The sequence below is a fragment of the Mercenaria mercenaria genome, chromosome 16, assembly GCF_021730395.1.
Source record: "Mercenaria mercenaria strain notata chromosome 16, MADL_Memer_1, whole genome shotgun sequence".
Classification (NCBI taxonomy): Eukaryota; Metazoa; Mollusca; class Bivalvia; order Venerida; family Veneridae; genus Mercenaria; species Mercenaria mercenaria.
This window is the reverse complement of record NC_069376.1, coordinates 33,339,377-33,580,916: the sequence shown is the minus strand read 5'-3', so window position 1 is coordinate 33,580,916 and position 241,540 is coordinate 33,339,377. Positions and strand designations below refer to the sequence as shown.

At 34.5% G+C, this 241,540-nt stretch overlaps 4 protein-coding genes across 5 annotated transcripts; 2 read left to right on the top strand and 2 right to left on the bottom strand.

The window, feature by feature from the left end:
• Nucleotides 1-3,887: 3,887 nt before the first annotated feature.
• On the bottom strand, nucleotides 3,888-6,123 carry LOC128549292 (uncharacterized). Its single transcript, XM_053525859.1, has 3 exons — nucleotides 5,702-6,123; nucleotides 4,832-4,963; nucleotides 3,888-3,905 (listed from the first exon to the last, which is right to left on the bottom strand). Exons 1-3 carry the CDS (start codon nucleotides 5,873-5,875, stop codon nucleotides 3,888-3,890), a joined length of 324 nt encoding a protein of 107 aa, XP_053381834.1. The 5' UTR covers nucleotides 5,876-6,123.
• A 1,931-nt stretch (nucleotides 6,124-8,054) lies between these two features.
• LOC128549603 (androgen-induced gene 1 protein-like) lies at nucleotides 8,055-25,756 on the top strand. 2 transcript variants are annotated; one of them, XM_053526651.1, is made up of 6 exons: nucleotides 8,055-8,223; nucleotides 10,227-10,373; nucleotides 11,492-11,593; nucleotides 12,525-12,640; nucleotides 16,487-16,638; nucleotides 23,310-25,756. In XM_053526651.1, exons 1-6 carry the CDS (start codon nucleotides 8,089-8,091, stop codon nucleotides 23,360-23,362), a joined length of 705 nt encoding a protein of 234 aa, XP_053382626.1. In that variant the 5' UTR covers nucleotides 8,055-8,088; the 3' UTR covers nucleotides 23,363-25,756. The 2 variants fall into 2 exon arrangements, with proteins under 2 accessions (XP_053382626.1, XP_053382625.1); XM_053526650.1 differs by lacking the exon at nucleotides 8,055-8,223 and adding an exon at nucleotides 8,440-8,628.
• Nucleotides 25,757-31,314: 5,558 nt separating this feature from the next.
• On the bottom strand, nucleotides 31,315-63,330 carry LOC128549602 (uncharacterized). The gene is made up of 15 exons (XM_053526649.1): nucleotides 62,924-63,330; nucleotides 60,617-60,670; nucleotides 59,689-59,787; nucleotides 58,316-58,464; nucleotides 57,923-58,069; nucleotides 56,465-56,548; nucleotides 49,111-54,686; nucleotides 48,320-48,425; nucleotides 47,005-47,156; nucleotides 44,391-44,431; nucleotides 43,343-43,482; nucleotides 39,746-41,087; nucleotides 37,791-37,966; nucleotides 35,021-35,128; nucleotides 31,315-34,689 (listed from the first exon to the last, which is right to left on the bottom strand). Exons 1-15 carry the CDS (start codon nucleotides 62,961-62,963, stop codon nucleotides 33,364-33,366), a joined length of 9,540 nt encoding a protein of 3,179 aa, XP_053382624.1. The 5' UTR covers nucleotides 62,964-63,330; the 3' UTR covers nucleotides 31,315-33,363.
• Nucleotides 63,331-65,524: 2,194 nt separating this feature from the next.
• On the top strand, nucleotides 65,525-154,231 carry LOC128549600 (uncharacterized). The gene is made up of 4 exons (XM_053526648.1): nucleotides 65,525-66,327; nucleotides 83,199-83,310; nucleotides 133,989-134,139; nucleotides 140,721-154,231. The coding sequence occupies exons 1-4, from the start codon at nucleotides 66,222-66,224 to the stop codon at nucleotides 140,856-140,858; spliced, it is 507 nt and encodes a 168-aa protein (XP_053382623.1). The 5' UTR covers nucleotides 65,525-66,221; the 3' UTR covers nucleotides 140,859-154,231.
• Nucleotides 154,232-241,540: the final 87,309 nt, after the last annotated feature.

Below are 241,540 nucleotides of genomic sequence, written 5' to 3'. Positions count from 1 at the left end.
CTGAACTTTAACTCTTTTCATACATACTGTCCAGCTCTTGCAGACGAGCGATGGCACCCATTGGCGGGGCTCTTGTTACCGCCTGGAATTAGCATAAAGTAGATACCGAGATCATTTGTTCGAACCCTTCCCAGTGTCAATTGATGTACCATGTATGGGGATATTTATCACATTCAGTGATCGCTGTAGATCCTGACTATTATCTTGCAGAATGTTGAACCTTTTAAATCATGGTTATGTACATTAGCACTACACAATAACATCTTATTTCGAAAAAAAAATAAATGAATAAACTGTATAAGAAGCCATGTTTCTCTCTGCAAGGGTAACACGGTTAGGGATATCACTTTGCCAAATCGTGGGTAATAAGTTATTTATCGCAAATGACTGAGCGAAATGAGCTGATATACTTCAAGCCAGTGTCCGACATATGAGTGTAACGATATATCGAAAATCACTGTATCACGATACATTAGTCTAGCGATATGCGTATTGTGCCATTGACCTGTTTCACGATACAATGAAAAAGAAACATTGAATGAATGCTTACTTATGATACTAAATTTGTATCGTGATATGTATCGTATCGTTGCATCTGTAACCCGATATATATTGTATCGTGAGATTAGCATATCGTTACACCCCTAGTCCGACATCATATATATTTGGAGACTAGTCTCGAAGTGCAGTCTTGCCATTGGTCAGTTTGAGACTGGTTTCAAAACCTCTAAAACGAACAAAAAATAAACTTTAGTATAAATAATTTATTTAGAATAAATATAACTCAATTATCAACATATTTTATACACACCAATGTAACTCCTATCTAAATACAACTACTATGCATTTCTTGAATTAATGTTCTTCGTTCTTACTGATTCTTTAAGACGAGATTCTTTAATACGAAATACCACTAGACGAGACTGTAAACAATTCTACTTAATAATATGGGGATGTTACTCCTTGTTTTACAATATTTCCTTATGAATGAGTTAGCTGAACAGTCGTTATCAAAATATAACTTTCCTGGAATACAGCCCGAGATATTCAAGGAAAGTCTAGATGTAGGGATCATACTCGAGCGCTTATGGAGACGAATTAAGAAAAAACACGTGACAGTCGTTCTGAGTAGTCTACAAATGTATTAGGAAAAATTCAGTCCGTGTATTTCTCATAAAAAGCACAAAAAATTTAACCCGTATAGTTCTAGTGACTGTTATGCGAAAAGAGTTTGCCGAACAATAAAACCAGACATGACTATAATCACTCCATGATAACTTAACATGTTCACAGTTTAATTTTAATTGTCGTAAATCGGTTTCTTATGCACTGGACTGCACAACAGACCTTGGCAGTACAAGTTTCATACAAAGGTGCATTTAGATTAAGGAGGTAGGTTACCTTGTTACCAGGGTAAATTCAAATTAGTTGAACCGCAGTGATTTTTTGTATTTCGTGTAATTTAATGTTTTAACTGCTACAATCTCAGTTCCGTTTATCTCTGTCCCTTCAAGTACAATTTTTATCCAGGTTTGAAGTACATGACCCTCTTAAGGTATTTTATATAGAAAGAAGAAGGAAAATACGGATATTTAACACTTTTCAGTGTATTTTGGTTTCATTGTTATCCGTAGAAGTCTGCATAATTAATAGTTTTACTAGTATGCGCATTAGCTTTCTTATAAAAGCTTAAAATGTATATGTCGCGGGGCTCGTGTTTCCATGGTAACGCATTTTCTCTCATTTTTCAACAATTATGTATGAAAACGGGTTTTTCGACGGCTTCAGTGCCATTCTGTTATTGACCAACATGGAATATTTGGGTAATATGATAAGCAAAATACCAAGAACTTTACATAGTACTATGTTTTTCTTAAAGATTAGAGTAACCATGGCAACAGAGATGTTTAAAATAGCTTATATGTTGCTTTTTATCGTAATTTCTTATAAAAAAAATATTATATAAAATTATCTTTCTTCTTAATATAGCTTTAAAACATCTTATTTCTAACGTTAGTAATATTTTCGTATGAATTGCAGTTAATTTAACAAATTTCACAGCTTAAAATACTTACAGCAGTGCCCGTCGTCTGACATTTTTATTGAAAAACCGTTCTGCATGCTGCTATTATTCTCATGGATATTGTTGAAATGAAAATAAAAAGCCGGAGCTGTGTTCCTTAAATAGACCAGTGTCAACGCTTTTGAATTTTACAATTAGACATATAGGTCACGGGCTTCGTTTCCATGGTAACATCAATTTAATTCAAGACACCACAATTTTATACTGAAATTTGAACAATTTTAGAGCTTAGTTTTAGTATTTAAGTAACAAATTATCAACGGAAACTGGGAAATAGGTATAACAAATCAAACTGCCCAATTTTTATTTGTAAATGACCGTAATAAGATACCTTTCAGCCAACTATATTCCCAATCACATCAGTTACCATCATCCATTTTGTCACATTCCGCATAACATTTCAATATAATTACATAAAAGAAGCAAAATGATTGATCATTTTTCAGAGCAAAAGACTAATAAAAAGTATTTCAGCAAATAATGGCTGTTTAAAAATAGTTCAAATAAAGAAAAAGCACAGAATAACGTACTTTCAAAATAAAAGTTATTAATTTTGCGCGGTAACTGACACGTAACGTCATGTCGTCAATGACGTCATTTCAAGGCAACAATGTTTTGAAGCGTTTCTGCGGCAATTCATTCATTATTTCTGCATTATTGAACCATTAAACATAAGATCGGAGGCAGGTTCAAGTTTTATTTCCAGAAGAATGGATATACAAACACATTTAGTTTGTCGTAAACGTCGTCGTAAGTCGTCAAATTAGCTTCCGGTTGGACATGCGCACTTACAAATATCAAGGTAACCTACCTCCTTAATACCGGACGCCTAAAATTCATTGAAATTATTGTCGTCGGCGAATATTTCTAACGACCAAGTACATTCTTTAGTAAAAATCAGTAGCTGCTTATCTCCATTATTGTTTTTATTCAAGTTTTTCTTTTTCCTCTTCCTCTCTTCTTTGTCTTCTTTCTTCTATCTCTCTATACAACCTACGCTTCTCCGCAATTTTTCCCTTATAGTATCCTGACAGCAGGAATGTTAGTCCAAGAATAAAGAACGCGTATACGTGTAAATTGTGTATAAAATCCATATAGTGGTCAACCATATCCTTTTTCTTCAGCTGCACGAGTGTTGTTTCTATTTCTAATGTTGCGTCAGCTGAAATACAAAATGGCACACATGTACTTGTATGTATTTCAACTTCAAAATCTCGGTTCATATCACTTAATTAAGAAACTCTGCGTCAAAAATAAATCAAGAAAGTTCTGTGCTTACTTTTCGCTTACAGAACAGAACAGAACAGAATTCTTTATTACCTCTACAAGAAAGTGTACATATATATTATGTAATAATACTCATGTGGAATATAATTATAACGAGGAAAAATATTAAAAACGAGGAAAACGAGGGGTGAGAACTTACGTGGAATATTTTTCTTTTTATATCCCTTTGAGCCATACGCCAGCTGTGGTGGAATTGTTATCTTTCGTATTTCACTGAAACGAGAAACAATTTATTCATCGAAAATGTTAATTAAACCTCAGTATGTCATATATGACTTTTCAGACAATGTATCTGCAAACGAAGTCTGTATTCAAACCTTATGTTTTTGCAGGACAAGAAGTAACTTCTCAAGCTACTATTATTTCTATAAAATCATGCAAAAAAATATGCCTCTCCGTGGGGACCAAATCGCCAGTTTCCGTGCAATCACGTATCCTCCGTATCCTTCGGCCATTTTTCATACAACCGAAGAATGCCGAATCGCATACGAATCACGTAAACAAGAAATTCCGACTGTCAATTCGGGTCCATTACCTAAAGGATGTGAGTTTTTATTGCACTGTAGAAAACTTTTACTACCCTAACCGTCTGATATCCTATTCCAGCCTGATAACGTGACCGTGCGACTAAATATGCCGTGTTTAATGTCCCTCAAGATATCAGCTTTAAATATGTCTATAACTTTCATCTTCTTCAAGATATCAAAAAAAGCGGGAAATTTGAAAAGTAGTAAGGAATGGTCATAGTGGTAGCCGGTAAACTAAAGGCGTTTTTACACAGATGAACAGCTAATGATCTGTGAATGGATGCTTTTAAGTCACTGTTCTACGACGAGGCCCTAATACCATATCAGTTGTTCCAGTCGGATGTTTCCAATCTGTATTTCGAATTCAGACCCGGGACGAGAAGTTTGATCTGCTACATGTGATTCATTAGGTGAAGTTGTCAGTTACCTTGAGAACAGAAGTCGGACAATTAAGATACTCGTGGAAACTATAACTCCTAACTGGATCGGAAGGTCCTAATACCAGCCGGATAAACTTTTTGACAGGCAATCCAAGACGCTTACATAGTGAGTGGTCTGCACAGTCGCTAATTTCAAAATTCTAAACAACTAACAATTGCATGTTTGGTGTTGGGGAGGGGGCGGGAAGTAGTAGTGGGGTTACCGTGACCGCACATCTAAAATCATGGTCATTTGTGTTTTCCAGTTACAGCCTTGTGTGGATGAACCCAACTATTTCTCACGACGCACCTGAGAGAGCCATCGACGACTTTCCAGCCAGCTGAATTCCCACACATGGAAGATTAACCGTGCTCCACCGAAGATCTAAGCCCTTAGCTCGGCCCCAGTCGTGTAGGAAGTGATTTGAAGTCCGCGACCTTAAACACTTGGTCATGGATTTGGAGACCCTCTGTATAACGTGTACAAAAATGTAAATGTATATGTCATTACATACCTTGTAATGCAGTGTCACAGTATCACCCTCCTCAGCTTTTATCAAACGAAGTTTTTCCTTCGCTGCAGCAATTTCATCTCCCCTATCACCATAAAAATCCTCCTCATCAATGGTACATTCATCTGGAAGAAACTGAAATAAACAAACAAAAAGAAAACGTTATATATATCCTGCTAAAACACAAATGAGCCGCACGATGAGAAAACCAACATAGTGCATTTGCAACCAGCATGGATCCAGACCAGCCTGCGCATCCGTGCAGTCTGGTCAGGATCCATACTGTTCGCTTTAACTGTTTTTCTAATTGCAATAGGCTTTGAAAGCGAACAACATGGATCCTGACAAGACTACGCGGATGCGCAGGCTGGTCTGGATCCAGGCTGGTCACAAATGCACTATGTTGGTTTTCTCATGGTGCGGCTCAATTTATAAATTATGTTTGCCACGTTCATTTTATTACCCCTCATGAACACACACACAATCAAACCAAGTGTGCTTTTATTTTGCTTGGTTGCGTTCTATGCTTCCAAAAGTGCTCCTGCTAAATTTCATTGTTATTTTAACTTCCTAATATGGTTAACATATCGACTATTTTCCTCAAGACTCAAGAATATCTATAATTTATCCACATGCAAACGTTTCAGATCGACCTCCGCTGTCAAATTCCATTCTCGCTGACCAGAGGCTTACCGGGGTTCTCTGGTTGTTCGTGTCGTGATTTTGTCGAACCTCTGATGTATGAGAATGGAACATGTTTTTCAGATTTCAAATAATTAGAAGTCGAACTTTATCTGAAATAATTAGTGTATAATGCAAAAAAAAACAAAAAAAAAAACAACAACAACAACAAAAACTACGAGAATTACCCACCATATTTTCAACTTTAAGTTCCGAATCGATCAAGTTAGATTTGATCGTATTGGCGCCGCTCTTCATATGATCATAAATAGTCGGCTTTTTATCAAACATCTGGCACGACACAACAGCGAAAAGTCCAATGCCTAGGATCAGAAAAGACATGCATTTTCGATCAACGTCTCTCATGTTAAATATTCAATTCCAACGTCCGTCTTATGAAAGAAAATATTATGCAAAATATCCACTTTTTAAGATTTCCACGCACGTATTTTTTTTTAAGTTTAAAATAAATTTAATTCACATTATCTTATAATAATTTCATATTTTAAATGATACAACTCTAGAAAATTCAATTACTACGTGTGTGTACTAATTTTTAACTAACTATAATGACGTGTATGTAGGTAATTTGTTAAACACGGAAGTTTAGCCCCTAATTTAAGTCCCCGCGGCATTTTAATGACGTTAAATCATTGTACGCATGCTCATTGTCCAAAATTAAAATTTGTTTCTTGTCCCAGTAACAATGTCAATATTTGTCATCACAATGTTTTTTTTTCTTCCTTTTTTTCATTTTGAACTTGCTTTTTTACCTACAAATTACATATGAATAACGAAAAAAATCAAGTCTTTACGACGACCAGAATATTGAGCGTGCTTTATACTTACGCATATTTGACTTGCATCGGGTGCTGAATTGGTGCCCTCCTAAAATACATCACCCATAAAATCCGAGTATATTTTCGTGCACATTAGCCCCTTTGCAAATTTTTGCGCAATGTGCATTTTTTCATCATCATGATGAACCAGCAATAAAATACCCCTCCTTACAAATTTCACGATTGATTTATTTAACGCATTAAGTTTAAAAAAATATATTAAAATAAAAAAAGGAAGAGGGGAAATTGATTTATTTTATACAAACCATACATGCTTTTGTTTCCTTAATTAGAAATATGCTAACAATTTGGAAGTGTGACAGCATTGAAAATATTTATTCGATCCAGCTTATGCTGAACTATTTGCATCTTTTTCAGCATGTAAACCAAATCTAATGCTATATATATTACATATTATATTTTATAGGAACAGCTTAAGTTCCCGGGTAAGAAGTAAAAAGCACAGATGAATCATGGTGTGTGTTAGAACCATAAAAAACAGAGTCATAGTATAGCTCAGCCTGCATTAGCTTCCCAAGCCCCAAGCGGAATGTCGGGGGTTCCAACAAAACTGCAAAAAAACAAGGACAAAAGTCCAGCAGGAACAGCCGCATTCTAAGAGAACGCACTCCACGTGGAAATATGTTCATGTGCAACTGTATACACGCATACAGTAACTGAGTATATGCACACAGTAACACTTTAATAACAAAGAAGTAACAAACATACACAAAAACATACATTCAAACTATCAAAAGTGCTTGCCTGTCTATATAAAATACAGATGCGTGACTTATAATTGAGGAAGCTTGTAGTCCGTGTTACACCTGGCAGGCACGGACCTCCAGATCGTACGACATTTTTTTTTAGATAACTGGAAATTAATGCTATATTTCTTAGACGTATTAATCACTAGATCCTCCGTAGCGGTCGGAAAATCGGCGGTCCTGCATGGTTCGATTCCCGAAGTGGGCATCTTTTTTTCTTGATTTGGACTAGAAACGAAAACTCCATATTCTAATGTTCATATATAGTATGATAAAACTTCAGTTTTAATAAAAGATCATTTTTAGCCAAAATCTGGAGGTCAGTGCCTTTTAGAACCGAGGAAAATTGGAATTTGAGCAGCTTGCTCTAACAGCTAAGTAAATAGCAGCATTACTATATATCTGGAACAGTCGTCCATATCTATAGGCAACCGCTGGCAACAACGAGTCAACTTGGAAACAAACAACAAAAGGAAAAAAGAAAAACAACATCAACAACAAAACACAAAAACAACAAAAAAAAAAAACAACAGGGAATTTAGAAATATATCTTACACCGTCAAAACACCTGTTGTTCTTAATTTCAGTAACTGTTAGTTACCGATTTCTCGTATTAAAAGGCGTTCACGTCCCCTACATGTCCATAATTGCAATCAACGAACAGGGATGTGTATCTTATTCGTCAGTTTTTGGTGTCATTTGAACCGCAGTGGAATACAATCTGGGCACCACGGGCTTATCAAGCAACCCGCCACAAAGGAGAGCGCGAACTGCACGTGCAAGTGGACAAACTTTAAATCAGGACTGGATGTAGTATAACTGATAGCAAGGACGTAAACTGGTGTACATATATTAACGTTTTTTGGTATGAGTAAGTAAAATCATCGAATATCTAAATAATCTTTATCACGGTTGAGGAGTTTATGAAATTGTTCCAAAAGGGAGGCAATCGTTACATTACCGGAAGGAAAAAATGGATACTGTGTCGAAAGCACATTTAGCTATTTTTCTGTTTTATATTTGTTCCACGATTATTGATATTAGAACAGTAACTATAGGATGGACGTCATACGGAGGAAGATTCAAGTTTTTAACATTTATAAATCTGGTAAATATCTAATTGTTGAATTGTACGGTTATTCACTATTGTGCATTATAATACTGTAATATAAAGAATTCGATGCTTTCAGATGGCGAATTTATACCTATTTTATAACTAAGTTCCAGTCTCTTAAACGACAGTTAAAAGGTGTTTCCGAATAGAAAATCGATACCATAAGCCTACATGTATAATGTGTGCCATGTATATATAAATAGCTATTAATAGTGACAGTGACCCGGAAGTATGGCAGAATATACATGTCTGGTCGTTCATTCTGCGCTGTTCATTATACACGTATTTACTGTATGGTACAATATTCGTCATGTGGGAGACACTCTCCAACCATACTATGATTTATTTACCTATAAGGGTTTTGCTGGAAAGTTTAAGTACCTGACTTTCATCAGTTTTGTAAGTTAAATTATAATGTGTTATGGTTGTTTGTTCCTCGTGTAAATGATCCTACGTGTGTAAGAAGTGTCAGCTGAAACTGTTCTTTTAATAGTATCCCGGCACAACCAGTTTTCAACCGCTTAACAAGTTTTCTGTGCAGTTTTGTACAAATGCAAGTCCAAATCTTTGGTTTATTGTCTTAACACTTTCTATCAGCATAAGTGCTATAAAACATACCATTTAAGTTTCAAGTTTCTAACTGATCGAATCCCTGGCAGGATGATTTTGAGAGCCATCAGTAGGAAGTCATGCTGAAAATTTACAACCTAAATTCGACCACAGGTGGTATTTTCCTTCCAGCAAAATGAAACAGCACTAAACTTTTACTGTAGTTTCATTACAACATGGAAAACATAATACACCCAAAATTCAAGTCTTGCAACAAACACTAAAACCAACAAGGCAGATCAATATACTGTAGGTACACTTGCCTAAACTGGCACCTAAATTACAGGGGAGTAGGGTAAAGTAAATGGCAGCCAAAAGTTAGTGCATTATCTAAAGAACTATATCATGTGCTCAATTACTGAAGAGAACCAGGGTGTCACATCTGCTACATTGATAGCTGTCACATATGACAATGTACGGTATTATATAATCGCTAAGCTTTTGACACTCCAAATATTTCAGATTGCTTAGAAAATGAAAAAAATGTTGCAAGGACAGGCATCATGATTGCATTGTCAAAATAATTTAATAATAATATGCTTCACAATTCTGGCAGTAAGCATGTGTTAAGCAATAAACATTTAATGCAAAAGATATATAAATACTGATATTGGCTTAAGCAAGAATAGGTAGTAGACAAGGAAAGATGCAGGTTTTTTAGTAATAAGAAAAACCTCATGAAAACACAGTACTGCTACATAAACAGAATTTATATAATTTTCTAAGTACCAAAACTGAAGGCGAATAGGTTCCTAACATGTTCTGTCTCTGCTGTAAACAGTGAAACAATCACAACTGATAAATTTGGCTTGTAAAGATTTTTATCATACAAAGTCCTAGGCGGTTGAAAATAGGTTGTGTTTGAAAATAGGTTGTGTGGGGATAGTTGTTTATCAAGCTTGATTAAAGAATTTTGTATAAAGGGTAAAGCAATTCATTTTGGAATGAATACTGTATGGCCAAACTTTCCAGTACTATTCATATTTTGCAATTATATCATGATGAAAATGGTACCAAAATATGCCAACCTGTAATGAAATTCCAGCTAAAAAATGACATTTAATATAAGGGAAAATTCTATACAAAACGAAAAGAAACATGAGCACTTTTGGAATCTGCCTTTACGCAACTGGCATTTTTCTGAGCCGTTTCCCTTTTCCCCATGTTATACCAAAGACATGATGAAAAATGGTACTGGTAGCTCCCTTGCTTGGCACTCGGCATTTAAAGGGTTGGACCTGGAGGTAGAGTGAGCAAAGGTAAGTATCTGATATTGGATACTTAGTTTGTTGCACAAAAGCTTTGTAGTTTGTGTTGTATGTTGATTATGTGACTAAAAATAAAGCAAACTTTTACCATACCTTTTACATTTACATTTCTATTTTCAGTTAATTCAGACATTCTATTTTGGACTAGCGGTAGCAAATGACATCTGGGGGTCCAATGTCAGGCCTTCAGACAAGAAAGGCAAAAAGACAGGTCTACAAACATTCATGAACACATTCCTGGCATCCGTTGTTTACCCCGTAGGAACTGTGAGTATATCTAGTTTATCTCTAGTTAGTGACTATCTCAGTTAATATAAATTTATTCATAAACACAACAACAAAAGTTATAGAATATATTAATTATATTAATTTTCAGGGATCAAATTTAGTGGTCGTTAACTCGTGAAATTCGAGTAATGATAAAAAAATGCGAGTAGGAAATCATGGCACTTGAATATTTTCGCAATCGACGAAAAAGGCCCGCGTAGACCGAAAATGCTTGCGACACCACAGGCAGTGACCTGAAAGAACCTTTCCGAGTCCAGCCAAAAGTCCAAAGAATCATTGAATGCTTTAGTTCGTACTTCTGAAACCAGAAAGTACCGGCCTGTTCGAACCGTGAAAAAGTGGGAAATGAGGTGAACATTAAACTTTTATGAAACCAAACAACAACAAAACAACTTAATAAATTTATCACGTAAACAGTTTTTAAATAATTGCTAGTGGAACCCACCATTTTGCTTGTGGAAAAAAATGGTACTAGCAAAAAATTGCTAGTGGGGAAAAAAGTTAAATTCGATCGCTGATTATGTCACAGGATGAGAAAAAATGTGCAGTCATTCCGGGGTTTGAACCAGGGATCCCTCGTTTACAGGGTGAGTGCTCCAACCATCTGAGCTAACCGGCTGCCTGACACATATGCTACCTGTAAGTGACTAAGATCCTATTGTAACATACGCCCCTACTGTAATGAAACTCATTCTCGAATTTTTAATCGGACAGAGAAAAAAGTAAACACAATCTTGGAATACATTCAACACAGCCCCATTTTTGCCGCCAAAAGTCACAGGGTTAGACAAAGAAGTCGTTAGAGGGATCAAACCCAGGACCCTTCGCTTAAAAGGCAATGCTCTACTGCCTGAGTTTACCAGCTTTTTATTTACGAAGGGGAAGTTATTAACATTACTAGAGTATGGATCAAAGGGAGGTAATCAGCAATGTCAAACTTAAGAAAGGGAGATAACCAGATTGATACTAAGTGTGAAACTAATATCGTTCTTAAGCCTCATTTACTCATCTCATCTGTGAATCGTATATTTTAAACAAGGTCTTGTTAAATGTTTTTATGTATTATCATAAACTATTTGATTACATTTTTTTTGCAGTTTGTGGTGATGACATTTTGGGGAATCTATGCTGTGGACAGAGAGCTTGTATTCCCAAAGCATTTGGACAAAATTATTCCTGTTTGGCTAAATCACATAGAGGTAATGATTGATTCAGACTGCTTCGAAAAAAAAGTTTTAAAGGCACTGACCTCCAGATTTTGGCTATAAACAGTCTTTCTTTAAAATTGAAGTTTGGTCATATTATGAACATTAGAACACGAGTTTTTGTTTCTAACCTTTCTAAAAAAAATGCTAAATCAAGAAAAAAAATATGCCCAGGTTGGGTGTCGAACCTTTCCTGCAGTCTTAACTCTTAACCAGTACACCACGGAGGGATATGTCTGTAATGAATGTAACATATAAAGATTTATAACTAAGGCATTTTACCTCTGATACTCAGTTACAAATGCTTTTAAATATTGAATGGAAAAGTTAGTAAAAACAACTAATTCTCACAAATAATTTGTCAGTAACTAAGTTTCAAAACCTTCTAAAGAAATATAACAATAATTTACTGATATCCTAAAATTTTCTTTTCTTTTGTTGTAGTAGGTTCTGGAGGTCAGTGCCTTTAAAATTTGTGTAACATATTGCTACATTATGCTTTCTTACAGTATATAAATTGCCAGTCCATAGTTCATGTTATATGACCAGTCTTTTGCTGGGCTACAGAAGGAAAATCATTTATTTCTAACATCAGATGCCTAGAGAAAGGCTATTTGCATTATTGATAAGTGAGAGCATTTGAATATAAGTACACGATACAGCAATATATATCAGGCTATTGTAAATTCATTAAATTTGTTGGGCTTGAAATAACATGGTTTTGGCAAAACAACAGTTTTTTTGGAGGGCGGGGGGGGGGGGGGGGAAGTTAATTCAAATTTTTAAGGTAGAACTCATGGAAATTGTGCTTATTTGTCAGGGTTTAATTTTTTTTAAGGGTTGAAGAAGTCATGAACACTACAAAATTTCCTCTACCCCCACCCACCACAACTATGAATGATTTAACTTTATATTACAATTTCAGCATACAACTGTCCTTCCATTTCTGCTGCTAGAGAAGTGTCTAGTTTACCATGAATATCCAAGTAGAAAGAAAGGGATAGGAATTTTACTTGGATTTGCAAACAGTTACCTTATTTGGTAAGTTGTTAACTCTGATCTTTATACCTTATTTGGTAAGTTGTTAACTCTGATCTTTATACCTTGTTTGGTAAGTTGTTAACTCTGATCTTTATACTTTGTTTGGTAAGTTGTTAACTCTGATCTTTATACCTTATTTGGTAAGTTGTTAACTCTGATCTTTATACCTTATTTGGTAAGTTGTTAACTCTGATCTTTATACCTTGTTTGGTAAGTTGTTAACTCTGATCTTTATACCTTATTTGGTAAGTTGTTAACTCTGATCTTTATACCTTGTTTGGTAAGTTGTTAACTCTGATCTTTATACCTTATTTGGTAAGTTGTTAACTCTGATCTTTATACCTTATTTGGTAAGTTGTTAACTCTGATCTTTATACCTTGTTTGGTAAGTTGTTAACTCTGACTTTTATACCTTGTTTGGTAAGAGGTTAAGCCTGATCTTGTCATCTTGATACCTTTTTGTTTAGTGATCAGCTTTGACCTTGATAGCTTGTTTTGTTAGTGGTTACCTCTGACTTTGGTACCTGGTTTGGTAAATGGTTAACTCTAATTTTGTTACCTTGTTTGGTAAATTGTTAACTCTGACCTTGATACATTGGTAAATGGTTAACTCTTATTTTGTTACCTTGTTTTGTAAATTGTTAACTCTGACCTTTATACCTTGTTTGGTAAATGGTTAACTCTAATTTTGTTACCTTGTCTGTTAAATTGTTAACTCTGACCTTTATACCTTGTTTGGTAAATGGTTAACTCTAATTTTGTTACCTTGTCTGTTAAATTGTTAACTCTGACCTTTATACCTTGTTTGGTAAATGGTTAACTCTAATTTTGTTACCTTGTCTGTTAAATTGTTAACTCTGACCTTTATACCTTGTTTGGTAAATGGTTAACTCTAATTTTGTTACCTTGTCTGTTAAATTGTTAACTCTGACCTTTATACCTTGTTTGGTAAATGGTTAACTCTAATTTTGTTACCTTGTCTGTTAAATTGTTAACTCTGACCTTTATACCTTGTTTGGTAAATGGTTAACTCTAATTTTGTTACCTTGTCTGTTAAATTGTTAACTCTGACCTTTATACCTTGTTTGATAAATGCTTAACTCTGATCTTTGTACCATGTTCGGTGGATTGTTAACTCTGACCTTTATGCCTAGTTTGTTAAGTCGTTAACTCGAATTTTGAAACCTTATTTGGTAGGTGTTAAACTCTGATGTTTATCCTTGTTTGGTAAGTGTTTAACTCTGATATTTATATATTTATCCTTGTTTGGTAAGTGAGTATCTGTGATTTTGATACCTTTTCATACACCCATCTCAGAAATAGGGGGGCGTATTATGTAAACACCCATGGTGGCGGGCGGTCGGTGTCCAATGCATGTCCACTCTCTAAGTCGAACAGTTTTCATCCGATATTCACCAAACTTGCTGACAGTGTTTGTGGGCATAATATCTCGGCCAGGTTTGATAACCAGCCAAATCGCCCCAGGCACTCTTGGATTATGGCCCTTGAATTAATTGAAAAACTGTGAATTTAGCCTTGTCCATTCTCTAAGTCGAACAGTTTTCATCCGATCTTAACCAAACTTGCTGACATTGTTTGTGGGCATAATATCTCGGTCAAGTTTGATAACAAGCCAAATTGCCTCTTGGATTATGGCCCTTGAAATACTTGAAAAACTGCGAATTTAGCCTTGTCCGCCTTGTACAACTGTTTTCATCCAATCTTCACCAAACTTGCTGACAATGTTTGTAGGCATAATATCTTGGCCAAGTTCGATAACCAGCCAAATCGCCCCAGGCACTCTTGGATTATGGCCCATGAATTAGGCCAAGTTCGATGACGGGTGTATTTTGTGACAGTCTGGCACTCTTGTTTGGTAAATGGTTAACACTCTGACCTTGATACTTTATTTGATATTTGGTTAATGTAACCGTAATAATCTTTTTTCCTCAGTAAATAAATCTGATTTTGATACTTGTTTGGTAAGTTTTATACTTTTTTGGTAAGTGGTTAGCCAAGACCTTATTATCTTGTTTAGTAAATGGTAAATCTTGGCCATTTTTTTTTTTTTTTTTTTTTTTTGAAAGTAGTAGATCTTCAGTTAAAAAATTAATCTTTACATTCAAGCCCATGCACACTGAGACAGAAGCGGTCATTAATAGTTTAATTAAGTAGGATCTAGAGAAGTTTAAATTTTACAACAAACCTTTATTATACCCCCACCAAACATGTTTGAGGGGGGTATATAGGAGTCAGTTTTGTCGCGTCCCGTCCCGTCGCGTCCCGAAATCTATTATCTGTTATTACCAAATGGATTTGATTCAAACTTAAAATACATGTTCCACTTTATCACCCACATCATGTGACACAAGGTGCATAACTCTTGACACCAAGTTTTCATGAATTATGTCCCCTTTTACTTAGAATTTAAGGTTAATTTTGTTGTATTTTCACTATATCTCAGTTATTACGAAATGGATTTGATTCAAACTTAAAATAGATGTTCCACCTCATCACCCACATCATGTGACACAAGGTGCATAACTCTGTCACCAATTTTATATGAATTATGCCCCTTTTTACTTAGAATTTAAGGTTGATTTTGATGTATTTTCACTATATCTCAGTTACTACTGAATGGATTTGATTCAAACTTAAAATAGATGTTCCACCTCATCACCCACATCATGTGCCCACATCATGTGACACAAGGTGCATAACTCTGACACCAAGTTTTCATGAATTATGTCCCCTTTTACTTAGAATTTAAGGTTAATTTTGTTGTATTTTCACTATATCACAGTTATTACTAAATGGATTTGATTCAAACTTAAAATAGTTGTTCTGCCTCATCTCCCAGATCATGTGACATAAGGTGCTTAACTCTGACGTAATTTTTTTATGAATTATGTCCCCTTTTTCTTTAAATTTAAGGTTGATTTTGATGTATTTTCACTATATCTCAGTAACTACAAAATGGATTAGATTGAAACTTAAAATAGATGTTCCACCTCATCACCCACATCATGTGACACAAGGTGCATAACTCTGACACCAATTTTTCATGAATTATGCTCCTTTTTACTTACAATTTAAGGTTAATTTTGATGTATTTTCACTGTATCTCAGTTACTACTGAATGGATTTGATTCAGACTTAAAATAGATGTTCCACCTCAGCACCCACATCATGTGACACAAGGTGCATAACTCTGACAGTATTTTTTCTTGAATTGTGTCCCCTTTTACCTAGAATTTAAGGTTAATTTTGATGAATTTTCACAATATCTCATTCTGATTGGCTTAGAGCCAAAGGGAAGTAACCTTTTTTTTTAACTTTTGTACTGAGTTTCTTCCCCTTAAAGTCCAGGAATTAGTCTATTTTTAGAAATCCTATATTTAGATTTTCAGTATTTTAGGTATTTTTCTAACTTTTTTATTATAAGTCCTGTGTAAAAAGTAAATACATTTTTCTGTGGTAACATGGGTCGGTAAGACACTTTTTTGTATTCACTTTTAGTGTATCTCTAATATTGGAGATTTAATATATTTACTAGTATTACTATACTAGTATTATACTAGTATTACTTATATGTGGAAGCCCAGGATGAAGTACTCCAAAGACTAAGTATTTTTAAGATTTCTTATGGTTGCCATTCTTCTGTGACAAGACCATATGGTGGGGGTATGAGTCACTCCTGTGACAGCTCTAGTTATTCTTCTTCTTTTTAAAGACACCCAAACAGCCCAATGCATTGTTTTATACAGATGCAGTATAGACCAACAACAAAAATGTGAACCAAACTTTAGTTGAATGATGCTTTAATGAGTTACCTGTTACTTTCAGGATTCTGTGGATAGCATTCTATGCCGATATTTGGGTATATCCTGTACTTCAAGTCATGGAAGCTCACCAACGAGCAATATTTATATGCATTCTAATGGCATTCTTCATCAGTATATACATCTTAGGAGAAGCTATAAATAGATTTATATGGAGTAAGTATCCTTTATGAAGTAATTTTCCTAGGAGAAGCTATAAATAGATTTATATGGAGTAAGTATCATAGGAGAGGCTATAAATAGATTTATATCTAGTAAGTATCCTTTATGGAGTAAGTTTCCTAGGAGAAGCTATAAATGATTTATATGGAGTAAGTATCATAGGAAAGGCTATAAAAAGATTTATATGGAGTGTGTATCCGTTATGGATAAAGTTTCTGAGGAGAAGCTGTAGGTGGAGCAATAAATAGATTTATTTATGGAGGAGAAGCTTAACTTAGATTTATATGGAGTAAGTATACCACTGATATTGATTGGTCTACAAACCTGTCTTAAGCAGCCAGCCAATGGAGTGGGAAAAGGTGACTGCTTACAGCAGGTGGCTGCTTAATGCAGGTGATTTATAGAATGAATGACCATTTTGGGAAATGAGACACTGGCTGCTTAAGACAGGTTGGCTGCTTAATAGAGGTGATCACTAAACAGGTTTTACTGTATAATGGATAATTGGTAGATTGCTTCGGGTTGATATCTCTTTTCCCAGGTAATGTCAGTAAATCTTCATATTGACTGTTCAAAGCTAAAAGGCAACAGTTAACATTGACATATTCACATTAAATCTAACAAGTGATTTGTAAAAAAAGTTACCTAATCCAAACATTGGCAGAGGTTGGTGGGTTTATTGTTTTTGTTTGCTCCTCTTTTACAAGTGCAAAATGTTCTTTTGCCACCATTTTTAGCTCAACAGAGCACAAAGTGCCTCAGGTGCACTACTCACAGTCTGTCATTCATCCGTCATCCATCTTTCTTAAAACAACATCTCAGAAACTGTTTGGTGGAAGTAGATGATAAAATCTATAAAAAGATCCTTTGGAAGTATAGTATGCAACCAAGCAGACTTGACCTAGAAGTTTCTTTGATGGTCAAAATCAAATTCAAATGTTGCTGTTTGGTAAAAAATATGTGTATCTTTTATGTGTGACTATATGAAGTATATAGAGAGCTATCCTACTCGACACCCTCGTTGGCGTCCGTGTCGATGTCCATGTCAGCGTCCTTCCCTGTCCATACCTTGGTTAAAGTTTTGATGCACTTCCTCTTGATCGCTGTAATTACTTGATTGATTTACTTCAAACTGAAAATAGTTATTCCTCATCATCCCCCACATCATATGACATAAGGGCCATAACTCTTGCATCAGTATTTTATGAAGTATCACCCCTTTTTACTTGAAATTTAAGATTAAAGTGTTGATCCACTTTCACTCTATCTCTGTTACTGAATGGATTTGATTCAGAATTAAAATTATTGTTCCACATCATCACCAACATCATATTACACAAGGGCAATAACTCTTGCACCAGTATTTCATGAATTATGCCCTTATTACTTAGAATTTCTGTTTAATTTAATGCACTTTCACTGTTTTTTAGCTCACCTGTCACAAAGTGACAAGGTGAGCTTTTGTGATCGTGCGGTGTCCGTCGTCCGTCGTCCGTCCGTGCGTCCGTCCGTGCGTCCGTCCGTCCGTCCGTAAACTTTTGCTTGTGACCACTCTAGAGGTCACATTTTTCATGGGATCTTTATGAAAGTTGGTCAGAATGTTCATCTTGATGATATCTAGGTCAAGTTCGAAACTGGGTCACGTGCCATCAAAAACTAGGTCAGTAGGTCTAAAAATAGAAAATCCTTGTGACCTCTCTAGAGGCCATATATTTCACAAGATCTTCATGAAAATTGGTCAGAATGTTCACCTTGATGATATCTAGGTCAAGTTTGAAACTGGGTCACGTTCCATCAAAAACTAGGTCAGTAGGTCTAAAAATAGAAAAACCTTGTGACCTCTCTAGAGGCCATATATTTCACAAGATCTTCATGAAAATTGGTCAGAATGTTCACCTTGATGATATCTAGGTCAAGTTCGAAACTGGGTCATGTGCCTTCAAAAACTAGGTCAGTAGGTCAAATATTAGAAAAACCTTGTGACCTCTCTAAAGGCCATATTTTTCATTGGATCTGTATGAAAGTTGGTCTGAATGTTCATCTTGATGATATCTAGGTAAAGTTCGAAACTGGGTCACCTGCGGTCAAAAACTAGGTCAGTAGGGCTAAAAATAGAAAAACCTTGTGACCTCTCTAGAGGCCATATATTTCATGAGATCTTCATGAAAATTGGTCAGAATGTTCATCTTGATGATATCAAGGTCAAGTTTGAAAGTGGGTCACGTGCCGTCAAAAACTAGGTCAGTAGGTCAAATAATAGAAAAACCTTGTGACCTCTCTAGAGGCCATATATTTCACAAGATCTTCATGAAAATTGGTCAGAATGTTCATCTTGATGATATCTAGGTCAAGTTCGAAACTGGGTCACGTTCCTTCAAAAACTAGGTCAGTAGGTCTAAAAATAGAAAAACCTTGTGACCTCTCTAGAGGCCAAATATTTCACAAGATCTTCATGAAAATTAGTCAGAATGTTCACCTTGATGATATCTAGGTCAAGTTCGAAACTGGGTCACATGCCGTCAAAAACTAGGTCAGTAGGTCAAATAATAGAAAAACCTTGTGACCTCTCTAAAGGCCATATTTTTCATGGGATCTGTATGAAAGTTAGTCAGAATGTTCATCTTGATGATATCTAGGTCAAGAACGAAACTGGGTCACCTGCGGTCAAAAACTAGGTCAGTAGGGCTAAAAATAGAAAAACCTTGTGACCACTCTAGAGGCCATATATTTCATGAGATCTTCATGAAAATTGGTCAGAATGTTCAGCTTGATGATATCTAGGTCAAGTTCAAAACTGGGTCACGTACCATCAAAAACTAGGTCAGTAGCCTAGGTCAAATAATAGAAAAACCTTGTGACCTCTCTAGAGGCCATATTTTTCATGGGATCTGTATGAAAGTTGGTCAGAATGTTCACCTTGATGATATCTAGGTCAAGTTCGAAAGTGGGTCACGTGCCTTCAAAAACTAGGTCAGTAGGTCAAATAATAGAAAGACCTTATGACCTCTCTAAAGGCCATATTTTTCATGGGATCTGTATGAAAATTGGTCTGAATGTTCATCTTGATGATATCTAGGTCAAGTTTGAAACAGGGTCATGTGCGGTCAAAAACTAGGTCAGTAGGTCTAAAAATAGAAAAACCTTGTGACCTCTCTAGAGGCCATACTTGTGAATGGATCTCCCTAAAAATTGGTCAGAATGTTCATCTTGATGATATCTAGGTCAAGTTTGAAACTGGGTCATGTGCCTTAAAAAACTAGGTCAGTAGGTCAAATAATAGAAAAACCTTGTGACCTCTCTAGAGGCCATATTTTTCATGGGATCTGTATGAAAATTGGTCTGAATGTTCATCTTGATGATATCTAGGTCAAGTTCGAAACAGGGTCATGTGCGGTCAAAAACTAGGTCAGTAGGTCTAAAAATAGAAAAACCTTGTGACCTCTCTAGAGGCCATACTTGTGAATGGATCTCCCTAAAAATTGGTCAGAATGTTCATCTTGATGATATCTAGGTCAAGTTTGAAACTGGGTCATGTGCCTTAAAAAACTAGGTCAGTAGGTCAAATAATAGAAAAACCTTGTGACCTCTCTAGAGGCCATACTTTTCATGGGATCTGTATGAAAGTTGGTCTGAATGTTCATCTTTATGATATGTAGGTCAAATTTGAAACTGGGTCAACTGCTATCAAAAACTAGGTCAGTAGGTCTAAAATTATTAAAATATTTTGACCTCTCTAGAGGCCATATTTTTCAATGGATCTTCATGAAAATTGATCTGAATGTTCACCTTGATGATATCTAGGTCAGTTTCAAAACTGGGTCACGTGCGGTCAAAAACTAGGCCAGTAGGTATAAAAATAGAAAAACCTTGTGACCTCTCTAGAGGCCATATTTTTCATGAGATCTTCATGAAAATTAGTGAGAATGTTCACCTTGATGATATCTATATAATGTTCAAAACAGGGTCACGTACCTTCGAAAACTAGGTCAATAGGTCAAATAATAGAAAAACCTTGTGACCTCTCTAGAGACCATATTTTTCAATGGATCTTCATGAAAATTGGTCAGAATTTTTATCTTGATAATATCTAGGTCAAGTTCAAAACTGGGTCACATGAGCTCAAAAACTAGGTCACTATGTCAAATAATAGAAAAAAGGACGTCATACTCAAAACTTGGTCATGTGGGAAGAGGTGAGCGATTCAGGACCATCATGGTCCTCTTGTTTGTTATTATGTCTCCAACCACACAGTGGTGTGGGAGATGTATTGATTTACTCCTGTCTATGTCTGTGTGTGTCTGTCACAAATCTTGTCCGCACTCTAAGTGGAACATTTCTCATCCGATCTGCACCAAACTTGAACAAAATGTGTTTGACATAAGTCCTCGGCCAGGTTTGATAACTAGCAAAATTGGCCCAGGCACTTCAGAATTATGGCTCTTGAATTACTGAAAATCAGCCTTTTTAGTTCACCTGTCACAAAGTGACAAGGTGAGCTTTTGTGATCACGCAGCATCCGTCGTCCGTCGTCCGTGCGTGCGTCCGTCCGTGCGTGCGTGCGTAAACTTTTGCTTGTGACCACTCTAGAGGTCACGTTTTTCATGGGATCTTTATGAAAATTGGTCAGAATGTTCCCCTTGATGATATCTAGGTCAAGTTCGAAACTGGGTCACGTGCAGTCAAAAACTAGGTCATTAGGTCTAAAAATAGAAAAACCTTGTGACCTCTCTAGAGGCTATATATTTCACAAGATCTTCATGAAAATTGGTCAGAATGTTCACCTTGATGATATCTAGGTCAAGTTCGAAACTGGGTCACGTGGGGTCAAAAGCTAGGTCATTAGGTTTAAAAATAGAAAAACCTTGTGACCTCTCTAGAGGCCATATTTCTCAATGGATCTTCATGAAAATTGGTCAGAATGTTCACCTTGATGATATCTAGGTCAAGTTCGAAACTGGGTCACGTGGGGTTAAAAACTAGGTCAGTAGATCTAAAAATAGAAAAACCTGAAAATAGAAAAACCTTGTGACCTCTCTAGAGGCCATATTTCTCAATGGATCTTCATGAAAATTGGTCAGAATGTTCATCTTGATGATATCTAGGTCAGGTTCGAAACTGAGTCACATGCGGTCAAAAACTAGGTCAGTAGGTCTAAAAATAGAAAAACCTTGTGACCTCTCTAGAGGCCATATTTTTCAATGGATCTTCATGAAAATTGGTCAGAATGTTAACCTTGATGATATCTAGGTCATGTTCGAAACTGGGTCACGTGGGGTTAAAAACTAGGTCAGTAGATCTAAAAATGGAAAAACCTTTTGACCTCTCTAGAGGCCATATTTTACATGAGATCTTCATGAATATTGGTCAGAATGTTCACCTTGATGATATCTAGGTCAAGTTCGAAACTGGGTCACGTGGGGTCAAAAACTAGGTCAGTAGGTCTAAAAATAGAAAAACCTTGTGACCTCTCTAGAGGCCATATTTCTCAATGGATCTTCATGAAAATTGGTGAGAATGTTCAGTTTGATGATATCTAGATCAGGTTCGAAATTGGGTCATGTGCGGTCAAAAACTAGGTCAGTAGGTCAAAAAATAGAAAAACCTTGTGACCTCTCTAGAGGCCATATTTTTCACGGGATCTTCATGAAAATTGGTGAGAATGTTCACCATGATGATATCTAGGTCAAGTTTATAAGTGGGTCACGTGCCTTCAAAAACTAGGTCATTAGGTCAAATAATAGAAAAACCTTGTGACCTCTCTAGAGGCCATATTTTTCAATGAATCTTCATGAAAATTGGTCAGAATTTTTTATCTTGATGATATCTAGGTCAGGTGCTCAAAAACTAGGTCACTATGTCAAATAATAGAAATAACGACGTCATACTCAGTTCAACACTGGGTCATATGGGGATAGGTGAGCGATTCAGGACCATCATGGTCCTCTTGTTACTCTTGTCCGTGCTCCAAGTCGAACATTTCTCATCCAATCTTCACCAAATTTAAACAGAATGTGTTTGACCATAAGTCCTTGACCAAGTTCGATAACTAGCCAAATCAGCATAGGCAATTCGGAATTATGGCCCTTGAATTACCGAAAATCAGCCTTTTTACTCTTCAAAGGTATATTTGTAGTGAGTAAACAGTATATAAAGACTGACTTACTATTTTAGATGATTAGGCAGTTGTGGGAGACATGCGCTTTTCTCAAAAGCAGCTCTAGTTACTTTAATGAATTTATTCAAAGTTAAATTAGTTCTTTCTTATCATCAGCCCCCCCCCCCCCCCCCACCCACACCCATATGACATAAGGGTCATTTCTCTGGCACAAATATTTCATGAATAATGTCCTCTTTTACTTAGAATTTCAGTTTAACTATGATGCTTTTTTTCATCATACCTCTTTGTTACTAAATACATTTCAGGTTCAAGTTGTGATGCACAGTCTCAGGTATTACTGAATAGATTTGATTCAAACTTATTCCACATTATTAGCCACATACATGTAATACGACACACTGTGCATTACTCTTTATGAGATGCTCCATGAATTGTGTCCCTTTTATCTTGTGTGCGTCAAATTGCAATGTACTGTGACAGTGCATGCGGGGGGTACATTCATCACCTTTAGTGATAGCTCTAGTTATTAATTACTTTATAATTTCAGGAAAAGAAATAGCCTTGTCAGCTGCCAAACAGAAGCAGAAGAAAGTGACATGAATAAAAGGGCACAATTGTACATTCCAATCTGACAGCAACATATTCTAACAGTGACAGAATATAACGGCAGTAGATTCTAACAGCGTCAGATTCTTAGAGCTTATTTAATAAACTCCTGTGCTTTCATCTTTTATATGCATCTTTTACTTTGCGCTTGTACTTTTTTAGCCTTTTCTTTTAATCATGAGTATTCATGGGACATGCCCTAATTTCACCAGTTGCTGTTATTTATTAGAAATTGTAAATAATATGTAATTTTGTCGGGGTCTGATTAGCATGGTTTCTGTCAAAACAGCTATTTTTAGAAACATAATAATACAAAATAATAGTTTGAGGTTTTGAAATTGAGGATAATAAAGTTTTTTTCTGAATTTATGCAAACAGATTTCTAAAACACTTTAAAATACTACTTCTTGTAATTTGAGACTGTATGTATAGTATGTCACAACTAGATGATCTAATCTTTATGCCCCTGACGAAGGGTATATTAAAATCGCACTGTCCATCCGTCTGTATGTATGTGCGTCTGTGTAAATTCTTGTCCGGGCTGTAACTTTAACATTCATAGAGGGATTTGAAAATAATTTGACACAAATGTTGATGATATTGAGGTTTGTTGCTGTTATGACCCTGGTCTCTCAGGTCAAGGTCAAGGTCACAAACCCTAACCCTAAAACCCTAACACAAATGTTCATCTAGTCCCAAGAGTTGCTTCTGGGGCATTTGTCACTAATAGTGACAGCTTATGTTTTATAACAGACTTCACTCATTATATACATTGTATACTACTTTTAGAGATTTTTTATGCATAAATACTATATGTTGAAATTTCAATACAATCAAACTTTGTTCGCTTGAACTGGGGTAATTCATACAGCACCCTTCCCTCGAACTCATCTTCAGGTCCTGGCAAAATACCTATAATTTATTTTTCGATGGCTGGAACTATCGATAACTGGGAACAAATATTGCTCGTCCGATTGAGTTTGACTGTTTCTTAAAATCTTGTTTCAAAATAGGCAGTGGCTAGGCAATAGGTACAGGATCTGCAGACCACTGATACAAGTCATTTTGGACTACCCCTTCTCTTGAATGTTGCCCTATAGTCTCTATCGGTTTTCTAGCCACTGCCTTTGAAGTAAAAGTATTAATCAAAAAGTGTGGTCTACTCACTTCATTTTGTCTCAGTATTTTTGTTGTCTGTATGTTATTTTGTTATAAATGGTTTGAAACACAGTTGTTTACTCAGGACAACAACATAGGGCCAGCTTGACTGTCGCGTTTAGGTAGTATTAAATTTTCTTAAGAAAACATTTTAAAATTACTGGTATTGAAAAATCGATGTATTTGGATAAGAGTATTGCATCATCTAAATTCAGGTACCATCATAATAAACTGTGTGCTGTAAATCTCTAAATTTTGCTGCACACTTACTGGAAATTGACCCATTTGGTTCAAGCTCATCCTTTGTAAGTAAGGCATTGGAAAAACTTAACTCTTGCTTGAGCATATTTTGATGTAAATGAGATGTGAAACACCCCTTTTAACAGTTAATTGTACTGTCCAAATTGGAAGATGGACAAGTTCATTTTAGAAATTTAACATGGTAAGGGTAAACCATACAATAAGCGAACTAGTGTCATAAAACTAGACATATAACAGTTAAACATTATACAATTATTGACTCTTGAGCCGTTGGATATGATGTGATATTCACCGGAAGAAGGCAATATTGACAGAGGTGATAGCCGAGGTCAATATTGCCCTCTTCTGGTGAATATCACATCATATTCAATGACTCAAGAGTCAATAACTGTTTTATTATATGAACAAATATTTGTAGCAACATATTTAATGTTTGAAAGTAACAGTAACTATGTGTAACTTCAATTCTATTTTTAGAAAGTCATGTTTAATGGGAAAAACCCAAAAACCATTAAACATGAAATATATTATGAAAATGATGAGCGGTTTCGGCCAATGAAATTTAGGTTATTTTTAGAACATATGATAAAACTGTCTATAGGTAACGCTTTACAATCTGTAACTTTTATGGACATACCACTTATTCAAAAGCTGAAACGAGCAGGATAACTTTTTTACAATCTCATAAAGATAAAACTTTGTGAACATTCTCAGAACTTTAAATTTGCTAAATTTTGACCCAGTGAAAATATGTGCTTTTACAGTAATTATGTAGGAATCAAATTTATATGCATGTATGTACGTGTGTATGTGTATGTATGTATGAATAATCACCTGAAATAGGTCAACATTCAATGTTAGGCTTCAAACAAAAGTATTTTGATCTCATTACTGTAGAGTGATGTTGTAAATGTTTGCTATTTTATGCTTTCCATTGATACACTATTATAGGTTGGGTAATATTTGTAATTGTTTTAGTTTTGCTATATTTACATTCACTATACATATTGGCTATTATACCCGAGGGGAGTCCAGCCGTATACAAAGATAGGATGGGGGAAGAAACGTTTATTTTCATATCAACAACATTGATGTAGTAATATCAAGGATGACCCTTTCTGCGAGATTGTGTGCATAATCTGACATCATTCACAAAATAAACTTGAACAAAATAGCATCGTTTGAAAAATTATTTCAAAATTGGATGCCAAAATTTTAAACAATAAATTATAGCTTAAACTCATTTTTCTTACGATAAGAGCAAAAATAAATCAACACAACTGTACGATTTTTCACTGGATTTAACAGTATTTTGAATAAAAAGCAGGAACTTTATTTTATCAGAAGTGGAATTACAAATGAACATGGACAGCTCATTTTGGCTGTTCTACTTACAAGATCGATATCCTGATATTTATTTTGATTTCCTGATCCTCGTGAAATGCAAACCACTTATTTTTGTAGCAAGCTACCGTAAAAATGTAAATATAAGAATCGAGTGCAATTTTTGCATGCTTATACAGATACATTCACGAAAATAGCATTTAATTCATAAAAGATACCTCTTGTGAATTCAAAATATTTATGAATATTAATCAACATTATGTCCTAAAACACAAAAAAAAAATTCACAAAATACAGTCAAACCTCTCTATAAAGACCCCCCTTGGGAGAGCCAAAATGTGGTCTTTATTGGGAGGTGGTATTTATTCACAGGTTAAAATACACTGTAAATGTTAAAATGGGAAACAAAACATGTGATCTTTTGAGAAAGGTGGTCTCTGTTCAGAGGTGGTCTTTAACACAGGCTTGACTGTACTTAACCCTTACCATGCTGGACACGATTGATTCTGCCTTTGCGACCAGTGCAGACCAAGATCAGCCTGCACATCCATGCAGTCTGATCATGGTCTGCACTATTCGCTATTCAGTCAGTAATTTTCAGTAAACACCCCTTCAAATACTAAATGGTACTGTCCAAATTGAAAGATGGACAAGTTCATTATAGAAATTTAGCAGGGTAAGGGTTAACGCTGTGAATAAGACTTCTAACCTTGAAATTGCTAAATACATATAGCCAAAGCAAAAATTACCCTATCTACAATAGCTACTGTATGTGTCTTCATACTGTTCTTGTAATTGTCTTCTGTAGACCAGGTTACCTGGTTAGACTTTTACTGGTTTACTTTGAAATCATATTTTTTGCCTGACTAATTTTTGTAGATTTCATGATTGTATCTATTGTTCTACAGTTTTAAAATACAGTATGCAAGATTGGGCCTAAAAAAAAAATCTTTGTTTCCAATAACATGCTAAAAAAAATTAGGGTAGGTAGGTCGGATTTTTTTTTTTTTTTTTTGATTTTTTTTTATTAAGGGAGACCTGGAACAACTGATACGGGGACTGGAAACCGGCATTTATCTTATCTTATACTGTCGTCCAATCGAAGCGTATGCCGTAGGTTATTCTGCTATTACTCAAACACATACGCCTTACAGTTTAACTCGTCCTTTCAGTGAAAATCTGGGAAAGCATTTGTTGAATTTTTTGTTGAAAACAAAAGTTCTGCCATGAAATTATTGCCTGCATCTGTTTTTAAATGGAAAATATCTACATGAATGTTACTTTTCGCCCTGTGAAAATGGCTAAATCTAGACTTGTCTTACCCAGAGAGAAAGATGTCGTTTTTTACATATATTTGCCTGTGATTAGCATTTAGAACAAAACTTAGACTATTTAATGAAATAATCAGAACTGTAACTTTGCTAAATTTGTTGATATTGCTGTTCTCCATTAATGCTTAACCTAGATGATTTTCTGCAGTTTTATCTAAAAGTTCGAATACTAAATGTAACTTCGTTGTTGGCCTTTTTAAAAAAATATTGTTATTTTAATTTAAATACATTGTATTTTTCACACATCAGTTTTAAGATTAAATTTATTAAACTAATTTTTGGAGTTTAAACAACAATTTTGTTTGAAACATTCCGTACGTTCAAGAAGAATGTTTGTTTCTGTATGTAGAAATCTGACATTTTAAACAATAATTATAATTATGGCTCTACAAGATTAAGAAAAGTGTCAGCTTTCTGTTATTTTCCATTTTTAGCTCGACTATTCATAGAATAGTAGAGCTATTGGACTCGCCCATGCGTCGGCGTCCGCGTCGGCGTCCGCGTCCCATTTGGTTAAGTTTTGTATGTAAGCTGTATCTCAGCAACCACTTGTGGATGGAATGAAACTCACACACTTATTTACTGTGATAACTGACTTACATTGCACAGGTTCCATAACTCTGTTTTGCTTTTTTACAAATTATGCCCTTTTCGACTTAGATATTTTGGTTAAGTTTTGTATGTAAGCTGGTATCTCAGTAACCACTTGTGGGAATGGATTGAAACTCCACTTATTTACTGTGATAAACTGATTACATTGCACAGGGTCCATACTCTATTTTGCTTTTTACAAATTATGCCCCTTTTTCCACTTACAATTTTTTGGTTAAGGTTTGTATGTAGCTGTATTCATACTCACTAATGGGATGGATTGAAACTTCACACACTTGTTCACTGTCATGATCGACATGCACAAGCAGGTCCTGTAACTTTATTTTGCTTTTTTACAAAATTATGCCCCTTTTCAACATAGAATTTTGGTTAAGTTTTTGTATGTAAGCTGGTATCTCAGTATCCACTAATGGGAATGGATTGAAACTTAACACACTAGTTCACTGTCATGATTGACCTGCAGTGCAAGGGTCTAACTCAATTTGCATTTACAAAATATGCCCTTTTTCAACTTAGGATTTTTGGTTAAATTCTATATGTAATGGTATCTCAGTACCCCTAATGGAATGATGAAACTCATACCTGTTCCTATCATGAGTGTAAGCTATGCAGTTCCTACCCTATTTTATATTACAATAGCCTTTGATTATCATTCAACACAAGCTGTTGAATATCGAGCGTTGGTCTCCGACAGCTCTGTTTTCAATCCAACAAAATCGCCCTTAAAGGTTTAGTAGTGGAATTCTTCAGGGAATAGCTCAGTTAATCATAATTAGATTCACCAATGCATCGCATTGTTTCTCAATCCTTAATCAATCTGATTCTAATACGCCACTTAACATGTGACTGGTAAACCCTTTGAACAATAAGTGTTATAGCTCCATGATTAACATGAGGTAATATGCTAATTACACCCTAATTGATAGTGGCGAAAACAAAATATCGATCGCTAACGACTGGTTGATATTTACAGGTATGGACGACAGCATAATACAGATAAATGTATTGATTTATACGGAGTTTCTACTCCCCGTATTAGACCTTCCTGGGGAGACTTTTCGGAAATTATTATTGTGTCAAAAAATGAATACAAATAAGGGGGTTATGCCTTTAGAGCATCAGTAAGTTGATTTCTAACATCACTGACCATGTTTAGAGCATAAAAAGTGCAGTTTTGCAAGTTGAAAAAATTATTCTCCAAGGCCATAAAAACATTTAGGGTCGGGTCAAAAAATTTAGGGTAGGTCTGGATACTGGAAACAAACAATTTTTTTTATGCCTTAGCTGTAGGTACAGATGGGAGTATCAGATTTTCAGGGTAATTATTATTTTGGGCGGGACCTTGGCAGAGCCTCTTTACTGCCAGACAGCTAAGCTTGAACTATATTCCGAAACTCCCATCTGAATCTACAACCAGTGACAGATTATTATGTTCTTTTTTTTCAGCCTAGTCAAAAGCCAACAGTATTTTTTTTTATTTTATGGTGCATTTGTTGTAACTGGTTAACTGTTTTGTGCAAATGCAATTGAAATTAAAAAACTGTTCCATGCAATACTTTCTGATATGGAGTCATAACCCAATAACTATACAATGCAGTATTGTCTATTATTATATACTTTACTATAAAAAGAAACAAACTTTAGCAATTTGCACCCCAGTTTTTTTTTTCATACTTCACATTATGGAGATTATTGTTACATTGTTAATATATGATAAACAGAATGTCACATGCCTAAGTTTTGTTGTTATAAAGTTATCAGAGGTATAAAAGATAAACAGAATGTCACATGGCTGAATTTTGTCGTAATTAATTTATTAAAGATGTAAAAATAAACAGAATGTCACATGGCAAAATTTTGTTATTCATTTATTATAGGTGTAAAGATGAATAGAATGTCACTTGGCTGAAATTTGTTATCCCCTGTCAAAGATGGAGGGATTTAGTTTTTGGCCTTGCTCATTCCTCTGTCCATCTTTCTGTCTGGCCTTCTGTCTGTCCATCCACACTTTTCCAAGATTGTTCAAATTATTTGCATTCGTTGTAAAAAATGGCTCCCAAAGGGCATGATCACTTAATTGTATATAGTGGAAACTTTAAATATCTTCTTAGTGGCCGAGTGGTTAAAGTCGCTGACTTCAAATCACTTGCAGAACACCGATGTGGGTTCGAGCCTCACTCGGGACGTTTAATTCTTCATGTGAGGAAGCCATCCTGCTGCCTTACTGAAGGTCGGTGGTTCTACCCAGGTGCCCACCCATGATGAAATGATGGATGGAGGGGCACATGGGGCCTTCCTCCACCATCAAAGCTGGAAGTCGCCATACAATCTATAATTGTGTGGTGCGATGTTAAACCTAACAAAATTAAAATGAAAGGAAAATCTTCTTGTTTAATACTGCTGGCCCAATTTTAACATAATTTTACACAGATGGTCCTTGTGTGACTCTCTGGCAAGATTTGTCAAAAACTATAGTCACCAGGGGGTGTGGTTACTTTTACAATATGTACTCGTATATAATGGAAACTTTAAAAATCTTGTATGAAACCGATGGTCCGATTCTAATACAATTTCAATCAAATGGTCCTCGTGTGACACACTACCAGGATTGTTCAAAGTATTCCAATTTGTCGAAAAACATGGCCATCAGAGGTTTTTCTTGTATTAAACTGCTGGTCAGATTTTAAAATAATTTCTCATGTGACCCTCTACCAAGCTTGTTCAAATTATTTTGATTCTTCAAAAAACATTGCAGCCAGGGTGCATGGTCACTTTTTCCCTATTATGTATATATATATGGCAGCCAGGCGGCATGGTCACTTTTTCCCTATACATGTATGTATATATATGGCAGTCAGTTTTTCCCTATATGTATATATAGGAAACTTTAAAAATCTTGTCATTAATAGCAGGCCAAATTTTTAAACAATTTTACCTAAATGTTCCTTGGGTGTCCTTTTTACAGATTTTATTATTAACTATCACAACAGCAAATCTTTAAGCACCGTGTGGAGGCTGTAAAAAGTCTCTGTGTACTTGGATTTGGGGGCGTGAGAGGTGTTGCACTTTTCATTACCTCTCGTGAACAGACTCAATCAAACAGTGTGTGCTATTATTTTGCTTGGTTGCATTCATTGTTTCCAAAGGATCTTTTTACAGATTTTATTTAATCAAATTCTAGTTTGTAGAAAAAAATCCGAATGTGCAGAACTAACTTGAAAGCTTATCAAACAAAAAAGATCAGATTTTTATCATTTTATTCAAAGATTAAAACACAACAATATTAACAACTCTAACAGTTAGAATAATTATTTTCAACAGAATGAACATGATGTTTCTACATGTATTTTCAAAAGAAAAAATGGCAAGAGCTCTGTGCTAACACTTAGTGTGAAAACAATTTGTGTGTGAAACTTTGAAGCAGAACAGAATCTTGAAAGATTTACGTCAAAAACATTAAAATTTTGTCATATTTTAAGTTAACTACCTTTTTGACCTAATGATAATCTCAGATAAACCTAAAATATCTATAAAAGAATACTGTGAAATTGTTAACCTTTACCCTGCTAAATTTCTAAATTGGACTGGTCTATCATTCAGTTCGGGCAGTACCATTTATCATTACTAATTGAATAGCGAACAGTGCAGACACAGATGTTCAGGCTGATCTTCCTTTGTGTTGGTCGCAAAGGCAAAATCACTTGCCGCCAGCAGGCTAAAGGTTAAAACGCTGTTTTTGCTCAAACCATGAATTTGACACAAATTTACTTTACTGCCCTTTTTAGTGTAATAGCAGCGTCTGAAAATTTACTGATCCCTAATATTAAAGTAAATATCTCTACTTGTGTTCTATTAAAATACACTATTCTTTTTTTTAAAAAAAAGCATGTGTCCTAACTTCAAAGATCTATCCAGTTAATTTTCCAGTAAAAATTCAATATAACATCAGCTCTTACAAAAAAAAACCCCAACAATATGTAAAATTTGTCTGAAATATGGACATCGTATCTGTTTCTATTTGCATACCATATGGCACAAATATTGAGCACATAAAAGTTATTAAAACAGTATAAACAGATAAATTTGTAAGAAAACACTTAACAGAAGCAATTATTCTTGTCATAATTTTTTGCACCATCTTTTATAAAGTGTTGTCATGTGAAAAAGGACCAAATAGCAGAATCTTATTTTGGCGGTTTTAATTCACCAGCACAATTCACATCCAGGTCATATGATACTTTTCTACCTCTAATGAAGGAGAGCCACTACTAGGGCTTCTTCAGGTAATTTCAAGCATCTTGTGGCCCTTGAATAGAATGGTTCTGTATTCTGGTAATAAGATAATTTTTCTAGAGTGAGTGAGTTGGGTTTTACAGCGAATCGACACAAAATGGTAATATATCGCCGAGAATTTGCTAAAGAAGACCAATTTCAATTTACCAGGGTACCAGAACAGAATGTTTGGAAACCCTACAATAAACCTTGGTAGAACCATGGACATTAATTCCAGCTAAGGGAGCTAAAAGACTTTTACAAGCTCAGAGGTTTGTCACAACAGCAGTGAGTGGCAAGTGATACTATGTCAATGAACTCAACTTCTTGGCCACAGAGGCCTTTAGTATCATATAAAGTGATTTTTATCATCCCTATGTCATTACTTTGAGGGATTACCTTCATTTATGTGAAGAAATAAAACTGCAAAAATGTACATGAAAATACATTAATATTGTTATAATTTTCATATCTAGAAAAGAAATCAACTATGTGGTCCCTTGTTTACTGTGACAACTCTGCAAATATATCTTATCTATAAATCTCATTCAATATAACAACAATTTTATGTTTTAATTCTGTAATACATGTAAATGTAAGTATAGGTCCAAGTACTACTGAAAAATTGGAAATTTCCAGTTCTGAATTAACTTTATCATTAGCAAATGTTGCGAGAAATTGACTATGAATCTTCTATCTAATGGCTTCACTGTTCCTTTAATAATACATGGGGAAAAAATCATTCCCTAATTCCATTTCAAATATTTATTTTTTTTTACTGAAAATATACATCGGTAGTATCAAGCATTTTCATTAATTTTCCTGTCTACATTGTCATTCTTTTATATCTTATTGCCCCAAACATTTTCTCTGTATCATTCACTGATTTTATTTTGAGTTAAGCAGAATTTTCCTCTGTATTGTCCACTAAATATATATCAACTTCACCAGAGTTTTCCTCTGCATCATTTACTGTTTGCTACATCAGCTACTTCTGCATTGTTTATCATTCTTATTTCAGGTTTTTTTCTCTGTTTCATCCTCTGCAAGTTCAGACTGTCCTGAATTTTCTTTTATTTCACTGACAGTTTCTTTTTCAAGTTCATGAATTGCTTCATCTTTATTAATCACCATATCTTTTTCTGGTTCACAAACATTTTGATCTGTTGTGGCCACAGTTTCTATTTCATGTCCCACAAAAGGTTCCCCAGTTCTAGGAAATGTTTGGATTTCATATTCAACACCTTGTTTCACATCATCTTCCTTCTCCCCTGTTACTGTTTCTTTTTCTGTCTCTTGTAGTCCAAATACTATTTTCTCACTTCCCGTAGCTACATTTCCAGAAAATTCTACTGATTCAGACACATGAATTGATGTATCAGTTCCCATGGTAACAATTTCTTCCTGAGATACTGGTACACACATGGAAGATGCATCTTTATTTTCAATATCTAAATCCACAGCCATATGTACTGGTTGCTCTTTTTCAGTATCTAAATCCGCAGCTATTTCTACTGGTGGATCTGTTTCGTTACCCACATCTGAATAATCAACTGTTACAACTGAAATAGCTGCTTGGTCCCTTTCTGATGGATTAAAATGAAAATGTTCTGAATGACTTGAATGAGACAATGGTTGAGATATAACAATGTCAGATGAGATAGCTGAAACAACAGGAACTGACAAACTTCCGAATTCTGATGACTCCACATCAACAATATTGTTAGAACTAGAGTTAGGCAAAGGCTCAGTTAAATAAATTACAACTTCATTAAAATCATTGTTTTCAATAACTGTAGAAGAAGATATTATCCCTAAATTACCATGTTCTGTTGAGTATGGTGTTCCTGGAATTTCTGTTTGACTAAGATTATTTTGAGTACCGGTATTCATAACAATAGCACTGTCTTCTGAAACTTCAATTGGTTTTGTTTCAATACTTACAACTGGGATTTTGGGATCTGATTCATTTTTCAATGTGCTTTCAACAGAAGAGTTGTAAGAAGTCAGACCCTGTAATGTTGTTGCTATGGAAACATCTAATGCATTCAGATCCTGTGAAGAATGGGATATTGCTTCTACAGTTAAACCTGTTTGACTGTCTCCATCCTGCTGTCCTCTGTACACATTTGTTTGTCCAACTGGTTGCCGACTTGCAGTTGTCATGGTAACCAAATGTTCATTCTGCTTGGATAATGTATCAGGTGCTGTTGCTGTGGCTGTGCCAGGTTTATTTATGGGTTTACTGGGGCGTGGTGGAGGGTGTGAGCCCTTACAATGGTCAGTAAGATCAGATATATTTGGAAATTTCATACCGCACATTCCACATACGTATGGAGTTCCCTGAAAAAATTGATTTAAATGTATTCTAAATGTAGACATGTGAACATCTTGAATAACAATAAGGGCCTACTAAATAGTGTCCATTAAATTAGATGGGTGGTTAAATTTGGTTTAAATGGCAGTGTTCTGAAATATAACCATCACAGGTGGTTCTTGAAAAATTTTAATGTCAAAAATCCTCCCTCCCCTATACATATCCATAAAAAATTTCTTCCTTCTCCTGAACAAATATTCAAGCATGCATAATTCAGGAAAATGTTATGTTTGGAGCTGACTTGATGAAATAAATTTTGATTTTTTCAACAAAATAAATAATGACAAATAATTATACCTGTGCATGTGTATACAGATGTATCTTCAGGGACTGTGCATTGGTGAACCCTGCATCGCAATACTCACAGACGTACGGACGCAGTTCAGCATGGGTGATAAGATGGCTCTGTGAAAAGAAAAACTGAAGTTGCAGACGGAAAATTTAGTTTGTACCTTTCATTACAACATGCTGATCATAATAACAATAATGAAAATTTATTAATTCATATCCCTGGCTTTTTCACTTAACATTTTCAATAGATAAGAGTTACATGTATATCTGACTTTATTGATAGGTTGAACACAACTAAATTAGGCTATTTTCAGGACTTAAAATTCTCATGCCACCATTTTTATATAGCATGCAAAATTTTGACAGAGTGCTACAAATAAATACTTCAACATATTAGAATAAAAAAAAGATGCTATTGAAAAAGTGCATTAGGGAGGAAGATTTGAACTCCATATTTGGACCACTTGTGAACAGAGTTGTCTTACATTTGATTTGGTAGTGATAAACCTAAATCTGGCTCTTTTTTTTAAAAATACAGTCAACCCTGTAGTTGTCATTACATGTATGTGTCAACAGAATGGTCTTTTGAAACGGGTTTACTACATAGGAATCTGAACATGTAATTTCACATACAAATTATCAAGGACTTCTAGTAGTAGAACATGTACTTAATCTGATGTGTACAAACTCAGCAGTTAACATAATCTCTATTTGATGTAATGTCACATCTGGTATTTTATGTTTATACATCTTCAACAAGAGTGGCAAACTTTCACAATATAATAACAAATTATGCCTGTCACTGCAAATTACTTTTGACTTTTAAGATACATGTACTCTACTTATTGAGCAGACTAGTTGTCAATTTTCTTAATTTCATCTAATTAAAAGATGAAAAATTCAGAGCAAAAAAAAAAAAAAGAGAGACTAATCTGAATCAATCATACAGTGTCGAATAGCTGTGTTCACTGAATCACTCATACACAGTGTCAGATAGCTGTGTTTACTGAATCAATCATACAATGTGTCAGATAGCTGTGTTCACTGAATCAATCATACACAGTGTCAGATAGCTGTGTTCGCTGAATCAATCATACACAGTGTCAGTTAGCTGTGTTCACTCAATCAATCATACACAATGTCAGATAGCTGTGTTCACTCAATCAATCATACAGTGTGAATTAGCTGTCAGTGTCAGAAAAGTGTGTGCACTGACTCAATCATACACAGTCAGATAGTTGTGTTCACTAAAACAATCGCACAATGTCAGTTAGATGTGTTCACTGAACTACTCATACACAGTGTCAGATAGCTGTATTTACAGATTCACTCGTACATTGTTAGACAGCTGTGCTCACTCAATCACTCATATACAGTGTTAGATAGCTGTGTTCACAGAATCACTCGTACAGTGTCAGACAGCTGTTTCAATGAATCACTCATACAGTGTCAGATAGCCTGTGTTTACTGAATCACTCATACAGTGTCAGATACCCTGTGTTCACTGAATCATTCATATAGTGTCAGATAGCTGTGTTCACTGAATCATTCATATAGTGTCAGATAGCTGTGTTCATTGAATCACTCATATACAGTGTCAGATAGCTGTGTTCACTGAATCATTCATATAGTGTCAGATAGCTGTGTTCATTGAATCACTCATATACAGTGTCAGATAGCTGTGTTCACTCAATCATTCATACACAGTGTGAGATAGCTGTGTTTATTGAATGACTCATATAGTGTCAGATAGCTGTATTCATTGAATCACTCATATACAGTGTCAGATAGCTGTGTTCACTCAATCATTCATATAGTGTCAGATAGCTGTGTTCATTGAATCACTCATATACAGTGTCAGATAGCTGTGTTCACTCAATCATGCATGTGTTCACTCAATCAATAACCGGTCACCGTGGCCCAGTGGTTAAGGCGTCCGCCTCGGGATCGGGAGGTCGAAGGTTCGAGCCCCATGGGGAGCGTTCGTCTGGGGGATGTTTGACATGGGACTCGTTCCAAAAAGGCCGGCTCGTGAGCCGCGAGCTAGTTAAATGAATGGTTACCGACTTCTGTCCGCCTGGCGCCTGGCATAGTGGTAGGAGTTGGGAGGTAATTGGTACGCACAATAAAGGTGTCTCATAAGCCAAATTGGCTGGCCCTTTCAACACTAAAATAAACAAGACCTTTATCTTTACCTTTTATAGTGTCAGATAGCTGTGTTCATTGAATCACTCATACAGTGTCAGATAGCTGTGTTCACTGAATCATTCATACAGTGTCAGATAACTGTTTCACTAAATCAATCATATACAAAGTCAGATACCTGTGTTCACTCGATCATTCATAGTACACAGTGTGAGATAGCTGTGTTCACTAAATCACTCTTCCATAGTGTCAGTTAGTTTTGTTTTTAGAAAAATTTACCGTTTATACTTGATGATATCCTTGTTATTGTGTTATGAAGTCACTTAACAATCTGGTATGTTTCCAGTATTATACTAAGTAACTACTTAGATCTAGGTAAATAAGACAGTCCAATTGGTGACAACATGAATTTACTAAAATTGCAAAGATGTGGTAATAAGAAACTCCAATCCTTAATTTTAGATATAACTTTGAGTTTGCTCTTAACCCTGATTGCGATTTCCTTATCTCAATAGTCAAGGTCATAGCAGAGTCACTTTATTTTCTATTTACTTATCTAAGAAACACATCATGAGACCAGATCAAACTATAGCAGTTACCATAAAATACAATTACATGTACAATACTATACCTTGAGTTCTGACACTGTTTCAAACCCTCGGCCACAAAGTCCACATTTATGCGGTTTCACCTTGTACGAGTCTTCGACAGTGACAGATGTCTCTTGGGTAACATCACTTTCTAACTTCTCAGTGTTACCCACGAACACTCCAGGTAATGGAAAAGCTCTGTATCTTTCTGTTTCTCCTGAATTGGCAAAATTGCATCATCATTAATTTCACTTCATACTTATTATATGGCAAGTTAAATATGATTAATTTGCACTGGATGTAGGAATTTTTCCAGCTATTTTGGAAAAAGGACCCTGGTCAAAATGTGGGGAACAACATGGCAGTTGTGGGAAAAAAGGGAAAATGAATTGGTATTAAAACTACCTCAAAGTGTATAAAGTATGAAAATTATTCAGTATTTAAATTACTGACTTGAGTATATAACTATATTGCCTTGTGTTTTAAGTGTTTAGATTTAAATATGTACTAAGAGTGTAGGCTGAATCTGAAATAGAGTGGATTTCTGATATTTAAATAACCTATTTGTCAGGACAAAAATATTCAAATACATGTATTTAAAAAAAAATAATTTTTTTTCTTAATTTGTGATTTTTTTTTATTTTTGGAATTAAGGAAAGAAAGGAAGGTACATGGCATTGGAAATGGGGCTAAAATACGGACCATGGACAATAGCCAAAAAGAGCTGGATGTCAAACAAGTTCTTACATACTGTAAAATCACAAAATTTTGTTGGCATGAAATTCGATGGTTAAGGCAAAAGCTGCTATTTCACAGGCATATGAATTAGTGGATTTCAACTTTTGAATATAAAATCAATGGGAGATTTACTTGTTCATTGAGATTTGATTTTGTGGATTGGCTAAACCGTAAAGTCCGTGAATTTTTTTTGCACCAATGAATATCAGTGATTTTCGTAGTAACATAGTTCTAAATCTGGGTATAAACTGAAGATTTAAAGGCAGAAATTACTTAATCATAGCTAGTCTAACAGCTTTTCTGTATTAAACTATGGCAGTTTGTAATTTTATGCTTGCACAGGTCCCCACGAATAGATGTAGCCTGCTGGATTTCACTTCACCTCAATAAAACTTAGTGATCGAGGTATCAAGATTAAGAACATTACAATTTTCAAATCATCTAGCCATGAACATTCAAAATATACTTGTAAAATATTAACCACGTAGACTTAAATAATTAACATACTCTAAAACCTTGATCAAATCTATTAAGACAAATTTAAGTAGACACCTAATAGTATTTAGAATACGTATGCAACTATGCATACATTTACAAAAATCCCTCTGTTAGTGATTATTTACCGCCACTTGGAGTGATGTAACATAGTTTAGGTCAGTACACAAAATATCTAATTCAATTTTATGCTTTTTAGGAAAGTTTCAATTCTTTTTTAAAATTGCATCAAAGAATATGTTCTTCCATACATTCCCTAATTATAGATGACCCTAGGGAAATTACACTATATAAGTTGGGGAGGGGGACCATGCGGCAGAGGGCATTTATTAAGGTCTTAAATAATCTTATATGTGGGGGCTGGGGAGATGAAATATAAAGTGGGGGAGGGCATTGATTTGGGGGAAAAGGCATTAATTAACCTTTAGCCTGCTAAATTTCTAAAATAGACTGGTCCATCATTCAGTTTGGGCAATACCATTTATTATTTTAGGGGTGTTCACTGAAAATTTACTGACCATATAGCAAACAATACAGACCATGATCAGCCTGCAAGGATGTGCAGGCTGCTCTTGGTCTGCACTGGTCGCAAAGGCAGAATCACTTGCTGTCACTAGGCTAAAGGTAAAGGAATATAATAGTTTAAGGAATACAATATTATAATACTATAGTATATTATCTTTTGATTCAGAAGTGGAATATCACAGAAATCCCAAGCTATATGTGACCTGGCCAAATAATAAAGCTAGGAAGCAGTGCTTACCTATTGTACTAATTTCAAACGGTTGTTCATTCACTTCGACCCGTACTCTCTCACTGCCGTCATTCTCAATAAACACCTCATCCTCCTCGACGCTTACATCCTTTTGTGACCATGAACTTTGACCCGATGATCTACCGTGACCTATATGCACTAAGATGTCCACTTTTGCTAGAAATTCTTCAACAGTATAAGCATCAATGTCCGACACTTTCTGTTCCACTTTTTCCCATGTACCAATTGGTAGTTTTCCAAGAGCTTCCAAGTTCTTGAAATGTGCACGTGAGCGAAAATGTTTGGTTAAATGACCTTTTAACCTGAATGCCGTAACACAAGGATCACATTTGTAAGGTCTAGGGTCATCACTGTCTGTAGTAGACAGTCTGTCACTTGAATCTGCACTATGCTCTGATTTTAAATGTTTTTCTAGGGCTGAATGAGATCTAAACTTCTGACCACAACTAGGTCTGTCACACTTTAATCGACTACTTTCAAGAAAATGAACATTCCCATGTAAGATAAGCTGATGATGCTCTTCAAAACTTGCCCTACAAATACTGCACACAAAACGACCCGAATGACCTTCTGAGCTGACAAGATGACTAACACTTCCTGTCATGTGACTAGCACTTCCTGTCACATGACTAGTTGGTAAAATGGAAGCAGACGTTTTAGCACTTGGCTGGGTGAATTTTGACTGTGACCCTGTGTCTGTTTTGCCAACCTCTGGTTCAGATGTGATGACATATAAACCTTCAGACACTTTCCTCAATTGCAAAACATTTTCAAGTGGAATTTCAGTAATGTTACTAGGGCAACCATCCTGACTACCTCTAGATTTGAACACTTCAGGGTCAATATTTACAATCTGAGCCTGGATGGTATCCACTTCCCCTTTTGTATTACCTATCTGTACATACATCAGTTCACTGTGTGAACTATTTTTAGAACTTACAGGAACAGTTTCAGCAGACACAGTTGTTAGTCCACCGGAAGAAAAAGTAGTTCCTTCCGCCACTGAAACTTTTTGTGATGGAACAACTGAAGATGACATGACCACACCTGGTGTCCCTGGAAATGGATGCTGAAACTGGAATGGCATAAAAACTGTATTTGACTTAGATTTCTCTGACGCATTTGCTTTAGAATTTGCAGTTACATTTCTTATAATCTGTCCAATGATAGGTCCGCTCTTTGATGACCCCAGTTTTGTTGTGTCTGCCATCCCAGAAGCTGTGCTCAGGTATGATGGTAAGAAACTTAAGGCTTGTGTGACCTTCACCTTCGTCCTTGGTCCTGATGTTGTTAGATCATTGCTGTGTGTTGACATTGACCTGGTGCTCCCCTAAAAAAGGTAAAATAAAATGTAAATATGCGCCACTTGTTCAGTCGGGTTTTGTGTTTAACATCGTTTTCTAACAGAATTTTAGTTATGTAAGTTTTCAGTTAACCTATACAGTGTTTCTGTGCTGGTACCGACTTGTTCTCTACAAATAACTTACAGCTAACATACAAGTATCAGAGGCAGAGTGTTAATGACTTACAACACATTTTCTTCCATCATGGACAACATAGCCATATCCAGGTGTCAAACATGTGACCTCTCAATGAATATTCTCAAGCTTGGCCTACTATGCTAATCTTGTGGACCACCACTTATTTTGTTTAACTGAAAAGTCTAAATTTAATTTGATTTGTTTTGTTATGATCTGTTTTGCTAGGCAGTAATCTATTCCATCAATTCATTTCTGCTTTAAATGATTAGTTTTGCTATGCACTAAATTTTCTATATATTGCTATGCACTAGATTTCAGACTTCACCCATTTTTCTATGCATTAAATTTCAGACTTGAATTGTTGTTATGAACTAAATTTTAGACTCAATTTGTTTTGCAAAGTATTGCAATGCACAAGATTTCAGACTTCATCTATATTTCTATGCACTAAATTTAAGACTGGACTATTTCAGACTCTATGAGTTTTGCTTTGCACTTCAGACTCGATTTGTTAGCTCATCTGATTTTTTGAAAAAAAATGATGAGTTATTGTCATCACTTGAGCGGTTGTCGGCGTCGGCGTCGGCGTCTGCGTCGGCGTTGCCTGGTTAAGTTTTATGTTTAGGTCAGCTTTTCTCCTAAACTATCAAAGCTATTGCTTTGAAACTTGGAATACTTGTTCACCATCATAAGCTGACCCTGTATAGCAAGAAACATAACTCCATCTTGCTTTTTGCAAGATTTATGGCCCCTTTTGTACTTAGAAAATATCAGATTTCTTGGTTAAGTTTTATGTTTAGGTCAACTTTTCTCCTAAACTATCAAAGCTATTGCTTTGAAACTTGGAATACTTGTTCACCATCATAAGCAGACCCTGTACGTCAAGAATCATAACTCCATCTTGCTTTTTGCAAGATTTATTGCCCCTTTTGGACTTAGAAAATCAGTTTTCTTGGTTAAGTTTTATGTTTAGGTCAGCTTTTATCCTAAACTATCAAAGCTATTGCTTTAAAACTTGCAACACTTGTTTACCATCATAAGTTGACCCTGTATAGCAAGAAACATAACTCCGTCCTGCTTTTTGCAAGATTTATGGCCCCTTTTTGACTTAGAAAATATCAGATTTCTTGGTTAAGTTTTATGTTTAGGTCAACTTTTTCTCTTAAACTATCAAAGCTATTGCTTTGAAACTTGCAACACTTGTTCACCATCATAAGCTGACCCTGTACAGCAAGCAACATAACTCCATCCTGCTTTTTGCAATAATTATTGCCCCTTTTGGACTTAGAAAATCATTTTCTTGGTTGAGTATTATGTTTAAGTCAACTTTTCTCATAAACTATTAAAGCTATTGCTTTAAAACTTGCAACAGTTTTTCACCATCATAAGTGGACACTGTACATCAAGAAACATAACTCTATCCTGCTTTTTGCAAGAATGATGGCCCTTTTTAGACTTAGAAAATCATGGGTAGGACAATATTTCTATTACACAAAAAAAATCAGATGAGCGTCAGCACCCGCAAGGCGGTGCTCTTGTTTTGCTATACATTAAATTTCAGACTCAATTTGTTTTGCTATGCACTACTTTCAGACTCGATTTGTTTTGCTATGAAATAAATTTCCTACCTGTTGAGTTTGGCCTTATACATCAATATGTTCTACCTGACTGTTTCTTCTTTAAAGTAAAATTCTTGTTTTGTTTGACTGGACAGATTTAAGGTAGTGGACCCATAATGACTACCACCAAGTTTCCGTTTATTTACGTATTCTCTGTTTGCAATTTCGTGATTCTTCGGTTACTGTAAAATCATTTAATTTCGTGGGCATGAAAATTCGTGGTTTTGGTCAAAACGGCAATATCGTGGGGATATGAAAATTTTACTTCTTCGTTACAATTAAATTTCGTGGACGAATACCACGAAAATTAGTCCGCAACGAATATTAATGATTTCACAGTATAAAAAATAATTTCATATTATGGCAAAAGAATGCTGAAACAGCATAATAATTATGAGAATACGTAAATACAGAAACTGCCGATTGCCATTACAAGTCCACTACCTTGATGCTATTGGATTTGAATGACTCCATAAATGTCTTACCAGATTTGTTTGGTCTTCTGGTTTTTCTGGTTTGGTGAAAGTTTCTACTTTTCTCTGACTATCTGAGGATGAATGTGATTGGTCAGAAAGATTGAGAAGACCCCATATGACATCACTGTCCTTGTTCACTGTGGCTTCATCTGCAAATATGTTAAAGTTATACAGTTGAACTTCATTCACTGGAACTCAACGGGACAAGCAAAGTTTGTTTGAGTTATCGGTAGTTTTAGCCATTGAAAAATATCCATTTAATCGATCTTTTGCCTGGACGACAAGTTTGAGCAAAGGGTGTTGCACAAATTATCAGAGTTTGACTGTACTGTATATTGATAACAATATGAAAATACCAAACTTCATAATATGATTTACACAAAAGAATTCTCACACAGTAAGAAAAGACAAAGAATCAATAATAACAGAGCATAGTATTTTGAGCATATAGCCAGGTCTCATTTAGCCTTGTGACCGGAGGTCAGAGGTTATCGTGGTGACAACAAACAGCTGCCATTTTTGAATTTGAGTAATATGAGCTGATTTAATCTGGATGTTATCAGATTAGCACATATTAAGTATACTTTAACAAGTGCTCTTATTTCAGTTAATTTTATATTGTGTTTCTATTTCGATTTCAATGTGATTACATTAAGTCTTTGGAAAAACAGATCCCGGACCAACTGTTTTTCATGATAGATTTCAAAGTCATTCCTACTCAGTACACATACAATGGCGACTTCCAGCTGTAACACGGGAGGAAGGACAATAGATGTCTGTCCAGAAACAACTGCCTTCCACAAGGCCAGATTGATGGCATCTCACTTGAAACAACAACAAATACAGTTAAAACTATCTCGAACTTGCTTATCTCAAAATTCCGGCTATCTTGAAGACATTTTAAAGTCCCGTCCAGAAAACACATGCACAAAATATCATCTCAGGTCACTTTCAGTCTCAACAGAAAACGCTTGATCCTTTGGAATTCTAGATACTGAGTTTCTAGTGTAAATCTGAGAAAGTAGGCTGTAATAGAAACTCATGCTGTAGTTCTTACCTTCATTTTCCTGACTGAAATTTCCATACACGGTACTCAAACTGAAAAAACAAAACAAGACTTAGTTCTTTTATAATTCCTGTCTAATGTTTGTTCTATTTCATTTTTTAATGTTGGGCAAGTGTATTATATTATAAAAATCTGCACTGCTAATAGTTTAGTGAGATGCATATTTAGGATCAAATAAATGTTTAGCCATACATGTTGAAAATGTACGTGTTACACCAAATAAGAAAGAAAAGGCATAAACTATGAAACTCTAATATTACAACAAATAATTTGAATGATTTTTTTAAATATACATGTAATTCACAGCTAAAACTTATTACTACATATGAGGTATAACAAATGACCTGAAGTTTCAGCCACATTATTGTAATCTGCCTTGCTTATGTAACATTGTGTACTGTAAAATAATTTGATTTCATGGGCTTTAAATTTCATGGTCCTGGCAAATTCAAAGTTTTGTGGGGATATGAAGTAACTGATTTCCAATTTTTAAGATATCATTAACCTTTAGCCTGCTGGAGTGCTGGTGGCAAGTGATTCTGCCTTTGCAACCAGTGCAGACCAAGATCAGCCTACACGTTCCTGCAAGCTGATCATGGTCTGCATTGTTCAAAATTCAGCCAATAATTTTTCAGTGGGCACCCCTTTGAATAATAAATGGTATCGCCTAAATTGAATGACAGACCAGTCTCATTTTAGAAATTTAGCAGGGTAAATGTTAATAGAAAATATGCTTATTTGTCAGGGTTTAATTCCCTGGATTGATGCAACACTGAAATCCATGAAATTAAGTCCCACAACAAATACTGATGATTTAAAAGTATTCATAAATAAAATGGAAGTTGTTCTCTTTTTTAGCTAAATATTCTAATACAAGAGGGTCATGATGACCCTGGATCGCTCACCAGAGTAATATGAGCTACATGTTTCAAATGTCAAACTGATGATTTTTAGAATTTTTTTGGAAGATTTTCTGATGTACAATCAAGTAACCCCTGGGGCGGGGCCAAGTTTACCCCGGGGGTCATGAATGGAACAAAGTTTGTAGAAGTCTACTAGGCAATGTAACATATCAAATATCTAAGATCTAGGCCTTCTGGTTTATTTTTAGCAAATTTATGAAGATTTCCCTATATACAATCAAGTAACCCCTGGGGCTGGGTAAATTTGACCCTTGGGGGTCATGATTTGAAATTTTTTTGTTGAAGTCTACTAGGCAATGCTACACGTCAAATATCTAAGATCTAGGCCTTCTGGTTTATTTTTAGAAAATTTTTGAAGATTTTCCTATGTAAAATCAAGTGACCCCATGGGGCAGGGTCAATTTGACCCCGGGGGTCCTGATTTGAATTTTTTTGTAGAAGTCTACTAGGCAATGCTACACGTCAAATATCTAAGATCTAGGCCTTTTGATTTATTTTTAGAAAATTTTTGAAGATTTTCCTGTGTAAAATCAAGTGACCCCTGGGACGGGGTCAATTTTGACCCTGGGGGTCATGATTTCAAAAGATTTTGTAGAGGTCCACTAGGCAATGCTACACGTGAAATATCTAAGCTCTAGGCCTTCTGTTTTATTTTTAGAAAATTTTTGAAGATTTTCCTATGTAAAATCAAGTGACCCCTGGGCTGGCGTCAATTTTGACCCCGGGGGTCATGATTTGAACAAATTTTGTAGAGGTCCATTAGGCAATGCTACATGTCAAATATCTAAGCTGTAGGCCTTCTGGTTTATTTTTAGAAAAATTTGATGATTTTTCTATGTACAATCAAGTAACCCCATTGGGCGGGGTCAATTTGATCCCAGAGGTCATAATTTGAATAAATTTTGTAGAAGTCTATTAGGCAATGCTACACGTTAAATATCTAAGATCTAGGCCTTCTGGTTTATTTTTAGAAAATTTTTGAAGATTTTCCTATGTAAAATCAAGTGACCTCTGGGGCGGGGTCAATTTTGACCCTGGGGGTCATGATTTGAACAAATTTTGTAGAGGTCCACTAGGCAATGCTACACGTGAAATATCTAAGCTCTAGGCCTTCTGTTTATTTTTAGAAAATTTTTGAAGATTTTCCTATGTAAAATCAAGTGACCCCTGAAGGCGGGGTCATGATTTGAACAACTTTAGTAGAGGTCCTCTAGGCAATGCTACATGTCAAATATCTAAGCTCTAGGCTTCTGGTTTTTGAGAAGAAGATTTTTTAAGATTTTCCTATGTAAAATCAAGTGACCCCTTGGGCGGGGTCAATTTTGACCCCAGGGTCATGATTTGAACAAATTTGGTAGAGGTCCACTAGGCAATGCTTCACACCAAATATCTAAGCTCTAGGGCTTCTGGTTTTTGAGAAAATTTTTAAAGTTTTTCCTTCCTGTTGCCATGGCAACCAGAGTTCTGCATGGAATTCAATTCTTTGAACAACTTTTAAAGAAGACCATCCAAGGAACATCCCTGTGAAGTTTCATCAAAATTGGCCTGTTGGTTTAGGAGGAGATGTTGTTTAAAGGAAAGTGGACGGATGGACGGATGACGGAAGGCCGGACGCCGGACGGTGAGCGATCACAATAGCTCACCCTGAGCACTTTGTGCTCTGGTGAGCTAAAAAGACATACCTTGATGTATTAGCACCCTGTGACACAGAGTCAGCAGACGACACAGACTTCCGAGCTCCTAAATGATTCAGACCATCTAGACTGATTCCAAGACTGGTCACAGTGGGAAGCTGCAAAGATTTAGTACCAGTCATCTGCAACTGAGAAGCAGTCTGAAAAGAAAATGAAGAATAGAAAAGTTAAAGTTATTTCAGGATCTGAATAATCTTATGTAAAATCTTTAAAACATAATTTTACATTTATATATTTGTACATATAATTAACACAAAAAAGAATATTTGTAAAAATCAATGGATTATTCATACCAATCAAGTTCTGTCTTGGCTAAAATTCATGGACTTTAAAGACATGCCACAAAACAACTTTTTTTGCATTTCCATTATGGTAAATTATACATGATTGGCATAAAAAAAAGATATAGAGAAATATTGTATCTAGTTACAAATTGACAATGACATATATTAACGATGGGCCAAAACAACGTTCTTAATGTCTAAACATTTTATTGAATAGATGTTGCTGTGTGTACAGCATTTGATGTATCGAGTTTAGACCACAACTTTGTTTCTACAGGGTACCACAGCTTTTTATTGATGTTTTATAGCTGTGTTATACCAGTTTTACAAGAATGATCTAGTACATGAAGTTCATGTGGGAGGAAAAAGTAGGTCACTAGCTTGTGATTGGTCTTCAAGATTAGGTTGTGTACCCAGTCTGTAATACTGTAAAATCATTTAATTTCGTGGGCATTAAATTTCGTGGTTTTGGTCAAAATGGCAATTTTGTGGGGATATGAATTCGTGGATTTTAAATTTTGAACATTAAATGAATGGGAATTTTACTTGTTCATTGGAATTAAATTTCATGGATTGACTCAACCACGAAAATTAGTCCCCCACGAATATTAATGAATTCACAGTACCTAGTTGCCTCTAATTTGTTGTTCACTATGATTCCTTGGGATTGTAAGAGCAGGTTTTGCCAAGTCTGTTAGAATCTTACCTGGTTCCCTGTAATTTGTTGTAAGGTTATGATTTCTAGAGACTATATAAACTAGTTATGCCAAGTCTCTGAGATTCTTAACTGGTTCCCTGTAAGTTGTTGTTTGTTCCGATTCTTGAGGACTATAACAGGATATGTTAAGTCTCTGAGAATCTAACCTGTTTCCCTGTAATTCGTTTTTTGGTTACAATTCTTGGGACTGTAACAGAATATGCCAAGTCTCTGAGAATCTCAACTGGTTCCCTGAAATTTGTTTTTTGGTTACCATTCTTGGGGACCACGATAGGGTATGCTAAGTCTGTGAGAATCTTACCTGGTTCCCTGTAAGTTGTTGTTTGGCTATGATTCCAAGGGACTGTAAGAACAGATTATGCTGAGTCTGTGAGATACTTGGTTCTTGAATGTCTGATGCTGTCTCACTGTAACATCAAAGTCGTAAGTATTTATTGTCTTGCTTAAAGTTTGAATCTGTGTAACTAACACAGCAGACAAATTTTTTAAATATTTTACTAATTACACAAGTGGCTTTATCAATAAAACCTGCCTAGAACTAAGCTTTTCAATTTTGATTCAGTATTACTAAAAAATAACAAACCGTATTTCTTCAAATATAAGACAAGGTTTTTTCACTTAAAAATCAGATCTAGTGTGTTACTTCATGTAACAAATAAGTCAAAGTCATTGATCTAAAGTATTTCTAATGTCAGCAAAATACTGCTGATTTTGAACTACTAGTAATCAAAGGTTCCCCGTCTTATAAGAGGATTGTCTTGCAGACCTGTAAATATGGTATACCTGAATTATTGGTTTGGTTTGTTTGGGTTTAACGCTGTGTTTTTCAACAATATTTCAGTTATGTAACTGCAGGCAGATAACCTAAGAAGTAAGTGTTCTTGGATTTTGTACCAGTACAAACCTGCTTTCCGCAAGTAACTGCCAACTTCCCAACATTAATCAGAGGTGGAGGACGAATGATTTCAGACATAATGTAACATACGCCTTGCCCGGGGATCAAATTCACAACCCTCGATCGAAAGCACTCTCCCTATTGAGCTAAGCGGGCAGAAAGTTATAATACTTACGAGTTGAAAAAGTTTTATTTACCTTTCTTTAAAATCAAGATTTTCCTTCTCATCTCCATCCATCTTGATTACATCAACTGACATATCTAAGCTAGTGTTTGCACTTTCATCAATATTTTCATCATCATCATCATCTTCACCATCATCATCAACCTTGTTATCCTCCTCATCCTCTGCATCGTCATCATCATTGTCATCAGTGGTGTTAGTATCTTTATCAACTGATTCCACTGATTTGTTCACTTTGTCCACAATCTTAGCTCGCTTCGACAGGTAACACTGCGCTTGCAGGGCTTCCTCGTCAATTTGTGATTCGTCGATCGCAGTTGGAACGGGACTTAACCCAAGATCTAAACATTTCTTATAATGTGATTTGGATTTCATATGTTTCTGCAGATTTCCTTTTGTCTTAAATGAGAATTTACAATGTTTACATTTGTACGGTCTCAAATCTGTGTGCGTGCGGATATGTTTCTTCAGCATGCTAGGCTTCTTACATCGAATTCCACACGTTTCACAAACATACTTTCCTCTTCCTCTCCCTCGTACATACACAGACTCTTCTGTTGTCTTGTAACCAACTTCAAATCTTTTCTCTTTTTCAATAGGAAAATCTGTCAAATCAATCAGGGAAAAAACGGCATCCACATTAGTATCACCTTGTTTGATTTTCCAGTAACTGCTGTGAGTTATGGCACCACTACGTGGATCGGCACCACAGTTGATAACCCAGACAGGATTTGTTGAATATCTAGAGTTATAGAGGGACAATAAGGTACGTGTTGCTAAACCAAGTGGGTTTGTATTTTGTTGCGCTATTCGCCAGTTTGAGTACATCGACACTTTCTTGCCTGCTCGAACATAACTTGGTTGAAGGCGATCCACGCAACAGAAGGTAAGATGTGTCATGCTTCTCATTGACGGATAGGTATGCCCCACAAGAGAGAACTGGTGTACATTTGGACTCTTTTTTGGAGTAGATGGTGACTGAACTGCCAACAGTTTTGGACTTTTACTTGGAGACTGCGATGGAGTTTGTGGAGTTTTCAGACCTGCTTCATTTACATTTGAACCTGGCAAGATTATTGGTAATTTAAGAGATGGTGATTTTAATGGCGACTTTGTTGGAGATTCATTCTCTGAGTCTGTAGGCTGAACAAGTTTTAAACTTCCAGACTCGAAAGAAAACATTTTACGCACTTTTTCGATTTCCATCAGTTCTGGTCGTGGTGTCAGTGTAGCAGATGGAACTAGCTGAACCGGTGTACCCATTCCTTCAAAACTTTTCATTCGGAAATTTTGCTGGTAAATAGGTCTGACAGTACATAAGGAGTTAATCACCACATCTGCTGTATTGATAGGTACTGAAACAGCTTCCAGATGCCAGTCTTTTTTCTCACGTACTTTTGTCTCATCTTTATTCTCATTTTCCTCCTCCTCACCTATTGCCATTACAGGATCTGCTTCCTCAAAACATTCTTCTTCTTCTTCCTTGGGTATTTCCGGTACCGACTTTGACCGCCTAAATATAGGTCTTTTTATCAACATGCCAGCGGTATTTGTATCATCACATGAACGAACCAATCTTGGTTTCTTCTCTGGAATAGGATCTCTATATAAATTTGAATCAGAAAACCTTGTTTTAAGTCCCAATCTGTTTAGGATCTGGTCCGCCTTTGGATTTTTGTTCAGAGAATGATCTACACTCAATGATCTGTTCATCAACAACTTTCCCTTCAATTTTCTCTTCAATATTTGGCCTTTCAACTTCGATTGCCATAAATCCTTTCTTGCTAAACCCTGTTTTTGAAACTTCTCCTCAGACATTTTCATTTTGTCTCCTTTACCGTGCCTTGACACAGTTGTTAGTGCTGGAAATTTTGAATCCTTTTTCGTCGACTCATTCAAGGGTGAACTTGCCAACACTTGTACTGCTCTAGCTCTTGGTGGCATGATTACACTTCTACTCCTGTTTAATGGTAGTTCAAATTTTCTTTTCTTGTTGGTAGGGGAATCATCCAAGTTATCCGTTTTCGATTTAAAAATAGACCTTCCTCTATTTTTGGATGTATCTTCTTTGCTTATAGTATTTCCATTGGATTTCTGACCCACACTAATTTTGCCTTCTCTAGACTGGGTAAACATCTTTGAAACTATTTCTGTTTGCATTTGTGAGCTTGCCAGAGAACCAGTCTGTACAGCTGGTTCCCCTGCTTGGTTTTTATTTTTACAGTAACACAAAACATGCAGGTCCAAAGTTTCTTTCTTTTTAAATGAAATGTGACAGTATGGACAAAAGAACAACACTTGCTTCTTATCTTCTTCTGAGATTCTATTTCTATCTATTGTACTTTCAGCAGGAGGTTTTCCTCTCAACAGAAATTCTTTTATTACCGACGTCTGTGGAAGTTTAGATGTTGCTGATGTTGTCAAAGTTTGTCCTAAACTTCTCACTGAGGCTATTTGCGGTCTAAAAACTGTTGAAGGAATGGTTGGTGTGCCAATTTTGCTGGTTGCTGTAAGACTGGTTACCACATTCTTAAATCTGAATACAGGTTTTGGAGAACTCAATGCTGGAGAAGCAGTCAATATTGGTGGACTGTGTCCCATGGAAACTGGATTTTGTCGTTTTAAAGGAGGCTTGGCTTTAGGAATCGCAGACACAGTATTCATTTGTGGAACAGGACCATAATTTTGAATAGGTGGAGGTAGTTTTATTTCTATCTTTATCTCTTTCGGTTGTGATGGTGTTTTTGACTGGTGTGTCACTCTTTGCTGGTTGACCGTATTGGAAACAATAGAAGATAGAATTTTCATGGGATCAGTCTGTGTGCTAGGCAAGGAAAGTGGGGACTGGGCCACTACTACAGAACTCTTGGGTGTAGCTACTGTAGAAATCATAGGAGGTCCAGTCAAAACAGTTTGTGAACAAGGAAGTCCTTGAACATCCTGGTGAACCAAATATGTACGACTACTTGCAGTTGGTTGAGAAGGAGTTTTTGCTGGTGTTTGAATTACAACTGGTGTTCGACTTTGTGCAATTTGTTGTTGCGTCTGCTGCAAAATGACTGTTTGTTGTTCATTAGGTTGAGGTATAGGCTGCACCTGAGCACCTCCAGAATTGCCAAGAAGTAATACGGGAACGGAAGATCCCGGAAGTAGTACCTGTGCAACAGGAGTAGTTGGCGTCTGCAAAACATACTGAGTAGGTGCCTGACCTGGTGTCTGAACCATAAACTGAGCAGGGGCCTGCCCTGGAGTTTGAATTGTGTATTGTGTAGGTGCCTGCCCTGGTGTTTGAACTGTATACTGTGCCGGTGCTTGTCCTGGTGTCTGAACTGTATACTGAATAGGTCCCTGTCCTGGCGTGTGGACTGCATACTGTGCAGAAACTTGTCCTGGTGTCTGCACTGTATACTGAACTGGTGTTTGACCTTGTGTCTGCACTGAATAATGTGCTGGTGCCTGGCTTGGTGTCTGTACTGTATACTGCACTGGTGCCTGGCCTGGTGTTCCTACTGAATACTGAGCAGCTGCCTGGCTAACTGTATGTCCGGCAAATTTTGCTGAAGCATGACTCAACACCTGAATTGCAGACTGGGTTACCACTGGTGTATGTGAGCCAGATGATGATAATGACAAACTTCGTGACTTCATCTGAAGATTTTTCAAAGCCATCTTCCCAATATGACCAGGAGTTTGTGGTGAAGATGAAACAGTCATAGGTGACATTATAACAGATGATGTAGGCTTATGTCCCCTGACAACAGAGACTGGTTGACCTGCTGCTAGGGAGCTGACAGCCTGTAGTGTTTGTTTCAAACGTGAAGCTTTCCCATTAGAACTTACAACTGGCAAATATGTTGTTGTCAAGGGCAACTCAAGGCCTGCACGCAACCCTTTGCCAGTAAACTGACTTGTTCCCTTCCTGTAACCCGGCTCTGAACCACTTTTACCAGGCTGTGCCACTGCAGTTTCAGCTGTAACAACTGCATGGAAGACGTCTTTCCCATCCTTTATATTGTCTTTATTAAATTTCACCGGACTATCAAACTGTTCATCGTCGGAATTTTCATTATTTATAATAAGCACATCTTCCCCTTCATATTCCATCTTTTCTACTACAATCTTCTGACTCTGCTTTTTGTTCCATCCAGCATCTCTTCTACCCTGGTAGACAACCTCTCCTTCTAGCGCCATTGGTTGTAACGGTACAGAACTTATATTCGGCATCAGAAGACCGGATACAGCAGCCTCAGTTTCAGATTGAACAGTTTGTGGAGTTTCACTATCTTGTCTTGACATGTTTCTTTTAATGCACTTTGCTCTTGGAGGTTCAACTTTTGGGGTATCAACAATAGCAGCATTTGCAGATATCAATTTTTGAATTCTTTCTTTTAATGCATTTGAAGAGATACTTTTAGAAGCGACAGGTGTGACTGGCACATCTTCGTCTCCGCTGAAAGATTTCTGCGCCAACTGCTTCCCTGGATGCTGAAGCTGCAACACAACTTGTACTCTTTTATCTGGTAGACTCTGAACAGCAGTAGATAGACGTAAACCATCTTTTGCAGCTTTTGAAAATTTTTCACTAAGTTCTTCTAGGTCATGCAAAGCTTTTGTCGAAGTTTCGGGGTCAGTATCAGGATCAGGCAAATTTACAATTTCTATCTGATTATAAAACAAGTCGTCGTCTGCTTGAGATCTACTCACATTCTGTTGGGTGTTTCCTTCCTCTACGTTTTCAACACTCGATACTGTTTGTACAACTTCACCTTTCTCATTTACAAGGAAGCTTCCCGGAACTAAAATCTTTGCCAGATTTTTCACTTCTCCACTGAAACTTCCTTCAGACGGATCAAATACTTTTGGTGCAATCCTTTGAAACTGTGGTCCTTTTGACGAGTAATTTGTCGTTAAAACCGGTAAACTTAACTGTCTTTGGAAACTTCTTATTTCATCCTTTTTCTTCAAGTCACTAGAGCCTTTTTCTTGCACTGATTTTAACCTTTCTAATTTAGCTCTTTGTCTTTCTGTCTGAACTTCATTTGGTCTTTGACCTTTCCCTTTTTCAAGGTACTTCACCACTTCTTGAATAACGTGTCTTTGAGCAGGCTCCATCTTTTTCTTTTCCAATTCCAAAAACTGTGCAGAATTAAATTCACTGCCATCTACTGTTTGTATCTCCGTTTCATTACCCGATACGTCTGCTAATCCTTGCGCCCTCATTTTCTTAGCTTCAACATTTGCTTTAAGAGTATGCGCACGTGATTTACAGTGTTTATATAAATTGCTTTTCGTTTTAAATGAAAATCCGCAAACCAAACAAGGATATGGACGTTCGCCTGTATGAGCTCGGATGTGTTTCTCAAGAACACTTGGTTTCGTACAAGCCCGCTGGCAGTATGGACAAATATGACGTCCGGGTCGAGTTAAAGTGTGCCATGTCTTCGAAGAGGTGTCAATTCCAGCATTCTGTAGGATTCTCTCGATGTTCTTAAACTGGCGCCATTTTGGTGTATCAACGGCTTCCTCCTCTTCGGTAGATGTTGATGGCTGTGGGGTGCTAGACGAGGCATGGCTTTGTGTCGAACTGATCTGAAAGAGATGTTAGAAAAGTTAAAGAAATTCCATGATACTTTATGTTAAAATGAACAGGAGACTAGCTGTGTGAGGGTACGTTTTGGAAAATATCATTCAGATAAATTATTATACAAACTGCACCAAAACTAATTTTATACGTAATTAATTGCTAATGCAGAAATAACATTGTCTACCAGAGGCGTAGCTGACCTGAAAATCACCATACGCACACGTGAATTCTTCATATTGCTAGAAGGGTCCGGGGGCATGCTCCCCCGGAAAATTTTTTAATTCTGTATCCCATTAGGTGCATTTCGGAGTTCTTTGAGGCAAAGTTCTCAGTAAATAATTTGAACAGGTTTTTGTTACATAATCTAAAAAACTTATATATTCAAGATAAAACATTTATTTTTTGTCATTTTTTAAACAGCGTACGCTCGTGCGTATTTGCGTATGCCTGGCTACGCCCCTGTCTACATGAATGCACATTAAAACTATCTGCTTTTATGGTAGTACTTGGCATTAACTTGCACTTGTTATTTATTTGGCAAAAATCGCAAACATTTCCATGTTGCAAAATTAAGCACTACTACAGTATACAAAAGAAGCATATGTTATTTTAACACCTTCAATTCTGTGAAGTTTTGGAGAATCAACACATTCCATGAAATACCGGTACTAAAATAAGATATATAACACTTGACATATTGAAGCCTCAGAACTGCTGTGAACTTTGAAATAAACAATGATTCAATTTGTGCCTATCCATTTACATTCGTATGTGGGTAGTTGTTTGTTTGTCCAACTTTTTACGATGGAAATTGAAAGTTTATGTCATATATTCTTATACCCAGCAGACATTCATATGTCGGACAAACACTGGCAAACCAATATCTATAAAACTGGTTTGACATTCAGCAGATATCAAAGTATTAGGCATTATGACAGAATCCAGAAATGCTGGCAAGATTTCTTAACTGTTATCATGCTGGACATGATTGATTCTGCCTTTACGACTAGTGTAGATCTTGATCAGCCTGCACATCTGTGCAGTCTGATCATGATCTGCACTATTAGCCATTCAGTCAGTATGTCACCCCTTTTAACAATTAATGGTACTGCTGAAATTGAAAGATGGACAAGTTCATTATAGAAATTTAGCAGGGTAAGGGTTAAGTGCTTTTTCTTTCATGGTGGGGACGGAAGGTGGGGTCGAGGTTGAGGGATGATTTAGAGTCACACTGACACATTCATGTATGGCAACTTTTCAAGCTATTGATGTTGGAGGAAAAAAAAATCCTGATGTTCCTCCCAGCATCCTTTCAGGCACTGGCCAGCATATAGGTAGAACACACAACCTTCCGTAAGCCAGCTGGATGGCTTCCTCAAATGAAAGAATTCTACACCCCAAGCCAGGTCAGTGAGCTGTAAATGATTCCAAGTCAGTGACCTTAACCCTTACCCACCTAAATTTCTATAATGAACTTGTCCATCATCCAAATTGAACTGTACCATTAACTGTTAAAATGGGTGCTTACCAAAAAGATACTGGCTGAATAGCGAACAGTGCAGATCATGATCAGACTGCATGGATGTGCAGGCTGATCATGATCTACATTGGTCGCAAAGGCAGGATCAATTGTGTCCAGCATGGTAAGGGTTAACCACTCAGCCATGGAGAACCCACTTGTAAAGTTAGCTGAATATTGTTGTTCAACCCATTGCAAACAACTAGTGCACGCTAATAAATGCATTAAATGAACCAAATAATGCCGATACTGTGAAATGCTTACCCTTTTCCGATGAATGGACAATTCTTGCTCCTCCTCAGGGTCAGAACTATCTATGATAGGAATATGGATTTCTTCATGTACTACCTGTATAAAAAAATGTGTTTTTAAGGATGACATGGTGTAACAGGCCTCAATTTCACCAAAAGCGTACATACAACTTGATAATCATGTAAGCTTTAAAAATGTCAAACAATAGAAATAAGGTGCACATTCACAAGTTGTATAGTGACAGAAGTTCTCAAAAAGTTCCTTTAGATTACCTCCCCTAATAATTCTGATTTTTCATGAGTTATCTCCCCTGAAAAATAAAAAAAAATGATTTTCTCATTTTCCATACGGGGAATTTTAGATTTCTTTTTGATATTTTGTATCAGAATCGTATAATGCAGCTTTCTACCACAAATTGTTCTCGAAACTCAAGTTTTCAATATGGATTATCTCCCCAAAAAATGATAAAATTTGAAAAATCACTTGGTGAAAAGTTTTTAATTTTGAATGTCTTTAAAGTGACTAAATTTCATTTAAATATTACCATCCGGTTACAAGATATGAAATATAGCTATAACACCATGTTATCCTTAATATGTGTATACATGTATACCAATGAATTCTAATACAAATGTATGAAAAAGGAAGATTTTTCTATGATAGGAATATGGATTTCTTCATGTACCACCTGTTTTCAAAAACATGTGTTTTTAATTTGTGTATATACCAGTTAATTATGATATAGGCTGCACCATGAGAAAACCAACAGAGTGCATTTGTAAACAGCATGGATCCAGACCAGCCTGCGCATCCGCCCAGTCTTGTCATGGTCCATACCTTTCCAAAATGGTACTGTTAGTTAAGTTTCTCTAATTAATTGCTACAGGGTTTGAAAGCAAACAGCATGGATCCTAACCAGACTATGCGGATGCGCAGGCTGGTCTGGATCCATGCTGGTTGCAAATGTGCTATGTTGGTTTTCTCATGGTGCTGCTCAATTATATTTGAAAATAAAGATCTATTAAAACTAGAGTATCTTTAAACAGGCACTGTTTGTTGAGAACTATTTCATACAATCAATGTCACTTTCATTGTGTTTGTGTAATTAACTTAACAGATTTTGTCAGTGCTTGTGTATAGGTATGAGTGTGTATATGAGTGAGATTGTAAGCATATTTCTCCATCTGTAACCCATATGGACCACTCTTCCAGGAAACTGATAGTAATTTCTGTCAGAGGATAGTGCATGACATGGATGATGCTCTAGTTCCAGAAGCTTCCCTGCCTCTTTAACATGCTAGATGAAAAGTAACCATACACAGGACACTAATCCAAATATAAGTAGTTCTAGTTTGAGGTATGCTGAGCCTCTCGAAGTCACGACACTGGTTTCCCGCAGTGCCATCTCCAGGCCGCTATATCCACTGAATTAAAATTCTGTAGCCTAAAAAGCCTAAGAAATATTTTTACCTCAGGTTCCCCGACTAATTCTTCCCTCTCCTGAATGCCTGGATCTATGACATACACAGTTTCTACTTCATTGTTGTTTTCTATATGAACGATACGATGTCCCTCTGGGCCTTGTTTTGAGATTGCCTGTAATTCTGTGTCTGTAACCTGTGAAAACAAAAAATAATATAATGACTTAAGCAAAACTGGGAAGGTTCAATTAAGATTAAGAACTCTCAGTCAACAGCTATGTTATTATTACTGAAATGTACTGGATTCTTGTTGTTTTTGATATTTCTAATACTATTTTCCACTTGTGAGTTTAAAGCATATTTCCCACTTCAAGGGGCTTAAGTATTAATATAAGTCACTGTCAAAGTCTAGTATTATATAAAACAGAATATTTTTAGGTACCTGGAATAGTGCTTCGAGGGACCGATGTCGCTGTTCAGACGTAGAAGAGGTAGACAGACTTCTCTCTCTTGGTTCTGCTTCATCATCACTCCCAGAGTTGTCCCCCTTTAGTTCTAGCTCTTCATCATCCACACTCCCAAGAACCACTCCTGTCAAAATTGAACATTTCTTTTCATATTACAATGAAGTAATGTGACAAATATTTAACAATATTCAAATCATAACCCATTTCCCTGAATATTTAATATCAAACTTAATTTTACAATACTCTCTAACCTGCACTGAAAACCACCTCTAAAAAAGGTCGCTTCTACGTAACCTGCCATGTTCCATTAACCTTAAAATGCAATTATATCACTTGATATGAGAGACCACTTTTCTCGCTTCCAAAATGTGGTCTTTTTAGACAGGTTTGACTGTGTTACTAAAAACAGAATTACCTTCAAATTACACCACTTTCTTGCTATACAGTGATCAATCAACTTACCTGAATAGAAGTCTCTTTAATTACAGGTACAGTTGATCTGGCCCCCATGTTCACAAAACACTTTTCGATCTCAGCTGAGTTCGAGTTTGATATTTAAATATCAATCTTACAAAAACTTAGGTTTCAGGGCTAAGGGTTAATAAAAGTAGTCTGGCAGCATACACAATACATGGTTGAATTTGTTGTCTGCCTGTTCGTATTTACTTGTGAAATACAAGCTGTATTTTTTACAGAATTTATACAGATATATTATACAATTATCGACTTTTTCATAGGTTGATATCAGGATTTATCAACCCAAAAAGAGTTATATTTACCGAGCCTAAGGCGAGGTGAATATAACTTTCTGAGGGTTGATAAATCCTGATAACAACCTATGAAAAAGTCAATAATTGTTTTATTACATGAATAAATGTATAGTCAGTCTTGTTATTACAATTGTATCTTTAATAAAGAAATAAGGAATAAATTTAGACCAAATCAGGTTGATAATGGTTTTCCAAGCACCTACTTCGATCTATTTTTATTTTCGTACTATTCATAACCCAAGATAAGTTGATATGATATGTACTAATTACTTTTTGAACTGTTTTCAGCCAATCAGAGAAACTATAGAATGCAGTCATGTAATAAAACAAATTACACAGAAGTACCCACATTTAAATCCTAAAAAGTTTGCGAGACAGAATTCTTCAAAACTCACAGGTTAACATATGACATGTTAATGAAATAGAAAATCAACTGTTTTACTCCTACACATTCAGTATAATTACATGTATAAGACGTTTCCTGAATGGCACTGTTGACACAGATTATTTCTTCAGACTAAATTTTGAAGAAAAGTGCTTTAGGAAAACTCACTCCTTCTGTATTTTGTTCCACTCACCTTGGTTACTTTGCTCTGGAACATCTACCTTCGAATCAACATCTGATTGGCTACTGGTTTCTGTGACTTCATTCTCACCATGGATACCATCACTGTCCTCTATATAAACATCATGACTTTTAAGTTATTTTCTTTAATTTGAATATTGTAAAAGCAGAAATTTTTGCAAGGGTTTAAATTTCGCTATATTCACAAGCCAGAGGGCCTACATCTCGCAAAATAAATCCTCGCATAAACATACACCATTAGTATAATTCAAATTCAAGTTTGATACCATTTTTACAATTTCACAAATATTAAACCTCGCAGTGACAGCGGCACAGACGTACTCAAAATTTCAAATTTGCGAAATTTTGACCCAGCGAAAATATGTGCTTTTACAGTATACAAGTATCTTCCTATCACTTGGTATAAAGAAACAAAGTGCATAGTTCATCAACATAGGGAAAATCAACCATTCTAAATATTAACCAGTCTACAGTGTCAAAATAAATATGTCAGAAAAACAGAATGATACAGCATGTAATTTTCTTCTCATTCTTATAGAAAATTGAAAGCTGAAATTCTTAAGGTAAATTTGATATGAGCCGCCCCATGGGAAAACCAACATAGTGCATTTGCGACCAGCATGGAGCCTGACCAGCCTGCACATCCGCGCAGTTTGGTCAGGATACATAATGTTCGCTAACAGATTTTTTAATAGGCTTTAAAAACGAACAGCATGGATCCTGACCAGACTGCGCGGATGCGCAGGCTGGTCTGGATCCATGTTGGGTGCAAATGCAAATGTTGGTTTCCTTATGGTGTGGCTCATATACTCCTTACAATGAATTTAACGTACCCTGTGGCATCTTTTAAACTTTGTATATTTTGCTTTCACTATGTGCATGCATTAAACATACTCTAAAACACATATAAAACTTAATACCTCTGAGCTTTTTTGGAGATAATCTTGCATCGTCTTCATCTTTATCAAGAGGACCTAAAAGTTGAAAAACACAAAATTTATAAAACCTGTTTTTTTTGTTGAGTTTTACATCACACTGACACAATTATAGGTCATATTCATTTAAATAGGCAGCTTTACAGCTTTTCACGGAGGAGGAAGACCCCCGTGTACCCTGGAGGGGCAGTATTTTATCACAGGCGGGCATCTGGGTAGAAACACCAGCCTTCCATTAGCCAGATGGATGGCTTCCACACAAGAAAAATTCCAAGGCCAAAGCTAGTTTAGTCATGCAATATAAACAAGAGCTGTCACTATTAATGACAAATGCCCCGGAAATGTGCCCAAGAATGCTACAGTTGTCTGCGCAAAATATAAGGTATGAATCATTTTGTGACCAGGCAAAAAATATATGTTCTTCAAAGGTAACCTTGACCTTGGAGCTAGGAGTCTGGATCTTGCGCATGACACATCAACTCATTATAGGGAACATTTGTGCCAAGTAATAAAATCCCTTGATGAATGGCAGAGTTATTGACCAGACAAGAAACAGACCCTGTTAACCTTTGACTTCTACGTGTGACCTTGACCTTGGAGCTAGGGGTCTGGATCTTGCGCATAACATGTCATCTCAATATAGGGAACATTTATGCCATGTAATTTTAAAATCCCTTCATCGATGGCGGATCAAGTTATTGACCAGACAAGAAACAGACCATGTTAACTTTTAACATCCAAGTGTGACTTTAACCTTAGAACTTGAGGTCTAAGCACATGACATGTCGTCTCTTTATGGGGTACATTTATGATCATTTACACTAATTTATGTTCATCAAGTTTTTAATACATATCAGATTTTCACTAGAAGTATTTTTAAAATCTGATTTTCCTATTTTGGTTGCCCAACCAAGATAGCATTATTTAATTAAATAAACATAGTTTGCCTAAGGAATGATAAGAAAATCAGCACTAATGTATAAAACATTCAAAGTTATCAGAGATTTGCATTGATAAGTACATGTTTTGCCAAAATTCATTAGAAATGCAAGTTTATTAGATTATTATTACCTCCCTTTACCTATCTTGTTTGTTTAATCAACATAAATTGAAAATAGATGAATTCCCAAACTACACGATGTTTTAAAACTTGCTTTTTGTTTTAGGTTGTTAAAATATCAAGTTATTTATAAAATGCAAATGAACAGCTAGAAATTAGAATCTAGATCTATATTGAAATCAAAAGAAATTTGCCCACTTTTCATATATTTTTTTTTACATCAAAGGGAGGTAATTACAGAATTTCATAAAAATGTTACCTAGACATTTCAAATAGGAATCTTAACTCGTTGTTCTCTAAAAGTCTAGAATAGATTTTGATCTAGATGATCTAGATCTATAGGGCCTAGATCCACAGGTGCCCGGCGCGTGACCTGGACCCCCCCCCCCCCAACCCACACACTACAACCCCCCCCTGTTTTAAAAAATAAAAAAAATATCATCAAAATCCTGTAAAACACTATCAAATATTCATATCACAATCAAATAAATTTGTTTCAAACAAAAATATAAATTTATATGGGTATTTTCAAAATTTATATTTTTGTTTGAAACTATAGTAACATGTTGATATCATCAACTCATATTAACATGAGACGTAAATATAGAATCTAAGTAGATCTATAACTACAAAAAGATGAATTACTACGAAGATGGGCAGCGGAATGCCATAAATCCTACTGCAGCTACGCCCTAGAAGTCACCGTTTTATTACTCATCGTTGATGAAATATGTTAATGTGGTCAAAGTTTCTGAATCGTAAATAAGTTTGATTATTTTCTTTGTTCAAAATTCTTCTGCCTAGAATACTATGGAATTGTGGAATTATCAAATATTAATAAGATTATCTACCACGGCACGAGGAACACACGCATGCACCCCTGTCACCAAAATGAAATCTTCCAATATGTCGGAATCTGTTTTGGATTTTCCATAATACTTAGGAACTAGAAGACAGATCAGACTTACCCGATCTTTTGCAGCTATAGATCTACCTTCTTTTTACATATGAAAGCTAACTTTTTTAACTTTAAAGATGTCACTTTAGCGCTATTTACGGGTAATACAAAAAATCGCACAACCCTTTCGCAAAGTAGGGCAACCCCGAACCAAGGTGTTCCCCAAGGCGCCATAACAGCAGCCTGTCTTATTCTCGAATAACCTGTCCATCAGTTTATTGTGAAAAACATATGTTTAAAGCATAAATGAATAGCAAACGGTATAAATACATACGTTTCTGTTGCGGGGCCGATAGATTTCTCCTACGTGGCATTCCCGAATGGCGACCATTAGCGAGAAGGAATAACGATTCACTTTTCGGGTTCCCACAAATTACGGATACTTAAAGCGGGAATCCATGATTTAACTGTCATACGATGTTATAAAAGTATTCGGTATTAATGCCTATGTATGTCAAATATTAAATCACGTTCTAAATTCCACAAACTCTACTAAAAATCCCTGGGAATTTCGATCGGTTTGGAAAGTAGGTCAATGACGTCAATGTACTTGTGGTTTTTCTGCAATCAAATCGAGGCTACCATTTCCCGCTTTTAAGTATAAAGGAGCGTAGCCAATTGGTTTTCTAGCTACCAGCTGTGTACTAAGGAACTCGTGAATTCCAGTGTGCGTTGTTTTTTTTTTTAAATAAGAGAAATGTACTCAGGGACAAGGATCCTAAATAGTGGTCATTTTCTTTTATCTGATGGATTGTTGGTAAAAGATCTAGATCTATGTAGAGCGGATGTGGGGTTTTCCGAAAAGTTAAGCAATAATGTTGAATGTTCGGAAATACCCACTTATATTGCCATTTTAAAACAACTTGTTTTTATAGAGTGATTCCAACGGAGGAATCTAGATCTATCCGAAACTATAGCTCTAGATAGTCCTATGTAGCTCGTGTTGTATGTTGATTAAATGCTCGTGTTGTATGTTAATTAAAAGCTTACCTTTCCATTTACCTTTCTTGACATGGTGTAGCCTTTACACTTAAGGTAGTTTGCCAATGATAGTTTCTTAAGGTAGTTTGCCAATGATAGTTTCTTAAGGTAGTTTGCCAATGATAGTTTCTTCTTATACTTAAGGTAGTTTGCCAATGATAGTTTCTTAAGGTAGTTTGCCAATGATAGTTTCTTAAGGTAGTTTGCCAATGATAGTTTCTTCTTATACTTAAGGTGGAGGACCCATAATGGCAAAATTACTTCCCCTCATAGTTATAACATGGGTAACTTCTCTTACAGACATTTAACAAATAGCTTTTTATAGAATGAAAATTAGAGTACTCTACTTGACAGAAGAATGAACAGTAGATCTATAACTATAACAACATATTTTTTTTTCAGGCCCCATTTGGGTAACCCCATTTATTTTCCCCGTCATTGGCATAATAGGGGTCGGGGAGCATCCGCCTATTAGCCTTACAATGTTCAATGAGTTATTTTGATGAAATAATTAGAATCTGTATAACACAATTTTAAACAAATAGTACGCATAGTCACAATGAAATTATTAATGTACAGTAGACATAGAACATAACAACATAATCTTATTACCAGAGCAGACATCCAGACCAATGGCTAGTCCAGTACAAAAAAAATGGCCCGACCATCATATCAAGGTGGGTTGGTACGTAGATAGGTAGGTAGGTAGGTAGGCAGGCTGGATTGAAGTCAGTTACTTGCAAAGAAAGACAACTCTTTCGGGTATACTGGTAATAGCACTGAGTTTCGAGAGTTGTTTTTCTTAGTTTGCATGAATTATGTCTGTATAAACTAAATAAAACATGAAATAGAATAGAAAACTCAAATCAACAACCCATAATTAGAAGATGCACCTGAATAACATTTTACTATTACTCTCTAATTTAAGTTTAACTAGAACTATTTAGTGTAATTCCATATCCCTTTTTTACTCTTATTATAAAAGCAGTTAATAATTATATATTCCATCGCCAGCGTTAGAATTGAGGACATTTAAGGTAGTGGGCCCGTTATGACAGCATGAATTGTCCATGTGATTGCGCATTGTTTGGCTACGGACAACGTGCACGTGACTTTCCGTAACCCCCCCCCCCCCCCCCCCCGGAGAATGCCGGAATTACATATGGAGAATATGTAATTTGCCAACTGATATTACGGACCTATCACTTTTAAAATATTACAATAAAATCTGCAAGAAATCCTTTATAGGTAAAGCTGAAGGTCAATCTGAATAAAACCATCTCATATTAACGCTAATGCACCTGTCAATATTTTGCCCGTCCGTGGGGGCGGCGGGCTGACCCAGGGGAATTTGACATTTAAAAAATTTTGTTGTCTAAATCCCCACCCCAGAGACAACCTTTTTTTGTCTAAATCCCGCCCTAGAGCCTGGTTGGTACATCAAATGTTTGTCAAATTCCTGCCTGTCGGGAATGGTCTTCTGTCAAAAGTCCCGTGTATGCCCGCCGCTCTCCCGGGCGGGCAAAATATTGACAGGTGCATAAGATCGAGTGCTTTAGTCAGGCCTGGATCAAGGGATTTCTGTCTTAATTTGCACAGTTGGGGGCTAATGACTATCACAGTATGGTTCCAATAAACAAGGGTCACTGTTAATTGGAAAGTCAGTCTACCTTATACCTGTATCAAGAAGTGGGAAGAGGCAACTGTGTCTTTTATTTAATAAATATGTTATAACTGTAAAAGTTATACCTATTTTTGGCATTATTTTTTCTTAAAAGAAAAATGTTTCTTGACCAAACATAATAATCAAATTATAAGAAACTTATTTCGGAGTATATTACAAAATAATAGCAGTCTACGGACGACGGGTACTACCCCTCCCCCACCCCATTAGCACCAGATTTAGCGGAACTCTGATATAGTAGAATTGAATTATACTCCGTGATCCCCGAATGACCAGAAAAAATAACAACAATAAATTCAAGTACAGCTTTAAAAATACTCCGTGATCCCGAATGACCAGAAAATATAAGAACTATAAAATTCAAGTACAGCTTCTTAAATACTCCTGTAAAAAAATCATGTGAAAACATAGAACTCATCTTCCAATAAAGCATTACTTTCACAGAGAATAACGACACAACAGACACTAATCTGAGAAAATGTGGAATTAGGGTGTATTTCTTGATCACAATCAATGAAAAGTCTTCTTACTGCTTCAGAACTTCTTCGATTATTTCATAAGGATTTGTTATAGAGGGTAATTTCAGTGAAACCGTTGGCGTTTATGGGACCTTAGCTTAGATTCTTTAAAATTGTCTTCTAATTTAAAAGTTTCTGATCAATGAATAATTTTTGTGTTAAAAATGAAATTTCATTCATAAATTCAAGGACAAAAATTTTGAAACGGACTATACAAGTAGTAATATTTTTCTCACGCGCGGGATTGTAAACACGGGGATGAGGAATTCTGATTGGATATAGAAGTCAGCGTAGCGCGACACACGGGAACGTACAGTACCGCGGTATATCAAAAGGAAAATGTGTATTGTTTTTCTTCGTGACGGATTACTTCTTGAGTGTTATTCGAAATGATGGAGTTAAAAAGACAAATAGTGCTTCCGCAAATAGGATTATTGCTTATGTTTTATGTTGTATTAAGTAGCTCGGACGAAAGCCTGCCCCATCGTGTAGAAGGTAAAATATTTGTTTCATGTGCTCTTTGTGCTTTGATTCGGTCACGGGGTAGAGTTGAATGTAATTTGTAAACAACCATGTGTTTCAAAATGAGATTGTAAACAGTTTTGAAAAGTGGTATTACATGTAAAATATCAAGGATTTAACTTAAGTGTGTATCATCATTGTGAAGACCCATATCTATGAATCTATTGTATAAATTTTATAATCTTTGGTAGCAAATTTGACCGATAATTACGGTACACACACTTAAGTTATTAGTACACGATAGCGGTAGCAAAGTAAAAACAAAGCTGACAAAACTGTACTAATCTAATAATGATACCTCCCCACCCCCCACGCCAAAAAAAAAAAAAAAAAAAAAAAAAAAAAAAAAAATATATATATATATATATATATATAAAAGAAAAAAACAATAATACAATATAAATTCTATTTGAGCATGAAAATCTTTACTAGTACAGTAAACCCCAAAAGTAGACTAGCTTTTAAGACCTAGCCTTACACATTTGTCTTATCAGGATGATTTATCTTATGATCTGATATTTTATAGGTGACGTAAATGGCGACAGTTAAAAGTTACGGAAACGGCGACAGTTAAAAGTTATCACGCTGTCCCAAAACGTCCTATTATTTGGACTACTCCAAGACTGATATATTTTTTTAAATTTGTATTTTTTAAATTGTGAATGTGGCCAGTCTATATCCTATGTCCAATATCATAATATTGAGCCGTGCCATGAGAAAATCAACATAGTGGGTTTGCGACCAGCATGGATCCAGACCAGCCTGCGCATCCGCGCAGTCTGGTCAGGCTCCATGCTGTTCGCTTTTAAAGCCTACTGGAATCGAAGAAACTGTTAGCGAACAGCATGGAACCTGACCAGACTGCGCGGATGCGCAGGCTGGTCTGGATCCATGCTGGTCGCACACCCACTATGTTGGTTTTCTCATGGCACGGCTCATATGATAATATTACAACCTCTCTAAAATAGACTTGCATTTTGTCACTATCTCATAAAATAAGAGAAAAAATACAAAACTTGAAATTTTGTGACAGATTCTTTATTATCAGTCTAGTGGCAAGTCTAATTAAAAGATTTGCAGCCTTTGGTCAACATTTTAATTCCCAAATTGGTACCCAGTATATTTAATTGAATATTTATGATTTTAATAAACGAAAAATGATCATATTACACAGAGTTAGATATCAGATATCTTATAGAAATATTTGTTTTATTTTCTTCCATGAAATTCTTCAATTAGCTCTGCTCGCCTTTAATTTGAAAGTATTTAAAAAGCAAATGCATAATAACATTCATAGTTGACAGTACAAGGGAGGTAATTTAGAAATCATAAATTGCAATAACTTTGACATTTGTTAGTCAAATTTAATCAAATAACCGCGAAATGTTTCTGACTACTCCTAGATAATCGATCATCCCAATCAAAGACATTTAAATTTTCAAATTGTTTTGAAAATAGATTTTCTGTTGATAGTTGAAGTTGAACTGTAATTAACTGGTCATTGACACTGTTAAACACCTGTGTATTGAAGATCTGACACCAATGAACAATGTCATTAAAGGTAAAAATACTTATAAGAAGTTGCATATTATACATAATTATGTTGCATACGTGTGTTTACATTTTAAATATTTGTTTGAACTTTTCATAGAGACATATTATGACAGTAATGCAGAATTAGAACACATTAAACAGAAAATAAAATAGTGTTTCCACTCCACCTACTTACCTACAAAAGTTGCCCTTAGTACCCAGAATATTTTATTACTAATTTTAAAGGAATATTATTCACTGAAGTATTATTTTTAATTTTTCTTTTATATGTACATTAATTTTGCAAATAAAAACTACTGCAAACAGAAAAATTAATTGTCCCGCTTGCCCAGCTTGTCTGAGAGCCCTGAAGGGCAAGTAGAATTTCACCATACTTTACTGAATAACCATTATATACAAACAAGAAGAAAATAGGCTTTGACAAAAATGGACAAGTAAGAAAAAAATCAGATATTGCCGATTCTGAATACTGTTGAAAAATGGTGCTAAAATCCAAAACAAACAGATTCATTTTTTAATAAGATCCTTTTTTTTTTATCTGTTTATTGCCAAAATCAAGACTCTCTCAGACAGCCTTAGGTCTTAAGTAGTAAGTACATTCTTAAGTTTTAAACGAAGAACAGGTCTAAAATAAATATTTTATGCAGATGAAAAGATGTTTTAATGACAATAAAGATTAAGAAGTTAACTAAATAACTTCATAAGCGGCTTTTGTCTAGATCGTTTCATTATATTTTATCGCCTGTAAATATTTAAAATAACAATACGATGGTAATCGTTAAATGTGTTTGCTTATATTGCTTCTTGCCAGAAGAATATAAGGTTAACGACTTTGTGGTTAAGAATACGGTCAAGGTGTTCTGATAGAGTACAATACAATGTAAATCCTATTTGATAATAAATTGCCGATGGCAGTGCCATAGTGTTGGTTAGTAAACTGTATTTTGCTAAAATTTGACATGATTTCTGATATCATCACATTTTTACTTAAAGCAAAAATAGGCCTGTAGAAAATGATGCAATAAAAGTAGTAGAAAAACAGGTCAGGACTTATATGATGTATCTATAGATCTGTTATATTGTAAAATGTTATTATCGTGTCTGTGTCAGAGCTTAAATACGTCCATGCGTTTTAATTTACTTAATCAGGAACAGTTAATAAACTTGAATACATCGTATACTTTGCATGTTTGATTAACTGAAAGTGACGTAACAACGTTATTTATCAGAAAACCCCTAGAATACTGCCAGGTAGCCGTTATACACAGGTAGCATAATTGTTTTGTGGGGACTCTATCATCATATTTCATTTATTATATTATAGGTGTTAAACAGTCAGCGCTACTGTCTTATTTAACGATGATTGTTAACAATTGAAAGGTTTTGATATATGATAATTCAAAATAATATTACTTTTTTAGCATAATAAAATAAATGGCAACTATTAATGTAAGGACCTCAATTGATTTTTGGGTCTTTTTGTGAAAAAATTAAGCGCACAGACCTATAAATTTTATTTGGCCATATGATTGAAAATAAGTAATTAAATCTATACAACTATGAAAAAATTCATTAAAGTCTATAATTATATACATTGTGGACCGTTTTCTATATGCAAAAATGTCACCAAAATGGTGATTTTCGCATGATAAAAGCCTTTTGTTAAAATTGACTTGAAGATAAATAAATCAAGCCATGACCTGGTCTTTTTTGTTGGCTGAATTTCCATTAGGTACAAGGATTATTTTTGAAAAAAAAATGGTGTAATAAAATTCTACAGTGTAAAATAATGTTGTTTTGAAATGTCACAAATGTGCAGAAGTACTTCAGTATCACTGCTGCAAGGTTGGTTTTCCCTCGAATTTTCAGAAAATGAGATCTGTTTAATAGCAGTATAAGAAGCAAAACAAAAGTGATTTAGTACATTTGTTACTGTAAAAATATACAGAAAAGCAGTAAAATGTCATGCAGCTGCAGCTGCCGTAGTTGAGAAATTGAATGGAATCTAGTTTGCTGCAATGATACTCTAGCTGTTCATCATGCTATTAAATCCCATATAAAGGCTTTTTAATTTTATTTCAAGAATGTCCATATAGAGAGTCATGATGCATAATTACATGTTTTGAACTGCAGTTCCTTCCATAAAACCTTCAAGGTCATAAAGGGAGATAATCAAAAATACTGGATTTGATAATACTTTAATATGCTTTTAAACTGTTGTAACTTGTTACTGGTAATTATAAATATATCAGAAAAACAATTAATATGGAAAACAGGATTTAACCTTTTTTTATTGTCATAACAGAAAGTGTGGCATGACTGCAGCCACATTATAAACAAAGTCATTACTAACCTTTAAATATAACGTTGGTTTTTTGTTGTTGTTTTTTTTTAAAATATGATTTTTAATATATTTTAGAAATCTCACTCGGGGCGTTGAATTCTTCATGTGAGGAAGCCATCCAGCTGGCTTACAGAAGGTTGGTGGTTCTACCCAGGTGCCCGCTTGTGATGGAATAATGCACGGAGGGGCACCTGGGGTCTTTCTCCACCATCAAAAGCTGGAAAGGCGCCATATGACCTATAATTGTGTCCGTGCAATGTTAAACCAAACAAAAAATAAATAAATAAATAAATTGTTTTGATAGTGTTGGCTGCAAGCCTCTTTAATTTCTATATATTAAATTATTAAAGAAAATGATACATTGTCATGATTTTGAAGGAAGATAATAATTTAAATAAATCAGTCTTAATTTCCTGGTTATTTAATAATAAAATATGAACAGTTGAAAGCTACAATTGTAAGATTTAATATAATTTATTTCCTTTTAAGAATACTGTGAAATAATTTTAATTTCCTGGGCATGAATATTCATGCATGGTTTGTGGTCATAACTGCTGGTTATTTCGTAGTTTATGGTCATTTTCACGGTTTATGGTCATAACGGCTGGTTATTTCGTGGTTTATGGTCAAAACGGCTTGTTATTTGGTGGTTTATGGTCATAACACCTTGTTATTTCATAGTTTATGGTCGTAACGGCTGGTTATTTCATGGTTTATGGTCATATTGGCTGGTTATTTCGTGGGGAGATAAATTTGTGGATTTCAAGGTTGAAGAAGGAAAAGTTTGTTTATTATTTGTGCATTAGGATTTAATTTTGCGGAATGTCGGAGGCACGAAAATTGACGAAAATTAGTCATTCACGAAAATACATGATTTTACAGTAGATGGAAATTGATAAAAATCTCAGGCGGATGTGAATCTTAAAAATTGATGGGTTGAACAAGTTAAAATTACCTTTATTTACATAAAATTCAATATACTATTATAATAATTTATATATAATGTTTTTGATCTAGAAATTTAATAAAAGAAGAGATATATCTCCATGACAATTTATGATGAAGCATGTCGTGTATTACTTAAATTACTTTTTGAAATACATTAGACTTTCAGGTACAGTTCGATTACTAGGTCATCCGTGTTTACACTTCTTCAAACCAAAATTTCCCTACTTACAAAATGACTTTTCTACTTTTTGATTATGTTTTGTTTTAGCTTGAGCTCACGTTTTTCTTATACAAGACACACTAAAATATGGAACCCTGAGTTTAGGTTACAAAACGCAATCTTTAATGTTTACAAACATCGATGTTTGGGAAAACGGACTGTACAGTATAATATGTAAACATTTTTATGTCAGTAAGTGATTTGATAGTAGCAGGACTCCATAATTATTTTCCCCTACACTGGCTTCATGCCCTTATAATGTTTGTTTTCATTATTACCAATGCTTTGGAGTATTTATTTAAAGTATTTTATATATTCAGCCATCAAGCAAGGATAAGTAGAAGCTATAGATCATTTATTGACCTTTTAATGAAATTAAGTTTCCAATAACAGGGCCGTAATTAAAAAATTGTTTGCAGTAACACGACCCTAAGTTTTTTGTGTGGAAGGTAGGTAGGGAACTTTTTTTTGCATATAATCATATAGGAAAAAAAAAAAATCTTTTCATCTGACTGGCCAGAAAAAAAGTTGGGTCGCAGCAATTTCCACGAATAGGTCGTGTTACCACAAACAAAATGATTTTTAATGATAGCCAAGTGTGGATGCAGTAACTTTATGCGTAGTAGGTCAGTTAACAATTAAAACTATTGATGATCATTAGCAACTTTAAAGGTATATTAGACCCAAATTTCATATCTGAAAATGATGAACAGTTAAATTAGTTTATGTTATGTTGATATTTATGTTAAGAGATTAAAATTATGTATATAATTAAAAATAACAGTTCTACCCATTTGGTTTAAAGTAGTGCGCACTATCATATAATGTGTACAGCCACTGAAAAACTTCCTGGAAAACTGGAAGTTTTTTTTAACAATGGACTGTTGCTGCATGACATGTAATTATGAATGTACAAAAGAAGCTTAGAAGGTTAAAATTTTTGTTTAGGTCCACCTTTTCTCAAAAACTGTTAAGAGCTAAATTGAAAGTTTTCACACTTGTTTGTCATCATTAGATGACTATGTAGGCCAATCATAACCATAACGCTAACCTGCATTTTGTCAGAATTATGGCCCTTTTTGTACTTAAAAAATCTGAGCTATAATTGTTTTCTTACATATTGTCCAACACTTGCAGACAGATAATTGGCACCCACAGGTTGTGCTCTTGTTTCTATTTGTCAGCCATATGCAATCTTTGACAGATTGCCATTTGTTATTATATCTAAGGGAAACAACTATTGTAAAGAAATTAACAGAATTACTTCCATGAAGTAGACATGATTCATCTGTATTAAAAAAGAGAATATGAATTGTAAAAAGAACTTCTCACAATTGTAGGTAAACAAGCAACATCTTTACCAACATACAAGTTTCACCATGCTTTCCCAAACTGTTTTCTGTATTTAAAATATTCTCAAAAGTTGCCCCCCTTTGATACTTAAAATATCTTTGATACTTAGAATATTCTCAAAAAGTTGCCCCCCCCCCCCCCCCACCTCCATTTGATACTTTAAATATTCTAAAAAAAGTTGCCCCATATTGAAAAAAGGATGACATTTGTAAAGAAATATAAAAAAAAAGACAGCATTTTAAAAAAAATCTGAAAATGATGTTAAACCTACTAATGTGAAATTTTGCAGCACTGGAACATTTTTGCAAAAGTATTATAACAAAGATATGTAACAAAAAAAGAAAACAGTTCTAGTAATATGGTGAGATTTTAAAGATGCTGAACTGTCCATAAATGTGACCCCTTTATGCAGTGAGGACCTTTTCAAGAATTCAATGTATATATCAGTACACTGAAAATTGTTTTATAGGGTTTTAAATATACCCGCATGTTTTATAATAATATGAAGTTCAATTTTCATTGGTGATTCAAAATTTTCAAATATCCTCCTAAACATTAAGAATGTGAAGAAATCCTGTTAAAATGATATCAATATGTTAAATGCATGTTTTATTGAGTTATAATGATGGTTTGAAGAAAGAAAAGACAGCTTACCTAGTGTATATATCAGTGTATTATGTATTGGCCATAAAGTTTGATTGCCGACATTAACTACCAAGTTATTGCTCTAGAATTCAATATAATAGCAACAGCATATTCTGTGAGATTTAGATGAAAGTAAATGCCATTTCAGGGATATTTTAGTCCAGTTTCTGGGACAAAAGAATTGGGCTTCTCCGTCTGTCCATTTCACAATTTCATGTCTCAGGTCTATATATATTTGTCATTCATCAAGGGATCTTCACACAAATTGTTTACCATAATGAAACAACTTTTCATGTTCAAAGGTCAAGGTCACACTTGGTGGTCACAGGTTAACATGGGAAGAACAGAGTCTGCCCATCATCCTTGCTTGAAATAATGTCTGGAGGGGTCTTCCTCTCCTGGCTACACCTTGAAAAATAAAATTTAAAATGCTCTTGATACAATTTCTGACTGATGCTGTTATAAGTAATAGTTATAGTATGTGTGAGAGTGTGTTACCAGGATATATCAGAGCTAGGGGTACGATAATATTGTTTATCCAGTGACATAATTCAAATTGATTGGGTGCAAAGAACCTGAATATTACACCAACCAGTGCATAAACAAATTTCCATTATTTTTCGTAAAGCCTTTCGGCTTTTCGCATGTATATATAGCATTCCATTCTGGACGTTTAAACCTTATCGCAAATTAAAAGATTTCAAATTTACCGCCTGATGACGTCGTAACCTGCGCATGCGCTGCACATCACCCACAATACACCAAATCCCATGAGATTCACTTTCCATTTTGCGGCGTGTTTGAATAGACGTGTCGTATAGAGTTTAAAAAATTTCTATTTTTATGACCGTACCTTTCGGTCTTTAAGTAATTTTCTGGTAACATACGTATATGTAAGTATGTCTGATGATGACCGTACGAGTCTACACCCCTCCGAAGAAGAATTTGAGGGGTTTTCAGCCGATGACCTACCCCCACCCACTGACGTAAACAACAACGAGACTAAGAAAACCCAGGCTTCTACTAAATTGAAGTCGGTAGTAATTGATCCAAAGAAAAAAGGTAAGGCTCCTGTAAAGGGAAAGGCTGCTGTCAAAACAAGTGTTAAACCTTCGGGCTCTAAAAAATCAAAACCCTCGGGTTCAAATACAAGGTCGGGTACTTCGGACCCACCTGGTCAGTCTCGGAGTCAAAATAGTAATTTGTTTGACATTTCCAAGTTGTCTCCAGAAGATATAACGGGACTTCGGTCAGCGCTAGGAATTGTTGATCAAAATGACGATCTTTATTATGAGATGGATGATTATGATGACTCGTATTTTGATTCTTATGATCAGAATTTTCCAGGTAGTAACCTTAGGGTGACAGTAGATTCTAACGATATTTCTTCGGATGAAAATGAAAATTTATCTGATAAAAGGTTTAAGATTCCAAAGTTAGCATCCAGATTTGATACAAATTCTGCGTTTGGGGATACTAACAGCACCGCTAGTGGTGACTGTGATGATTACACATGGGACTTACCAAAAATGAAAACTCCAGAGCGTGGGCAGCCAATAAGTGATTCTCTAGCCAAGCTAATTAACACTGCGTGTACACAACAGTGTGACACTGACCCTTTGTTCTCAAAATATCCAGTTCCGGCTAATTGTGACAAAGCTATTCCGCCGTTAGTGAATCAGGAAGTTTGGCGGTTTATGGATAAGAAAGGTCACTTAGGTGACAAGGCATTGGTAGATATTCAGAACTTGTTGAGTACTACTTTAGTGCCTCTCAGTAAGTTGGTTGACTTTCATAAAAAGAGTAAAACTATGACTAAAGAAGTAAAGGGTTTATTCTCGGATGTCATTACTGGCTTAGGTCAGGTTCAGTACAGTATCAGCTTGAGAAGGAGATACCATATTAGACCTTATTTGAAAAAGAAATATTCCCCTCTTTGCAATATGACAATGCCTATCACAACTAAATTGTTCGGTGATGATATTTCAAAGGAAGTGAAGTCGTGTGACAATATTTCTTTCTTAGGAAAGGATCCTTACTATCAGAGTAATTTCAGAGGGGCTATTCGTAGTAGAGGTAGATTTCGTGGTCGTCGTGGATATGGTAACTTGGGTTTTGTACCGCAGGGCTTCAATGGTCCTCAGTATGGTGGTTATCAAGGACAAGGATATCGCCAACAGCCATACCCTACAAGGGGTTTTTCGGTACGAGGTGCCGGACAGTATGGTGGACGAACAAGGGCTCCTAGGAGACGTCCTACAGCTACTGTTACATCTGCGTCACTCAGTCGTGACCCAAACGAGGAGGAGTAACAGAAAGGGTAAGTCCTGTTGGACGAACACAATCTTGTTTAGATACATGGACAAGATTTACATCTGATCCTTGGATTTTAGGTGCAGTTTCAGGGTACAAGATTGATTTTGTTGAACAGCCTGTTCAAGATAAAATTCCTAGAGAGATTCCATTTGATATGGATCAAAAAGTAATTGTAAACAATGAAGTTATGGAACTTTTGAATAAGGGTGCGATTGTAGAGTCTGAAATGGAACAAGATCAGTATATTTCTACCATTTTTATTGTGAGTAAACCTGGCGGAAAATTTAGGCCAGTCATTAATTTGAAACATCTCAATGCTTTTGTGCAATATAATCATTTCAAGCAAGAAACATTTAATATTGTACTTGATTTGGTCCAACAGAATGATTATATGACAAAAATAGATTTGTCAGATGCATATTTTTCAATCCCAATACATCCTTCACATTGGAAGTATCTGAAATTCTCTTGGAACAATAAGCTTTATTCGTTTGTTTGCCTACCATTTGGGCTCACAATTGCGCCATATTTGTTTACAAAAATATTACGTCCAATTTTTGCTTGGTTCAGACAACAAAATATTCGTTCGTCATATTATATAGACGATTCAATTAATCTAAATCAAGAAAAGGCTGTTTGTCAAAATAATTGCGTCACTATTGTAGAAACTTTAGAAAGCTTAGGATTCACTTTAAATCGCAAAAAATCTGTTTTGATACCATGTCAAAGATTAGTATTCTTTGGTTACATTCTTGATACTGTGCAATTTAAAGTATTCCTGCCAGATGATAAAGTTCAAAAGATTTTGTCTAAAGCTCATGTTTTGTTGAAGGCAGATTTAGTTGTAGTAAGAGACCTTGCTTCATTTATTGGGCTTATTATTAACGCTTTTAACGCTATATTGGAAGCTCCTTTGCATTATAGGGCTCTTGAAAGGGACAAACTTCCTGGCCTTGGTGACAGTATGGATTTTGATAATGAGATAAGATTGTCTTTATTTAGTAGACAGGAAATTACATGGTGGATAACAAAGATTAATGATACAAATGGGAAAAGAATAAGACCTGTCAATGTATCTAAACGATGTAGAACTGATGCATCATTTCTAGGTTTCGGAGGAATAGACTTGGAAACAGACATTCATACCAATGGTAGATGGAATAATGAAGAAGTTCTTAATGCTAGCATAAACTACCTTGAACTCCTTGCAATTTTCTATTGTTTACAGGCTCTTTATGAAGATTGTAGAGACATACATATAGAGGTGCAGTCTGATAACACTTCTGCCATATCTTATATCAATAAGTTTGGTGGTATGGAGTCTATAGAAATGGATAAGTTGGCTAAACAAATATGGGAATGGTGCTTGCTTAGGCAGATTTATATTTCAGCTGTGCATGTTCCTGGCAGGTTGAATACAGCAGATTTTTATTCCAGGAATTTCTCTGATTCAACCGAGTGGATGTTAAAGCAAGATATATTTAATAGGCTTTGTAGGCATACTTTTTTACCTGATGTAGATGTATTTGCATCAAGGTTGAACAAACGTTTGCCAAAATTTGTTTCATGGTTCCCTGAACCTGGTGCTATGGCTGTAAATGCATTTTCCTTGTCTTGGAACCAGTTTGTTCCATATTTATTTCCTCCCTTTAATTTAATTGGGAAGGTAATAAATAAAGTAGTATCAGATAAGGTAGACAAAGCTCTCATGGTTGTTCCATACTGGTTTACACAGAGTTGGTTTCCTGTTCTCTTTAGAAAATATGTCTGATTTTCCTATCAGATTACCAAGACATCAAGATTTGCTGGCATTACCCCACAACAAAAAGTTTCATCCCTTGGGAAAAAAGCTGAAGATGATTGGCGTGGTTCTATCCGGAAGAGCTTGCAGAGTAGAGGAATTCCAAAAGAAGTTGCTAACTTTATCACAGAGTCATGGTCTGGAGGAACAACCAAGCAGTACGGCAGTGCTTGGAAAAAGTGGTGTATGTGGAATAGTATTAGGTTTTCCAGTCCATTTTATTCGTCTGAAACGGTAGTATTAAGTTATTTGTACTATCTGTTTAGAAGTGGTAAGTCATACTCTATTATAAATATACACAAAGCAATGCTGCTTCAGACTTTACAAATTTTTGGAAATTCTTGGTGTAAAGAAACTGCTTTGATTTCTCGTTTTATGAAGAGTGTGTTTATACATAAACCCTCAAAGCCTAGATATGTTATGACATGGAATGTGTCTACTGTGTTAAGGTATTTGCAAAGCTTGATGCCTTTATCCAAGTTGTCGTTAAAACTGTTGACATTGAAAACATTAGCTTTGGTTGCATTAGCAACAGCGCCTAGAGCTCAGACATTATGTGCATTAGATTTAAATAATATGATTGTTCAACAACAAGCAGTTGTTTTTACCTTTTCTGAAATTCTGAAAACGTCCAAAGCAGGACAGTGCTATTCTCTGAAGGTAGAACACTATACAGATGAGAGAATTTGTGCAATGCATACTTTGTTGTATTATGTTCAAAAGACGGCTTCTATGAGGAAAAGTGACAGAGTTTTTGTTTCTTTTGTAACACTTGATGCGGTAACAACTAGTACGTTATCAAGATGGCTCAAAATTGTGCTTGAACTTTCTGGTATAGATACTTCTATTTACAAGGGACATTCATATAGGGGGGCATCAGCCTCAGCAGCTTATAGTAAAGGCTGTAGTATTAGTAATATTATTTCGCAGGGTAACTGGAAGTCGGATAAGAATTTTAAAAAATTTTATTGTAGACATTCTGAGAGTGATGTGTCTTACAACGATGCTGTATTTGGTCATGAATGATTATTTGATGAATAATAAATTAAGGCATTGTAAACTGTATTTTTGTTGCCTTTAAAGATGCTATATATACATGCGAAAAGCCGAAAGGCTTTACGAAAAATAATGTGCCCCCATCCCAGCTTTAGTGCAGGATGGAGGGCATTATTTGAGTAAAGCCGGAGGCTGAGCATGTATATACCCTGCCCTTTGTGTAGTGAGTTTGAGTCACATTGTGTTGGAAGCTTTTTAGAATTGGTGTTGTTATATGCCCTCCCTTTTTGTATTATGTTTTTAAGCAACAAAAATTTTCTTTAAATTGTGAATCTCATGGGATTTGGTGTATTGTGGGTGATGTGCAGCGCATGCGCAGGTTACGACGTCATCAGGCGGTAAATTTGAAATCTTTTAATTTGCGATAAGGTTTAAACGTCCAGAATGGAATGCTATATATACATGCTCAGCCTCCGGCTTTACTCAAATAATGCCCTCCATCCTGCACTAAAGCTGGGATGGGGGCACATTTCAATGAAAGTGACCTTGTACTTTTTGTAGTATCGGTTTAAATTTAATTTGAATTAAATACCACAGTTGCCAAATTTCCTTGTATTTCCTGTTTACAAAGTTAAAATGACATTAGAGATATAGTCTAAACTACGGAAGGCCAAACAAATGGCAAGTCTTTGGTTTACTGGTATAATTTTCTCAGTTCACAAAAACGTTCACAACTGGAGAATGGGTCAAAATTTCAGCATCGGTAAGGGATCGTGGAGACTTAGGTCGAATTTCCGTTTGGACCTGGATTCGAGGCTGATATTTTCAGCAGAAATTGTCATGTAAAAGTCAGCTATTAGATTTCTACTCAGTCATATTTCAGTGTATTTTCTGGTCAGCACTTTTGTGTATCAGGTCTGACAGCAGATATTTTCCTGCAAAAATGTAGCAGTGGTATTCACACAGCTTTTTTTTCTTCTGATAAATCAATGTCACCAGCCAAAGTTCAGGAAGAGTTCATGAGCTGTGAACTAATACAATAAAAGATTGCCGGTGAAAAAAAAGATGACCTTGGTATGTATAGGGAATAAACATAAACAAATGAAATATACCTTTTTCATGATGAATCTTGATCAATATCATTGATTTTTAAATTTTCATGGAAGGTTGATCTCAATAATAAATTAGAGTTGTGATGAAAATCTCTTTAAAATATCTAGCATCATTAATTAATAGCCTTTTGTACAAAATAAAATTGTCCAAGGTACCATTTCAATTAAATTCGTGTGATCAGTGATAATTATTTATAGCTGTCAAAATTGCTTCCTATTTAGGTAGGTATGGAGCTTGTAAAACTATACCTTTATTTTCAAGGTTTCTAATTTCATTTAAATATAATAATACCATATATAGAGATAGGCCCTAAAATTTTCAATGATAGAATTACATTAAATAAAGTCTAGAAATTAATTTCCAAGTCCTTGAAATAACCAAAAATGATTTCACAAATGTGAAGTTTATGATACTTTTGTTAATATCAATAACAGAAGTTTTAATTTTTAATTTAAAGTTGTGATCCACAAAAGAAAGACAACTCTTGCCTTGGGCTAGTACTTATAAGTAGAGATCTATTAGTTTACTTCCCTTGCAATTACACAATTGAGTGGAAAATGAAAACTGTTTAAGACACAATATCATACTTTTTTGCACAACAAAATCATTAAGGATTCATTCATTTGTGTTTGATTTACCCCTCAAGACATGGTTCCTATGATTCTGTCAACTTACATATGGTAAAAAATTAACTTTTAACAAGCCAATAATAAAACGAAGTACCAGTAGGTAAATAATAGTGCAGATAATACAGTTTTGCTTGTATCAAAATGTCACAATAGATCCACTTTTGTAATACAGAACACCTGGTAGGATTAGTAAAGGTGCAATTATATTGATCTCTATTTCCTATGCCTACCATATATCAAGTTTCAGACAAGCAGTTAGGATTTCTATCTGTGGATCAAATATCTTTGATATGTTAGTACAACTACCTGTTGTTTTTATCTTGTGTTTTGATCTGACACTGCAAAATGTACTGACATGTTTTAGTTCCCTTCAGATGTGAGACCTCCACATCATACTGCAAAGAGAAAAGTTTTAGATTTAATTATGGTGGCCTGAGTAGGGTCCATTTTAAAGTTGCGAGAAATTTTACTGTCAGTTTATAAAATGTCACAGGCAACTAACAAATCCACAAGATAAATTTTATGTTGGACTTCTATAAAATATCGCTGCTCAGAGATTGAACTCTGGAGTTTTTCTGTCATTCTGGCGGGCGACTTATGTCATAGAAAGTCCCAAAATTACAGACATTTTCTGTTTACATAGTAGAATAAGTCATGCAAATGTATATTCTTATTTTAGCTAGCCCATTGTGCCATTTTTATCCGCGATATTATTTTTTTTATGCGTACCTTCTAAAAAGTCAAGTTTAAATATTTAAGCCTCGAGTTTTTATGCCTAGAAACATCTCTCATAAAAAGTTACAGCTAAAAAACTTGCTATTATTTTTCACTGCAACCTGTTATGAGACAGTTACTGTTGTTGAGAAACGAAATGTCGTGGCTTAATTTTTACCCTCACCTTCTGTAGAATTTCTACTAAAATTGCAAAAAATGTCGCAGATTTTTTTCTGTTCCTCAACTTTTTATAGACTGACAAGGGATAAAATGTAGAGTCAAACCATGGACGCTTCCAGAGTATGAGTTTTTGTTTCTGAACTATTTTAAAAATGCCAAGTCAAGAAAAACAGACGACCGTGTCGGGAATTGAACCCGGACCACCACGGAAATATAGAAGTTTTCCGATGTTGTTACCAATACTGCTATAGAGGGATTTAATTGTTCAATCAGCATTAAATATAGATATTTATAATCGAGGCATTGTTTACCTTGAGTAAAGCGATACAAACTCTTTTCAATTTTCATCATAAAAAGTAGTTAAAACAACTAATTCCCATGTGTTTCCGTAACATATAGTCTGTCTGTAATTAAGTTTCAAACCATTCTTAAGAAATACAGCATTCATTTCCAGATATCTAAAAAATTCTTTTTTTTTTTTTGTTTTTGAACAATCTGTATGCCAGTGCCTTTAAAATGGCCACAACAAGCCACTGAATAGATCAGGGTATTGTTGTCTCTGAAACTTAGTTTATTAAATTAATAAACTAAGTTTCAGATACCCTATTACAAACGCTTTTCAATTTTAGTGGAAAAATTAAATACTGACAGATGATATGTTATTGAAACACATTTAGTTGTTTTTATTAATTTTTCTACTAAAATTGAAAAGCGTTTGTAATAGGGTACCCAAGGTAAACTGCCTTAATTATAAAATTTATATTTAACGGTCGCTAAGTATGAATTGCTCTGAGGTAGGAACATTTTTTTTCCCCAAGGCTGCCCGATTTTGATTCCCGACTCTGGCATGTTTTTCTTTTGTTGATTTCGCATTATTTATAATAGTTTAGAAGCAAAACCTTGTGTTCTAATGTTCATAATATAACCTGACTAAAGTTTAAAGAAAGATCATTTTTAACCAAAATCTGGAGTTCACTCCCTTTAATGAATGAATTTCATGTTTGCTGGAAAATCTCTCAAATCATGAGTCATTTTTTTCATTCAGTTCGCAGATGTGTTACTGTATATCTATTGCATGTTTAGCGCATATTGTTGAAGTTTTAAATTGTTAATTAATATGATAAAATAAACCTGTTAAACTTTGCTTCAACCGGCTATGTTGGTATTAAAAATGCACAAACATGATTGTAATAAAGTGGGGACTATATAGGCTTTTGACCTTGAAAAATCTCTACCTGGGAGGTCATTGTGACTCGTATGCTAACTGTCGTTGGTGACATCAGTTAATTTCGTAGGCATGAATATTCATAGCTTCAATGGCCAAAACAACTATTTAGTTGCAGTTTGAATTTGTGAAAATTTTACATTTAAATTTTTGAATGTAAAATGAATGGGAATAAATTTTTTTTTTTTTTTGTTGTTTTTTTTTTAGTCATACATGATATCCATAATTTTTAGTCTCCCAGGAATATTTATGTTTACATTTTGTACATTTTTCAATGAAAGAAGCACATTTAGAGTATAAATACATGTATTCTAAATGATTTTTAGCTCACCCAAGCATGAAGTGCCCATGGAGAACTAAATAACAAACAGTGCAGATGCATACCAGTAAGCATATTCCTACCAAACTGCACAGTATGTTTTTAGGTGGTCTCCGCACCCACTCCCCCACCCCCACAACAGATTTCTGCGAAATTCAAATCCAACCTAGAAGGCCATCTGTGCAGAATGCTAGTTGCTTAAAGGAAAAATTTCTAAAATGCACAACTTATTAAAATGTACTGTATCCAAGATGCACAGGTGCAGTGCATGTTTTTATTTTCATCAGGTACAGCTAATAAACAGTTAAATGTGAATTACGGGGCAAGATGATCATGTGCGCATTACTGAAGCCAAGATGCTCATGCACATGTTTCTGATTTCCCCATATACAGTTGAAGCAAGATGGTCATGAGCACATAAATTTCTGTTAACAGAAAAAAACAACACAATATGAAAAGGTGGTCATTTGCATATTTCTCTTTTCAGATAAACCTTTCCCTGCAAACTTGATGATACACAACCGATCAGTGCACTGTAATCAAGATGATCACAATCAAGGAAAATTTCCAGCATATACATGGACCTGTAAAAATATGAGGTATGCCTTTTATTTTGCATATGCAGTAAAACACAATTTATTCTGCCTTTGCGAACAGTGCAGATCATGATTAGCCTGCACATTCATGCAGTCTGATCATGATCTGCACTGTTCACCATTCAGTCAGTAACTCTTTGTTATTCTATACCTATTTTATCTATCCAATCGCGAACGTTCATTTGCAACATGTGTCCGTACAATATATTATGGTATCTGGATGCATGTGAGTACAAAAATCCTGTATTTTCTGTATTTGGACGCACATGTGTACAAAAAATCCTGTATTTTCTGTATTTGGATGGTTCAACAGCCCCATGTTAAAGATACGAGAAAGCCTGAAACGCATGAAAATGTTCCGAATGTAAATCGGATGAAGTAGGCACTCTATGTATGGAGTTTGATTATGCGTCTTGAAATCTGGATTTAATTTGATTTTTTTTTGTTTACAACACACAAAAATGATTCAAGGGATAACAATACTATCTGATTTAGATATTAACATGTTCGTTAATAATCAAAAACTTAAAAATACGGTAAAAAGGATCATCAGATGTTGGAATATTTCAAAAGTCGCTTAAAGAAGCCGTTCCGGACGAAACCTAGAAATTGGTATCAGCCCTGACTGTCTGAATAGCTACCTCAGCAGTTTTTATTTAACGGTTAAGAAACAAAATGGAGAAGATTATGAATGGCAACGGATGGGCGGTCAGCATCCAAAACATGTCTGCTCTATAATTCAGTTTTCGTCGGATCTTCACCAAACTTGCTGACAATGTTTGTGGGCATTACATCTCGGCCAGTTTCGATAACAAGCCAAATTGTACCAGGCACTCTTTCATTATAGTCCTTGAATTACTCGAAAAACGGGGAATTTAGCCTTGTCCAGTCTTTTAGGTCGAACAGTTTTCATCAGATCTTCACCAAACTTGCTGACAATGTTTGTGGGCATAATATCTCAGCCAAGTATTATTACCACCCAAATCGCCAAATGGCTGTTGTAGGGAGGTTGCACCATATACTTTTTTAATGATGATACGCAGAAAAAACAACATTCAAAGAATTTTATGTATATTACGTATGAAGTGAAATAAATATAGGATAAAAAGGTTATTTAAGGTATAATATTGTTCTGTATATGATATTTGCACTCATACCAAGCTGGGAAAAACTAGAAAAGGCAGGAATACAATATTCAGTGAAACATTTTAAATTTAAACTATTATTATAATAAGATAAAATAGATATAGAATAAAAAGGTTATTTAACATTGTACTGTACAATACCAGATACATTTGGACTCGTACCCAGCTGAGAAAACCATATTGAACTCGTCCAAATATATCTCCGTATTGTACAGAACAATGTTAAATAACCTAATAGTATGCACCCCTTTTAATAGTTAATAGTACTGTCCAAATTGAAAGATGTACAAGTTCATTACAGAAATTTAGCAGGGTAAGGGTTAATTTTGCATATGCGGTAAAAAACTGACCTCTCAAGGTCACAAGGAGATGAGCAATATACCCAAGTACTAAATGTAGATTTTCCATATACCTAGCTATCTGTATGTAGCTGATAAGTGATAATAATATGCCAGTTAGTGTCACAGTAAGTAAGTTACTTGGATGAGGAATTTTGTTCTAGTTTTTGGACATAGTATTACCTGTATGTCAAGTTCTCCAGACAGGAACAAAATTGTACAACAACATTATACTTGGTGTTTGAAATTATTTCTTGTCCAATGGCATTGCAGTATTTTTAGCCCACCATCATGATGATGGTGGGCTATTAAAATCACTCTGCGTCCGTGGTCCGTCCGTCCGTCATTCCGTCCGTCCGTCCGTCCGTCCGTCCGTCCGTCCGTCCGTCCATCCGTTAACAATTTCTCGTTATCGCATCTCCTCAGAAACTACTGGGGGGATTTTGACCAAACTTTGTCAGAATGATGTATTGGTACCCTAGTTGTGTCCCCCTGAAAAACAGACTGGTTCAACAATTTATGAGTGAGTTATGGCCCTTTGTTTATTTCTATAATTTATATAGATTTATATAGGGAAAAACTTTGAAAACCTTCTTGTCCAAAACCACAGAGCCTAGGGCTTTGATATTTAGTATGAAGCATCATCTAGTGGTCCTCTACCAAGATGATTCAAATTATTTCTCTGGGGTCAAATATGGCCCCGCCCTGGGGGTCACATGGTTTATATAGACTTATATAGGGAAAAACTTTGAATAACCTCTTGTCCAAAACCACAGGGCCTAGGGCTTTGATATTTTGTATGTGACATCATCTAGTGGTCTTCAACTAAGATTGTTCAAATTATACCCCTAGGGTCAAATATGGCCCCGCCCTGGGGGTCATATGGTTTACATAGACTTATATAGGGAAAAACTTTGAAAATCTTCTTGTCCAAACCACAAAGCCTAGGGCTTTGATACTTGTAATGTAGCATCATCTAGTGGTTCTCTACCAAGTTTGTTCAAATTATCCTCCTAGGGTTAAATATGGCCCCGCCCCGGGGGTCACATGGTTCATATAGACTTATATAGGGAAAAGCTTTTAAAATGTTCTTGTCAGTAACTACAACATTCAAACTTGGACCACATGTATATTTTTGAGGGGCAAGATGAACCTTGACATGAGTTGACCTTGATTTTGACATAGTGACCTACTTTCACATTTCTGTAGCTACAGCCTTCAAATTTGGACCACATGCATAATTTTGTGCACAGGAAAAAACTTTGACCTTTATTTTGACCTAGTGACCTACTTTCACATTTTTGAAGGTACAGGCATCAAATTTGGACCATATGCATAGTTTCCTGTTTCAAAATGAAATTTGACATTGATTTTGACCTAGTGACCTACTTTCACATTTCTCAAGCTACAGCCTTCAAATTTGGACTACATGCATAGTTTTGTGTACCGAAAAAAACTTTGACCTTGACATTGACCTAGTGACCTACTTTCACATTTTTGAAGGTACAGGCTTCAAATTTGGACCACATGCATAGTTTTGTATTCTGAAATAAAATTTGACCTTGATTTTGACCTAGTGACCTACTTTTACATTTCTCAAGCTACAGCCTTCAAATTTGGACCACTTGCATAGTTTTGTGTACTGAAATGACCTTTGACCTTTACATTGACCTAGTGACCTACTTTCACATTTTTAAGGTACAGGCTTCAAATTTGGACCACATGCATAGTTTTGTATTCCGAAATAAAATTTGACCTTGATTTTGACCTAGTGACCTACTTTTACATTTCTCAAGCTACAGCCTTCAGATTTGGACCACATGCAAAGTTTTGTGTACCGAAACAAACTTTGACCTTTTCATTGACCTAGTAACCTACTTTCACATTTTTGAAGGTACAGGCTTCAAATTTGGACCACATGCATAGTTTTGTATTCGGAAGTAAAATTTGACTTTGATTTTGACCTAGTGACCTACTTTTACATTTCTCAAGCTACAGCCTTCAAATTTGGACCACTTGCATAGATTTGTGTTGTGTACAGAAATGAAATTTGACCTTGAGCTAGTCAGTAAGTCTTGAAATTTGGAACACTCAAAAATGGCACATTGGTGGGCGCCAAGATCACTCTGTGATCTCTTGTTCAAATTATCTGGAAATTTATTATTAAACAGTTTTGCTTCAGTTGTGAATAAACACATTTTCTTTTCCGGCGTAAATTGATATATAAAATTAACTCTAAAATATCTTTGATTATAGATAATTTGATAATTCATGTATTATGCTATATTGTGTCATAAAGAACTTAATAACTTTGTACTGGTTAGTTATAATGTGCTTGTTACAATTTCAACATGGGCAAATAAAATAAATATCAAAATCTAACTGAAATACTATATAATACAGTCTAACTTATCCAGACTCCTAATACTTCAATCTTTTTAGAGTACTAATAAATTTACTATTAATTAATTGATTTATTAACCAGGTTTTAGTAGAAAACCAGTTATTAGATCGGGGTATGTTGTCAGGCGGGCAGGCGTCAAACCTGGTTTCCGCATAATAACTTTACTTTGGAACAAGCTATAGACACCAAACTTGGCAAGTAGATAGATGGTAAGGAGATGAAGGTTGGGATTGCATTTGGGGTCATTTGGTTCAAGGTCAAGGTCGCTGTTGCTAAAAATAGAAAGATTGGTTTCCGCACAATAACTTTAGTTTGCATTGATGTATTGAAATTAAACTTGGCCTATAGGTAGCTTATAGAAAAGCCAAGGTTGGGATTGTATATAGGGTCAAGTTCAAGGTCAGGATAACTTATTTAATCTTCACACTTAAAAAATTCCACGGCAGTGGTCTAGAGTGTTGGGCCAAAAGCTTCTTTTTAGTCAGTGGGGCGGAAGGGCATCGGTTCAAATCCTACTGAGATCCCAAATTTTTTTTTTTTTTTTTTTTTTGTGTTAAAAATGGTCATGGTCAAGGCCACAGTTGATAAAAATAGATTTTTTTCTCTAAAAATAGAAGTTTTTATCAATGTGATCATCAAACAGGTGCTTTATAATTTTAGTTTGGACTTACTTACTGCCACCAAACTTTGTGTACAGCAAGCTTATCTGAAAAATTAGGTTTGAATGATATTGGGGTGACTGTTACTAAAAATAGAAAAATGGCTTCCACTCGGTATCTTTAGTTAGGGTACACTTTTTGTCAGTATACTTGGTGTGTAGATAGCTTTTATCAAACACAAAAGGTTGGGAATATACTTGAGGTCACTTGGATCAGGGTCAAGGTCATTGTAGCTAAAAATAGAAAAAATGGGGTCATATTTGAAATACCAAATAGATTGTGCTGTGGAATGGAAGGGTGTCGGTTCAGATCTCACTGAGATCCAAAAATTTTTTTTTTCGTTTTTTTTTTTTGGTGACAAAAAGGTCATTTTAATGCCATTGGGTAACTAAAAATAGAAAAATAAATGTATACCGGTAATAGAATATGACCGTTTTTTTTAAAGAACCTGTTGGCGTGATGCAATTAAAAACCTGGTTTTCGTGGAATTTCCACGTTTCTTGTTGTTAATAAATTATAAATTGATATTATGGAAATGATTAACTGATGTTAGTTTGAAATGCCTTTTTTTTTTCGTGAAATCTTTTATCTGGTTCAAGTCCATAAATTAGGATGATATGGCTAAATTAGTAACATTATATATATGGCTTGAAATAGGAAAATAGAGCATGTTCTATTTTCTGCATCAAAGGTTGTAAGTATAATGTTACATATTTTGAAATTTTGTAAGCCTAACTTTCCTGTTTTGAAGAGGTTTCTCAGTATTGGTATAACACTCAGGGAATATTTATAATTTAGAAGATTTGACCTGTCCATAGACTGGCATCAGTGGTTAAGAGTCATTAAATGTAAAGCACTTGGCCATAAAATCAATCCTCTTTGATAGCACTGTCTGAAAAAAAATTACAATATCTAAGTTCTCTGACTCTTAACGAAAATGGTTCTCTTAGAAAATATTTAAGTGTCAGTATGAAGAAAGAATAAATATTACAGATAACTTGATCTCAACAGACTTTGTAAGTCTAACCAGGTGTCCATTGTTCAACATAAAATTTTGCTTGAATAAAATCAAATGAGCCATGCCATGGGAAAACCAACATAGTGGGTATGCGACCAGCATGGATCCAGACCAGCCTGCGCATCTGCGCAGTCTGGTCAGGCTCCATGCTGTCCGCTTTTAAAGCCTATTTGAATTGGAGAAACTGTTAGCGAACAGCATGGAGCCTGACCAGACTGCGCGGATGCGCAGGCTGGTCTGGATCCATGCTGGTCGCATACCCACTATGTTGGTTTTCCCATGGCATGGCTCAAATCATGAACATTTACTGCATCTGATGTCATGTTAATTGGCTTGCTGTAGACTAGCCACTAGACTGATAATAACTATATTTCTATATTTTTCCCTTTTTTTGACAAATTCAATTTCATAGAGACAAAAGCCAGTCTATTTTAAAGATTTTCACACAGGACTGATGTTGAAATTATCATATTGGACATAGGATATAGACTGGCTCAGTTCACTACATTCAATCATAAAAATGTAAAAAGATATATCATAGTCTAGGAGCTAGTCTAGGCTTGCTGGTCAGAAGTTTCTTGGTTCTTCTGACCTTGGGCAGTAGTTTAGTTTATGCCTTTGACTGGCAAGCCATTCAGTAAGCCTGTATTCATGTTGGGTAACAAATTGGGACTGCCTGATTTTTTCCCTTAATTATGTGTTAAACTAAAGACTTAATGAGCTTCTGGGTAAAAAGGCATAAATACACTAGAAAATCTATTAAAATGTAAAAAAAAAAAAGGATGGGGCTGTGGTACTAGACTAGACAAGCAATATAATTATGAGATTGATTGGTCTCATGGGAGTATCATAGGTGTGAAATGACTGATGTTTTTTTTTCTTTGAAACTGCTTTTGTCCTAAAACTGGATCCCCAGGCAAGGCACATAATGCTTGGACAAGGAATATTGTTGGGCACGTGAAACAAGTTCAGGAGATTTTTTGCATCATTCAGCTTATCTTTTTTTGAAACTATGTCGGTCATTGACCTTAATATCCCAATAAGGATAGCCTTATTTAATTATTAGATAAATCGTCACTTTATTTCCACAACTGAGCTTTTCGGTAGTTTTCAAGATAAAATGTTAATGACTTTACGCTATACTTACTGCCTTGTTGAACTTAAATTTAGCCTGTTTAACATTAGCCACAAATTTACCATCATACAGTCTCAGGTCATAAGGACACCAATCTCAATAGACTTACATCACTCTGGAATTAAGGCGACGAAATGTCAGACCATCACTGATGGAAAGCAGAAAATTAAAAAGAAATAAAGGAACCTGCCATTTACTATAATTTGTAACCCTGACAGAATTGTAAGTACTGGTTGAAGTTAAAACAATTGCAATTGTTGAGCATTGAACACTCAAAAGAATTTTTTTTTTCATCATTATTTTAATTTTTAACTAGACTAGCCACTAGACTGATAATAAAGAATGTCAAAAAATTTCAACTTGTAATTTTTCTTTTATTTTATGTAATAGTGACAAATGCCAGTCTATTTCCGAGATTTTCTCGGAGAACTGATTGTAATATTGGACAATGATAAAGACTGGCTATATTCCCAATTTTAAAAATTAATATATCATAGCCAGTCTAGGACCTAGTCTAATTTTTAACCAGTTTTATGACTTTTTGAATTTAACCATTTAAAATGGTGAACATACATTTTTGAAACTTGGGTTTGGTGATGATTTTCTCATAAAAATTCATTTAAATTCTTTTTTTAAACAAGTAAGTTTTTGAAAGTTTGTCACTTTTAGTTCATAGATCATTACGTATCATATCAGTTGCCTCATGTGGGGATGTTGCCAAAAAATATTTACGGACCCTGATCATGAAGTTGATAGTTTCCTCTGTATCTTATTGATATTGAGAAGTTGTCGGTTACTCTGTATACATGTAAACTACCAGCTTTTGTTACAGTTTCTGCACATGTAAAGTAGCGTCTAATATTGGTCCTTTAACACTTCCGTAAAATCAACATTAATCTAACCAGAGCTCCAGATAAGACGCGTATTTGCGTAAATACGTTTTGAAATTTACAAAAAAACGCATTTAAAATCAAACCTACGGGTACTGATACACATTGAAAAAACGGGATACGTATTTTACTCGATTTAAGTGCGTAATCCAATTTTATCGTAAATCAAGCACATCCTTTTTGTAATCGAGTACAACAAACAAAAATGGTGTCTCACAAAAGCAAACGATATCGTAAAATAATGCCATTTTCTTCTTCAAGTAAATTAGTGTGTGACAAGAGATGACTCGGACAATGCCTATCGCTAAGCACGTGATCTATGATATATAATGGGTAACTGTTGAAAAAGCTGAAGCACCATACATGTTGATGTTTCTGAAAAAAAAAATTGACAGTCAAAGTATCACTGGCTGTTGATATATCGCAGTGGTCAGTAACTGAAATTAAGATGTAGTGTAAGATGTAATGTATGCAGTAAACAAAATGTTAAAACTATTTGAATGAAGGCTCAAAAAATATTCAGGAAAACAGCATTGGTCGACAAAGGCACTTCAGCGGAGTACATGAATATCAGAAAATTATACAAACAAACAGTTATTATTATTACCCTTTTAAATGATTTCGAATTCTGAAAAGCCATTTAGAATTCTAAAATACCCTTTTGAAAAAACATCTTGGAGTAAAATACCATTTGAAAAAAAAAACCCTTTAACCTAAAATCTTATCTGGAGCTCTGTCTAACACAAAAGCCGCTAAATATGTCTATGCCAGCAGCTCTCAGATATGGAAATATGTATATAACATTCAAGGAGACTGCTAAAAATAAGCAATAGAGAGTGAATTTAGGCCAAATTGTCACCCAGACAGTTTAAACTGTGCTTATCCTGCGCTTATCCAAAGATCCCCTTGAAAATAAGCAAAGTTTTTGATCAGTTGTTGCAAGAGAAAGTATTAAATTTTATTGTCTGATGTCGTAATGTCCTTGAGTGTAGTTTCCTGTTTTGAAGTGTGCAATTTATTTCCTTATATTATAGACTGATACAGGGGAATCATAAACCAGTACACATTCCCATTCTCAGATTACATGAGGGAACTGACACTGTAAAATGAGTTATTTCCGCATCTCTTTCTGTTAAGGATTAAGGACTCATCGATATTTGACGTTTTGACATTTGAACATCACCAGATCATAGAAAGAAAGAGTTGTTTACATGAAAATTGAACAGCATAATAAAATAGGTTTATTATTAAAAAAATCCTTTCTATGATTTGGTGATGTTCAAATTTCAAAACGTCAAATATCCATCCGAATCTTAACCTTTAGCCTGCTGGCGGCAAATATTTCTGAAATTGCGACCAGTGCAGACCAAGATCAGCATGCACATCTGTGCAGTCTGATCATGATCTGCACTGTTTGCCATTCAGTCAGTATCTTTTTAGTAAGCACCCCTTTTAACAGTTAGTGGTACTGTCCAAATTGAAAGATGGACAAGTTCATTATAGAGTTAATTGTACTTTTCACCTAATTTAAAAATCTTTATCGATACGGCATCTCGGTAGTTTTTTGGTAGGGTGTTCGCTTTGAATGTGGGAGGTCGTGGGTTTTCTTCCTGACCGCTTTGTACCAAAGGCATGAAAAATAGTACAAGTAAGCTTCACACTAATGTTGCTCAGGCCTGAAAAAAAGAATTCTTTGTTTCCGGTAACATGCTCAAAAAAATTAGGGTAGGTAGGTCGTAAAAAAGTTTTTTTGGGGATTTTTTTTTTTATTAAGGGAGACTTTTCTGAAATTATTTTTTTGTCAAAAAATGAATACTAAGGGGGTTATGCCTTCAGAGCATCAGTAAGTTGATTTCTAACATCACTGGCCATGTTTAAAGCAGAAAAAGTGCAGTTTTGCAACTTTTTGTTAAAAAGTTGAAAAAAAAATTCTTCAAGGCCATAAAAACATTTAGGGTCGGGCCAAAAATTTAGGGTAGGTCGGGATACCGGAAACAAACAATTTTTTTTTACGCCTCAGCATAAAGAAGATAGTTCTAGTACTGGTCAGTATAAGACGATGGTGGTGGGTGGGATCATGTCACATGTCTGTCTGCGGCGTGGTATTTCAGTTAGACAGGAATATAAAGTTGGCCATGGTTTGTACTCTTTGGTACAAGGAAAAACCATTGTTTAAATGACTGAAAAGTTGTTGAAAAAGGCGCTAAACCTGAACACGAGCACATAAATTATTGTAGCCTAAATCCACATCAAACTTCCGTTGCAACTGTAAAATGAGCTAATTTTTTTAAAGGTAAACTTAAATAGACTACAGCTGTAAGCTGGCCTTGAAATCGTTTTGAGTGACTAAATTTATCTTGAAAATATGTTTGGCTGTTATTAGGTTCATTGAACTGCACAAACAGTTTCACTTACCTTGACATAATTATATTTAGCGGTGCACGTACACTTAATTGTAATGTAGGGGTGTTGAGTTTATACTTGGAGATAGATAGACAACATACCGTAGTTGGTTTCTACACATACAATTCATGACTGTCACAGAACTAACCAGCCTCTGATTTAAGTGTCGTGCATGCATTATATTTAAGCCACGCCTACTTGTATAATGATTGACAGTCATAAATTGTTCTGTTTGATATTATTAAGTAGAAAGTGCCTTAACACACAGAATTTGCATGTATTTTACACCTACCCCAGTATGTCATTGTGTAGACCTATGTTACTACAATTTTAAAACAGAAAACAGATCGCCTAGTCTTTGTGCAGACCCAGTGTTTTGTTCACAGGAGATATCTCCTGAGGCTATTCAAATTTTGTATAATTATGTCCCTTTTCTTCTTAAATCAGAGCCAAGACTGATGAAGTCAGAATATATAACATGATTTTTTTTCTAAAAAAAAAAAGATTATCTAGTCGCCCGTAGTAATTGGTAGCCAGACTATAGCAGATCGCCCAATACGACAAAAATGAAAATGTTGCAGGTTCGGTTTAATTCAGAGCTTGTTCATGGGCAGAATTGGAAATGCATGCTACCGTTAATGCCTTCTAGCTCCAGGTTCTACACATTGGGCATGTTAGGGAGCCATGACACTGCATGTTCATTCACTAATAGAGGATCAATTTCAGGTGCCCTGAGTGGCTGCCTTTGTATGAAAAGCGAATGTGTTGGTCATGAAAAGGTGATAAAATAATAATAATTCTCCCACCTATTTGTATGTGGATGGACAGCAGTTACGTGTGGGGAAAAGTAAATCCATTGATCGAACTAGTATTATTTAATATTAGAAACCTTGAACCAAACAGACAGTACAAATATTAACCTATAGCGTGCTGCAGATACCTTTGTCCTGGATCAGGTCACCAGATGATCTTACATTGCATGTCCTGGATCAGATCATCAGATAATCTTACATTGCATGTCTGAAAAGTATACCAGATTCATGACTTTCCATATGAGCCACACCGTGAGAAAACCAACATAGTGCATTTGCGACCAGCATGGATCCAGACCAGCCTGCGCATCCGTGCAGTCTGGTCAGGATCCATGCTGTTTGCTAACGGTTTCTATAATTGCAATAGGCTTTGAAAGCGAACAGCATGGATCCTGACCAGACTGCGTGGATGCATGATGGTCGCAAATGCACTATGTTGGTTTTATCATGGCGCGGCTCATATAAGTTAATCATGGGGCATTATTAATTCTCGTATTAAATTTATCCTGCATTGAATACGCATGTGCACAGGTACAGTTGGTGACATGTTAGCTGTTTGTTACTCTAAAGCATTGATTCAATGCCATTTTAAGTTATCACCTGTATGCTGCATTTAATCTGCCGTAAGGATATAGTAATTAACATGTTAATTTTTAGCTTGACTGTTTGAAGAATAAATAATTTGATCGAGCTATCATGTACTGACCCATGTGTAGGCATCACACCTTGCATGCAAGATAATATTATTATTTTCAGTTAAACCATTGCATGTATTGAAATTTCTAACAAGGCTTCCTAGTCATCAGACCTACTGAAATAACTCTTGGTAGAATTTTACCAAAGTTATGGCCTTTAACTACATAATTATATTGGATTTAAACTTTACATAAGACAATGAAATGTACTGTATCACAACTAGGTTAGAGAACTCATGGTTGAAACGAATTCAAATTATGGCCCCTGTTTTTACGTGGAAGAATTTGTTGAAGTTTAAATTTACATTGTATGAAAGTTAGTAAAATTTTAATTTGTCATATATTGCAGCCATGCATTTTGGCCAAATTATGCCCCGTTTTGAACTTAAAGTTTTGCATGCAATTAATTACATATATAGCTATACAATGTATTATTTAAAGGCATATAGATTTTAAACATTTTTTTTTCTAAGGCAATTACCAACCTCGCAGGATCAAGTCCTATAACTATGACATGTATTTTGAGTAAATTATGCCCCCTTTTGGACTTAGAAATCCTGGTTTAAGTTATGCATGCAAGTTATTATCTCCAAGATAATGTATACGTACTGAAACTTCATATGTCTTCGTTTTTAAATTTGTCAAAATTATGCCCCTTTTTACCATAGAAATTTTGTGACAGTTTTGCATATAAGCGTGGTTTTCAGAAATTTCTTGATCAGATGTTTTAAGATTCTTCACGGGTCTTTGGCATCAAGGGAAGACCTCACATGGCAAGTCTAACTATCCTGTACAAATAGACTTACAAATGTCTGTTGAGATCAAATAATCTGTAATAATGTTATTTTCTTTCTTCATACTGACACTGATATTTTTTCAGAAAACTAATGTTTAGAGTCACAGATAAAATGTATTGTAAATTTTTCAAGAAAGTGCTATTCAAAAGAGGATTTTATTGTAGAGATATTTGCTACGACTGATGCCAGTCTATCCTGTACTGCTTTGATTAGGACTCTAACGACTGATGCTAGTCTATCCTGTACTGTGAATTCAGTTTATTTTGTGTACATAATTACATGTACTTAGTGCTCTATCCAAGTAATTTGTACATAAATTTTTGAAATTCTGATGCAAAAATAAATGTACCGTATTTTCCCGAATTAAGGCCCCCCCTCTAATTAACGCCCCCCACCCGTTTTGGAGGGGAAAAAAGTCAACAAGAACGAAAAAAAATCACCTACCTCATTTTTATAAGTCCACATAATAAGTAATTTACAGTAAGTATCCAATGTATTAAGAATTAAACACACTATTAAACAGTACATGTAACGTAAATGCAAAACGTTTATACTAAGTACGGTACGTATCCAATCATCAAATAGAAAAATAAACGGTAAATCCATTTTTGATTTGTTTTTGCACCACCCGCGCACAAGCTTCCTGTCGACTTTAAACAAATTTGCGGCAAAGTGTTAACCTTTTCTTCGGCAGTACTAATAACTTTTAATTTAAAAGCCGGCACATAAACAGCGTGTCAAACCACTGACATTGTGTATTGCAGTACCCGCATGTACTAAGGAAAATATTAACGGAGTACACAGCTGTTTGGGTATGATGACGTAATGTGTAATGTCGCGAGCGTGTCACGGAATACATGAGGTACCGTATTTAAATGTATAATTTTAAGATAAACTGCATTAAATTAGATGCCAAATAATTACGTTTTTGGGGAATTAAACAACACAGAAACACTTTACAGTTGGTTTGAACGATGTTTTTAAGTTTTGTAAAAATTTTAATTTTTTATTTTTTTACCTCAAATGAACGCCCCCTCTTTGGAAAATGTAACGCCCCCGGGGGCGTCTATTCGGGAAAATACGGTAGATACTTTTTTTAAGTGGTTGAGGTTTTATTTTGTGGCTAAATAAAAAAATATCAAAGAATGCTTCGAGGAATAGTAACACTTTCACAGTACCTACCTGTTTATATATAGATCATCCGACATTGAGTTGTTTTTTTCTTTGACCTTCACTTCTCCTATAGGTTATAATTAGCGGAGAATCCACCTATTCAATCTGTTACATTCAAATTATAACTTAAAAATGATGTATTCCAGATGTTATACAGATATGACTGAAGTTTGTTAAATTTTTCATGGTTTCAAAATATTATTCAGTGATCTGTAGACATTTTGATGTAATGATAATTCTTATGTTAAGGCTGATATTTATACACAAATATACAACAAGATTATAAACAAATACCTGTAAAACAGCATGTTTGATCATTAAGATAATAGATACAGACTGCACCTCAAGCTCTCCAGGGAAATGTGTTTGCTGTATATGAATTAAAATAGTATAATTATGAAGATTTTATTTTAGGAAAGTACTAAATTCCAGAGCTCCAGATAAGCTTTTGGTGCAATTGGGTATTTACCCATCCAATTGGGTATTTACCCATCACTTTTTGTCTGAATTGGGTATTGGAAATTTGAATTGGGTAAAAATAATATCATGTAACTCAGCCTTTTCAGAAGTAATTGGGTATTTGCTTAAACCAATTGGGTATTTTACCAATCTCGCACTAACAGATGAGTATTTTTTGCTTACAGTATACATGGTACATATCATTAAACAGGACTGACTAAATACCTAAGTACTTTAATGGCGCCCTTCAATGTTTAATACAAAAATGTATTTAAAATTGTAATGAATGTTCCATACTGTTGTTTTCTTTTTCACTTTTAATGCAGTCGGAGATCAGTTCATCCACAATATCCCGAACGATGTGGTCACCGCAATATGCATTCTCCCAAAAGATGTCATCCAGTATTGGTGACACTACATCGTCACAAACAGATAACTGTCACTGTTGAACAGCAAAATATCCCACTAATTTGTATGTTTGTGCTGCAACAATGTTTTTTTCTGCAACCTCTTTTACATTTTATTGGCGTAAAATTGTTTACAAAGCGCCCAAATACACCGATCAGCCGACTGAATGGTCCTGTGATTTTTCCGATAAATTGCAACCTGTTCTGCAGTAACGACATAACCAGTCAGTCAAATCTAGCATTAAAGTCTTGTACCCGTTCTAGTAATAAGGAAAATGCGATACGCAAGCAATTTTTAGCTCACCTGAGCACGAAGTGCTCAAAGGTGAGCTTTAGTGATCACACTGTGTCCGTCGTCCGTCGTCGTCCGTCGTCCGTCCGTCCGTCCGTCGTCAACAATTTGACTGTTAACACTCTAGAGGTCACATTTTTGGCCCAATCTTAATGAAACTTGGTCAGAATGTTACCCTCAATAAAATCTTGGACGAGTTCGATATTTGGTCATCTGGGATCAAAAACTAGGTCATCAGGTCAAATCAAAGGAAAAGCTTGTTAACACTCTAGAGGTCACATTTTTGGCCCAATCTTAATGAAACTTGGTCAGAATGTTACCCTCAATAAAATCTTGGACGAGTTCGATATTGGGTCATCTGGGGTCAAAAACTAGGTCATCAGGTCAAATCAAAGGAAAAGCTTGTTAACACTCTAGAGGTCACAATTTTGGCCCAATCTTAATGAAACTTGGTCAGGATGTTACCCTCAATAAAATCTTGGACGAGTTCGATATTGGGTCATCTGGGGTCAAAAACTAGGTCACCAGGTCAAATCAAAGAAAAAGCTTGTTAACACTCTAGAGGTCACATTTTTGGCCCAATCTTAATGAAACTTGGTCAGAATGTTACCCTTAATAAAATCTTGGACGAGTTCGATATTTGGTTATCTGGGTTCATAAACTAGGTCACCAGGTCAAATCAAAGGAAAAGCTTGTTAACACTGTAGAAGCCGCATTTATGACTGTATCTTCATGAAACTTGGTCAGATTGTTAATATTGATGATCTTAAGGTCCAGTTTGAATCTGGGTCATGTAGGATAAAAAACTAGGTCACCAAGCCAAATCAAATGAAAAGCTAGTTTACACTAGAGGCCACATTTATGACCATACCTTAATGAAACTTGGTCAAATCTTGATGATCTATAGCTCAAGTTCAAATCTGGGTTAGGTGGGGTCAAAAACTAGGTCACTAGGTCATATCAAAGGAAAAGCTTGTTAACACTCTAGAGGCCACATTTATGACTATATCTTCATGAAACTTAGTCAGAATGTTAAACTTGATGATCTTTAGGGCAATTTTGAATCTGGGTCATGTCGGGTCAAAAACTAGGTCACCGGGTCAAATCAAAGGAAAAGCTAATTAACACTGTAGAGGCCACGTTTATGACCATATCTTAATGAAACTTGGTCAGAATGTTAATCTTGATGATCTTTAGGTCAAGTTTAAATCTGGGTCAGATGGAGTCAAAAACTAGGTCACTAGGTCATATCAAAGGAAAAGCTTGTTAACACTCAAGAGGCCACATTTATGACTGTATCTTCATGAAACTTAGTCAGAATGTTAAACTTGATGGTCTTTAGGTCAAGTTCGAATCTGGGTCATGTCGGGTCAAAAACTAGGTCACGGGGGACAAATAAAAGGAATAGTTAGTTAACACTTTAGAGGCCACGTTTATGACCATATCTTTATGAAACTTGGTCAGAATGTTAATCTTGATGATCTATAGGTCAAGTTTAAATCTGGGTCAGGTGTGTTAAAAAACTAGGTCACTAGGTCAAATCAAAGGAAAAGCTTGTTAAGACTCTAGAGGCCAGATTTATGACTGTATCTTCATGAAACTTAATCAGAATGTTAATCTTGATGATCTTTAGGTCAAGTTTAAATCTGGGTCATGTGGGGGCAAAAACTAGGTCACCGGGTCAAATCAAAGGAAAAGCTAGTTAACACTTTAGAGGCTACATTTATGACCATATCTTAATGAAACTTGGTCAGAATGTTGATCTTGATGATCTTTAGGTCAGTAGGTCAGGTGAGCGATACAGGGCCTTCATGGCCCTCTTGTTTACAAATTGGGTATTAGGAATTTTACTGAATGGGTTTGCTGAAATAATTTTAAACATTTGCATAACATGTTACATTGAAGTACATCATAAGGGACTGAATGTTCAAAGAAATGATTTAAAAGTTTGTTACATTTGAGCAACATGATGACCTGAGCTGAATACTGAGTATTCAAAGAGTATTCAAGAAATGGAAACATATTACATTGAACAACACGATAACAGAAATAACTTTTAACATTTGCAAAATATGTTACATCATGGAACAACATGATGACTGGGAAAACATTTGCAAGATATTCCCCCGCGAAATGAAACGTTACTGTTCATGAACAGTGCATGCATATTTCATGAATGGAGTTCATGAACAGTTCATGAATTGTTCGTGAAGATAAAATGGCACAAATTCTTGAAATATTCTTAAATACCGTGTTCATGAACAGTGCTTGAAAAGTGAAAGATGATTTCAAGAACTAATGTACATGAACAGTTCATGAACTATTCACTTAATGAATAGTTCTTGATATTTTGTTGAACATGAATAGTTCATGAACTTCTTGCTATATGTTTTTATTGTGCCGTTTTATCTTCACGAACTAGCAGTGAACCGTACATGAACATGATTCTTCATTAGTTCATGAACTACCTGTCATGAGTAGTGCATGAAAGATTCAAGAAAATAACATCATGATTGTTCCTTTAACTTTTATCATGGAAAATTCAAGAACTCTGTGTGATTCTTTAGTAGTTTATGAACTGTTAATGAACACTTTAAGGACAGTTTATGTCCAAAAATTCATGAACACAAATCAAGAACCATTGAAGGTTAGTTCATGAACAGTTCTTTAATGATTTGAAGTGTTCATGATTTCAAGAACTGCATTTCACATTGTTATATAATGAACACTTCATAACTGAGAAATATTTTTTCACATTTTCAAAACAATTGTTACATTGAACAATATGATAACTGAAGGAGTCAATGGAATAATTTACACATTGTCATATGAAACATGTTGTATTGAACAACATCATAACGTACTGTCATTATCAAAGAGAATCCAAAGAAATGATTTACACATTTGCAAAACATGTTACATTAAACAAAACGATAAGTGATAGAGTATATAAAGAATTTTATTTAAAGATATATGAGCTGTGCCATGAGAAAACCAACATGGCTTTGCGACCAGCATGGATCCAGACCAGCCTGCGCATCCGCGCAGTCTGGTCAGGATCCATGCTGTTCGCTTTCAAAGCCTATTGGAAATAGAGAAACTGTTAGCGAACAGCATGGAGCCTGACCAGACTGCGTGGATGCACAGGCTGGTCTGGATCCATGCTGGTGGCAAACCCACTATGTTGGTTTTCTCATGGCGTGGCTCATATTTTTAAACATTATGAAGAACATTTTAAAAAATGTGACAAGTATTACTGGCAATGCTTCAGTAATTAATTCTAGATAGATGTAATTTTATATTGCAAAGTAAAATCTATTTATAACATCAGTGTAGAAAACAGTGAAGCAAATAAATCCCATATATTTGAAAAATCATGTACAGTAGTCATTTTCAGTCCATGTTGTTTTTGCTTTAGAAGAACCAACATCTGCAGTAACGTTTTATAGCTGTTTTAATATAGAGTTTTACTGATCAACCTTGAACATTCAAGATAGCTATATCTGCCTCAGACATTTCATTAAATCTTTCAAACTGTACAAATCATTTGTGATACAGGTCTAGGATAATGAGGCAGGTCTGTTTGAGATAAAATAATGTTTGCTTGTTGAAGTTTTTGCTACACATCAGGTTTTCTAGGAACAATGAAGATCTCTGTTTTGTACACAAAACAAACCAGAACCCCCACTTGGTACATGGGTTATACCTGTTTCAGATTCTGGCAGGTGTATTCAGTCCAGAAATATTTGGCTGGTAATTGAGTAACATGATCTGTATAGAATACAGGCATGCTAACACTGAAACCTGAAGATGATTTTAGAAAATATTTTGAAAAAAGGCCATTATACCAAAATTTATGGTTATGTTACTGAGCATTCCCTTCGTGTTTAGCTCACGGTAGCTCAAAGCCAAAAATTATGACTCTGCTTAGGATTTGCAGCATGTTTATGTAAATAGAAAGTGAAGCCACAGGGCAGTCCCATACTTAATTTACATTCATTAATATTCCCTACCTAAAAGGTCATATTTGGCAGCAACATTTGACAGAAAAGATCAATAAAATGTACTATAAGTTTAGTAAATGGAAACAATGTATGTTACATTGAACAACATGATAACTGAGAAATGAATTTTAACATTTGCAAAATATGTTACATTGAACAACATGATGACTGAGAAATATTTTTTTACATTTGCAAAATAATTGTTACATTGAACAACATGATGATTGAGAAATAATTTTCAACATTTGCAAAATATGTTACATCGAACAACATGATTTTATTTACTGAGAAAAGAATTTTAACATTTGCAAAATATGTTACATAATGAACACTTGATAACTGAGAAATATTTTTTTACATTTGCAAAGTACCGTAATAATTCTATTTATAGCCCGGGCGTTTATTAGAAAACTGGTCTGTTCAAAAGTTAGGGATGGGCGAATATTAGAGACAAATCACAACCAATCATTCAAAATTGATGCAACATTTATTTTCGAACATACCGGTGTCGGCGACTATGCGATGGTCGCACAGAAATGGATAACGAACGTAATACATCGGTACTTTAAGCGGCAATTAATTAAATACAACTAGTGTTTCCCTATGGATTTCCAAAGTGAAAAGAATGAAGGACTAGGCGGTTTCTGTGATTTACAAGAGGCCAGGCCCCATTTTCACGAAAAAACTTAAGTAATTACTTAGTTAAGTCTGTTATTTCAAAATTATGATATTGCTTAATTTATTGTTATTACATGTTGATTTTTTCTATAACAATTTATTTGTAGCTAAATTATACTATGGTTAGTAGTTTTTGTCTGCAGTACTTATTTTAGTCAAGCAAATATCACATTTCTACTTAAGCACGATATAACGAACTTAAGTATTTTCTTAAGTATATTTCTTATTTTTATACTCCGTTTTCTTTAAAATTCAGAATTATTGTCTTTTAATTAATGAAATAGTCATATACGGTTCTGTTATAGCTGAAAAAGTCAACATTAAAAACATATAAAGAGCAAATACAGGCATTTGAAATAACAGACTTAGCTAAGTAATTACTTAAGTTTTTTCGTGAAATTTGGGCCAGATACACAAGATATAAATTTAAACAACATCCTATTAAAGATCAAATGCCTCGAATCCAGTATTGATTAAATTTCCCTTGCGGTACCCCTGTCTCGAAATGCCAGACTAGTGACGTGACGTAATTAAGAAAAGCGCGCGCCTTTGCATAAGCACATGTTTACCTGGGTCAATACACAGTACATGTAGTATACGGCGGTATGTGTGTTAGTGTCAGTAAAAGCAGCCATAAAAGGTTTTCATGTTTCTAAAAATCATCATTCTATCGGAACTATACTGACATGCATGTCTGAACATGGGGGCATTGAAATACCGTGTACATATAAAATATACGGAATTAAAGATAAGAAAAGTGAAGTGCGATCTCACATCAGAATGGAAATAAGAAAATTCGCTGTTTAAACAATTAAAAGGTAGGATTATTTTCATTGGATTTATAGGATGGGAGCTTATTAGATAACATCGTATTTTTGATTTTTTCCGAAAAAAATGGCCGTTTTTCCCCCGAAAAGTCGGGAGTGGGCGCTTATTAGAGCATGGGCTATAAATAGAATTATTACGGTAATTGTTACATTGAACAACATGATAACTGAAGGAGTCAATGGAATAATTTACACATTTGTGAAAAATGTTATATTGAACAACATGATTATGTACTGAGTATTGAATAGAATTCAAAGAAATGATTTACACATTTGCAAATGTGCAGGCTGATCATGATTTAAGCTGGTCGCAAAGGCAGAATCAATCATGTCCAGCATGATAAGAGTTAACGTCAAACCACAGATTCAGAAATTTTTTTGTTTCAAGAATAACAGCACTTTTTACAGAACCTGTTTTACCTCTACCCTGCTAAATTGCTAAAATGGACTGGTCCATCATTCAGTTTGTGCAGTAACACTTAATATTCAAAGGGGTGTTTGCTGAAAATTTACTGACTGAATTAATTATAGCGAACAGTGCAGACTATGATCAGACTGCACGATTGTGCAGGGTGATCTTGGTATGCACTGCTCGCAAAGGCAGAATCACAAGCCGCCTGCAGGCTAAAGGTTAAGATCATCATTATGTTGTTTTGGTTTTTTCTTTGACCTTGAGAATGTATTAACTATGTATTGTTAGTAATATAAATGCCATGGAAGTGTTCTTATAACTAAATGTAACCAGATGTTATAAAGATATGACACTTTTACCTTGCTAAATTTCTAAAATGGACAGATCTATCTTCAAAAGGGTGTTCACTGAAAATTTACTGACTGAATAGCGAACAGTGCAGACCATGATCAGCCTGCACAGGCGTGCAGGCTGATCTTGGTCTGCACTGGTCGCAAAGGCAAAAGGTTAAAAGTTGTTCATATTACCATCATAACCATGATCTATAGACATACAGATCTTTATTATCATGTTAAAGATTAATATTTATACACAGACTGCGGTGGGGGTGGGGTAGGGGGGTATATAAACAAATACCTGTAAAACAGCATCATTTGATCATGATGATAAAACAGTCTTACAGCATTATCTGTAATTCTGTCTAAGCAAACACCACTGGGGAGATTACAAAATTTTTGTTGTATAAAGATTGTTGCTCAGAAGGGGTTAATTTGTTATACAAAAATAATAATCTATTTATCAAATGGGAAAGTTACTGAGCTAGGTATCTGCCTCTGTGTGGACGAATGGGAAAGTATCTGCGGAATTTTAGTTTCTGCTATTAGTATCTGTGTATCTGCCTCTTTGAGGACGTGTAATAGTTAATTATAATGGTATTTTTCTGTTTATTATATGGAGCACCGATGTGTTGTTAACTGTGCAAATATATGCATGTCACAGAAAGTTATAGACTTTTGTGTAAAACATACACCCAGAATTATGAAGTTTGCATTTTATTATATAAAACTGCTGTATATGAATGTTATGTGATTATGATATTGGTAACTGCATGATCAATATGTTTCAGATGAGAAAATGAACTGGTTCCTTGGGCTAGAATTACTTTCTTGACACTTACTCAAACTTTTCTCCACATTCTCAGACTTCTCAACACTTCCTGTTAATTACCTTATAGACTACTGTTTTAATGAATTTCACATAATTATATATATATATTATATGTCTCATATGAATTTCATCATGTGTAAGCTAAAATTGAGAATGCGAGTTGTTATGTCAACTGAGGTGAAAAGCAAGGTGGACTTTGTTTTTTAGCTCACCTGTCACGGTGAGCTATTGTGACCGCTTGATGTCCGTCGTCAGTCGTGCGTATTGCGTCGTCCGTCAACAATTTCTAAAAAAATCTTCTTCTTGAAAACCACCGGGCGGAATTACACCAAACTTCACAGGAATGATCCTTGGCTGGCCCCCTTTCAAAATTGTTCAAAGAATTGAATTCCATGCAGAACTCTGGTTACCATGGCAACCGAAAGGAAAAACTTTAAAAATCTTCTTGTCCAAAACCACAGAGCCTAGGGCTTTGATATCTGGTGTGTAGCATCATCAAGTGGTCCTCTACCAAAATTATTCAAATTATCCCCCTAGGGTCAAATATGGCCCTGTCCCGGGGGTCACATGGTTTATATAGACTTATATAGGGAAAACTTTGAAAATCTTCTTGTGCAAAACCACATGGCCTAGGGCTTTGATATTTGGTATGTAGCATCATCTAGTGGTCCTCTACCAAGATTGTTCAAATTATCCCCCTAGAGTCAAATGAGCCGTGCCATGAGAAAACCAACATAGTGGCTTTGCGACCAGCATGGATCCAGACCAGCCTGCGCATCCGTGCAGTCTGGTCAGGCTCCATGCTGTTCGCTTTTAAAGCCTATTGGAATTGGAGAAACTGTTAGCGAACAGCATGGATCCTGACCAGACTGCGCGGATGCGCAGGCTGGCCTGGATCCATGCTGGTCGCAAACCCATTATGTTGGTTTTCCCATGGCACGGCTCAAATATGGCCCTGCCCCTGGAGTCCCAAGTTTTACATCATAGACTTATATAGGAAAAAAAGTTTAAAAATCTTCTTGTCTGAAACCACAACACTTACACCATTGATATATGGTTTGTATCATTGTCTTATGGTCCTCAACCAAAATTGTTCAAATTGTACCCCTTGGGTGAAAAGAGGCCCTGCCCTGGGTGTCCCAAGTTTTATATAGACTTAATTGTATAGGAAAAAGCTTTAAAAATCTTCTTGTCTGAAACCATACCACCTAGGCTTTTGATAGTTGGTATGATGCATTGCCTAGTAGTCCTCTACCAAAATTGTTCAAATTATGCCCCTGGGGTTAAAAGAGGCCCTGGGGTCACTTAGTTAATATGTGAGTTATATAGGAAAAATACTTTAAAAGTCATCTGATCCTATTTCCAGGACTGTTTAATTATAATTACCTGATGACCCCAGGTAATATGATGTCACTTGACTGTGACCTTGACCTACTGACCTACTTTCTTGTTTTTTAAGATACAGTCTTGAAATTTTGATGACATACACACTGGCCCCTGTGAAAAAGGTTCATTGAAGTTCATGAACAACTTCATGAAATAGTTCATGAATAAATATTCATGAGAATCAAAATTTATTTTTCATGAATTTCGATATTCATGGAGATGAATTTTAATTCATGAACTAGTTCATGAATATTGAAATTCATGAAACATAAATTTTGATTTTCATGAATATTTATTCATGAACTATTTTTGTGTATATTAAAATATATATTAAAAAGTTCATGAACTTATTCATGAACAAATTCATGAACTAGTCAAGGAAACCTGGTAGGAGTGTAACACTATTAAACCTGAGAGATCTGCATGTAATGGAATTCTTTTAACAAATTCGGTAGAGCTTGATACAGGAAAAAATCCTATAGGTCAAAGTGTTGTTCAGTTAGCCTGGCCAGAGACTGTTTTTTTAGTCTCTGCTGAGTCACTGTGACAATGACATTTTCCACCCGCGACAAATGACATGTTGAGTAAAACAGTAAACTAGAGTGGGATTGGGAGCATAATAAGAAGTAAACAATTGCTGTATAAAATACAAAACATTTAGTTAAATAATGTATAATTTACTTTAATCTCAAGATTGAAAATACTAGCTTTGTTTCAGGGTCGTGAAAACTTGTGACATTTTAAAAGGATTTTATTGTTTTAAAATGAACAATTTATGACAACACCATAATTACTTATTTGATTTTCAGTATACTCATGTTCCTTTTAAACCATTCCTAACTGTAGTATGATAATTATTTCCTTCTTATTTGCTGCACAAACTTCTCAAAAATTGCTGAATCACATGTGCAAAAAATTTCCCAGCATGCAACAAAATAATGGAAACTGATCATGTGACATTATGAATTTAATGTTCATGAACATTTGTGAAAAGTTCATGAACTTATTCATTTATTGTAAAAGGTAATAAACCTAAGTTTTATGTTTAATGAATGAACAGTTCAGACACTCACAATTGGGTTCAAAAGAACTGGTTACACTGAACTAGAAAAAGGTTTTGAATTTTAGTACTTTTAATGAACCTGTGTTCATGAACAATTTTGGTTCTTAGTCTTAGTCTAGACCAACAGTAACTGTTAAGGAACTGGTAAAGTTCTGTAAGTTCTTGAACTTTTGCAGTTTTTGAACCAATGTTCAAGAACTATCATTGTTCTAGAATCACAGTCTAAGAACTGTTATACTGGTTCAAGAACATTTCTTTAAGTTCTTCAGAAGTTCTTGAATGTTCAAGAACTTAATACTAGTTCTAGAACATTTTACAGGGTCATAACCCTGTAGTTCCTGAATCACAATTTCAATCATTATCTGAATTTCATTTTCAAGTTCATGAATTTCCTAAATTATTTAATGGATTTTCTGAAATGTTCATGAACTACATTTACAAGTTCATGAAGTGAAAGTAATATTCTTAACTTGAGACTTCATGAATTTAAGTAAATGAACTTTTCCTTGTAGTTCATGAACTTTTTTGATAATTCATGGATTCATGAATTATTACAAATTCATGAAGTTCATGAACCTTTTTCACAGGGGAGTTTTGCACACAAATCATAAAACTGAATTTTATTGACCATGAATGTGACCTACAGACTTTCTTAATCTTTTATAATCAGTTTGACATTTGAAACATGTAGCTCATATTACTCAGGTGAGCGATCCAGGGTCATCATGACCCTCTTGTCAAGGATTAATTCACGATAGCGTATAACACAAGCATAGGCATTTGGCACATTGGCTTGGTCAATAATAATGCTATATATTATAAAAATCATTTTTAGACAATCCAGGACCCAAAAATAAATCCAGCAACCATTTACTATCTATAGAATAATTCTAGGTATTTAATTCTGCAGAGTGCATTTCACGGTGACATTCGTTTCATGGTAAACTTGGTCAGATACTGTCAAATGCTGTTAAACTATCTTTGCATCATCTTAATTTGTTAAACATATTCTTTAAACTGGAGATTTTGGCAATGTTTTTGAAAGTGTATCAGAATCCAGACATAAAAGTTTGGATATCCGTATTTTGACCGATAAAAAATTTTGGGGCGGGAGGTTTCAGATAGTGGTGAGGGTTGAAGAGAACCTAAAAATTAATTTACTGTAGCCAAATATTTTATATAATTATATTATGAATTTGTTCAGTAGCATGAATTTAATTGACAATAGCACTATAAAGTTGGGCATTGTGCTCACTGCTACATTAGTAGACACCATCGTTTATATGACTGAAAAATTGTTGTAAAAGACGTTAAACCCGAACACACGCACACTGCAGATGACATAATTAAAAATAAATCAACAATACATGTTAAAAATGACGTCACACACCCGAAATGAAATGACATCAGTATGGAAAAATATTGACGTTTCTGTTTCCATTGCCGGGAGTAAAAACAAGTCTGTAATAGAAACAAATTATTTCAATCAACACTGAATAACATGATTACAAGTGTTAAACATTGCAAAACATAAAATTTACTGTAAAGATAAGGTTTTCAAGCTGTAAGATCAACCCTGAACATGTAAGATAGCAGTATCTGTCTCAGACCTACCATTACATCTTTCAAACTGAACAAATCATTTCAGATTTTATAAGGTAATCAAGTTTCGGATAATGAGGCAGGTCTGATTTGACATGAAATAATGTTTGCTTGTTAAAGGCACTATAGTTTACTGAGAACTATCAAGGTGTCTTGTTTTCAAAACATCAGAACTATGAACAAAACAGACCCCTTCTTGGTGCAATTTTGTGACTAATGTTACAGATTTTGGCAGGTGTATACTGTGCCCAAAATATTTGAAAACAAACAGCATGTTTAGCTGATTATCGAGTAACTCGATCTGAATTTATTATAGTCTTAAACCATATTACATGACTGTGACTGTTGAAAAAATAGCACTAAACCCGAAACAAAAAAACAAATACATCTGGTTAGCAATTTAAAAGTATGAAAATTTAGCACCCATATTGCCAAATCTACAAATATGAGAAATACCAATTCTACAATGATTAAAAGCATTGTTCACTGAGTGATGGGTTTTCTGATAGAAATAACAAATTATGTAAGTGCTTTGTTAGGCTGCTACAAATTAAGTCAGTTTTCTAACTCAGAATGACTCATCCTGGAAGGAATGTTAATGTGTCAACCAACCATTGCTTCTCAGTCTGGGTATTGTTTCTTAGTGAGAATACAGTGAAACCTCTCGTAAATAACACCTTTGACAGAGTTGCAGATATATTACTTAGCTGCGCATCTGCATATTTTACACTAAAGAAGTACTGGAATACGCACATGATCTGTTATCTCAGCATAAATTTGTTTCTGCAATTCGATCAGCACTTATGCCAAAGACGAAAAATGCAAGCATACATCTTACTTCTAATCAGCTCATTTTTCTTCCCTGCTGCTCTCACAACTTAAATGCAGTAATAATCGCAGAAAACATTTCTAGCATGTAAAGTATGTAAACCAGTGTTTGTCACGGAGACATGTGTTGATGACTGTGAAATCATTTAATTTCATGGGCATGAAATTTTGTGGTTTTGGTCAAAACGGCAATTTCGTGGGGGTATGAATTCGTGGATTACAATTTTTGAACATAAAGTGAATGGAAATTTTACTTGTTTGTTGGGATTATATTTCGTGGATTGACTCAGCCACGAAATCCACAAAATTAGTCCCCCACGAATATTAATGATTTCACAGTACTTGAGGATTATGGCTTTAAACCAAAAACATCAAGGGATTTAGAATTTTTTCACATCAGATCTGAAAAAGCCTATTTCAGTTTAAGCTGCATATCATCTATCCTACAAAATTGTAGTTGTCAGTGTTTTAAGAAAATACACCCAAACTAAAATCAAGCATGCGGGAAGTTTTTGAGAAGTTTGCTATAAGCTTGTGCAAGCTTACTGCAGTCTTAAAAAGATTGCAGTAATGTAATATAATGCTTGCAGATGCTCACATAAAAATTAAGTTTGCAGAAAAGTCTTGCTTCGCAAGCTTGCAGCGGGCATCCTGCAATCTTAATACTATTTAAGATTGCGACTAGCTTGCAATCCTGTAACCTTTTTAAAATTCTTTTAGTTCAGTGATATGTATAAAAGGGAGGTAATACATTTAAACAATTATTAATTTATTTTTTTTGTCAAAATACGTTGTTTTAAAAAATATTGTCCCTGTTTTTTAAGTCTTTATGTACTGATCAATACAAATATTGTTCCATTGAACAGATTAAAGGAAGTACATAATTATATAATTAAATTTTTAGACTCTCATGTTATTTAAACAGTTGCACAAACCTGAATAAGGATTGCAAGTTTGCTTGATCATAATAAGGTTGAGAGAGATTTGCAAGTGTTATGATTGTGCAAACTTGCAAGGTCACAATTAAGATCGCTAAGGTTCCAATCGCAAGCATGCACAACCTTACAAGCTTGCAAGATTTTAAATAGGTTGCAGGAAGCGTGCAAATAAGTTTTGACAAGCTTAAATAATGGTTGCAATGGTTCCAATCGCAATCTTGCTGCAGGCTCACTTGTTAAGATTGCAACTGCAATCTTGCTGCGACCTTAATGCAAGCTTAATTAAGCTTGCCATTTTGGTTTGGGATATGCAGGGCTTATAATTTTGTTGGTGTCAGTGTAAAAAATAACAATTGAAAGTTTGGCTGCTTTGTCTCTTAGGCTTAAAAAGTTACAGTTCTCTATGTCAACAGTGACAGACAAAGTGCTCAATGTGAGCTATTTTGATACCCTTCTGTCTACCATCATATCTGTTATAGTTGTCCTTATATAGTCATTGCAACAGTTTTACTGTTAGAGGTCATAATTTTGGTCCAATCTTTATTAAAGATGGTCAGATTGTTTCCCTCATAAAATTTCAGGTAAATTTGAGACAGGGTTATCTTGAGTAAAAAAGTAGGTCAGTCTAAGGTCAAAGAATAGAAAAACTTTGTTTACAGTTTAGAGGTCACATTTTCTATGTGATCTTCATGAAACTCTGCAAAAATGCTTGTCTTCATGAAATATAGGTTAGCTTTGAAATTGCATGTCTGAGGTCAAAGACTTAAGTCACTTGGTCAAATCTTGTTAATACTCTACAGGCTATACATATTCTACATGATCTTTATAACTCTTTGTCAGAGTATTTTGTCCTTTTGAAATCTAGGACAAGTTTTGATACTGGGCTATCTCGGGTCAAAGACAGAAGAATTTCCTCCTTTAAGAAACCTTTGATTTTTACTTGTTGGAGCTATGAAACTCAGGTGAGCGGTCTAGGGTCATGTTGGCTATCTAAATGTTAAGAAATTCATCTCTCACTGTAAAGCTACTGTGTTGTTTAAAACATTAAAAACGATTGACACTACAGTCACCTTCCTGAATTGCTGTCACAGGTCATAAACCTTATTAGAGATAAAGTGACAGATATCACACCAAGCTGTAGCAGAATTTAATTAAACTGCCAGCAAAGTTATTGATGTGTTTGATACTTTGCTTGATTTCCTTATATTCTGTTTATTTGTTACCATGGCATTCAGGGAAGGTGTGTCATTTGCATGCTGGGCAAACCTTTTTTTCTGTCATTTTCTTCAAACAATTATGTATGACTGCTTTTTGTTTTTAAACAAAAAAGTCTTATATTGCATCTTTCCAGCCCTTAATTCTGACCATTTTATTCTGGCACAGACTTTTAAAACCGGCTGGATCAAACTTCGATTTGATCTACATTGTATCATTAATATATAGAAAAAATATTTTGAACAATATGATTAAATGAATTTTATTTCAGCCTATAATGAAAAAACTACTTTTTCCTTTTGAGTTTTTCTGATAATATAACGGCCAATTAAATCGGGTTCGCATTTTAAAAATAGTTGTCTCAACATGCTAAAGGACGTGAGTATAAGAAAAATTTGATGTATTTTTTTCTAGGTGTTACCTTTTAACTATAAACTAATGATCAACCAGTGAACAACTCCCTTTAAAGAAGTTGGCAAGAAGAGACAGTAGGCATGTTAAAACTGTGATTTTTTTTTGGCTCTCAAAACTGGCAGAAGCAGTGACTCATTATATCAGGTGTGCAAGTTAACTGTAGAATATGTTTAGGATTTACAAGAAACTTCAGTTTAAGTTCACATGCACATGTTTGTATGACTGTATGTAATATAGATTAAAGATATATAAATGAGCCGTGCCATGAGAAAATCAACACAGTGGGTTTGCGACCAGCATGGATCCAGACCAGCCTGCTCTTCTGCGCAATCTGGTCAGGATCCATGCTGTTCGCTTTTAAAGCCTATTTGAATTGGAGAAACTGTTAGCGAACAGCATGGATCCTGACCAGACTGCTCTGATGCGCAGGCTGGTCTGGATCCATGCTGGTCGCAAACCCACTATGTTGGTTTTCTCATGGCACGGCTCAAATAATCTCCAGTAAATCTATAAGTAGTTGTAGGAACCCTCCTTACATTATGTCTGGTGATACTGAAACTTTCTGAACCTTCACTTTCAGAGACATCTTACTTGGGATGATATTTTTTTCTGAAAAGTTCTGTCAAGGAGTATTGCCATGAGTATTGTCATACTTTTAGAACAAACTCCAAAATTGTAAAAAAATAACATATGGAGGCCAGTTTCAGAAGTTGCTGTTTACAAAGTTGTTCTGAAACAGATGTTGGTGTTTTTAGACTAGTCTCAAAACTTTTAGTATTTATAAAAAAATCCTGAATCTTAGACGGTCTGAAAAAATTTCTTCTGATAAGAGCAGTCATGTACAGGTGTGTTGGAATAGTTTTATAGGTATGCATTATATTGTAGAAGTTTTTGCTATCAGTAGTAGTTACATAGCTATGAAAATATTGCAGAAGTCTTTGCCAACAAACATGTTTTGCATATATATATATATATATATATATATATATATATATAGTATGCAAACATGTCATCCAATAGTTGTATACATATGCAAATGTTGCAGAAGTCTTTGCCGTCCAATAGTTGTATACATATGCAAATGTTGCAGAAGTCTTTGCCGTCCAATAGCTGTATACATATGCAAATGTCACAGAAGTCTTTTCCATCCAAAAGCTGTATACATACACAAATGTTGCAGAAGTCTTTGCCATCCAATAGCTGTATACATTACGCAAATGTCGCAGAAGTCTTTTCCATCCAATAGCTGTATACATACGCAAATGTCGCATAAGTTTTTGCCGTCCAATAGCTGTATACATAAGCAAACATCGCAGAAGTCTTCACAATCCAATAGTTGTGTACATACGGAAATCTCGCAGAAGTCTTTGCCATCCAATAGTTGTATATTTGTGCAGGTGTTGCAGAAGTCTTTGCCATCCAGTAGTTGTGTACATATGCAAATGTTGCAGAAGTCATTGCCATCCAATAGTTGTGTACATACGCAATTGTCACAGAAGTCTTTGCCGTCCAATAGTTGTATACATACGCAAATGTCATAGAAGTCTCTGCCATCCAATAGTTGTGTACTAGTTGTGTACATACGCAAATGTCGCAGAAGCCTTTGCCATCCAATAGTTGTATACATACGCAAATGTTGCAGAAGTCTTTGCCATCCAATAGTTGTGTACATATGAAAGTGTAGCAGAAGTCTTTGCCATCCAATAGTTGTGTACATGTGCAAATGTTGCAGAAGTCTTTGCCATCCAATAGTTGTGTACATATGGAAATGTTTCAGAAGTCTTTGCCATTCAATAGTTGTGTACATATTGAAATGTCGCAGAAGTTTTTGCCATCCAGTAGCTGTATACATACACAAATGTTGCAGAAGTCTTTGCCATCCAATAGCTGTATACATTACGCAAATGTCCCAGAAGTTTTTTCAATCCAATAGCTGTATACATACGCAAATGTGGCTGAAGTTTGTGCCGTCCAATAGCTGTATACATAAGCAAATATCGCAGAAGTCTTTGCCATCCAGTAGTTGTGTATATATGGAAATCTAGCAGAAGTCTTTGCCATCCAGTAGTTGTATACGTATGCAAGTGTTGCATAAGTCTTTGCCATCCAGTTGTTGTGTACATATGCAAATGTTGCTGAAGTTTTTGCCATCCAATAGTTGTGTACATACGCAAATGTCGCAGAAGTCTTTGCCATCCAATAGTTGTATACATATGCAAATGTGGCAGAAATCTTTGCCATCCAATAGTTGTGTACATACGCAAATGTCGCAGAAGTTTTTATCAATAGTTGTATACATACGCAAATGTTGCAGAAGTCTTTGCCATCCAATAGTTGTGTACATGTGCAAGTGTAGCAGAAGTCTTTGCCATCCAATAGTTGTGCACATGTGCAAATGTTGCAGAAGTCTTTGCCATCCAATAGTTGTGTACATATGGAAATGTTGCAGAAGTCTTTGCCATCCAATAGTTGTGTACATATGGAAATGTCGCAGAAGTTTTTGCCATCCAATAGCTGTATACATACGCAAATGTTGCAGAAGTCTTTGCCATCCAATAGCTGTGTACATACGCAAGTGTTGCAGAAGTCTTTGCCATCCAATAGTTGTGTACATATGGAAATGTCACAGAAGTCATTGCCATCCAATAGTAGTATACATATGCAAAAGTTGCAGAAGTCTTTGCCATCTAATAGTTGTATACATAAACAAATGTTGCAGAAGTCTTTTGTCATCCAGTAGTTGTTACATACCATATGCAAATGTTGCAGAAGTCTTTGTCATCCAATAGTTGTTTCATACCATATGCAAATGTTGCAGAAGTCTTTGCCATCCAATAGCTGTTACATACCATATGCAAATGTTGCAGAAGTCTTTGCCAGCCAATAGTTGTTACATACCATATGCAAATGTTGCAGAAGTCTTTGCCATCCAATAGTTGTGTATGTGTGCAAATGTTGCAGAAGCCATTGCCATCCAATAGTTGTGTACATATGCAAGTGTTGCAGAAGTCTTTGCCATCAATAGTTGTTACATACTATATGCAAATGTTGCAGAAGTCTTTGCCATCTAAAAGTTGTTACATACCATATGCAAATGTTGCAGAAGTCATTGCACAGAAGTCATTGCCATCCAGTAGTTGTATACATCAGAGCTCCAGATAAGCTGCGTATTTGCGTATTTACGCAATTAAAATTGCAGAAAACCCAATTGAATTCATACAGTGTGCGTACTGAAACGCAATTAAAATTCCTAATACCCAATTCGTAAAAAATAGCTTGCGTATCGCATTTTCCTTATAACTAGAACGGGTACGAGACTTTAACGCTAGATTTGACTGACTGGTTATGCGTTACTGCAGAACAGGTTGCAATTTATCGGAAAAATAACAGGGCCATTCAGTCGGCAGATCGGTGTTATTTGGATGCTTTGTAAACAATTTTACGCCGATAAAATGTAAAAGAGGCTGCAGGAAAAAACATTGTTGCAGCACAAACAAACAAATTAGTGGGATATTTTGCTGTTCAACAATGACAGTTATCTGTTTGTGACGATGTAGTGTCACCAATACTGGATGACATCTTTTGGGAGAATGCATATTGCGGTGACCACATCGTTCGGGATATTGTGGATGAACTGATCTCAGACTGCATTAAAAGTGAAAAAGAAAACAACAGGATGAAACATTCATTACAATTTTAAATACATTTTTGTATTAAACATTGAAGGGCGCCATTAAAATACTTAGTCAGTCCTGTTTAATTATATATACCATGTATACTGTAAGCAAAAAAATACTCAATTGTTAGTGCGAGATTGGTAAAATACCCAATTGGTTTTAGCAAATACCCAATTACTTCTGAAAAGGCTGGGTAATGATATTATTTTTACCCAATTCAAATTTCCAATACCCAATTCAGACAAAAAGTGATGGGTAAATACCCAATTACACCAAAAGCTTATCTGGAGCTCTGATACATATGCAAATGTTGCAGAAATCTTTGCCATCCAATAGTTGTATAGATATGCAAATATTACTGAAGTCTTTGCCATCTGATAGTTGTTACATACCATATGCAAATATTGCAGAAGTCTTTGCCATCCAATAGTTGTGTACATATGCAAGTGTTGCAGAAGTCTTTGCCATCCAGTAGTTGTTACATACCCTATGCAAATACTGCAGAAGTCTTTGCCATCTAATAGTTGTGTACATGTGCAAATGTTGCAGAAGTCTTTGTCATCCAGTAGTTGTGTACGTGTGGAAATGTTGCAGAAGTCATTGCCATCCAATAGTTATGTACGTGTGCAAATGCTGCAGAAGTCTTTGCCATCCAATAGTTGTGTACATATGGAAATGTTGCAGAAGTTTTTGTCGTCCAATAGTTGTGTACATGTGCAAATGTTGCAGAAGTCTTTGCCATCCAATAGTTGTGTACGTGTGTGAATGCTGCAGAAGTCTTTGTCATCCAATAGTTGTGTACATATGGAAATGATGCAGAAGTCTTTGCCATCTAATAGTTGTTACATACCATATGCAAGTGTTGCAGAAGTCTTTGCCATCCAATAGTTGTGTACATGTGCAAATGTTGTAGCAGTCTTTGCCATCCAATAGTTGTGTACAAAGAAGTCATTTCCATCCAAAAGTTGTGTACATATGCAAGTGTTACAGAAGTCTTTGCTTTCCAATAGTTGTTGGAAATTTATGTTCAGTACTTAGGTATAAGCTTGATAAACCAGTGGAATTTTATAGTCTGTAAATGCATAATTAGGCATAAATTCCTTTTAAAAATGTATGATATTTGAATGAACTCTATGAATATTTTATATACATGCCTTGGAAAAATCAGTTGATATTAATTTTCATTTTTGAGAGGTAAAAATATGACAAACATAGGTCATATAACTATATTTCAGTTATGTCATATCAAGATTCTTCATCAGAAAGAAAACGGTTTCAGACTGACCTTTAGATTTTACCAACTTCTGGGGGTGGTTAAAAGGTTGCTGACTTTGAATCAATTGCCTCTCACCAATGTGGGTTCGAGCCTCTCTGTTGGTGTTGAATTCTTCATGTAAGGAAGCCATCCAGCTGGCTTATGGAAGGTCAGTGGTTCTACACAGGTGCCAGCCAGTGATGTAATAATGCACAGAGGGGCACCTGAGGTCTTCCTCCACCATCAAAGCTGGAATGTCGCTATAAGTCATGACACAAATAATCTCCCTCTGTCATGAAATCAATAACATTTGCAAAAACAAATATCAAATGTAGCATGTGATGAATAATTCTGTACTTAAAAGTGTTACAGTTCCTAGAAATTATCCATTTAGTGTGACAGTTGCTGATTTAAGATATAAATTATTTCTGCATTTCATAAGGCTGTTTAGTTTTTAGCTCCACTAATCGGAGAATAGGGGTGCTATTCTACTCGCCCCGGCATCGGCATCTGAGCATATGTGCGAGCTTTCTTGTTTAAAGTTTTTCGGCAACCTATGTTTTTCTTTGTTACTTATTGCTTATATCTTACTGTAACTTCACATTAACATTGTTCAGCATGCAAACAAAGTATGTGCAGGGGCTGGGCCCAATATAATCAAGGTCAAGGTCACCAAGGTGTTATACTTGGAATTATTTTCATGTTAAATTTTTTCGAAAGCTTCGTTTATAGACATATCTGAGGTACTTTAAAAGATAATTATTACTTGAAATTAAAAATTTGACCTTTAACCCCTCTGAGTAGTAGGGTCTTTTTATATCTCTCTTATTGAGACATAAATTCATTTTTAACTGTCAAATCACCGGGTAGTGGAGCATGTTCTCTTACGGACAGCTCTTGTTAATTAATTGTTTTCAACGGTTTTATTTCGTAAGAATATTAAATTAGTCAGTGAGGAGTCCGCAAAGATTTTGTTATTATTGTTTTATGTACAAACTATTGCAGTATGTTTTTGAATCACATCATGAATAGTCACTGTCAAATTCAATCGTTGACATTTTTTTTGTCTGGAAAAATGAAATACAGTCTATTTTCCAGAACTAATTTCGCTATTTAGAGTTTGTAATGTGTATGTTGTCATAATTGTTTTGATTTAAGTGTGGCCTTGCCCTTCAAGGTAGGGGTAATTGGTCTTAACTTGGACATGCTGAGATTTTCTAAATTATTTGTGATACAGAACTTTATTACACTGTGGTACAGTTTTTGTCATTATATTCTTTTATTTCAGTGTAGCATAATCGGTAGCCAGTCAAGTAACTTTTGCACAAACATTCAGCATAACTACACAATGTGTTGTTTAGTAAGACCTTGTGGTAAACCTCAATCTAAAATGTTAAGGTCACACAAAGATTTTATGTGTATAACTTTGAATTTAGAATGGTAGACCTTCACCCTTATATAGCTTTAAGGTCAAGTTCACTCTTGAGGTAAACAAAAAAATTATTTAGTTTTTCTATTTTTGTACACATAGATGGATATTCAGTACAAACTTTCACCATGACAAGGTGGTGTAATATTTATTCTAATATGCTTTTCTCTGTTAAAATACTCTTGCGCTAGAATGAGGTCATGTAAAGGTGCGGTGACGTTATTATACCCCCACCAAACATATTTGGAGAGGGGTATATAGGAGTCAGTTTTGTCGCGTCCCGTCCCGTCCCATCCCGTCCCGAAATTTATTATCTCAGTTATTACTAAATGGATTTGATTAAAACTTAAAATAGATGTTCCACCTTATCACCCACATCATGTGACACAAGGTGCATAACTCTGACACCAAGTTTTCATGAATTATGTCCCCTTTTACTTAGAATTTAAGGTTAATTTTGTTGTATTTTCACTATATCTCAGTTATTACTAAATGGATTTGATTCAAACTTAAAATAGTTGTTCCACCTCATCACCCACATCATGTGACACAAGGTGCTTAACTCTGACATCAATTTTTTATGAATTATGTCCCCTTTTTACTTTAAATTTGAGGTTGATTTTGATGTATTTTCACTATATCTCGGTTATTACGAAATGGATTTGATTCAAACTTAGAATAGATGTTCCACCTCATCACCCACATCATGTGACACAAGGTGCATAACTCTGACACAAATGTTTCATGAATTATGCCCCTTTTTACTTAAAAATTAAGGTTGATTTTGATGTATATTCACTGTATCTCAGTTACTACTAAATGGATTTGATTTAAACTTAAAATAGATGTTCCACCTCATCACCCACATCATGCGACACAAGGTGCATAACTCTGACACCAATTTTTCTTGAATTATGTCCCCTTTTACTTAGAATTTAAGGTAAATTTTGATGTATTTTCACTATATCTCATTCAGATTGGCTTAGAGCCAAAGGGAAGTAACCTTATTTAAACTTTTGTACTGAGTTTCTTCCCCTTAAATTCCAGGAATTAGTCTATTTTTAGAAATCCTATTTTTAGATATTCAATATTTTTGATATTTTTCGAACTTTTATATTATCAGTCTTATGTAAAAATTAAATACATTTTTCTGTGGTAACATGGGTCGGTAAGGTAACGGGGCGGTAAGACACTTTTTAGCTCGACTATTCATAGAATAGTAGAGCTATTGGACTCGCCCATGCGTCGGCGTCCGCGTCGGCGTCTGCGTCCCGATTTGGTTAAGTTTTTGTATGTAAGCTGGTATCTCAGCAACCACTTGTGGGAATGGATTGAAACTTCACACACTTATTCACTGTGATAAACTGACTTACATTGCACAGGTTCCATAACTCTATTTTGCTTTTTTACAAAATTATGCCCCTTTTTTGACTTAGAAATTTTTGGTTAAGGTTTTGTATGTAAGCTGGTATCTCAGTAACCACTTGTGGGAATGGATTGAAACTTCACACACTTATTCACTGTGATAAACTGTCTTACATTGCACAGGTTCCATAACTCTATTTTGCTTTTTTACAAAATTATGCCCCTTTTTCGACTTAGAATTTTTTGGTTAAGGTTTTGTATGTATCTCAGTACTCACTAATTGGAATGGATTGAAACTTCACACACTTGTTCACTGTCATGATCTGACATACACAAAGCAGGTTCCATAACTCTATTTTGCTTTTTTACAAAATTATGCCCCTTTTTCGACTTAGAATTTTTTGGTTAAGGTTTTGTATGTAAGCTGGTATCTCAGTATCCACTAACGGGAAAGGATTGAAACTTCACACACTTGTTCACTGTCATGATATGACATGCAGTGCAAAGGGTCAATAACTCATCTTTGCAATTTACAAAAGTATGCCCCTTTTTAAACTTAGGAGTTTTGGGTTAAATTCTTATTTGTAAGCTGGTATCTCAGTACCCACTAATGGGAATGGATTGAAACTTCACACACTTGTCCACTGTCATGAGCTGATAAGCACTATGCAGGTTCCATAACCCTATTTTACTTTTATTACTAAATTATGCCCCTTTTTCGACTTTCTTATTCATTCAAGCGACAAGGCTGTTAAATAGTCGAGCGTTGCTGTCCTCCGACAGCTCTTGTTTGTATTCACTTTTAGTGTATCTCTAATATTAGAGATTTTTTATATTTACCGCATCCCTCATCCAGGGCACATAATTATACTAGTATTACTTAGGCGTAAAAAAAAATTGTTTGTTTCCGGTATCCCGTCCTACCCTAAATTTTTGGCCCGACCCTAAATGTTTTTATGGCCTTGGAGAATTTTTTTTTTCAACTTTTTAACAAAAGTTGCAAAACTGCACTTTTTATGCTTTAAACATGGCCAGTGATGTTAGAAATCAACTTACTGATGCTCTAAAGGCATAACCCCCTTATTTATATTCTTTTTTTTGACACAAAAATAATTTCCGAAAAGTCCTCCTTAATGAAAAAAATTTCCAAAAAAAAATTTTTTTCCGACCTACCTACCCTAATTTTTTTGAGCATGTTACCGGAAACAAAGAATTTTTTTTTTAGGCCTTATATGTGGAAGCCCAGGATGAAGTACTGCAAAGACGAGTAAACTTATGACAGTGTTAACTTTTTTTGACATTTTTATATTATTCTAAGTATTTTTAAGATTACTTATGGTTGCCATTCTTCTGTGACAAGACCGTATGGTGGGGGTATGAGTCACTCCTGTGACAGTTCTAGTTGTTTTTGTTGCGACCAAGAAAGAGCGCTGCTATATTTTATCTACTGTTTTAGATTAAGGGCATATTGGAATAGAAATAATTTATACCAAAACCGTATTTTAAGATTTTTTATACATTCTGGCGATAATACGTTGTACAAATAATTTGACTCAAGCCGCGCCCTCTTGAAATTATTATGCCTGACATATAACAGCCCATCGTGCATAAATAAATGTTAAAACACTCTTTTGCTATAAATTATTTCTTAAATCATTTAAAGTTTAACCCTTAATTTTACCATGCTGGACACAATTGATTCTGCCTTTGCAAACAGTGTAGATCATGATCAGCCTGCACATCCATGCAGTCTGATCATGATCTGCACTGTTCACCATTCAGTCAGTATCATTGTGGTATGCACCCCTTTTAACAGTTAAAGTTACTGTCCAAATTGAAAGATAGACAAGTTCATTACAGAAATGGGTTAAAGTTTAAATATATATGTATGATCATATTCTATTCTTCTTCTTCTTGTCATTCGCGATATTCTATTCCAGTTAATACTTAGTATACTTGTTCTATTGTCAAAGTGCTGATACTTACAGGACTATACTTCTTTGTCCAAACGCATTCAAGTCCTGTGAACATATTTCTAGTTCAGAGCAGCTGACTAGAAATTTATTTGGTCGTAAACAAGAAAAAAAGAGAACAAAGAGTTAAAAAACATTAAAGAATTGTTTTAGAGAATAACTTTCATTCTTAAATAATGAGTTTTTTTTCTGTAGACAGACATGTTCTCATGGAAATGGAAATTAAACCTTGATAGCTAAAATTTAATAGAATTACAGTTTTTTTTCCGTTTCATAATTCAAATCTCCTTAGTTCTCCAAGAAAAAAAAAACAGATTGTAATCACACTCAATGTAAGGTTTTTTTTCAGAAGAATTTCAATGAAAGAAGAAGGAAATATACAATCTCAGGAAAATGACTTGTAAACTGTTATTATGTTGCAGTGGTTAGCTGTTAGTTCAGCTGTGAATATTTATCTAAAAACTGATTAACATATTTGTCATTTAAATGATTGATGTTGTTGTCTTGAAACAGATATTCTGGCATAATGATTGACTGTATGGTATCATAAACCATTAGATGCAAATGTCATTTGCCTGTTAACCTAATTGTCTGTTTCAATCATATAGAGACAAAAATACCTATGGCAGCCACATGTCTGTTTTGGTATATATCAGGACAAAAATGTCTTTGGTAGCTATTTGTTTCAGGATATCAAGACAAAAATGCCATTTTCAGCCCTGTGTGTTTCAGTATATCAGGACAAAAATGTCATTGACAGCCATGTGTGTTTGAGAATTTAAATCAAGACAAATACGGCATTAGCAGCCATGTCTGTTTCAGAATTTAAATCAAGACAAAAATGGTATTAGCAGCCATGTGTGTTTGAGAATTTAAATCAAGACAAATATGGCATTAGAAGCTATGTCTGTTTCAGAATTTAAATCAAGACAAAAATGGCATTAGCAGCCATGTGTGTTTCAGAATTTAAATCAAGACAAAAATGGCATTAGCAGCCATGTCTGTTTCAGAATTTAGATCAGCCATGCCTTTTTCAGAATTTAAATTAAGACAAAAATGGCATTAACAGCCATGGCTGTTTCAGAATTTAAATCAAGACAAAAATGGCATTAGCAGCCTGGCTGTTTCAGGACTTAAATCGAGGCAAAAATGGCATTAGCAGCCATGCCTGTGTCAGAATTAAAATCGAGGCTAAAATGGCATAAGCAGCCATGCCTGTTTCAGAATTTAAATCGAGGAAAAAATGGCATCAGCCATGCCTGTGTCAGAATTTAAATCGAGACAAAAATGGCATAAGCAGCCATGCCTGTTTCAGAATTTTAATCGAGACAAAAATGGCATTAGCAGCCATGCCTGTTTCAGAATTTTAATCGAGACAAAAATGGCATTTGCAGCCATGCCTGTTTCAGAATTTAAATCGAGACAAAAATGGCATTAGCAGCCAATATTCCTGTTTCAGAATTTAAATCGATACAAAAATGGCATTAGCAGCCATGCCTGTTTCAGAATTTAAATCGAGACAGAAATGGCATTAGCAGTCATGCCTGTTTCAGAATTTAAATCGAGACAAAAATGGCATTTGCATGCAGCCATGTCTGTTTCCATGTATCCACACAAAAAGGCCCTTTTACAAACTTTTTGTCTAAAACGTAGTAAATGAGTACTAGCTTAAAAACCTTATAAAAGAGATATGAGTATTTCAAAATGATGAAATCAAATTACTGGAATAAAAATACTTCAGTTATTTCATTGTAAAGTTTTATCTTACTTCTTTTATGCATAAAAAATAATAGAAAATAGACTGGCAGTCTTGATCTTAGAATAGATATATAATTGAAATGATATCAGATGTATGTGTAACAGAAATTTAATGTGAGAAGCGCATGACTGTTACCATTTCATGCTCAGAATGATCGTTGTGCCTCAATTAATGAGGCTCTCTTACCATTACATTCTGAGACAAGAATCTTGTCTCCATAATGTAATAACCTTTTATAGATCTCTAGTATGGAAATATTCCATGAAGAGGCTTATCTTCTTCTCTAGAGGCTTGAGTTTTGTTGCTGTTGTTGTTTTAGTGGTTGATTAGATTTTTGTCAAGTAACGCTGTATCTTTTTGGTATTAGCACCCCTTTAAACAGTTAATCGTACTGTCCAAATTGAAAAACGGACAAGTTCATTATAGAAATTTAGCATTGTAAGGGTTATGATGTTGGGTAACAAGCAGTATACTCTATATAGTACACAAACAATATTGTCCAGTGTAATAGTAGTCATTGTTCTGTATGTGACAGAAATTCAATTTATATGCTAATACAAGTACGCCAGTATTATTGAAGCTTGAAATTGGTTGTTTCTAGATACTAATTGGTTATGACTAGTAACTGTCTGGTTATTAGCTCGACTTTTTATTTTAGTTAAAGTTCTATCAAGTTTTTTACTAGCAAAGCTCTATTATTCAGAGTCAAGCACTGAGAAAGTCGAGCTGTCTTACGAACAGCTCTTGTTATGAGTATACTACCTCTCTGAACCTGCCGGCTTAGCTCAATAGGGAGAGCGCTGATCTGCGGATTGCAGGGTCGCGAGTTGATCCCTGGGCAGGGCGTATGTTCTTCGTGACGAAGACATTGTGTCTGAAATCATTTGTTCACAAATTCTAAATAATTCTTATGGGGAAGTTAGCAGTTACTTGCAGAGAACAGGTTTGTACTGGTTCACGCGGTTAGGTTAACTGCCCGCTGTTACATAACTCAGAAATACTGTTGAAAAATTATGTTAAACCCAAAACAGACGAACAGAATATACTAGCTGATTATTTCCTGAATTTCTTTCTTGTAATTGTAATCAGTTACTACCTTGCCATTTATAGGAATAACAAATGTTACTTGCTGCTAGCTATATATATAGCTGTTTTAAGAATTACTAACCGGTAATTTTGAATAACTTAAATTACTGGTTATTACCATTGTAAAACAGAAAAAGGAGATGATTTTTAATATGGAGTAGCATAAGGAATTGTCAACTTTCTTCAAAAGAATACTGATGTAGAGTCTTTCCAAGCTGCCGTACTATGTAACATTAATTTGATGATATTTTTTTTACAAAATTTAACCTTTAGCCTGCTGCGGGCAAATGATTCTGCCTTTACGACCAGTGCAGACCAAGATCAGTCTGCACATTCATACGGTCTGATCATGGTCTGCACTGTTAGCTGTTCAGTCAGTAAGTTTTCATTGAACACCCCTTTGAATAATAAATGGTATTGCCCAAATTAAATGATGGACCAGTCCATTATAGAAATATAGCTGGGTAAAGGTTAAGAAAACTTTTTTTTACAAAGGTATAGAAATAGTAACTGGTTGGGTAGTTAAGTGATTTTGAATGTTCAGTTTATAGTAATGTAATTTAAAATGACTTGATCAGATCACAACATTTGTATAAACACTGAAAAATAACTCAACAGATCTATCTTGAGGTTAATCTGAGGTCAAAATTAATGATTCTACATGTCTCATGTTTTCTGTCAAATATTTGGCAAATTATTAAGAAATTCCTAAGCTGTTGAATATTTTAGTAGCTGTGTACCTGCCTTTATGCTGCTGTATTCTGGATGCGCTGTATGCCGGTACCAGGGGAAATGTTTTTTTGTGCGTTATTCATGAGGATATTTTTTTTTTTTTTACCTATAGTCTGTTTCAGTAATTTTATCCCAAGGTCATTGTGCAAAATAACTTTCTGGCAGTTCTGAGAGTTAGCAATTTTTTGTAATTTGCTGACCAGTGTCATAATGGTTATTAAAGTCTTGATTCAGAAGTAATTTTTTAATGAGCAGCTGGTCAGGTAAAATAGTTTTTTGTATGCAAAATGCTTGTAAACAGGTGATTGCCCACGGCAGTGCTTCAAATATTTGCCTATTAATCAGGTGCCAGACTTTCCAAGAGGATGGTAACTTTCTTTGTATATATTGTTCCGATTTTTTTTATTCTCTTTTTTTGGGGAGGTGTTGGGGATGAAGATTTTGGGTGCAGGGGGTAATTTTCTTTATATATTTTGTTCTGATTCTCATTAATGTACCTGATGATATTCCTATTAGAGGTTGGGAGTGGGGGATGTAGGGGATTATTGGCTTTACATCTTGTTTTGATTTCGTTGATCCTCAGTAATCTTCGTTATTACATATTACAAGACAATTCTGTTTGCCGATTTAATATTGATTGATGAAGTATATAGAAGCCTATCAAATACGATTAAAGAGGATAGGTTCTTGTTGTAAGCCTTCAGTTATTCGAGATTATCACAGAGGATTGCTGGTGCTGTGATTGTTGTTTTGGTATTTATTGACATATTCACCAGGTTTGCTGTAATTAGCTACAAATCTGGGATTCATCAGTATTAAGTTAGTAATATTATGTTGTATAATTAGTTTAGATAATATGATTTAATTGAGAATAGCGTGATTGCTTAAGATAGACTAATCTTTAACCTTTACCCTGCTATATTTCTAAAATGGACTGGTCCATCATTCAATTTGAGCAGTACCATTTATTATTCGAATGGGTGTTCACTGAAAATTTACTGACTGAATAGCGAACAGTGCAGACCAAGATCAGCCTACACTGAAGTGCAGGCTGATCTTGGTCTGCACTGGTCACAAACGCAGAATCACTTGCCGCCAGCCGGCTGAAGATTAATAATGATCGATGGATGTTAAAGGCCATTTTGAACATTCACACAAACTTTAACATCTTATTTTTGTTCATTTTAGGCTGACATGCAACAAAATCAATCAGTTAATTATTTTGCAATGTCACCTCAGTTCCAGTAACACTTCAATCAGGAAGTCCCTCCTCCTTTACTCTTCCTGTTGGAGGAAGTAAAGCATCTGTTCATGCAGATTATTCTGTCAGAAGCTGTGCCATGTAATCAATCAAAAACATGCGTTAATTATGTAATTAAGATTACAAAATCACAGGCTATTAACCTTCTATATCGGCTGTAATTATAAATAGGTCAAAGTTATTTTTTAAAAAAAGAAAAGAAAATGGATAATGTCAGTATTATTATATATATAGCAAATTTAAAAAGTGACATTTTCCTGATAAATCTATGATTAACACATATTAAAGGCAGCCATTCAGGATGCCAAAGTCATGCTCTGTTAGTACAGAGGACCAGAGGGACACACCCAGAACAGAGAGAGCGAGAGAGAAATCAATTTGATACAAGTCTCGCTAACTTACTTAGCCTACTGTAGCTCTTTGTGAAAAGACCGTCTTTGCACAGAGAAGCCATCTTTCCTTGAAAGAACCAGTACTCCTAAGGTCATCAAGGACATTTTGTCTGAAGTAATTTTTCCACTAAGTATGATTCATTTTAGAAAGATTCATGTGGGAAAGTTGTCAGCAGAAATTGTTAGTTACATTGCTTCCACATTTATGTGGGGGGCATATAACATTGCTGCTGTCGGTATGTATGTCCCAAATATTGAGTGTCCAACTTCTCCCACACCTTTAGCCTGATTTGCTCCAAATTTTCACAGATGAACAAGCTTGACAACCATAAAGGGGTGACTATATTTACCGCAGTTATGACCCTTTAATAGTTCTGTGATATAGAATATAGAGAATAACCTTGTGTGTCAAACTCCTCAAACACTATTGCAGGGATAATACTTGAAAGTTGTGTGAGTCCTCGCTCTTCATACTAAAAATTAATTTCATGCTGATACGAGTCCCTTGTGTATGGGCTTTACACCTGACATGATAAAGAAACTTGGTATGTAAGAGCAGCCTCAGCATGTTGCTCTATCAGTCCTCTGAATGAAATTACCAACCATTTTCTTGAGGAGTTCACCCATAATATGGTTTATTGTCGATGGCCGTTATATATATATATATAAAAAATGCAAAAGTTTGTACCGGATCAAGTATATTATAAAGAAAAAATAAACAACATTACATGAGTAACATTATATTTGCCTACCGGTTTCGTTTATACTCATCAGGGCAAATAATACAATATGGCGTCAGTAAATGTGTAATTGCTCAGCAACGTCATTTTTGCGTACACATGTAGGCAAATATAATGTTACTCATGTAATGTTGTTTATTTCTTCTTCATATATATACACAAATGTATGATATATACATAAGCATAATTATACATAGACAGCTGGTGCGTTTTGCCCATTAACTTTATGGTACATAATATATGACACACTATTTGTCCTTACGTGGGTCACAGTGACACGTCACACTAGTTATTGGAAGACAAATTACCAAAAAACTGAACAAACTCTTTCAGACATGTCATTTCTGTAACATTGAAATTACCTCAATTTGCAGAAAACATGGTCCCTAGAAAACACTATACTAAATTCATCTGAAAAATTGGTACAGTTATCTCTAATTAGGTACATTTATACAAAATTGTTTGTTGAAATTTGTTTTGCAAGCTTAAAGTTAAGCTGTTTAAAATTGAAGTTAGTGTCCATATTCTATAAAGTCCTCTGGACTTTTGAGTATTTATTTCTTAAAAATGAAGAAGACATTTAAAAACATAAAATAGCTTTCCAAATCAATGTTATGCGTACTAACATGGTACGAAAAACACTACTTTTAACCCTAAGCCAGCTGGCAGCAAGTGATTCTGCCCTTGCAACCAGTGCAGGCCAAGATCAGCCTGCACATCTGTGCAGTCTGATCATGGTCTGTACTGTTTGCCATTCAGTCATTATTTTTTTGGTAAGCACCCCTTTTATCAGCTAATGGTACGTACTGTCCATATTGAAAGATGGATAAGTTCATTGTACTAATTTAGCATGGTAAGGGTTTATACTGCACATAAACTGTTAAAAGTGAAGAGTTATAAAGGGAGGTAATAAAAACCAATATATTCAATAGAAGGTTCTATTATATTCAGCAATATTAAAACCTTTGACATTAATGTTAAGAAAGTCATTATCAGAAACAGGATTTAACAAGAAATTAATGTATTTTATGTTCATAATGGAAAATGTGGCAGACACATTTTAAACAAAGGCATTGTGAGCCTTTAACCCTCAGCCTGCTGGCGGCAAGTGATTCTAGCTGCCTTTGCGACCAGTGCAGACCAAGATCAGCCTGCACATCTGTGCTGTCCAGATTGAATGATTGACCAGTCCATTTTAGATATTTAGCAGGGTAAGGGTTAATTTGCATGTGATTTTGCAAATTTAGTACAAGAAATAAAATAATAAAAAAAAAAGAACAAAAATAAAAATTGAATGGTAAATTCTCTTTTGGGAAATTTAAAAAGTTTTCTTCATAAATCAACTGTCAGTTTTGATATGCAAGCATAATCAATATTCCTGCTTGGGAGGAATATTTTGATGAGGTAAAGAGTTTGACAAAAACTTTGCAAAAGAATGTTAATTGGCTGAAAGATTTAGCTTGTAAGTGTAGGTGATATTTTTACAGGGAACTTAAAATTCTCCCAAAGCACTTGATTTTTACCAAACTCTATTCTGCAGTTTATTTCTTTAATAACCAGGAAGTATAGATGATTGGTTCAAATAAAACCTGTTTGAGCCGGCTCATTTTGATATTTGAAGAAGCCATCAAATACCCAGGTGTACCTGCCTGTCTGTGCGCAAAATGATGCATAAGGGCACCTTCCTCATCAGTATAGCTATTTTGACTTGAAATCATTGAAAGCAAACGAAACAGATTTTTTTTCTTGGGGATAATCTCTGTAGCATCTTTGAATTAATATTTCCTCACATATGTAGCAGCTTTAAATGAAGTTGCTTGGAGCATATAACTTTTCTCTTTTCTTTTGCAACATATTGTATTTTCTATATGAGATTCTCTAAATGTCTTAAAAGTGGTTACTCACATTTCAGCAACATTTTTAACTTTGAAATAATTCTGTTTAGGTTGCCAGGCAACCAAGGTAGGAAAATCAAATTTTAAAAATACCTAAATTTAAGATGAATTTAGTACTCTGTGAGCAGAATAGATGTTAAAATTCTGCCAAATACATTACGTGAACAAAAAACTGATTAACCACCTTTAATTTGTAAAAGCATTGGGAAATCGTAGAACGAAATTAAACAACCAAAAAATACACAGAATTAGTTTCCTACAAGTAATAATTCACAGTAAGAACTTGTTTGCCATAATTCTGTTTGTTAAGTGCATATTTGCACTTTGTTTTTAGTGTGATTCTTAACTTTAGTTTGTAGTGCATTAATTTGCACTCAGTGAATGACGTATCATCTAATAAACTAAAGAACAGTATAATTTTTTACCAAAATTACTCTATAGGTATTATTTTCTAATTCACTATACTCAAAAGAAAGTAAATTGAGCCGCGCCATGAGAAAACCAACGTAGTGCATTTGCGACCAGCATGGATCCAGACCAGCCTGCGCATCCATGCAGTCTGGTCAGGATCCATGCTGTTTGCTTTCAAAGCCTATTGCAATTAGAGAAACTGTTAGCGAACAGCATGGATCCTGACCAGACTGCGTGGATGTGCAGGCTAGTCCGGATCCATGCTGGTCGCAAACGCACTATGTTGGTTTTCTCCTGGCACGCCTCAATTATTTTTCCAGGTATCAAGTAATTCAGAAACAAATATAAAAAACAATGCTACAGGATTTCATAGAGATGGTACCTAAGGCTATGTATTCAATGACAACAACAACAAATCGTGTGCAAAACTGAAGCGCATATCGCTTATCTCACACTTGCAATAATTTAACATAGCACCGTGCAGTAAATACGGGGATTTTTGACAGCGACATCGGCTTCGTTGTTTTTGGTTGATTAGCTAAAGAAAGGTGATTGTCATTTCTTATTAACTAACACTACCATTTTATCTATACTAAAGAACGTCTGCATTATATTAACCGAAGTTTCTGTAACGGTAGATTCCACAAGGCAAATGCAATTCCGCACGCCTCTGTCAATATGCAAATTAGGTACATTTGTAAACACAAGGTGCGTGTCATAAAAAGTGAAATAACTTCTTTCGGCACAGTTTTTGGTATGGTTTTGGTGTGACCATGAGATAGAATATACATTTTTATATCGCTCTGTTTTTAACTCATACATTTTGAGGCCTTGATTATTCTTGGCAAACAAATTTTGTAAATTGTTGAGGGATTCGATGTCGTAAAATTCATACAGTCTATTTGTATTTTTTCCTCATGAATAATGTTTTATTTTCTATGATCATACCATACCTGTAAATTATTGGCAGTAATAAATAAAAAGAATGTCTTTAAATGAGTTGTTTGAAAATGAAAGATAGTGCTCAACTTTTTTGTTTGAATGATTATTCATAGATCTTGAAGTAAACTATAGCTTTAGGAAACACATCCGAATCTATGCATACTTTGCTAAGATAACTAAATAGTCCTAGAAGAGTTATCTGTCACTAGCTTCACTTTTCCAAGTAGGACCAAATTTTTCGGATTAAATATTGCCTTTCAGCATGAAAAATGAAGTATGAAAGTTAAACCATTATATAATTGAGGTACTCCAGTATTAATTTTTCAACAGAAAGTAATATCAGATGCAATTTGAATTTTTAGGTACCATCTCTAGATTTCACTTTTTTTTTGTACATTTCATTTCAATTCATCGTTTTTAAAAAGACCAAAATCCTGACATCAGTTGTCGCCTTTTGTTCGGTCTGAAAATTCAATTATGATTAGTTTTACATGAACTCATCCTGTGAAAGAGTTATTACAAATTCAGATTAATCTGTACATTTTATGTAGTCAAGCATTGATTAACATAAATTATGCCATTCTAGTGAGATCATAACTTATAGTTAACTTTTTATGACTCATGGTGATCTTTTACAAATTTCTTAAACTTTTTTGTAAATTACATTCAATATCCCAGTCAAAATTGATGGTTTATTACCATGGTAATTCATGGTTTACCATGGTAGTTCATGGTCATGGGACAATGGTTTACCATGGTTGACCATGGCTGTGATAATTGCACCATAGTCATAAAACATGGTATCAGACCTTGGTAAAAAAAACATGGTCAACCATGATTTTTCCACCATGGTCGACCAGGGTTTTTGACCATGGTCCCCAGGCGAAATGAAGGTCATATGACCGTGTGATTATTGACTATCAAAAACTGTGGTGCCATATAACAAAACGTGGTCGACCATGGTCAAAATGTAGTCAATCATGGTCATGACCACGAACTACCATGGTAGTCAGTGTATACACAAGGATCTGTCTTGAGGGATATCTGATGGACAACTAGCAAACACAAAAGCTCAAATGCTCATGGTGAGAATCAGTCCTCACATGAGGTTTAAAATGGACAGAAATAAAATCAAGTGTATATCTGACTACTAAAATTTAATTTGTTTTTCATTTATTGATGTATCGACTTGAGATTTTTTTTATGTTTTAAAGAAGCATGCAATACAGAGGGAACCATCTCTCAGATTGTAGATATCTTGTTCGATGATAATTATTATAATTTATAATGGAACGTTGTCGGTTGCTAAATTTTAATAAAAGAAACTGAATGTTCCTTAAAATCATATTGGAGAAAATTTCAAAATTCTGAGGGACCCTTTCCTCCGTGCAGTTACTTATGTAAATGTACTGAAATTATCTGGGAATTTACCAGTTTACTCTCAATATGGAGTGGGTGGGCAGGCAACACACAAGTCTAATTATTCAAGTGATGAATACAGAACAGCCATTCTATATATATTAAGGAATGCATGAAATTTCGTGCATAACTAAACTATGGAATGCCTGAATTACCTAAATCTTGAATAAATATATCAATATTGGGGATTTGACATGAAAAAATGCAACTTTCTATAGTTTAATCAAAAAGTTAACCCTTCTTTTAGAACTTCTGAAAATTTTAAATACAATGAAACTCTGCATGCTCGAGCTTTGATTGCTCAAACACGCGGGCTTTGAATGCTCAAGCACGCGGGCTTTGATTGCTCAAACACGCGGCTTTGATTGCTCAAGCACGCGGGCTCACTTAATTGAGTTCATGAGGTCCTGGTTGTTTTCCTTCTATTTTCTGTAAGCAGTTACCATGGCCGGGTCAAGCAGTTACCATGGCCGGGTAAGCAGTTACCGAGGCCGGGTATGCAGTTACCATGGCCGGGTAAGCAGTTACCATGGTCGGATAAGCAGTTACCATGGCCGGGTCAAGTATCAGTAACTCTGATTGCTCAATCTGGTCCCTTTATGATATCCTATTCTTCGTTGCTACCTGCAGGCTTTAGCACATGTCAAAATATGCTTAGCTCAATAGGGAGAGCACAGATCTATGGATAGTGGGGGCGTGAGTTTGATCCCTGGGTGAGGCATATAATGTACTCCATGACTATTGATAAAAGATGTTGAGTTTGAAATAATTCTTCCTCATCTCATAGAATTTTGTGCGAGAAAGTTGGCAGTTACCCGCAATTCCAGAGTCAAAACCGGACCACCGCCACAATAAAACCTTTCCCACTGTGTTAACCAATACAACACAGAGGAATGTGTATTTAACCATCGTTTATAAATATCGATATTTATAACAGGGCAGTTTTAAAGTAAAGCATTACAAATGCTTTTCAATTTTGAATATAAAAATTAATTAAAACAACTAATTCTCAGTTGTTTCCATAACACATAGTTTGTCAGTAAATAAGTTTCAAAGCTAGCTGTCTTAAGAAATACAGCATTAATTTCTTCATACCTAAATTTTTTATCTTTTTTCGGTGTTGCAGGATCTTGAGGCCCGTGCCTTTAAGATTTATAAATGTGAATTTCCATGTGTATTTTCAGTGTTGATGGCATGAGGATGGCATATGGGTACAATCCATCAATTACAAAAGACAATAAGTGTCAAGAAACAAAGGGACGAGATGAATTAGCAGAGGTGTGTCGGCGGATGATGCACACGTTTGAAACTTCATATACACTTTGGGCAGCTTTTGTAAGTTATTTACTTTGCATCGATTAAAGATTTTTTCTTTACAGTAATTCCCTATGGGTTACCGATGGCGACTTCTGATGCATACTCATATTACAGGCTTTACTTTAAACGATTTTAGCAAGATAGTTTGCAAACGTTTCTGTATCTCAGAGATTCTGTATGTCAGGGAGTCAAACATGTTTTGGTTCGATAGTGTATTGAGCAAGAGCTGAATGTAAGTTTGTATGAAAAAGGTGAAAATGTTTGAAAGTATGGTGACTGATTTCTGTCATTTCATTCTGGCTTGTTGATACTTTTGAAGAGCGCCAAAATAACTAAAGTAGTTGTGCGCCTATATGACAAAAAGCCGTATTTGTCGTATTGCATGCTAATTTGTCATGTTGGCATGTTTTAAGGGCACCAACATGCAAGAATGACAAATAGCATGCCAACACAATAAAATTAATACTGCATATTTGTCATATTGGCAAGCTTATTGTCATTCTATCACGTTTGTGCCCTTTAAACAAGCCAACGTGCAAGAACAACAAAACTATTTTGTTGTTCTTGCATTTTGGTGCATTTAAAGGGCACCAACATGCCAAAATGACTATTAGCAGGCCAGTATAGCAAATGATACAACAGGTCCTTCAAACACGCCAACAAGATGACATGCCAAAAAAAAAAAGTTAACACACTGATATGACAAATACATATTGGTGCACTAGTTTGTCATTTTGTTTTGTTGGCATGTCAACGCACTTCAAACGCGCCAACATGCCAGAAAGAAATTGCAGAAGTCAGCCACCATAATTATAAAAGTGTAAGTAATTTCGTAAGTAGTAAAGTACACATTTTGCTGTATTTTTCTGATGTTTTCTTATTTTTAGTATAAAACTGTCAGACAGCATATGTGTTTATATTACAAATACATGCTTCATAAATTAGTTTATAATATTGAATGTATTATTAGTTGTATTTGTAAACAACACCATCCAAGATGTATTACTTTACCAAGATATGTACATAGTGAAAAATGGGCAGCCTCCTTGTGTCTCTCCACCCTTCTGTCACTCTTCATGTTCTGTTTTGATAACTCTATCATCCATGATACATGCAAGACCATGGTTCAAAGTCACAGAGGTCAAATGTTAACAGAAATTTTTTGTCTCTAGTACAGGACTGCCATTCATCCAGTAGCTGGTGAGAAAAGCACTTGTCTTCTTGATAAGGTGCAGGTTACTCTTGAGCTTTGAGGTTACAAGTAAGGCAGTAAGGGTTATGATCCCTCCTTGAAAGCTATTGAAACCCGCCCGCTTAGCTCAGTAGGTAGAGCGTCGGTCTACGGATCGCGGGGTCGTGAGTTCAATCCTCGGGCGGGGCGTATGTTCTCCGTGACTGTTTGATAAACGACATTGTGTCTGAAATCATTAGTCCTCCACCTCTGATTCATGTGGGGAAGTTGGCAGTTACTTGCGGAGAACAGGTTTGTTCTGGTACAGAATCCAGGAACACTGGTTAGGTTAACTGCCCGCCGTTACATGACTGAAATACTGTTGAAAAACGGCGTTAAACCCAAAACAAACAAACAAAAGCTATTGAAACTCAAGTTATTTATAGTTATGTCATTTTCAGTGTATGGAAATGTCATTGTTTTCTGTGTGAGATGATTCATTTGTAACTGCAGTGCTTGCCCTAAGCATTTTTAATGAGAATCTAAATAACACAAAGGGTTTGTCACATCTGTGTTCTCGTGATAATTATGTAAAAGCTGCTATTATGTTATGTGTTTAATGACCTGAATAATCAGAAGTTTTGATGGCAGTGGCTTTATGAAACAAACAACTTATTTTATGTTTGAGACTTTGGTAATTATGTCTCCCACCACACAGTGGTGTGGGAGACATATTGATTTACTCCTGTCTGTGTGTCAGTCACAAATCTTGTCCGCACTCTAAGTCTAACTTTTCTCATCCGATCTTCACCAAACTTTAACAAAATGTGTTTGACCATAAGTCCTTGGCCAAGTTTGATAACTAGCCAAATCGGTCCAGGCACTTCGGAATTATGGCCCTTGAACATAATTATTAACACTACCAATACAGCATTGTAGACCGGTTACTCCAACATGTCAATACCAATAGGCCACAAACAGTATACAAAGACAGACTTACTATTAAGATGATTAGGCAGTTGTGGGAGACATGCGCTTTGCTCAAAAGCACCTCTAGGTTTTAGTATATTTGCAGACATTTATGTACGTCATACTTAACTTACACTTGTTTTCCGCAACACAGGGAGTGGCAAATGTTTCACTAATATCCTCATACTTACTGTATAAATTGGCAAACAAGGATCATTATTAATGACTAATTAAATGTCTTGCCTTCGGGCAGTTGTAACAAGTCAACCTGTCACTTTCAACAGTTTTCCTTACATGCGTAATGACTTATAGTTAACCTTTTAATCAAAAGATACACACCTTTCTCATGTATATTTGAGACAATCTTAAGGCAGTAGGTAATAAATCCCACTCGAGTTTTTTATAAGCTGTCTTTTAGTGGAAGTAAAAACTAAAAACATTGCCTTGTGGAATGTAAGTTCAATATAAACATGTTTATTAATTAATATGAATGAAGAAATTACTTATTAACCCTTAGCTATTCTGTCTTTGCGACCAGTGCAGACCAAGATCAGCCTGCACATCAGTGCAGTGAGTCTGATCATGGTCTGCACTGTTCACCATTCAGTCGGTATCTTTTTGGTAAACACCCCTTTTAAAAGTTAATGGTATTGTCCAAATTGAAAGGTGGACAAGATCATTATAGAAATTTAGCAGAGTAAGGGTTAAGAAAATGTAAACATTTTATTTACTGATTGATCGTTGTAGGATTGAGAGATGTGTTCATCGGTATCAGTTTTGAATAACAAACGTGTAAATATTTATCAGTTCAACTGCCACAGTATCCTAAATGATTTGTACATTGTGTATTTTCTTCCATGAATGCATGTTCTCATTTCAAGGGAGACATACAGGTTTTTTAAATGAAATAAAACCCCTCCCAAGGAATTTGAGATAGAATATCTGGCATAAATATTTTCCACATGACAAGACCAAGACGCTGTTTGTTGTTTATAACCTTATTTATAGTCACCACCGGTAACCCTTAGGGCGACTCCTCCAGAAGACTGTTAGTAATTTTAGTAGGATGATAGTGCAAGATACAGAAGACGCTCCAATTCCAGAAGCTTCCCTGGTTCTTTAGCATGCCTGGTGTAAAGCACTTATTTATACACGGGACTCTTATCCCAATGTTATTAATTAGCCCACCATCATGATGATGGTGGGCTATTAAAATCACTCTGCGTCCGTGGTCCGTCCGTCCGTCATTCCGTCCGTCCGTCCGTCCGTCCGTCCGTCCGTCCGTCCGTTAACAATTTCTCGTTATCGCATCTCCTCAGAAACTACTGGGGGGATTTTGACCAAACTTTGTCAGAATGATGTATTGGTACCCTAGTTGTGTCCCCCTGAAAATCAGACTGGTTCAACAATTTATGAGTGAGTTATGGCCCTTTGTTTATTTCTATAATTTATATAGATTTATATAGGGAAAAACTTTGAAAACCTTCTTGTCCAAAACCACAGAGCCTAGGGCTTTGATATTTGGTATGAAGCATCATCTAGTGGTCCTCTACCAAGATGATTCAAATTATTTCTCTGGGGTCAAATATGGCCCCGCCCTGGGGTCACATGGTTTATATAGACTTATATAGGGAAAAACTTTGAATAACCTCTTGTCCAAAACCACAGGGCCTAGGGCTTTGATATTTTGTATGTGACATCATCTAGTGGTCTTCAACTAAGATTGTTCAAATCATACCCCTAGGGTCAAATATGGCCCCGCCCTGAGGGTCATATGGTTTACATAGACTTATATAGGGAAAAACTTTGAAAATCTTCTTGTCCAAACCACAAAGCCTAGGGCTTTGATACTTGTAATGTAGCATCATCTAGTGGTTCTCTACCAAGTTTGTTCAAATTATCCTCCTAGGGTTAAATATGGCCCCGCCCCGGGGTCACATGGTTCATATAGACTTATATAGGGAAAAGCTTTTAAAATGTTCTTGTCAGTAACTACAACATTCAAACTTGGACCACATGTATATTTTTGAGTGGCAAGATGAACCTTGACATGAGTTGACCTTGATTTTGACCTAGTGACCTACTTTCACATTTCTGTAGCTACAGCCTTCAAATTTGGACCACATGCATAATTTTGTGCACTGGAAAAAACTTTGACCTTTATTTTGACCTAGTGACCTACTTTCACATTTTGAAGGTACAGGCATCAAATTTGGACCATATGCATAGTTTCCTGTTTCAAAATGAAATTTGACATTGATTTTGACCTAGTGACCTACTTTCACATTTCTCAAGCTACAGCCTTCAAATTTGGACTCCATGCATAGTTTTGTGTACCGAAAAAAACTTTGACCTTGACATTGACCTAGTGACCTACTTTCACATTTTTGAAGGTACAGGCTTCAAATTTGGACCACATGCATAGTTTTGTATTCTGAAATAAAATTTGACCTTGATTTTGACCTAGTGACCTACTTTTACATTTCTCAAGCTACAGCCTTCATATTTGGACCACTTGCATAGTTTTGTGTACTGAAATGACCTTTGACCTTTACATTGACCTAGTGACCTACTTTCACATTTTTAAGGTACAGGCTTCAAATTTGGACCACATGCATAGTTTTGTATTCCGAAATAAAATTTGACCTTGATTTTGACCTAGTGACCTACTTTTACATTTCTCAAGCTACAGCCTTCAGATTTGGACCACATGCATAGTTTTGTGTACCGAAACAAACTTTGACCTTTACATTGACCTAGTGACCTACTTTCACATTTTTGAAGGTACAGGCTTCAAATTTGGACCACATGCATAGTTTTGTATTCCGAAGTAACATTTGACCTTGATTTTGACCTAGTGACCTACTTTTACATTTCTCAAGCTACAGCCTTCAAATTCGGACCACTTGCATAGATTTGTGTTGTGTACGGAAATGAAATTTGACCTTGAGCTAGTCAGTAAGTCTTGAAATTTGGAACACTCAAAAATGGCACATTGGTGGGCGCCAAGATCACTCTGTGATCTCTTGTTTTAAGTTGGAGGAGCGGGGGCTCGAATTCGTGATCCCTGGTTTCGTAGTCAGACAGTGTTACCAGCGAACCACTATGGCCGCTCATCCAAGTCAAGGTCTATCTGAAGCTTTTTGAACCGCCGCAGTGGCCTAGTTGTAAGAGGTCTTGGGTTTGCTCCCTGGATGCTTCATTTCAAAGACATTAAAAAGGTTCTAGAAACTTTTTTGCTTGGCAGTTAGAATTAGGGTTTAGCAGTATATCACAAAACAACAGATTTTTTAGTAAATGAACAGCATCTTGACGCACAACTTATCTGTCCAATACATGTTTTACTGTTCTGTCCCACAGAGTTGGATACTTAAAATATTCTAAATGAGTTGTTTCCCTTTTAATAAGAATGCCATTTGTAAAGAAATAAATGTAAATAATTGTCCAAAAAGTATGTTTTACCAAGTTATGTAAAGTTTAAACACTCACACGATGTTGCAAATGCATCAGAACAAAGACATTAACAGCTTTTTAAAAATGGTGAGTTTTTAAAGGCGCTGAACTGTCCAGAAGTGTGGCCCCTTTATGCAGTCCCTTTCCGGAATTCTATACATACTTGAGTAAATTGACAACGGTTTTGTAGAATAATATAAATGTTTTATATGCTGTTAAATTTTCATGTAAAACAATGCTTTCTTTCTATGATTTGATGACGTTCGAACTTTTTTTCTCAGAAACATGGACCTATTAATTATCTTAAGAGGATAGTTCTAGGACTGGTCAGCTCGGTGTCAGTATTATGTGACTGGGTGGGGTATCATGTCACATGTCTATGGCGTGTGAGGCAGCACTATAAAGTAAGGCATTGTGTTCCCTGCTACAAGTAAACACTGTGGTTTATATGACTGAAAAATTGTTGGAAAATCCAAACACACAACTTACAAACACTCACCTGAATCTCAAGGTTTATAGGCATGGTTTATCTTTATAACCTTTACCCTGCTATATTTCAAAAACGGACTGGTCTATCATTCAATTTGGACAGTACCACTTGTTTATCAAAGGGGTGTTCACTGAAAATTTACTAACTGAATAGCGAACAGTGCAGACCATGATCAGCCTGGTCGCTAAGGCAGAATCGGTTGCTGCCAGCAGGTTAAAGGTTAATCATGTAATTGTCAAGGAATTTGCGAATGACATGGCATAGATATTTATCATAATTATCATGATAATGTATGTCATACAAAAACTACAAGACCTTGGTAGTCAAAGGTTTATGAAGTTCATTTCTTGTCCAGGCTGTAAGTATTATATCTGTGAAGGTGGTTGGAAAATACTTTGCATTAAACCGAACAGAAAAAAAGCAAAAATTTTGATCTTACAGTCAAATAATAGTGAAATATCTTTCTTAAATTTGTATATGTTTTGTTGTTAAAATTTGTTTTCATTTATATTTCAGGTTACCAATGCAACTTGTAACTTTATCAACGAGAAAAGAGTGTTTTTAAACATGACAGGTCCAAGCATTTATACCTGGGAAGAGATGAAACCAGGATATGGCTGGATTGACACATTACGTTGTACCGCCCTGCAGTAGAAGGGTGGGGTGCTCAAAATTTGTTTAAGTGGGTGAAGGTTTTATATGTACCAGTAATGCATTTTGGCGGGAAAATGTGGAAAACAGTATTTACACATGAAGATTGGACACATTTCTTTGTGCAAATTTTTCAGGTGTTTGACATTGTATAAATAGCATTGCTGTACAAAAAAGCTAAGGGACCAGGTAACATTTAGTTGATAATTTAAGGTTGTGAAAGCTGGTTGAAGGATTCGGCTGGATGAAATACAATTCAGAAGGATTTTAAGTGATGTGCAAAGTTTGTATATCAGTTGACAGTGTATCGATATCAAAAACAATTGGAGATACTTATGACTTTAATGTGTTTTGATACCTGAAAAGCTTGCCATATGTGCTATACCAGTGAATGTGAGAAAAACTGTAAAAAATACAGAAAATGTTGCAATAATTCTACACTGGTGGCAAGGTGCTTAAAAGTGATTGTTTTGCCATATTTTTAGCATTTTAAGTGTTTTTAAAAACTCATGGACATCCAGGGTTATGTTTTTGTACATATTTTAAAAAAGCTACCGGTATGTTTGCGAGATTTGGGGATTTGTGTTCATGCAGTTATACAAATATTTCAACGAAACTGAGATATGAGATTGCCTTCATTGTGCTTCAAGACCAGAAGAAGATTAGTTTTAAATATTTAGACATCATTTTAAAGTTATTTTATCCTCGTAATTATTTTGTTGTATACATTTGTTTAGGCCTAAAAAAAATAATTCTTTGTTTCCGGTAACATGCTAAAAAAAAAAAATAGGGTAAGTAAGTTGGAAAAATCGGGGGGATTTTTTTTATTAAGTGAGACTTTTCTGAAATTATTTTTGTGTCAAAAAATGAGTACAAATAAGGGGGTTATGCCTTTAGAGCATCAGTAAGTTGATTTCTAACATCACTGTCCATGTTTAAAGCATAAAAAATGCAGTTTTACAACTTTTTGTTAAAAAGTTGAAAAAAATATTCTCCCAAGGCCATAAAAGCATTTAGGGTCAGGTCAAAAATTTAGCATAGGTCTGGATACCGGAAGCAAACATTTTTTTTTACGCCTTATGATTAAATAGGTTAAGATTTCACTACATGTACACAGACATAAATGCTTAGAAAGTCTTTATCTTTGCAGTAAGCAACTTCCCAGTAGATAAAAAGGGATCCTCTAGGGCTGAGGGGTCAAGGCCCCTTACTTCAAATCACTTGCCGTTCACTGATACGGGTATGAAATCTCCCTTGTTGTGAAAATTGTCCATGTGTGGAAGCCATTCAGCTGACTTATGGAAGGTCAGTGGTTCTACCCAGTTGCCAGTTTATGCCTGAAACAGAACAGTGCACAGAGGGACACCTGGGCTTTTCATCCACCGTCAAAAGCTTAAAAAGTTGCCATAAGACCTTAATGAACTGAATTGTATGACTCCTAACCTAGTAAAAACAAAAACAATCAAACAATATACATAAATTATAGGTAATGTACATAAAGATAAGTATAGATGTAGCAATTTGCATGCATAGCTTTTTGTGTCTTCTTACAATAATAATACCAAATGGAGGGGTGAATGCAACAAAAGTTTAAGTAAGAAGTACTTAGACTTCTGTTGCATTCACCCCTGGAAATAGATATCTTTCATTTTGTGCCAGACTGTTGTAACCGAAATTGAATACTTAAAGTGACTTAACTATAGTTGTTTTGATATTGATAATACAGCAATTTCTTTAGTACCTTAGTTTCTTAGTATACTGTGCCAGTATGTACATAGATCTGAATTCTGTTATAAATGTTTTGTAGTTAAGTTGAAGTAACAAGACTGTAAATATTTATAGTGAAAACAGAAACAATGTTTAAAATGCATTTGCATTTAGATTATTTTGGTCAACTCTAAAATGTGTTAATAAAGAATATTGTATAGGTAAAACAGCTATCGATAAAAATTCTGTGTATGAAAGGAATTGAACCCGCAGTTTAATGCTTGCCTGATTTTAAGAGGCTACTAATATCATCTGAGAACCTGGTTTTGCTGTAACTCTGATTCTGTTTTGATTCCATACCCTGATGTAAATGAGTTGAGAACGCAAAACCTTTAGTCCTTTTTGGTGCCATATAACTTGCACTATGTTGGTGCACTGTAAAACCCATATCAAATCAAATCAACCAAAAATGATAGCACTGAATTTAGAAATATATATATGTACATATTCCCCTTTCAAAAATTCAGCTTACATTATAAAGTATAACGAGTTTAAGAAATATTTTCACACCCTCTAAGCTCACTTTTAACGACCAGTAAAGATGGTAAGAAGGATATAACAGGGAATGATTCTGGAGATAATGAAGAGATAATGGGGAGTGATTCAGGAAGTAATGTGGAATAATTTAGAAGGGAATGAAGAGATAATGGGGAATGATTCAGGAAGTAATGTGGAATGATTTAGAAGTGAATGAAGAGATAATGGGGAATGATTCAGGAAGTGATGTGGAATGATTTAGAAGTGAATGAAGAGATAATGGGAAATGATTCAGGAAGTAATGTGGAATGATTTAGAAGGGAATGAAGAGATAATGGGGAATGATTCAGAAGGTTATTGGGAATGATTCAGGAGGTTATGGAATGATTCAGGAGGTTATGGGGAATGATTATTGAGGTTATGTGGAATGATTATTGAGGTAATGAAGAGATAATGGGGAGTTATTCATGAGGTAATAAAGAGATAATGGGGAATGATTCAGGAGGTAATCGGGAATGATTCAGGAGGTAATGAAGAGATAATGGGGAATGATAATGGAGGTAATGGTGAAAATTCAGGAGATACAGAGGAGCAGATATTTGGTAGTTAAGTAGGAGCTGAAGGGGCACATACAGGAAATGCAGTTAAGAAGTCTTCACTGGGGAAAAATAAAAAATAAAAAAAAGATCAAAACTACTGATGTCAGCCTACACCTCAATGAAAATTGGGGTTAATTAAGTTTTATGGAAAGTTCCAATTAATTATAACTAGCTTTCTGTTCAAAATAAATATACGATTGAAATAGTTTAAATCAGCTGTTAGGAAAGTATTGCTGCCTGATTAATTAGATATACTGCTGTATTAATGTGTGACTCATCAATTACTTAATTTTGTTTTCTTATGAGTTTCTTATTTTAATGTTTCATGAAAATACTGTCTCAGGTTCTATATACGCAAGAATTTCATGTTTCTGTCATTGGATTTATTGCATAAGAATGTTTTCTAATGATCCTGTTCTGTATATATTCCCTTATTAATGATCCCAGGGGTGTTACATTTTGTAAAGTGGGTGGGGGACATTATGAAGGCCCTTGTAAACCAGTTTTGGAAATAAAGAAATTAATAGGAAATTGACAAAACCTTTTGAGAAAAAGCTTTGAAACTTTCAACACTAGTGTACCATCACCATGTCCAGTTTTAGGCATGAGTACATAATTCTGTCAACTATTTTGGCTGAATTATGGCCCTTTTTGGACTCGGAAACTGGTTAAATTTTCATACCAGTCCATATCTTGCTTAACCTGTTTGTCATATGGCTTTGAAACTATGATCATTTGTTTACCATCGTAGTCCACATAATGTAGGCAAAACTACATAATTAGGACAAGGACTTTAGCTCGGTTATGGCCCTTTTATGACATAGAAATTAGTTAAGTTTTAATACCAGTCCATATTTTGTCTAAACTGTTTGATATATGGCTTTGAATTTTTGAAAACTTGTTTACCATCATGGTTACACATTGCCGTATAGTGCAAGACTTATCCAGATCACCAAATACAGGTACATTGTTTGTCTTAGGCTATCTATTTTTCTTCTTTTGTCTGAAAATCTCTGGTAATATTTTGACCCCATACTTCCATCAGTTCTTCGAATAATCAAGTGCGCTGTCAACAGACAGCTCTTGTTAAGAGAAAACTGTTGAGTAATCCAAAAACGGGTTGCAAGATTGCAGTCTATAGGTTTCTGTTCTGACAATCTAATATGTGTTACGCAATATTGAAAATACATTTATCAAGCTTTAGCAGCTATTTATCGAGTCTTCTTTGATAATAGGTTACAGTGTTGGAATCTAACATTCAGTTCATACTCAGTTTATTTCGGAAAAGTAGGCACAAGTGTCCTGGCTTCTGCCGTTGAAGACCGTAATGTAGATATCTATATTCAGACCTTGTTTTTCATGTGCATAGTAGGAATTTCTTAATCCAGGGATAGTTATCATTGTTTTCTGTTTTCGTCTTTTCTGTAAGGGTGCCTCCATGGCCAAAGTGGTTATTATAAGGTCCCTGACTTTTACCCTTCACAGCAGTTGGTATGAAACCTTACTTGGGATTTTTTCGTATCCAGCTGGCTTGCGGAAGGTCGATGATTCTACTGAGATACACACTTGTGTCCGAAATAATGCACAGTGTGGCATCTGGGATCTTCATCAACCATGAAAAGCCGCAGTGTTGCCATAAGATCTATAATCGTGCCATTGAAGCAAACAGAAATGATAAAATCCTCATTCAGTGAATGCCAATTAAGCTATGAAGTAAAATTACAATGAAAGATCACTACCCAGTCTGTAGGGCATTGTAACAGTACCCAAAGCGCTGAAATTAAGTTCCAACAGTCTTGTCAGTTTTTTTGCACCATATGACTTGTTTCAGTTCTATTCGTTAAAATAATTGATAATATCATAAAGTTTCAGAAAAATGAAAAATTAATTCTGGTATAATATTAATTAAAAAGAGCACGAAATGACCTTGACAAGCTGTCAGAAAACAACAACTACAACATGATGAATACCACATACTGTAATGTCATTTAATTTTGTGGGCAAGGAATATCATGGTCTGGGCTATAAGGACTACTTCATCGGGATATGAATTTATGGCTGTAAAATCAGTTGCAATTTTACTTGTTTGTTTAGGTTTAACCCTTACCACATGCTAATTTTCTATAATGAACTTGTTCATCTTTCAATTTGGACAGTACCATTAACTGTTAAAAAGGGGTGCTTACCAGAAAGATACTGACTGAATGGCGAATAGTGCAGATCATGATCAGACTGCAAGGATATGCAGGCTGATCATGATCTACACTGGTTGCAAAGGCAGAATCAGTCATGTCCAGCATGATAATAGTTAATTTAATGCATTGGCTCATCCATAAAATCCATGAGAATTAGCTTTCCACAAATATAAAGGATTTCACTGTGGAATGAAAGACAACATTATGCACCTGGCAGTTAACATGTTGTATTGTTTAATTGCATCAAGTTGTTTCAAATGTCCAAATCTACCTGTCAATTTTTATACACTTTGTTTTGTAATGTAAATTTCCTAAACCCTGTGAATTGTAATTTTGACCTACAAAATCTGAGGGAGTTCACATATAGGCATACAGACACTAAAAAGAAAAATGGCGCGAAAAAAAAATGATAGTCGCGTAATGGCGGATACAAATAGTCCTCAGAGTTTTTTTTGCTCTGTAGAGCTATTTTCCTTATTTTCTTGCATTTTTTTTTGCAAAAATCAGATGACAGATCTATGCTTGACATGTAGGTAGCATTTTCATAATGAAATAACAACATTACCAAATTTTTTATGGAAACCTAGATCATACACCACCAGTATAATTTGGGGTCTCATTTTTAGCTGATTTTGCAGTTTGTGTGTTTGACTGAAATTATTTTTCTTGCATCAAACATGACCCCCACTTTTCTTTTGATCTTTAGTTAGCACTGACAATATTCTTCAAGAAAATGTAGGTTACAGACATTTAAAATGGGTCCTGATGTGTGCTGCGATCATTGGAATTAGGTCAATTTTATATAGAATAAAGAACAACTATTTAGTGTGTTATAACCAAAGAGCTATAAAAATAAATAGATTGGCAACTTGAAAGGCATATAGAGCAAATCTCGCCAACCTCCCGTGACAAAAAAACGAGATCTCGTTTACCGGAAGTGGCGCTTTCTCCACGCGCCATTTTGTATGCGAAAGCAATTATTCATCGGTAAAATAATTATCACCGTATGAGCACACTTCTTTCAATGGCAAAAAAACGTGTACTTCGTGTCTTAAGACCATTTCACATTAAACTAATTTTGTTTTAGAAGCTAACATGTATTTTAAATGTAGTTTTAAAGGTACAAATTGTAACTCCATGCTCGCCGATGTTTGTTTTTAGTAAGATAACGCCGAATCACGCTCTGACACGAGCTCACGCGAGATTACAGCCAGTTGCCATTCTGTGTATTTTATAATTCTTTGGTTATAACCTATACAGTTAATTTATTTTTTAAGCATGTCCGAAACATTGCAAAATGATACTAATTTCCTTTAGGTAATGATTAAATTTTACTTGGACTTTATCATAGATTCCCAATTTAAAATCTCAAACTTCAAAATAAGAAATAAAGTTTAAAATCCATTGTGGTTTTGTAGGGCATGTGAGGTTAAAAAAATTTAATTTGATTTTGGAAATAGTGTGATATTTATTTACAAAGCCGCTATATGTGCACATAGTAAAATAATGCTTGGTTTACCGAAGTTGAAACTGGCAGGTACGCTAAAATACAGCTCTTTGATTGGTTAGTTAGAATCTTTGTTGTCATGAATGTTAAAAATTAAGAATGCAGGGTAAGCATTCTACTGCTGCCTCTTCAAAATTGGTCAATAATATTTTTTTTGTGCAGTTTTTAACTTTTCTAAACATGCTTACCTATAATAATCATCGTTTGATTCTTTAAAATAGTTTTTTATCCTTATTTGCCAGAGACATTGCCATATAATTATGAAGAGAAGAGTTTCATAGACATTTCTATTTGAAATTTATTTTGTAAAGGCTTTAATAGCGAAATGACTTGTTATGAAAGCGCTTGTTGTAAAATGGTGCATTGTAATACAGATATGCTTTTCCAATTTAAATTCAATACAGGTGTATTTGTTATTTGCACTTGTAACCTGACCCTTACCAATGGTAATGAGAGGACTGGTAAAGCTTTTATATCCTTACTGCCTTTTCAATTAAATTCAAGTAGGGACCACACACACATAGACCCGTATGACTTGCTCTTATTGAATGTTATGCATTTTTCGGATGACTTTGTTTTTGTTGAACTTAGTGCATTTTACTATCTGAGACGATGCAGTAAAGAATTTTGGAATTTTGTGAAACTGTTTGTTTAATTATATTGATGCATTGAAATAGGAGTATTGAAGTAGGAAGATTGGCAGTAATTTAATATTTTGTTCCTTTATAACCTTGTAATACTATAATAGAAACAGTGTATTAGTCTGTTCACTGGAAATTAAAAGGTCTTGTAATATCCTCCAAATATTCCCAAACAACCTGCAGTGTTAATTGTTCAGGTGAAATCCTAAAAGACCGTAGTGTTACTAAATAAGGAGTACATGAGAGCAAAATCATTTACAGTAAACATAAAAAGTCTTATTTCTTAGCTTGAAGTTTCATTTTTTGAAATATCAGTGTTATTTGCTGAGTCCCTTTCGTTTTCATTGTTTCATTGTCGTAAGTTTTTATCTTTACTTTTTAATGAGATGGAAATAAGATATGTATATATTTTTCTTGAATATTGTAAAACAAATTGTAGATATACAAACAAAATACAGATCGTAAATTTCAATTATATTTTAATCTTTACTACAGTCATTTTAAGCCTTAGCCTGCTGGCGGCAATTGGTTTTGCCTTTGCGACCAGTGCAGACCAAGATCAGCCTGCACATCCGTTAATCTATGGTATGTATGAAGAAAGATTAGGAAGCAGAACATTTTGAACTGTATAAATTTAAATCTTAAATTATTTCCTTGTTAATGATATAAACTTGGGTTTATAATTTGACAAAACATACAACCTTTATATAGAATAATCGTGGCATTGTTTTTGTAGATGCAAAACAGGTGGTTTTATTGTTAAATTTTTTACGGCTAATGAATTATTGTTTACGTAATGCATTAAAGAGAACAAAGTGAAGTGAAAGGTCATTGCATTTAATTGCATGTTTTTTGCTAGTCCTTGTATGTTACAGTGCATGCAGACTGACTAATTCGCTGGTAGGAAGTTGATGAAATGTGAAGAGTTATGCTGTATTATTGGAAATGGGGTTAGATAGGAAGTGCGGTCCAGTGTAATAAACAGATAATCAGCTTCTTTTACAGTATAAAGTATAGTAGGAAGCATATTTTATTTAGTGATGGAACAGCTGACGAAATTGCATTAACTTAAATAAACATGCAAAAAAAGTGTGTCACCATTCCAGGTCTGTCTGTTGTAACTGTAATGTCACAAATGCTAAAGCCAGTTTTAGACATGTAACTGTCAGTATGATTACATAGTTTTAACTCTTACCCTGCTAAATTTCTATAATGAATTTGACCACCTTTCAATTTGGACAGTACCATTAACTGTGAAAAGAAGTGCTTACCAAAATGATACTGACTGAATGGTGAACAGTGCAGATCATGATCAGACTGCACAGATGTGGAGACTGATCATGATCTACACAGGTGGCAAAGGAAGAATCAGTCGCATCCATCATGATAAGGTTTAAATTACTTGCATACTACAGAAAAAAAAGTGTTTACCAAAAATGGCCTTGTTTTATGGTCTTTTTCTTTTATCCCCAGGGACCACCTGAAAAGATGGGAGGTTTAGATGATTTACCAGCATCAGAACAAAGTTTTTTTTCCATTTTGCCATTACAGTGAAGGGAAACTACTCTCCATGTCACCACATTGTACAGTAGTGCACATTTTTCATGGGTATCTACAGTGAGAGTTAAGTAATTAGAGACTCCTTAGCTGACCTAAGAATTGTATGAAAATAATGCAGATACTATACCCTGAGATCCCTTATTATGCTGTGTAGATCTTGATCAGCCTGCACATCATGCAGTCTGATTAAGATCTGCACTGTTCGCCATTCATGCAGTTTCTTTTTGGTAAGCACCCCTTTGAAGAGTTAATGGTACTGTCCAAATTGAAAGATGGACAAGTTTGTTATTGAAATTTAGCAGGGTAAGGGTGTTAGTACATTGACAGTTACAAATTCTAACCTTTTTTTTTGTTTACCTCTACTGGTTGAGGACCACCAAATCCGGACGACCACCAAACCGGACAGTTTAGTAGCTGCTAAATTTTGCTGTATTTTAAGCAATCTTTTATAAGTCAAACACACATTTGATTTTTTAACAATGATGTGGAATTATATCTGACAAAAAGAACTTATTGATGAGGAAATTTCATTTTTTGATTTCGTCATTCATATTGAAGCATGAAACTATCATGGGGGATTTGGAAATCCGCACTGCATTTCTTACTATCATATGGCAGTTTTCCACACAAAAAAAATCTGAATAAAATTTATATCTTTCAGGCCAATAATGAATACTTTGACTCATTTTCACATTACATATCAAAATGTCATCAGTACAGAGGTTCCTATAACAGTTGTAAAAAAACTGTCCAGATATATGGTACTGCCAAGCAGTGAAAGTAAGTAGTTTAGTTGACCCTACATTCCGCCCTGGAAAGGGCATTAATCATTTGTTAGGGGTAAACAAATTAAGTCTTCTTCTTGAGGGTTCATGTTCATGTGAAATTTCACAGTTGTAATGAAGGAAATGAAGGAGAAAATGGCGAAAAACCTCTAAAAGCGTCCGGTTGGTGGCCCCTGACCAGTACCCTGAATCAAAGTATTGTCCATACTGGAACCAAGAAAACCATAATTTGCTCCCAGTATTTCTCAGAAAAATATGGCAATCATGTTGCATAGTAAAATACTATTAAGGTCAGAATAGGATTTTAATACTTAAAATTTTATAAGTTATGTTTTTACATAGAATTTGTGTCATTTAATTAGATTTACAAATTTTTATTAGGCAGTGCTTGTTGTTGCAGGTGCCAACAATTTAGGAGTGGGAGAGAAATTAGTTTCTATGGGGTATGAGGAGTGTTGCACTTTCCGTTTACTTACCTCTCATCAACAGACTTAATCAAATGGAGTCAGCGGTTATTTTGTTTGGTCGCATTCTGTGCTTCCATAGAAACTTCTTGTAGGTTTTATTAACAAACATCTTCATTAGGCCTGAAAAAAATTCTTTGTTTCCGGTAACATGCTAAAAAAAATTAGGGTAGGTAGGTCGGAAAATTTATTGTTTTGGATTTTTTTTTTATTAAGGGAATTTATTTTTGTCAAAAAATAAATTCAGTTAAGGGGGTTATGCCTTTAGGGCATCAGGAAGTTGATTTCTAACATCAATGACCATGTTAAAAGCATAAGAAGTGCAGTTTTGCAACTTTTTATTAAAAAGTTGAAAAAATTATTCCGAGGCCGTAAAAACATTTGGGGTCGGGCCAAAAATTTAGGATAGGTCGGGATACCGGAAACAAACAATTTTTTTTTACGCCTTGTAAAAGCTGCCAAGTTCAGTTCACTTTCATTGAGATAGTAAAATATTTTTATAAACATTGAATTTTACCTGTAAATAATTTTATCTTTAAAATGTATTTTACGGTAATTGTTATATGTGTATGTCTTAAGTTGTTTTATATGTTTGTAAATAGTCATTTTTGCATATTGTGTTCATTTTTATGCATTTTAAACCATTGTAAAATGTAAATTAGTTTTTTTTGCATTAAATGAGGTGAAAACTGAATAAGAAATCTGATGCGAAATCTTCACGAATTGGCTTCTCTATTAATTACGCAGTTGGAATGAAGTTTTTGACCGTATAAAAGGAAAATGTGTTAGTAAAATAGCGTTTATTTAACAAGGAAAATAAATACACTTAAGGAAACATCTTACGCCTTGTGGTATATTGACTGTAGCTGTCATTTTAATGGTAGTGCATTTAACATTTCTCGTACATTTAGGAAAATAATTATGTTGTTTATAACACTTGTAAATTCCAGCAAGATGAAGTAATGATATGATAGATTGAGTAAGCTTGTGATATAATTTTACAAATGCAACCCAAATTTAAAATATTGCAAAAAAAAGGCACAAATAACAGATCTGTTAAAGTGAAAAAGCTTTTAATAGATTAGCCGTGCTCTGGTTGTCGTTTAAAACTGATCTTTACTAAGGAATTCGTTTTGCCTATTTAGCAGGTATCAATTCAAAATGGGAACAGAATATGTCAGTAGATCTATAATAAGTAATACTACAATGTATGTGTAGCAAATTTAATTATTTGTATGTGTAAATGGTTACTTAAGAAATAAAGAAATTTAGTTTAAAAACTAGTTTGTTACAATATGTCAGCCAGTGTAATTTGTATTTATACTAGTTTTATAATGGCCTGATATCTTTAACATTGACTTTGTTTTCATAATAATGTTATTTGTTATAATGTTATTACAGGTCATTGAGAAATGGCAAATAAAACATATAAAATACCTGAATTTGGTGCTGATAATGCCTGAGCTAAAGACGTTCATTCATTGTTAAATATAAAGGTAATGGGATTGTTGATTTAAATACTTACCAAAATTGTCTGGCCTTTTTGTTGAATTCTGAGAGGTTAGTTGTCAATTACTTATAGAGAGCAACTAGATGAAAAACCGGTACTTGACTTTATTAATGTATAAATCTGAAACACTTAGGAAATATTGTTGATAGAAATAACACAAGTTATGTTTAAGTTAGACTTTCTGTTGTTTTAGTTGCAGCAGAATGAACAAAGATACACAATTAGATCTAGTACCAGTACTTTTTTACAAACGTTTTTATGTTCTGTCATATCTTTGGCAGTTTTCAAGTTAGCGTGTCATATAAATATGTTGAAATAGTTTCTGCAAGAATTTTTCGCATATTGATTTTACACTTATTTTTTGTATACTTATTGTTAATGCTCATTTGTGTTGTTGTAGATATTTTTTGAAATGATGAAATTTGTCTTGATGATGTAACTCAGTATATACTATTCATTGAAGTTAACATGTCAGATCATGTTACACAGTATTCGTTGAGGATAACGTGTGAGAATAATTATGTTACTTGAAAATGTACAATTCATTTAGGATAACCTGTCAGATCATGTTATCACATATGTACAATTCATTGAGGATAATGTGTCAGATCATGTTTTCACATAATTTATGTACTATTCATTGGAATTAACATGTCAGATACTAGATATGTATAATTGATAGGGGATAACATGTCAGATCCTGTTCCTCAGTATATACATCTCATTGGGGATAACATGTCAGGTCATGCTACTTGATATGTATAATTCATTGAGGATAACATGTCAGATCCTTTCCTCAGTATGTACAATTCATTTGGGATAACATGTCAGATCATGCGCTCCATATATATTATTCATTGAAGTAAGCATGTCAGATAATTGTGCTTGATATATACTGTCCATAGAGGTTAACTTGTCATTGGAACAGATCAGTATATTGGACATCATTTGTTTGTTTGATACAGGTAAACATAGTTATTCTTGCCATGGTCTTCCAGTAAATAAAATGTACCAGGAATGTACATGATTTTGTCTTCAAAACTAAAGTAGACTATAACTATTGGTTTATCCATATCGTTTATATCACCTGCTCCACTGACACATTATCCTAAATGATTAATAGAATCATGTCATGGGGATGTTTACTGTTTAGTTCACCATGTACATGCCATGATATCATTGGTATAATTCACAATACCAATGATATTATGCATGCTATTGTAAATGTGGATGACAGTGCTACATAGCAACATTTGTCATTCTTACACCAGTATAACATGATGACATCAGTGTAACATGATGATATTTCTTGACAGTAATGTCAGAGGTGTGAAATATTTTGTGCATGGTATAATAAGATACTGATTTTTCAACACATATATGAAGATAAACCATCTTGAATGTACATGATTATGTCTTCAAAGCTATAGTAGATTATCATCCGTCAAACAATGTTAATTTTATATTAGGTATATTAACCCTTAGCCTGCTGGTGGAAATTGATTCTGCCTTTGCGACCAGTGCAGACCAAGATCAGCCTGCACATCCGTGCAGTCTGATCATGGTCTGCACTGTTCGCTATTCAGTCAGTAAATTTTCAGTGAACACCCCTTCAAATAATAAATGGTATTGCCCAAATTGAATGATGGATCAGTTCATTTTAGAAATTTAGCAGGGTAAGGGTTAAATACAAGAAAATATGTTGCTTTAAATTGTGTTATCTGTTTTGAACATTATTTTAATATTGAAAATGTGTAATGTTACAGTTTTATGTAACTTTCAAGAGTTATACTCATAGACACTGGGTAATAATCTACTTTAGACTGTGGACAGTATTACAAGCTTAAAAAAATAAAGAAATGCCTTCAGAATTTGTCTTTCCTTCTTAATCTTTGAATCTGATACCAGTCTTAATGTTTGACTGAGGGGCCTCTGTGGCCGAGTGGTTTAAGTGGTTAAGGTCACTGACTTCAAATCACTTGCCCCTCAACGATGTGGATTCGAGCCTCACTCGGGGTGTTGATTTCTTCATGTGAGGAAGCCATCCAGCTGGCTTTCAGAAAGTCTGTGGTTCTACCCAGATGCCCGCTCGTGATGAAATAATGCACGTAGAGGCACCTATGGTCTTCCTGGAAAATCGCCATATGACCTATAATTGTGTCAGTGCGACGTTAAACCTAACCAAAATGTTTGACAGTATTCTCCAGCATAAAGGTCATAGATAGTAATGGCTCTTCATCTGGAGACTAGGGTTTTTATATCTCTGCCATTAAAATGTGGAAGGGAGTGAGGGCATCATGTATATAATATAGTGTTACCCCTGTCCATATATTCGTGCACAGTATCTTGTTCGACTGATAACTCTGTTGTGCAGTGTCAGATTTTGAAGTAACTTGGCACAAATGACAACCATAACAAGTCGATGTGTCTCCTGCAACATACAGACCCATAGCTCAAAGGTCAAAGTTGCACTTTGTCAAAGATTTCAGGTCATTTTTCTTGTCCACTCATCTTTTATTTGCATTCAAGTAACTCTGCACAACTATTCACCATAACAAGGAAAGTTGTCGTGTTCAAGACTTTTACACCAAATTTAGAGTTCAAGGTCACACTTGGGGGTCAAGGTCACACTTGCGGGTCAAGATCACACTTGGGGGTCAAAGATTTTAGATCATTTCCCTTGTTTGCTTAGACGTGTGTGTGTGTGTGTTTGTCTCTTGTACATGAGTGTCTGCGCTGCTGTGGTTTACGTTGTAGTGTAACTGTGATTAAGGAACGTATCATTCCCTTTCGAATATTCATCCTTGTTCTACTTTCCCCTTCAACCCCCTCCCCCACCCCCTTTCTACCGCTCCCCCCTCCCCCGCCCCCTCTATCTATATTTTCCATAAAATTAAAATGTACTTGTTGGATTTTTGAAGCAACCCGTCTATAATATTTTTCCCTCACAGCTTCTTTTTTGTTGTGGGCCTGCTTTGCAAATGCGTGGCTCTTAGGCTGTGTTTGTGGTGCTTCTGCGCTTCCGAGAAATCTACCCTTACCTATTATCTTATTTATACATGCATGAATTTTCAAATACTTTGGCACAGACATTGATCATGATCAAACAAGATGTCCTGTTTAACCTTTAGCCAGCTAAATTTCTATAATGGTCTGGTCCATTATTCAATTTGGGCAGAACCATTTATCATCTGAAGGGACGTTTACTGAAAATTTACTGTCTGAATAGCGAACAGTGCAGACCATGTTCAGACTGCACGTATGTGCAGGCTTATCTTGGTCTGCACCGGTCGCAGAGGCAGAATCACTTGCCGCCGGCAGGCTAAAGGTTAAAACCAATTATCCGACAGTAAAGGTCAAGGTCAAACTTAGAAGTATAAAAATCACACCATATTTAAAGACTATTGGCACAAACATTCAATATATCCTAACTAATATGTTGTGTGCATGTCCTACTGGTAGATCCCAAGCTGAAAGAGTTGAGTGACAGAGTGGTTAAGGTCGCGGACTTCGAATCAGTTGCTCCTCTGATGTGGGTTTCAGCCTCACTTGGGTTGTTGAATACTTAACGTGAGGAAGCCATTCAGCTGACTTCTGAAAGGTTGTTGGTTATACCCAGGTTCCACCTGTGATGCAATAACGCTTGGAAGGGTACCTGGGGTCTTCCTTCACCATGAAAAGCATGAAAGTCGCCAGAAGACCTATCATAGTGTCTGCGTAACGCTAGACCCAACACAAACAAGAAAAGAACTCAAAGATTTTATGTCTTTGACCTTTGTAAAAATGGGTGAATATTCCTATAACTTGGCACAAACATTCAACATGTTGCGTGTAAGGCCTAAACCCTTAGTTCAATGGTCATGCTTAGTAGAAAAAAAGTTACTTAATTTTCTTGTTCGGTCTGTAACATTTTAGCTTATTTGTACCAAAGGTTCAGGATGAGCTATTGTGATAGGGCTTTCGTTACTCCTCGTCTGACGTAGCTTTCCTGCGTAATATATTATCATCAAACGTGGACTGATTTTAGAGGACGCTGGAGCTGAAAATAGAATGCAAACTTGAAACAATTTCTTCTCACGAACCCCTTCATGAATTTTTACAAATGCTTTTAAGGTCCTCTCTTAGTTTGGTTTGAATTGGCTCCTCTTGACTAATTTTAGGAACCACCAGTGGTAATAATAGAAAAATATTTAAACAGCTTCTCTTGAACTGGCTCATGGATCATCACAAAACCTGGACTGTAGCAAATTTGTAAGGTCCTCAGATTTATTCAAATCGTTCCGCTTGACTGATGTTAAGGGCTGCCAGAGGTGAAGATAGAAAACAAATCTTTCATACGTACGTTTTTATCATTCGTGAATCAGTGTTTTAGGTAAGCGACTTTAGGTAAGCGACGTTGGCCCTCTTGTTTCATTCGCAGAACTTTGCTTAAACTTTCATCATAATAATTCGATATGTGCAAGACTTAGACATCTAAATGAAAGGTCAAAGTCACAGTTTGAGGTCAAAGACTTTGTCATCACATGAAAGGAGATTCAAGTACCTAACACATTTAGTAGAACGTACTTCGGTTGTATAGAATGGTCCAGTTTTATTTATGCTTTTTGAATTTTAAATTATATGCTGACCTCTCTTCTACACAGTAGTGCAGAATTGTCCATTTCAGTCTGTCTGTCTGTCAGTCAGTCAGTCAGTCAGTCCCGCTTTCTTATTCGCTGCATTTTTCAGCAGATCAGAATATTCTGTAACTTGTACTGTTACCAGTAATATGAGCCGTGCCATGAGAAAACCAACATAGTGGCTTTGCGACCAGCATGGATCCAGACCAGCCTGCGCATTCGCGCAGTCTAGTCAGGATCCATGCTGTTCGCTAACGCTTTCTCTAATTGCAATAGGCTTTGAAGGCGAACAGCATGGATCCTGACCAGACTGTTGGTTTTCCCATGGTGCGACTCAAATCTTCTTTACTATTGAAGCATCAAGCGCAACCAGGCTAACACATTATCATAATTGATTTGATTGAGACTGTTCATAGAGGTAATTAAAAGTGCAATACCCCTCGCGACCCCTTGAAGCGGCTTAAACGGAACATCCCTTAACAACAAACTCTTAATGGGCTCCATGATACCAAAGTACCAGAAAATATAACAACATGAGTCCCAGAACGGGGAACCACACGATACCTAAGAGTTCTGTTTTGATAGTTGATACAGTCCAAAAGAAGATTGTTTTGACCAAGCAAAATAATTGCAAACTCGGGTTTATCGAGTCTATTCATGAGAAAAATAAATGAAATGTGCAATACCTCTCACACTGGTAACACCGGCTAAAGTTTATTATTCACCTAACTCCCTGCCACCAGCCATCCCATTAAAGACATTTTTACATACAGATGAAATAAGAGCTAGTCAAATTGTTCCTACATGTGGAAAAAAACCTACAAATAATTCGTGTTCTTTATCAAATATATGAACTTTTGCTCTTTAAGAGCCAAACAAGTAATTCTAATCAACAAATGGAATTCACATTAGAGTAATAGAGTTCTTTTTTGAATCGTCATTTCAGATCCGATGACAAGACGGAGTATCCCTTTCACATATCGGATGGTGCGTTTCAGAATTTCTCTATCTTGAATGGACGCCATTAATATTGTTGATAATGGCTAATTGATACGTGCTATCTAATTTTACTTCTTTCTTTTTACCTTATTTTACTATACCTGTGCAATCCATCGTACGTTAAAAAGTTGCTTTGAATGTCATCTTTGAATCAAACCACTTGTCCAGTTGCATTTGAGCCGTGCCATGAGAAAACCAACATAGTGGCTTTGCGACCAGCATGGATCCAGACCAGCCTGCGCATCAGCGCAGTCTGGTCAGCATCTATGCTGTTCGTTAACAGTTTCTCGAATTCCAATAGGCTTTAAAAGCGAACAGCATGGAGCCTGACCAGACTGCGCGGATGCGCAGGCTGGTCTGGATCCATGCTGGTCGCAAACCCACTATGTTGATTTTCTCATGGCACGGCTCATTTAGACTTGTCATGTTCCTTTACTGGACCCGTATCAAGTTAGGCAGTCTGAGTCACACTAGATATATTGTGGCTACCAACAACATAAACGTTTTAAATTAAAAGTGTTTATGTTCCGGGAATGGAAAGGACATGATTTATTGCTTAAGAGCTATATCTCATGCGTAAGTCTGAATACCGTCTACAATTGTCCTAAAGCAATCAAGATCAAATTTTTAAAAAAACGTTTTGGAACCGTGATATTGTTTCACAGAAATGATGAATGCTTCAAATGGATCTTCTTACATATTTTGTTAACTGTCATAACAGTAGTCTTGAACTGTCCTTTAAAGGAATTTGCCAGAGGCAGATTAAGGTTTACTCTAAGGTTTTTATAGCTGTGATTTTTATGTAAACAGCTTCTTGATTCGTCATAGATTTTCCTATATAAGTTTTATAGTTGTGAATTTTATGTAAATGGTCAACAGCTTCTTGATTCGTCATAGATTTTCCTATATAAGTTTTATAGTTGTGATTTTTATGTAAATGGTCAACAGCTTCTTGATTCGTCATAGATTTTCCTATATAAGTTTTATAGCTGTGATTGTTATGTAAATGGTCAACTGCTTCATTTTCCTTTATAAGTCTTTCCTCTGAAACATATTCCCAGAAAATGATATGCTTTTACAGAAAATTTTCATTAAACAGTCGTCTATCAAAATAGCTAGTGATTATATTATTGATGAAAAATAATACTCGCTACAAAACCATCCCATCTATCACGACAGGTAAAGGTGGCTTGGCGTTCTTGGAACATAGTCATTCATACAAGTAAATAGATGTATTTTGTCAAATAGACATAGATCTAGCATGTAGATGAAATGTTTTCAATAATTTATCTTCAGTAGTTGTATTTTGGCATCTCTTAAACGGTGATATGTTTAGTTGTACAAACGTGATGTTGTCAAACTTTCAAGTACACAGTTATATATAACAATTTAGGTGATTCGAAAATATCAAGCTGTTGTTTAACTCAGTCTACATATTAAGCAAATTTCTTTAAATCCAGTGGTACATAAATATGTTTACTGTTACTGGGCAGTATGTTGATATATTGTATCCTGCTTCGCTGTAGACACTGCACGTAAACATCTAAGTTATGTTATATTTTTTAGATCTCTACGGACACTATTACATATAACAAATCCAGGTAATTGCATAGCAATACTATTGTTTAGAAACCAAATGTCTCGGAATATGGAAAGGTTATTGGCTGAAAATAGTGCTTTGGCACGCTATTTCTAAACCAGAAATAGAATGTTCCCTCCACTGATGCCTTTTAATGACAATGCTGACTTTAAGATTTGTCTTACATTTCTGCCATCTTAAATAGCAGTTTTTGATGTTTTTCACCTGAATATGAATATAACTAATGCCTTTTAGTCAGATCGATATGAGGTTTTAAAAGACCTGGAAAAGTGATATTGACCTAAGAATAAAGGCATTAAATCTAACAACTCAAAAAGTTACTTGTCAAAAGGATAACAATCATTTGCAATACTTGTGTTACGGTGTTAGATTCTGTATAAAATAGAAAAAGTAGAGACTTGACAGGTCGCTGAACACGACAAAAACGAAAATGTTGCAGGCTCGGTTTGATTGAACCTGTTCACGGACGGTAGTGGAAATGCATGCTACCGTCCACGCCCTCTAGCCCCGGGTTGAGCAGAACTCAACATTTACACATGCTAAAAGTACAAAAAGCAATTTAGAGACATCCGCAGATGTATTCAAACGGCGGTGAACATGGAACCTTCAATGATACACGGGTTGTGTCGTGTAATTCCATGAAAAGCGGCGTTTGGTCCCCAGATAAAGTTTTAATAATAAAGCTTTGTATGATCTGAATTAGAATATCACGAACTGTGGTTTTAGGAGACCTAAAGGTGATATCTTTGTACTTGGCTTTACTCGTGTTCTTACCTTCCCATACTAAATCATTGCAAATACTGTGAAATCATTAATATTCGTGGGGGACTAATTTTCGTGGATTTCGTGATTGAGTTAATCAACGAAATTAAATCTCAACGAACAAGTTAAATTCCCATTCATTTTATCTTCAAAAGTTGATATCCACGAATTCTTATTCCCACGAAATTGTCCTTTTTTCCAAAACCACGAAATTTCATGCCCACGAAATTTAATGATTTTACAGTACTACTTTTCTCGAAGTCTTAGGTGTATCCTTTCATACAATCAAGCTAAAATCAATGATTCAGTCTAACAAACTCGGCATTTACAAGTCAAACCGGATCAATTTGCATTGGCGGTATGTGATGAACATGCATAAGGAAACATTGGCCATTGTTAAATATAAAGGAATGATCTTGTGCAAAATTGCATACTTACAAGTCAACCCAGAACAGTTTGTGGTATATAAAGAACTTACGTGAGAACAACTTGGCTATTGTTGTATATTTGTCTGAAGACTATGCTAGAAAATAGATACAGGATGTTCTTCTTGAACAAATTGATTTAATATCTCTTTTTAGGTGCGAACAGTAATCAGAAGTATATTAAGATCTTGACCTAAGCCTTTTTACGACCAAAAAAAGGCGATTGTCGTGTAACACTCCGTTGTGTCACATTTGTTTTTATGATGTTGAAGCTACTTCTCGTCTTACTGTTGCTTGTTTACAGTAATATGAATAAGCAAATTCTGTTATAGAAAAAATAAAAAAGGCGCCAAGAATAATGCAACTGGGGGAATTAAGATCAATTGACGTGGAAATGTTCAATCGGTAGTATACTACTATAATTCTGTATTGTGTTCTGAACCAAATTATTCACGGAGATAGTATAACTTTTGAATCCGCTCTAGTTTAATTCTCGATATACCAAAAGTCTTTCCTTATGTGTTTTTCTTGTGTGTTTCCTTTTTAATACTTCACGGAAATACTGATTATGGATTTTTCCCTACTAATTTGCACTTACTTGTAGCTCAAACTATTTATGTTTTTATCATCAATGTTGTCTTTCCGGGAAAAATGAAAACAAATAAGATTACATCTAAGAGGTTTGAAATAAAACTACAACCGTTAAAAGTTATTCAACGTTAAACTTTAGATGGATATAAAATATATTTACATATATTTTTTGGGAAAAGGGTGCATGTGTAAGGGGGGGGGGGGGGGGGGGGGGAGGGAGGGATCGAAGGGTGAGTGAGTGAGTTAGGTTTTACGGCGAATCGACATAAAATGGTCATATATCGCCGAGAAGAAGTCATATTGCAAACGCCAACTGTAAAGCATAAAAATTGATGTAAAAATGTAAAGCATACCCAAAAAGGCTCCGTGTACCGAGTGGTTAAGGTTGCTGACTTAAAATTACTTGCAACCCTCCATTGTGAGTTTGAACCTCGAGATGTAGATTTCTTTCATGTGAAGAACCCATCCGGCCAGCTTACGGTTATTCTGTGATTCTACCAGGTACTTGCACGGCTGTGATGGAAAATAAATGCCCGGAGGGGTACCTCGGGTCTTCTTTCACCATCAAAAGTATGATGTAATTTTGCCAGTGTGTCGTTGAGCCTGCTGCTCTCCCCACCCCAATCCAAGAAAGAATATATTTTCATTGACTAATAGAGCGCGTAATATTTGTCTTTAATTGACAACAAAAACTGTTCAAAAATCAAATAACTGAATGGTGGCAATCATTGTTTGGTTATCTCTGTTATGAATGTTAATAGCATCTCCGATGAATAAACATGCATAGACAACGGAACCTGACCAATAAAAGTAATCTTAGTATAGCTTAAAATCAACATGCTTATTATGCTTTTGTTATTTTTGTATATGGCCTTATGTCATACATAGGGATTTTTCTAAAGAAATAGATGTTTTAGCAAAAGTTAAAACTAAATAGAAATATCTACAAACAAACGAAATTTGTTTTGCTAATATCTTTAGAATTTCTATTTTGTTCTAAGAAAAAATACCAAAAAAACTTGTTAGAAAAGTTGTGCATATCTCATCTTACATGAATACAGTTTATTGATCTTAGTTTGTCTCAAATGGAATGAAACTCAGCTTAGAAAACTCTCATTGTGCATTGAATCTTTTCCATTCTAAGTAGACAAATTGTGTTCATGCAACAGAATGAATATGCTAGATTGCCACATGCTAAAGATTCTATCCCTGAAAATACTTTCAATGACGATTAGATCTACCCGATTTGCAAACAGTTAAATTACCTCACCTAAATTGAAATAATTACAGTCGCTCTATCTTCTTAAGCAATGGATTTTTTTTCATGATGTGATTATGTCATTTTTTCAGAACTCTGGGAATGTACTTGACAGATTATTAAAAATATATTTTACGCCACCCATTAAATAGAAATACTACATTTTCTACATGTTAAAGCGTAGTCAAAAACTACATCATGTTTGTGAAATGATAAATTGTACTGAACATTCTGAGGTTACTATTTGCACCAACAAGTATAGGTTATAGATCATTTATCGACTTTCAAATTTAGTTTGCCGAAACGGAGCGTAGCGTAGTGAAGGCAAAACTTAATGCATTAGAATGTTAATAAGTGTATCTATAACCGACTTATAGTTAAAACGCCCCTTTTCGTCAGTCAGCAACATCTCCGTCTCAAGTAAACTAAACCATATGAGAATCCTTCTTTGAAATTACCTTAAATCAGTAAAAAGATATATATACTTTTAAATTTGCACATTTGTACATAATGACTTTTTACAATATCTTATTAAAAATCTGTTTCTGTTTAGTTTTGCAAAGGTGACTTTGAGAAAAAAATTTAAGATATGTACTTCGTGATTTGAATTTCCCTGGGAGATGTGGCCAACATTGTCTGTACAAAAAATCATGAATACATAGTAGACGACTCACTTATCGAGTAGTATTACATTCAGATTCGTTTTAACTTTATGCACTCTGGTTTATTTTTAGACCAGTAGAGGTTAATTGACCTCCAGTTTACATTTGAATTCAATGAACAATAGGAAAATTTGGAAATATATAAATAGCAACAATAAGTGCACTTCCTGGTCAATGCTGTATTCAAATCGAACGCTGAAATAGTCTTTATTATTTATTTTCAAACATGACATAATAGAAAATAGATACGAAAAACACAGATAAAACACTAATATAATTATAAGAATATGGTGAAGACAGCATCAGATAAAAAGACATGAATAGCAAACCATTATGAATCATAGTCCAGTACAAATATTATCAAATACAAACACGTTAAAACACAAACAATTAATTCACAGACATGTACACAGAAATATTTAAGAACGGTACTAAATGACGTCACATGTAGACAAAGGCTATAAATAGACACATGAAATAGGGCATAAGTCAGTTTACTCGCAATACCGACCAAATTTAGCGTAACCCTCTTTGATCGACTCTGACTTTTTTATCCAGCCGGAGAGCGTGTTTTTTGGAACATCAAATACTTTAGCGATTTCTGTTTTTGATTTCAGACCTTTTTCACATTCGATGATGGCGATATATTCTGTTTCTTAAGTTTTTGGATCTACTTTTCGTGTTGTTCCTTGCTTTCCAGTAGCCGACTTAGCTATCCCCCCGTTTCCGGGTCCTTTACTAAGTTGTTCAGCCAAGCTAAAGCAGTATGAAAGTTGACATCGGATCTCCCGTTTTTATGCAGAAAAAATAAAGACAAATATTGCTCAATTATTTTAAATAATTTTATTCTTATTAATCAAAGCCCATTAAAGCATTGCAGTGAACGAAAGTCACTTGTCGTATACCGACGCTAATTACATAAGCGTGTGAAAATTACGCACGCGCCGGTTAAAGGGAAAGCTTGGCGAATGTCAGACAGAGGTGTGAAAAACTTTGTAAACACAAGCCATTCCGGCGAGAAATTGTCTGTTCGACTAAATAGATGTAATTATCACTGTAATTGAGCCGAGGGGACCACTAAATGAGTTCGAGAGTTCGAATTTTCGAAGTTCGAGCTATCCGAGGTAGAACTATATAGAATAAAGAAGGAATAAATTCGGGACCGTGCGAAGAGTTCGAGCGATCCCGGGTGTTCGAAAGATCCGAGTTCGAGCCATTGAAGTTTAACTGTACTACCTTTCTCAAATTTTGTATGCTTTCATACAATCAAGCTAAAGTCAATGATTCAGCCTAGCAAACTCGGCATTTACAAGTCAAGCCAAACTGCCGATATGTTGTGAACATACTTAAGGAGACTTTGGCCATTTAAATGTTAAATATAAATGAATAATCTTAGACACAACTGCACTTACAAATCAATCAGATTAATTGGTGGTATGTGGTGAACATACTGGAGGAGACCTAGACCATTTTTTAATATAAGTGTATGATCTTGGACAAAATTGCTTTTTCAAGTCACCGTGACAATTGTTAAATATAAATGAATGGTCTTGGACAAAATTGCGCTTACAAGTCAAGCTAGATCAATTGCCGATATGTGGGAAACATACTTTAGGAGACCCTAACTATTGCTGAATATAAGTGAATGGTCTTGGACAAAATTGCACTTACAAGTCAAGCCAGATCATTTGCGGGTATGCGGTGGACATTCTTAAAGAGACATTGGCCATTGTTAAATAGAAGTGCAGAATGATCTTGGACAAAATTGCACTTACAAATCCAACAAGATCAATTGATGATATATGATGAATTTACTTAAGGAGAGTTCGGCATTTGTTGTTTATATTATTAGATGTCTGTGCCAAAAAAATAGATATTGGATTGTATTCTTAAACACATTGATTTAATGTCTCTTTACAGATACGAGCAATGATCAGAAGTAACTAGAGTCTTGTCCTAAGCCTTTTTACGATCAGAAAGGCGATTGTCGTGTCTCAATAATACTCAGCTTTGCCGCATCTGTTTTTATGGTGTTTAAGCTGCTTTTCATTTTATTATTGCTTCTTCTTTATACTCTTAACAACCAGTAACATGAATAAAGAAATAATGGGAAATTATTTAGGAAATGCTGTTTTAGGAAAAATAAAAAAGTGCCAAGAGTAATGCAACTTGGGAATTAGGATTAAATAAGAGTGATGTGGAAATGTCCAATCGATAGTATACTACTAATTCTGTATTGTGTTCTGAACAAAATAATCACGGAGATAGTTTAACGTTTGAATCAGCTGTAGTTAAATTCTCGTATACCGAAATTCTTTCTTAATATGTTTTCTTGTGTGTTTCCTTTTTTAAAACTTAACGGAAATACTGATTATGGATCTTTCCCTACCAATTTGCACTTACTTGTAGCTCTTTATTATATCTTTATTATCAAGAAAAAAGACATTAATGAAAGGTATCTGTAAATGTTGTCACCTTATTGATCTTTCCGGAAAAAAATGAAATCAGACTAGATTACATCTAAGAGTCGTCATTCAATATTAAATTTTAGATGGATATAAAAAATATCTACACGTATATTTAGAGTAAGAAGGGAGTGGGGCGGAGGAAGGCTTAAGGTTGGAGACTTCAGATCACTAGCACTTGAAACCTCGCAAGGAGGTGTAGATTTCTTTCATGTAAGGAAGTCATCCGGCCAGCTTACGGTTATTCTGTAATTGTACCCAGGTTCGTGCACGGTTCTGATGGAAGAAAAATGCCTGGAGGGCACCTCAGGTATTCTTTCACCATCAAAAGCTATTATGTCGCCATATGATGTAATTTACCAGCGTGTCGTTGACACCGCTCCCCACCCCACCCCCACGCCAGAAAGCATATATTTCCATTGACAGAATAGTTACGTAATACTTGTCTTGTCTTTAAATGACAACAAAAACTTTTCAAAAATCAAATAATTGAATCCTGGTAATCATAGTTTGGATACCTCTGTTATGATTGTTAATAGCATTTCTGATGAATAACCATGCATAGACAACGGAACTTGAACAACAAAAATAATCTTAGTATACAAAACAATGGCGGGATATATTCAATTGTAATTGCAACGTTTTTTACTGCTAGAGATTGATTTTTTTGTTTTAGCTTAAAACCAACATGCTTATTTTGCTTTTGTTATTTTTGTATCTGGTCTTATATCATACCTAAGGATTTTTCTAGAGAAATATATGTTTTAGCAAATCAGTTGGCGGCAAGAGATTCTGCCTTTGCGACCGGTGCATACCAAGATCACCCTGTACATCTGTATAATCTTATTATGGTCTGCACTGTTCGCCATTCAGTTAGTATCTTTTTGGTAAGCACGCCTTTTAACAGTTAATGGTACTGTCCAAATTGAAAGATGGACAAGTCCATTATAGAAATTTAGTAGGGTAAGGGTTAAACTAAATAGAAATATCTATAAACAAACGAAATTTGTTTGATAATACCTTTAGATAATCATTATGCGTTTAAAATTTCTATATTGTTCTAGAAAAATTACAAAAAAAAAAAAAAAAAATGAACATCCTGTTACAGAAGTGGTGCATATCTCATCTTACATGAATACAGTTTATTGATCTCAGTTTGTCTCAAATGGAATGAAATTCAGCTTAGAAAACTCTCATTGTGCATTGAATCTTTTCCAGTTTAAGTAGACCACTTTTGTGTGTGATTTGTTGGGTTTAAAGTCGCACCTACACAATTATAGGTCATATGGCGACATCCCAGCTTTGATGGTGGTGCTCCTCCATGCATTATTTCATCACGAGAGGGCACCTGGGCAGAACACCACAGACTTTCCGTAAGCCAGATGGGTGGCGTCCTCACATAAAGAATTCAACGCCAAGAGTTAGGTTCGAACCCACATCGGTAAGGGGCAAGTGATTTGAAGTCAGCGACCTTAACTACTCGGTCACGGAGGCCCCAGAAAAATTGTATTCATGCAACAAAATGAATATGCTAGATTTTCAAATGCGAAAGATTCTTTCCCTGAAAATACTTTCACTGTCGATTACCCGATTTTCAAACACTTAGATTACCTCACTTAAATTGAAATAATTACAGTCGATCTATCTTCTCAAGGAATGGATTTTTTACGAGATGTCATTTTTCCAGAACTCTAGGAATGTACTTTACAGAATATTTAAACCACTCATTAAATAGAAATGCTACATTTAGCGGAGACAAAAACTGCATCAGGTTACTGTGCTGAACATTCTGAGGTAACTATTTGCACCAACAAATAAAATTATAAAGGTAGTGGCAGTTTTTATTAGGATGATTCCTGTACAAGGAATAAATGACAGTGAGCATACTGAAGTTGATAAAGCGGTATGCAAGTAAAATAAAAGACAGTCAACTTACATAAATTCCGGGTGTTTTATTTTTAAATACAATTATTCTTTGCATATGTTTACTTGGTTTTATTAACTAGTTGAACTTGATTATTTGGAAAGTTATCAAAATTAAAGAGTCATGTCTGCAGATCGATGTCGAAATTAAAAAAATAAATAAAATATTAAAATAAATAAAATGATATAAAACATATTGCAACTGGGGCAACACTTCACAAAAATAACCAGCCCGGGACACATCTGGTTATGTCCCATAATTGCGGATACGTTACTGAACACTTTTTTTTCTCATGGGTTAGCCACATAGCTTTAAATTTATGCTAGTTTTTGTTTTAAATTTCATTGTGCATGTATCTTCGACATTTTGATTTAGTTTATTAGTTTATTAAAGTCTCATTTATGTATAAAACCAACATTGACATTTACAATAAAAAACAACATTAAGACAACATATACATGACCAATCTATAAGATTTATACGAGACTAGAACATGCTCATTTTATGACCTGGCATGTGATTTTGCAAAGATTATATATTAATCAACTGCATAGAAGAAATCAATCATTTAACATTGTTAGAACAAACTCAGTGAGAGAGATTGAAGCAAATCTCAGGTTTAGTATGAGAAGTAATACCAGGTCACAGCAGTAAGATTTTGATGTGACTTTGCAGTAAGCATATGTAACAGGAAAAAATCTACGAAGAAAAAAAAACCCCTACTATTTCTCCATTTTATGTAAGTGTTTAGAGATTTCGTTAAAATGAGGTAAGGATTTATAAGCAAATACTCTAAAATGGGTCTAGCAATGTAAAGCAGCTTTGCGTACATTGTCCATTTCATATAGATTTATGTGTGTTAAACCAATTAAAAGAATTTTTGTCCATTTATATTCCACTGATAATAATACATGTATTTATAATATTTTACAGGTGGAGGAAATATATACAAAAAGTATTCTCGCGACCGAAAATTGGCGCTCAGCATTAAGGGGATAGTGCTAGGACTGGTCAGCCCGGTGTCAGTATAATGTGACTGGGTGGGGTATCATGCCACGTGTCTACGGCGTGATATTCCAGTGAGGCAGCACTATAAAGTTGGGCATTGTGCTCACTGCTACAAGTAGTCACCGTCGTTTATATGACTGAAAAATTGTTGAAAAAGACGTTTAACCCGAACACACACACACCAATTAAAAGAAGTTTTGTCCATTTATATTCCACTGATAATAATATTTAATAATATTTTACAGATGGAGGAAATACATTGAAAAACTTTTCTAGCGGCCGAAAATTAGAGACCCACAAGAGGAAATTTCAAACTTTACTGATATTTTTGAAAATTTTAATAATCGTACATAAAGATAGATTAAATATATATTAGAATATTACGGATTGTAGGCGAAGGAGAGTTGGTCACGGTTACCCACGCAAATATCAGAATGAAATTGTTTGACTCAGATCACTAGGGCGCAGAACAATAGGAAAAGGGGAGTGTTGCTCTGTTTGATAAGATATCGGTCACGAAACCTGAAGGTGATGAATTTGCACTTGCTTTTTTTTCTCGTGTTCTTATCATCCATCTTCTACATGTATATCACTGCAAATACTACTTTTCTCAAGTTTTGGACGTAAGCTTTCATACCATCAAGCAAAAATCAATGATTCAGTCTAGAAACTCCGCATTTACAAGTCTAGCTAAATCAATTGGCGATATGTGATGGACATACTTAAGGAGACTTCGGCCATTGTTAAATAAATAAATAGAAATGAATGATCTTAGACACAATTGCTCTTACCAATCAAGCCAGATCAATTCGTGGTATGTGGTGAACATACTAGAGGAGACCTAGTCAAGTTTTTAATATAAGTGAAAGATCTTGGACAAAATTGCATTTTCAAGTCAAGTCGGATCAATAGGACCATAATTAAGGAGACATTGGCTATAGTTAAATATAGGTGAATGGCTTAGGACAAAATTGCACTTACAAGTCAAGCCGGATCAATTGCGGGTATGTGGGGAACATACTTTAGGAAACATTGACTATGGTAAAATTTATGTGATTAGTCTTGGACAAAATTGCATTTACCAATCAAGGCAGATAGTTTGGCGGTATGCGGTGGACACTCCTAAAGAGACATTGGCCATTGTTAAATATGAGTGATCAGTTGCACTTACAAATCCAACCAGATCAGTTGCTGATATATGATGTACTTACTTAAGGAAAATTTGGATATTGATGTTTATATTGTCAGATGTCTGTGCTAGAAACATAGGATTGTTTTCCTAAACACACTGATTCAAAGTCTCTTTATAGATACGAGCAATGACCCGAAGTAACTTAAGATCTTGACCTAAGCATTTTTACGACCAGAACGGCGATTGTCGCGTCGCAATAATATCCAGCATTGTAACATCTGTTTTTGTGGTGTTAAAGCTGTTGTTTGTTTTATTGTTATCTCTTTTTATGCTCTTAACAACCAGTAGGATAAATAAAGACGTATTGGGAAATGCTGTTTTAGGAAAAATAAAAAAAGGCGCCAAGACTAATGCAACTGGGGAATTAGGATTAATTAAGAGTGATGTGGAAATGTTCAATCGATTGTATACTTCTAATTTTGTATTGTGTTCTGACAAAATAATCACGGAGATATAAAACGTTTGAATCAGCTGTAGAGAAATTCTCGGTAAACACATACAATACAATTCAGCAAAAGTCTTTTTTAATATGTTTTGGGTGTATTTGTGTGTGTTCCATTTTTAATAATTTCTTTCCCTATTAACTTGCACTTGCTTGTAGCTCAAACCATATTTATTGCTTTTATTGTCAAGAAAAAGAGCCTGATGAAAGATAATTGCCGTAGGTTGTATCCTAATTGATATTTTTCTGAAAACTGCTATAGGAAAGAATTGAAACATCTAAGATTTTTTAAATAAAACTACGAAGACTGTTACACGTCAATCAATGTTCAATTTTAGATAGATATAAAATATGTCTACATATATATTTGGGGTAAGTAGGGGGTTGGGGAAGGCTCCGTGTGTCGATTGGTTAAGTTCACGGACTTCAAATCACTTGCAACCAATCGTTGTCAGTTCGAAACTCTCCCAAAGCAAAAGTAAAAAAAAAGCAAAAAAAAAAAAAAGCCCCCCACCCCCCCCCCCCCCCCAAAAAAAAAACAACAACAAAAAACCCCAAAAGAAAACAACAAACAAGCAACAACAACAATAAAAACAACAACCCCCCCCCCCCCCCCCCCCCCCCCCCCCCCCCCCCCCCGATATTTTCATTGACTAAAAGTGCTACCAGTAATTCAGCGGTCATGTCGTTTTGCCCTACGTAGAGAGTGCGCAAGAGCGAAATTTTGATCAGTTGTAAATCCATCCATAAGAACTAAAGTATTTCAAAAATTAAATAAGTGAACCCTCTCGATTATAATTCGGAAATATCTGATAGACCGTATGTTTTGTTCACAGGAGATAACACCTGAGGCTATTCATATTTTGCTTTATTATGTCTCTTTTCTTCTCAAAACATATATAATCAGAGGAAGTCAGAATATATAAAAGAATTATTTTTCCTAAAAAAAAAAAGAGATTATCTAGTCGGTAGCCAAGCTATTGCAGGGTATATTCAATTGAATTTGCAATTCTTCTTATTGCTAGAGATTGTTTTCTTTGTTGGTTTAGCTTAAAATCAACATGCTTATTTTCTTTCTTTCTTTCTTTTTTATCTTGCCTAAAATAAAACACAGGGTTTTTTTCTAGAGAAAAATATGTTTTAGCAAAAGTTGATGCTAAATATAAATATCTACAAACAATCGAAATTTGTTTTGCTAATACCTATTGGTTTTAAATTTCTATTTTGTTCCTGAAAAAATAAGCAAAATGAGACATTCTGTAACAGAAGTGGTACGAAAATACAATTTATTGATCTCCGTTTGTCTCAAATAGAATGAACTACTCTTTTGGAATCCCCTCATAGAGCATTGAATTATTTCCATTTTTAGCAGACAAATTGTGTTTATGCAACAGAAATGAATATGCCAGATTGCCACATGCTATTCTTAGGATCCTTGGAAATGCTTTCACTGACGATTTCTTGATTTACAAACAGTCGAATCACCTCTCCTAAGCTGAAATAATTACTGTCGCACTGTCTAATGAAGGAATGGATTTTTTACAAGATGAGTTTATGCCATTTTTTTTACAACTCTGAGAATGTGCTTGAGAGATTAGTTGAAAAATAAGTTTATGCCATCCACTAAATAGAAATGAGCCTTGCGATGAGAAAACCAACATAGTGTCATCCGCGCAGTCTGGTCAGGATCCATGCTGTTCGCTTTCAAAGCCTATTGGAATTGGAGAAACCGTTAGCGAACAGCATGGATCCTGACCATGTTTAAACTGTTTAAAAAGGATGATTCCTGCACAAGAAGAGAAATGATGGTGAACATGCTGAAGCTTACTAAATTGGGAAGAGTTAGAGAAATGCAGTAAAAGAGTTTCTATATATTGTAATGATTAAAGGGAAGTTTTATAGATGGAAATTCATACACTGCACATAATTATTATATACTTTTTATTGCAATTAGTAACTACTGAAAGCATTTCCTAAATCTCGAAAAACATGACATTTATCGACAGACACACGGGTTCAAAATAAAGCTATTTAATGTAAGTTTTGTCCAACATATAAAATAAAAAAGGTGAAAACTTCACAGGTCGCTCAACACGACAAAAACGAAAATGTTGCAGGCTCGGTTTGATTGAGCCTGTTCATGGACGGTAGTGGAAATGCATGATAGCGTCCACGCCCTCTAGCCCCGGGTTGAGCAGAACTCGACATTTACATATGCTGAAAGCACAAAAAGCAATTTAGAGACATCCGCAGATGTATTCAAACGGCAGTGAACATAGAACCTTCAATGATACACGGGTTGTGGCGTGTAATTCCATGAAAAACGGCGTTTGGTCCCCAGCTAAAATAATGGGTTTGCCCGTAACGAGAAAACAATATGCAGAACTAAACAAAATAAACAACAACAAACAAACACAAAATGAAAAGACAAACATTGAGTGCAGTTTTTTTTGTCAATTTACATTCCTCTGACAAGAATATTTAAAGTAGTATTTCAATGGGAGAATTATATAAAGAACTATTCTAGCGGCTGAAAATTAGAGATCCAAAAAAAGAAAATTTCCAATTTGCTTGACTTTGCTTATAAAAATTTCAATAATCGTGTACAATGTTCGTATGTGAATTCATGTTTGTATTATCTTTGGTTTTAAGACACGAATTTCATGTTTTTGTCATTTCGTTCAATTGCCTTGGAACGTGTTCTTTCATTTTATCGCCTTAGAATTGTTTCTTTTATTGTATTAAGACGAGACAAAATGTCTGCTAAATACGGTAGAGTAAAACATTAATTTTAAAGTTCAGTAAACATGTTTTTCTTCATATTTTTCTTTGTTTACAAGCATTAAATCTTTCATAGTCCTTAACATTTAAGTGAAAACATTTAAGGAGAAAAACGAAAAATGATGTTCCATCAAACATTTAGCTTTTTTGTTTGAGATAAAAATATTATGTAGAAAGAAACAAAGCATTGCGAATATATGCAAATGAATTGAATATGAATTGAACATATATTTGTTTTTAGGAATTAGTCTAAAATAATCTCGATTATCATTGTCTTTTATTGCCCGTTTCATTTTATATAGCTTTTTTGTTTGAGATATTTTTCAAATTTGCTTTTAAGTATACTATTTATGATTTTGGGTATAGCTGACCTTTCAAGAATAATTTTAAGTGTAGAAAAAGAGAAGAATTACCCAAAAAATGTGGAATATCAGCAATGGTTAAGCTTTTTGCTTTTGGTCTTCCATTGTAGGTTATTAGCTTTCTGTATGTAAATTACAATTAATACGACAGACGAATCTGATTTACTTTATCGGATATTTTACATTGATAAATATTATGTTACATTTATGAAGTAAGATATCTGCACATATTTGAATATCTAATGCGCAGATGATATTTTAGAGAAAACTATATTTGATCAGAAAGCATGATTATTAGACTGCAGCCTTAAGCTTTTGTTTTGACACTCTAATTTATTAATCATCATATTCAAAATATACCTGTCTTGTTCAGCAATCAATTATCAAGGTTTTTTTAAAAAAATAGAATCTTAGTTTCAACTAAGAACTTCCAACTACTTTGAAACTCGATATCTTGAACTCGCTTATTTCAAATTTCCGGCTATCTCGAAGATATTTTCATGTCCCATTCCGAAAACATATGTACAAAATATAATTTTAAGTCGAAGTGAAACGCTCGGTCCCTTCAAATTCGAGATATCGAGTTTCAACTGCATTAAATTTTTTAAGAGTTAACAGTTAACATTTGTGTGTTGTTGGCGTTGCTCTGACTGTGTTTGCTTTGTCCAATGCGTCTAAGGAGCCTTTTTTAAGATATCCACTAAACGTATTATTTATATGGGAATAATATACGTATGCGCCTTGGCTTCTGCAACCGAAGACAAGAATTTGAAAATCTGTGTTGAAATCCTAGGTTTTGATTCAATATTAATATGCTTAGTGGACAAATGTGTTCTAAGGGTTCTTGTCATTTCCTACATTCTTTTCGTTTTCGTTAGTGCCAAATAAAATATGAAATCAACGAAGTAATTTCAATTCGGACTTGAAAGGGAGATTACTGAGATAACTAATATTGTAGCAGTACCAAAGCTCATGGAGTGGGTACCAATCAAGTCAATTTTCCACACCATATGATACACAATTTTGTTCTAGTTGCCTTTAATTGATTTCTTTTCCAATAAAACAAGGAAGCTGAAAATTATGATTATGTTATTTTATCACACTGAGAATCCGTGTTTATATACGTCACAATTATTACGTCAGAGCGCCAAACACAAATGCGGCGCGCTGGAGAAGAAAAATACACTATAAGGACAAATATTCGCCAAGGATGTAGAAAGCGATCCTTGACATCTTGTTAGAGTCGGAATAACATATCACAGGCAGTGATTATGCCGTCGTTTGGCGTTCGGATGGGTATTATTATATAATTTCTTCGCATTTGAACTCTATACAATGACAGAATTACCGTCTGGTTTCATAAGTTTCAGAAAATAATAATTTTGCTGACATGACAATTTACTAGGGTAGGAAATGGTCTTGCTGACAAGCTGTTGGAAAACAGCAGCTGCATAATTATGTTGATAAAAGGTAGTTTACATAATTATTATTGATATTGCAATATTTACTTGCATAGATTCTACTTGCATCGTGCTTTTAATTGTGTCTGGTTAATATTTCAATATTGCCTCGAAAAGCTTGGTAATAGTTTATCTCTAGACTATGAACAGTACTACTTATTTGAAGAAAAAAATGCAATGTCTTTGTCTTTTTTCTTCTACATCTTTGAATCCGATTCCAGTCATAATATGTTTGACAGAAAAAATGTCTCCACATAATTACATTATGTGCCTCTCCAATTATTCGCCTACTTGACAAAACATAGTCGGCTTTTCCCCATGGAGGTTCTTGTTGTCTTCTTACAAATGTAGTAGGAACGTACTTCGGTTTGAGTACCTAATGACCTGATACATTTGAACTGCCTTTTAGAATTTTGGCAAAAATATTCACTTTGCTTCTATATGCACTTAATCAGACTTAGGCCTACATTGGGGAGCATCTATAAGGTGTATTCTTCGAAGGCCCGTCTCTGTCAGCTTCGATTATCTACCAGGAGCGAATCGTTTGAACCTTAAAGTCAATGACATTTAGCATAACCGATAATCTGTATCTTTTTGGCTACATTAATCAGAGAATAATCAGCCTTTTTCATTTTTTTCGTCCGTGGGCGTCTGTGGTAAATCGTTAGACCAATAAACCGGGGAAGTGTTCCTAACACGTATCATGTTCTTTGGGATAAAAGTATCATGTATTTGTGCATTTTACATAGTCAACAATAGTGACAGAATAAGTTTTGAGGTTGAGAATTTAATGCATCTTTCGCTACTCCCTAAAGCATATCACAGATGATCAATATTCACGGTGGGTGATGACTTAAGATAAATACTACAATACCTCCCTTAATGTGAAGGAAAGCCTCAAACTCGGAGGATTAAAAAATAAAAAAATACCGTCTCTCTAGTCGGCGAAAAGACATTAAATTAACTCTTTTCTCCGTTAATTTTATAGAATTAATTTTCCATTACGTTAATGGCAATTTGCCCTAATTCGTTTAATGTAATTATTGGACCGTTTTAATCCATCACCATTTAAAATGTGTCATTATCCCCTCTGGTAAGTTCTAAAAATGAAGTGCGTGCTTGAATGCTCTATCTGGAAATAACGCCTTCTATGAAGTTTATAATCGCATATTGGTTTTTCCTACCTATTTTCACTTCTTCCATTTCCAGCAGACCTGATCCAGCAATTCGATTTCTAAAATCAGTACAAACACGAACCCTTTTTATATGACCACAAAAATGAAAACGTACTGGATGAACATGTACCAAATAGAACTAATGATCACATAGGATCAGTAAATATAACAAAATTAAGTATCAGCTGTAATAATAGTAAACAGCCTCTATTTTTGTTTTCAAATAATCAAATATTACACGTATGTTAAAGCAATACAGAAAGGGACTGCCAAAACTTATCATAAGCTTTAATTTTACCATTTTAATTCCAAAATACACAGGCTTACTGTCATATCAGAGAAAGCAAATGAGTGCATACGTTTTATATGAAAGTGTGTTCGCACGATGGTCGTAATTAAGCTATCCGATCCACAAATAAGCAAGTTCTATACAACAGTGCTATTACAAATATGGATGCCTGGTAAGCTCATAAAATGTTGATATCATTTGAAAGTGTATTGTCTACTGGAAGAGAAAATACAAATTACATGAAAAATAGGTTTAAGAAATTTCATTTTTTAACTGTATAGTTTTTAGTGATACTTCAACAGAAATCAGTTTATTAAATTGTAAGATTTATCATTTCGCAATCAAAAATCAGGACTGAAATGATTCTTGCATATAATTTACGGTCATCTTATTTACCAATTCTTGTTCAGCAGCCATAACTCTTTCAAATGATACCCCCCCCCCCCCACACACACACAAAAAGAAAACATGGGGTCATCAGGTATCAAAATTTACCTATTCGTGGATCGGATACTTTGGCTTCAAATTTGACAATCTTCTTCATGTGGCAGGGGAATAATGTCCAATTTTGGCCCCGTCGACTTTAAAATATACCTAAGGTGACGTGACCTTATTCAAAGTCTATTAATATTAATGTTTTAGTTATTGAGAAGTAATATTTTAAAAAATGATCATGTGTGTATTTAGCTTCACAGAGATCCATAAAGTTTGTGAGTCATTAGTTTTGGAAGCATATTCGAATGAAGCAGTGTTTTTTTTTCAGGAAAACGACAGTATCTTTGTTTTTCTCATGGATATATACCTTTTGGGCTGATTTATTTGAAAACTTGCTAAAATTACATTGAAACATACAAGTGAGTGTATTACGAGTGTTGGAATTATGGAAAAAATGTCCAAAATCGCTTGATTTAAAGAGATTGTGATCATAGGTTTCAATGCTTACTTATTCTAAAGATGATCTCAAGGGTCTTAATTAATAGTGTCATTTTGAAACACATTGCTGCCATATTACAGAATAAAGTACAAGTGCTGCTACTTTAACCGATTAAATACATGTGATACCTTTGAGTATCTGGTACATGCTTCAAAATTACGAAACGACCGTTCCCCTGCCACATAATGTAGCTCCATGTCGAGAAATATTTATTCATTTATCTTGCTTCCCACTATCCTTTTTTCTCTGTGCGCATTTGTCAAAGTTGGTATGAAATTTAGACGCGTTTTATAAGGGGAATATATTAAGTTTGGATCTGGAAACAAGAATGCAAAATTGTGATTTTTCGATTTTCAAGCAAGGGGGATAAGAGGAAATGTACATTTCAGTTACTCTGAATGCAGGTTTTACCCTGGCGTCAGTGTCAATAAAACCTGTGCAAAGATCCTTTGGAAGCACGGAATACAACCAAAAATCATGATAGCAGACTCGGTTTGATTGAGTCTGTTCATGAGAAGTTATGAGAAGTGCAACACCCCTCACGCCCTCCCCCCTCCTAGAGCACTGGCTTAAGATATTCAGATTCTATGTATAAAAAGTTTTATTTTCTATTCTATGAAACATACAAAAGCTGAAATCAGGAGTAGGACAGAAAGTAATGTTAGCTACAATTGTCTTCTCTTTCTAATAAAATTCACAGATTAAAGATAAATATAAATCCCGAGGAAAATCTGACCTTGTCAACAGGCTGTTATATATGTGTGTAAAGATAAAACCATATCAAAGGAATGATAAATTTTAGCTCCAGGAAATTTACATATTGATATTGTAATCTTTATTTCTATCATGTGTATTTTCTATGTTTAAATGAATATATATATATCTGTCAGTCTTTATATTGTTCATTCCTTAACCTGTGAAATATTTCACTGTGAAAGCATTCAGTAGCCACTTGGCGAAGATATATTTAACAATGTTAAGAAAATTAAAAACGTAACCACCAGTCAGAGGGGAGGACGTACGGTGGTATGCTTCAAGACAATGTTGCTAACGAATAGGCTTCACGACACAGCACTGGAACAATTTTTGTGAATGTAAAGCAAAACGCAACTTCTCTGTCAAAACTATTTAGTACATGTACTTCGGTTTAAAATACGGACATGTTCTGTTACAGCGAAACATTTGCAATTCTTACAGAATACTACCGCCGCCCCCGCCACCTGCTAGTGAAGTCTTGATTAGTGACGAAGTCAACGAACAATAAATAACTGACAAAATGTGCAAAGGTTGAAGAATTCTAATAATGGCTCCAAACAAATGTAAAGCTATTTCTTATTCAACATTTTATTTCAGAAAATGACCATGAAAATAGAAAACTAGACTATTTTTGTTACAGTGCCCAAAATCTTATTTTTGACATAACACATATATCTTATATTCATAACGATAAGTACGATAATGCTCCAGCGGGATCTGTTCTACAGAAGAAGAAAAATAAGAAGAAGGAAGATGATGAGGGAGATGTGGAGGAGGAGGACGAGAAATGTTGTTTAAATCAACATGCCATCAAATCATTTGTTCACCATGGATATTATTGTAATATGAGATGGTGTTGAGCTATGTACATGTTGGTAACGATGGAACATATCAACATTTGTAATTTTCAAACGGTAAAGTAGGAACAAATATGTCGGAGAAGAATTCTTTAGATGCCAACTGTTGCGTACATGGTATTGCAGGCTACGGTATTTTTCCCACATATACAAACACTTTGATGAAAAACAAACCGGATTTTTTCAATTCTATTGCGCCGAAGCTTAATCTATATAAGCTTTTGTTTTTAAAAATGTAATATAACACGACATTTCTGTTTTACTGAACAGTTTTCTTTCAGTGAGTAATTCTGGTTTCGGTCCAATTATCAATTTTGCCTCGTAAACACTGGATAATAATCCACTCTAGATTATGGACAATATTGCCAATTTGAAAAAAAAAAAAAAAAAAAAAAATCATCAACAACAACAACAAAAAAGCCCAAACAAAAACACACGCGCACAATAAAATGAAATGTCTTTGCATTTTTCATTTTTGTTACTTTAAGATCTTCGAATCCGATACCAGTTTTAATGTTTGGCCAGTTTTATTCTTTGACAGAAATATGTCTCCATATGTTAACATTGTTTGCTTATTCGAAGATCATTTTGTCTGCTTGACAAAACATAGTTGACTTTCCCCCCACATAATTTCTTGTTGTTTTCCTATAAATTTGCTAGGAATACTTTTAGGTTGAGTATTAAATGACCAGATACAGGTAGGATGTCTGAATATATTGTCAGTGCTTCATCAGACTTTGATGGGGAAGCATCTGTTATGATATCTGGAATAACTGATTAATTGTACCTTTTCGGCTACAAGAAATTAGAGGACACTCAACTTCATTAATTTCATTAATGGTAAGACGTCAAACAAATAAACCAGTGTCGCCACTGACGTGTTTCTCGAAAAGAAAACTGTTACTGTTCTATTTGGATAAAATTTTTGTATTTTTATTTATTTCAGTTCGTCAGAAAAAGAGCTAGGGAGACTCCTTGAGGATGCCAATTTTCTGTACCCTATACTACTCCCTAAAACCTATGGCCAACATTCATGTGGAGGAGCCACCAAGCCTGGCAAACGGCGATAGCTTATGATACAAAGTTACATTACCTCCGTTCACTTGAAAGAAAACAACAAGCGTGGAGGATTGAAAAGTTGACTAAAATGTCTCTGTATTCGGTGAAAAGTCATTAAAGAAGCTCCCTCTTACATACAATTCGTTAACTCCCGTTTCTCCGTGGATTTCATCTAATTAGTATACCAATACAGTAAAGGAAATTTGCACTAATTAGTGTAATGTAATTAGTGATCCTTTCAAATCCATCAGAGTTAATTACATGCCATTATCCCCTCTGGTGAGTGCGGAACAGATTTTCTCCATCTCCATCTGGAACTGACGCCTTCGATGTTATTGATAAGACCTTAGCCATCAAATGTACTTCAACAATCGATGTTTTAACATAATTGACCGAATTAAGACAACACGAACAAGAATTATTTATATGGCCACATACCTGAAAACCTAAAGATTACAGTTTGAACATCTACCAAATTTAGCTTTAGGCAACTTACATAAAAGCTATTGTCCTAGGTTAGTTTTCACATTGTTTTCTTAATTACTGCTTGCAGTCTTAATACGATTTATCAAGACAAATGTTACATGATCCGCGAAAACAGAAGGTTGCTAGGTTTTCCTGTATAAGTCTATAACTTAGATATTCCGTTCTAAGACATACGCTCAAAATAAGACATACTTTTACAGAAATTATCCTTACACAACCGCCTATCAAACAAGCTAATAAAAGTTATTCCAATATTATAAACAACGAGGTCACTTTACCCATTATCAAAGCACTTGAAAACGTAAAGTCGGAATTAAGTTTATACTAATTTGTTTTAGCTCTATTGTGATGAAAGCTTCAAGCTTCGAGTCCGCTTCCTGGAAAAACCAGTACTGGTGTCATATAAGAAGTCATGGTCCTGACCCCAGTCGGGCTTGAACCCACGATGCCTGGATTGAGCGGCTGATGCCTTATCTACTAGACCACCGCTCCCCTTGAAAGTCGGACTTAAGAGTTCAGAACAGGACTTTGCCTAGATGTCCTCTTCACATATGAGGGCACGAGTACAGTTATTTCCCCAATAGACAGATGTATTGAGACAGAGTGATTGAAATAAGATGTATGCATCCTTTGTTATCTCATTTGAAATGAACTGATGTATCGGCATTGATTACATACAGACTTTGCATCTTTTTACAATTATTTGTCGTTAGTAATGATAGACAGACATAAGGTTGAAATTGTCATTGTTCTAAACTGTGTTTTATGTCTGTGGTAGAGAAATGAAGATCGAACTCTTATAAAAATTGCTTTGAACTCTCCTTTAGGCCACAATTAACAAAATTTCAACACTAGCTGAAAATGAGGAGCATTTTTACAGTATAAAACATATTGTTTTATGGTATTTCAAAACGTTTTGTCTTACTTTTGACTTTTTAGGAATTATAACCAAACAGTTTCGCTGCATCAGTTTTTGTGACGTTAAAAATTCATGTAGCAAACTAAACAACAGACGCATATTTTTTGTTTGAGAGCATGTATTTATAATATGTTTTCACAAAAATCAAGCAACATTCCAAACTATATCCTCTTTTTTTGTTTTCAAACATTAGAAGACGTAATTTGTATTGTCATTTCTGTCCAATTCACTGTTGACAATATATTATTAATAGCTCATTAAATGTATTGGCATTCAGGCAATGGCAAGTCAACATTTTTGCTTGCATATGCAGTTTGCAATTACTGAGAACACGCCCGCGCTCTCTGAAGGATTGAAAATTTTAGATGAGCCAAACAATCCACTTTCACAACAGGCACGATAATATGTCTTACTACAAAAAAGTAAACCCGCTTGTTTCTTTATGCGGGCAAATGCAGATATATAATGGGATATTTTACTCGTATGGACTAAGTCTATCCACGAGAGCTTATAATATGTACAACTCCCTCATGCCCCTGATCACAGACAGATGCTGAAATACGGTATACAGATACATTGAATGGACATCATGGTCCAAAAGAACCAGAAAGTGTAACAACTTTGAGTACATACTGTTAGAATAGAAAAAAAACAAGAACATTATATTATGTTTTCAAATGTTCAAATATTACATTACTTAACATAAATAAAGGGACTTCTAGCATTTACTTTTAGCTTTTATTGTAACAGTTTAACTTCAAAATATATAATTTTTACTGCCTGAGAAAGCTAGTGAGTTTTAATTACTAGAAATGTGTTTGTGCGAGCACTGCTACAAGGCTTTGATTTTGACAATCTTATTTATGTAGATATATGTTCACTTTACATATTACTGCCGTTGGCTTTTCCTTTGTCTCCGTGGAAAATCACTATTGGAGAGTTTGTTTGAGAAATTTTAAAAGGGGATAAAAAGATAATATGATATGTATATGTCCTGGCTTTGGAACTAAAGAAAAATGTAAATTTGTGAATTTTCGGTTTTCCAGTGGGTACGACTGGTGTAGTACACTTCAACTGCACGTCCCCACCCCCAACCCCATATCGGATTTTTCAACTATAAGCAGTGTCAAGTCAGTGGCCGGTCTTCAAATTCTATGTCTTATACCACTACACATGTTTTAAAACACTACGGATTTCTTATATTACTAGAGATATATTATACTACTACGGATGTTTTATGCAATTAGAGATATTTCATACCACTATGTTTGTCTTGTATCACTAGGAGTGTCTTTTACCGCCGCGAGCGATGTCTTCTGATACCAGGGAAATCTTATACTGCTTGGGATATCTTATATCACAAGGGATACCTCATACCACTAAGGTTATCTCTAACATTCGGGATATCTTATACCACTAGGGATATCTAATACAACTAGGAATGCCTTATACCGCTAGGAATATATTATTGCTATTCACATTTTTATAAAATATTTTTTTTGGTCATCATAAAAAAAGTTTTAGTTGAAACATATTATACAAGCTGCAATTCATGGAACAATTACAAAGTCTTCATTCAAGAATTGGACAGAAAGCTACGTTAGCTTACGTCTGTCATCTTCTTTAAAATGAAAGCTTAAAACTACAAAAAGTGACAAGACATAAAAAAGATTGCCGAGTCAGTTGCAAGACTATCCTGTCTGAAGGTCTTTGTAACAGTTCAAGGTTTGAGGATTTGTCAACCTGTCAAAATTTCTGGCCATGTGACCACAAGGCAATTTATCTAACAATGCCTTTAACATGAAAATGCAGTTTACTAATGACCCTGGTAACACACTGTTGCATGATTTAAGGAAAAACAACAATTAATTGTTGTTTGTATTTTGATAAAACCACATCAAAGAAATGAGAAGTTTTAGCTTCTGGCAATTCACATATTGATATTGTAATCTTTTCCTGTATAGTGCATACTGTAAATGTTTAAATGTCAGTGTTAATTTCCTTAATTTTATGATGATGCTTTTAGACTGGGTAATTTAAAGATATAGGAAGGGACTTGTGATGCGCGAATTAAAAAGTAGACAAATAATGAATATATGACATACGCGCGACCTCGTTTGAATAATGCCCATAACTCTCCCCGCCCCAAGTACATGTAAAATTATTTTCGATTAGACATATTTCTGAAAATGACAAAAAAGAAAGGAATAACAATAGCAGTCTATTGGAGTTGGAATTATTTCTTTGCCCAAAATCTTATTTTGGATATTATACGCGTATCTTATTTCCGTCGTGATTAATTAACTGTCGAACTATTTTTGTAATGATTAATGGAAGTAGACATTGTGGCAGATTCCCAATATTATATGGGATTGAAATACAAAATACAGCTCCAGTGGGATAGTACTTTAGAAGAAGAAAAAAACAAAACGACGACGAAGAAGAAGAAAAAGTAGAAGAAGAAGAAGAAGAAGAAAAAGGAGAAGAAGAAGAGAAGAAGAACAAGAAAAGAGTTCGATGAAACACATTGTTGCTACCTCTTAACTGTTTTGTTTCTGTAGTTAAGTATAGTTGTACAATCTAGGTAGTCTGTAGGTACATAGTATGGACCCCTATGGATGTCTCTTACATCTGTGTAAAATTATATATACTGTAGATGTTAGCTTAAATGGAAAGAACTTTTGTTGCTACAGATGCAATTTCTTTGTCACCCATTTTTGTGATCTTTTGTTATCTGTGATACACTTTGATAGATCACTCTTCAAAGAAATAGACTGCCAGTTTTATGCAATTTCCTTTATCAATAAAGGAACTTCATCACTTCAAACACTTTACAAAGTTGTGAATTTCTGTTTTGAAAAAAAGAGTGTTATATGAACTTTATACGAAAGACCCGTGGTGATATTTCAACTTCATTATTTCGCGATTTCCACTTCAGGAATTCACGAATTCACGCTTTCTGCTTCCTGATTTCACGATTTCCACTTCATGAATTCACGATTTCACGATTTCCACTTCATGAATTCACGATTTCAGGAATTCACGATTTCACGAAAAAACATCACGATTTCATGATTTCACGGTTTCTTGATTTCACGATTTCCACTTCATGAATTCACGATTTCTGCTTCCTGAATTCACGATTTCCACTTCATGAATTCACGATTTCACGATTGCCACTTCATGAATTCACGATTTCACGAATTCACGATTTCACGAAAAAACTTCACGATTTCTTGATTTCACGATTTCTTGATTTCACGATTTCTTGATTTCACGATTTTCACTACATGAATTCACGATTTCACGGTTTTTCTGCTTCCTGAATTGACGATTTCCACTTCATGAATTCACGATTTCACGATTTCCACTTCATGAGTTCACGATTTCACGATTTCTGCTTCCTGAATTCACGATTTCCACTTCATGAATTCACGATTTCACGATTCCCACTTCATGAATTCACGATTTCACGAAAAAACTTCACGATTTCTTGATTTCACGATTTTCACTTCATGAATTTACGATTTCACGATTTCTGCTTCCTGAATTGACGATTTCCACTTCATGAATTCACGATTTAACGAAAAAAACTTCATGAATTCACGATTTCACGAAAAAAATTCATGATTTCTTGATTTCACGGTTTCCACTTCATGAATTCACAATTTCTGCTTCCTGAATTCACGATTGCCACTTCATGAATTCACGATTTCACGATTTCTGCTTCCTGAATTCACGATTTCCACTTCATGAATTCACGATTTCAACTTCATGAATTCACGATTTCCACTTCACGAATTCACGATTTCACAATTTCCACTTCATGAATTCACGATTTCACCATTGTGTAATCGTGAATTCGTGAAGTTGAAATCGTGAATTCGTGAAGCTGAAATCGTGAATTCGTGCAGTGGAAATCGTGAATTCATGAAGTGGAAATTGTGAAATCGAGAGTTCGTGAAGTGGAATTCGTGAAATCGTGAATTCATGAAGTGGAAATTGTGAAATCGAGAATTCGTGAAGTGGAAATCGTGAATTCGTGAAATGGAAATCGTGAAATCGTGAATTCATGAAGTGGAAATCGTGAATTCAGGAAGCAGAAATCGTGAAATCGTGAATTCATGAAGTGGAAATCGTGAAATCATGATATCGTGAAATCAAGAAATCGTGAAGTTTTTTCGTGAAATCGTGAATTCATGAAATCTTGAATTCATGAAGTGGAAATCGTGAAATCGTGAATTCATGAAGTGGAAATCGTGAAATCAGGAAGCAGAAATCGTGAATTCGTGAATTAATGAAGTGGGAATCGTGAAATCAGGAAGCAGAAATTGTGAAATAATGAAGTTGAAATGTTACCACGGGTCTTTCGTAACTTTATCCTTAGGCTGCTCCTCCATCAAAGACTGAACAGCCAACAAATCAGACTACTTCATTCTTCAATTCCATTTATTAACAGATCGACAGTCTGAACATTATTAATAATTATTCACACCTAAATTATGCCTCTCTACCAAGACAACCGGTTAAAATCTGGTGAAAATAACCAATATAGTTTCGGTTACATCAAAGCAGAATAACTCACATTAACGCTCCCTCACATTATAATTATTGAGATTCAAGAAATCAAATGCTAAGCGATGGTCCAGAAATACCATGCCTGGCAGTTATTTTCAGAAAGGTGTTATTGTAAACAAATGTTCAATATTTACTGTTTATCCTTGAAATACATCAAATAAAGGTTTTATATCTGATCTTTTAAATTCATTTTTTGCCCTCTGTTAGAGGAAAGTATGGTGAATTTATATCAAATAAAAACAAAATATGTCCCAAAAATGCCAATTCACGCCTTAGTGTATCCTTAAAAGGTTTTATCTGAAGGCAAAATAAGCCATTATCAGTATCTTTTACTGTATATCTAGTTTGTCGCACAAGAATGTTGTCTGTTTATTATATGCGACGGCGACATTAATTAAAGCTTACATTTAGCTAAAGGGAGGTAATTCGACTTCTTTATTTTCAAGAGGAAATAAAATTGCCGTGATAACATGTTGTCTTTTTCTTTTATAGTGTAATCTCTCATTATGTTCAGTTGTTTGACTTAACAAATACTGTTTCACTTGATAAAAGCTGTTTTACCTAAACGAGTAGCAATACTTCAGCCAGACTGTAAAATGAATCCACGAATCCAATCTTCTGTTGAAGTAGAATGTGTCCATGAATTCAATTGTCTGCTGAAGTAGAATGAGTACATGAATTCAAATGTCTGCTGAAGTAGAATGAGTCCATGAATTCAAACTGTCTGTTGAAGTAGAATAAGTCCATGAATCCAATCTTCCGTTGAAGTAGAATGTGTCCATTAATTCAAATGTCTGCTGAAATAAAATGAGTTCATGAACTCAATTGTTTGCTGAAATAGAATGAGTCCATGAATTCAATTGTCTGCTGAAGTAGAACGAGTACATGAATTCAATTGTCTGCTGAAATAGAATGAGTCCATGAATGCAATTGTCTGTTGAAGTAGAAAGAGTCCATTAACTCATTCTGATACATACAACAAATATATTTATATATTTGTAATATGTTGAAACCATTACATGTACATTGTGTTATACTGAATACATCAAAATGTGATAACTGTTTGGCTATAACTGTTTGCTTTCTATGAAAGTTGAAAGTTTGTTTTCGAACAATGTCATTTATTTATGATTTTTGCGTGAATGACGTTAGATCACGCAAGTAACCTCAAGGAAAGTATTGTGCTGTTTTTCATACTGAAGTAAATGATTTTTTTTTCAATGCAAAGTACAAGGTGAATATAAATATAAAGAATTGTCTTTTAAATGCATGCAGTACCAAAGTTATAAAAAGCATCAGACTGCTTAAATCGCATACTGATTTAAGTGTTACTATGAAAAAAGAAAACGTTTAAAAGAACAAACCTCTTTATTTAGAATTAATGTGGCATTATTTGTGGAAGAAAACAACTTATTTTATTGTTGAAATGCCTCATAAATTATTCTTTACATGGTGCTTTAAAGAGAATTTTCATTTTTGAAAAAATCGGTTTATTGTTAAAACGCGTGCATATGGACATAATGGAATTCTATGTAAATTGAAAAATACTCATTTTTAAGTTCATTCCGGTGATAAACTGCTTATATGAAGATTTTTATTAACCAAGAATTCCGATTTAAAATGACATTTTCGAGAATGTAACAGTATGTATGGACGTGTTATTGTTTGTTTTGCGTTAAACGCCGTTTTTCAACAATATTTCATTTATGTAACGGCGGGCTAAACTGGTATGAAAATTCATTACTGGCTTCTTCTACCCAACATTTTGTTTTGGTATTAATGAGCCACGTTCTCCAACACACACTACCCTTTTGTCTACCCCTTGCCCATTTTTGTATTTTGCATATAATCAATAGATGTTTAACCAGTCCGTCTGCTATATTTTCCACTGCAGTTTCTTTTTGTTGCGGGCCTAATGCGCTATGCGTGGCTCTGTGGCTGTGTTTGGGGTGCTCTGTGCTTACCATTTTTATTGTAAACAAGTGACATAGTTTATCACCGTACACACAGATACTTATCCATCCTTTGCAATAATTTTATTTTTTTTTTTGTATCTGACTGTTACTATAGCAGGTCTGTTAGCTCTATCTATAAATAAAAACATTTTTGTAAAGCATAGTCAAAGCCTGTAACAGACCTGAAATTGCCAGTTTTCTAACCAGTTTTGACACCATATAGCGCACTGGAAATCTGAAAAAGTCCCAAACTATCTTTTAAAAATAATAATAGTTTATCTCCCTCGCATCATTGTAATATCAAACGGTATAAGGCATTAAGACTGGTATGTATATGGTTTTGTCTATCCTATTGTTCTGAAGCTAAATTAATCTAAACTTTACCATTTTGTGCCTCTCCAATTATTCGTCTACTTGACAAAGCATAGGCGGCTTTTCCCTAAAGAGGTTCTTGTTGTCTTCTTGCAAATATAGTAGGAACTTTTTCGGTTTAGATCAATAAACCGGGAAAGTGTTCCTAAAACTTCTAACGTTCTTTGGAATAAAAGTATCACGTATTTGTACATTTTACATAGACAACAATGGAGCCAGAATAAGTTTAGAAGGTTGAGAATTTAATGTCTCTTTCACTACTCCCTAAAGCATATGACATATGACCAATATTCTAGTAGAGGAGCCGTACAGACTGAAAACGGTGGGTAGTGACTTAAGATTAATACTTACATCACTTCCCTTAATGTGAAGGTAAGCCTCAAACGCGGAGGATTAAAAAGGTAAAAAAACCGTCTCTCTACTCGGTAAAATGACATTAAAGTAACTCCTACATAGATTCTCTTTTCCTCCGTGAATTTTATAGAATTAATTTACCACTGCTTTAATGGAAATTTGCCCTAATTGGTGTAATGTAATTAGTGGACCGTTTTAATCCATCACCATTTAAAATGTGCCATTATCCCCTCTGGTAAGTTCAAAGAATGAAGTGCGTGCTTGAATTTTCTATTTGGAACTAATGCCTTCAATGAAGTTTATAATCGCATATTGGTTTCTCCTACCTATTTGCACTTCTTCCCTTTCCAGCAGACCTTATCCAGCGAATCGATTTCTTAAATCAGCACAAACACGAACCCTTTTTATATAACCACATTCATAAAACTTAAAATATTACTCGTTGAATATCTACCAAATATAACTAATGATCACACAGGATCAGGAAATATAACACAATTAAGTATCTCCTGTAATAATAGTAAATAAACTTTGTTTTTGTTTTCAAATATGTAAATATTAGAAGAAGTGTTAAAGAAATAAAGAAAGGGACTGCTAATACTTATTTTAAGCTTTAATTTTAACTATTCTAATTCCAAAATACACAGATTTACTATCAGAGAAAGCTAGTGAGTGCATACGTTTTATATGTAAGTGCGTTTGCACGATGGCCGTTATTAAGCTTCCAATTTGACAGTCTTATTCATGTGGCAGGGAAACAATGTCAAATTTTGGCCCAGTCGACTTTTTAAAAACGTATCTAAGGTGACTTTATTCAAAGTCGAATTAATGTTAATGTTTAGTTATTGAGAAGTAGTATGTCAATAAATTATTATATGTGTGCATGTAACTTCACCGAGAGCGAATAATTTTGTCAGCCATTATTTTTGGAAGGATATATATATATGTGTATCTTTGAACTGCACTTTCTCCTAGAACTTTATAAATGACAGACCTTTTGCTTTGCATGGGTATTGCCTTTCAAGTTGATTAAACGTGCTTAAATTACATTGAAGTATGCAAATGAGTGTATGATATGCGTTGGAATTACGGGAAAAAATGTCGAAAATCACTTGATTTTAAGAGATTGTGAGTGCAGGTTTCAATGCTTATTTATTCTAAAGGTGGTCTAAATTAATAATGACATTTTGAAGCACACATTACTGACATATTACAGAATAAAGTACAAGTGCTGCTACTTTATCCGATGAAATACATGTGATACCTTTGAGTATCTGGTACATGCTTCAAAATTACGAAACGACCGTTCCCCTGCCACTTTATATAGCTCCATGTCGAGAAATATTTATTCATTTATCTGGCTTCTCCGTATCATTTGTCCCTATGCGCATTGTCAAAGTATGAAAGTTAGACGCGTTTTATTAGGGGAATATATTAATTTTGAATCTGGAAACGAGAATGCAAAATTGTGATTTTTCGATTTTCAAGGGGGATAAGGGAAATCTACAATGCAGTTTAACCAACCTGGCGTGAGTGTCAAAAAAAGCTGTGCAAAGATCCTTTGGAAGCATAGAATACAACCAAACAACATAATAGCAGACTCGGTTTGACTGAGTCTGTTCATGAGAGTTTATGAGAAGTGCAACACCCCTCACGCCGGCACCTTCCATAGCAACGGCTTAAGTCATTCAGATTCTATGAATAAAATATTTTATTCTCCATCTCACAAAACATTTACAAAAGCTGATATCAGGAGTTGGACAGAAAGTAATGTTAGCTACAATTGTCTTCTTTTTCTAATAAAATTCACAAATTAAAGATAAATATAAATCCCGAGCAAAATCTTACCTTATCAAGAGACTGTTGTATATATGTGTAAAGATAAAACCACATAAAAGGAATGATAAATTTTAGCTCCAGGCAATTTACCTATTGATATTGAAATCTTTACTTCTATCATGCTTATTTTCTATGATTAAATGAATAGATATATGTCAGTCTTTAAATTGTTCATTCCTTAACCTGTGAAATATTTCTTCGCAGAGTGTCTAGCATTCACTAGACACTTGGCGAAGATACATGTATATTTAACAAGGTTAAAAAAATTAAAAACGTAACCACTAGTCAGAGGGGAGACCGTACGGTGGTACGCAGCAAGAGAATGTTGCTAACGAATAGGCTTCGCGACACAGCACTGGAACATTGATTTTGTGAAAGTAAAGCAAAACCCAATTTACCTGTCAAAACTCCACTAAATTCAGCTGTTCTTTATTTGATATAAAATCCACTTACTTTATAATGGGTTTTCGACATTTTCTAGCATATCAGATTTTCAGAGACTTATATTCCCATAAAGAACTATACCGCTGCTTTAGAAAAAAAGAGCGTGTTAACTTTTATATAAAAAAAACTGTTCGTAAAATACAACCTATTGAGTTTACTCATTTTCGTTTCTTTCAATTGTTACGCCACCATTTTTACGTTGCATGCGATAGGAACATGCAGATTTCGATAGAATGCTAAATGATACATACTGAAACGTGGTATAGTAAAAGAAAACACGATGCTATTGGGAAAGAGCACGAGGAAAGGGAAAAAGATTAGCCCTATTTATATTTGGACTACTTGTGCAGCAGAGGTTTACATTTGATTTGATAGTGATCTGCCTTTTGCACCTACAATTTTGGTTTTTTGTTACATCGAAACATTTGCAATCCTTACAGCATACTACCGTCATCCCCCTCTAGTGATGTGTTGATCGGCGAACTATATATAACTGACAAAATATGCGACGGTTGAAGAATTCTAATAATGCCTTTGAACAAATGTAAACTGATTTCTTATTCGACTTTTTTTTAGAAAATGACCATGAATATAGAAAACTAGACTATTTTTGTTACAGTTCCCAAAATCTTACTATTTTTACATAACACATATATTTTATTTTCATCACGATAAGTACGATAATGCTCCAGTGGGGTCTGTTCTATAAAAGAAGAAGAAGAAGAAGGAAGATGATGAGGAGGATGAGTAGGACAAGAAGTGTTGTTTACAATCAACATGCCATCATATCATTTGTTTACCATGGGTATTATTGTAATATGCGATGGTGTTGAGCTATGTACATGTTGGTAGCGATGGAACATAGCAACATTTGCAATTTTCAAACGGTAAAGCAGGAATAAATATATCGAAGAAGAAATCCTTGAATGCCATCTGTTGCGTACATGGTATTGCAGGCTGCGGTGTTTTCCCCGCATATATAAAAAACTTTGATGAAAAAACAAACCGGCTTGTATTTATATGATTTTTATATTCTATTGCGCTGAAGCTTAACCCTAACCCTGCTAAAATTCTATAATGAACTGGTCCATCATTCAATTTGAACATCGCCATTAACTGTTAAAAGGGGTGTTTATCAAAAAAATACTGACTGAATGATGAACTGTGCAGATCATGATCAGATTGCACGGACCAATTTTATTCTTTGACAGAAAAAAGTATCCATATGATAACACTGTTTGCCTATTCGAAGATCATTTGTCTGCATGACACAACATAGTCGGCCTTTCCCCCATGGAATTTCTTGTTGTCTTCCTATAAATTTACTAGGAATGTACTTAGGTTGAGTATTTAGTAACCAGATACATGTGGGGTGTCTTTTAGAATTTAGATGTCTATATTGTCTGTGCTTCTTTTCCAAGTACTTAATCAGACTCAGACGGGGGGGTGGGGGGGGGGGGGCATCTGTTAGCTGCGTTCTCCGTAGGCTCTTCTCTGTCAGACTCAATTTAAATAAATGATACTTTAAATAACAGATTAACTATACCTTTTCGACTACAGGAAATGAGAGGACACTCCGCTTTTTCCAATACATTCATCTTAACTGCAGTGGTAATACGATCAGACAAATATACCGGGGTTGCGATTTTGATGTGTTTCTCGAAAAGAAAACTTTTACTGTTCTTTTGGGTATTTTTTTTGTACTTTTGTGTATTTCATTTCGTCAGTAGAGAACTAGAGTGCGAATTTTTCCGTAGCCTATACTACTCCCTAAAGCCTATAACAAACATTGATGTAGAAGGGCCTCCCAGACTGGGAAACAGCGATAGCTTATGATAATAATTATATTACCTATGTTCAAGTGAAGGCAAGGATTAAAAAGCTAACTAAAATGTCTCTGTCCTCAGTGAAAATACATAAATGAAGCTCCCATGTTCAATTAGTAGATTCTCTTTTCTCCGTGAATTTCGTCAAATAATTTTAACAGTACAGAAATGGAAAATTGCCTAAATAAGTGTAATGTAATTAGTGCTACGTTTAAATCCATTCATGTCATTATCCCCTCGGGTTAGTTCAGAAATAGAAGTGCGTTTCAGATTTTCCCTATCACTTACGCCTTCGATGTTACTGATACTGGCGTACTGGTATATCTGATTTACTTTCCAGCAGACCTGAGCCAACAATGATTGATTTCTTAACACAACTGGCCAAATTCAGACAGCACAAAAACAATCCCTTTCCTGAAGACCTAAAGATTACAGGTTGAACATCTACCAAATTTGGGTATGGTCAATTTTCGTAAAAGTTATTATCCTATGACACTTAAGACATTGTTCCCTTAATTACTGATTGCAGTTTTGATGTGAATTACAGAGATAGACGCTATATAATTCACTTAATATGTGCAAACTACTAGGAAAAGTGAAAACTACTAGGTTTTCCTGTTTAAGATTATAACTTGAATGTTTCTTCTCAGACATATGCTCAAAATATGACACAGTTTTACAGAAAAATCCTTACACAGCCGCCTATGAAAGTAGCTAATAAAAGTTATTCCATTGATTGAAAAACAACGAGGTCAGTTTACCCCATATCAAAAGCACTTGAACTCATGAAGTCGGACTTAAGTATGAACGTGCAGAAATAGTCACTTTAAGACATCTTGCAAAATAGCAAATGTTATATGGGTCTAATTATGATATTTAAGAACATGGGTATAAACGACTTTTTTCAGCTCTATTCCTCTCTTTTGCCGTTTGGATGTTTATTACCCGAATTGAATATAAACTGTTATCATTTGTTATAAATCAATCTGATTTAGCATAGAATATTACTGACCGTTGTCGAGGAAAATGGTTCCTGGTTACACACACCAGACTGTCTCAATGAAAGATTTCCATCTAGCATGTTGCACCAAAAATGATATTTAAAATACATGAACAAAAATAAAATGAGTAAGGAGAGTGTTGGTCTGTGTGATTAAGCTAAATTCACTCAACATCGCGGCGAAAGTTCAGAACAGGATTTTGCTTTGATCTTCTCTTCACATATGAGGGCACGAGTACAGTTATTTCCCCAATGGACAGACGTATTGAGACAGAGTGATTGAAATAAGATGTATGCATCCTTTGTTATGTCATTTAAAATGAACTGATGTATTGGCATTGATTACATACAGACTTGGCATCTTTTTACAGTTATTTGTAGTTATGATAGACAGACATATGGAGGAAATGGAGGAAATTGTCATTGTTCTAAACTTGGTAGAAAAATGAAGATCAAACTCTTATAAAAACTGCTTTGAACTCTCCTTTTGGTCACAAGTAACAAAATATCGACACTAGCTGAAAATGAGGAGCATTTTTACAGTATAAAGCAAATTGTTTTATGGTATTTCAAAACGTTTTGTTTTACTTTTTTTCTAGGAATTATAACCAAACAGTTGCGTTGCATCAGGTTTTGAGATGTTAAAAATTCCTGTAGCAAACTAAACAAGAAACGCATATTTTTTGTTTGGAAGCATGTATTCATCAATATGTTCAAACAACTATATCCTCTTTTGTTTTCAAACATTAGAAGACTTAATTTTTATTGTCATTTCTGTCCAATTCACTGTTGAAAATATATTATTGATAGCTCATTAAATGTATTGGCATTCAGGCAATGGCGAGTCAACATTTTTGCTTGCGTGTGCAGTTTGCAATTACTGAGAACATGCGCACGTATGGACTAAGTCTATTCACGAGAGGTTATAATATGTACAACGCCCTCATGCCCCTAATCACAGACAGATGCTGAAATATAGTATACAGATACATTGAATGGACATCATACTGTAATGATAGAAAAAAAAAACAACATTATTTTATATTTTCAAATATTCAAATATTATATTACTGAACATAAATAAAAGGACTTCTAGCATTTATTTATAACTTTAATTGTAACAATTAAACTCCAAAATATATAATTTTTACTGCCAGAGAAAGCTAGTGAGTTTTAATAACTGGAAGCGAGCACTGCTACAAGGCTTTGATTTTGACAATCTTATGTAGCTATATGTTCACTTTACATATTACTGCTTTTTCTGTTCCTTTGTCTCCGTGGAAAATCACTGATGGAGAGCTTGTTTGAAAATTTTTGAAAGGGGATAAAAAGATAATATGATATGTATATGTCTTGGCTTTGGAACTGTGAAGAAAAATGTAAATTTGTGAATTTTCGATTTTCCTGTGGGCATGACTGGAGTAGTACACTTCAACTGCCCCCACCTCAACTCCATATCGGATTTTTCAACTATTATCAGTGTCAAGTCAGTGGCCGGTTTTCAGATATGTACCACTACGTATGTTTTAAACCACTATGGATTTCTTATCCTACTAGAGATATATTATACTACTACGGATGTCTAATAGAATTAGAGCTATATTGTACCACTAGGGATGTCTTGTACCACTCGGGGTGTCTTATGCCGCCACTAGGGATGTCTTCTAACACTAGGGAAATCTTATTCTGCTATTGATATCTTATATCACAAGGGATACCTCATACCACTAGGGATATCTTTAATACTAGGGATATCTTATGCCACTAGGGATATATAATACAACTAGGAATGCCTTATACCGCTAGGGATATATTATTGCTATTCATATTTTTATGAAATATTTCTATTTGGTCATTATAAAGAAAAAAATTCAGTTGAAACATATTATATTTGAAAGCTGCAATTCATGAAGCAATTAACAAGTCTTCATTCAGTCTGTAATCTCCTTTCAAATGAAAGTGTAAAACTATAAAACGTGACAAGACATAAAAAAAAACATTGCAAAGTCAGTTGCAAGACTATCCTGTCTGAAGGTCTTTGTAACAGTTCAAGGTTTGAGTATTTGTTAACCTGTCAAAATTTCTGGCCATGTGACACAAGGCAATTTATCTAACAATGCCTTTAACATGAAAATGCAGTTTACTAATGACCCTGGTAACACACTGTTGCATGAATCAGGAAAAACAACAATTAATTGTTGTTTGTATTTTGATAAAACCACATCAAGGAAATGAAATGTTTTAGCTTCTGGCAATTCACATATTGATATTGTAATCTTTTCCTGTATAGTGCATACTGCACATGTTTAAATGTCAGTTTTATATTGTTAATTTCCTTTATTTTGTAATGTTGCTTATAGACTGGGTAAGTTAAAGATATAGGAAGGGATTTGTGATGCGCTAATTAAAAAGTAGACAAATAATGAATAAATGGCATAGGCGCGACCTCGTCTGAACAATGCCCATAACTCCCCCACCCCAAGTACATGTAGAATGATTTTCGATTAGACATATTTCAGAAGAAGGTGAAGAAGAAGTAGAAGTAGAAGTAGAGGAAGAAGAAGAAGAAAAAGAAGAAGAGAAGAAAAACAACAAAAGAGAATGATGAAACACATTGTTGCTACCTCTGAACTGTTTTGTTTGTCTAGTTAAGTATAGTTGTACAATCTATGTAGTCTGTAGGTGCATAGTATGGGCCCCTACTTGTCTCCTACATCTGTGTAAAATTATATATACTGTAGATGTTTGCTTAAATGGAAAGATCTTCTGTTACTATATATGCAATTTCTTTGTCATCCATTTTTGTGATCTTTTGTTGTCGTGGATACACTTTGAAAGACCACTCTTCAAAGAAATAGACTGCCAGTTTTTATGCAATTTCCTTCAATAAAGGAATTTAATCACTTCAAACACTTTACAATGTTGTGAATTTTTGTTTTGAAAAAAAAAAAAAAAACAACAAAAAACAAAGTGTTTTATGAACTTTATCCTTAGGCTGCTCCTCCATCAAAGACTGAACTGCCAACAAATCAGACTACTTCATTCTTCAATTCTATTTATTGACAGATCGACAGTCTGAACATTATTAATACTTATTCACACCTAAATTATGCCTCTCTACCAAGAAAGCCGGTTATAATCTCGTGAAAATAACCAATGTAATTTCGGTTACATCAAAGCAGTATAACTCCTATTAACGCTGCCTCACATTACAATTATTGAGATTCAAGAAATCAAATGCTAAGCGATGGTCCAGAAATACCATGCCTGGCAGTTATTTTCAGAAAGGTGTTATTGTAAACAAATGTCCAGTATTACTGTTTATCCTTGAAATTCATCAAATAAAGGTTTTATATTTGATCTTTTAAATTCATTTTTTTTTCATTTGTTAGAGGAAAGTATGGTGAATTTTTATTAAAAATAAAAACAAAAAATGTCCCAAAAATAAAATACCAATTCACCCTTTAGTGTATCCTTAAAAGGTTTTATCTGAAGGTTAGATAAGCCAAGATCAGTATCTTTTACTGTACATCTAGTTTGTCGCAGCCCATGTTGTCTGTTTATTATATGCGACGGCGATATTAAATAAAACTTACCTTTAGCTAAAGGGAGGTAATTCGACTTCTTTATTTTCAAAAGGAAATGAAGTTGACGTGTTAACGTGTTGCCATTTCCTTCTGTAGTGTAATCTCTCATTATGTTCAGTTGTTTTACTGGACAAATACTGCTTAACTTGATAAAAAGCTGTTTTACCTAAACGAGTGACAAGACTTCAGCCAGATTGTGAAATGAATCCAATCTTCTGTTGAAGTAGAATGTGTCCATGAATTTAAATGTTTGCTGAAATAGAATGTGTCCATGGATTCAATTGTCTGCTGAAATAGAATGAGTCCATGAATTCAATTGTCTGTTGAAGTAGAATGAGTCCATGAATTCAAATTGTCTGTTGAAGTAGAATGAGTACATGAATACAAACGTCTGTTGAAGTAGGATGAGTAGATGAATTCACATGTCTTTTAAAGTAGTATGAGTACATGAATTCAAATGTCTGTTGAAGTAGTATGTGTCTATGAATTCAAATGTCTGCTGAAATAGAATGAGTCCATAAAATAAATTGCCTGCTGAAATAGAATGAGTCCATGAATTCAATTGTCTGCTGAAGTAGAATGAGTCCAATAATTCAATATTTCTGTTGAAGTAGAATGAGTACTAAATTCAATTATCTGTTGAAGTAGAATGAGTACATGAATTCAAATGTCTGGTGAAGTAGAATGAGTACATGAATTCAGTTGTCTGCTGAAGTAGAATGAGTCCATGAATTCAAATGTCTGTTGAAGTAGAATGAGTCCATAAAATAAATTGCCTGCTGAAATAGAATGAGTCCATGAATTCAATTGTCTGCTGAAGTAGAATGAGTCCATGAATTCAATATTTCTGTTGAAGCAGAATGAGTACTAAATTCAATTATCTGTTGAAGTAGAATGAGTACATGAATTCAAATGTCTGGTGAAGTAGAATGAGTACATGAATTCAAATGTATGTTGAAGTAGAATGAGTTCATGAATTCAGTTGTCTGCTGAAGTAGAATGAGTCCATTAATTCAAATGTCTGTTGAAGTAGAATGAGTCCATGAATTCAAATGTCTGTTGAAGTAGAATGAGTACATTAATTCAGTTGTCTGCTGAAATAGAATGAGTACATGAATTCAAATGTCTGTTGAAGTAGAATGAGTACATGAATTCAAATGTCTGTTGAAGTAGAATGAGTACATGTTTTAGTTGTCTGCTGAAGTAGAATGAGTCCATGAATTCAATTGTCTGCTGAAGTAGAATGAGTCCATATTTTCTATTTTAGTAAAATGACCATGAATTATTGATCATCCATCTTTCGTTCACTTGAAAATCAAGTACATATTATTCTTAATTGAATCGTCCACTTCTCGTTTCATGACCTATATTTTTATATTGTGTTATTCCATTAAATATTTACACACATTTTAATGAACTAATACTGTAAAAACAGTTTATATTTTGTACAGAGAAATGATTATAGCTAGGTCATTGGTTTCGTATCGAGAAATATACATGAGTTCTTCAGCGACGATGCAAAGCCTATAATAGTTTTATTACATACGTATCTACACATATAATATCATATGAGTGTTATGAATTTGTTCAATAACTTTAATAAAAGTGACAACACTGACGTAAATAAATAGTTTAACGCAACGACAAAAATAAGAATGACGTCACGCATCCGATAAGAAATTCAAACGTCAGATAAATATTGACGTTTCCGGTTCCATTGTATTGCCTGTAGAAATAAGAAGATTTTATAATTTGCTAGAGGACAAAGAATCTGTCATTTATGTGACAATAACTTGAAATGTGATGAATTTCATTAATTTATTTATTCCATTGCGCCTACTTCAATGATGTTTTCTGTTAGTGTGACAATGTCTTCTTCCTACGTAAATAAAGGTATTTGTTTTGTTATGTGTTAAACAGAAACCTGACTCCCACTAGGAGTAATAAGAGGAAAGGCTTTTATTAATTAATTTTCTATTAATTTAGTGTGCTAATGCAAGAGAACCATTTGCAATTCTGTGAAACTGTTTTTTTTTAATGCATCAAAATATGATTAAACTTGTATTTATTTGTAAAACATTTTCTTTTATTTATTAAAACTTGTATTTCTCTTCATTATTAACAACTTAAAGAGAATTCCTATAGTTTTTTTCCTTTCATAGATTTTTTTTAAATTCACATATATGATAGGAAAATTTGTGCTGAAAACAATGAACAAATAAAAACAATAGGTCACCAGGCTTGTTTTTGTGAAAAATTGTTTTGAACACACCCACTGTTGCTGAAACTGCCAGCGATTTTTCAACATTTTCATAATTTTCTGCTTTTTTATAAATACCAACCAAAATATACATCCAGGCAGCACAATACAGTTTTTTCTTTTTACAGATTTTATTATATACTTATTTGATATCATAGTCATATTTGTAATACTCTATCCTTACAATAATGGGTACAAATGAAAAAAAAAATTCATATTTACTTTTGTGAACTTTTTTCAATGAAAAATACCCATAGTGAAGAACTTTTTTTTTTAATTTTGAAAAAAACTCTTTCATAGAATTTTTTCTTTTTCTTCTTGTGTATAGATAATTGTATTGTGAGCATAAAAATGGCTAAAAATGTATGGGTCACCAGGCTAAATTTTATGTTAAGACCGCTAGAATACAACACCTGTTCGGACGGAAATGGCGCGAACCTGGCCAAATTGATTACATGTATGTCTGCTAAAGTTAAAAAAATGTTTAAAAATTCTTAATTCTTTCTATAATAGAATACTAAATAATCTGAAAGGTGATATTGTCTTATCAGTACTAAGTCAATTATCTTACATTATATGAACAACACTGTCTTTGTACTAAAATGCGATGTGAAAACACAACCACTAAAATAGCAAGATACCTGTCAGGCATGATACTTGTCAATACAACATAAACCAGTATCAACATTTGATTACTGATATAACTTATCAAAAATGTTATTTCATTCAAAATTCCTCATTTTTAAGATTGTCTGTAACATGTTTCAACAAATGTTGACTTCAGTTCAGTTGTCCATAGAAAGTGTCGGCTGCGCAGAAAGATGCGCATAAAAAACTATAGGAATTCCCTTTAAAAGCTTTTAGATGATAAAAATAATTCCTATTGTCAAATTTGAAAGGTTCTGTATCTTTGAATATTCCCAGTCATCAAAAGTATGTCCAGATGAAAAAATGAAAAATATGTTACTTAATCAGGGACGACTGAGACTATCATCATCATCAGAAAAGATAACAAGAAGTCTGTACTTGTTCTTCCCAGGAAAGACGACTTCGCGTGTATCGGTGGTATACATCGGGAACGTTAAAGAATCAGATAGTCTATTCGCAAAGAGCTAAGCTAAGTTAGCCGGACAGGCCTGTATCTAAAAAGGATTTCTCTCTATCTGTTCTTGGGGCTTTATCTCACTCTGTCTCTCTGGTCAGATCGCTCTGTGTTTGTACTAGTAGAGGATGAATCTCGCGCTCTGATTGGCTGCGATTGCGTTATGTAAAGCGCCTTTGAACGTGTTTATCATGAAAAGGGCGCTATATAATTCTGGTATAATAATAATAATAATAATAATAATAATAATAATAATAACATTAAGTCATAGCATTAACAGGGTAAAATCTGCCAGTAGTATGTCTTTCCAATGAATATAATTTGAGGGGTCAAACATTTAAGTGTAATATCAATCTTCACTTCACTGTTTAAAGTTTTATTGATCTAAGTGATGTAAATAACATGTTTATTTTATGTAAACATAGTAGAAGTAAATGTCTTGAAAAGATAATTTCGTGTCAATATATAGTATTATAGTTCTCATGATTAGCACAGGAACAAAAAAGAAAGGTTGATACTGATGTCTTAGCGATTATTGAAAGGCATAAAATAAAGAAACCGTGTGAACAATTAGAGTGTTTAAATGATGTATTTAATTCACCGTTAATGATAATAATAAGCATTATATTCAAAAGACAAAGCAAACCTGACAAAAAGTAAAAGCCAAAAGCAGTTTTTTTTTCAAGAACTACGGTAAAATTGTGAGTAAAAGCAAACAGATGGTTTAATTTTTGAAATGGACAATAATTATTTTCTTCATGCATTAAAGACAAGAAAATGCAGTGATTTTTCACTTTCAATAAACTGAATAATCTGATTGACAGTGAAAACATGATATACAATCCGGTTCAAAATGACCTTTTCGCAGATTTTGAAGACATATTCATTAAACAGTAATGGTAATCATATTGGGTAAGTTCACATCGGAGCTCTAGGGAAGGGTAGGCTGTTGTGTAAATGATACTTACTCCCACCAGTAAAGTAACCGACCAATCAAACATTAGGCCCTGGAAATATGTAAAACGTTTTTTTCCCTGCACATTGAGCGCTGTGATGAAAAGCAAGGAACCCGTAAACCCTACCTCGCCGTGGAGTTTGCAGAGTTCAGCTCTTCAACAGGGAAGGTACGATTGGTATATTAACTTATACCGTTCAAGTGGGTTATCGAGTGTAGAGTCGGTCTCTTCTCTAACCTAGAGCTCCGGTGTGAACTAACCCTATATGTCTCTAAAAATAGAAAAAAAATGTGGTGCTCTGTGCTTCCGAGAAATCTACCCTACCTTTTATCTTTTATAATATGGTTATAAAGGATTGTGCAGTATGTTTTGTGTCTGGACATCACTGAGTTTAAAGCAACAACAATAACAACACAAACAAACAAAAGAAGAAAGATTAAAAAACAAACAGATAGATTATAATAGATTATAGATTAATAGATTATAGATTTAAATAAAAAATAAAAATAGAATAAGAATTAAAGGTCCAATACTAAGGAAAGTGAACATTTTAATTTCTTTTAAAAAGCACAGAAACTATTTCATTTTATTGGAAAATGAAAGTTGGTATGTAGAAATTCGAAATAAATCGCAGTATATGTACAATTATTTTTCTATGAAGTATGAAGAAAGTTAAAAAGACCTGGGGGATCATTCTGTCGATTCATTGAAATTTCAACACAATACACATACATTTCTTTGAGTTCCAAAGATCTTCTGTAAATTTTGACCTGCCAATCTTCATTATTTAGTGTCTTGCAGAAGTCTATGCACTGGCTATGAAAAAAATTGCCAACTCGCTTTCCCTTAGTAATGGACCTTTAAAAGAAAATACAAGTATAAAAATCCACTACAAATGTTTGATTGTATGTGCTTACATAAAAGCTGACTCGGTTTGATTGAGTCTGTCCACAAGAGACATATTCCTATTTCTAACATTAGAGCGTTACGGAAATATAGTTGGTACAATACGTTACCTATGAAAGCTTTATAAACTTTATTTTTTGTGGGAACAGATTTTATCATTTCAGTGGCATTTATTTCAAACATTTTATCATATCTTAGAATATAATGTTACATATTATATTACCCCCAAAATAACGATATTAAACATATATTAGTTTACACCAACTATTCATTATTATAATCGAAGCAAAGACAGTAATAAAACCTCGTTGCAAACCTAAACAAATGAGATATCATTCACATCCTTATTATATAGACCATCTATATGTTACAACATTTATTGTACATACTTCATCTCACGTAATACTTATATTACTGAATAATAAGTATGTAAATTTGCTTGTGGCTTACTTTTTAATTATCTATTAGTTTCTGCTAGGTTTTAATATATTATCTTATATTAGTTTCTACTAGGTTTTAATTTGTTAAGTATTTTATGCTACTACGTTACTAAATTTAGCTTTAAAATAAGCGTCTTTTATGAACTTACATTTAACCTTTGGGAATGTCAATATTAGAAACAAAATTATGATCAATTTGAAATCGTCAATTTCTCCTTTCCTGGACAAAGATTTCCCTCGAACAACATCGTCTTACGATGTTTATACATTACAACATCTTCCATTTGCAAGAGCTTGCTCAAAGTAAGGGGATTTTAATCCAGGAAGAATATTCATAATGTTTTTAAAATAAGTATACCGATATCAAAAACTGTAGAAGGATTTCACTAAATTTTATCACGGATCATCCGAACAGAAATATAACAGAAACTTTTAAACATTTGATAAACTTGGTCTTACACACCTGGCATACTTTGGGGATGTTGTTTACAAACTCTTCTATTAAAACCTACAAAACAGAAGAAGGAAGTGGATTTTCATCTTGCAACCTTTAAGGCCAAGATCTTGGCAGAGGGCCAAGGGAATTCTGTCTTCATTAGCACAGTTGGGGGCTTATGACTATCACAGTACGGTTTCTATAAACATGGGTCATTGTTTATTGGAAAGTCAGTCTACATTACAAGTGTATCAATAGGTGAGAAGGGGAAACAATGTCTTTTATTTAATAATTATGTGATAACTTTAGAAGTTGTAACTATTTTTTTTTTCATTTTTATGTAAAGAAAAATAATTGTTGATCTCAAACATAATAATAAAACAATAACAAACTTATTTAGCAATATGTTACAAATTTCATTCTGTTTTAGGGGGAAAGCATGTTTTTATTTTTTCAAGATCTGTCTGGAGATGTGCACCAATTCAAATTTGATATTTTAGAAAAATGTGACATTCACTCATATAAAAGTTTTGTTTTAATGCTTGCAGAATACTGCAAATAACATTTTTCTAAGATTGAAAGCCGAATGTGCATTTCAGTGTTTTAAATTAAGCACGAAAAAGTACACTTTAGGCAACTTTTTTTAAAAACTGAAAATTCAGTATAGATGGAACACAATAATTTGTTTTTACCCAGTAATATTATATTCCAATACTGGTGATTGCATGTATATGAGAAAATCATTTTCCCATTCTTTTTGTATGTATTCTATGTACGTATGATGGAAGGATCACCATTATCAGTATGACTTTTTTCATTATAATCATGATATTGGAAGATATTGTTTGTCAACACAAAGAACTGAGTTTTCACTAGACCTGTGTTTTATTATCATTGATATTTTAAATATTATTACTATATCTTTTATCATTTTTATTTGTAATATTATATACCTTTTAATTTTTGGTATAGATTGTTGATGTAAATTTTTACCATATAAACAAATGTGATCTGAATCTGCCTATCGCCATTTCTATTTGCACCAAACAGAAAACAATAGCATAGTAAAAGCCAGAGAAAGACCTGTAATTGTCGGTATGCAAAACTGTTTGAATAATATTTGCATACTTGCTAACAGCGTAACAGGAAATCTAACAAGTCAACACGAGGATGTGTTACCATATTTACCATTATGGATACACCCCCAAATATTGAACAACTGCTGTTTTTATAAAAAAAAGGCTTAATCCAAATATTTCATATAAATAATAACATGCAAGTAAGCATGGATCCGGAAGACTCCTGGAGCTGACTTACACTTACAAAAGACCACTTTGCTAGCTTTCTCGCCCAGTAGTGCTTCAGAAGTTTCCGAGGGGTGAGCGGTATTCCATAAAACATATATTGTATGGTCTCCGCGATCACAAAGGACCAGAATATATAGTATCACTGAGTGAAAATTGATTTTATACACAATTTACAAGGCATTTTCTCTATGTTCTGAAGTTGGTAAATTTTCTAATTTGATGTGTATTTTAGGGTAAATATGACATTGACTCGGTTTGGGTAATATGCTATGTAAACAGTCGATTTTGCATTACCCGACAATGATTTGTTGTATTAAAAAGAGTATTCTGCGAAGGTTCAAATTAAACATGGCAGTTATGTATATTTTCTCCATGGAAAAGAAATTTATTCCATATTTCTCATGATCTAATCTATTACGAGAATCGACATAATAATTCTATATATTATGACCACTGAATGCATAGAATATACGCAAGAATTACTGGTACACATAGATGCTCTTGCAATTTTCTGGTCAGGTGAATGAATTTATACAAATAGTTCAATTTATGTAATTTATTTCACAAAGTCAAATTTTGTGGAAAATTATTATAAAATGTATATCAAAGATGTTTTAACAGAATGGACCAGTTTTTAATCTATTACCTGGGTCAGCATACACAGATAAATAAAGAAATAAATCTTATCTATAAAAGAAAAGTGTTGTACTGTATAAATTGGTGAGGTAAAAATTTTCATATCATGCCGTTTTTATGCAAATTTCAAGTTATCACGTCATATACATAAAAGACGCAATATTTCGTTCGGAATATTCTTGCGTCTTCTTGTTACATATAGCTAAAAGATTTTACTGTTATTTTGTTCAATTTCAGTACTTAACACTTTAAAGCAGTATTATGCTCGTCTGCATAATATAAAATGTAGTGAAATTATTTGTGCTTAAACAGTTCATTTGAAAACGTACGGTATATCATGTCTGATATACGTTTGAGTACGTTTTCGTTAAAGGCATAACGTCAAAATGGCGTGTAAAACCGATAGTCGGGTTAAAAATCGACGTTTAAAAGGAGCGGTATTAGAGATTTCGTAATTTTCACAACAAAAAGTCTACATTTAGACTACCGAGTTTGAACATATTTTTATTATTTTACATTATTAACAAAAGCATAACATGAAAACATTAGTGCCTTCCACTTTTACAATAAAGTCATATCCTAAACCCTAGTGATATCAAAACTTATTGCATAGTTATTTTTATACAAACAAAGGTAATAAAAGAGACTTCCGGATTCCATCTTAATTAAATAAGCATATAACATTTAAATCCTGACACATCAATTTCTCCATGTGGAAAAACGCCTTCATTGTTGGATATGGCTTTTTCACTGTTTGCATTGTTTTCGGTGCTTCCGAGGGATCTACTTTCCAGACTTTATTTACTTCACAACAGCGGGTGTTAAGTGCTGTGTGGCGGCCGTAAAAAGTCGCCCCGACTTCATCTCAGTGTTGTTATATTTTCTGGTCCTTCGGGATCATTGATTTCAATTCATTTAGATTTGAAGATTGAATACTGCTTAAGCCGGTGCTAGGGGGCGTTGGCAGTGTTGCATTTTCCATTACTGCTCATGAACAGACTCAATCAAACCGAGTCTGCAATTTTCACTGTTTGCATTGTTTTCGGTGCTTCCGAGGGATCTACTTTCCAGACTTTATTGATATACCCTATAAAGTTTTATCTCTTCCCCTTTACACTCGCCTAAGCTGTCCATATCTCACGTAAACGTTTGCTTCCAATAAATCTCTGAAACAACTAAACAATTTTAGGCATAATAGTATTGATCCTGATATGGTTCCATAGCAAAATAGTCTGATTGATGTTGTACCGGGAATTCTAGTTTGGCAACCACCTAGATAAAGCTTATTGATAAAAAATATTATTTTAGTTATTTTCTATGTCACTTTTACCATCTCATGTTGAATTCTGTTGTAGTTTTTCGGCGACGCCGTCTAAATTTGTTTTCGTTACCTATGCCACGTGACTTCAGTTTGCAAAGCAAACTACTTGATAACGCATTATAGATAATTTATCAAAATGGAAGATCTATGCAACACTCTGCCTGATTGGACGAGAGTGTCAATTTCTTTCACTCTGTTGATTGTGATACGCTGAGTGAAATGTAGACAAAGCGTTTATCCTAAACGACGCTTAAAGCTAACTTTGGCTCAGTATATTTAGCAAGAATATTGATATATCTCAAAATGATAAGTAAGTTTAATAAATATGATAAAAACCTGTTCAAATACCAACATATATCAAATTAAAGAAAGAGCTGAATACGGTCTGCGTATCACATGAATAAGGGTGTGATAAGAGTCTTTTATGTAGAGAAGTGCTTTTTAAAAGATTTTCCTTGTTACAATTGTCGTCTGTATATGAAAAGGTTTCTTGCTTTTGTGACTTATTCAGATTGCATATTAAAATGAGTACTTGTTTGCTTTGATATATTTGTAATGAATTATTTAACTGATTTATCATATATGAATATTTTTCTTTAGTATGGTATGCAAATATTGAACTCAGTTGAAGTCTGTTTTATTATATATATGCTATATAATGACTGAATCTCATTACACTGAAATGGAGGTACGCTGCATACAGTTTATCTATGTGATACGACTACGGTCAAACTTTGCTTATGAAACAGAAATATTGAAACAATTACAATTGTATGTTTTTCTTGACCTTCACTTTTTTATAGGTGTGACGTCATTGTCCAAAGATTCATGAATAGCGAATATGTTATTTGTTAAAGCGGGATCAGTTGGCCTATTTTAGAAATAAATAAAAATAATAAATAAAAAAAATCCTTTAATTAATTTTTTCTCATGTATTCTAATCAAACTTGATTTGTAGCATATTTATTAGGCCGGCAGCCAACTTTGTTCAGGGGCTGCTAGAGCTAAATCTAGAAATGCCTTTATACAATGTCTCATGAATAGCTTGGTGGATCTTTGTCATACTTGGTCTGGAGCATCATTGTAAGGTCCGCTTCCAAATTTATTTATATAGGAACTTGGACCCTATACCACTATAGCTAAAAGTAGATATGCCTTTCTTCGCATTAATAACTAAAATGTAATGGATTTTTATCAAACTCGATGTGTAACAATATCGTAAGGTCTCCTGCTATTTTGTTACAAATGGGGATAGGGACCAATTAAGCTAAAAATATAAACACGTTTAATGACCTCTTCTGATGAACCGCTTCATGAATCTTCATCAAACTACTGCTGTAATTATTCGTCTAAGGATAAACGAAACAAAATTGCAACCCTACGAAACCTTTGCGAAAAATTAAAGGAGAACCATTTAAATTGTTAAAGTGCGGTGTTTAGTTTTGCAATTTGAAAAATGTTAGATGAAAGATGAATGTTAGATGAAAAATTCATAAACTTCTTTCCTTATTACAATTCGCCGACCATCATTTTTAAAGATATTTCTTGTTATTATCTATGTTTTGAGAAGCGAAGCGCCTTCATTTAGAAATATTTTAATGGACTAAATAGTACTTTCTCTACAGGAATCTGAATAAAGACTACAGTAGACAGGGATACAATCAAGAGCAAAACTTGACAAACCATTGGAAGAATATTGATATTATTTTATAGAAATGGTAACTTTGTGCCTCCTAATCAAATGGTCACAAGGTTTATCCTAGGTCAATATCATAGAAATAATTAGTACTTGATCATCAATAAAAATATGTTAAAGGTACTCACCCACAGTCAAGGTAAAAATTTTCAATATGTTCATTTCCATTGAATGTATATATGACACTGAAAAATGATAGAATGGGTGAAAATAAAAGTTAGATATTAGAAGAATGTATATTTTCTGCATTATTTCAAAAGCTTTGCAAGGGTTTATTAGCTTCTGCACAATATTTTGACTATTTATCTTGCAAAAATCTTATGTCAATAATTTTGTACCACTAGTCACTTTCCTGTATACTCACTTTTGATTGACTATTGAAAGAAAGTATTTTTCGCTTGAAATGTGTGGGTTAGTCCCTTTAAACTGATTTTACCCAAAAGGGTCATTACAGTCTTTCATTTTAATGCATTTGATAAGATTTTACAAAAAACAAAACAATTACTAGTTAATTATCTATCAAAATAGCAAAAGACTAATTGACAGGTCAGTCTTCAATATAATATGAAAGACTCTAAAAGATCATTGGATTTGTTTTATCTCCAATTATAAGTAGTACATCAAACAATTCTTAAACGGTGACAGATTTACAATTAACTTGTACTGCTAATTATGACTTTATATTTATCGATATACTGTAATACGCTGGCCTATTGCAACTGGCTTTTTCAAGTTTTAATCAACAATATTATATATACCAATACCAGTTTTATCGTTTTTGACAAACATCCATGTTTGTTCAGTTTTACAAATTTTGTTATAGGCAGCAGAGTAATATATTAGTAACTGGACAATTAACAGTGAGTTCATTGCATTGATGCGACAATATTAATAGGCAACACAAAAAATATATTCCTTAAATCAAAAAAGTTAATTGAATCTGTTGAAAGAGCTTTTTTGGCTCTGCGGGTTGAGATAAAATGTCTTGAAGTACTAGTATAAGTCCTAGACTTTCCTGACATTGCAATATTGTGAAGTTTCATAGTCCAATTTAAGTGTTAGAATAAAATAGTTCAAGAGAGTTCAACCAAATTTGGTAGTTGGAAAAGGGTAGTTCCCTTGATAAGGTCTGTCACTGAACATCAAAGTAACGGGTTTGTCAACTGAACATCAAAGTAACCGGTTTGTCAGGAGTCTCAATATCTCGACTCATTTTTTACAAGTAACAATTCACTTAAAAGGAAGAGAGAGGTAACTTCAAGTTATGTGATAAGACATTATGTTTATTAAAATGTCGAAATAAATACAGCAGATTGGTATAATTTGATACAAAGACTCATGAATTTCAATTTTAAAAATCTGATACGAAGGCAATATTAACCATATATTTACCTTATTGGCCTGATAAGAATCATAAAAGTCGCATTTAATGGTACTTTTTTTAATTCGCCTCTTAAATGGATTTTGAATTTTTAGTCTCAAATTGCAGTTGCAGTGGTTCAATGGAGAATATTTCACGGTTTCCCTTTGCTGTATATTATGTATTATTGCAGTACTACATGTCGTGATGTTCTCCCTGGAGCAGAGTATCTGAAAAAATAAACTCAATAAAACGGTAACTTTAGTAAATGTCAATCAGTTTTTTGCATAGTCTGTGTCTTAAATTGCCTGTCAAAAGTTACATTAGCTGATACTGTTGAATAGATGGTTTTTTTTCATGGAATGCATGTCTACTTCTGGAAAAAGTTCTGAATATGTCACTTTCTTCATGATAAATGTCTTCTACCATTTTCGTTTCTTAATACTGTTTCCATTAGCATCAATTTTCTTCGACAGATTCAAAGTCGAAATTGCAAAATGTTCTACTTGCTTTTTATTTATTTCATAAAACATTCACACATTTTGAAGGTGATAACTAGACTATGATTTATGCTTAAGCTTTATAGTAATGAAATGTTATATAAATATTCCGATTTTTGACTAGGATCTAGTTTAAATAGAGCTGGGAATGCATCACCAACAAAAACTTTGTATGACAACATTAGTAGGTACATTGTACATGTATTTTGTAAACGTTTTTCTTTGGTACCAGTTTGATTTAGCAGAAACAGTTATTTTGCACAAAAGAAGAAAAAAACATTTGCACACAGACAAAAATGATTAAGGGTGTACGAGCATTTTTAGGATATCCGCCATTTTGAAAAAAAAACGTTTCTGTTGACAATTTCTTTCTAACAAAATTTATGCCAAATTAATGCTAATTAATTAAAATATTGTTAAAAATGTACAAGTTTACTACACAGATTCTACTTGATGCGATTTTTAACTCTTATTGTTTTGCTGGCATTTGCCTAAAATTGATGTAAAATGTACAATGGGGTATGGGTCGGTAATTTCAAATATCTTTTAAAGTAAATCAGGATTGGTTCTGATATTTTTCTGACTGATAGCTACGACTGAAATAAAAGTTTTCAACATAGCATTTTATATTATCTAGGAAGTATAAAATAGAAAATAACTAAAAATATCAAAATACACAAGAATTTAAAGTTTTTTTTTTCTAAATATATTTCTTAGTTGCACGGTGACCCCAACAGATTTTCTTTCCATTTTTGTGCGATTAAAGCAGCCACATATTTTTAAAATCTTAACAGCAGATTTTTTTAAATGAACGTTTTCTTCCATTGAAAAAAAATGTTGATGGGGTAATTATGCCAACATGTAAACATGAAAGAGATTTGTTAGTGCCATTTATGCTTACAACACATTGTATTCATAGTATGACCTGAAATCCCTATAACATTACATGGGATATCATATGTTTTATAAAGTACCCTCATTTTTCAATTTTACTTAATTTCAGAAATGCTTAAACGGTGGGTGAAAAAACCCCTAAAAATAAAAACAAATGTGATGACCTGTGCTTTTTCTGCCTTTATTTGAGTTAGAAACTAATGTTCTTCAAGCTGACAAAGTATGAAAAATTCTTAACCGAAGAAACAATTGATCCTACATCCTTTAACGCGTTAATAAATAGACAAACACAAATTATAGACAGTCTTTTATGAAAAAAGAGAAGTAATAATTTTTGTCTTCATAAACAAAATCTTCACACATTTGCAGACGTCAAGCAGTTCTATTTCTGTTCTTGAAACAAATGTTTTATTGCTGCGAAAAATGTCTCATTATAATAAATTTTCTAGCTTTTCCTATTAATCTATATTTGTTGTATATCGCTTTTACCATTTCATCCGGTTTATGTTCATTTAATCATTATCTTAACATTACAAACAATTTTGACAATTGTTGGGAGATTTATTAATTTTCGCCAAGTGTCGTTCTTGCTGGTATTAAACGTCGTGTCGCCGCTCTTTATATGTCATGTCTTCGTCTTTTCAGCCCGAACACTGTACATAAAGACACGACAAAGCGGCACTGTATGAAATCCGTGACCACTTAAATCCAAGCTGATGAAGAGTATGACGGAGATGTTCTTCTCCTCCTCTGTAATGTATCGACGATTTAAGAACTTTGCGAAGTGCTGGAATAGTGGGCAGAATTTTATTTCTTGTTATCATGTCATTCACAGTCCTTCGTATAACACACTGGTCAAAGTCATCCAGCTCCAGTTTGTCAGACCCATTCTTCCTTTGACCTTTATCTGTCATGTGGTAAATTCTAGACACAGTCGTTTCTGATACGCCCGTCATGTCAGCAGTACGCCGCACTGGTGCCGTCAATGGAATTTTCAAACTTCCGCTAGACTTCTCCTTTGAGCACACCTGAAAGTAAAGGAAAATAGAAATAAGAACAAAGAAAATGTGAACAAGTAATTTTTGCAATAATAAAATTTTCACGACAGCAATGATAAAAACCTTGTAAACATGCCAAATGATCTTTTTAGGATTATTAGAATATTGTGAATAGTTTCTTGTTTCATTTTCTTTAAAACCCTGTGACATTGCCATTTTGTGTCCACTTTGAAATAAAATATGTTTAAGTCATGTGTTACCTGATTTTTCCGCATCTTGATTTTCATGTGCATTTTGGTAATAACGCCGTGTGCAAAAATGAGGTACACGTGATATAAGATATCAAAAATAAAAATATTTGATACCATATATCAAATAAAGAGTGATATTACTGTATACACTCTTTTATTCCTGTGAATAAAATTGATATTAAAATAACTTTGAAAAAAAAAGATGTCGCCGTTAAGACTCGGACCAGACCGTTGAAAAATAACAGCTTGTAAAGCGACATAGCTTACCACTGCACCAAGCCTTCACCGATGATAAATTCGTACCATATTTGGTATTTAATAATACCCGTTTTGTTTCAAGAAATCTTGCATACCCTAATTTCTGTATTGATGTGTTCAAAACCTATTTATAGCCATGTTTGTAAATATCACGTTATCGTTGGGGCATAGTAGTATTTTCAATATTTTATAGGTCTGTTATAAATATTGACATTTGTAATACTGTAAAGCACTCTGCTTGCTTCACTAAAATAAATTGATGCATATGACAACAATATGTTTACAAATCCAGGAAGATCATGATAACCTATCCTTCTGGGTATAATAATGTAACCAAGACAGACCACTTTCAATAGGAATGTTTTTCGTTTTAACCTTTCAAGATCTCTGGAAGGTTGTCTGTTGATAATGTTAAAAATACATACACTAATTTCCTGATTCTGTCTGGAATATTAGATTTAATCTGTTATTGCTTGCAAAGATTTCTGTTATTGTGTTTGGGCGAGATAAATTGTCAAGTACAGTAGAGACGCAATATATTAGAAAACACTGTGCAAGGAGATTGTACAGTTTCGCTATGCTTTTTATTGAACCAGAAGTTGCATTGAGATTAAAAAAGTCATGTACTATGCCGAACTGAAAGTGAAATCAGAATTAGGCCTTTAAGTAGAGATGACTCTTTAGTTGTGTTTTTCATCCATTATAATAAAGCAATAAATGTTTGAATCCCAGTTCGGGGGTTAAAATGTAAGCGATCAGGGTAAGAAATGGAAGACTAAAGTGCAAATTTATGATTCGTCCACGCAGAATGGTGTTGATAATTAGAACAGATACTTACGTAACTCGGGCGGTAATATATATTCAGACTATGTGTCTTGGGAGTTCTTCTGAGTTACATACATGTACTTATTACGGCCAATTATTATTATGTACATACACTATTAAGAGGATAGAATATTATAACATTTTTGCCCTCTTTGAACCGGTCTGCTATTGTCCGTAACATATTGCTGAACTTGAAAGATAGTGGCAATCAACTCGCACTGATAATAGATATAACACCATATATAAAGTGTGACAGCAATTTACCTGTGTCAGTTTAGATAATTACCTTCATCATTTATTACCGTTTAAAGTTCAAGTTTTATCATTTCCTTAATCTCTTCATCTCGTGAGCTGTTCTTTTACATTTGAGAAAAGTGATTCTTGTAGACTAATTAGGTGGAAGAGTGGGGTTTAGAATGGCGCATAGGTACAGCATTCTATAGACCAGCATTTTACTGCAACCCCTTAGCCTGCTGGCGGCAAGTCATTCAGCCTTTGCGACCAGTGCAGACCAAGATCAGCATGCACTTCCGTGCAGTCTGATCATGGTCTGCACTGTTCGCCATTCAGTCACTATCTTTTTGGTAAGCAGCCCTTTTAACAGTTAATGGTACTGTCCAAATTGAAAGATGGACAAGTTCATTATAGAAATTTAGCAGGGTAAGGGTAAAATACACTAAAATAACTTTCTTTGTTTGATATATTGTCATTGTAGAAAAACCGAAGAGTATTAAAGCAAATTTTTGATTTATGTGTGACACGCAGTCTCAATATTTAAAAAATAATTTCCATATAGAAATTGATTTATGCTAAAGATATTGTGTTTAGACTTTAGAATTTGACCCTGTCTATAACGAAATATTATATAAAGATCCCGATCATTGACCAGGATGTTTAATTAGAGATGGCAATGCGTCACTAAAACATAATTTGAATGAAAATATAAGTAGGTACATTGTACATGTATTTTTAAACATGCTGCTATGGCACCAGTGTGGTGTAACACAGTTATTTTGAACAAAAATGTATTTGCACGCAGACAAAAAAAATGATTAAACGCACTCATAAATAAGCACCAAACGCATATTAAAGAAAATCTTGTAAGAGGAAAGACATCAGTTGAACGTTAAGAGAAGTAAGATTATTGTCTTCATGAACAAGATCTTCACGCATTTTAACATGTCAAGCAGTCTCATGTCTGGTTTCTGTGCTAAAACAGTGTCAAAGTGATCTTTTCCACTTCATCTATATTTATTGCTGGGTAATATTGCGTGTACCATTTCATACAATTTATGTTCATTAAAATAAAATCACAATATTACGAACAAATTTGACAGTTGTTTGGAGATATAAACATTCGCAAAGTGTCGTGTCGGCTGTAATAAACGCCGTATCGTCGCTCTTATTATTTGTCTTGACTCCGTATCCTCACCCCGAGCACTTGGCATAAAATCACAACAAAGTGGTGCTGTATCGTCCTTATTTCCCTTAAGCACACGAGGACACGAAGACAGACAAAATCGACATATGTCGTCCATAAATTATAATAAAAACCGAGCAATATTTCTAAAATGTCCCAGTTTTGTTGGTAATCTATATGGTTTAAATAATGTTGATTAAATTGTATACACTGCCTTCACATGAAAGATTTACATTCTTACATATGTTAAAAATGTCCTTTTTCAGGAAAACAAATGTATTTTATTCATGTTTTAGAACTTTTTGTACTTAAGAGCGCATCATGCTAGGTGTAATTATTCTGCGAATTTGTACAGGATTACATTTTTTTTTATTTTATCAGGCTAACAGATCAGTTCTGTATTAGGCAGTAACCATACAAATCGCGTAATAAAACATACTCTAGAAATATCTATGTTATTTTGATATATTTTTTACATTTTATAGGTCTGTTATAAATATTGACATTTGTAATACTGTAAAGCATTCATCCCACTTGCTTCACTAAAATAAAGTGATGCATATGACGACAATATGTTTACAAATCCGGGAAGGTCATGATAACCTATCCTTCTGTGTATAATAATGTAACCAATACAGACAACTTTCAATAGGAATGCTTTTTTGCTTGAACCTTTCAAGATCTCTGGAAGTTTGTCTGTTGATAATGTTAAAAACACATACACTGATCTCTGGAGGGTTGTCTGATGATAATGTTAAACACATACACTGATTTCCTGTTTCTGTCTGGAATATTAGATTTAATCTTTTATTGCTTACAAAAGATTTATGTTATTGTATTTGGGCGAGATAAATTAGAAACAGTAGAGACGCAGTATGTTAGAAAATACTGTGCAAAGAGATTGCCCAGTTTGGCTATGCTTTTTATGAAACAAGGAGTTGCATTGTGAGCCGAACTAAGTCAAATCAGGATTAAGTCTCTCAGTAGTTATGTTTTTTCGGCGACGCCGTCTAAATTCGTTTTCGTTACCTTATGCCACGTGACTTCAGTTTGCAAATCAAACTACTTGATAACGCATTATAGATAATTTATCAAAATGGAAGATTTATGCAACACTCTGCCTGATTGGACGAGAGTGTCAATTTCTTTCACTCTGTTGATTGTGCTACGCTGAGTGAAATGTAGACAAAGCGTTTATCCTAAACGACGCTGTTCACAGTTTTAAAGCTAACTTTGGCTCAGTATATTTAGCAAGAATATTGATAAATCTCAAAATGATAAGTAAGTTTAATAAATATGATAAAAACCTGTTCAAATACCAACATATATCAAATTAAAGAAAGAGCTGAATACGGTCTGCGTATCACATGAATAAGGGTGTGATAAGAGTCTTTTATTTAGAGAAGTGCTTTTAAAAGATTTTCCTTGTTACAATTGTCGTCTGTATATGAAAATGTTTCTTGCTTTTGTGACTTATTCAGATTGCATATTAAAATGAGTACTTGTTTGCTTTGATGTATTTGTTATAAATTATCTAACTGATTTATTATATATGAATATTTTTCTTTAGTATGGTATGCAAATATTGAACTCAGTTGAAATCTGTTTTATTATATATATGCTATATAATGACTGAATCTCATTACACTGAAATGAAGGTACGCTGCATACAGTTTATCTATGTGATATGACTACGGTCAAACTTTGCTTATGAAACAGAAATATTGAAGTAATTACAATTGTATGTTTTGCTTGACCTTCACTTTTTATGCCCCTGGCATCTACTGATGCGGGAGGCATATAGTGATCGTTCTGTCCGTCCTTCCGTACGAGGTTAACAAAATTGGACACGTTTCGTCTATCATCAATACCCCTTACTAGAATGACTTGATACTAATGCAGACGTAACCTGTGAACATTCCTAATCTTCACACATCACCTGACCTCAGTTTGACCTTGACCATGATCTCATTTTGGACTTAGGTTGCTTTATATGGGCCATCTCTTGGTTAACAAAATGGGACCGTTTCGTCTAGCATCAATACCGCTTACAAGAATGAATTGATACTAATACAGATGGAACCTGTGACCATTCCTCATCTTCAAACATAACCTGACCTCAGTTTGACCTTGACTTTGACCTCATTTTGGACTTAGGTTGCTTTATATGGGCCGTCTCTTGGTTAACCAAATGGGACCGTTTAATCTAGCATTAATACCGCTTACAAGAATGAATTGATACTAGTACAGATGAAACCTGTGACCATTCCTTATCTTCAAACATCACCTGACCTCAGTTTGACCTTGACCTAGTTTTGGACTTAGGTTGATTTGTATCGACAAGGATGCCACCGGGGGCATCAAGCGTTTATTGAACGCAGCTTCTTGTTTATAGGTGTGACGTCATTGGCCAAAGATTCATGAATAGCGAATATGCTATTTGTTAATGCGGGATCAGTTGGCCTATTTTAGAAATAAATGAAAATAATAAATAAAAAAATCCTTTAATCGATTTTTTTCTCATGTATTCTAATCAAACTTGATTTGTAGCATCTTTATTAGGCCCGCAGCCAAATTTGTTCAGCTGGGACATTTGACCCCTTTTAGGGGCTGCTAGAGCTAAAACTAGAAATGCCTTTATACAGCGTCTCATGAACAGCTTGGTGGATCTTTGTCATACTTGGTCTGGAGCATCATTATAAGGTCCTCTTCCAAATTTATTTATATAGGAACTTGGGCCCTATTAGGGACCACTATAGCTAAAAGTAGATATGCCTTTCTTCGCATTAACCACTAAAATGTAATGGATTTTTGTCAAACTCGATGTGTAACAATATCGTAAGGTCTCCTGCTATTTTGTTACAAATGGGGATAGGGACCAATTTAGCTAAAAATATAAACACGTTTAATGACCTCTTCTCATGAACCGCTTCATGAATCTTCATCAAATTACTGTTGTAATTATTCGTCTAAGGATAAACGAAACAAAATTGCAGCCCTACGAAACCTTTGCGAAAAATTAAAAGAGAACCATTTAAATTGTTAAAGTGCGGTGTTTAGTTTTACAATTTGAAAAATGTTAGATGAAAGATGAATGTTAGATGAAAAATTCATAAACTTCTTTCCTTATTACAATTCGCCGACCATCATTTTTAAAGATATTTCTTGTTCATCCATAATAAAGCAATAACTTTTTAAATCCCAGTTCGGGGGTTTAGATGTTAGCGAAATGGAATGGAAGACTAAGGTGCAATGATATAATTGGTAAATTTGGGAATAAGCTCAGAATGCTGTTGATATCTAGATCAGATACATATGTAACTCAGGCGGTGATATATGTCTTTGGAGTTCTTCTCAGTTACATACATGTACCTAATACATTACAATAAAACGTGCTAGAGAATTATAAACAATTACCTTATATGTAAATACAATACTAAGTGGAAAGAATATTATAACAGTTGTCATAGCGAGTATAACTTTGGGGGCTGGGGGTGAAACATTCTTGACTGGGGGCCAGGGTTATGGCAAGGGATCGGTGCATTCATGACAAAGCCTTGTCCCCTCAAGCCCCTGTGTTTTAGCAGTCATTGAATTATTCTGATACATTTCTAATGAACATTGTGTTCGTTTAAAAACTGCAATACAGGCCTATTACTTAATTTGGTCAAAATATGTATTGTTCTAACCAAGCGTGCCAATTTTTGACAGTCTTTGGTTGAAGCCCTGGATATACAATCAAATCGCGCTACATTTGTCTAATTGTGATATAAAGTTGCGGATATATTATTTCCCATGAATAGACAATGAAAAATGTAAATACATAACGTTTACATGCGTAAACAGGCTAAATCCTTACATCGTTTTTGCAGACGCTCAAACCGGAACTATAGTGATGCGCTCGATATTATATTCTTTTTATAAAATATAATCGAACAATCCTCGGCGCGTACGAAGTTTCAATACTCACCTCAATACTCAATGAAAGTCAGAATGAAAGGAAAGGCCAAATGCAAGTCAGAAATCAAGTTGAAAAAGATTATATGATACTAAATAAATGTTATATTAGACTGCAAGTTATCTCTTTCCCAAAATATTGGGGGCGGGGGCAAACTATAGTCCGCCCCCACCCCATCCTAGCTTGTGGGGCATGCCCCCTGCCCACCCCCGGCTCCTACGCCTATGATTGTGTCCACTTTGAACCGGTCGGCTTTGTTCGTATCATATTGCTGAATTATATCTTATCATTTCCTTACCAATGTGAACTGTACTTTTACAGCATGAAAGTGAATCCATGGAGGAATTTGGTTGAGAATGGGTCACTAGTACAGCATACTCTAGACCAGCATTATACTGCAACATTTTTAAATTCGTTAAAATAATTTTATTTGTTTGATATACTGTCGTCATAGAAAAAAATGAGTAGGAATACAAGTTCGACATAAATAAACAGGGAGAATACTTAAACAGTTTCGTTCTTAGTTTGCAGCATATTTAAAAAGAGGGAGCTTATAACAAAAATAATGTTTTGTTACGGACAACATATTTTGCTTTATAATCAAATGGCTCTCTAAGAAAATGATTTCCAATCATTTAAATTTAAACAAAGTGTGTTGTTACGTGCAAGTGCAAACTGACCTATTCTGAGGACTTTGAGAGATAATAATTGTCAGTTTAGAGACAACGTGCACATAACCCTTTGATTTTGCATTGTTTGGGCATAGAGAATTCCATTTTCTGTCGAGGTGCGACAAAAGTATGTTTTTATTCTCTCTTCATATATGTCGATGGAAGAAAATGTGCAAAAGCATATCAATTTTGTATTTTAACATAAATAACTTTAATTTGATTTGCCATACATTGAGATTTATTGCGTCGTTTCAAAATTTATTGTAAATATAAAACTATTACATACATTCATTTAAATATGCTTTTTCAAGTGTTCTCTCTTTATTATTGCAGAAATAGAAAACAGTAAAGGCAAATATGACTTCTTTTGACATCAATGTCCAATTATTTCGTAAAATGTATCATATTTCCGTAGAAGGAAACAACAGAGTGAGACATTGATGCCGCTATGACTATTGAAGGACATAAAAGTTAAAATACGTACAGAAAAAATCTTCTCACAAAATAAATACACCTAATAAAATAACAAAATTAATGCTTAAAGTGTTTATGTTCATTTCTCATTGTTAATATCATATTGATATTTTTAACATAGCGAGTCAATATTTTCCAGAAATTGTTTTAAGAACCAACATACTGTGTAGATTAAGAACAATAACGGCGTGGTTAAAAATTGACAAATAATTTATCGTTTATTTGATGCATAAAAGAGAAAAAAGAGACGAAAGTCATTATATGCCCTTGTATGCTGTATAAATTCTCTAATAAGTATAATAATATTGCACACTATCTTCAATAAAGATGTAAATACACACCGTACTTATTTTCACTCTTGTTGATAAATGCGGTTGGTGTTAGAATGTTTGATGATTGTAAACTTTTCTGAAGTAGATGTTTTTAGATTTCATTATAACCAAGCCAATGGAATGTATATTAAAAGATTCTTTGAAAGCATAGAACACGACCATGCATAATAATAATAATGAGGTAATGACGTGTGCAAATACATCTCACACCATCTAGCACCGGGTTGATTAAGCGGAATTCTATTATAGTAAAATCGAAAGGACTCCATGATCCCTCAGGACCATTTGTCTGTTTGCTGTAATACTACGTTTGTTTTTAAATTACATGTTACAACAATTTCTCTTAATTAAGAAATTGAAATGCATGCATAGCTCAAACCAGTAAAAGAGATGCAATGTCAGTGTTCAAACAGAGTGAAAATCATGTACATACTCTCATGCCAGTTATCAGGAGATCGTTGATACAATGTTTAATGATCCAGTTATTAGCTCATTCATTTAACTCATTTGGTACAGCACAAGACTATTATTGGCGCGAGGGAGAGTACTTTTCCTGAACGAGAGGAATCTTCTCCCAGAGACAGACTGTTTATTTAGTCATTTGCGCATATTGTGAAAGAGTTGATAATTAGTATGAAGTCTGAAAGCTAGACATACTGGAACGCTATCTGAAAAACAATATTAACAAGTGCAAATAATTAATTGTCCAAGCAGATAGAGAAACAATTATTCTTTTCTTCCTATGTTAACGTTAATGTCATCCACATTAACCCTTTTAAATGATATGTTAATCTGTTCTTTTAAACACACGAAGGAACGTGTGCAGGTCGAGTAAGTCCAAGTGATTCTTTATTTATATGCACCTCTTTTGCATATACCCCTCGAGATGTGTCCATGAATTTATGATAGCTCATTTCATTTCACACGCACTCACCATTTTAAAAATATATTAATTTATTCATTGCTTGTGTGAAAATTAACAATATTGACGTGCGTACAATGAAATGTCATTTCAAAATACGTCATGGTTAATGATTAAAACAGTATTGATGTAATATGTTACTTAATATACGATGCATTTATGTAGTGATATTTTTGTAAGTATTACAGAGGGATGGTGTTTTAAGACTTGGTGTTTTTGGCTGTAGTATTATACATATATTCTTTATACAAATTGCTGTACAAAAGTTTTTCTATACAATGCAATTTTAAAAACCTTTGTCATTCCTCAGTTTTGTATTATCTCGTACATTATTATATAAGTCTCGTGAACTCACGTCTCTCCCTGCTATCTATCAAATGAGACAATTGAATTATCAGCATTTGGTGTAGGCCATGTCTGTAGAATTTGTTATTAGGTACTGGCAGTACGAATTCAAACGTTAGCTAAATATCATTTTCCCAGTCTCTAGTACATTTGTGGAAGTTGTCAGTTATTGGTATTAAGGCACATCCATTCACGACGAGTGTATTAACTGATTGTTGTATTTGTTGTATAAATCTAAGATGCTATGTAAGAACTATTCATAATGAGTAGATTCATTGACAGTTGTTGGTTTAAACAATATTTTATTCAACAAAAAGCATGCGATTACAATACATTTTTACAAAAGCAAGGGATCGAGTAGTAAGCTAATAAGCTTTTTTTAGAAACTCTTTCCCGACAGTTGTTAATCTAAGATAATGAGGAAATAGTATGCACAGAACTTATAATATTTTTAAGCTCCTGCACTTAATACTATTAACAAAGCTTATTGCTTTATCGGTAACAACTCTGTAATGATGATTTTTTCTCAGTCATGCAATAAAATTATGCCCTTTGGGCGTTTACCTGTAAAACGACATCATGCCATTATGGTGTTTTTTTTGACATTCCACATGTGTGTGTTTACCATCGGAACACAACAATGTTTGCAATTCTCACACGTGTATGACATGATGAAATATATACGCTATCAAGCAGACTCGGCTTGATTTAATCATACTTATTGATGTTATAGTCTATAAGTTCTATAATGTCCTTTCTGAGTTAACTCTGGAAACGGCAAGCAACCATGTTAGAGAAGGTTTTCTTTTATATTTCAAATGTTTGTACATACAACTGTAAGACGATATGGCGGGCCGTCTTTGTATGTACATGAATTTGTCTTTTTCAAGTAGAAATGAATATTATCTATATAATTTATGCTAAACTTATAAGAGACAACTTTTAAACAGAATACATTTTTCACAAGCATTGCATTTTTATATATGTAGCTGAGCTGATTTCAAAAATATATCTAATTTGATTTTCAAAGATAATTCGTTCAAACTGGAAACGAATAGAACTTCTATTTTAAATAAATAGATAAGTCATTCCTGTGCAATGTGTCCTTTCTTACAATATTTTAACGCAAAACCAATCGTTATAATTGACTGATATTTTTCCCAATCATTACGTTCGTCGTCACTATATTATTTACCTGTGTTCATATAATAATAAATTTGTAAACTCATCTCCTAGATGGTCTGGTTTATTTCTGAAAAATTTATCAGGAAAGTACCTACATGTGAATAAAATCTCCAAATTTATGATTAATGTTTTTTTTTGCAATGTTTTAGATGCCTTCGCTTACTAATTTATATATACATAATGTACCTTAAGATGGAGCACATTTTTGCTGTGTATGCCGATTATTTTGTGAGTGCTGGTTTTTGTCCTGACAATATTTTTTTTTGAAACCCTGCAATAATATTTGGTACAACTGTTTAGTATCATCCGATGTTCTCATTTCAGATGATCGGGATCAAAGTTTATATGGCTAATTAATACTTTCATCATTTTGTCCCCTACGTATATAAGGCTGTAGTCTTCGACTTCTGTATGTCCGTCGACCTTACGCTTATCCGGACTCTATCTCCATAACTCACCATTACCTTTCTAAGATACTTCACAGGATAGACGTTGTTTATGTCGTCTCTACGTCAGCCTTAGATTATTTGTTGTGAAATTAAGACCACCCAAAACGTCAATTAGAACAGAATTTGTTTAGACAATTGCTCCTATATTAATGGTGGAATTTGAAAAGGAATTATCAACACCAAGGTCTTGTTGTACATATTCTACAGGTTGTTCAATTAAAAAACCCTACACTACAACTAAGATACAAACGCGCCTTGAGTTTGAGAATCCTCTGTACCTAGCACTATCTCTATTTCTTTTGAAGAGTCGGAAAAAATGGGCAATCATTACTGACAGATCATAATTATATTTATATAACCACCCTTTTAAGTGAAGGCAGCTTTAGTGCGGTAGATTCAACAACGAAGCTCGCAAAACTGTTTTTGAACACTGAAAACAATGAACTCGTATTTCATTAACTGTAAGGCAGTTAAGATGATAGCGATTGACTTTGATTCTCCTTTGTGTACAGTAACACACTCTCACACACATTGGTGTACAAAATGAGTAAAAATGACGCCTACTATTTGATCTACCAAATCGGTAACATGGGTTTTCTGTGGCTTTATTTTGGAAGATTCAGGTGCAAGTTGTCATTTTTCAAGGAATTCATGCATTGAGACAGGGTCATTTTGAATTGTTCGATTGTTTATAAAAATGTCTGTTCTATTTTGGAAATGAATTTTTGGAGAAAAAAAAAGATATTTATAACCTCTGTTTTACATGGGAAAAGACATGATGAAATGTATAATCACAATCGTTTGATGGCAATAAAGACAAAATGAGTTAAGATATTTTAAAGATTTAGAAAGTTCCTATGACCACCTGCGGAGTTCAGAGTTCTCTGAGAATTGTGTATAATATAAATTGTATAATATAAATTATATTGTCTAATATTTAAAGAGGAATCAAGGAATATTATTGTTACAGAGAAAGCGCATCAAACATGAAATACTAGGTAACGATATTATACGTTTTGCTTGGAAATGTTTGGCATGTGGGATGAAATAGCTGAGAATTTCAACAATCAAATTTTTGCTGGAGCTAATATCACTTTTCCCTTTATTTGTTTGCTAACAGGAGAGAAGATTGATCTGACAATTTATCAAAAAAAAATATCAATACAAAAAATTACCTAATGTGAAAAGTTTCATTGCAAAATCAATTTTCTGTCCGTATGGCTTATCTCTTAATGTGTTTCCCATCTTACAAGAGACAAAATGCTTCAGTGATTAAGATAGAGGCCTAGAACAAAGACTTCTCCAGGATATCGCAAAAGATCTGAACAGAGAAACGCGAACATACATAATAGAGAAGTGTTTCTATGCATCTAAACAAAAAAAAAACAACAACAAAAAAAACCCCAAAAAACAAAAAACAACAACAAAACAATAAAAAACAACAACAACAACAACAACAACAAAAAAAAACATATACACACAAAAAGAAACAACGAAAACGGTTAAGTGTATACCTTCAGCTTAGTATTGAGCGAAAGGAACTTTCAAGTTTTAAACCGATAGCACGTTAAGCAACTTTAAAATTATGTGAACGAAATTCATCTACTTTGATTACATGATACAATTTGTCTTTTGTTTACTATATTTTGTTATTTTGTATGTGAATGAATCCTGCTACATATCTTGAACCGAAGGTGGCCGTTGCCGGATGTTGAACGTCTAAGGCAATATAATCACTTTCCACTCACAACTGTTTGTTCTAACCTTCACATAGGATGTAGAATTCTTTCATGTGAGAAAACTATCCAGCTGGCTTAATGAAGGTCCTTGGATCTATTTAGGCGCCCGCCCTCGTCTAAAATAATGTCGGAAGGGGCACCCAGGGTTGTCCTCCACAATCAATATCTGGAAACATTGCCATACCCAAACTGGGTCGATGTGTGTCTAAAACCAACAACAAACAACAACAACAACACTATCAACAGCAACAACAACATCAACAACAACATCAACAAAAACAAGAACAACAAACCCTAAAAAACAGGAACTGAACGTACATTAATAGTAGTCATCTGATGACTCTTTTTTGTTTTAAAGATGAGATCAAAGAACAAGTAGTCTTCACATATACCGCCAACGTAAATTAAAATTCTACAATAGTACATGTATGGAGTACAGTGCAGTACGACCCAGCCTTACGGCCACCCGAAACAAAGACCACCCCGCAAACCCTGGCATTTTTTAAATGTATTTTAATGGTGTTGACATTTTGCAATATACATATTTTCTTTTCTTGAAGAGAACAGAACAATGTTTTATTGATATAAAACTCGCAACACTTTGTTTTAAATAATAAATGTTAATAAAATTTCATGACTTCTAATATCAATGTACAGAGCTAATAGTTGCTGTAGATAAGTTTGCAGGAAACTCAAGTCTTCATGAATTCTAATCCACCTTGTGTCAAAACCGTGTGTCTGGCAGTCGTGGTAGATTTACATGTGACACAGATATTCCCTGAAATTACTTCTGTTATGTAAGGTTTTACACCGAATTCAAGTAAGAAAAAGACACTTGACATCTGTTTAATGAACCATACATCCCATCATATACAACAATATTAAGTTGATAACAGAACGGGAAGAAAATTATCGAAAATCCTTAGAGACTTTTATGACCATCAAATTTTCTACTTGATGCTGCCTTTAAATGCGCGGAAGGAATCGCATCATTATGATCTATCAATGTTTCCAAAAAAGAATGTTATACCACCAAAATCATTTGTTATACGATGTTATCAAAAGGTGTCATTAAGTGTTTTTCGAATCTTGACTATCCCAATCTTTGCCATATTTTGATAAAAGGTTTCTTGAATGATAGCTTCTGTCAAATTGTACCATATTTAGTTCAAATGTTTTAGAGAAAAAGAGGTATCATTCTAAGCAATCGTTGACGGACAAATAACAGACAAAATGAAATGAAAAGAAACAGCACTGATGGACTGTATGAATAAGCCATAAGTAACAAAATGGCAGGTGCTAATATAAGACATTGAAATTCTGAAACGCATTTATATTTCAGGCATCACATCAGATAAATGACGTATTTTGTCTGCGATGAACACTTAATGTATTATTAACTAGGTATCAGTACATCAATTAGGGGCAAAGATGCCATTATTGTTCGAAGAATTCAAAAGGTTTCGATTGCCACTGAGCAAAACATCCAATAATGATGAAACAACGAATTATATGAATGAACTTCTTAATATTAGTAGTCTGGGTTAAAAGTCATTGTTGAAGTATTTGTTTATTACATCAGTCGTGGTTATGTTACACTATCACATCGAAAGCGAAAAGCGCAAGGCACAGAAGATGCATTCATTCCATTAGATTATATTGATTTTTATGCTAGTGGTTATGCGTATAAAGGATGTTAGTTATTTCGGTAAGGTAGAACTGGTTCCCAAAGTCGCAACTCCAAATGGCGCAAACCATTGTATAATCGCTGGGAAAGTCTACGCTCTATAAACGGTTATTTAAAATACCGAAAATTCCTGAATAGACCCTTTACTACCTGACCTAAACGAATACAACATATTTACCACATTTATCAAATACTCTTGAACTGTTAAAGAAATTTTGAATTTTTTTTTCTCGAAGACAAGAAATCGACATAGGCAATACAATGAAAATACTGACGATATATCTGATGATATTTAGAGGCAGGGCAAGTTCCGTATTTTTGACCAGGTCACTTTTATTAAAAAATTGGAAGAGTACTTTTATAAGCATTTATTATTGTGTTACCCGTACAACCTTATAATGACAGGGATAAGTGTCGTATTTTTGAGCCGGTCAACTTTCTGAATAAAACTAGAACGTAAGGCTCTGTCACCAGCCAGTTAGATCCAGATCAAATGTTTTTGGAAAAAAAAAGAGGAACGAAGCTGATATAAAAGCCTTTCTCGTCACATCTGTTCTTAGGCAATAAAAATATACATATATTTTGGTCAGTCGTTTTCAGATAATACGGCAGTGGTCTCAGAAGGTGTGCAATTTTGTCTTCAAAATATGGTGTCCTGAAACCGATATTTAAACATCTGAAGTGGTAGGCTGACAATGTCATACCAAGAGGTATATGCATTACATTCGCTCTTCACTCCTCTAACATGTCTATAATATTTCTCAAAATTGTACTTTTATGATTATTTTTCGCACTGTATTAATGCTTTTTTGTAGAGTTTTCATGTTTACTATTCCCGTCCTCAATATACTACTAATTTTTTAACAGGGATAATGTTAACACACAGTAACGTACATATTACCATGTTGTGTTTATAATACGCTAGTTTGTATTCAGGTCCATTTTTTGGTTCATAGAATGTAATTCCTAAAGCTATTCAAATTGTTTATAATTATGTCCTTTTTCCTCACAAAGCAGCATGTGATTGACGTATGCCTTCTGAATACCATGGTAACGAAATGACAAAATACAATGATATACAGCAAATAACAAACAACAAACCTTTGCAGGCAATTTAATTAGTTTTTTTTCACAGCTCAGTATGATCTCTGTTTATAACAATGGTGTTTTGTTTTTGTCTCTAATATATGACATGTTATGTCAATAATGTTACTGCTTTCAGCAGTTTATTGACGTTGAAGGATATTTATGCATCATGAGCATCATCAAATCATTGCCATTACGAACGATAGAAATAAATAAATAGGATTATGTATAAAAATAATTTTCTGATAAATACAAAGGTCGTAGAACAACCAGTACGAGTAGATTCATTCCTGTCTCAATGCTGTTGTGACTAGAATCAAAATGTAACTTCATTGTATAGAAGTCAATGAAACAGGTCTATATCTAATATGTTAAAGACTTATTTTGGTTGCAAAAATACTATATATTCCTTATTTTGAAGGAGAAAAGGGGCACATAGTATTACATAGGAGCGTCAATTTGGCACGTTAAAGGGTCATAGGAAAGGGGAGTCTGAAATAGTTGAATTCTACCAAGATTTTATATTTTGAAGAGATGTATACACTAAGAAATTATTTTAAAATCGCATTATTGTGAAAACGTTATTATTTTTATGACAGTAACAGTTCTTATCATTCAAACTTTAAGATTCATGATATACAAAATTGTGACCACACGTATTATCCAGTCAGTACAACGAAATTAGATAATTCGACAGCACCTTTCTTTATATGACTGAAGATGGTATTTTCTCTTTAGAGTATTTTTACAAGTGGTTAGTCCAAAAGCTTTTCACCTGGTCATACATGTTTGATATCTATCTGGTCACACATGCTGGATATTTCCCTGGGATCTTTTCAAAATTCACGTTGTCTGGTTTTGTAAGCTTTAGTATAATATTGTTTACAATATTTTGCATTAATTAATATCTGTCACAGATTTGCGATAGTAATGTATGTTCAGCAGAAATTCATTGGATATGCATGTTTGTAAAATCATTTCCTAAATTTTGCCATTCTTTGCCTTTCTAAATTGAGCTAACAAGATCGAATTAATGTTTTTATTTTTCAGGATGCTACACATTTCTTTAGGTTTACATTTTGTTGTTAAAATATTCTGATACTAGTCAAATGGAAATATAAAACTAAATACTGTACTGAAAAATAGGAAACACTCATTTTTTAAAAACAAATCCTTCATACACAAGGAGTTAAGAACAATTTTTATGAAATTAAAAACAACAACAAAAAACGTATGTTTCTAACGGAGATTTTACTGTATGTAATGGATAATTTTGTTTCTTAAATGAACATCTTACAGAATGAACTAAAAGTAAAACGTATCATAATATGTTGCTAAAATGATATTTACCAGCTTTAACAGAGATTAAACTGTATTGTGGTGACCCTCACCAGAAGAGAAACTGGCATGGCTGTAAATGCTTTATTTTTATCTTGATCTATTGAGACTGCAAATGATATTTCTTCTGATCATATATTGAATCAACAATGGCTGCCATATGATCCTTGTTAAAGTTTTATCTAGGAACAGACCCGGAAGACAAATATATTTTTGTTCTTCTTCATCAGGACAGAAATTGTCCGCCAATTATATGTTTGTCTTGATATATTGAAACAAATATGGAGCTTATTTAGAAATGATTGAAACACACAATTACCCTCATGTTTTGCCTAATTCTTTATCAATACAGACAAATATCATTTAACCAAAATATCTCTTTCATGACAATAGTCATAAATCATTAAAATAAAAAAAAAAATATCAGTTTGTATACGAATAAATGCACGAAAAGATTTCCAGCTAGTCATTCTGACATATTTGATTGTCCATCAGTTAGAAAGGACATTTTACTGTGATTTATAATCTTCTTTACCAGAAGGTCCTGAACAAACCTACATTCTTGCAAACATTTCCTCTAGCAGGACCATTAAGGAGAAAGATATTGACAGCCACTCAAAGGCAGATTTGGGTATTTTTCTAAATGAGTTCGTTTCCAGAAAACTTATACACTTGTACCATAAAACTCATTTGACTGAAAAAAAGCAGAGTCTTTATCAGTTCTCCTGGAGTCCTCTTTTTCCTAGATAGCCTCTATACTTTTTTCTTGTATACATTGAAATATCCTTATGTGTATGTTTTTGTTCATCAAACGAAAAAAGAAGCTATACGACACTTTGACTAGACGATATAATCTTGCTTATCACGAAGGGCAAAGATGAAAAATACAATGTATCTTTTTAAATAGCCAGACATTTGGTGAACAGAGCAGTTGCATTCTATCCCCAAAGTGTACTTTCTTTACTCATTTAAATTATTATCCATTCTCATTTAAAAGAAAATTAATTTCTATTGAGTTTTGATCATATACTGTAAGATCAGATATTTTTGCGTGGTAAAATGATTTGTAGATTTAAATTTTGAGATGGTTGTGTGGAAAAATATTCATGATACATCTATCTGTGAGGCAAATCTGTGAAATACACAAGATCATTTGTAAGAATGATAATACGTCCGCGAGAATTTATTTTTGGGAATAAAGACAGTGAGCGAAAAAAGGGAACTTAAATCCGATCGCGAAATTGTCTGTTTGTTGTGGTATGTAGTTTGGGTAAAAGAAACTGATATTACCAACATTAGAAATAAAGACAGAATACCATGTTGCTACATTGAAACAAAAATATGATATAAATTGTATCATAGTCTTGGAATGTGTCTACTTCCAATAGTGCTACAATTTTTCCGAGTCGCACATAAATTAGAATTATTCAGGATGCCACGATATATTAAATGAAAAAAATTCTGACAACATTCAAAATAAAAGCCCTGGAACATAAAAACAAATCTCAAGTAAAACTGTATATAATATTTCGAGACAGATTAATCTTCCCTTTTCAGGTTGCGATGATGATGTTTTACATATATATCTATATTATCTATATTATCTATATGTTTGTTTATAAACATTAAACATGATACTAAAATATAAAAATGCCTGCAGATCATGGTAATTTCTTGAAAAAAGGGAAATACAGTTTTATTTCCGCTTGTCTTTGTAACATCTGATTTATATCATTTATTCACAAAGAGACTACTTGAAAAACTTCAAGTGGTTAATTCGTTACAATATATAAGAGTCTTGAAAGTGAAGGTCAGAGAAAAACATAACAACAGAATAATGATCAATCTATATAGTCGTAAGCGTTGCATTTCATGGACGACTTATTTTTGTATTATTATATCGTGGTTTCAGCAATTCAGAGAATTAAATCTCAACAATAAAAGTGCCATTTATTTTGTTTCTTATAACAAGTAATCCATAAATTCAGGTCTAAAATATCCATTTAAACTATGAAATTTTATAGTCACGAAATGTTGACGAAATGACAGTAGCTGACATAACAGTCTTAATTGAGGTAAGGAAGTTGAAAGTCATGACAGTTACTTTTTCTTACACAACCATTAAATTAACTGAACATGTAACCAGGATCTGTCACTAATGGGCTTCCGTAGTTTTATCCCAGGTATATTTTAAAAACGCTTCATTGCACTTGAATTGTGTGTCCAATAGCTAAGGATATCCGTTGATATCGTGCAAATTGCTTTTCAAACGACCTAGTTATTTCAATGACCTAGTTATTTCAAATGGAAATACATGCAGTCATATACACTGACCAATTTACTTGTCACATTGTAAAATGAACGGAGAGACTGAAATTCGTACTATATTAAATATACTATATTAAATGCCGCTTTAGGCTTTATACAGATTCAAATCAGATATTTGATGAATTGTGTGGTATATATGGACCTCAGGCCATTTCAATGCGTACAGTTTTAAGGTGGGTTAAAGCTTTTAAAGCTGGGAAATATCTGTCGAAGATGATACCCGTTCTGATAGTCCTAAAACCTCTGTTAGCAAAGCAAATACCGCTGCTGTAAAAGCTGTGGTCGAACAGGTCTCGCGATTGTCGGTGAAGCATATAGCCAGTTGTACTGGCATATCAGAAGGCAGTGTGCAAACAATTCTGAAAAAGCGTTTGGACCTGAGAAAGATTTGCGCTAAGTGGGTACCTCATTTGCTCACTGAGGAGCAAAAGAAACATCACCTTAAATGTGCGCGGGAACTTTTGAAAGCATATATAAAGGCTGTGATAGTCGGATTATTTCTAACTTGCTAACAGGTGACGAAACCTGGGTGCACATGTTTGAGCCACAGAGAAGGGCTGATAATAAGCAATAGAAGCGAAAAGATAAAAGAACGCCCCTGTATTGCCAAGAAAACCATGAGTTCGAAAAAGATGTTGTACGCAATTTTCTTCCATTTTAGCGGGGAACTAAATATCACGACTGTGCATCCCTTGAAAAAAATACTTGAGCAATTATGGAAAATACAAGAAACTAACAAAAAAAGTTCGTAAGCAAAATTTATACATAGAATAAGTATTGTGACTATGGATGGGAAGCCGACAAAAAGTTGTCGAAATAAGTAGACGGTCAAACGAAACTAGTTGCTTCATTTTGTAAATAGCCCCAAATGTTAATATACCAGGCTTCTTAAAAATATTTGTTGTACTTTTAACTGGCAAGACATTTTACAGCCGTCACACGAAACTAAAGATTGCTGTTGTGATTATCAAATCTATATGACAATCCTTTGGAAGCTTAGAATACAGCCAAGCAAGATAATTGCAGACTCGGTTTGATTGCTGAGAATCAATGGAGAGTGCAACACTCGTCTCGCACTCTAGCACTGGCTTAAGTGGAACTCTTTTATATAGATATTGAATGAACTCTGTGATCCCAAAATCCCAAAAAGATTGCCTTTGTTCTCAATTTTCGAGGGAAATGAAGAAAAATCTAAATTAATCATGTGTACGCCGCTTTAATTCATAGTGATAATGAATTAATGGCATTAAGACTTCTTCTGGAAGATTAATTGCTTCTATTTGTCTTGAAAAAGTCAACAAGGACTAGTGATAACACTTTATATGGCATTAAATCGATGTCTTAGAGGCTAAGATGGGTAATTAATTATCAGACGTCAAATTATAGTCTGTATTCAGACCCAATGTTTTGTCTATATGATGTAACACCTGACGTTATTCAGGTTTTATGTATATCTCCTATTCCCATTTCTCCTCTAAATACAAAATATTACTAGAACCAAAAGAAATAAAATTTAATTTTTTTTAAAAAAAAAAAAACAACAGAAAAACAATAAAGAAAATTTGTTTTATCAAATATTAAAACACATTATCTTGTCAGGACCAGACTGCTAGGATATTTCAGGTATTTTTTTTCTATTAGACACATAAAATGCAATATATTAGTGGTTCTATATCGGCGTAACTTTGCATTTGAGGAATAAACTAGTTAAACGGATATACATTTTTTGACGGAATAAAATATTTCAAAGTAGTATTGTAATTTTAAGTTGCTGGAACGCAAGAACAACAAAAATGAATAACATTCCAGCCATTTAATTTCGATGTGGATAGTTTAAGTCCGACTCATGCCATTATTTCGCCTCTTGATATTGTGATATCAATATTATCGTTAGCTAAGAGAATTACAAGAATGTTAATAAAAATAAGCTTATTTGTCTAATACCTTAAGCCTTCAAACAGTACAAGGTTTGGTTTATCAGATTTATAGTAATTGAAACACGAGGGTGAAATTTTCATTCTGACATTCTGACACACTCTTTGATGTATAATAATAAAGTTGTGCTACACCTTATAGTTTCGAACCCAAAGCATCGAGGGCCAAGTGATTCGAAGCCAATGACCTTTACCACTAGGCCAAGAGGGTCCCTGAACCTGACGTCATAGTGTTTTTTTCATAAGTCCGCGAGTCAATCGTTGTTAATTGCAGATTCTTCACATTAACTTTCATTAGAAAACGGCAACATTGACTTCGCGTCGACATGTTATTTCTAACCAAAAATGCACCGAGAATTTGCTTCAATATTCGATCTACTATTTTAAAAGGAAAAATTACAAATGAAAATGTTTTTATCAGAATCATGTTACTCTTCACAAGGGATTATTGTAGACCTGCATATTTTTTAAAAATTTATCCCTTTAACAACGCACTTTAGTGATATAATGGTCATTATACTGTTGTACATGGGGATGCCGCTAGAATGGTCCCAGATAACTAACCACTTATTTATTTTACGATATAACAAAATAGACCCAAGCCCAAGTGCCCATCCTCTTTATTATTTTAGTTGTCCGTTTTCTTCGGTGATATTTCATTCGGGCTTGTATATTTCTCTCCCACACGCGGTTCTCCTGGGTCATGTAATCGGTAGAAATAGAAATAAAATGTATAATATTGTAGCTTGGCATGCACATGCACTTTCCAATAACTCTAAGCCTTCTAAAATGTAACTTTAAACGGAGTGCGTCAGTACACTAAATATAGTGTTAAAAACTGACGTTATAGAAATATAAATACCATCTGTTGATAATATTTCATGCCGCTCATACAATGTCTCATTCCAATGTCAATATATTTAACTTATGGTAGCTGTAGCCTAGTGTGCAAGAAACCCAAGGCTTCGTAGATTCTGATCCATCTTGTGTCATAATATCTGGCAGTCGTGACAGGGTTCCATAGTTGGCCTTTCTGGAGTGGCGGCACACATAGCGTCCTTTGTTTTGTAAACAGCTTTTGAGAAACTCAGACATGAACGTACACAGCAATACATCTACCATCATAAAGTAAATTTAGTTGGGATTTATTTGACGTATGGTACCAAATTCCTGAAAATTCCGGTTGTGTGACATAATGATATAATTGCTGTTATGTAAGTTTTATACCGAATCTCAGCGAGAAAAAAGACACAGCGATATGACACCTGACATCTGTAACAAAACCCATAAAATCCACCTCATACGACTATAAGTTTTTCTCGCAGATGCTGTCTTTAACTGCATGGAAGAAAACACATCGATAAAGTCTATTTGTATCTCCAAGAAAAACTTGTATGCCTACAACATTTTGTTTCATCTTTACTTCATGTAAATATCTGGGCTGAAGGTCATTTAACAGCTGATTAAAACTGTACATTTTGATTGGTGGATAGAAAATTCCACAGGTTTTCGAATGGAATAGATAATAATTTCTTAAGGGATGTGCATGTGCTCTGAGCTGTATTGTTAGACAGTATAGTCCGTTGCAAGACTCCTGTGGAAATAGCTTACGCCATTAACCTTATCAACAGATGGTATTTAATTCTAAAAAGAACTTCTTTAAAAATACTCTTGAAGCTAATAAACGTGACTCAAAAACTTTATGGCAACATTTGAAAATCTTAGGCCTTCGAAGTAAAAACAAACAGAGTATAACAAATATTGGACTGAATATTGATGGAAATGTCTGCTTTGATAAAGTGAAGGTCGCAGAAAAGTTTAATTCATTTTATACAACTGTAGCAGACAAACTTGTCAATCAACTTCCAAATATTGTAATAGCTGGTCATCTCTCTCATATGATAAATTTATCAATTATCCAAGGTGTAGTTCCCGATGATTTGATCTCTACTCGTGTGTTTCCTCTGTATAAGAAAAATGATAAGACTGATGTTAGTAACTATCGTCCCGTTTCCGTTCTATATATTATTTCTAAAATCTTTGAAAGGGTAATTGATCACTTATAGGAATATCTGACACGAAATGAATTATTATTTGATTTTCAGTCTGGGTTCAGACAAGGATTTTGAACAGACACTTGCCTTATTCATCTCACATATTATATTCGTTTTCAAATGGACAAAGACCTTGTTAGTATGATATTATTAGACCTCCAAAAGGCCTTCGACACGGTCAATCATTCTATCTTTTTAATGAAACTTAGAGCTTTAGGACTTTCGGAATATTCAGTTATGTGGTTTTCATCTTATCTCTCGGACAGAAAGCAATCAGTTGAAACCTCTGGCAATTTATCTTCCTCGGCTAATATGTCATGTGGTGTTCCTCAAGGGTCAATTCTGGGGCCTCTACTGTTTTAAGTATATTTTAATGATATGTCTGGTGTTGGTAAAAACAGGTTATTTCTTTATACAGGTGATTCAGCTATACTAGTTGCGGGCAAAAGCAAATTACATATTGAAGAACAATTAAGTCAAGAGTTAGCCACTGTCAATCAATGGCTGATCAGTAACAAATTATCTCTTCCTCTTTGAAAGACTGAATCAATTCTCTTTGGGTCATTCAAAAGTTAAAATCTAATTTGAGTATGAACATTACTTGCAATGACCATAGTATTGATTCTAAGTCATCTGTCAAACGTCTGGGTGCTACTATTGATCGCATGTTGTCATTTGAATCCATGGCTAGGTCAGTAATTAAGAAGTCTAATGATAGATGTAAATTTCTATACCGCAACAGTGCATGTCTTACTGCTCATACTAAAAAGTTGTTGGTTTCATCACTTATTCAGTGCCATTTTGATTATGCTTCATCAGCCTGGTTTTACGGTATGACTAAGGAATTGAAGAATAAGCTTCAGATCACCCAGAATAAATTAGTAAGATTTTTGTTTGGTTTACATCCTAGTGGTCACACATTAAGAAAGAACATTTTGTTGATCTGAAATGGCTACCGGTTGAGGACAGGGTCAACCAATTAATACTTTCTCATGTTTTTAAAATTAAATGTCAAAAGGCCCCATCATTTATGTGTGAGCATTTCACCCCTGTCAATTCTGTCCATAAGTACTCCACAAGATTTAGTAAAAAGATAAAGCATCTTGATGTGAATGATACTGGAAGATTTTCTATTCCAAAGGTTAAAGGTTTTGGTCAAAAGTCCTTTGCATTTAATGGCTGTTGTCTATGGACTGACTTGCCTCAGTCAGCCAGGGATTCCACATCCATGTCTGTTTTTAAATGTATAGTTAAACAGCAGTTTACAGATTCCCTTTAATAATATTTTATACTATTATTTTACAATACTTCTTTTATATTTTATAAAATGTTAATTTTGCCCAGATTGATTTTTTCGACACAAGTTTTCGGTTATTTTAATTAAACTGGCAAATTATTTTTTGTAATTTTGAATCTTAATCTAGTTGCACCTGAATTGCAATTTGGTATATTTGTACTCATTTTTTACCATATGTTTCATTTTCATAATTTATAGTATTTAATCCATTAAGCTATGATGTTGTAATTTTTAATGTCTTTCATTCAAATGTGATATTATTGTTTAGATTATTTCTTGCTTCAATTATAACTGTGATAGTAATTTGTTGAAGTTATATTTCAATTTAGTTTTTTTAAAAAAAGTCTTTCAAAGTGTGCTATTTGAAGTTCAATATTTCAATAATTCCAATTTTTGTTTTCTTCCTATGTCATACAATACTATATATTAAGGACCACAATGGAAATAAGAGTATTGAGCTTATCTTTACCCTTTTTTTGTGTTATCCTTGGCATATAATGTTTTGTGACCTGGCACATTTCAGTTTATATTCATACAGATTTGTTTATTGTTTGTTGTATGTATATGATAATTTGCCATGTTATATCGATACATTGTATGTTGAAATCAATCAATCAATCAATCAATCAATCAATCAATCAATCAGTCAGTCAGGCAGTCAGTCAGTCAATCAAGCAATCAGTCAAACCTGAATCAGGTAGTGAAATTGCGGCAGAGTTTGACTACAAACCTACCAACTCTGATACGGAGTGATCTTCCGTAAACGTCCCCTAGTCAACTCGTCCCCATTTTGGACATTTCGTATCCCTTGACGATTTCAAAAATGGTCATTTCGTCCCCCACTTTTCGGCCTTATTTTTGTCAAAGTTTCCTAAATTATGATGTAAAATATGTGTTTTGTAAAATATGTTCTACATAAAAATCATTATAATTTTACTTTTAAAAATATCATTTTGTTTTGCTTTATAAATATCCGATCGTATGTAAAAGTGCATGCACGTTTCTTAGCTTAAAGTGTGCATTGACTAATGCGGCCGTGTATCTTCTTTAAAGATACTTCTTGTTATTATATGAAGTTATCCAAAAAGCGTCATTACATGTTTTTGAATTATAAATATCCCAATATTTCTCCTGTAATGGGCAAGAGTATTTCTTAAATTCAATATTTTGATAGAAAGTTACGTGGATGATGACTTTTGTAAAATTTTATCAAATTTAGTGCAAAGGTTTTTGAAAGTGGCATCTTTCTAAGCAATCGTTGACGGACGAATGACAGATTTTACACATATAATACATGTCGTGACGATCAGTGGGATTTCAACGAATTAAATGCTTTCACAGTAGCTGGTCATAACAATCTTAACTGGGATCAGGGAACTGAAAGTCACGACTGTTGTTCAACTCTTAAAGTATTTGCTCTTAAGCAAAATTTACAGTCCCATTACAGATCAAATATTTGTTTATATCATATAACACATGAAGCCATTCAGATGTTATATGAATGTTACAATCCCATTTCTCCTCTAAATGCAAAATATTATTAGAAATAATAGGATATTTGGTGAAATTTAAAAAATCAGAAACAACAAGAAAATCAAATCTTTAAACATATTATCTTGTCAGAACCAGACTGCTTACATACTTCAGGAATTTCTATTTCAGCAGTAATAGTAATATATAATGCAATTTAATAGTGGTTCTTTATCGGCGTAAAGCAGCCTATATTTCACATTGCAAGGTAGCATACTCTTCAACGGAGCTAACAGATAGTATTACGGTGAGTCCGTTAAGTTATGTAAATCAGTATCTATTTTGTACATTGCTTATTATATTATGTATGTCTATTATGGGTTATATCATTGACGTCTTGCAACGTACATATGTACATGTCAAGCATGTTATATGCATATGATATTTTATGCTATTTTATGCTATTATATATCAACTGATGCAGTTTTACGTCTTTTTAAATACACCCAAAATGCAGAATACTGTAGGTTAACATTCATCGTGCTATATGTATTTGTTTTTATAATGGCAACATGATTTTACCTGCTGCTTATAATTGTCGTAAAGTAATTAAAAAAAAAACTAATCAACTGCAGCATACTGTGTCCTTAAGGTAAATCTATAGTGGCAATATGTTTTCACCTACTTTTAGTCAGGTGTATGTTTATAGTTTACGTTAGGTAATTTTATAGTGGCAACACCTTAACCTATTGCAGCTTGCATGTTTTCAAACCTTTTCTATATCTCAGCTATAATACAGAGTTCATTTGGTCATTCTATGACGCAAATATTGTTATGAGACAAATTGTCTCAGAAAATGGATAGATATTAGTCTATTAGTACGGCAGTAAATTGATATTTTGCACGCTAATATTGAAGCAGAGTTACGGCGTTTCTTGTTAACTAGATCTGTGGTGGGCCGTCAGATCCGGTAAATGAAACGTGCTAAACTAACTTATGGCCTGAGGTAATATATATGTTCTGCACTATTACCTCTCTTTGAAAAAGAAATTAGTAATATGATAACACAATTTCTTGACGGAATAAAAAAGTTCGAAGTAGTATTGTAAATAAATGTTGCTAAAACGCAAAAACAACAACAAAAATAAATAAAAACACCCCAGCCGTTTAATTTCGGTGTGGTTAGTGTAAACCTGACTCATGCCATTTTTTGCCTCTTGATATTGTGACATCAGAATTATCTTAAATCAAAGAAATACACGAATGTTAATAGAATTTGCCTTATTTGTCAAATAACTAAAGCCTTCAAACGGTACATGGTTTAGTGTATCAGATTTATAGTAATTGAAACACGAGGGTGAACGTTACATTGTGACCTTCTCTTTGATATATAATGATACAGTTGTGCTACACCTTTTTCTTCTTTATTTTTGTTTCTTGTTATGTTTAACGTCACACTGATACCCCAATTATTGGACATTTGGCGATTTGACAAATTTTGATGGTGTATGAAGACTCAAGGTCCCCTTAGGGATGAATGGTCCCAGATAACCAACCTGATAAAACAAAATAAAACCCATCCCAAGTGTTCACCTTTTTCTATTTTAGTTGTCCGTTTTCTTCGGTTGTATTTCATTTGGGCTTGCATATTTCTCTCCAACACGCGTTCTGCTGGGTCTTGTTATCGGTAGAAATAGAAATGAAAGGTTCAATATTGTGGCTTGGCACGCACATGCACTTTCCAATAACACTAAGCCTTCTGAAATGTAACGTTAAACGGAGTGCGGCGATACACTAAATATAGTGCCAAAATGACATTATACAAATATAATCTATTGATAAAATGTCTAGCCGCTATTTCATTCTAATATCAATATAGCTGTAGCCTAATGTGTAGGAAGCTTCTTAGTTTCTGATCCATGTTGTGTTGTTTTGTAACCAGCCTTAGACTAATTCAGATATTAACTTAAACTGCACAATTATACATCTGCAATAATGAAGTAAATTTAGTTGGGATTTATTTGATGTATGGTTCCATAAATGCCTGAAAATTCTGTTTGTGTGCCACAGACTTACCTTGAAGTTATTTCTGTAGTTTAAGCTTTTACATCGAATCCAAGGGAGAAATAGACACAGCGATATGGCACCTGACGTCTGTAATCAACCCCATAGAATCCACCTCATACGACAATAAGTTTGTCTCGCAGATGCTGGAATAAAACACATCAATTAAGTCTATTTGTGTCTCCAAGAAAAAAATTGTATGCCTACAAAATCTTTTTGTTATTTGAAGTTATCAAAACAAAAAACACGTCATTAATTGCTTTTGAATTTTAAATATCCCAATATTTGTCCTGTAATGGGCAAAAGTATTTCTTAAATTAAACTATTCTGATATTTTAATTTCATGATACTGATAGAAGGTTACATGGGTGATTGTTTATGTAAAATTTTATCAAATGTTTTGCAAATGTTTTAGAGAAACAGTGGTATCATTCTAAGCAATCGTTGACGGACGAAAGACAGAATAGACAAATAAGCGAAAAAGAACGAAATAAACTCAAACAGGTAGTATGAATAAGCCATTAATAACAACATAGAGTTAGTGTAAGACAGTAAAAAATCTGAAAGGTATTTCTTTTTGAGGCGTCACATCAGATAATGACATATTTTGTCTGCGATGAAGACTTAATGTATTATTAACTAGCTCTCAGCAGTACATCAATTAGATGCAAAGATGCCAATAATGTACGAGACATTTAAAGGTTAAGATCGTCACTGAGCAAAGCACCCAATAATTTTTCAAAATACCAGTTATATGAATGAACTTCTTATGTCTCTATTTGGAGTACAAAGCCAATGTTGCAGCATTTTGTTATATACCCTTTACATAGATAGGGATAGTAATATAAGAAGAATTTACTGTTGCCAACATGTGCCATTAGGATAATTCTTCCAGTTCTAGGCTGTAGAAAGGGCAAGAGACATAAGATACGTATAAAAAGCAGAATAGAGTGAAAGACACATAAGATACTTTCACTCTATTCTGCTTTTTATACCAGGTGTAATGTATACATGAAGAATTTTAGTTATTATAGTAGGGTAGAAGTGATACTCAAACACGTTACTTCTGATAACGTAAATCTTATCGCTGGAGCAGTCTTGGCTCCTTAAATGACATGTTTGAAATTCAGAAAGTTTTATTTCTTGAAATTTGAATTCGAAATTGGCAGAAAAATAATCGGAAGTACTGTCGATGTGACTGACAATGCCATTATTATGTAACCCTTACAGTGTTGAATTGGCTAGTTTCGTTTATTATGTAAATTCTGGATAAAGCGAGAAGATTGATTTTATAGTTTACA

Coding starts and splice junctions, on each gene's coding strand:
- LOC128549602 (XM_053526649.1), bottom strand. CDS start 62,963: ATGCCACGTAGGAGAAATCTATCGGCCCCGCAACAGAAAC. Junction 59,788..60,616: donor ATCTCCAAAAAAGCTCAGAG/GTATTAAGTTTT, acceptor ATGTTTATATAG/AGGACAGTGATGGTATCCAT. Junction 44,432..47,004: donor CAGGGTGCTAATACATCAAG/GTATGTCTTTTT, acceptor TTGTTTTTTCAG/TTTGAGTACCGTGTATGGAA.
- LOC128549292 (XM_053525859.1), bottom strand. CDS start 5,875: ATGAGAGACGTTGATCGAAAATGCATGTCTTTTCTGATCCTAGGCATT. Junction 4,964..5,701: donor AACTTAAAGTTGAAAATATG/GTGGGTAATTCT, acceptor TGTTTATTTCAG/TTTCTTCCAGATGAATGTAC.
- LOC128549603 (XM_053526650.1), top strand. CDS start 8,461: ATGGCAGAATATACATGTCTGGTCGTTCATTCTGCGCTGTTCATTATA. Junction 11,594..12,524: donor TTTGGCTAAATCACATAGAG/GTAATGATTGAT, acceptor TTACAATTTCAG/CATACAACTGTCCTTCCATT. Junction 12,641..16,486: donor GCAAACAGTTACCTTATTTG/GTAAGTTGTTAA, acceptor TGTTACTTTCAG/GATTCTGTGGATAGCATTCT.
- LOC128549600 (XM_053526648.1), top strand. CDS start 66,222: ATGATGGAGTTAAAAAGACAAATAGTGCTTCCGCAAATAGGATTATTG. Junction 66,328..83,198: donor CCTGCCCCATCGTGTAGAAG/GTAAAATATTTG, acceptor TTCTCTTTTCAG/ATAAACCTTTCCCTGCAAAC. Junction 83,311..133,988: donor TGGACCTGTAAAAATATGAG/GTATGCCTTTTA, acceptor GTGTATTTTCAG/TGTTGATGGCATGAGGATGG.